Consider the following 282,550-nt stretch of genomic DNA (forward strand, 5'->3'; position numbering starts at 1 on the left):
TAAATCAGTGGGCCCTGGCCTTGTAATAAGTCCAGGTGTGGGGCTGGGGTTGTGGCTCAGGGGTTGAGCGCTCGCCTACCATGCATGAGGCACCAGGTTCGATCCTCAGCACCACATAAAAATAAAATAAAGACATTGTGTCCACCTATAACTAAAAACTAAATATTTTAAAAAAATAAATCCAGGTGTTCTTTTCATTTTACTCCATCAAAATAGTAGGTTTGAGGAAATAAATGGATTGTGATACATAGTTCAGAGCTCTTGATAGCTTGGAGATTTAGGCAAGGAGTTAGTCCAGATGTGCAGGAAAACTGAATTCCCTTGGGAGAAACAAGAAAGTATGGCTCAGTGGTCGATCGCAGTGGGACCCCAGAAGCACAATTTTTGGTGAACGGGGAGTTGTCCCACTTATAAGTTGGGTTGTGGAAGCAAGTGTCTCTTCCTGGGAGATCACCCAGGGTGATCTTGGGAGCAGTTCCCCAGGTACATCTTCCTGAGCCAGACATAATTGTGAATATCTATACCGACCGTAACTTCCCCTCTAATGTTAGGGACCTCCTACTGCTGTAAGGAAAAAGGATGATGACCGTTCTTGCTGCTTTGAGCTGAGAGGGGGCAGTGGGAAAGCAGCTTGGAGTCCCTTTTTAGAAATTGCATGGGTCTAGGAGTCCATGGTAAAAATCTGGCTCAGGAAGAACAGGATGTAAATTCACCTGGAGTGGGCACTTCTATGAGAGAAGCAAAAAGACATGAGTGCTGAAGTAAGATTCATACAAAATAGCAGTCGTAGCATTTGAAACCTGTCCATGAATATCATGAAAATGACAGAAATTAATAATCATTTACCAGGAGGCGGAAGACCTGAGAAATCGACCTGACTCAGAGGGCAAGAGCCAAATATTGGTTTTCTTGACTCCTTTATTTTAACCTAAACCCCCATAACAAGGCCTAACAAAGCCTAATAAGGCCCCCTTTTTCGGGAACATAAATCTTTAACATTGTCAGAATTATCAGGAATGTAGACACAACATTTAGTTAAATTAGTTAATGTCATCTGATTTTTGTAAAAATACCTTTTTGGCATGACCTCAGTGTTCAGTAAAGATCCCTTTGTTACTTAGGGTTAGATAATTATATTAATAAACATTGATTACATCTACCTGTGTAGGAGGTTAGGAAGATCTGTAGGCCTTAAACTGACTAAAAACTTCTGACTCTGGCAGTTTTTATTGATAGTTATCAGGCATTCTTGCCTAAGAATCTTTTTTTTTTTTTTTTTTTTTGTCTCCAGTCTTACTTATTGTTGGGGGTGTTAACACTAGTGTACATCTTAAGTTACATTAAAATAACTGTTGTTTCTTTTTAAATGCCCAGGAATGGCTGTGCTTTGGTTTTAACTGTTTTTTTTCCTAGGGGTTTACGACCAGGTTGGTCCAAGTGACCTTGTTCCTACCTTTTGGTAAGAGTCAGCTGAGTTTCCTTGGAGGACATTCTTGGGGAACTTGTGAGCAGCATTTTAGCTCTGCTAGTGTCATCTGCATTAGGATGGGTCAAGGTCTTGCTGACCATGCGGCTTCCCTTGGAAGTACCAGGCATGTCTCCCCTGTTCAATGACCCTCCTCTTTTGCAGCATGGACACTCATTGGCTTTTTGCTCTCCAGGGGTCTCATTAGTCTCCCTTATCGGGAGGTTATGTGGCTGGAGTTGTAAAGCTCTTCCCCTGTCCTGGGTTCAGGCTGACTCAGAGGGCAAGAGCCAAATATTGGTTTCCTTGGCCCCTTTATTTAACCTAAATGTTTAAGTCTTGGCCTTAAACATCCAGCAAGTCAGACTTACCAGTCTTAAACTAAGAATACTGGGCTTTAACTTTAATGTTTATAACTTTATAGTTTTTTTTTTACATAACGCAATATCCTTATTTTATTTATTTATTTTTATTTATTTTCAGAGAGAGAGAGAGAATTTTTCAATATTTATTTTTCAGTCTTTGGCAGACACAACATCCTTATTTTATTTGTATGTAGTGCTGAGGATCGAACCCAGCGCTGCGCGCATGCCAGGTGAGCATGCCACCACTTGAGCCACATCCCCAGCCCCTTTATTTTATTTATTGATTCCTGTAATGCTGAGGTTTGAACCCAGTGCCTCACCCAGGCAAGGCAAGCACTCTACTGCCGAGCCATAACTTTAGCCCCTTTACAGTTAATTCAATCCCTTTTAATTATTATCTGTCTACAGATGATGGCTTAATATCTCAATCTAGGTTGTGTGTTCATGAAGTATTACCTCTGTAAAACATTAACAGGCATCAGTTATTGTTACTTGTGGAGCAGGCTGAACAAATATTAGCTTTGCTTGTTTGCCTCAAATCTGAACACTCAACTCCACTCAAGGCTGAACACTCAACGCCACTCACTCAAGGTTGAACACTGGACTCCCACCCGTCTGTTGCAACAGAAACCCACATCTGACCCCTGCCCAGTCTGCCCGAAGGCAGCAGATGACACCCTTAGCAACTACTGTACGCCAAAAAGGCAGCTTGCAGACCCAGAGACCCCATAAGATTTTGGCTATAGAAACTCTCTCCTGCCGGTTCACCCTCTCTTTTCCTCTCTCACTCTTTCTCTTGTCTCTTCCTTTCCTGTTAATCAGACACTGCCACAATAAAGGTCTCTTGGTTGCTCTGAGGGTCGTGGTCACTTTCCTTCCAGTTATAATGAAAATACAAAGTGAAATTAACAATAGTAAAAACGTATTTAGCTTGTACATAAATTTTGAACCTTGGCTGAGTTATACATTATATTTCCTATTTGAGATGACAGTAATCTTTCCAATAAAATCAATCTTTTCAAATCAACTGAAATCTGGCCCACTTGGAAGTCATTGTGACATGCTGTAAGGTGGGAGGCAGAGCCTTATCTCGGGTAAGACAGGGCTCTTTACAAATCTTAGGTAAAGTGCTTTAGTTCTGAAGCTGATCTCTGTCTCTGTCTTTAGATATCATTCTGTAAAGTTTACATCTATTGTTTCCTGACTCTGGGTGAATGTCAGCTAACACAATATGATATACATCTGAAACGTGAATCAAGAAAAGGCTGAGAGCTCTTGACTTTCCTTTTGTGTGAAAAGTGGCAAAATGTTTTATAATATCAACCTTTAAACAGATCAGGCTCTCATTACTTTTTAAAATACCTTAAAATATTTATATCCCAATGTAAAAGGTAACATAAGGTTTGGTTACAAAACATCAAATAGTATAAATAAATCCCCAATAAAACCTATTATCAGTATAAGTGTAAAATGACCATTACAGACAACTTTAGTTTGGAGAACTCCAGCTTGATAAAATGTTTCTCTAAACCTTTTACCTTAAAGACTTTACTGAAAGATATGAACACATTTAATCTGTAAAGAAGAGTAATGTACCACACTTTTATTGATGTTTTTATATTAACCAAGGTTAGCTTTTAAAGGAAAATCTAGACTCTGTAATGTAGGGCAGTACTTTAAAATAACAGTTGCTGTTTAGCTACAGATGTAGAAAACTGAATTTATCCAAGATTAGTTGCTCTAGAGAATAAAACTTAACAGACACAATGTAATTTTTAGAAGTTTTTGTCATTTTAGCATATAAATATATCAGAACATTAATATTTGTCTGTAGGAAAGACCTTGTATAACTTTTTTGTATAACTATTTGTGTTACATATATAATCAACTTAGTTATATATAAACCTTTTAATATTCATCTTTTATTTATAGACCTTCATATTATTTAATTAGACCCTTTTATTGTTTACTTAGATGTATTATAATTATACTTTACCACATAAAGAATTTTTTACCAGGAAGCATTTTTTTTAACTAAACATATTTTTATATTTAGAACCTTTTAATAATTTTTAACCCATTGATCCTTCTTTCTGTTTACACCTTGAAATAACCCTTATAAATTTCTGAATTTAGATAAATTAATCCATTTTAATAAGATGAAATTGTTATTTACAGTACTTTAATTGAAATGCAGTTGAAACCTTTTGACTTCCTGTATGTAGAATTATACCTGCTGGACTTTTAACTTATAGAAACCTTGTTTTTGTGATAACACAAAATACTTTTAAATTTTTTGTTAATTTATGAAAACACCAACATTGTTTAAGTATTTTACCTTATGGAATTTAAGGAGTTAAGAGTACTTGATATCATATTTAACAGTCAGCATTTTAACTTTGTAAACCAATTAGATGTCTCTAACAAACACATCCATGATTAATTTCATACATATCAGATGTAATTTACATATATTTCTTAAAAAACAAGGTATCAGTAAGTGCATTGAATAGGATTAGTAATTTTTTTCTGTTGAAGAAAAATCCTAGAGACAATGGATGTTAGATACTTTACAGACATTAACATTTTATTAACATCTGTTTGATCACCTAGAAACAAAACTGTGTATTAGTAACTTTAAAGACAGTTGTATTTTTATTTATTTTCCCAATTTAAATAGAATCTTTTAAATCATATTAACCAAAGGTATTTGGATTCATTTTTAAAAAAAATTTAATTCTAATTTATGAGCTCAAATACCAATTTTTGTTACCAAATATATATAAACATGGCGATACGTGGAAACAGACAGTACACTGGTGTACCCACACAAAGCAAACAGACAAAAGCCTTGTAGGTTATTTTTTAAAAACCTATTGGAAGTGTATCACATTAGATTGGATAGAGAGAAATGATGGGAGGGAAGGGGAGGAGTAGGGGGGATAGGAAGGGCAGCAGAATAGAATAGACCTTATGATTGATGTATGTATATAGGTGACTCTATGACCAGTGTGATTCCACAATCTGTACAATTAGAAAAATGAGAAATTATACCCCAATGATACAAATGTATGAATTGCCAAGATCATTGTAATATCATGTGTAGCTAATAAAAAAAAAAAAAAAAAAACCTATTGGATTGAGAGTTGACCCTTGTAAACTGGCATCAGAATAAAGCAGAGTGTAATCAGAAAAACATAGTCATCTACTAATGTCAGATCGAAATCATGAATTTAACAAACATAGAATCTTATAAGCCTTTCTGACCTTTTTCCTGAGGTGGTCCTGTTCATGAAAGCTAAAAAGAGTTGAGGGAACATAGACAAACAAAGGGGGCTAATTTTTCCCTGGAGGAACTTCCCAAAGACGCAGCTCCATTGGTCTCCTTGGGAGAGTCCCCCAGGTTGGGGTCCCATTTTAAACTGGTTTTTCTGATTTCTTGGATGGTGGCCACCAACTTTTAGCCTGACGTTGAAAAATCTTTAGACTATTTTTTAATAGTTGGGAGTTATTCATGCTTGCAAATACTGAGAGACAAAAGCCAAATTTCCTAGACAAAACCATGTTTGTTGTAATACAATTTAGGAATAATAATTTTATGAAACACTTTAGTTTTAATCTGTCCTCTACAGGAACTGACATGATCTACCCTGTTGGCCACCTGGCCCAGTTCCTAAGTGAAGGCAATCTCTAGAATGCCTTTTTCTTTTTACCTTTAGCTTTTACTTTTGACCATTCTTTTAGTCCTGTCGGCAGCACTTTACATTTTAATGCAAGCTGTAGTGAGCACAGTTAAAGCTGTTTTAACCATTTTTTTTTTCCATTAGAAACACACTGAGGTAGAAACTAACGCAGAACACAAAGGGAACAAACAAAAACCAACCAACAGACAAAGTCCTGAAAATTGTTAAGAAAACAAGTTAAAGGGGTCCAGGTAGAGACCTCTGTAGCGCTTCCTGTCCATGATGTGGTGGAGCGAAGGAGTCCTGATGAAAGAGAGCGGTTATGGGAACCAGAAAAGGGCCCCGCACAACACTCGCACAGACAAACAGGACAAACGGCCGAGGAACAGACACTGGACCAATGACAAACAGCAAGAAGACGCTGGAGAAACGACAAACAGCAGAACAGACACAGGACAAGCAACAATCGCTGAGGTCACACAGGGAGACCTCTAGTGGGGCAGAGACCACGTCTCATCCTGCCCCTGGGAACAGATGAGGCCCTGCAGGGAGGCCTCCCGGGGGACAGAGACGACATCTCGTCCTGCCCCCAGATACAGACAGATGAGGTCACACAGGGAGCCCTCCAGGGAGACAGTGACAAAGTCTAGTCCTGTGACATCTCGTCCCGTCCCCGACTTGGTGTAAACAACTGCGTCCAATCTGACCTTGTCCCCAGAGGAGTGGACCAGAACTGACAGGCCTGCAGGAGGCTTCTCAGAGCATCCTCGGACGGATTGGGGTCCCCCCTGGAGTGAGGCTGAGGAACGTCTCTCAGGAGCTCCCCTCTACTCCGGGGCCGAGGTCCAAAGGCCCGTCGTTGGAGGCAAATTTGGCGTGAGGGTAGGGAAGAAATGGATCCTGGACAAGCCCCCAGATGTTATAGTTAAAGCTTCGTCCCGGGGTTTCATAAACTGACTTCCAGACCACTCACGTATAATCGAATCAAGCCTTTATTGAAGCACATCGGTGGCGGCTGACCATAACATAAAGCTGTTCCCCTGATCAGCCCTGAACAATTGCAAGGGCGCTCCTTATAAGCCTGAAAACCGCAAAAGGGATGTTCAGGGTCCAGCCAATGTAAGCAAGTCGGGTTACAGAAGCAGGAGAGTGGGGTCAGGTGGAGGGAAGCCTAACCAATCACAGTTAGCCCAGTCACCCCAGTTACAGAAACAGAGCCCCGTTACCCTAGTTACAGAAACAGTGCCCCATTAGGGAGTTCCGTGTTCTTAAAGGTTTCTATAGCAAAAGGAAAAGAGCATCTTGCCCCAGTCACGACCCTTCTATTGGAGTTACTAAACAAAATGGAGTCACTTTGGCTTGACCATCACAAAGGGACTTGTGGTATTATTGGGAAAGCACAGTTGATAATGCAATTGCACAGCTGACTAGGAAGAGGAGTCCGAGCACCAATTGATCTTCTCTGTTCCACCAAGTTTGCTGTGACCTCCCTGTGCCCTGAAGCCATCTCCTAGGTCAGCAGCAGTGCCCACTAACCACCAGGCAGTTGATAGGGTGTGGCAGGTTGGTTCAAGGACAGCGCTGAGGGTAGAGCGTGGTTTCCATAGGGCCTCAACAGGGCTGCTTATAAAGAGGCTGTTCAGGGGTACAGGCCACTCGGGGCAGTACCAGGTGCCAGATCCCAAGAGACATGCTTAAGTGCTATGTAATAAAGTGTGTGTGGGGGGCGGGGGGAGAGAGTGAGGGGGGAGAGAGCACACTAAGGGGCCTTCTAAATCTCTGGGTGCTGAGCAGGAGCCCCCTTAGTCCAGGTCTAACGGTGGTCCTGCCCCCATATGGAGCTCAGCCTCCTGGCAATCTACAGTCTCATGATGCCACCCATCATCTCGCCCTTGGACCCCTGCGACAGCCTCCCCGCTTCCTCTGCCACCCCGTCCTTCCATGCAGGCAGACAGGGCCCTGCAGCAGCCGGGGACCCCTGACCCCATCCCCCACCACAGGCCACCTGGACACGCTCCCCCTGGGTCTCCCCTGCTCAAAGCCAGGGCATTTTCTCTTTTCAAGCCTCAAATTAGAACAAAGCCAAGCCAAGACACAAACCCACCCAGCAAAGATTAAAAAATATATATATATAGGAAGGAAGGAAGGGAGGGAGGGAAAAACGGGATTTCTGGTTGTCTAGTTCTGACAAGGACGTGAAGAAAGCCTCGCCTGGCGTTGCCAGCCCATGGAGTCACTCCTGGTTAGGGACTTGGCTTGCTTTTGTTCTGTTTGGAAGAGTTTTTTCCAGAATCAACTTTGCTGAATCAGAATTGATCAAATGCACACATTTATGGTTCAATGAGTTCACAAACATACCGATGTGGGGACAGCTGCGGTGACAATCCAAGCACCCCCACATCAGGAAGTTGTCTGGGGCCCTCTCAGTCACGGATTTACCGTCGTAGGCCACCGCGGTGGGCTTTCTCTCAGCACAGATCCGTTTTGCCCCACAACTGCAGACAGAGGACATCAGACACCAGGGCCCGGGAATGTGGGCCGCTCCGTCGGCATCAGGTGGGTGAGATTGGTCCGAGTTGTTTGGGCATCAGTATTTGGTTTATTTTTATTGCTTGCAATTCTCTTTTGTAGAAAGATGCCACTCTGTCTTCCTGGTGAGGAGCATCTGGATATTTAACTTGGGGCTCCTTGGACATGTGCTGCTATGAACTGTCACGCACAGGACACTGCACGTGACACACTTTCTTTCTCTTGGGCAGTTCAGCGATTTTAGAAGGCAGTTTTGGTCACTCTGATACTTAACAGCAGAGGGAAAAATACGAAATGCCATTGATGGGAAGAAAGGGCAATATTCAACTAGAATATAGGAAGGGAATGGAAATCGGTGCATCTTTAAAAATTCTAACTGTGGGGCTGGGGTAGGGCTCAGTCGGTAGAGTGCTGGCCTCGCATGCAAACCTGACTACAAAGGGGAGGGGTGACAAATTACTGAACATATATGAAATGAACAAGAAAACAACTTGGCAGGGACACCGTAACACCATAATAATGCCTTTGGGGAGTACTGATGTATTTCTACGGATAAAGACTTGGCCACATGAGGTAGAGATTCAAAGGAGTGAAGGAGTCACTCAGTCCATGATATTTGCAGAGCATGGCCTTGGCCCAGGATTGAGGGGGTGGTAGTGAAAGAGGGGCGCCTGCTTCATTGGCAGGAGGTAGGGGACCCTGGGGAGATCATTCCCTGCTTTTTGTTTGGGGGGTGGTTGAGCAATGCATTTACTGAAGATGTCACCCAACTTGGTCACCTCTTTTGGAAAAGTCCCTGCCTCTAGTGCGGCGTGGGGGTCCCGCTGAACCTTTGCTCTTCACAGTTGTTACCAGGTGCAGTTGGCACTGAGTCCGATTGTCCTCGGCCCTCCCCTGAGCACCTGATGCCCCACATCCCCAGGAACTCTCTAGCTACCTCTGGTGTTGGATTGATGGCTGGATCCACCAAGTCTCGAAGCTTCGTGGGCTAAGAATTGGGGAGCAGTAGGAATGCAGTGCACCCTGTTTCTCCACAGAAAAGTCTCGAAAGTCTTACCTGGGCCTCTCCAGAAATCTCCACCATGGCTGATTTTAGGACTGTCTGCAAAAGAGTATGTAGATAAACTTCCTATTTTCGTGTTGCCCTGTTTTACTTGGCCACTGGCCGGGAAGAAATCAGCACTCCAGGTGCTGGACACCCCCTACTAGTTTTTTCACAAACATGTATCCAGTGTACTAGTTTGTAGAAATGTGCAAACAAGGCCTCTGGCCTTAAGCTGGGCTTCACAGAGATGGCTACATTTCTAAGATAAGAGAAGTTACAATGGGGCTCCACGGTAATAGCTGGCAGGGGAGGAAAGAAAGGGGAGAAGAAGCTCTCCCCTTCTCAGGTGCTGTCCTTGAAGGGTTAACTTGCCCAGAACAGTGAAAGAAAAAGCTGCTTTCTGTGACCTTCGGCAGACTGTGAACTTCTGAGCCCCTCCCCCTACGTGCTGGGTATAAAGTTCTGAAACTCCCTGGACTCGGGGTTCAGGGGATTGATTGATTACAGCCAAAGCTGTGCCCTCTAAACCTGGCTGCAGCCAAATAAAGCTGTGCCCTGCTGTCTTCGGTGCCTTGCCTCCTCTGTCCCTGCAACAGGAGCAGCTGCTGAGCGGGTCCCTCTGTTGACGTGTGCTCAAGCTTTGTCGGATGTCACTCCAGCCCCACACGCACCTGGGCTGGGGTGAGCTCAGCAGGTGAGGCGGTCGCTGTCCTGGCCTTGGAGGTGGGACTCACAACAGCTTCGGGGATTTCCACCGGCAGGATTGGGTCACAGCCGTGAGCTGACCTTTGTGGCTCCAAGAGCCCCTCCCACATTTGTTAAAAAGGTCACTGCGCCCTCCTGCCCTGAGCTCTGCCAGGTGCCTCCTGCTCTCAGCATGGTGCTGCCCTGGGCCCTCGCAGTCTTGAGCCTCCTGCCACTGCTAGAGGCTCAGAGCCCGGCATGTGCCAACCTCACGGCCAAGCCCATCACCAACGCCACCCTGGACTGGGTGAGTGCCGGGGCCAGCCTTGCTCTGGGGCCAGAGGCAGCTGCCTCCCCTCTCCGGGCCCTTCTTTCTCTACTGGCTGGGGTCAGCCCCTTACCTCTGGTGCTGGGATGAGATTCTGACCAGCCTGGGGGACACTGGTCGCCTCCCCCTGCCTCCAAATTCTCCAAGGCGAAGTCCCTCGGCAGGGGAGAGCTCTGTGCTGAGCATGGCGAGGCCCACCGGGGGGAGGACCTGGTGAGCCCAGCAGTCCCCACCCCCCAGGGCTTCAGCCCCCTGCTTGCAGAATGGAGGTTCACGTCTCCCCGAGGCTGGTTGCTGCCGACCTCCAGAGATTCGGCTCAACCCCTGCGCCTGCCCCCTCCCCAGCTCTCTGGCAGGTGGTTTTACATCGGCTCAGTTTTTCTGGACCCCGCGTTCAAGCAGATGGTTCAGAAGGTCCAGGCCTCCGACTTCTACTTCACCCCTAACCTGACCCAGGACACGATTCTGTTCCAGCAGTACCTGAGCATGTGAGCCCCCCGCTGCCCCACTCCAGAGGCCGGAGGCCTCAAGCCCGCCCCTCCCCCCCCGGGCCTCGCCTCCCCACGGGGGGAACAGGACCACCGGCTCTCCTCTCCAGCAGCCCCTTGCCATGGCCCTGGGGTGGGGACTGTCCCTTCTTGACGGTCATCTTGTTTCTCTCCTGCCTTCCATCTGGCTTTAGCGATGACCACTGCGAATACAACTCCAGTGTCCTGTGGGTCCATCGAGAGAATGCCACCCTCTCCAGATATGGTGAGGGCCTGTCCTCAGGTGGGAGGGGGTGGAAGGGAGTGGTCAGCCTTCAGGGGAGGGTGGGACTGAGGCCCCGGAGACCTTGGGCACAGAAAACAGAAGGCGGCTCTACCTGCGAGGTCCCCCAGGTCTGGTGCCTGGGCGCTGCAGTAAACACAGGCACTGTTTAAATGCGTTATGAAGTGAGCCAGTTTCCTGCCCACAAGTAACCCCAGGAGGGCATTTGAACAGATCAGATGAGGAAACAGGGGAACAGAAACATCAAGGACTTTTCCTGAGATCACACAGCTGGTAATTAGAATTCAAATCCCAATCTAGCTCCAGACCTCCTCTCTCTTAAGCACCCTCTGAAAGTCTCTGGAAGCTCAGGTGGAAGCCTGCACGTCCCCACTATCACCAGAGATGCCACAGAGTGCTGTCGGGACACAGCTGGCAACACTTAGCAGCCCCAAGCCCCTCTTTGGCCTTGTGTCCCTCATTGGTGACATAGGGACAGACTCCGGAAGCCCTGGCCTATGTGGGGCTCCCACCTGGCTGCGTCTGAGAGACGGGCAGTGGGGCCCCCTCCGGTCTCACCTGGGCCCTTTGTCCTGCAGACAGCGGCAAAAAGTTCATGGCCCAGCTCCTCCTCCAGGACTTCAACAGCACCTACTTACTGGCCTTCTCGATGGACGACGAGAACAAGCGGGGCCTGTCCTTCTACGGTGGGCCCCCGCAGCCCCAGAGCCCCCTGCCCCAGCCTCTCCCTCGGGGCCCATCCCAGAGCCCCAGCCCTGCCTGGCCTCCCGCCGCCCCTGGCTCCTCACCCAGGCCCTCACCCGGCCTGCCTGTTGCTCCTCGCAGCCAACAAGCCCGAGGCCACCCCTGAGCAGCTGGAAGGGTTCCGTGAGGCGCTGGAGTGCAAGGGCATGGACAAGTCGGAGATCATGTACACCGACTGGAAGAAGGTGAATATGGGGCACCCATTTCGGGCAACCCCAGAGGTCCAGAGAGGGAAAGCTGCCCACCAAGGCTGCACAGCAAGGCAGGTCCCCTGCTTGTAAGAACCTGCCCTCAAGCTGAGGCAGCTGAGATTCAGAGACTAGTGGGTGTGAGATGAGAGCCCGGGGGTCACCATCCCTGCATCCAGCTGGACACTGGAGCCGAGAGGAGGACTTGAAAGGCCAGTGGGGGAGGATGGCCACACCTTGGGGTGGTAGGTCTAGGAAAGACGCACAGTGGAGAGGAGGAGACGATGAGCACCTCCCACACCCCGGGCTTGGCCTGCCCCCCATTTCTACCTCCCAGCCAATGGGGAACTGGGGTCATGGTTTTCAGTGAGGCCCCGAATGGCACGCAGCCCCCGGCCGCGGTCCCGAGTTTTGTTGAACAGGAGGGTGGGCTGCCCGACGGCGCCACAGCCCCTGCCTCCAACCTGCGTTAATTGAAAGGTGTCACTGACCATCCAGAAAATCACCGAGCCCATGAGCTGGTGACGCGTGACCTGACAGACCCGGGAGATCTCCATGACCGTGACAATAAAACCTCGATGTCCATCTTCCACCTGAGACCCTTCCTCCCCTGACCACCAGTAGTGGGTCCCGGGGTTTCATGGACCCACCACCTGAGCTGCCCCTCCTGCCCCACAGCCTGGCCCTCCCCTCCCCTGGCCAGGGGACTCCACCGGGCATCTGGCCACCCCAGCCTCAGCAGCTGCATCAGCAAAACAGTGGTGCCCACAGGTCCCGAGCAGACCAGCTGCCGCAGCTTGGGCCCCATTCTTGGGCCAGCAAGCTGGGGCGCAGGGGCAGGGCCAGCCCCAGGGCCTCTGCTGGGGAGCCAAGGAGCGGGGCTGGTGCCACGGCCCCAGGAGGCCTTGCACCCGGTCACTCGCGGCCCTCCCTGCCCTCTCCCAGGACCAGTGTGAGCCACTGCGGAGGCAGCACCAGCTGGAGAGGAAGAAGGAGCCAGACAGCAGCCCCGGGCCGCCTGCTGGGGGTCACAGCTCAGAGCCCCCCTCACCGTGACCACCTCACACCGGCCTCCTCGGTCACGGTCCTCTGCCTCAGTAAAGTTTCTGCTTGGGACAGTTTGCTGGTCACCTGTGTGTTCGTTCATGCCCACTCATTTCTTGATGGGAAAGTCTGCCCGGGTGGGGCCTGGCTGAGGCCCAGCCTGGCGGGAGGAGCCGGGTGGACGTCACTGGGCCCGGTGCTCTGGGAGCCCGGCTCAAGGAGGGCTCCTCTGCAGGGGGACGGGCTTCCTAGGAGGGGTATCTGCGCCCATCTAGGAGGATTGGGAGCGGCAAGCCCAAAGGGACACATTTCAGGAACCAGAGACAGAGGATGAGGACGACAGGAGGTGGACAAGGGGTGGAAGGACCCTGGCCATCCAGGGAGATGAGCTGGGCGGGGCCAGGCTGGAGGCAGGAAGGCCCGAGCACAGGCCACAGAGGGCATCCTGGCAAGAGGCGGCACCTGGGCCGGGCAGGGTGGGTGACGGGAGGACTCGGGCCTCAGCCAAAGGGGCTGCTGTCTCCTTGGAAGCGTCCTCAGAGGGCCCCAAAGAAGACAATGACACCTGGAGATGAAGGTACTCCCCAGAAGCCAGCTCACATCTCTCTGGAGCCTTAGGTCAGGGCCGTGCCCAGGGTACAGACAGAGCGAGCACCTGGGGTCAGGAGTCCTGCAAGAAGCCACCAGGAAGTCACGATGGGTGGACTCTTGGATGTGAGGGCGGCAGACCTCTCGGTTGGAGAAGGTCGGGGCTGGATTGGTTAAATGATCTATGCACACAGCTGCCCACGCCTTCCCGAGGGGCGGCTCAGGATGCCCATGCCCAGCGCTGCCCCCAGCCTCCTAAGACAACACCCTTGCTGTCCCTCTTCCCAGAAGCCATGGCAACAGCATCCCTCGTCAACAGCTGGACACGGCTGGGCCCATGGCACTGAGACTGGGGACGCTGCCCTGGGTCCCCAGCTTAGGCGCCCCCCATCCTGATGCCCCCAGAACATGGCAGAAGAAATGGCCTCTGGCACGCCAAAAGGCGAGATCTGGAGGCTCAGAACCAACAGGAAAGGTGTCCAGCTCAGGGTCACTCTCAGGGACAGGCCTTTTTCAACACTGCCAAGGATCGGCTCAAACCTGAATGAGACATTGGTGCTGGCGGTCAGGGAGGGGAGACTAAGAGGTGGGGCAGGCCGAAGGAATGTCACTGCCCATTAGGACGCCTGTGTGGAGTTCAGGTCCCAGTCTAGCAGGGGCTCAGGAGACAGCAGTTGTTTCACTACTAAAAATTTGAGCACTGGAAGGAGAGTCCAGACTCAGGCTTTTGCTGTGTGTATCTCATAACCTCTCTGGGCTTAGTGTAAAGAGGCTTGGCCTAACAGCCAAGGTTTATGGCTTATGGTTCCAAGACAAGTGGGGGCAAGCTGCAGGAACAGAAGCCCGCAGCAGGAGGCAGAGTCAGAAAACTCTTACTCAACAGGTCCCCTGGGGGAGGGACTGGCTGGGTGTCAAGTCTTCCCTCGGCCACACGCTTGACTTTAGAAATCACGGATCCGTGACACACACCACAGACGCAGGCCATTTTGGGAATGTGGGTGGTTCTTTTTTGGTTGTCCTTTCTATTTTTTAGATCATTATTCATTCTTCTTCATTTACTCTTGTAACGAAAATAGACTTTTAAATGCCTCAAATATACAAACGTCTGCCGCGCACACACATTCCAGAACCCCAGGGCACTGCTGCAGGGCGGGAGCCGACAGCCCGGCTGCAGGGCCCCGGCTGGGGCCTGGCAGGGAGCTGGTCACCAGTCCAATGCCACTGAGATCCTAGGAAGGGCCCAGGCCTGGGGCGAGGTGCAGAGAGCCACTGGCGGGTGGCTTCCCAGGGCTCTGGGAGGTGTCCTCAGCCCAGCAGGCCTGGGGGAGAGGCCTCTGCAGCCCTGCAGCCCAGCAAGGAGCTCAGACGCCTCAGAGTCCTCAAATGTCCCACTGCCCAGTCGCCAGGAGCAAGGCCTCTGACAAGGCCCTTCCCAGAGGTGGCTGTCACAGGCAGGGGACAGCTCTGCTCCAGACAGCCTGGCCTTTCCCAACGTATCTGGCCTTGTAAGGAGGCCAAGACCAAGGTGACTCCCAGGATGAAGAGCGCCTGGCCATCTGGACATAAGACACATGTTATTAGCTGGAGGTGGACAGAGCAGGAGAGGAGAGTCCCAGAGGCTCCGTGTGGGTACAGTGGCCTTGCTTGCAGCACCTGTGGACGGGGCTGGTCCCCGGGGAAGCTACTCCGCCTCCCAGGCTGACGCTGCTCCATCTGAAGGTACCGGGCAGGGCAGGTCCTGGCCCCCCTGAGGAGGGGCCGCAGGGCTTTCTGGGCATCAGTGGCTCCTCCCCATCTCAGAGCCTCTGGGGAATCAGAAGAGGCAGGAGTCCCGCAGGCCGTGGGCCTGGCGCAGGTCGGCCGACAGCGAGCGGGTCATCCTCCGGGTGGTGGAGCGCACGTCCTCGGCAGCCTGCACCGCCTGGTTCAGGGCCGAGTGCAGCTCCTCCAGGTCATCGGGGTCCAGCTGGATGGAGTGCCGGTGTCCCCGGTGTGCCCGCAAGGAGGCTGTGGGGACTGAGGTAGGCGCTGTGGGTGCGAAGTACCTGGGGAGGGAGGGGGCGCTCATTAGCACAGGCAGCTGGGCACCGACCCCTTCCACACCCCTCCGTGCTCGGCACACCCACGAGGAGGGCTGAAGGCAGGAAAGACGCACAGCCCAGTGCTGGCAGGAACTGCGGCCAGGGGACCCTCCCACACTGCTGGGGGAAGGGGACCGGTGCCTTGGTCCTCTCCTCCCACAATTCAACCACCTGCAGAGCCGGGCTGGCCTCCTTGGCACCAGTCGGCACCATCTCCTCAGGAGCAGTGAAGCCCGGGAGTTAGTGAATGAGGGGACAGTGTCACACACCTGAGCAGAGGCCAGTGGAACCAGCCTGCCCCAAAACCTGGTCCTTCTGCTCGGCCGGCTGCAGGGCCCAGGAACCTCCCCACTCAAGGCCTCTGATTTCCCCCTCAGAGGGGAAAATGGCCAGAGTGAGCTGAAGGGAGAAGTCAAGTCAGGAGCTCGCAATGCCAGGCCAGGGAAGCGCTCTGTCACGGTCAGCTCCCGAGGCCCAGGGGCAGGCTGGAGTCGCCCCAGACCTGACGCCGAGCATCTGGAGCACAAGCTAGTTAGGGAGCAGCCCCTGCTGATGAGCGGCTCTGGCCTAAGCATGGACGGCAGCCCGCACTCCTGCCTCTGGGGAGCTCCCCGCACCCCACCTTCTGCTTACTGGATGGCCAGGTTGCCAGAGAATTCCCCCAAGACCCTCTAGGGCAGAAGCCCCTGCAAATCCTCTGGGTGCACAGCTCTGCAGTGGGATGCGGGGCGGCGGCCAGCAGGTGGCAGCATAGGCCAAGAACGTTCTAAATTGCACCAGGCACCACTGAGCACGCCCCGTCCTGCTGCCCTGCTCCCTGTGCATCAAGAGCACTGTGTTGCTGGCCACCTCCACTACCACCGGCTTTCTGGGCATTCCTTCAGCTGATCCTTGCCACAAGCCATCTCACACAGGAAGAAACGGAGGCACAGGGGCCTACCAAGTTCCTTGGCTACCACTGCCCCCCCCCAGCTGCTTTCCTCTCCCCATAGCCCCCCCAGGCTGGAGATGCTGACTGTCTGGCTAGTTTTCCCCAAAGGCCTGAGCTGGAAGGTGGTGGCCTCAGGAGCAGTAAGGAGACCCAGGGCTGCCCGGGGGGCTACCAGTTCCAGGCAGAGCCTTTACTGCCATCGAGTAGGAACCCAGCAGGGGTTTGCAGTCTTGTGCCAGGCCCCGGGCATGCAGAAGGATGCGGCCAGGCGAGGCTCCTATGGGCCTGCCCAGGCTCGGCAAAATGCCCCAGCACAGGCCAGCCTCCTTGGGGAGGCTCACGGTGGACAGCACCTGGGTGTCTGCTCCCGCCAAGCGTCAGCCCACAGCGTGACTCTGTCCTCGCTGCCCAGAGCATGGCCACTGAACGCTGGCTGGCTTGTTTCACTATGGGGGAAACTGAGGCAGAGATCTAGCTGGTGACAGTTGGGCAGGTCTCCTAATTCCAGGGCCCAGGCTTCCTTCCCTCCACAATCCTGCAGGAAAGCTGCTGAGCTCATTTTCCTTCTAACTAATGACAATATCGAGCAACAGCAATGTCGTCTGGAAGGACAAAGCTCCTGTTTATTCAGTGATGAGCTTGTGCCAGCACCTGGGGTGACTCCACTGACACCCCACTTGTCCCCACACAGTGCACATGGCAGAGACCACTCCCCACGGACAGATGGCAAAACCGAGGCTCAGAGGAGGTAGCTTTGCCCTGGCTACGGGGCGAATGTGGGAGAGGGGACTCCAGAGCGGCTCCGCCTGGCTCCGAAGCCGCCCCACTGCACAGCTGCTCTGCCGTCTCGGTGGCCTGTCCTCCAGCACCTGGCAGGAGCACCTCCCAGGCACCCAGAAACAAGGTGGGTCTGGGAAGCTGCCAGACTGCGGAGCAGAGGGGATGACAGGGAGAGAGAGGCAGGGACTTCCTGGAGGCCACCCTGAAGACAAGCGAGCGGCACTGAAGACATCGCGGACTTTGGTCAACCGTCAATGCTAACGTTGGCTGGTGACAAACGTGCCATACTCACTCAAGATGTCACAACAGGGGTTGTGGGACCTCTCTGCTCTATCTACTCAACTCCCCTAAATCCAAACTGCTCTAAAACAGGAGTCAATTGAAAAAACAAGGGCGTCCTCATGCCTTGCTTGGCCACATGGAAATGGCCAAGTCCTGGAGTATAATCAGGGGACATTAGGAGGCTCCGGGGGGGCAGTCTCCTTCCTTGCTGGGTCCCCAGGGCCGAGCACTCTCCTACCCAGCAAGCTCTTGGGGTTTGCTGAGTGACTATAGGAGTGCCAGGTGTGGCAGCAGGTGGCCACCTGGGATGGTCCCCAGGAGAGCCGAGCCTGCTGCTCAGCCCCCACATCGGGGGCTTCTTCAGTGACTGAGACCGAGGCGGGAGCAGCTGGGGCGGCGGAGTTGGGGGTTCTTACACAGTGGCTGGTGGATAAGGCATGATGGGAACCGAGGGGACGTAGGTGAAGGCCGGGGGTCCCGGTGCTGAGGGCGCAGCTGCCAGGTACCACAGTCCAGGGGGCGGCCGTGCAGGCGAGGGGACCCGCTGGCTCCTCTGCTTGGGGCTGGAAGCCACAGGTACATTTTTCCTTGTGGTGGCCTTTTCTGCCCCTGTGGGAAAACACCAGGACACAGCTGGCCACCCGGCGTCCTAAGCTGAGGATGGTGGTCTGCACAGCCCTCCCTGACCCCAGGCAGGGCCTCCCCTGGGAACAGCTCATGGGGTCCCATTCATGCCACCCCCCTAAACTCACCCCCGGCCCCCAGGGTAAGCAGAGCTGGGGTCTGGCCACGAGCAGGCTCTGAGCACTTGTCCCTACCAGAGCCAGGACCATCTCCCTCTGGGAGGGACTCGACATGGCCACACAAGGGACATCGGAGGGCCTCAGTGGCAGACAGTCCCTGCAGCTCCCTGGTAGCTGTGGTGTCTGGAAAAGGACAGGAAAGGATCCTGTCTAGATCATCAGACCCAGAGCCCCCCCACAGGCCCCCAAAGCACCGAGCTGCTGTCAGGAGCCACCACAGAGAGACCCGGCAGGATGGTCACAGTGCACCCTGCATGGGCCAGGTGCTGGTGGGGGGCCATCCTGCAGCCCCAGCCCCACCCACAGGCTCCGGCTCTTCCTGTTCACTCCCCAGTCTGTATTTGTGGAGCCACTTGCCAAGATCTCAGAGCTGGGAACCAATACTCATCTGACCCCCGGCCTGGGCTCTCCTACCGTCTGTCTCCTGCATGGGAGTGGCCAGTCCGGGCCTCCAGGGACAGGGTCAGCAGAGACCCGTGGAGCAAGAGGCAAGGGCATTGGCGCTGCTTCCCTTGCAAATCCCCAACTAGGCATCTAGTGGGTTCCAGGGCCGCCTGCCTCTCCCCAGGCTCAGCCTGGCCCGCACGCCCTCTGGGGAACCCCTGTGCCCAGCAAGTGCTGCCCCCAGCCCCATCCCAGCTCTGCCACTGGCTGCTTGGGGACAGGGCGCAAGGCCTGGCAGGAGTAGCTGCCAAGTAAATGAAGGAAGGAATGGAGGGCAGGTCGGGGCCCTCAAGTCATAAAGTCCTACAATGAAGTCTTTGCTACTTGTAAGCTGTGTGCCCCTGGGCGAGTTGCACCATCTCTTTGAGCCTATTTCAGGAGGTTCAAAATGGACATAATGCAATACTTCACTGAACTGTGAGGGTAAACGCAGACTGCAGGAGAGAGCACAGAGGGCTGCGCAGATGGCAACTCCATCGCCACCAGCGTCCCTGCTTAAAAAGCCTCAGAGACTGTCTCTTCTACCCTCTCCTTTAGGACATGGAACCTGAGGATCAGGAAAGTCAAGGACCTGGCCTAAGGCCCCACAGCAAGCTAGTGGCAGAACTGGGACCAGAACCTGACACTTGGATTCTCAGGCCACCACCTTCCCCATCCCCTGTAGCTGTTGTGTTTGGGGAAGGGGGAGGGGTGGAGATAGGAGGGGGAACTACCGCTGCCAGCCAGTCGGCAGCCATGCCTGTCCCTCAGGACTTTTCAGAGACTTTTAAAGTCCCAGAAGGTGGCTTCAGACAGTGGCTCCAGGAGCAACAGGATGGTGGCAGGTACCTGGCAAGGCTGAGAAACCCAGGAAAGTCCCATCCTTGCCTGTGCCCACCACCCTCCAACTGCTGGGCTCAGGGCAGGCCCACAGGGCCAGCCACAATGGCCCCCAACAGCAAGAGGCTGCAGGGTGGCCACCCCAGGTCCCATCCCTTACCTGTTTCCTGTGATCTGATGGGCTGACTGTGGGGACAGGAGGCTGAGTCACTGCTTCTTGGGGCAGTCTTGGGGGACAGAAGGTGGTACTCCTGGCCTGGGGAAGAAACCAGACAGTTGGCATCAGCCTGGGTGGGGGGTGCAGAACTGGGAGGAGCCCACTCGGGGACTTCACCCCTTCCTCCCAGTGGCTTAACAGTTGCCCCATGTACAGGAGTGAGCACACGAGTGTGTAAGACTCATTAAGTGTGTGGGGTGAGCTCTCTCCTGACTCCTTGCTTCTAGGAGTGGCTGCCTGGCTGTCCCCACATGGAGTGATCAGCACCCCAAGCAGGGTTGAGGTCTGAGACGACACTGCTCCCGGGGGGGGGGACCCCTGCTGGTTTGGCCCTCAGTGGCCTAGGCAATTCTCCCTTGTGCTCTGATTGGTTGTGAGAGGGGACAGTCAGGGGGTGGTTTCCTGGCTTGCTGGGAGGACTAAATGGGCAGTATCTGTGAGGTCTCCACCCAGTACTGGCAGATGAAAAGCTCTCAATGCCTCTAGAACTCTGGGCAGGCTCTCAGATCCACACCACCCTTTGTTGTGTGGGTCCCTGAGTCTCAAGGACAGCCCTTCTGTGGGCCTGAAGCCCTGTGAGGGGCACGGGGACTGCTTGCTCTCTGATGGCTCCTGGTAAGTCTCCAAGGGCAGGGGAGGCCATTCCTGCTGCTGCCACAGTTCACTGTGATGGCTGGCTGGTGCCTCTGCTGGGCAGCCACATTCATGCAGATGGGAGCACGTGCATTCTCCAAATGTCAAGCACTCTGAAGTGCTACTAGGTGTCACCTGAGCCAGGTGCCCAGTTCATGAGAAGCAGAGGCCCCTTGCAATCAGAGGGCAAACCAGATGCCCTTCAGTGCTCATGCAACACATGAGGTGGCAAAGGAGATCATAGACCTCTTTATCATTGGCTGGCTGAGCTGAAAGGGCACCCCAGAATCAAACACGGGCTCCATAAAAGGGGGGCCTGGGAAAGGTTTGCTCGAGGAATGAATGAATGAACAGAGCCCTATGTCAGGGAGGCCACGCCCCTGATGCTCCTCCTATCAGAACACAGCAGAGGCCACGCCCCTGGTGCTCCTCCTATCAGAACACAGCAGGGGCCATGCCCTTTGATGCTCCCCCTATCAGAACACAGCAGAGGCCACGCCCCTGGTGCTCCTCCTATCAGAATACAGCAGAGGCCACGCCCCTGGTGCTCCTTCTATCAGAACACAGCAGGGGCCATGCCCCTTGATGCTCCCCCTATTAGAACACAGCACAGGCCACACCCCTGGTGCTCCTCCTATCAGAACACAGCAGAGGCCACGTCCCTAGTGCTCCCCCTATTAGAACACAGCACAGGCCACACCCCTGGTGCTCCTCCTATCAGAACACAGCAGGGGTCATGCCCCTTGATGCTCCCCCTATCAGAACACAGCAGAGGCCACGCCCCTGGTGCTCCTCCTATCAGAACACAGCAGAGGCCACGCCCCTGGTGCTCCTTCTATCAGAACACAGAAGGGGCCATGCCCCTTGATGCTCCCCCTATTAGAACACAGCACAGGCCACACCCCTGGTGCTCCTCCTATCAGAACACAGCAGAGGCCACGCCCCTGGTGTCCTCAGAACACAGCAGAGGCCACGCCCCTGGTGCTCCTCCTATTAAAACATAGAGCAGAGGCCATGCCCCTGGTGCTCCTCCTGTCAGAACAGAGCAGAGGTCAGGCCCCTGGTGCTCCTCCTATCAGAACATGGCAGATGAGATTTGAGGGGTGAATGGAAAAGGTCTGGCCATGGAAGAGCCCTTCCCCTGGACTGCATCCACCTGCCCCAGCTTCACCCACCTGTGTACTGGCCCCGGAAGGAGACCCTGTCAGGACGTCTGCTGCTGCCTACCCCTCTGATTCCCTCCTGAGTGGCCCGGGGACCATTTTCGGAGCTCCTGTTCTTCCCAGATGACAGCTGAGGGGAGGGTGGCTCAGAATCCAAACCTGGAGTAGAAAGAGGGGATTCAGTGGGGCAGAGGTGAGGTCCAGCTGGAGGAGTGAGCTCTTGGCAAGCTCAGGCTTCGGGCTGATACCTAGGTTGTGATCCTGAGCTACCTCCGGGGAGTACGGTCTGCACCTTGGGACCCTGGCCTTGCGCTAAGCCAGTCCAGACACACTGGGGTGCTGCCCTGCGTCTCTGCAGCAATCCCGAGAGGTAGATGTCATCACCACGGCAAGGTCAGTGTCCCTTTAACTGCTCCAAGGGAGTAGCAACCCAGAGAGGATGATGTGGTGACAACGTGGTGGAACCAGGGACCCAGACCCAGGTTCCTTCAAGCATGTCCCCACACTCTCTAGGCCTCAAGGTTCTTACGTACAGAACATGTGCAGGATGACCCCTGAAGTGCAGGTCCCTGAGGTGACGTCCGCAGAGCCCTTACGGCTGCCCCGCACAAAGCACGGGCCAGACACAGACACGCACCACAATTCAGAGCATGGTGACGGCCACAACGGATGCACAAAGGACCTCCTCCCGGTTTCCTGGAAGTTCTGCTGCTGTGGTCCATGACCACTGAGCAACATGCCCAAGATGTGGCCTCCAGAAACCAGACCTGGCCAGCACTCACTTACTCAGGGACAGTCGGGGCACCTCCCGAGGCACTGAGGAGGACCTGGCTCGCCGTCTTCCTGCAGGTTGATCTGCACCTTCAGGCTCCCCGGACAACCGCTCTGTGGATTTACTAGCAAACGGGAAGGGAAATAATGTCACTGGATGAGGTTTTGCGCAGCCTTTACAGATGGCCCACAAATAGGCCACCTGGAGAACTGTTTATTGCACAACGGGAGAAGGAAAATGTAGAGGACAAAATCAGACTCTGGAGCCAGTCTGAGGGAAAGTGGCTCTGGGCCTCTCTGACCCTCAGTTTCCTCATCTGTCAAACAGGGATAATAAGAGCACGGGCCTCCGATGGTGTTGGAAGGATTAATGAGATACTGTCCATAAAACCCTTAGCCTAGTGCTCTCCACTGAAACACTCAAAAGAAGTGAGTTGATTTTATAAGTTGTCTTCACAGATGCGTGTCCACTAAATGAGTACATGAGAATCCTGAAAAAGGTCTAGCTCCTCAGCAACGGGTGGGTTCATGGATATACTTTGCCTCATGCTTTATTACTAACTCATAAGCTTAGACATTCTTTTATGCATCAAGTACTATACCACGAAAACTGTGAGAGTGCATGAATGATGGACTGAGAGAGAGGAAGGGGCCGTGCCTGCGTCCCGCGTCTAGGTGAGCCACAGGCAGGCTGCATCTATCTTTGACAGGTGCCACAGGGACAGAGGTGAGGACAGAGGTGGGTCACCCACCTGCCACAGTGGGAGCCCCAGGTGGCTGAGGAAGCAGCTGGCCGGTCCTGAGTCTGGGCGGGGTGGTCACAGGCAGTCGTTGGGTGCGCCTGGCTTCCCTGGTGTGGCCGGTGCAGGCTGTCCTCCAGCTGCAGACGGAGCCGGGACACTTCTGCCTGCAGCTCGCGGATGGCCTGGCTGGCGGGGGAGAGACAGAATCGGAACAGCTGCACAGGACTGGAGCTGGAGGCGCCCGAGGGCTGCCTGGATACGGTGGTCTTGTCCCTTCCTGGCAGGCACAGGGGCCAGCTCTGCTGCTGAATGATTCTAGAACTTTCCTGTGCATCCACTTTTCTTGCTACGCATCTGGACACCTGAGTTCATGTCCCTGTGCATTCTGTGAGCAAATCAGAACCTTCCTTTGGGGTCGGCCTTCCTAACATGCAGGGCGTGAGCAGCTGTCCTCCAGGTGGTGATGAGGAGGACGCACGGGCCAAAGGTCCACTTTACAATTTCTTTCTGATCTGCGCTGGCCCTAGGCTGTCCTCCACCCCCGTCTCTTCTCCAGAGAACTTAACTTTGTAACCTGGCCTGACTCCATTCTGTCCTTGTTCAGCTGCAACATTTCCTATGTTCAACTCTCTGCTTCTGGCAGAAGATGCTTGTCTATCTGTGTCCTCAACCCTCAACCACTGGCAGGCAGGACCAGCTGTCCCCATCTCCTGACCCTATAGACAGGTGCTCAGAAATATTACTGAGCTGGATCCAGAATTCAGAGGGAGCAAAGTATCATGCGTACACAAGGGGACATCAGGTGTGCCCAGCATGCTGAGCTAGAAGGGTAAAGTGCCCGGGTAGGGAGACGCAGGGTGCACCTGCAAGGCCTGACCTCCTTGACGCCCTCTATGACCCCTGCGAGACCCAGGCACAGCCCGGCTCTTGCCCACAGCTATGGCACCGAGTGCTAGTGCCAGAAGCACATGCTATTGTCTCTCTCCCATCAGCCCCTGCACCGTAGGGCCTACTCCACAGGCTGCCCCAGCACGATGGCCACCAGCCCCACCTCTCAGCCGGCAGAGACCCCTACCCACAGTGCGGCGCTGTAGCCCGGCTCGGCATGTTCCTCTGGGCTGATGCACACTCTACACTGGCTCTGGTGGCTTTCAGGGACTGCCCTCAGGGTCAGTTCTTGCCTGGTGGCCCCTGGACTCCTGGGTGTCTCCCGGTGCTACCTCCAGCAAACTCAGGTCTCCAGTAAGTGTGGAAGGTGGCACCGGAGACCTTTCTCCAGCTCTGTCCCAGCCAGGTTGTGTGTAATGGGATTGGGTCTCCGTGGCAATCCCCAGGGAGACCATGTTGGCAATTCCAAGGCAAACCACGGGCGGAGGCGGCCAGAGCCAGGCTCCTGACACCGTTAACCCTCCCTGGAAGGCGAGCCCCTTCTTAGACCTGGGACTTAGACACACACTGGGGCATCACTTCTCCTCTCTGGGGTTTGTGTCAAGATTTGGGGCTTCTGACTTAACTCTTTGGTCACCGCGCCCCAGCTGGCACTGAAATTCATCTTCCCCGCAAACCTACCCTATCCCTGCCCAGTACATCAGTAGCTGTAGGCATCCAGAAGTCGGAGGGATCCATCTGGATTCCCTGATCACCCTGAACCTAATCAGCTACCGAGTCCTGTGGCTCAATGGCCGAAACATCGCCTTTCAGAAGCAGAACCAGCCTTCTCCCTCTGGACCCTGGCTGGAGTCCAGGCCCCCCAGTCCTCTCTTGCTGGGAAGCCTCTCCTCCCACCCTGGTGGCCCAAGGCCTCATTCTAAAACAAAAACTCCACCTTCAGCCCCTCGCTGTCCTCAGGATGGGCCCCAGTCACTCGCAGAGGGTTCCACCAGTGCTTTCTCTGAGCCAAGCCCCCATCCAGAGTGCGACTTGACCCACGGCCTCTGAGGAGGAAGCTCTGAGCAGGGAGTTCCCCTACCCTGTCTGCTCAGCGCCCACCAGCTCACACTGGAGGGCCCAGCTGTCACCAACAACACTTCAAAGGCGACAGGCACTCTCTCACCTTCAGGACTCCGTACACTCTTCCCTGTGCCTGCTATCTTCCTCTGGGTCTCAGCTGACACCATGTCCCTCCCTGCAGCTTGAACCCGGCACTGCCTTAGCCTGGGACCTCTCCACTGGACCTCCCATGCTGGGGAGCGGTGGCCTGCTCCTCTGTCCATCTCACGAGACAGTGAGCCTTACAAGGCCAAGGACAGGGTCCCGTCCACCATCGTGTCCCCAGGGCCTGGCATAACACAGACAAAAACGCTTCCAGGCCTTGGCTGCCGTCGGGGAGAACGCAGGGGCCGGCATGGTCAACCCAGCCTTGGACACCACCGACGGTGGCTGGGCCCCACTGTGCACACGGGGAACATGACTGAGCGGGCCATGGGGCCCCAGGGGTGACTTCGGAGCCACCTCCCAGAACACTGAGGCAGACACCCTGTCTAGCAAAGGCCCGGGCCTGACCGCAGGTCAAGAGCAACGAGGGAGAGGGCGAGGCCTGAGCAGGCTGCTGACCACCCTCTCCCACTAGAGGAGGAGCTTGGTAGAAACTGCTGGAGACAGAGAGAGGGAGGAGAGGGAGAGAGACACCAAGAGAGAGAGAGACAGAGGGACAGAGAGAGCAGAGGGACAGAGATGAACAGGTGTAGTGGCTCCTGAGTTCACGCAGCGAACGAGCCACCTGCAGAAGACCCCTGCCTGAAGGGTGGACCCGTCCTAGATGTGGGGGGGGGGTCTTGGCCCCAGGCAGGTGAACCTCTCGGCCATTCCAGGAGGTCCCACAGAAGCAGCCCTGTGCTGGCTCTGCCTGGCCCCAGCCTGGCCCCTTGGTGTGAACTACAGGGCCCCCGCCCCGTCACCTCTGCCCCCGCCACACGGAGTTGAGATCCACACAGCCCAAGTGCCCGACTTACTCTCGCCCAGTCCTGGAGAGGATGAGGTTGGGAGTGGTCTCTGGAGATTCACAGGGCAGAGGGGCAGCTGCAGGGGCTGGGGTGGGGAGCAGGCTGGTCGTATTGCTGGGGAGCAGCTGCTCAGAAGTCCGCTTTTGCCCCTCGAACTCTGAACCAGGGCTCACTAAGGAGGCAGAGAGAGGCCAAAGTGAGCGGAGGCAGAGAGAGGCCAAAGTGAGCGGAGGCAGAGAGGCCACCAGAAGCTTCGGCTGGGTGGAATGTGGTGGAACACGGCGGTGAGGTTGGGAGACGGCACTCTGCAGAGGTCCCAGAAGTTCCTAAGGTGGCCAGTGACCCGCTGACCTCAGACCAGAGGGCTGGTCTATTCTGGGAGCATGGGGTGCTGTGCTGGGCCTTTGGGCTGCTCTGGCAAGAGGCCCCCTCCCCATTAGCACACTACCAGGTCCCAAGGGGTCACCTGGGCCCCCTTACTCTGTCACCATCTCAACATGTTGTTCAGGGACAAGCTTTGGGACCTCCATGTCCCTCTGGAATCAGTCATACATTTACCTGTGTACGGGAAGAGCATGACAAACCCTGACCTCTCAAGGGGACAGGGACCAAGGTGGACACCTGTGGCCCTGGCCCATTCGTAAAAGCAACAGGCCCTTGGGACATTACCCAACAATATATACAGGACACTGTTGACCCATGGGACAAACTAGGTGAATCTTCAGAGAATTACGCCAAGCGGAAATGCCAATCAATCCCAAAAGGTTCGCACACCATCTGGTTCCATTTAATCCATGTTCTCGAGATGACAAAATGATCGACGTGGGAAGAGGTGAGCGGCTGCTGGGAGCCAGGATGGGGCAGGAGGGGACGGGCGTGGCTACGGCAGGGCCAGCTGAGGCTCTTCCTGGCCAGGGTGATATTGCTGTCAATGCCGACAGCTGCTGAGACCCTGCTCTATGGCTGTGTGGGATGTGACCCCTGGGAGAAGCTGGGAGAGACACAGGAGATCTCGTGTACTGAATCTTAAAAGTGCATGGGAATCTACAGTTTTCTCAAAATAAAAAGTTTAATTAAATTTTTGTTTTTAAAGATGAACCAAAAGAAGAGGCAGAGTTAATCTGAGGTGTTGTGAGTCCCCGGAGCGGGGCGGTGGCTGGAAGGGGCTTGAGTTCTGGGGTTCTGTGTTCAAATTCATTAATGTATGATTTTTTTCCTGTATGTTTGTTTTATTTCAGTAAGAAGATTGTGTGTATCTTACACGGATAAAAAAATGAATCGTGCATAGAGTTTATAGACGTGGAAGGTGTTCGTGACACAATGTTGAGGGAAAAGAGGTGGCTGCCTTTCACCTAGAGGACGTCCCGTTTCTGTTTTAAGTATGTATAAATAAACACGCGTCTTTACCAGCATGAGAAACAGCTCACAGGTCTTTTTTTCTTTCTCCTCTCTGTTCACCCCATCTGTAATTGCAGATTTTCCTAGGATGAACCTGTGTACCGTTGTGTACTCTAAGGCACTCTCCTGTCCTTTGATATTTCTCTCTGTGAAGTTTGGCCCCACCCAGCTCTGGCCACCCAGACTCACCCATTTCAGAGGCCAGCACCCGGTCCAGGTGGGAGCTGGGCTTCCTCTGCTGGAGAGGACAGCTCTGGCTGGAGGGGTGCCTCTGGGCTCGGCTCCTGGGTGTGCTGGGCTCAGAGGTTCTTCTGGGGACCAGAGGACCCCTGGCCTTGGGGTGGGAGGGCCCGTCACGGGGTGCAGAGGCTGTGAAGCGCTGGGCTGTTCCTGGGTTGCTGGGGACCAGGCAGGAACAGACACATTGAGGTCCCACCAGGAGAGGCCTCAGGCCCTGGGCACCCAAACCCCACCATATGCTAAATCAACAGCTTCCCAAACTTTGGGACTTGTGGCCTTCACACCCTGGTGGTACATCTCCAAGGGTACAGCTGGTCACACACCCTCACACACGCTCCACAGCACACCTGCCACACGTGCCTGGGAAACAGCTCGATTTCTGTTGTAGACAATATAAAAGAATGACTCATCTGTTCCTCACACACACTTGGGACCCACTTTGGGGGCCACCAGTCTGCATGGTGACCCACCTCTCCTCTGCCCTCTCCCTCTCCTTGGGCTTCCCACATGGCCACCCCAGTGCCTCTGTCCCTGGCTCTGTTCACGTCACCGCCCCCACTGTGGTTTTCACTCATTCACCTGCTCAGCTGTTTATTTGTTCAACAAGTATCAACTTCTAGGACTGTCACTAATGGGCTGAGTGACAGTGGCCAAGTGGCTTCCCCTCTCTGAGCTTTTCTTCCCCTCTAGCAGTCAGATGGCAATAAAGGATGAAGCGGGGTGAAATGCAGGCCTGGGACACCCAGAGCCCCGAGCCCTGTGCTGGGCCGTCCTGGGCATCGGCATCCCTGGCTGTCCCAGGTGTGTGCACTGCGGGACAGTGGGGCGGTCCTGGGATACCTGCTGTGGGTGAGTCGGTGCTCTGGGGTCTGGTTGAGGGGTGACACTCTGCTGGTTTCTGAGCCCACGAAGCCACTGTCTGTCTCTGGGGATGCCATCCAGGGCTCCTGAAATAGGAAGTGTCCCTCTAAGTCTGCGGAGTGTGCGCAGGGCCCAGTCGGAAGCCCCTCCCAGGTGCTCCCACCTCGCATTCCATGCCTCAGGGCCCAGGGAGGCTGCCCCGCTCTCATTGCCAGGCCCAGGGTCTGAGGGTCCTCTGGCCCTGACAGGGGCACAGGTTAACAGCAGGGTCTCCATCCCTGAGAGGACCCCCAAGTTCAGCCTCCCTGAGGAGTAGCAGCCAGCGCTCCTGGGACAGGCACTGCGGCAAGGGAGGAATGAAAGGAGGGTCTCATCCCAGAATGTACGGCAGGGCCAGAGATGCCCCGGCCTCTCCTGACCGCAGACACACTCAGGCCCACTGCACTGGACAAAGACCTGCACACACACATGTCCCACTCTCCAGGCTCCAGCAAGGCCCAGAGAACATGAGTGATAGGCGCAGGCCCCCAGTGACTCCATCTAGAGCAGATGCCCGGCCACAGGCTCCTCGGGTGACAGAAGTGTGCGCGCCTCTGCTCACATGTATCAACGATCCTAATGTCACCTAAGTCACATTCCCACAGTGTCTGCGACCCCTGCCACAGTGTGGGAACAGCTACTTGATGGTGCAAAGGGCACAGAGGCAGGAACTAGCCGGCTATGACACAGCCAAGTTCCCCAAAGGAGGAACAAGAGCTCTAGTTGGAGGGACGGTTGGGGGTGGCCCGGGGCCTAGGCCCCGAGTGACAGGCAGGACCGTGGCTGGCAGAGACATGAGCAGCAGGCACTCTGAGGAGCCTGGAGGAGAAGCTCAGATGGCCCAGGGAGGGCCGGGCCCGGGGCCCCTGCAGTGAGGACACTCACCTCTGGGTGGGGCCGGCCAGCGTGGTGCAAAGACTTCTGTGGAAGGTGCTCGGAGATGCCGCTTCCCTCCAGGCTGGTCAGACTGCTCTGGTGGTACGCGTGGGCAGGGGGCACGGCAGGCCCCTGAAGAGCGGCTCTGGCCTTGCTCACACCCGATGTGTGCCCATCTCTGGTAGTGGAAGGCTGGAAGCTGGGTGGTTTCCCGGGTACCATCTGCTCTCCGGCCTCCCTGGAGAGAAGCGCAGCGTCTCTGAGCCCTGACAGAGCCAGGCAGCCAGGCCAGGGGCTGGGCCTGTGCTGGGAGCCAGGCTGGCCGGGGAAAACTCTGCAGTCAAGACCCCCGGGGGCCCCCATCCTACCTCTACCACCTTCTCACTGTGTGGCCCTGGGCAAGGCACTTCGTACCTTTGAACTTTATGTTTTTTAACTGTAAAATGAGATCCCAACAAAACCCACCTGATCCACCACAGCAGAAGTTCTCTGAAAAATCAATGAGGTGAAGCAGCATTTCCTAGACCTCAGGATTTTGCACCCCATTCTCCCCGCACCAGCCAGGGCTCCCACAGACTCAGAGACTGAGACCACTGCTGACCAGGGAAGGCCAGCACTCACGTTACACACAGAAACTAACTTTGAAAATAAATTAAAAAAAAAAAAAAGCATGAAAACCATCCTATTCTGGATGGATCCTCCGGCCGCTCAAGGCTATCTGTGTCTCTCTGTGACTCTCTCTCCAAAGGAAGACAGGTGCTCAAGACAAACAGCACGAAGGCTTTGTCCTTGCCGTCATAGATGGTCAGAGGGGAGGGATGCTACTTAACACTGCCCCCGTCCCGCTCGGAATAACATCCCCCAGCACCCACACGCCCTGCACGTGTCCTCCCGCTGTGGAGACCGGAGGGGCTGGCCACGTCCACTCTGAAGAGCATGCAGCGTGCTCGGACAGCAATCGTCTCTGGTTTCAGAGCAGGTGTGGGACATGTAAGGGAGCTCTGGGGACTTACTGCAGAGGGGCCCTGTGATTCCTCTCCACCTGCACCAGGTACTGCCTTGGGACAGCCCTGGTGGCTTCGGCCCTCCCTGGAGCTGGAGCTGGCCTGTCGACTTCCAGGGTGCAAGGATGCTCCTCCTCTTCCTCCTGCTCCTCCTCGTCCCTCTCCCCCTCCTCCTCTACCCTCAAGGCTTCAGGAAGGGACTTCACACTGAGGTACCTGCAGGACACACAGCAGGTGGTGACCTCACCCCAGCAGGACAGCTGAGACCCAGACACCCCGTCCGTGGCCAGCCTCTCTCCTGGTGGGTGCTCACCTCTCCAGGAGGCCGTGGAAATCCTGCTCCACCTGCAGCTCCTTATGCTTGAGCAGGGCTGGGAAGTCTGGAGGCCTGTCCTCTACCTCACTGCCACCAAGACTCACCTCCACATTCGCATGCAGCGGGCAGGTGCCGCTGGGCTGAGTCGGAAAGGTGGGGGGCAGAGTTAAACACGGCTTCTAAGTGTCTGCCTAGATATTCTTGTGCTGGGTGCTGAAGAGTGAGGTATATTAGACTCACTAGCCAACACCCCATTATGCGTGTGCCTGGCCCGTGTGACACTCAAAACTGCTGCCATGAATTGAGCAGCTACTATAAGCAAGCACCATACAGTCACTGCTTCTCAGCAATTCCCCAGTCCACAGTGCCCCCTACAGACAGGTTACTAGCTCAACCATTCAGAAACCTCTGCCAGAGAAGAGGTCACCTCCCGACCCCCCATCCCCGCTGAACCTCTTATCCCATGTGGCACACACTTCACACACAGGTACTGAAGAGGTCAATTGGGAAACGAAGCGGCATCCCAGTGTGCCTGGGCAAAGAGGTACCTCTGGGTAGGGGTCTGGAAGACTGGCTTGGGTACCTGTCCAGAAGGAGCGGGTGGGTGCGTTGGCGGGTGGGGGAAGCATGTGGTGGGGGAAGTGTCCAGAGCCGAGTCGGACCCCGCTAGCTCAGGCCCTCGCTGGATGTGGTCCATGTGGCCCTTCAGCTTGTCCAGGCGAATGCCCAGGTGGTAGATCTCCACCTCCAGCTCCCTGGGGTGGGGAAACAGCGGCACCAAGAAGCCGGGCATCAGGGACGAGACCCCAGGGAGGCCCCTGAACGGGCCACTTCATGTCACCAGTTGGGTGACATTGAGAGCTGAAATAAACAAGCCGAGAGAAGACTCCACGGGAACCAGGAGGCTTCAGCCCAGGTCCCTCCACTGTCCCCAGGCTGCCCCTCAAGGCCCAGTGAGGGGCTCAGCCCTCCTCCCAGGCCCCCACTGCTCCAGGCTCCAGAGCTCCGCCATCTGGGTGTGTCCTGACTGGAAGGACTGCTCTCTGCTCCTTGGTGTGCGAGTTGTGAGGCTGAAGTGACACCCTCCTGGTGACCCAGGAAACCCAGGGGCCTGCCCCACCTGTTTCCTGGGCCTCCTCAGCTTGTACCTGGCAGGATCGAATTTCCCAGTGGTCCCCTTGGAGCTGGCCGGGGGCGGAGCCAGGTGTGGCTCCCTGCAGGCCCGCAGGTACTCCTCCTCCAGGGCCGCATGGGTGGCCTTCAGCTGCTGGAAGCCCTGAAACCAGACCAGCCAGGAAGCCCTGAGTGCCCAGCCCCCGGAGCTCTGTCCTGCACACAGGAGCCCCGGAGACTGCTATCCCAGCCCAGGCCTCTGCCCTGAGCTCTCTGACACCAGCCCAGGAGGCAGAGGCCTGACCCAGAGCCTGGGCACCACCCTGCCTGGGCAGACCCTCAGTGTTCAATGTACCGTCACAATGTCCCCCTAAGAATCACACTCGAGAGACTCTGGGTCTGCACTCTTGATTTGCAAAACTGGGTTTCAGAAAATGAACCCCTCACCCAAGTCCTAGTAGCCCATGATGACAGATGGCACGATGGCAGCACGCTGCCCGTGATGATGACAGCACTGGCAGAGTGTGGCCTGTGCTAAAGCACCGTGTCCCCCCCCCCCCCTCAGCTCCACCACAAACCCAACGAGAGGATGGTTTATCATCTCACTCAAACAGGAGGCAGCTGAGGCTCAGGGAGGTCACCGAAGTTGGTGACTAAAGGTCACAGTGACTGAGTGAGTGGCGCAACCAAGATCTGCACCCAAGCGTGGGCGTCAGGAGGAGCTGGCTCTAGGCTCTGCTGCCCAAGACTGTGTGGCATTCTCTTAGCTGCTCTGGGCTTTAATCCCTCCGCAGTTAAACAGTGTGATGGCTGCAATTGCCTTCTGGGTTTTTATGAAGATGAAATAACGGACGTCGGGAGCTTACCACGGCGCCTGGCCGGCCACTGCTGTGGCTGATAAGGTGGTAAGTCCTGTGATACAGTGACCACTACCCGGGGAAGCTAAGCAGGAGTTGTTCACTCTAAAAGGAACCCTGTCTGGGACTCTCATCCGTCCTACAGTAAGAAGCTGCGAAGACTGTGCTCTGGGGACAGAGCTGTCTAGTGGCTCCATGGGCATCTCCTGGATGGGTCAGTACCTTGAGCTGGTCCTGGGGTGTGAGCTGCCCTGCCTGCACCAGTCCCTCGAAGGATTCTACCTGGACATTGAGAGGGGAAGAGATGTGCTCCGTCAACCCAGAGCCCTCTGCACCTTGCAGACCTCCGCGCTCCTCCACGTTGCGCTTCCGCCTGCAGGGCTGGGCCTGGCCTGGGGACGCGGGGTTTCTGCCAAGCAAGAGGCAGGTACTGGAAACGGACTGCCACGGGCCTTGGCCAGGACACCTTGGGACGTCCCAGTGGAGCCTGCTGGAACTTCCTGACAACAAAGCATACTCGGTCCTGTGCGTGGATCCCAGGGACGGCGTCTATGGCAGCCCGTTGAGGGGTCAGACTGTAAGTAGCCTAAATACCTGTCCATGGAACGGCACGCAGACCTAGGAGGAGGGGGACATGGGCAGGGTCTCATGTTTAGACACCTTCAGTGTCAAATCCAGGTACCGGACAGTGTTTCTAGTGCTCTGCCCTCTACAAACCCCCACATAGGAAACACAGGGAAAAAATGGGATGACGTTTTCTTGTATAGTTGTCCCTTGGTTTCAGTGAGGGACTGGTCCCAGGACCCCAGAGATGTCAACATCTGAAGATGCTCAAGCCCCTTATGTCAAATGGAGGATTTGCCCATGACCTTCATCTTCCCCTGTGGGGGGAGACGGCCTTCCCACTGAACAGACCCTCTGAGCATGGGCGGGGGGGCTATACATCCCAGGTGCATCTATTTCTTCAAAAAATTTTTATTTGTATTTTTTTAACAAAAAAAAAAGGAAAAAAGAAAAAGAAAAAGCAAGGGATTATTTGGGGTTCGCTTTTAGGGAGTCTCTAGGAGATCAGTACTGGAGCATAATGCAGAGATTTATATAATTATACTAAAATATGTCACTTATAAATTAGAAATGTACTATGAGCTACACGTACAATTTAAAAATTCTCTAGGAACCATGTTAAAATGTCAAAAAAAAAGGTAAAAAAATTTCAATAATATATTTTATTTGACCCCAAATACTGCTTCAACCTGTATTCCATGTAACAGATGGCGGGGGGATTTATGTCTCCTCCCCACACTGTCCTGGAGGGCTAGTGGGTGTTCTATGACCCTCTGCTTGTCTTCACTCAGACCATCACATGTCAAGTCCCCAACAGTCACAGGGGCCAGCGGCCTGTGTCCAAGAGGGCAGCCTGGATCACAAGGGGTCAGCTAGTGGCCAGCGCTTGCTGGTGTGGTGGATGACTTTGCTTTACTTTATGGAAAACACACAGGATGGAGAAGCAAAGTCTCTCCAGCCACAGGACCAAGAATGGTGGAGATAAAGAGGAACGAGGACCTTGAACATGGTACCCGAAAATGGATGCACCTGGAAAACACCGCGGTAGCGTCAGAACTCACTTATGTGAAATGACCAGAGCAGGCCAACGCAGACACAGAGCGCAGGTGAGAAGCGTGCTGGCTGGGACAGTGGGGACAGGGAGGTCTCACAGATGGGACGGGGGCATTTCTCTGAGGAAGGGGTTCTACGGTCCTGGTGCAGGTCGTGACTGCATTTCCGTTTTTGCCTTGGCACCGGGAGCTCAAGGCCAGGGTGAGATTCTGGTGAAGTGCTCAGGGTCCCACTGGACACTTTGCTTACTCATTTCACTAAGTTCCTACGTTTTCTCCCCCCTTACTTCCTCTCCGCCCCAGTTTCTTAACTTCCTTTTTCAGAATGTGGTTTAAAATGTTAGGTATTTTCATAAGCTGCTTTAAGCACTTTTGGAGAAAGGCCAACTGTGTATTTATTAAAAAACCTGCAAACGATTCAGTAACTTGGAGTGTTTGATGAAATACTGAGACCCCGTGAGAGGTGACAGAACTGCTTTCAGTAATGAGGTGAACCACGAGGGGGTGAGGCACGCCCTGTCACTCCTCCAGAATTCTCAGAGTGGAGTCTCGCTGGGCTCGAGGGGACGCCTGGAACACACATGCAGGTTTCTGGCGGGAGGCGATGCCGAAAAAGAAGGGGTGATGGGGAGGGGGCTGCAGCAGTGTGGCTTCTAAGCCAGGAGAGAGGGTCGTGCAGGACGGAGCCAAGTGGACTCAGCGCAGGGGCAGGGGTGACGGCGGGCATCCTAGAGGCCTCTTGAGACCTCAGGCAGTTAAGTCCTGCTGGGGCAGAGCTGGGGGCTGCTCACCTTGGCCAGGAACCGACTGGTCTGGGAAGCCAGGGCCTGGGTCCACCCAGTGGAGGACCGGTCCTTGGTGGTGCCCTGGCTCTCGGGAAGCCACCCTGAGGCAGGCTTGCTAGCAGTCCAGGAGGGGCTCAGGGATCCTTGAGCTGACGGCCACCCTGAAATTCAAAGCCAGGGGCACTGAGACCAAGGACAGTCCTCACGGGCAGACAGACAGTGCCCAACCCCAAGGCCACCACAGCTGGGCCAGCTGGGCCCTCTTCACTGTGGCTGAGGAGAAGCCCTGGGCAGCGGGCTGCCCCATCTGCAGGCGAGAACCAGGCCGGAGGTGCCCAGATGGCTCGGCTGGGAGGGGCAGAGCTCCAGGCTCCAGCTCAGGAGGACCCAGGTTCCGGTCCTGAGCCTTCCCCTTCTTGCAGCGCGACCTCAGCGTGCCCCACCTCCCAGCCGTCCTGGGTGACAACAGTGCAGGCCTCAGGCTGACGGGGTGACCCGAGACCATCATGGCACAACTGGTGCAGGCGCTACAGGGACGAAGCTCTGTCACAGCTCACCCACCGCCACCGAGACACCACGCGCCAGAGCAGGTCCACCAGGTGTCTCTGGGCAGCAGGGCGTTTCCCCAGCCGACTGGCCTCTTCAGGTCAAAGGGCCCAGGGAGCGCCTGGCTTCTTCCGTCCCCTGCCTGAGGCCAGTGCCATCTCCTTGGCAAACCGAGTCCCCCAGCAGAACCTCAGGCGGGAGCCTGCGCGTGCTCCAGACTCACCTGTAGCTCCCGGGGCCTGGGGCTTCTCAGAGGGACCAGGCCACCATTCCACAGAGCAAGGCTGGGGGATAGTGAAGGACAGGGCCTTGGTCCCCTGGGGCATCATCCCCATATGGAGGCTGTGGCTGGGCTGGGGCGGGTCTGAGTACAGGTTCACCTGAGACAGAGGGAGGCAGCAGACTCACCCGGGAGGCCTCAGGCCACTGGCTTCTGCCGGAGCCCTGGCCCACCTGGTGATAAAGACAACAATGGAGCCAGCAGGCCAGCACTGTGAGCAGCTCACGTGCCCTCCTCTGCTTTTTCCGTGGTCCCGAAAGGGAGGCAGGACGGGGAACATCACCCCCAGTTTCCAGAGGAGAAAACTGAGACTCAAGAGAGGCTAAGTCACTTACTCAGAACTTCCAGCTGAAAAATCCATGGACTAGGATTATGACACTGTCTATCTGACCCCAAAGCCTATGGGTTTCCACTATTAACAATTGTTATTAATGACGTTGATGACGTGATTATGCTACATAATACATAATACTCATAATTGCTGATATTTTTAATTAAATAAAATATTTCCAACAATTATTATTATATGGTTAGTAAATAGCAATCAATGGATATTTGAATGAAAGAACGAGCCACCAAGTGGGCAAACGAGTCCCCTGCTGTAGCAAATCGCCACCATTTGAGAATGGATTTCATGAGCCCCGGGAGGAAGTCTCTGGAGGGAGCACTGACCAGGTAAGACCAGCTGAAGCTCAGCGTGGTCCATGAAGGAACTGTGGTCCATGAAGAATTTAGAGTTGGGGTACCAGGGTCTGCTTCTGGGAATGGGGCTGCCTGAGCACGCCACGCCCACATGCTCCCATGACGGCCACGGCCTTTCCCTCCACAGTGCTGGGCAGCCGTGGCAGAGACGGCAAGGGCCACAGAGCAGAACCGTCCACGGGGCCTTTACAGAGTTTGCCAGCCCTGGCTTAGTGCACGTGCTCGGGAGTCACAGCCAGGTTCCTCCCCACCCTCCCCAACCACACCCCTGGGGGTCCTAGAGCTAATGTTTCCAGGCATGCAGTAAGTGCCCAATAAACAGCGGCTCCCACCCTCATATGCATCGTCACCACGACCGTCATGATTGTCATCGTCACTACCATCATCAGCAGCACCACCACCACCACCTTCTTCACCATCATCAATAGCATCACCATCACTGTCACCATCATCATCACCACCACCATCATTGTCACCATCACCATCACCACCACCATCACTGCCATCATCTACCACCACCCTCACCACCATGATCACCATCACCACCACCACCATCATCATCATCACCATCACCACCATTACCATCATCAATAGCATCACTACCACCACCACCATCACAACCATATCACCATCACCACCACCACCACCATCATCATCACCATCACCACCATTAACATCATCAATAGCATCACCACCACCACCATCACCAGCACCATCATCATCACCATCCTCACCGTCATCCCCATCATCCCCACCATAACTGTTCATGTGGCCAGTGTGGAACGAGTCCCCGGAGGAGCTATACTCCAGTGCTGCCTTGGGCCCCATCATGATGTCGGGTGGGTTATCACGACTGGCTCCCTGCTGCCCCAAGGTCAAAGGCAGTTGAAAGTGGGCCTATGGGAGGGGGCTCCCTGGTGCCCGGGTAAGCAGCTTCTTATGCTCATGTTGCTCTATGGGTCCTGGCTATGGCAGAAAAAAATCTAGCCCACGTATGACTTGGCCCCATGTGTCCCCCTCTACCAGGCTGAGCCCCACCAGATGAGAACAAAGCTGGATTTTAATAATCCCCTCGCCATCTGCTCAGCCCCGCCCCACCTGGGCCTACGGGGGTTGCCCACAGCACCCCTCTCCTCCTGAGGTGACCCAAATCCCAGGGGGGGCCCAGCCCTGAGACGCCTTCTCTCCTCACACCCATGCCACCCCTCCTTCAACCCCAGACCCCACCTGGGGAGCAGCAGGAAAGTGTCCTGAGGGATCAGAAGAGCCCAAAGCAGAGGCCCACAGCTTGTGCAGATGCCCAGAGGAGGTGGGGAGTGGGCGAGGGGGTGACAGCTGCAACCTGTCCCTCCTGGGACACAGAGACACCCGCCCCTGGGGCTAGAGCACCCCTTTCAAGCCCGGTGTCCCACGCTGCTCCCTGAGGCTGGGCAGAAGGCTCCCTGAGGGCTTCTGGGCAGGGTGGGCAGTGAGTTTGGGAAACACTGGGTTAAACTCAGGAGCATTCTCTGCACAGATGGACTCCTCCAGCCTTCAGAATGCTAATGGGCCTGATGAATGGGGTGGGAGGGGAGAGGGAGGGTGGGGGGAGGGGAGGGGGAGGGGAGCTGCACCCTGAACACAGCCTCCCGCCCTGCCCCTACCAGGGCTTTTGGACCAAGAACACACTGTGGGGAAGGCCATTTATGTCATCCCTTGCTTCCTTCTGGGGTAACTTCTGGTCACCTCAGCCCTTCCACATCCCCTGCAGCTGAGATGGAGGGACCGGGGCGTGGGGGAGGTGGTGACATGGCAGCAGATGTGGTGATGGCCTCACACGCTCTGGCCAGAGCCCAGCAGACTCCTGGCCATGCTGGTGCCCGGCCCGTGCCACATGGCCCTGGGCGCCCAGCTCCAGATCCTTTGAGGTTTCCAGCCCAGGGCTTGCCCCTAGCTGGCGGCTTCCCTGGCTGCAGACCCTGGGCCTTTCCTCTGGCTGTGGCCCTGTGGTGTGAACAGTGCCTCTGGGGCCAAGTCGCAGGCTCCGGGTCTCCTTGCTGAGGGGAGCTGCTTAAGGGCCCAGCTGTAGACCACCAGGACTGCCCACAGAGAGCGCCACTCCCCATCCTCATCACTACCGCCTGCCTCCACCTGCCTCATGCCCAGGCCTATCATGCCGTGCCAGGGTGCAGCAGGCTTCCCAGGATCGGGGGGCACCTAGAATGTGCAGACAGCTGTCAGCTCCCACCTTTGCCTCTCAGGCCAGCTGTGGGAGGCTGAGCAGACCTCTCCCCCGGCCCAGCCTTGGTTTCTGCATGTGGAGACATCAGATGAGACGACCCTGGGCCCAGGCCTGGCACCTCTGACCAGTTTGGCAAGTGTTTCCTTCCCGTGGGTCCACACCTGTGCCCACCCACAAACTGCAGGCCTGGTCTGGGCGGCCACAGGTTGCGCCAGCCCCCTCCCCCATGGGCTCTGGGCAGGGCAAGGGGCTCAGCAGACCCTAGGGAGTCACACCCGCTGCTTAGCCCGAGTGGCAGGATTGGTGGGGGGACTGGGCTCCCTGACAGGGCTCTCTGAGCAGGGCTCTGAGCAGGGTGTATTCTTGGGGTCTCCTGAGTCTGCAGAGCAGAGTGTACAGGGTCCAGAATGAGGACCCTGTGGGACCCGGGGCAAGGTCTCCCTCACTCTGGGCCCGTAACTCCTGCGGCTGGGACTGGGCCCAACTCCATGGTGCTCTCCCACGGCAACCGTGAAAGCAAAAAGGGGTGAGCCACGCTGAGCTGCTCCCAACCTCTCCTGCCTTTGGTCCTGCCAGCTGGACACCTGATCAGGGCTTCAGCCAGGCAGCCCAGTGCCCACGGGAAGGCCCCCGAGTCCTGGGTCAGGAACACCCAGGAGATGAGGTCCTGGTTGCTCCCAGTGTCCACCCAGCCCATGCCCCTGCCCAGAACATCCCTGGTAACACCCCCTAATCCTGCCAAGTGGCTGCCATGCACGCGCCAGGTCCGTGCCGCCATGCTCACCACTTCCTTCAACCAGTGGGGGGAGGGGAGGAGGTGCTGCCGCACCCGCCTGGGCCACTTCCGGACCTGCAGCAGCCACCACCCCAGCTGGGGCCCAGGTTTCCCAACCTGTAAAATGGGGCTGCTGGCAGCTTTGGGCCTGGTGACCAGTTCCTTTCTCCTGGGACATTCTGAGTCTGCAGCAACTCCTGTCCCTTCCATCCCTGGGCCTGGCTCAGCACTGGGAGGGCCTGGAGGAGCCGTAAGACCCGGGCACTGGCTCCCAGAAGGAAGGTGCGCTGAGCCCCTCTTACAGATGCGCCCCACCAGGGCAGGATGGGAAGGGATGCTCCTACCCTAGGTGGTGGATGTGGGGACGCAGAATAGGCCTTCTTCTCTTCTCTCACTGTGCCGCCTCCATCCACACGCCCAGAAGCACCTCTAAACATGAAAGCCACATGCGGCAGGGGAGGGGGCTGCAGCCCAAGAGGGGCAAGCCGTGCAGGACAGGGGTGCACCCACGCCAGGTGAGGGGCTGCGTCTGTGCCCTGCAGCTGCCAGGCCTCCACAGCAGCCTCGAGGGGCAAGAGTGGGCTGGCAGACAGCAGGAAGCCATCGGGGCCGTGACAGCCCCCACTTCCTGCCTCACCCCAGGAAAGAGGAAGGTCCAAGAGCAGGATGAAGCCTCTTCCCAAGACAGGTCGGAGCTGGGCAGCACAGCAGCCGGTCTCCAGGGGGCAAGTCTCCCCTCCACACAACCCTGCCCCACATGGTGCTCACATTGTGGGGACCGGATGTGGGGACCGGATGTGGGGGAGACGGCAAAGGTGTGACCCAGGAAGATGAGGCCCAGGAAACAAGCACCAGGGGCTCAGAAGAAATTCTGTGCTAGTCCCTCGAGTCTCAGAGAGCCCAAGTTCTCTCTTCAAGGTCACACAGCTGATTAGTGATGGAGTCAAGAGTCACACCCCAGGCCACTTATCCCAAAGCTCATCTAAGAAGAAAAAGGCTTCCAGTGAATTTCCTGGTTGCCCCACAGTCTGCATTCATGGATATCTAAGCTCATCAGCAGTGAGCCCAGGGGGCAAAGTCATGGCCAAGGTCACAGAGAGACTCTGAGGTAGAATCAGGGCTGGGCTCCACTATCCTCAGAAGGGACCACTGCATGTGGGACTTTCCCTTTTCTAAAGTGAGGCAGGAGGTGGTGGCCTCTCCCTAAGACCATGAGAAAGTGCCCCCTCTTAGAGGACTCGGGACCCCTCCACCCAGCCCTCCAGGTACCTTGGCCCCGAGGCGCAGCTGGTCGATGGTGTTCTCGGCCTCCGCATACTTGGTGAGGAGCTTGTGGTAGTCCTTCTGCAGGAAGGAGAGCACCACCGTCACACCAGGCACGCAGCACCCCGCCCTGAAGAGCCCCTGGTGGCTGAGCCCCCTCCCTGGAGGTCCTGGGTCCCTGGAGCAGAGTTCAAGGTGGGAACCCAGCAGACATCTCTGGGTGCTGTACATACAGACCCCCCATGTCTAGATCCTGGGGCAGCAGTACAGCAAGGCCAGCCGTCAGGGAGCCAGGGTGAGGCCTCGGAGGGCACCTGGATGCACAACCCCCCCCAGGGTGGCCCTTTCTCTCTTCCTTGTCCAAATCCCCTGCCCAGCTCTGTGGGGTAGGGCCGCCCACCTTCCCACTGGCACGGCTCCTGGTGTTGAAGCAGCCTGTGCTTTGTGACTATTTTCAAAATCTGGCTGAATGGGTCACCCAAGGGTCCCTTGGTAGAAACACAGGAGACTCAGAAGTCACAGTTTCATTAAATCAGAATCATCTGCCTTCAATGATCAGTGTCACTGGTCACCTCTGCAGGGTGAGAGGAGCCCACTCAAGGTTTTGTAGACAGGTCAGGAAAAGGGCAGATGGAGCCTCCTGGGTCTTCCCCACGAGAGCCAGACCTTGGAGACCACCCCGTGAGAGGCAGGAGTTTACTTTTTAGAAAATTCCTGGTCATGAATGCAGAAGGAGCAGCAATATGAGAATACTGCCATTTTGTCACCCAAATAAAGGGCTTGGTCAAGGGCACGACTGTCGGGCTGCAGACACCACGGTCAGGCCTTCCCTGGAGGGGGCAGGCGGGCCTGCGGGGCCATCTCGGGCCACACACTCCTTTCACGGAGCCTGGGCCTCTGGCACACAGACGACGGTGGCCCAAAAAAGCATCTTGCTCAGATGGCCAGTGGCCCCACGAGATGCCCGGGTGCAAGGTGCAGGATGGGGGTGGCTCCCAGGGGGCACCAGCCTCCCATAATAAGTTCCAAGGAAGCAAGAGGACAGACATGGGTTGAAAGAGAATCGAAAAGAAGGGAAAGAGAGAACACGGGGAGGAGGCCTGGAAGTGAGTCAGACATCAGACAGGAGCTCCTGGGACCACTCCCTGAAAGGACCCTGAAGGACCCTCAAACTCACTGAGAGGAACACCGCGGGGCACCCAGACCAGGGGTTGAGAGCCGCCTGGGTATCTGAACCACGGTGTCCAGGGCCTTTTAGGTCTCACGTGGCATGGCGGCCATGCGTCAGGAAGGTGCTCATGTTTACTGACGCACTAAGAGGTGAAATGACTGGGGACCTGGAACTTGGCTTCCCGACGGCGGGTCGGGGGGTCAGACACAGACGGAGAAGGCTTTGGCAGCTGCTGGGGTGCACAATGTGGCGTCCACTGTACGATTCTCCCCTGAGTGTATCTGGGTTTCTTCCCAGCAGGAGTTGGCCACAGCAGACGTGAGCAGTCCTGGCTCTTTTTGACCAAAGGGCTTAGGTCTGCCTCATGGCTCAAGGGATAGCTCTCCCACCGCTGGCAGGGGACTCCTGGCCAGACCCAAGGCTCCCTATCCCTGTCTGCCTCCGTCACAGCCAACAGGTGCCCGGGTGACTCGATCCTAGACAGGAGCCCCGCTCACCTGGAGTTGGTGGACCAGCTCAGTGGCCTGTTCGGGCGTCTGAAACTCCTGGGGTACCCTGGAGATGGGGTGGGCAGGAGGTGGGTCCTTGGCCAGGGATGCTTCTCCACTGCTCAGCAGCACCTCCTGTACAATCTCGGCTGGTGACTTGAAGATCAGGGGCCCAGTGGGGCCCTGAGGCTGCCTGTTATGGCTTCGGGACTTGGGGGGGCGGTAGCTCTCATCTTTGGGAAACCTCACTCGCGGCCCCACCTTGGAGAAATCAGGGAGCGGGTGGTTCAGACGCCCCCGGCCATACTTGGGGGCATCAGAAGAAGAGTGGTTGGCCAGAGTGGCTCCGTGCTTGGGCAAAGACCTGTCCTTCTGAGCTGGCCTAGGCCGGGGATTCTGGGGGCTGACGGAGCCAGTGAATCGGGAGGGCAATGGCTTAGGTGATGTCTTCGTCTGCTTCCAGGCCTGGTCTGCAGGCCGTGACAGGCTGGTGGTAGCTCTTCTCCATGTGCCTGCAGCGTTCTGGGGGCTCTGGGCTGGTGGTGCTAAGGGGTCCTGGAATTCTGTCGGCGTTGCCGGAGCAACACTGCCTCCAGTTCTGTCATCTGGGTTGAGGTGGTGGTGGGGGCTCTGTGGCAGGTTTTCTGTGAGGGCAGCGGGCTGGGGGACATCCGTCTCTCTCTCCCAGGAAGAATTAAGGCTGTCACTGCTGCGGCCCAGGCTCACGGTGCCACTGCTCCAAGACCTGGCAGAGCCGAGTTCAACAGATGGGTGGACCTCAGAATGTTCTGGAAGTTTGCTTCCACTGCCTTGTTGGCCAGAGGCCACCCAGCCTCTGGCCTGAGCCTGCCCCTGGGCCACAGCGCAGGTGTTCCCACGGTGCTCTGAGCTGAGAGCAGCCTCCTGCCCCGGCCTTGGGGAGCTCTCCCCAGGGTCCTCAGCTTCAGGACTCCCAGGGACTTCATCTGACTCTTCTTCAGTCATGTTCAATTGACAGTCCTGCTGGGGGAGCCAGTGGAGAGGCAGGGTGGAACTTTCTGGGCTGTCCACGACCTCTGCTTCAGGCTCTGGAAAGACAGGTCATCCGTCACTTAGCGTGGGCTGGTCAGGCTATGTGACTTAACCCCACGTCACTTCAACCTTCTGCTTGTAGGGATGGCAAGAATCCCTACAAGCCCCCACAGAGCCAAGTACTTCTGGGACACCTCTTCAAACTCCAGCCGCAAACCTGGTCGGCCACACCCCCTACAGGGTCTCCCATCTCAGCAAATGGTAGTGCCACCTACCCAGCTGCCCAAGCAGAGGCCTGGAGGCATCTCCGTCACTTCTCTCCCCCTAATGCTCCTACTCTGTCACTTGGTCCTGTCCCATTACCTCCTCCAGAGCTCTCAAACTTGCTGACCACTCTGAAGTTCATCACCACCGCTGTGCCCCAGCCCACATCCTCTCAGGCCTGGACGTTGCAGTAGCCACCTGCTTACCTCCTCAGGCCACACCCTCGTCTCAGCTGCACCTCCCTGTTGCTCTAGGGCAAAAGCGGGCCCTACGGCCCCTGCCACTCGGACCCCACTGGCTCCACTGACCCATCTCTCTCCATGTTCACCTAAGCTCTCCCTGCTCCCAACCCAGCCCCTCATTCCCTCCTGGGTACACACGCTTTGCCCTCTGCAGGGCTCCTCCCTCTGCCCAGGGAGTGCCTCCTAGTGGGCCTTGAGCACCAGCTCCACTTGGCTCCACAGGGAAGTCCTGTGCCCACCCCCCCCCCACGAGGTCACATTCTCCAGTGGACAGACTCTCACGGGGCGGACGGCTGCACTTTGTGACACCCATCTCAGGGGCTGCGGCCTATTTGTGTCACCTGCTCATTAATAAAGGTCCCTGGGACACTGTGAGCTCCGTGAGGACAATGACAGGCACAGTGGGCACCGCTGCGTTGGCAGAGCAGGTGCTCAACACCCAGCGCTGACTGGGGAGAAAGAAGTGGAGGAAGGTCATGTGCGTGAAGCCCTAAGGCAGAGGAGTGGCTGGATGACTACACAGTGGGTGCTCAGGAACACCCCACCCCCACCGTCACTGTCCCCGTCCCTGTCCCCTCATCATCCCCGTCCGGCCACCATCCGCAGCTTTGCTTGTTAAGCACCTGCTCTTTCGTCTTCTGGGATGGAAGAGTTTCATGAGCGAGTCTGGGTGACACCAAGAATATGCTCTCTGCTCTGGCTGGACACCCTGGTCACCCCATGTCACTTGTGCCTCCCAGGGTCGTTCTCCTCCCTTGACGGCCGCTTTAGAGCAGCACATCTGAGGCCCAGAGGCATGAACTTGCTCTTGGGTAACTTCAGAGAAGCCCTGGACCTCGAACCCAGGCCTGGCCGTGCAGTCGACCTTGGAGCCAGGGTTCACTCAGGTCCTCTGACCCCTCCCTGGGGCCTGGGTGAGTCACTGACCTCTCTGGTGACCTTATTCAAACTCGAGGCCTGGCCCTCCTACCTGGCAGAGCATGGAGTGAAGGGAGGAGAGAAGGCCAGGCCCGGTCCAGTCCTGTGCCCAACACATGAGGTGGACCCAGGACATGGTGGCAGCTGTTACATCAGAGCAGGGGTCAGTTACCATGTGGCCCCAGGAAGGGACGCCTCTGTCCTGTTACACAGGGCATCTCAGTCCCCATTCCCTGAAGGAGCCCAGATGCCCACTGAGCAGGCACGCGGGGGACATTGGGAGCAGGACACCCTGGCCTAATGGCTCCTCCCCCACCCGCAGGGGCTCTGCTGATGCCCAGGGCCCTGAAACGGGCCTTTCTAAGTGCAATCGCACCATGTGTCAAGCCCAGTGTCCAGCGGCACCGGCACCCACTTCACAGATGGGGAAACCAAGATCAGGGAAGAGTCCTGGCAGGAAAAGCCCAGGGATGATCTGCGGCGGGCTTGATGCGAAGGCAAACGAGGACCGCCAAGATGGCCACGCTAGCGAGAGTCCAAGGCCTCGCAGGGAACACAACCCCTGCACCAAGCCTTCCCACCACCAAAGGTGTCACAGACCAAGTGTTCCAGGGGGAGCCGGTGACACCGCCATTTATGATCAGCACAAGAAGCACCAGGACACCTGAGGCGTGGAAGGTCCCACTGTGGACACGCACTGTGGACCTCCAGGCCAGCGTGAGGGGTGGCTTGTGGCGGTGTGGGGGGGGTGGAGGACTTAACCAGGGGCAGGTGACCAGGAGCACGCGGAACGCTGGTCCATGTCCCATCACGTCTGCACATCCGTGCCCAGGGAAATGGGGGTTCTCCGTGGGTGGGATATCGAGCGACTGTTCATTTCACCTCTTTTTTGTGTTTGTGGGTCTGATACCACGTGCAGTGTCACAGCTAAAGTAGTTTAAGGTCTCGAGTCATAGATTTTATATTATAAAATGAAAACTTTCAAGGCTTCCTGACTCCCTGGAAGCCAGGATGTTTTGGGGACAAGACACCACTGAGGGTGGGAGTGGGGGGTCACACTCACCTTCTCCTGAAGACCCTCCTGACTCCTGCGGGTCTGGGGCCCACTCCAGGGGTGGCAGATGCTGCTGGGCCAGGCGGAAGTCCTCCAGGAGCTCGGGGCTGGCGGCACTGGGGAAAGGCCGCCCGTCCCCCCAGCCGCGAGTGCTAATCCTCTCTGCATCCTTTTCCTCAACCCAGGCCCAGCGCCGCCGCTGCTGGGGCCCCTTCCCTAGGCCTGGCCCGGCCCAGTGGACCTCAGTCCCCGAGCTGGCCATCAGCCTGGCTCGGGCTTCACCTCCGCCGCTTCATCTTCAGGAGACAGAGCTGCTGCTGGGGACCCCAGAGTCACTGCAGGCTCTTCTCAGCACCAGCCATCCTGCCTGTGGCCTGCTGAGGACACAATCAAGAGACAACGTTATTCTTAGAGACTCCTCCTTCGTTCAGAACAAGAGCAAGTCACCAGGAGGACTCAGGGGCCAGCGGGCCCTGTCCACTCCCGCTCCGTCCTCTTGAAGCTGCAGGACCTTGGGAGAGACATTTTGTCTCCACTTGCTATACTGGTCACACTGGGATAAGAATCTCCCTCTAGGGTTTTATAAAACTCCCTGGGACACTAGATAAGGACACCAGCGGCCAGCACACCAACCACAGGTGTCTGGTGTCACTGTTATCACTGGCCATCCAGTGACTGTCCCTGTGGACCAGGGTCCACACACAGGCCCTGCTCCCTGGAGGACTGGCAGCCTGGGGGAGCAGCGATGCCCAGGCCAGCACAGCTCCAGGTGACAGGCGGTGACTGCCATTTATAATGGGGAGGAGAATTTAGGTTCAAAGTGGGGAATGCTGAAGAGATCATCCCAGGGGGTGAGCTAATTGAAAACAGGCGCCCAAACAAACCCAGGCCCACACCTGTCCACAGCGCTGGGCACAGCGGCCCAAGGGTGGAAGCGCCCGTGTCCATGGATGGACAGATGGGTAAACTACGTGTGGCTTCGGCACACAATGAAGTATTAATCAGCCACAAAAAGGAATGAGGGGGACTAAAGGGGGCTGCAGTCTTGACACTTGTCCCTCGCACTATGTGAAGTGAGGGAATCCAGACACTGAAGCCACGTGGTGCACCAAGCCACCTACAGGGGTGTCCAGACGGCAAGTCTACACACAGAGAGGAGGAGGGCGGGGTGGGCGGGGGCAGGGGAGAGAATGGTCCAGAACTGCTTGACGGGCAGGGTTTCCATTTGGGATGACGAAAGTGTTCTAGAAGTACAGAGGAGGGCGACCGAGTGCAGTGGACACACTAAATGCCACTGGGCTGCTCACTTAGAAGTGGTTGATGTATGTTCTATCCATCTCACTTCAATACAGAGGAAAAAACTAACAGGGCATTCCAGACAAGGGGACCAGGGGACACAGGCCAGGGCCGGAGGGACGAGCCTGGCGGGTGCTGACCTGGACTAGGGGAGGTTTCCCACGTGCTGGGGTGACTGGGGCCTGGTGACATTGGCAGCAGGGAAAGTGGCGAGGGAAGGGGTAGCCAGCCCCAGGTGAGCCTCTCAGGTCCTGTGTCCAGCACAGAGTGTGTCCCAGTGGGCTGGGCAGTTCCTCTGGCTGCTCTGGGGGAGTGAAGCGGAGTAGGAGGCCTGGCCAGAGCTGACTGTCGGGATGGACCCTGGTCAAGCGGATGGTGGCCCGGGGAGGCGCCTCCTCTCCTCCCCTTCTCCCTCTGCCGCTTCCCGCTCTCCTACATCCAGCCCCTTCCAGCGCTCCCTGGGAGCCAGGCCTGGAGCGCAGGGCCAACAAGCAGGAGCACAGCCCTGGGAGCCCCCGGGGCCTCCACCCTCCACCGCTGGGCAGCCCCAGGCCAGCTCAGGAAAGGCCTGTTCTACAGGTGGGAGGACCAGCCCAGAGTGGGGAGGGGCCTGCCCCGAAGCCACACAGGGGTCCGGCAGGCCAGGGTGGAAGTGGGCCTGCAGCCCACGTCCTGGGCTCTCCCCTCCATGCTGTGGCCAGGCGGGTGCGAGGACAGGCTCTCGAGATGGAAGGAGCCTCGCTTCATTCAGTTGAGAAAGTGAACAGGCGGCTATTTCTGGACACAGAGCTCCCTAGGGAACAGTGTGGCCCAGGAAAGGCCAACTTCTCAAGGACGGGGTAAGCACAGGAATGACTCCCCGGCTCGGCTGCTGCCCCAGCTCGGGGACAGGGCCCCACGGCTTCTCCTTCCTCCTCTCTGCCCCCAGTGCGCAGCCCCAGAATTTCTTCCCTGTCACCCCTCGGGTCGCCCCTCAGCCCCATCATCCCCACCACATAAGATGTCCCCACTCCGCCCGCCCGGCTGGACACGTGACATCTTCTCTGTCTCCCCTGCTTCCTGTCACAGGTGAACTTCTTTCAAATGATAAAACGGAAGCTCAGCAGACGGAGCTGGGGCTGGGGCTCAGGGGTGGAGCGCTTGCCTCGCACGTGTGTGTGAGGCACTGGGTTCCATGCTCAGCACCATGTATAAATAAGTGAGCAAAATAAAGGTCCATCAATGTCTAAAAACACCTGAAGCTCAGCAGAGAATAGTGAGTGTCCAAGATCACCCAGCTGCTCAGTGCACGGGCACAATTTGTGACCATCAGTCCTGGCCCAGGGGGCTACTGATTTTTATTTTTGATCATACAACCCATCAGTAAGAATATATTTTTCTTATGACTTCACGTATATAACCTTGTGCCAATATACTACATGTATTAGATGAAATATCTCCAAAAGCAGATTTTCAAAAAGGTTCAATAGAAAATAAATGTCTGAACAGACGTGCTAGTCCTCCTGTTCCCATGCCTCCGGCAGGAACTGTGGGCCTCTGGGGCCTTGGCAGTGACCTTGACCTTGAGTGTGTGTGAGGATCCTCTGGGCATGCGGATGCCTGGGTCCAACTGCAGAGAGCCCGGCTCCGCCTGGGGATGGTCAGGAACTGCACTTAGCCAGGCCTGGGCAGGGCCCACCCTCGGAAGCTCGCTGGCCTTTCCTGGTTTCCGCCACACACAGGAACAGGGGCAGCAGGTGCTGCCCACTACCTGCTGCTTCTCCCTCTGAGCCCCCTGTGAATGTCACTGTCACCAGGAAATGCAGCACATCAGAGGCAGCTGCTGTCGCTGGCTGACTGGAAGCTGACCCCAGGAGGACCAGCCCTGTCAGGACTAAGGCCCCCCAGGACTGGACCTGCAGGCTCAGGGTCCCCAGGTGCTCTGGAGAGACCACCCCTCTTTCTGCAAATCTGCTCCCCATCTCCATGTCTCCATGTCACCTCCTCAACCTTCCACAGGCCCCTGTGATCTTTCAGTTGAAAGATCAGCCCAGGAAGGGGCCCGGGGAGGCGTGTGGTTTTTTGACTTTTTAAAGGGCCTTTTTCTAACCCTGCCTAGAGCAGCCTGACCAATCACAGAGGTCTCTGTGTGCACCAAGAGGAACATTCTGTCTTCTGGGATGACTCAGTCACTGCAGAAATCTCACTGTGACCAGGGGACGCAGCACGTCAGAGGCCGCTGTGGTGGCTGGCTGCAGGTTTGCACCTGCCCCTTAGGCCCCTGCGTCTGTGAGCCTTCCCTGGGCAAGACCTGTGTCCACCACGCCAGCCACAGCCCTCAGTGCCACTGAGGCCAGCACATGCCAGTCAGCTAGTCAGTCGACAAGCACACAGCAGTGCCCATCATGTGCTGCCCAGTGGGCATCAGGTGCCCGTGCGGCTGCCACTCTTGGCATGTGTCTGGGCTGAAACTGTCCTCACCGTCACACAGAAAGCACCACAGCCTGGCTGCTGCCCAGAGGGCATGACCTTGCTGGGCAGGCAGGGAGGCAGGGGTAGGGCTAAGGACAGCCTCAGCTCCTGAGGGCCTCAGAACGGTGACCCCCTCCCTCAGGTCCCATTTTAAAGGACCAAAGATACATACTGAGCACCCGGTGGGTACCAATCAATTAAGAAAAAAAAATCCTGGGACTTCCTACTTACTGGAGGCCGGGCACTACTAAAGACACAAGGAGCCGAGCGCGGTGGTCCACGCCTGTCATCTCAGTGGCCCAGGAGGCTGAGGCAGGAGGATTGAAGTTCAAAGCCAGCCTCATCAAAAGTGAGGCCCTAAGCAACTTGGCGAGACCCTGTCTCTAAATAAAATGGGGCTAGTGGTGAAGTGCCCCTGAGTTCCATCCCCAGTACTGCCCCCCCCCCCCCGCCTCCGCCAAAAAGACACACAAGGAATACAGAAAAGAGTAGAAGCTTTCCAAAATTTCATACAGGACAGGAAGGGGACAATACAGAAGGGTCACTGAAGGAGGAAGCTTTGGGGTGGGCTTCAGGGACAAAGCAGATTTAGGGGAGAGCGAGGAAAGGCATTCTGGGCAGAGGGAACAGCACAGGCAAAGGCACGGGGTCCAAAGCATGAGCTGAACTTGAGAACTAGAGGCAGGGTCCTCAGGAGACAGGCGAAGGCAGGGCGCAGCAGACAGCCTCCAGGGGGGCATGGTGGGGTGGCTGCTCTTTCTGCCAAACCTGAGCTGGAAGCCGACCCCAGGAGGACCAGCCCTGTCAGGACTAAGGCCCCCCAGGACTGGGCCTTCAGACTCAGGGTCCCCAGGTGCCCTGGAGAGACCACCCCCCTTTCTGCAAATCTGCCTCCCGTCTCCATGTCACCTCCTTAACCTCCTACAGACCCCTGTGATCTTCCAGGTCAGATTCCTCTTCCCCACCACCCACACAGAGGGGCCCTCAGCCATTCCCAAACTGAGTCCCCCCTCCCTGGCTCGGTGGCTCGTGCCATCCGACTCCAGGGCGCTCCTGTGCATACGCCCATCCACGCCTCGTACCCTCGGAAGCCCCTTCCCATCCAGCCAGGGACAGCCCCTGCTCTCGCCCCACCGTGACTCCTCCCACGTAAGGGAACAGAGGCGCAGACAAGCAGCAGGCCATGGCGAGGAGACTCACAGCCTGTGCAGGGTGCTCTGGCGCGAGGACTTGTGGGGGAGCAGGAGGAAGGGGAAGGAAGACTCCCCAGCCCAGCCCCATAGCAAGCAGCTGGGTCCTGCAAGAGACCTGGCCACGGAGCTCAGCAGCCCGGTCAGCGGGCAGGCACAGACCACTGCTCTCAAGGGCTGGCCTCGGGCTGTGCAGAAGCTGGTCCTCAAAGAAGTATCGGCCACCGCCTCTGAACACACCCACTGCCCCCAGAGCCCTGGAGCAGCAGGGCTGCAGAGAAGAGGAAGGGGCCCTGGTGTCGGGGACTCTGCCCTCACCACCCTGGGCTCTCTGCCTGCCCTTATGTGGCAGAAAGGGCCACTCCTGGGGGGACCCCCGCTGCCTCCAGCTGCTCCCCACCCCGCGTGTCTGAGGCCCCTTGGTGACCCAGAGTACCAACTGGGCATGTGCAGGAGGGGACGCCCAGGCACGGAGGGAGAGCACCATCCAGGTTCACTGGACACGGGATCCAGGCTGGGCCGGAGGAAAGCCCTCAAGTCCACCCTCGCCTGGCCCGGCCCCCCTAAGCCCGGGAGAAGTGGTAACAGCTGCTGCAGCGCAACTTCCTGGCTGGGCTGGTCCGGGCGGCTGTCCTGGAGTCTACTCCGGACTGGACTGGCCGGTCCAGGGAAGCCGTCCTTCCCGCCAGCCCTCCCTCCTTACCTCGCTGGGGATCCACCGTCCTGCAGCTGGGGCTCAGAGGACCTGCCTGGGAGGCCTTTGTTGCAGGGAGCCCCCTGCTCCGTCGCGCCCTCACCAGCCTCTGCCAGGCAGCCCAAGCTGCTCACAGACAGCATCTCTCCCCACCTCTCCCCGCCCCGCGCAGCTGAGGCCGCCGCCTGCCTCCCTCAGCAGGAAGCGCCCGCCTGATTTCCTACAAGTGTTTGTCAGAAGGAGGGGTTCGCGGTGCAGAGCGAGAGCCCAGGCGCTTAACCCCTTGCAGTTCAACCTCGGGTCTGCGCTGCCCTGGAGAGGTGCTCACCGGATCTTCTGATGTCACAGGCTTGGGACCATCTTACCCACTAGCCTCCAGGTACAGACTGGGAGACTGGGGCCCAGAGAAGTTTAGAGGCTTGGCCAAGGTCACACAGCTGTGCCAGGGAGGAGGCCTGAAGCCTCTATCCTCTGCTGGCTTCTTCGGTGGCTCCTTTCCTCCTGTGACCCCTTTCCTCCCGTGACCTTGGCCGACTGTACAGTGGGGGCTGAGACTGGATGCTCCCTGGGGACCTTCCAGCTCCAATACTGTTTGCCAAATGACAAAGGGATCCAGGCTGGGCCTGGACACTCCCCAGGGGGGGTGTGAGACTCCTCACCTCTGCCACAGCCTCACCCTAAAGTGGCCACAGCCACCATGGAGGTAGGGACCTGGCTGAGCTGGTGGATTTCCCTGTTGTAAGTGCCCCTGGCTCCCCAGGGGTCCAGGCACAGATTTATCCAGTGGCCCTGCCATCCTTCCCCAGGCTTCCCAGCGGGAGCCCCCTGAGCGCGCCAGGTGCCGGGTGTATGGCACACACAGTGCAGGTGGAGCGCTGCCCCCCTGCCCTGGGGACACACAGCCAAGAAGCTAGAGAGGTGTGCAGGGGACAGAGCCGGGGAGGCGCAGGGTGACCAGTGTCCCAGGCGGTCCTGGCATTTCTGACACCGGGGCTCACCCCTGAGCTGCAGAGTCTGCCTCTGGTCACCCGTAACTTCCAAGGTCCAGGTGACTGGGACAAAGAGCAGCAGGTTGGGGAGGAGGCCTGGGACAGGGCTGTGACAGCCACAGGGGTGGAGTCGGAGCAAGCCGCAGCAGGGCCACGGAGAGCCGGGGCCACGGAGAGCCGGCGGGGCTGGCCCGAGGCCAGCGGGGCCAGCCAGGGGGTCAGGAGCCACGGTGGAGAGGGCACGGGGTCAGTGGAGAGGGGCAGGGCTGACCCACGGTGCCAGCTCCCAGTGCTGCCCCACCCTCTATCCAGAGAGGCTTGAGAAACAAGCAGAACAGCCCTCACAGCTGTCCCAAAGCCTCCAGGTGACGGACAGTGGTGTCCCCATTGGAGAGAAGGCAATCCCAACCTGTGCCCAAGTCCCAGCCCCACTTCCTACTGGCTGTGACCTCTGACCTTCTTTAAGCCTAAGTCTCTGGCCTGTAAAGCAGGGCTAGGAGTAGCCACCGTAGAGCTGAGGCGACACCCACCGAGTGCAGGGCAGGGGACCCGGAGCAGCTCAGCCCGAGTTCAGTGAGCTCACTACCATTGCGGCCAGTGCTACTGAGGCCCAAGGCTCTGGTGCCCTCCAAGGGCTGGGCGGGAAGGCCTCTCCTCCAGCCTGGCACACCGTCCCCAGCAGTGGGGTCGGGGGGCGGTCAGTGGTGTGTGTGGCAGAGCCGGGCTGTACAGGCCCCTCTCCCAGCCTGCGCCATGGCTCCTCTGCCTCTCACCCACATCTGGCTGGCGGGCTCCAGGCCCAGCCCCAGCCCACCATGGAGCGGAGCCAAACCCCGAGGAGGCCCCAGTGGGCCATTGTGAGGGAGGCGGGCTCCCCGACTGCTGCCAATCACCCACCACCCTCCCTGCTCATTAATGCGGCAGCCCTGCCAGCCAGGCCAGGTGGCTCCTCCGGCAGGCGCCCACCCCCGAGGCCCCTGGATCGGCCAGCCCCTCTCAGGGGCAGCCTTAGCACTGGGGTGCTGGCTCTTAGAGCCCGGAGCCTTGCTGTCCCTCATCCCTGCCCTTGCTCACACAGCCTAGGGCACACCCAGGACACGGGAAGCCACAGCTGCTGACCCACTGGGCCCTGGACAGCCAACCTCACACCTGGTCCTCAGGCCCAGGGGTGTGGGGCAGCCACGGGGCTTCTGCCTCCTGGGGGAGCTGGGGTGGCAACCCCCGCCCTGCTGTGCTGCTCAGTCTCCGGCCCTCCCAGGCCTGCAGCCTCCCCCTGCCCTGGGAAGCCCCCACCCCCAGTTCAGCCACCCTCCTGCCGAGCTGCTGAGCTGACCCCGGCAGTTAAAATCCCCAGGGAGTCAGGTGAGGGTTTCAGGAGTGGCCTGGAAGTGGAGAGCCAACCCCACCTGGGAGAGCCAGGACAAGAGTCTTCCCTTCTTAGAACCAGGATTTAGAGATTCTCTCTGAGGCCATCAGAGATTATCTTCTAACCCTAAACCTCCGGGGTTCTCCGATCTATTTGCCCCACGGTCAGCACTGCCATGCCGGTGGGCAGCCGCAAGGGCACAGGGCCTGTGGGCAAACGGAAACTGCAGGTTTCCCTCTGGAAACTGTGTGGCCTCAGGAAAGTCACTTAACCATACTGAACCCCAGATGCCTTTATCTGTAAAATGGATACTGACTTTCCATGGTTCTGAGGGTGATAAATGAGGTCATGGGCCTATGGTTCTTGGCCTAGTGCCCACAGCAACTGCTCACAAACGATGGCTTTGGTCTTGGTGAAACACTCATCATGTGGCTTGGTTTATGAATCCCATATGCAAAAAGGCACAGCCCACCCTCCCAAGGGGAGGGAAACGCTGCCATCTCCTGGTGCCCCCAAACTAGTCCTGGGGGCCAGTGACCCAGCTAGAAATGGTGTCCCCACCCTGAGTAGTTCAAGAAGGGAGGAAACAGGCCTCCCTTGGCTAACTGAGGCACAGGTCACAAGGAGGGTGGACCCCGTGTACACCACAATTAATGCTTTTCAAGAAATCAAACCAAAAAAGTGCATATACCAGGACGCACTGCTAACAGCGAGGCTTCACCGAGCACCTACTGTGCGACCGATACCTTGTTAATACTCCTGCGTGGACTCGTTTTCACTTCTCAGTCCTGGGCCAATCCAAGGAGGCAGATGTTTCATGGGTGAGGAGCCTGGGCTTCAGCCAGGCTGTCCAGATCCAGAAAGTGCCGTCTCCATCACTTCATGACTGAGGCCTGCAGAGATGAGAAGGTTAGAAACAACCTCAGTGTCCAACAAAAGGGGATCCATGAAATGAATTCTATTTCCACTCAAAGGGATACTCTGAGCCACCATGGGCATGCATGCTATAGAGGAATAAAAATGGGTGAAAAATCATGATGCATTCAGCAAATGAGCTGGATATAAAGTGATACGTATCAAGTCTGAGTCCACTAAAGGGAAAGAAAATACAGTAAAACATGGAAGAAGAGAGGGAGACAAGGAAAAAGGGAGAAAGAAAATTTTTACAGAGATTATCGCTAGGTGAGTTGTAGGGAAGTTCACTTTTTCATTACGCATATTTTCTAAAACTAACAGTTGCTTGAACATAAGCATCAGATGAACATCTACTATGCTTGGAACACACACCCCCACTGGATCTTTCGAGACCTGGGGTGTGTTCCTCCTCAGTGTCCCCACCTACGGGGGCTGGGGAAAGTGAGGGCTGTGGGACTTCAGGGCTCTGGCATCCCATGCCTCCCACACCTCCGCCGTCCAGGGTCTCGTTCACACTCTATGCACACACGGCCACTACACAGCAAGCACATGGTCATGTGGACATCACAGAAAGCAAAGGAGCAATCAGCTCCAGTCTCACCCACTCAGCATTTTGGAGCATGATGAGTTGTCTCATTGGACCTTCCTAAGTAATCATGCATGTGATAGAGGGGAGAAGGCTCGGAGAGGTTATATGACTTGCCTGAAGTCACACAGCACAGTAGGGGCAGAGCTGGTCTGTATCCACAAATAATTACCCTTCAGAGTAATTCCTTATTTAAAGGGGCTGAGTGGAGCCCCTAGGACTCTGACTCCTCCCCCCAGTCCTTAGTCCTTGGCTGTGATCCCAGGACTCCAAGGATACTGACACTTGGGCTCTCATTATGGCTTTGATCCCTGTCTCTCCCAAAATAGGGAGATGCTGGCACGGACCTGAGATTGGTGTGGGAGCAGCCCTGGGGTCTCATTTGGCAACCACAATGGAGTCTGGCTGTACCTGGCAGGGGACAGCAGGGTCCAGAGGGGACAGCAGGAGGGGGGAGGAGGGTCCGGGTGTCTGGGGCAGGATGGCCTGGGTCCTGAGCGGGTGGATCAGACCTCAGCTGATTTGCTTCCAGACCTCTGATGGCCTCATCGACACCGGAGGACGAGGCTTCCCTGGGGTGAGCAGGGACGGCAACAGGAGGACGTGATTCCACTCGGGGCACAGGGGGCCCGCACGGAGCAGGGCTGCCGTGAGCCTCTCCCACGCCCCCTGAGCTCAGTCTTCAACGCCTCGCGCAGGCTGCTGGCTAACTCTCCCGGGACACCATCCTGGTCAGGCTTTTCCCCGGTGAAAGACCACTGAGGGCTCCGGTCACCTGGAGGCTCAAGGCCAGTCATTCTGGCCTGGAGTCTGGGCTCACAGCGGCCTCTTCCTGGGCCAGGGGGCCACCACTGTGACTCGCACTGTGGACTGAGCCCCATGGCTCTCAGGCTGCCTGACCAAAGTACACTGCTGTGGGGGTCAGGCCCCTGAACGGCCCGGAACCCCCAATCCCAGCCACTCTGTAGAAGCAGGGCTGGAGGCCCCCTCAGGGCACTCTGCATACAGCTATTGAAAAACAAAAAAGGACAAGAAAAAGACCCCTTGTGTTATTTACTGATTTCCTCACCGTGGCCAATTTCAAGCCGCCAACATGAAATTACTGAACACAGCCCTGGGTAGAGGGGCACCATCAGCTTCCACACCCCTGCACATCCCAAAGTAAAGACAGGCTAACCCTAGAGAAGAGCTGCGTGACTTCAGACTTAACCTCTCTGAACCTCAGGCTTCTTGTCTGTAAAATGGGGACAACAATTACATCTACTTCAAGGCAATATCATGAAATGAAATTTCAGAATCTAGTAGGGCTCTGTACTGGGCACTGGGGAATGACAGTGGGGACAAAACGGAGGAGAGCGCCTGCCTTCCTAGACCTCCTTGCAGTAGAACCCAGGCAGAGGCTAGAAGCCAGCACTCATCGTGGTCAGAAACATTGTTGTCACCGTCCCTTCCTTTCTCTGGGCTGACCTTGGAACGTGGGAGCAGAAGCTGTCCAGGATGCCAGATGCCACCCACTCCAGCCTTGGGAGGTGCTCAGGTAAGCCCTGCCCTGCCCTTCTCACAGAAGGGACAGCGAGGCTCTGGGAGCTGGAGGACCTGGCACTCAGGGGCCCTGTGGCGGCTTTAAACTCCCTCTTCCTCCTGCTCCCTCCTGGGGTGCAATGAAATGTCCGCGGCAAACTGGTTCCCAAAACACCCTCCCAGCTGACAGCTCAGCCTGGACCCGCCCCAGTCGCTGGAAATCCCAGCCCCTCCGCCTCGGGAGGCGGAGTCTGCGGGACGGTGGGGGCTGATGAAATCCCCTCGAAACAGCCTCAATCACATGTTTCAAATGCAAACCAGCTGGCCTTTGGGAGGCGTGGGCACCTTCTTCCTCCCACGAAAGAGCAGAGACTGCCTGTGGGGATAAACCCGAATGCAGTCCCCAGAACACCATAGGTTCCATCCCACTGTCAGTAGGTAAACCAGACTCAGGGTCCCGCAGCCCCCGTCCCTAATCCACGGGCACCAATTCTGTTTGCCTAACAAAAAAGTCAAAAAGTGAAACCCACCAATTCCACAGGAGGCACCTGGACAATTATTTTGGGAAGTCCCTGTCTGTATCTAATCTTAGCCCTTTATGCTTCATTTTCAGTCCATTCCTCCTTCTGATCTACAAGAACAGAAGAACAAAGTCTCTTTTCATTGCAGCTTCTTTTCTCAGCCCTAAAATAGCTTGGGTTTGCTATCAGCAACCCTCCTTTCCAACTTTCTCATTCAGAAGCAAAAGGTTTTTAAACCTGAGTAAGGATCTGCTCCACGCTGTCACTTCTTTCAACTAAAGCCTGGGAAAGGAGCATTGGAAAAGTCACGTCCAAGATCAACCCAGCAAGCAGGCTCTGGTTTTGCCAGCGGCAGGCAGCAGTCCCAGGACGCTACCCCGCAGTGCGCCCTTGGGCAAGCTGGCCTCCTCTCTGGGCCTCAGTCCTCTGGTGTGTACCAAGAGGTGACTGGCCTTAGTTCTGCAGTTCGTCCCGGCTCCTATCACTGTCCAGACTGCCCACTGCACGCTAGGCCTTGCTCTCCCTCCCTCCCCCTGCCAAAAAAAGAGGAAAAGAAACTTGCGTTAGGCGTCCGGGGAGGGAGCGCGGCTCGGAGCCGCCGGGTTGCGCGGGCCGTTGCCGGGTGAACCAACCTCGCACAAATCCCAGAACTGCAAAGCCCCACCTCCCCGGTAACCACAGCGACCCGGGCCACGCCTCCGGCCCCCGCAGCCCCCGGCTCCCCGGGGACCCCTTCGCTCCCTGCGATCGGCCCAGCCCGAGGCAAACGGCCGACGCCCCCACTCTGCGAAGGTGGAGACTGAGGCCCGAGGGCGGAGACGGGTCCCGGGACCGCGCCCATTCCCGGGGCCGCAGTCCTTCTCCTCCCGCGGCGCGCGGGGTTTCCACGTGGGGAAGACCCAGAGCAGCGCGGGCCCTGGGGAGGGAGCCCACCGCGGCGGTCCGGCCTCCCTCCCCTTGTCCAGGCCGAGAAACTGAGGCCCGCGAGGGGCCGCGCCCGGCAGGAAGCCCCCGAGCTCCTCCCAGCGCCTCACCTGCTGGGACCCGCGCGGGAGGTTTCCTGGAGTTGAGCGGCAAACAAAGGCCTCCAATCCGCGCGCGGGGCGGGGCGCGGCGGGGCGGGGCGGCCGCCTCTGAGCTCCCTGCGGCCGACCCCCGGCAGCGGGAGGCGGGGCCTGGGGCGGGGCCTCGTGAAGCTCCACCAATCCCAGGGAGGCGGCTGCTGCGGCCCGCCCCCAGGGACTGGGACTCCGGGGAGCCGGCTCGCGGCTCGGGACTGAAAAGCTCACTTCTGGTAGGCAGCTGCTTCGGACTGGAGTGCCCCGGGGAGTCCCCGAGGAGATTATCGCACGGGGACACCCGGAGGAAGAAATCACAAGCTTATGGCTGAAATGGTCTGCTTCATAACCTAGCAATAAACTTTATTGGGCCGGAGAGGGACAATAACTGCCCGAGATCGCGCAGTGACTTCAGGACAATACTGTCCCCCCAAAGCGCACCTTGAACAATGGCCTTATTGTAGGGTGTCAAGCTGAACTAGGCTCTTGTGCCACTTACTGCCACTGAACTGCCACAAATGTGACTCATAACCTTCGAGACTCTCCACCATCCCCTCCCCGCCTTTGGCATCATGAGTAAAGATGTCAGGGCCACAGGTGTCCATGGCCTGGGTGGACCTCTGACCCCCCCCCCCCCCCCCCCGGCCTCCCCAGCATATTGGTCCCTTAAAAGACACCAGGGCAGCCGGGCGCGGTGGCGCATGCCTGTGATCCCAGCTGCTTGGGAGGCTAAGGCAGGAGGATTGGGAATTCAAAGCCAGCCTCAGCAAAGGTGAGGCATTAAGCAATTCAGTGAGACCCTGTCTCTAAATAAATACAAAATAGGTCTGGGCATGTGACTTAGTGGTCAAGTGCCTCTGAGTTCAATCCCCAGTACCAAGGGGGCGGGGGGGGGGAGGGGTGGGGGAACACCAGGGCAGGTGTTTGTCCTGGGCCTTTGTGTTGTGGAAAGAGCAGGCCTGGGCCTCAGGCCACCAAGTCCAAACCTGCCCTTCCTAGCTGTGTGCCTTGAGCAATTTGACCTTTCCAAACCACTTGAAATGCAGCTTTTGGGTTTAGAGACCTGCAGCAGGGAGAAATCCACACACCCAACAAATAGCAGCACTAGAGTCAGGCCCAGGAATTCTGGAGGGGTCTGTCTGTCCCTCTGTTCTTTGACGGTTCGACCAAGTAAGGAGATGGTGGATTCAAGGCAGGGACATCACCACCCGTGCTGGAGTTCACAGAGCAGGTCAGTGACTGACCTCAGGTTTCCATTGCTAACCAGTGACCTTGGAGCTCTCCATTCAGCGTAGACACACCAGGGCTTGGGCCCCGGAAGTTTGGCATTCACAAGGCCAGCGGCTCCTGGAATCCTCCCCGCAGGGCCAATGTTGGTCCAGAAATTGAGCCCTACACCGCATCCCACCTCCACTGCAGGGAAGTGGCACTGTCCCCACGGTATCAGTGTCCTTCAGCTGCTGTGACAACTACCGCTTTTGGTGACTCTGAACAGCATGCATTTGTTCTCTTATAAAGACAGGCAGGTCAAAAGTCCAAAGTCAGGACCACTGGGTGGGTTCTCTGCAGGGAGAAGCATCTGGCTTCTGGCTGCCCATGGCCGCCAGCACCCCTTAGCGCCTGAGTCTATCCTTCATCTTCAAAGGGTTCTGCTCCACCTGCTTCCCTCAGCCCAGCCCCTCTCCTCTTCTGCATCAAATGTCCCTCTGACTCTCTCTTAAAAGGACACTGATGACAATGGCCCACCTGGATACTCCAGGACCTTTTCCCCAACTTAGGACTTGAACTTCACCACATCTGCAACTGCTGGCTGAGGTGCTGCTCCCAGGTTCCAGGTGTGGGGATCTAGTTCTTTGGGGGGGGGCTATTATTCAGCCCACCATATATTATAGGACCCTCGGGGCTCAGGTGAAATAACTTGCCTGTGACCGTGGGGTTGGCCCCCCTGAAGTGGGACAGTGTAACAGACCCTGTGGGAGAAAAAGGGCAAACAAGGCCCCTTGAAAGGGCTGGAGCCTCAGGTGGTTTGCCCAGCTGGAAAGGGAACGGGGACAGCTAAGAGTAGGATTTCGAACAAGACCCTGGAACCAGTGCCCCATAACTACCCCCCCCACCACCCCGAGCTCTGGACAAAGGGCTGGGCAAAGTAGGACTTCTTACACCTTTCCTTCACCAGACAGTTCCTGGACAGGAGAAAATGGGCACTGGGGCTGGCCCTGAGCCCCTACGTCGTTTCCTTCATCCTCCCCAACCTGAGCCTCCAACACCCACTGCCCTTGACTGCTGAACTGCTGGGCCCGAGCAGGCAGGAGAAAGCAGAGGTGACTGGGTGTTCACCGTCTTGCCCAAGGACCGGCAGGCACAGAAGCCCAGCCCTGCCTTGAGTGGCTACCACTGCAGGTCTCCCTTACACTCCAGGGTCCCGGTGGGTAAGGCGGAAGCTGCCCTCTGGGGACTGAAATGTCCAATCCCCTGGCTTCCTGCTGTCCCTGTCCTGCTCCCCCTGGGAGCAGCTCCCTAATGAATCACTTGCATATAAATCCTGGGCTGAGTCAGCTTCCGGGGGAGCCGACCTGCAGCCAGAAATCCGTGCTTGCTGGGTTCTGCATCATGCTGTGCCTGTTTTACTCTAAAAATATGATCTCTACACACTTAAGTTTTATCCTCAAACCTTCAAGGAAGGTGCTTCAAGATGCAGGTGAGGCTCGGGCGCCCCTGCCCACCCCGCCGTGAATCCAAGACATGGGGCAGGGGTTTCAAGGTGGCCCTGCGCGGTGCTTTCCACCTGTCCTGCGTACCCCTCCACATCGAGCACTCAGAACCCAGCCACCTAGGCCGACCACACAGCACTCTGGCCCTAACCTTGTTCAGATTTCTTTATTGAAAAATTAAAGTCGTAAGCTCTGTATATAAATACACTGACCCTGCTGGTCATCTGCAAGGCCTCCAGGACAGGCTGGGGGGGGGTGGGAAGCTGGGGCCGTGGGGTCCCCTGGAGTGCGGGGAGGAAATAAATAATAAATACTGTGGGGAGAGGAGCCAGGAGGAAGGGTGTGAGTGGGGGCGGGCTTGATGCTTGTTTGTGGCACTGAAGGTCTTGCAAGATGCCCCGCAGGAAGCCGTGTCCGAGGTCTCCTGTGTCCTTGCTCCAGAGGCTCAGGCATCTGGGGGTGGGCTGGGTGCTAGCTGGCTGGGGACAGGAGTGCCACCCTCCAGCCAATGGAAGCAGGCACTCTGCCCTTCCTCTTCTGTCTTCCTTCCCAGAACCTCTAGTATTGAGCGCCCACCGGGTCCCCGGCACCCCAACTCTGCCCTGCCATCTGTCGGCCTTGCCCAGTTCTCTTTTCTCCCAGTTCTGGTGCAGTGGGCCAGGAGGGAGTGGGGACGCCTTCCTGCCACCCAGGCCACGCAGCCCCTCCCCCTCGAGGAGCCTGAGAGTGGCAGGACAGGGGAGGGACCCGGGGCTGGGCAGTAGTGGGAGGCCCTTAGGCCTCGGCCCCTAGAGCATCACATTGAATTCGGTGACCAGGAAGTCGATGTAGTCACGGTCCTTGGTCTTGAAGGCCTCGGCGATGATGCGGGCAGCCTCCCGATGCTCCTTGCCCCGGAGCGTCAGCCCATTCACTTCCAGGATCACGTGGCCCACCTTGAGCTGCCCACAGTTGTGGGCTGACCCGCCTCGCTGCAGGGTGAGACACAGGGCAGGGGTCACATGGGGCACCTGAGCGTTAGGCGGGCCTGGCTCTGACCACCCCCTGCGTAGCCTGACACTGCCAACCAGCAGCCCCCCCCCCCCCCCGGCTTCTGCTGCCACCCAGCACAGGTGAGGCGAGCTTCCTGGGCCTGGTCCAGTGGGTCGATGTCCTCTTGCTGTCCTGCCCACAGCCTGATACCTCAAGGAGTCCCAGTGCCTGGGCAGGGGCTGTCCTTGGATGCTGTCATCTCGGGGTAGCAATTCCCCAGGGATCCTGAGACATGGGCTATCAGGAGTAGAAAGATGGTCAGCAGGGACCCTCAGGTGTACCTGAATGGTGACAATCCTAGGCAGGGGCTGGCGTGTGTTGGCGCCACCCTCGATGGCGATGCCCAAGGTAGCTGCACTTTTCTTCACGCGGACCAGGGTGGACGTAGGCTCCAGGAGTCCAGGCTGCAGGTGTAAGGAAGGTGACCGCAGGCCTTCTCAGTGGACAGGCCTGGCCGGTGACAGGGCTGGGCCAGAACACACCCCTGGGCCAACAGGGTTCAGACTCCATCCTGTGTGGGGAGCCTGCAGTGTCCACTGGGTGTCCTCGGCTCCTGAGTCCCTGCAAACCTGGGGCTCGCCTCAGACTGCCCAGAGTGGCAGGGACTGGAGTCCAGGCTGTCTGACCCCAAGGCCTGTCTCAGCCCCCATGACATGTCAGAGCAGAGGGGACTCCCCTCAAAGGTCCCGGACCAGCCTCAGTCACCCTGGGCCTCGGCACTCAGTCACCCTGGGCGGGGGCAAAGGTGGGATTTATAACGTGCCTCCAGGTTCCCGGGGAGCCCCTCTGAATATCCATTCTCCGGTGTTGGCACTCACCGCCTCCTCGGCGGTCCCTGCAAGCTGCACCCTGTCCCTTGGGCCTCCCATTCTGCACCTGGGCACCTCCTCTTGACCTCGGCACCACGCCCCCACTCACCGGCTTGGTGGCCCCCTCGGTGCCTCTCTCCGTCCGCGGCAGCTCCTTGCTACTCTTGTTCTTGGTGGAAGCCATCTGTCTGCCTCTGCCTGGGGCACTGGCCTCCAGCTCCCCGGCATCCACGCCACTGTCCTCACTAAGAGTCTGCCCGCTGTCCGAGAGCTGGGAGAGCGTGGAGGCTGCTGGGGGTAGGGACAGGAGGATGGCAGCAGTCAGAGAGGGCTTCCTGGAGGTGGTGATGGAGCTGAAGGCTGGAAGGCGGGGGGAATTCTCCAGGCAAAGCTGGAGGGAGGAAGGAAGGGATGGAGGGGGAAGGGGCAAGGACACTCCTCACCGCTCCTCCTCCCCTGGACCCTCTGCTCTCCAACAGGTCCTGGCCTGAAGGTCACTACTCTGGGGACATCTGCTCACCTCCCAGTTCTCAGCCACTAGTATAATGATTAAAACAGGTCAGCAGACAAACTCAGCCCTCGAACGTAGGTTGCCTGCTTGGTTTTGTTGTTTATTTGTAATGAGGGACTATGTATCCAAATTAGGGTGTGGTGGCATGCTGGTGATCCCACCCACTCACGAGGCTGAGGCAGGAGGATCATAAGTTCGAGTCCAGCCTCAGCAACTTAGACCCTGTCTCAAAAATTAAAACAAGATGGGGTGGGGCTAAGGATGTAGCTCAGTGGTTGAGTGCTTGCCTAGCATGTGTGAGGTCCTGAGTTCCATCCCCAGGACTGCAAAACAGCAAAAAAATATTAGAACATTTCATGTTAAAAATATATAAGTTTTTAATTTCCCAAGAAAAAAAAAAAAAAGGATGGTCTGTCACACCTGGCCTGGATCCCAGCCGCAGTGGGGCTTGAGCTAAGTGGCAGGAGTGTGCCCTCTGGCTCTTCAGGCCACCAGGCTGCTTCCCTAATGGCCCCAGAGTTTGCCACTCCAGGTTAAGCATGCGCTTGGAGTGGGCGGGTCAGGTCTGAGTCCCAGGGACCAGCTGGGCAGGCGCTGGCCAGGATCCTAGCCTCTCTGAGCCCCCAACACAGGGGTAGGAGGCCTGTGCTGGGAGTTATCACAAAGACCAGAAGACGGGGAGCAGGCGTCTGACTCACGCCAGACTGGCCGGCGGCTCAACAGCTGCTGGCTGTACCCCAGTCTCTTCACAAGTAAAATGGGGGCAATGACAGTACTCTCCTGTCAGGGCTGCCAGGGGTTAAGTGGGTTGGTGGTGTAGGCAAGGCCCCGGGGACAGTGGCTGGCCCATGGGAGGGCTCAGGAGCACAGCTGTTGGCACACCCCACCCCGCTCAGTGCCAGGCCCTGAGGCAGCAGCGGAGAATCCACCAATCCTGGCTCCTCTCCCCACAGCCCGCCCCCCACCGCTCTTCCTGAGCTGCCGCCCCTGCCTGGTACATGGGGCCCTGCAGTCCCCGACTTGGCCTGCTCTCTTCCCCAACCTGAGCGCCCAGTGTCACTCCAGCCACAAGATGGCAGCAGAACCCAACAAAATGTACCCACACCCTCCATCTGGAGACCCAGAGCCCCGGCTCCTCCCAGCCTTCACCTCCCGGAGGCTGGATGACCCTAGAAAACCAGGGTCCCCAGGTCCAGGTGGCTGGCCTGCTGGGTGTCACTGTTTTGCGGTCTGACCCTTCAGTGCCAGGTCAGGAGTCCTGTCAGGGGTCCAGACCTACGACACACACCTGGACCCCAGCATCTACTCCAGGGCAGGTCACGGGGGACAGGAGTATCAGAAGCCACCCGTCCTCCACAGGGGACAGGAGTGACAGAAGCCACCCATCCTCCACAGGGGACAGGAGTGACAGAAGCCACCATCCTCCACAGGGGACAGGAGTGACAGAAGCCACCCGTCCTCCACAGGGGACAGGAGTATCAGAAGCCACCTGTCCTCCACAGGGGACAGGAGTGACAAAAGCCACCTGTCCTCCACGGGCTCATTCTTACTGGAGGGACTGGGAGGAGGGTGCGGGCACCAGCACTGGGGAGCTGGAGGAGGCACCCACCCCTTGAGCTACCTCACAGGGCTGTCACTGTGGGCTCCAAACGACTGTGGGAGGCTGAGGCTCGACAGGGGGCAGCTTGTCCAGTGGCAGAAGCAGGACTCAACCCCAAGTCCAAGACCACCAGGCCACCTTACTACTGGACCTAGGCTAGCAGGCCCCTCAGCAGGCCAGGGGCCCAGGTCCAGAGCCCTCCCAGCTTGGGGCCCCGCACTCACTGCGCGTCTGGGGCAGCGCCCGCACTTCGTTCACGTCGGGCTCGCTGTCGGGCCGATGCACCTCCACCAGGACGAAGTGTTGGTTTGTGCTCGTCTGGTCCAGGGGGTCGGAGGGCGAGGGCGGCGGGAGGCAGCCCCCTGCTCCTGGGGCCTCTGCCGAGGGGCTCCTCAGGTGTGGGGGCGACTGGACCCGAGGGAAGGGGCCGATGGGCTGCTGGGTGACCAGGGCCAGGTGGGCATCCAGCGGCCTCTTGGAGCTGGGTTTGGCTGGGGAGACCGAGGCGTAGATGGGGGAGGAGGGCGAGTCCTGGGTGGAGGGGGGCCCTGGGGTGGGTGCGGCGGCCAGCGGCAGGCTGCAGGTCCGGGGGGCGGAGAAGATGATGCCTGAGTGCGAGGAGGCCGAGGAGGGAGGCTGGGGGTCCTCCCTGGCGGGCTTCCTCGGCTGGCTGGGCGGGCGGTCCTGGCCTTGGCCTTGGCCCAGAAGCAGAGGGGGAGGCAGCAGCTTGGTGTTGGGCAGCTCCTGGGAGCTGGGCTTGACGTCGTCCTGCCAAAAGACCCAGCAGGAGTAGAAGGAGTCAGAGCCCATGGCGGCCGGGCAGGGAGCAGGGAAGTGGGTCCCGAGCTCAGCGCTGGCCGCACAGCCCTGAATAATGCAGCAGCCCAGCGGGAAACTGCCTGGCATCGCAGCCACGGAGGAGCGTCGGGACCTTGGCCGGCGTCTCTGGGGACTGCGCGGTTACCTTTGGGAATTGGAGCTCTTGGCGTCGGCAAGGGATTGTCACAGGCAACGAGACTTAATTAGAGGAGGATGGACACACAAAAAGGATTTCTTAGGCTTTTCCTTTTAGGGGATTGTCTTGGCCACTGGAAATGGGAGGTGAGGTAGGACCGGAGAGAGAATGGACAGAAGGAGGGATACACGGGCTATGGTGCTGTGTGGCTCTGGGCAAGGCACAGCACCTCTCTGAGCATGTCATTGGGTAACAGCAGAGTAGGTGGGGATGTGGCCGGTGTTGGCATGGCAAGCAGCAGCTGTGGACCCAAATTCCTTCTCCCTCTGCCTGGGCAGCAGCCGACACTCACCTGGCTCTATGGCCTCATGTGCACCGTTCTAAACAATATGCTTAAATCAGTTAATCTTGCCACAAAGTGCTGGGGTAGGTACTGTGTAATCATCCCCATATCACAGATGGGAAACCAGAGGCACAGAGAGGCTAATGAATTTGCCCAAAGTCACACAGTCCATGGAGGAGGTGGGATTCAAACCCAGGCAACCTGGGTCCAGAATCCAGGCCATTCAAAAGCCACCTGGGTCAGAGTCACACAGTCTCACGCTGTATTCAGCATCCACGTCCAGCCAAGGCAGAAGGCACATTCACCATGTGCCCAGTGCCTGGACGTGCCATGACCATGTTCAGGTAACATGGAAAGCAAGGCCCCCGGGCGGAACCCGCTGGGGTCAGCGCCTGCCCTGCCCACAGTCACTGTGGTGAGCTAGCCTGGCCCTGCGGGAGATGGCGGAGGGGCCCTCGGTGCGCAGGCCTGCAGACACAGCAGAGGCCCTGTCCGCCCGCCTTCCCTGTGTCCTCTCCCCGTGGTTGTCACTAAGAGGAGCTCAGGGGACACCTGAGGGACAGGGCAGGTGGAACAGGGCTAGCGGGGCTTACCACGGACACGTCGGGGAGCGTGTTGCCGCCGCCCTGGACTGCCTGGCCCGACTCCTCCAGGTCCAGGGTGTTCTGAAATGGACAAGAGAGCGAGCTGAGTCACCAGGAGCCAGCGGCTCCCCGGGAACCACGACCCGCGGGCCTCAGCACTGGACGTGCTTCGCCATCCTGACACAGCTGCTGTCCTCTCTCTCTGACCCCCCGTAATTGGGGTCGGTTTTCCCTCCAGTCCCTTTGAAGCCGGTTTTCCTTGGGGACCTTCTGGTCATTTCTGGCCTCCCTGGAACACCTGGAGATGCAGGGGGTGGTCCTCTGGCCTCTCTCAGCACCACCGATGAACAGAGTCCCAGGGCCGTGTGAAGCCCCGCGGCCAGCAGGAAGGACAGGGACATCTCACTCCTTTCTGTCTTAGTGGTCTTCATCCCGAGGGGTGGTCTAGGGCTTAAGTGGACTTATTCATGTTCCTTCTCTCCTTTCTGAATGCTCCCTTAAGTGACACTGTGCTGTCAAAGGGCCATCTCTGGGGACCCAGCAGAGGTCCTCTCTGGGCTGGACTCAGGGGCCCTTTCCACCCACAGAGCTGGGGATGGCCTTGAGCTTCTGTCACTGATGGATAATTTGGGGTGTCGACTCGACTGGCACCGAGAAGTGGGAGGTCTGTGGGGTGTTTCTCGAGGAGATCAGCATTTAAATCAGGGGCTGAGTGACGCTCACCCTCCCCAGGGTTGGGGACATCACCAATTTGTTAAGGGCCCCAGTGGCATGGGGCCAAGTTTACTCTCTGGAGCTGGGAACCCGGATTCTCCTGTCCTCGGGGTTCACTGCTGGGTGCTGGGATGGAATCCAGGCCCTCGCACAAGCGAGGAAAGGGCTCCCACACGGGGCCGCCCCCAGTGCTCGCCCGGCCCTTGACATCCGCATGCAGCACCCCCTGGATCCTGGGCCCTTGGACTCGGAGCTCCAGCCCCGGCTCTCTAGGGCCTCCACCGTGCCAGAGGGCGGGCCATGGGGCTCCTCGGCCTCCACCGTCACAGAGCCCGTCTTGGCAGGGGGCTATAGGTGCCCTGAGGGTTCTGCTCCTGGAGAGCCCTGACTCACGAGAGGCCGTGGAGGCTGAGCAGGCTCTGAAGCCCCAGACTGAGCCCAGGCTGGGCACAGAGGAGGTGGGAGACCCGGACACCAGGTGGGCCAACGGGCGGGCACAGGACACCTGGGGGAAGGCCTTATGGAGGAAGGCTTCCTGGCGAAGGGGGCACAGGTCCAAGCCGGCCCCAGAGGAACCACGGGTGTCTCAGACAAAGGAAAGGGTGGACACAGAGGAGGGGACGGGAGGTGTGGAGAATCTTTGCGAAGCTCCGTGGGTCAAGCGTGGATGCGCTTGGATGCGAGCCTGAGGGCCGTCGGTTGCCATGGAGACAAGGTCGAGTTTGCCTCTTATGGAGATTCCCTTTGCTCGGCGCCCCCCACTCCTGCAGCCACAGTGGAACACCAGGGCCAGCGCGAGGTCTTCACGTGGCCCTTGCGCCTGCCTGGCTGTCACGAGGCACGCGCTGCTCGCTTACCTCTAAGATCCCACTCCCAGGTCACCTCCTCAGAGGGGGACCACCCACAGAAAATCGCAGCCCACCCCTGCCAGGACGTCATCCTGGAAAAAGGAGTCAGGTAACGTCTCTCCCCTGCTCAGGGACCCTGGGCCGTCCGTCTTCTTGGGGGAAATTCCAAACACCACGCCCCCTGTGCCTCCCAACTCTGCCCTGTCCTGCTGTTCCTCCAGCATGATGGGACCGTCCCTGCCCTCGCCACCAGCCCGTCCACCCCCTGGCTTTGCTCCTCTGTATGACCCTGATCGCCGTGTGGTTTGACTGTCTGTCCCTCCTGCTGAAACACAACTCTGAGACGGCAGAGGTCGGATGACCTGGTCTCCCCTCAGTGTTCAGAACAGTGTCTGCTGGGTAAATATTCGTTAAACAGATTAATGAATCGATGGGTGAGCGGATGGGTCCATCACCCTAGGGAGCAGGCCCGAGTGGAGGCAGACGGGGCTGCAGGCCACCGTGGGAGCCTAATGTTGGCTTCAGCGAGGGGTTCAACCTGCAGGCCCCCTGGGCTACAGGCTGGGACAAAGACACGGGGGCTGTCCTGCTCTGGAGCCTCTCGGGAGCCTTGGGGATTCAGTCAGTGGCCGGGCAGGCATTTCCCAGTCAGCGAGGCCCGAGGCGTCTGAGGGAAGCTCAGGGAGGGGGAGAGTTCTAGAAGGAACACAGGGGAACCACAGACCTGGACCTGCTGCGGGCTGGGCCCTGGGCGCCGTTCTACTTTAGTTATCTCATGAACTTTCCCGAGGACCCTGAGGGGTGGCCCTGGGACTCTCCTGGTCACATTTGCTACAACTGAAGCTCAGAGAGGGAAGTGGCTTGTCCCAAGGTCACGGGGGCCATTCTACAGCAGCAGGCCAGGTTTCTCAGCCAGGTCTGGGTCAACCCAAGGCCCATGATGTCCAGCCCCACCGGGGCATCGTGGGAAGGAAGGGCCTCTGAAATGAGAGAGCACAGCCACGGCTGGCCCCTGCTATCCAGGGCATCCTGGAGCCAGGACAGAAGGTGGGATGGAGCCGGGGAGGAGGAGGCAGGATCCCGCCCGGGAGGGAGCGGGAAGTGGGGCAAGCCGCAGACAGGTCGGAGCCCAGCCCTGCCAGACTCCATCTGCTGAATCCAGACGCTCAGGAGCCCCAAGTCCCCGAGCCATGTTCCTTGTGCAACCGAAATAGCTGCAGACAGCAGGCTAAGAACTCGGGGGACGTGTCAGCAGAACAGGCTTCGAGCAGAGACTCAAGGTCAGAGTTCGTGCCTGGGCCCCGGGCACCCCCGACCACTGCTGGGGGTCCCTGCCCCTGCAGCCCCTGGGGCTTACACCAAGAGGCACACTGAGTCCTCCGGGGTGGGACCCTTTACCCACTCTACAGCTGAGGTGACTGAGGCTCAGGGAGGGAAGGTCATCTACCCAAGGTCACACAGCAAGAATGGGGTAGGAAGCCAACTCCTATCCAGTGCCGGTCTCTACCTTCCAGACAAAAGCCCTGCTTCCCACAAGGGCCAGGACGCCTCCAAGCCATGTGCCTGGTCCCCCTCCCTCATCCTTGGCTGGTGGCTCCCTTTACAAGGCTCCCTTCCTTCCCAAGGGGAGAACGCCTTCATGCCTGGCTTGGCCCAGTCAGAGCCCAGACCCCCCGAGTCTGGTGTGGGGCAGCTGAAAGGGGACAAATGCCAAGGGAAGAATGGTGACAACCCCTGCTGACCCTGCCGTGTACACTCGGGGCTCCGGAAGTGGAGGCGGGGAAGGCTTTGCTGGGACAACGTCCAGGCCCAGGTGCTGCCCGGGGCCACCTCAGCAGAAAGAGGCTGAGAAAGAGTCGCAGAAGTGGAAGTCCCTGCCTGAAGCCCCTGAGGCAGGGGATGGCGGGCATTGCCAGGGCACCGCGGCCTGTGCCGCTCAGACCCCTTCCTCCTGCTGACCCGAATCCTGCCCTCGCGTGGCCCTCCCTGCTGCCTCAGGGAAGGATGTCGTCAGTGGAAACGGGGTGACCCAGAATCTCCAGAAGGTCAGGGCTCAAAGGGCCCCAGGACAAGTGTCGGAAACTTGTCTCGGGAGGGAGGGAGGGACGCGGGGACCTGAGAGCCTGGCAGGGACATCAGTCCATCTTGTTTCCACTAACCTCTAACCCAAGGGCAGCATTCCTTCCATGACACATGGAGGCCTCAGCGCCTCAGGGGAACCGGCCACTGTCCCCTGGCAGAAGTCACAGGTCGGGCCTACCTACTCCCAGGTACTGCAAGAGTCACAGCCTCCTGCTTGCAGACACACTAGAAGCTTCCGCCCAGTGACAACAGTGTTTCATCATAGGGTCGGGGTCGGTGCCCTTTCCCTCCTGTGTGTTCACACTGAGGTAGTTAAAGTGGCCACTCTGAGAAGGGCCCAGCCCCTGCCTGCGGAAGGGCCCACAGCCAAACAGCGAAGGGCAAGGTCTAGGTCTAGGCCCTGGTCCAACCCCAGGGCAGCTCCCCTGCTGGCTAGCGGGAAAGTCGGCTCTGCTCTACGGGGAGCAGGGCTCAGCCACTGTCCCTCAGGCTCTGACCTGGTGGAGACTGTGCCTGCGTCCCTGTCTTCCTCAGGGAGGCGGGTGGCCTACAAACCACTGCTGATCCAGCAAGGCCCTGCCTGGGAGGCACCGTCCTAGGCCACTGTGCTCTGGTGAACCCCTGGGTCCCCAGGAAGGTGCGGAGGCCCCTGGCCTGGAGTGGAGTGGCCTGTTCTACTCAAGAGGGAAGACACACTGCAGCCTCGCGGGGCTTGGGGCCAAGAACTTCCTGACACTGGGAGGCAGGGTCAGCCTACCCCATGGGTCCCTGCACACTGGACAGTCACAATGGCCTCTCGGGTCACTCCATCCCCCAGGCCCTCTGCACACGGAAGGAGGCATCTTAGATGCCAACAGCACGGCATCGCTTACTGAAAACTCCTCAGGAAGCTGGGACCCCAGCACCTGCTGCTCCCCACCCCCTCTGCCCAGCATTGCCCACGCTTGGGCCCAGTGACCTCTTCCCCTCTTTGCAGTGGCCACACGCCTCCCAGCTCAGGTCCAGCTCCAAACCGTCCTGCCTCATCTGCTGCCCTGCTGACCCCCAGCTTCAGATCTTAGCTGGGCCCCCTGTCCTCAAGATCCAGGCATCAGGCCACGCCTCAGCCTCTCACCTGCCCAAGGTGACCTGGAAGGAATGAAGTGGACCAGCCTCCTGGAGCGCGGACAGGCCCGCAGCTGCGGGGGGTCTGAGCTGCCGCACCCTCGAGGTGCCCCAATGAGGAGGGAGGCTCAGAGGCCACAAGGGGCCCCGCCAACGCAGCCACGGCCAGAGCTCCCTTGCAGCTCCCTACAGGGCCAGGAGGGGGGGACAGAGAGGCTTCAGGGCAGAGGCCCTGTTCCAGCACCCTGGAGGCCCTGGGAGCCTCTATCCAGGCACAGTGGAGGCCTGGCTGCAAAGCCTCCCAAGTCCAGGTGGAAAAGTCTGAAGTCTAGACAAGACAGGGTCCCAGCTGCCATCCCTGACCTCCACGGCATCTGCTCGGCGGTGTAGGCCTGGCCTTGACCTCCACAGTCTTTCTCTACGGTCCTCTTTCCAGCTCCCGGGGTGGTGAGAGGACGAGCTCCTCGGCTTCGCCCCTGTGAATCCACTGACCTCACTGAGCAGCCCTCAGGTGCTGGGTCTTCCTAGCCCAAAACACAGATGTGGAAACCGAGGCTCAGAAGGTTATGTCACCTGCCCAAGGTGGCCTGGCTACTGTCGTGGAGAGCCAGACCTGCTGGTAGGATTCTAAGTCTCGAGAGATGAAGTCCTTCTGCTAAAGACCTGCTTGCCCTAAGTGGAGAATTCTAGAAATGCTGGGCAGAACTTGTTTTTCACTCTGCTGTCCTAGCCAACACCTGTTGTTTTTTTTTTTCTTTTGTACTGGGAATTGAATTCAGGGACACCCAAACACTGAGCCACTTCCCCAGCCCTATTTGGTATTTTATTTAGAGACAGGGTCTCACTGAGTTGCTTAGCACCTCATCATTGCTGAGGCTGGCTTTGAACTCACCGTCCTCCTGCCTCAGCCTCCCGAGCTGCTGGGATGACAGGCGTGGGCCACCGCACCCGGCTTAGCCAAAATATTTATGAGGGAAAATGATATTGTTTGGAAGTTGCAAAAAAAAAAAAATGCTTAAGGCTGCCTCTCAGTTCGACAAATGGAAAGTACACGCCATCTGTCCCCGGGCGGCTGCATCTGATTTCCTGTGGTCGACAGCCTCTGCTTGGAGGGCAAACGGCTGTGAGTGAACCTTGTTTAACCTGGGATCGATAACGCACCGCACGACCCAGGGACGGCAGGCAAACGGACACTGGCTCCACTTGGGGCAACTGTCTGGGTATCTGGCTACCCGTGACCCAGATGCCCGAAGCTGCCATGTGCTTCTCAATGCCAGAGCAAAGGACATTTTCCTAGGACATGGGAGGCGAGTATGTAGAGGATGTTTCTGCAGGTGGCCGGGGGCGTGGCTTCAGTGAGTTCCCGCTCTGCATTTCCTGGGTCTCCACTGGTGCCAGGTCCTGGGCTGGCGCCCTGCCTGCACCCACGTCCTCCGTGCCTAAGCGCCAGGAGCTCAGGGATCTGGGCCATGAGTCAGAGACGTGTGCGGCTGTCGTCCCTTGACGGTGACCTGGGGTGATCTGTTGGCCAGCATTACTGCGGCCAAGAGCTACGGGCACCCAGCGATGCTGCCGACGGCACCTGGCACTTGAGGAGGACTAAACAGGGCTCCGACCTCCTTCTCTCCCTCTGCAGGATGCTGCAGCCCGGGTTGGGAGGGTGGAGAGCAGATGGGGTGCAGCTGTCTCCTCGCCGTGCTGCTGTGAACCTTTCCCAGCACCTTTGACACAGGGGAGACTCAGACTGCAGGGGCCGCGGGGTCTGCCTCGGGTGTAGTGGGTAGTGAGTGGGCAGAGCTGTCTGGAGGGCATACTGCTCTTCAGGGACAGCGTAAGGCAAGGCTCTGGACACCCAGGACAGGCCCTGGCCACCTGCAAGATGGGGCTCAGGGGGAAGAAGCTTCCATCCTGTGGCCCTGCGTGCAGGTGGCCTGGCTGCGCTGGGTGTCCAATCCGAGGTTTGTCCTATAGGTGTGTAGGGGGAGGGGCTGCCCAGGCAGCAGGGAGAGCTGGTGCCTGCACAGCCCACGGCCACCTCTTTTGGGGACTCAGGCTGCGCAGCCTTCCAGCCCTTCATGACCTACAGACCTCTTGGCCTGGCTGGTTCATGGGAACAAACCTATTCATCTTGGGACAGATCCATTCTTGTCTATTCCTGATGATGCAAGAGATCAGGCCAAAACTATGTCAGACCCTGCCAGTCCCTGCTCTTACCTGCTCAGAGCTCTCATGCTGCTCAAAGTCAAAGTCCCCAGCATATAATCTGCCTCTCCTCTTCCCCGCACTCACTCTGGAGTGTGCTCAGACACTCTAGCTCCTCAGGGCCTTTGCACATGCTATTCCTGCTCTGTAAACTGCTCTTCCTCTAGATGTGGGGTGGCTCTCTCCATCACCGCCAGTCTTACTCATGTGTCACTTCCTAGCCCCACGGAGTCCCCTTCCCTGCTCTAAGTTTCTCCTTAGCACGTGTCACATAACCCACTGTGCATTTTCCGTCATCCACCTGGCTAACTGCCTGCGATTCCTGCTCATCTCTGGATTCTGCAGGGGGCAGGGCTCCTCAGCTGCTTTCTACCGACTCCCCAGCACGGACGGCTGCAGAGAGCACACGGCAAGCACTCCGTCAGGAAGGAAGGAAGAGGAGGAGGAGGGGAGGAAACATGACAGACAGACAGACAGACGGCTGGTGACTCTGAGCCAGAGGCTGGAGAGGTCCACCAGGGAAGCGCCTCGGTCACCAGGGCACCACTCAGAGGCGAGCGGACCAGGTCGGAATCCTCCCTCCACCTCTTCCCTAGCTGTGTGACCTCGAGCAAGTCGCTTTTCCTCTCTGGATTTCAGTTCTCTGTTCTATAAAATGGGGGTCATAGCTGTGCCGGCCACTCCCGGCTCCTGGCAGGGTGCAGAGGACACAGATGGAAAGCCCTACACCACAGAGAGCTCTCAGCGGAGGTCGGCTCTAAGGTTAATAAGAGAGCCTTGAATTATTTACGTGAGCCAGGCTCTGTGCTGAGCAGCAGGGGCTGAGTGGTGACCTCAGACATGGCTGCTGCCCTCCAACAGCTGGTGGTCAAGGGGGTAACTGGTCAGGCCTGCAGAGACTGGAAAAATACAAAGAGCCATGACAAGACAGAAGCCTGGGGGCTGAAGGAGCCAGGGGCCGAAAGCCACCTCTGGAGAGTATCAGGGAAGGCTTCCTGGAAGAGGTGGCACCTGAGCTTTGGACTGAAACAGGTTGTGTGAGGTGGAAAGGAGAAGATGCCAGCAGCAGCATCGCCATATGCAAAGGCCAAGGGGTGTCTCCACAGCAAGGCCCGACACTGTCATCCTCATTGGGACAGATCTAAAGCTGAGCTCAGAGAGGCGAGACCACTTCCCGAGGTCACACAACAAGGACCGGCTAGAGCTGGGATTTGAACAGAGCGATCCTCACTCCAGGGCCTGAGGGCACCTGGCGAGTGGGTGACCAGGAGAGACAGTGAGCACCAAGAAGAAAGCCCAGTCCCCAGCAGGGACACTGCAGACAGAGGGGTGGCCAGAGGGGCCAGAGCCCCCTACCTCTGCCCCTGGCTAAGGGACTCCCACAGTCCCCACCCGGCAGGAAGGGACGGTACCTCCATCAGGTCTATAAGCCACAGCAGCCGCTCCTGGGGCGGAAGGATGGGCAAAAGGCAAAAAGAAAAATACATCAAATAAATATGAGGGACAGGCCGCCATGGCACCCCCGCCCAGGCCCACGCGCATGCAGAGATGAGATTCTCCCACCCCTTCCAGTTGGGGAAGGGCACACCGCTCCCCACCCCTCTATCCTGCCGAGAAGGAGACAGGGTCCCCACTGCTCCCCTGCTGCTTACAAGAAAGATGCTTGTCCATGAAAAGGGACATGCTCCTCCCTGGGACAGGGCTGGGGTCACTGTCCCTTTTGGCAGGAAGAGGCTTAGAGGAGCAAAGTGACGTGTCTGGGCTCCACCTGCTCATGAAAGGCAGGCTTCCAGGTGGACCCTGCGTGCAACCCCCAACCAGGGGAGGCCTGGCTCTGGGGCGGCCCGAGCCCCGCGGTGCAGAGACCATAGTGCAGAGAAGTGGGCCCCTGGCACTGCCCCCATGGGCAGCCATCATAGGGGGATGGCCGTCCCTCACCTGGTGCTTTCCAGGCCTCCACGGGTCAGCAGGGGCCTGGGTGCAAACCCCCAGGTGGCGTGGAAAAAACCAGACAGGTCGAGAAAAACCATGGCGTCACCCGCCTCGGAGCATGGCGGCACTTCCGGGCCCTGGCAGGCTATCTGCTCCCATGGGCCCCGGCAGCCTTCCACTCAGTCCTCCCCATAAGCTGGGGGACGTGGAGTTATGACCCTGCTGCAAGGGAGGACACTGAGCACCGGGAGGCCAGCTGGCCTTGCTGTGCCCTGCAGCCTTCCCTGGGAGTCCCCCGGGGAACCCGGGAGCTTGCCCGGGTCTGGGAGTCCCGAGCCTGACGTGCCCGTGCTCCCTGCCAGGACGAGGACTCAGAGTAACAGCTGTCCTGAGTCATTCCCGCCTCAGACACTGGGAGCCTCGCGTCCACCCCTTCCATCTGGCCCCCAAAACTCCCTGCTCAAGACCATCCTGTGGCCTGAGATACACCAGCCTGGGGGCCCCCGTGTGCAGTGAGTGGCTCTTGGCAGGTAAGGCCACAGCTGGGGTCCAGAGCGGCCGGAGGAAGTGCTTGGGTAGGGGAGATACCCAGGCCAGGCCAGGCCAGGCCGCTGCTGGGCCCCCTGTGGCCTCTCCGCCTGCCCCGCCCTTGGTCCCAGGCTGCTGTAGGCCATTTATGGCCCCTCAGGCCATTTATCCAGGGGAATCTGAGGCCCAGGACACCAGGACCTAACCCTGTGTCCCCTGCTTCCTGGACCAGGAGGCATCCCAGCCACTCCATGGAGCTCTGGTCCCTGATTCCAAAGGGCCACTGCAGAATGACAGGCTGTGGTTCCTCGGGTTTAGGAACAGTGGCTCACGGCGGCTAAAGCCCTCTGTGGCCATTTTTGTGGCCCATCTCATGGAGTCAGACTCAGAGAAAGCCGGCCCCGTGAGCCAAAGTCTGGCTGCTTGAGGCCATGTGTGCCCAGGACCAGCTGCAGCCCTGTCCCACCCTGGAAGTGATCTGCTCCTCCAGGAACTCAGAGCAGCCACGTCCAGAGCCCTAGAGGGACGCACAGCAACTTCTGGGTCCCTGGAAGGGGTGAGGACCTTGGGATGAAGGTGACTGAGGATGTTAGAGGTGGGGGTGCAGGAGCAGAGGATCCCTCAGAGCCCTGGAGCTAAAGAGAAGTCACACGGGGCATCTATGAGAGATAGGGGAGCGGGCGACAGGGCCACGGCTCACCGATGTCCACTAACCACCCGTGTCTACGACCTTGGACCTGCTGTCCCCGGTGAGCTCTGATCTCCCTCCAAAGGGACCCATGACCCCGTGTCCTCGTGGTCTGAGATTCCCCCGGTAATGGCTCCCAGCTCAGCACCTGGGGGCAACGGTGCTCGAGAAACACGCCTTTCCCTTCTTTCCTAGAAGAGTAGGGACAAACCTCCCAAAGGCAAGGAAGGGTATGGGGGCAGAGCCATGCCACCCTGGCCTGGCCCACCTGGCCCACTCCTCCGTGTGGATGGCAATGACCCATTGTCTCTGGGGGGGACAGAGGGCAGAAGGACTCTGCCTGCCTCTGAGCACCCTGGGCCTGGCACAGAGTCACGTCCACGCTGTTCCATGGGGCAGGCAAGTCGGTAAGCAGGTCAGGCTGGGCCTGGGGCTCCAGACAAGGGATGGCCTCTTGATCCGAGTCACCGTGACCACTGCTGTTTACTGAGTGCTCACCCTGAACCAGGCACGGCGCCAAATGCTGTGTCATCTTTTTAGATCTCCCACAAATCGTTATTGTATGTATTTTTCTTTTTTTTGGTACTGAGGAATGAACCCAGGGGCACTTAACCACTGAGCCATCTCCCCAGCCCTTTTTTGGATTTTATTTAGAGACAAGTCTCACTGAGTTGCTTAGGGCCTTGCTAAGATGCTGAGGCTGGCTTTGAACTCGTGATCCCCCTGCCTCGGCCTCCCAGGCCACTAGGATTACCACGCCTGGCTGTATTTTTTTCTATTTGCCTAATGACCCTTGTTTTAACCTTTCCTCCGGACTCTGGCACCCAGACCGAGAGTCCCACTAGGCCTGCTCGGCCTAGCACCTGTGCCTGGCATGCAGTAGGTGCTCAGCAACCATCAGGCTTCTAGAGACGAAGAGACCAAGGCTCAGAGTGACAGGGCACAACAGGGAACTGATGGGGCTGGGACTGGAACCTGCCTGGTTCACCCCAAAGCCACCGTCTCAACTCTGCCCCTGATCTTCAAGCCAGGCAGGGGGGCTCACCCTGGCCGAGCTGACGGTGGTGGAGGTGCCGTGGCTGCCTGTGGACGAGCCCGTGTCGCTGTAGGAGACCATGGAGTAGGTGTCCCCGGCCCCAGGGCCCGGCGGCTGACGTGCCTTCATGGACTCGATCTCCCGCCTCAGCACCAGGTGGTCAAAGCGGTCCAGGTCTTGTGGGGAGATGGTGCCTCTTACCTCAGAGAGGACAGCAAACTGGAGGTGGGGACAAGAGAGGCACTCAGCAGAGCACTGGCACCAGTGTCCCTAGTCCTCTCAAGTGACCTGCATGAACCTTCTATGGCTCCCCAGTACCCTCAGGAGAAAGTCCAAACACACACCTTTGGGCAGACACAGCCCCGCCTCCTCTGACCCCACTTCCCTGCCTCGTCCTCCTCCTCCTCAGCATAAACACACACACCCGTATGTCCCTGAACACGCCATGATGTTCCAGGCCACAAGGCCCCTGGCTGGTCCCTTCCACCTCGAGCACCCTCCCCCTCCAGATCATGTCTCCCGGTCGCATTTCCTGCACGCCCTCCCTGGGATGTCATCACTGCTTCCTTTGTGCAGCTTCTGAGCCTCAAAGGGACTCCTGCAGGAGCAGGGTTCCACGCTGGTATGTGGCAGGGTCACCTGCGGCTTGTCACAGTTCCTGACAGCGGGCAGGGGCCTGGGCATTGCCAGGAGTGTTCCAGGACATCCCACTGTAGACTGCGGCGTCAGGGTCCCAATCCGGCCCTTTGTCTGCTTCCCCGGGAGCCGCGAGCCTGGCGGGGGCTGCCTTGGTCATCCGTCTCTGCCCACAGCTCAGTCGGGCCCAACTCCTGGGAGGCTAGGGGGAAGGAGTGGGGACAGGGAGGCAGGTCACCTTGGCGTGGGTGTTGAGCAGCTCAAACAGGGCCATGACCAGGGCCTCCACGGAGACGCTGCCGCGGCGGTACTCGTCCAGGTAGTAGGTCATGGTGGCGCGCTCCTGCTCCGACAGCAGGTGCCGGGCCTGTTCCTCCAGCAGCACGCGGGTCTGGTTCCCCAGGCTGCTCAGCGTCACCTGGGAGCCGGCTGGGCCCTTATAGAATCCTGGCTGGAAGACAGGAAGGTGGAGGCCTGGGATTCTGCAGACTGGGGCCAGAGGCACACCCAGGCACCCGGACCAACCCCAATGTGTGACCTAATCAGGGGCAGAGCCGCACGGCACACGTCATCCCACTTAGTCAGGCGCTGTCACCAGGTTCCCGTTTCCTCCTCCAGGTTTCACTGTCTCCCGGGGACACTGGGGACGCCATTAGTGTCTGTATTTCTACAATGTAACTCAGGTCCTCACCGTCTCCCCGCCACTGTCTCCCGTCACCAGCTGAGCTCAGCGCTGGTCCCTGGACTTCACAGTCACCTGCTCAGAGCAGCTGGAACAACCTTGTCACTATGTCACTCCCTGCTTAAAAGGCTTTCAGGAACTTCCCATGACTTCAGGTCAGAAGCCATACCTCTTGTCATGGCCAGAACGCCCCGCGGGACCTGCCATCCTGCCTGCTGTCGTCTTGTTCCCCTTCCAAGCCCGCTCCCTGCCTCTGGGCTTGGGCACTGCTGCTCCCTGGAACTGGGTCACAGCCCTCCGCCCATCTGAGTTGGAGCCTCATCTGCTGTGCGCGCTCTCTCTCTCTCCTCTCTCTCTCTCTCTCGTGACCCCACCTCCTTGCCTTCATGGCACCAGGCATCCTTTCTAACCAGGCATTTGTTTGAAGGTTTGCTTTGTTTTCTGACATCCTGGGTGTCACCCCCAGGGTGGCAGGGCCTGGATCCTCCAGAGGGTCAGCCACGCCGGCTGAACTGTGTCAGGTGCAGAGCTGCTCAGCACACTCTGCCTCGCCCAGAGCTGAGAAGAAGCCCAAGCCCCCACCCTACCTTGTTGGTCCCTTCTGTTGTGACATCCCCTGGAAACCTGTGGAGAAAGACAGCCGTCTTCAGCTGCCCGTCTGAGCAGATGGCCAGGCCCAGCAAGGGCAAGGAAGGGCGGAGCTTTGGAGCCACACACTCATGGCCCCCGAGTGCCGCTGGCCAGTTTGGGGGCTACTCAGTGAACCCCAAGACAGACGGGCAGCTTCCAGCCCCCCTCAACAACATGGGCAGCACTGCCAACCCCACGCCAGGCGGACTCCCGCGCTGTCTCTGCCCCTGAGGCACCAAGCGCTCCCAGCTCAGCATCTGGGAGCCACAGCAGGTAACAGCTGGAGAAGGCTCCGCGGAGATGCGCAGCTCAAGGCCAGGACAGGGGGACGAGCGGATTGCAGCTCCCCAGGCAACCGCAGGGGCGGCTCAGCTGCAGCCCATGTTTTTGGGTGGGGTGGGGGGAGGGGGAGCGTGGTAAAGAAGGCTCAGGTTGCCAACTTCCTAACACTTCCTCATCTTTAATAGCCAGAAATACAGATTTCTATGTGAACCCTGACGTCTTTTAAAATGCTGGCCACTGATAACAACAACAAAAACCAACATTATGAAGGGAAAGAAAGGAAAGGAGAGGATGCTCTGGGGTGTATCTGGCCAGGGGGCCACTGGCCACCAGGCTGAGACATCTGATGAAGACCCAAGGTGACATGTCACATTATTAGCCACTATGCAGCCACCTGGCCACTGTCCCTCTGGTATGACTTCCGGGTTCACCCCTAGCTCCTGGTATTCTCACTAGACCTGGGGTGGGGGCAGGGTCGGTTTTCAGATGAAGGAACTGAAACCCAGGAGAGCGTCACGGGCTTTGTCTGACAGCAGATGAAGAGCTGGTCCTGCGTCTCAGCTGTCCACGGGGAAACTAAGGCCGGGGGACAGGGGTTTGCCCAGAGCCATGGCCTGAAAATAAAAGGGACCCTGGTGCGGGGAGGCCCGTCCCGACTCCAGCTCCGAGAGCGGACAGCGGCCGGGGCCGTCCTGACTGGGAAACCGCGCAGGGTCCCCGCGCCCCATGTGCGCGAGCGCAGAGGCCAGACCCTGCCGAGTTCGTGGCGCTCTCCCCAATCCGGGAACTGGCGATCCACTTGGTCTCGTCCACCGTGGTGCGGGCGTGCGGCAGCCTCCCGACGTCCTTCACGGTCAAGATGAGGTGCCGAGAGGACCTGAGCAGCTGGACCGCCTCGTCGTGCAGGATGGTGAGGAAGCTCCGCCCGTTGGCCTCCAGGATCTGGTCCCCAACCTGTCAAGACCCGCACACAACAGTCACCTGGGCTGTTTGCAGGACAGCGACTCAGGCTGGGGGCTTCACAGCTCTATCCCAATTCTCTGGCCAGCCTGCCGAGGAGGTGGTCGAGGCAAGATCAGAGAGGTGTGTGCATGCCTGAGGGTCACACAGCAAGGAAGGGCAAAGCTGGCTTCCAATTCCAAGCCTGAGCCCAGAATCTTGTTAGGAGAGCGGGCACCTGCCCAACCCAGCAAGGCTTTCAGGGGCAGATCTGCAGCCCCAAAGTCTCCTTTTGTGGAAATAAGTCATCTTCAGGCTGAGACAGGGGTGGGGTGGGGTGTGAATCTCATGGTGGGTTAAGGCAAGAGGGGTGAAGGCAGACAGCAGTATTTTCCTTACACGTTTATAACTGTTGAGCCAACTAGGCCTTCCCTGAAAAAATATGTGTGTGTGTGTGTGTGTGTGTAGAACAAGGAGCCAGCAGTTTCATTTTGTGATGTGGAATAAACCACATTTTTAATGAAAGCATTTAAAAAATAAAGGCAGAAAACCTAACCTTCTGATAAAAACTGTGTGACAAAAACAGAAGAGGCTGGTGTGTGGGGGAAGGGGCTGCCCGGGGTCCCTACACCCTGGCCCAGGGCACCCAGACGCTGATCATGGCTGGTGCCCCCGCCTGTTGGCAGCACATGGTTGACTCCTGGTGTTGCACCAGCATTTTTTAAAGTAAGATCTGGATGGGGGCAGCCAAGCAGCCCCAGAGGAGCGGAGATGTAGGACGAGGCTAGAACTGGCTCCCTGGGCCCGCTTCCCAGGGCTGGTCTGCAGTGCACGCCCAGCACCCACGGACAGTACTGCTCCCCTCCTGTGCCACACGCCGTGCTGGGATGCCACCTGCTCCTGCCGATGCTGCTCACAGGTCGAAAGCAGACCCAGTTTGTGCCATAATTGAGTCCGCATCAGCGTCTCTGCTCTGGATTCCCAGGGCTCCCGCACAGCGGGATTCAATGAAAAGTCATCGAATGAATAAAAGTGATCCTGGTCTTGGAAATCAGGAAGGGGTCCTGTGGCCCTGGTGTGGGAGATTAAACACCCGAGAAAACTGGAGGCAACACAGAAAGCAAGTTTTATTTAAGAGAGAGACAGAGATAGAGATAGAGATAGAGAGAAGGGAGCCCAGAGCTAGGTGCCCGAGGGTGTGGGTGTGTCTTGCTCCTTTATAGACTCCCAGAATCCCCCTTTAAGCCCCCACACCCTTTCTTCTCGTTAGCAACCCAGTGATAACCAGCCCTCATCTCTCTATGCTGACCGCCACGCCTTCTGCCCCTGCCTCTGTTTGTTAGGAATGTGACATTTCCTGTCCCCTCTGGCCAGGCAGGAAGGCAGGCAGATTGCTTTTTTGGCAAAGAAAGCATGTAGGGAGCCAGTACAGGGGGCTCATCTTAGAGAATCACTCTCTCAACCTCGAGTTCTCACCATCCTCAGCTGTCTGTCCCCCTATAAAAGGACCCTCCTTCCCATCCGTTCCTAGGTCCAGACCATCCCTGCCCCAGTCCAGCAGGGACAGGCACATTCTCCGCCATGTCTGTCCCTTTCCATGACTCTCCTTACTTAGGATCCCCAGCACCCTTCGGAGTAGCTTCCTACTCTTGATTCACTAGAGAGACACAGGCCCAGGGAGCTTCTAGCCTTACCCACAAAGCGGGGGACCAGAAGCCTTTCTGATTTCAGAGGTTTCCGGACTTTGAGATAGTTGCACAGACTTTACTGGTTGAGAACCTGCGAAGTCTGAAGTGCTCTGAGATCGGAGACCTTTGGGGCATCATTCAGGGTCTGTGGGGTTTCAGAGGACTTCAGAGAGTCCAAGGGCACTCAACCCGCTGCTAGTGAAGAGGAGGGGCGGATGCAGGCCAGGTCGGGTGGCCCCAAGGCCTCTGCTTCTTGCTACTGAGCCTCTGCCAGGCGCTGGCTGGTCTGAAACCCACCGTCCCGCCACCCCTCCCCACCCAGCCTGCCGCAGCCACAACTGAAACCCTGACCACAGCTCCGCCCTCTGAGCGGCTCCTTTAGCAAATCCACCCTGTTGGTCCCCTCTCCTGGGTCCCCCTGCCACCTGCTGACCCCTAGGTTCCCGAGGTGGTCCCCTCCTCACGTGCATTTACATCTAAACTGGCCACAGACACAGGGCCAGATGGATTCCATCGACTTCTTGCTTTTGTGACATCCCTCCCACTTAAAAATGTCCCACGACCTCTCACATCCAGGACACAGCAGAGTGCTACGGTCACGGGTGTCACGCCCACGACCTGGGTTCCCTTCTGGGCTCTGCTACTCTCAGGCCGTGTGACTGCTGTGTCCCCAGGGGCTTTGGCACTTCATTTGCCTCAGGGGTGAAGATGGGGTCCCTGTCCAAGAGCAGCCTTCACCAGCGTCACCAGCGCTCAACTTTCCATGACAGAAGCCACAGCCCGGCCCCCGTGTCTACAGCTCTTCCTCCCCTCCACCTCCCGGGAGCTTAGGCAGCCCCAGGATTGCTTGGGAAGAGCTTCAGAGAACCCAGAGGAGAACCAGAGCTTGGCCCAGGTGCCCGCTAAGGGCTTTTGCACCAAGGTGTGGATCCGCCAGCCCAGCCTTGCCCGCTCCTGGCGTCCCTCCCCATCGTCCTCCTCTGAAGCTCAGAGCGAAGCTATGGCCAAGGTCAGCTTCCCCAGGGACACGGCCTGCCTGGGATGGAGGGGAAGCTCACTTCCAGCTGGGCCTCTCAGGCCTCTCGCACCCAATCCGCGAGGCTGCCCCCGGGGGGCAGCTCCACCTCTGGTCTCCGCAGCCCTGGGTGGCTGCCACCCGCTGCTCAGAGCCCCAGCCACGGGGGCATTTCTCACCCGCCCAAGTGCTTTGTTTTCCTAAGTATCTCCCTCAATAGCTTTGGCTTTTGTTGAGCTGGGGGAATCAATTTTAATCTTCCTTTAATACATTTTATTTCATCCCAGCAGCTTAATTAAAGGAAACTCATGTCTGAGAGGCCAGATATATGGGAGCATCCTGTGAGCCAGGCCGGGAGGAGGGGAGGGAGGGGACAACTCAGTGCCACCAGCATCTAGGAGGCCGGGGGAAGGTTGCAGAAAAATACAGGCTGCCCAGTTAAACCTGCGTTTCAGATAAACAGCAAACTCTTTAACATTCGTGTGTCCTGACCATTGCATGGGACAGACACGCAGTAAAACAAGTGCTCATCGTTTGTCTGAAACTCAAATTTCCATGTTCACCTTATTCGCTTTTTACCTAAATCGGGCAGTTCTGGGGTAAGGGTGTCGTCATAGAAACAGAGGCTCCTGATGGCGGGTGGGGAGGGGTGGCACCTGCCATTTCTGCAGCCTAAGCCCCCGTGAGTCACCGGCAACCCCCAGCTCAGCTGCACGCTGTGCGCTGCTGTCGGTGAGATCTCCTCTCCGTGGTGCTAGTCACGCTCTTCACGCCTGTCAAGTAAGTCTGTCCCCGCAGGACAGGGCGGATGCTGCGCGGGCCTCTGTGCCACCATCTGGGGACAGCCCTGAACCGAGAGTGGATGGCCATCTGCCCTGCTGGGGACACCTGAGCCCACTCCCTGTCTCCTCCCAGCCCCTGCTGTCTCGTCTCCCCCAGGCCCAGGTGGGTCTGGTTTGGGGGCTCCCCACGCCCTCCCCAGCACCCGATGCAGTGTCTGGTGGCCACAAAGCCTTCCCAGCAGAATGGGTACATCCCTGCTGCTCACAGCGGCCCCATGGGTCCAGCAGGGCGTGGAGATCTGCCCCTAGTTTTGAAATCTGGCCACTGTGACATCGTAGCCAAGTGGTGCCCCACAGCCCTCATGTAGACCGGAGTCTCACTGTTCTCCTCTGAGGTGGTGTGACAGGCCATCGCTTCCCAGGGAGCTGTGAGAAGCCACGGGAGCCCCCAGCACAGGGCTCGAGACATGGGGACTCACCATGGCTCTTCATTCACATCCCATCCAGAGGAGAAGGGTTCAGAGATGTCCAGTGGCTTGTTTAAGGTCACACAGCAACTGAATAAATGAGCCAGCCCGGGAGCCCACCCTCCCGGCTCTCTTCCTCGCACCCGTGCCACCTCTCTCCAGCCCAGCGCAGGCGACAGGAGGTGTTCAGAGACTGGTGAAGGGTGGGTTCCCGATCCATTTGCTTCCTCTTTCCTTTGGGTGGTGCCACGTGAAGTTGGGGTCTTTCTCTTTCCCAGAGAAAACCCAAGAGCTCTTTGTTCCCTGAAAGGAGACTTTTCCTTACCCCCCAAGCCAACTAGGGAGAGGAGACGTGGATACACCAGGTGGAGGATGAAGAGGTGCAGATGCACCTGCTGGGGCCATCCTAGGGGTGTCCTGCAGATGGGGGTCAGGGCCCAAAAAGGACGGGGACACGTGGAGGGGACCTCAAGGCCGGGCCCCGGGGCTGACCAGTGAGCACTCGCACCCCCACCCCAGGACTCTTGGGGACAGGACGCGCTGCAGCGAGGACAGACAGGTGCCCGGTGCCATCGCGGGTCTGCCACTGCTCAGCTCGCTGCGGGCGCTACGGGGAGAGCAGAGGAGGATGAACGAATAACGGTGGCTCTCTCTTATTTGTCACCATGGATGTCCTATTTATCTCCGTGACGCAGGAGAGGAGGCTGACCACGGAGCGCCCTTCATCTCACAGCAGAGCCAAGAGCCCTTCGTCACCCACAGCCGCGGGCGACAGGCTGGTGTTCCGAAGCTAAGGATGTGAATCCCCTGGACCTGGCCAGGAGCCTGGGGATTCACATTGCTAGGTCAGTGGCAGTGACGAGTGCCCAGCCAGTCTCCAGGAGGCCCCAGGAAGATGAGTTTTGATTCTAAAACCTCTTCCCTCAAAATGGGAACGAGACTACCCCCTGTGCAGACTGCAGGAGAGGCCCGGCAAGAGCCCACACCCAGGAGTCTGGGTCTACATCTAGACCTTGCTACTTATTTGCTGTAGGACCTTGGGGCATTTACTTAACTTCTCTGTGCCTCAGTTACCTCCTCTGGAAAATGGAGATCATATTAGGACCTACTCACAGGTGAATTAATACTCTTACTGTATCCCAGCACCTAAATTGGAACATAGTAGATGCTCAACAAATATCTGCTGAATGGACACATATAAAGCACATTAAAGAGGACCCAAGCTGGACGCGGTGGCTCATGCTTGGGAGGCCAAGGCAAGAGACCGCAAAGCCAGCCTCAGCAACTTATAGAGGCCCTGCCTCAAAAAGAAAAAGGGCTAGGGTTACAACATGCAACAGGTGCTCAATAAATGCTAACTGCATTTTGAGAAAAGCTTGCTTTCCCAGAAGCTGCCCACTGACCACTCACCAACCAAACCTGCCCTCCCACCTCCTTGGGTCTCAAGGCCACACCCACCTCCCCTCCTTCCAGCTTCAGCTGACCCCCACATGGACCACACCGTGAAGTACAGATTCTGTCACCCCATCTTGCAGATGAGGAGGCTGAAGCCAGGAGGGGAGGTGACGAGACCTGGGAGGTGGCCTATGTTCTACCAGCCGGCAGAGCCCCGCTTGTCCACCTCCAGTACAGGGCCCTGCGCTTTCTAGCTCCTTCTCTGACGCGGCAGATGGCTGTCAGCCCTTCCTGACTCGGGCACCCTCCTCAAAGGCCTGCTCTAACCCCTCAGGTGGTCAGTGGGAAAGGGCTTGCCCAAGGTTGGACCAGAGTCAAGTTCACAGCCAGACGGGTGAGAGGTTGTTCTGAGTTCTCCTACAGGGAAATCTAGGTCCCACAGTAAACATCAAGAAGTCACAGGGTCAAACCCAGGACAAATAAGAACCTGCGACCCGAGCACCTCACTGGGACCAGCCACCTGGTAAAATTCAGTTCTAAACCTAGCACCCAACCGGGCACGCAAGGCGTCCTGTTTTAATAGATGAGCACAGTGAGACTCAGAGAGGTGAAGTCACTTGCCCAGGGACACCCAGCACACAAGCAGCAAAGCAGGATGAACCCAGCCTGGCTGCTCTTCTGAGCCCCAGACTTGCACCTGCCACCCAACACGTCAACTCAGATGACTGAGGGCACCCCAGGCCAGCACTGTCCGAAGAACTTTCTGAAATACAATGGAAATGTTCTCTACCTGCACTGTCCCAGAGAGTAGCCACTGAGGTTGAAACTTAAATTAATAACTAAATGACACTAACTTCCGCCGTCACACTAGCTCCGTTTTGATGGCCAGAGGTGAACAACTGCTGCCTGTGGTGGAGCCCCTGACCTTCCCCTTCTGCCTGCCCAGGCCTCCTCCAGGGCCCCCCATTCTGGTGCTCAAGCCCAAACCTTCGAAGCCCCTGGGTCCACCCTCAGGCCACTTGCCTTCCACAAGGGCCCTGGCCCCGCCCTCTCCGTTAGCTCACTCTGGCCTCGGCCACCCTCACTTGCTGGGCCAGCCACCACCTCGGAGGCTTCCTCTCTCCCCATCCACTTAACATCTGCCTCCTGTGGCTGAGGGATTGAGTTAAAGCTCCTCCCCCACTGGCTTGGGGCCTGGGCTCCGTGTGCCATCTCCCGGTCTCCCCCAGCCACTGCTCAGCTCACGGACCACAGTGCCATCCCACCAGGAGGCCTTTGCAGATGCTGTTCCTCTCCTCAAACACTTTTCCCTCTATTCTTCACCTGGGTAATGTCCACTCAACCTTCAGCTCCTGGCTCTAAGGACACCTCCTCCAAGGCAGGTGTCACTGATGCCCCTCGGGTACCTGTCTCTTTGAGACCATGCTGGAATGTAAGGGCTGAGCTGCTGCATCCCCACTGAATGGTGCACAGAAGCACCGGACAAATACCTGGGTCCCCAAACAGATGAACAGACCGTTCAGTGAACAGAGCAGCAGGGACAGGGAAGCAGGCCATCCCTGTGGACAGGCAGGACGGTCCAGGCTCTGTGGAGGTGCGGCCTGGGAGGTCAGCCCACAGAACGCAGCTGGGAAAGGGCATTGGATTTTTCCTGCAGCCAGAGCAGAGGACGGGAAGGGAAGCCCTATTTGCCACGTGCACAGAGTGACAAGGCCCTGGGGAGTAGCGAGCAGCGGCATCAACTGTGTGCAGAGACTTTCAACACCCCAGAGCACTCCAAGACGACTCAACAAAGGGGGAAACGCCCCTGTTGTTGGAAGGGGCTCCGCATCGCCCAGAAGCCAGTTCTCTGAGCTCCTCTATAAATCCAACCTTGTGAGTTAAACAAGAGGAACGGCAGGAGCTGCTCTCAGATATGGCAATACAAATGTTTGTCCAAAAAAAAAACCAACGTGCATGGAGCCAGCTAGACTGCACCTCGTTAAGGAGCAGGAGGTACTGGATACAAGAATCTGTGACCAAGTTCAGAATAACAGACGCCTTCGAAGCTCCCCGCACACAGAGGATCGTGTCAGGGGACACAGCGCTTAGGGCCCTGATCTGATCGCCACACACTGTGTGCATACGTTGGACCGTCAGGCCTGCCGTGCCCCATAAGGCTGTACCAATATCACGTCTCAGTGTAAAAGGGCACAAGGAAAAGAGGCTCATCGCTAAGGAAGAAGCCCAGGCTGAAGAGCCAGCTCAGCCTGTGGGGCCAGCTCTGTGACATTCAGGATGGAAACAGCATAAAGATCAGCGGTTGCCTGGGGCTGGGGCTGGGGCTGGGGCTGGGGATATGTAGGACGAGGGGAATTTAGGGAGGTGAAACTGGGCAACGATGCTGAGATGCTGGGTCGGTGGCAGGCACCTGCACGTGCGTTTATCAAACACAGAACTGGAGCCTGGCTGTGATCCCAGCAGCTCTGGCAGCGGAGGCAGGAGGACTGCAAGTTCAAGATCAGCAGCTTAGCTGAAGCCCTAAGCCGCTCAGTGAGACCCTCTCTCTACTCTTTTTTATTTTTTGTGGTGCTGGGATTGAACCCAGGGCCTTGTGCATGGGAGGCAAGCACTCTACCAACTGAGCTCTAGCCCCAGCCCCTGGTACCCTGTCTCTAAATAAAGAACAAAAGGGCTGGGGATAAGGCTCAGTGGTTAAGCACCCCTGGGTTCAGTCCCTGGTACCAATCCCCACAGAACTGTGAACCCCGGTGTAAACCACAGCTGGGGGTTAACAATGCTATCCACACTGGTCGGTGTCGGTGACCAACGTAGCCCTCCTACTCCGCTGACACGGGAGGTTACCAGCAGGGGCGACTCTGTGACTCTGTGCAGGAAGAGTGGGGGGAGCCAAGCAAGATGGGGACTCCAGTTCCGTCTGCTCAACTTTTCTGTAAACCGAAAACTGCTCTGAAAATACATCTATTTTTTTAAAATAATAATGCTATTTTTTAGAAATAATTTTAAAATAAAAATATAAAAAATTAAATATTATTATTTGTGAATAAGAGTGATTTTTTTGGATCTAAACATCTGCATGAAGGGCTCTGAAGACCCCAGGAGGGAGGAGTCACAGCAGGAGTTCGCGGGGCCTGAAGCCACTCCCTGCGCCCCCCCCAGCAGCTCTGACCATGAGCCACACAGTGGTACAGACTGGAGTCAGGCCCAAGGACACAGGGAAGTGTGGCATGTGCCAAACCTCGTGGCAAAGACAGGCTTTTTAGTATGCAGGGCTGGGGCCACCACAGAGTCACTTACAGAAAGAAAACATCTCCCGCCTCCGAGAGAATCAACCCCAATCAGATCCGGCTCTGAAAGTGCTCCCGATGTTACGGGGAAAGTGGATCCATCCCTCCATTCCCTGGGTACCGAGGCAGGGTTTTCAGCTAGTGCTCAGGTTCAAAGAAAGAGCGAGGTTCATCGCGATACAAGGAAACTTTTGTATTGAAAAAACTGACCACCATGTAATGGACCCATGTGCACCCCACTGCTACCCTAACCCTAATGAGACTGTGGTTGGAGACAGGGCCTCTGGGAGGTGATAAATGTCACTAAGGCCACCAGGGTGGGGCCCTGACCCAAGAGGGCAGGTGCCTTGTAAGAGGAAGAGACACCAGAGTTCCCTCTCAGCCCCTGGGGACACAGTGAAAAGGCTGCTCCGGCCTCTGGCCTCCAGCCTGGGGAGCCAGGATGTCTATCATCCAAGCTTCCCTGAGGTGGTCTGAGAGCCTGTGCTGATGGGCACCGCAAAGAACATGTGCCGTGGATACCACAGACGGAGGCTCCTCGGCCTTCATCTATGAGGGATTCTTTAATATTATGGAGAATAAATCGAAAACACTGATAGAGAGAAGATAGGGAAAGACATGAACAAGTTACACACACCAAAAAAAAAAGACAAAAAATGATCCTTAAACATATGAAAAGATGTTCAAGTTGACTTATGGTATGAGAATTGCAAAATAAAGCTACAAGAAGATACCACTTCTCACCTTTCAGATTGGAAAAAAATTTAAACTTGACCGTACTCATCAGCCATAAGGAAACACCAGGCTCAGACATGCGGAGGGGGGGGATTCGGGGTGGAACAACACTTATGGAATCCATTTTCTTGACATGTACCATGAAGATATACTTCCAAAAGCAAGAAAATGCATAAACACATGGTTATTCATTGCAGCATTGCTTTTTTTTTAATGTTTATTTTTTAGTTGTACACAATACCTTTACTTTGTTCATTTATTTTTATGTGGTGCTGAGGACTGAACCCAGGGCCTCACACGTGCTAGGCGAACGCTCTAACGCTGAGCCACAACCCCGGCCCCACAGCATTGCTTTTAATTGCAAAATTTTGGAAAATAACCTAAATGTCCATACAGATAATGGTTAGATAAAATATGGTAGAACCACACAGTGGAGTACTATACAGCTGTGAGAAAGAATGGCAAAGATCTGTGTGTATTGACATAATGTGATTGCCAAGATAGTACGTTGAACAATTATATCCAAAAAGTACCTATAGCATGCTTCTTTTTATATAAGAACTAAGGAAAAGTATAGCTGAAACTGCTTATTTTTGCAAAAAGAAGCCAGAGAGAAAACCCAGAAACTCATTTCTTTGGTGGCCTGTACTGAGCAGGGGAGAGTGGGCGGGAAGGGAAGCCCCAGCCCTCTGAGAGTTGCCTTTTGTCTGGTTTTTTTGAGTTGCTCAGAAAGTAAGATTAATCAATAAAGCCGAGGGGAAGCCCTATCGAATTCCAGCAGAAATAAGTGACCTGGTTTCAGATAAACCACACGACGACAATAAAGGGGAAGTGAAATAACGCATACGACTCTTGGAGCGCTCTGGTGGGGACCAAATGCCAGCAAACCTCCCCCAGCAGGCTTTCTTTCACAGCAGCATGCACGTGGCAACCCAGAACGGCTTGTGCGTCTTGTCAAATTGAGCCCATGAGTGACTGTGTTGAGGGGGGATCTTGACCTCTCGCTGTCGAAGAAATGGGAGGAGGCGGGAAGGAGGCCGGGCTTACACTTGGGGAGGAGGCCTTGGGTGAATGAGCTTTACACAGACATGGAACTGCCTGCACTTCATGTGTGTGTTCACGTGCACGCGCGTGTGTTCATGTGCACACGCGTGGTACAGGATGAGGTTACGAGCATGAGACATGCAGGCGGGTTGGCAGACACGCCCCTCCCAGCCTGGTCCACTCAGAGGCCTGCAAGTCGTGACGCCCCAGCAGCAGGGAGCCCACTGAGCCTGCACATCCTGACTTCTCTGGGAGCATTAAAATCAACAGTGGTGACGATGAATCATAACAAATAAAGCAAGGGTGCCTGAGCACGTGTTGACACTAAATGGACAGCCAGGGGACAAGCTCCTCCGTGGGAAATGCTGACCGAGTTCTCACGTTTTCTGAATCAGGGAAATCTAGTAGGTAAAGACGGACAAGGAACACGTTATTCAGAGCCTCAAACTATCTCCGACAAATTAGATACTGATTACAGAACGGAAAACAATGATTCCAGAGCCCAGAAACCTGGCCGGCATTATTTACCCCAGCGATCAAGGTCACCCTCCCTCATAACTGATGTGAGGGGACCCAGCAAAGACCCGGCACCTTGGCTGGGGTGTTCCTGCCAAAACACAGACCCTGCCCCCACCCCGTCCCAGGAAATGTCAGACCACCCAGAGGGAGGGACATTTGACAACAGAAGGAGCCAGCATTCTCCACAGGTGTCAGTGTCCCAGACGGTGAAGAAAGGCTGGGCAAGTGCTCCAAATTAAATGACACTCAGCGGTCACTGGAGCCAACCGCAGGCGTGATCCTGGATTTGCTCCTGGGCCAGAAGAAGAGCTTCTGTTAAAGGACGGCACTGGGACAAATGACAAGACCCAGACGAGGTCTGTGCGCCAGGCAGATGGTGGCACTGCAGCTGAATTCCCTGATTTGATGGCTGTGGTGTGATCATGTTAACCAGAGTCCCTGTTCTTGGGGCAAAAAGGGTACAGAAGTATTCAGGATCAAAGGTCACGAGATATACAACTTCAATGCAGGGGGGAGGGGAGAGTGATGACAAAATGGGAAGGGTGATAAGGCCCGAGTGCCCCTCTCTAAACAGCGGTGAACCAGGTGGAGGCGCACAGAGATTCTCGGCAGCTCCGTAGCAGCGCTTTGGAAGACTGAGATTCCTTCAAAGAAAAGCACTTGAAGCAAATCCTCCCAGGCTGAGTTGGGCAGCAGCAGGGCACTGAAGACATGAGTGGATTTCATTTCTATACTTCCTGGTCAGTAAAAAGGATGATGTGAACCTGCCCTTCCAAATAGGCTAGCCTCCTCCAGCTGTCACCAGGAAGCCAGCAACGCCATTGACACCAATACCAGATGGTGGAGACCGTTAGATAAGACCCAGGGTCGGAGCCAGAACAGGTACAGGCAGTACAGCATACACCGTATGAGTAACCGATAGCTGCTGTAACAAATTACCACCGACTTAGTGGCTTAAAGCAACACAACTTATTTTCTCATAGATCTAAAGGTCAGAAGAAGTCTGACATAGATTCCATTAGGCTAGAATCAAGATGTCAGAATGGCTGGGTTCCTTTCTGGACAGTCTTGGGGACAATCCATTTCCTTGTCTTTTCTGGGCTTTTAGAGATGGCCCACATTCCTAGGCTGGTGACCCCTTCCTCCCTCTCCAGAGCTGGCGTCATCTAGCCAAGTCTTTCTCACATGGCTGGATCTTGAGTTCTTCCTGAATCCCAGCTCCACTTGAAAGAGCCCTTGGGATTATACTGGATCTACCAGGTTAATCCAGGATCACCTCCCCAGCCCCAGGCAGCCGAGCTGCAACCTAATTCTACCTCTGTGACATTACCAAACGTATTCCCAGGTCCTGGAGATCGGGGTATAGATAATTTGGGGATCTGTTATTTTGCCTCCCACATCTGAGGTGCCAAAGCCTGGTAGACACTCATGGTTAGCCAAGGAGAGCTGAATACAGAAGGCTTCCACAGCCCCACCTGGGTGAGGGAGGGGTTCAATCCCTGCCAAGGTTGCTGGAGCACCCCTTGGTGACAACTTGCTTAGGGACATTGGACAAAATGACGTAAAAAACATTTGCAATGTTACTTCTAGAAATTAACCCCAAGCAAATAATCATGCATAAGCAAAAGAGGTTTTTATGCATAAGCAGAAAGAGTTTGAACCCCCTCCTAAACATGGAGGAATTAGAGAATAGTCACATACGGTATCGCATATCCTTACAGCGATGGCTGTAATTACATTCAAAACATTGTTATTGAACATGTAAGGACATAAAATGATTTCTTCCAATCAAATTTTAAAAACTATAAAATCAACATCAGTCATAGTACAAGTACTCAAGTGGTAAAAATTAGTGCGGATTGACTGTAAAAAGCTCCCCCAACCCCAACAACACCCCCATCCTTAAAAACACACCTCAGGTCCAGGTTTCTGGAGCGCCAGGCCCCTGGGCAGAGGCCATTTCTCGATTTGGGAACTATCTTCAGATGCACTATGCACACCTCCCCTTTCCAAACAGCAAAGGTGGAATTACATAACAACGCTCCGTGCCCTGCAAGTCTTTCTGACATGGAAGGATCTAGATGCTGCACTGTCTTGGAGAGCAGAGGAAAGAAAATAGTTTAATCCCAGTTTTGCTAAATATGTTTATCCTTCCTCTCCACCTAAGCACAACACGTTGGAAAGACATACAGTAAAACCGCTGCACTGTTTCCCTGAGTGTGGGATTCCTACGTGGTCTGCACTGGACACAGTATGTTTATGAACTTGGACTTTGGATGCATGTCAACCTTTCCTATCTGATGTGTCTTCAACTATACAGAAAGGACTGGGAGGAAACATGCCCAACCATTCACGGGAGTTGCCCCTGACTGATAAATTCCAGGCAATTGTAATTGCAGGCTTTTTTCATTTTCTGCTGTCTCCAAATTGCATACAAAGACCAGACTGTCAAGACAAAAAGAAAAAAAAAATCCTAAAAAGAAGTGCAAAACTGGATGTGGTGGTGCACACCTGTAATCCCAGTGGCTCAGGAGGCTGAGGCAGGAGGACTCAAGTTTGAGGCCAGTCTCAGCAACTCAGTGAGGCCCTAAACAACTCAGTAAGATCCCGTCTCTAAATAAAAAATACAAAGGGCTAGGGATGTGGCTCAGTGGTTAAGTGCCCCTGGGTTCAATCCCTGGTACCAAAAAATAAAGTAAAATAAAATAAAAAGAAGTGTAAAATCCCAGGGAGGTGGGACAGAGCCTAGACTGCCATTCACATCCCTCCATGTTTGGGGGTCCCAGGAAGAGGGGCTAGGCCTGTGGCTGATCTGCCCCCTCACCAGAGAAGAATCTTCCCCAGGTCCAAGTCCTGCCTTGTAGCCACCTGGGAGGAATGGCGCCTGTGCCGCGCCCCCCCCCACCCCCCCCCCCCCCCCCCCCCCCCCCGAAGCCTGCAAGCATACAGCTGGGAGGGGCTTATGATTTCCTCAAAAGGTCCTCTGAGGTTTCTCCCATTTGTTGCTCCTCGGCAAACCTTATTTCAATTAGAAACAGCTAAACGCGTGACTTCCAGGGAATGGATGGCTAGGTCATTACACTCCAGCCACAGGGTGGAATGTTATTTTGTAACCATTACAAACTGTGCTTATGAGAAGTTTTTAATTACTGCGCATGGGGAGGGGGAGGGGGGGAAATGCAAGCAGAGAGTGGAACGCTAAACAGTTGCCACTGTATCCTACCAGTCTCGGGGACAGAGGGAGAAGAACTAGGAAGCCGTAGCAAGATGCTCACAGATGGGAACCACCCAACGCCCTCGGTGAGCCGAGAAGCCAACTGTGGCTCTGCCACACAGCAGAATCATGCTCAGCCATAAAAATGAATTTAATGATATAGACGACATTATGTCAAGGGAAAGAAGCCAGATGAAAAGGCCACAGTCTGATTCACTGAAATGCAATGTCCCACGTGAACCAATCGGCAGAGACAGGCTGAGGGAAGTTTTCAGGGAGTGGTGAGGGTAGGAATGGAGGGGGGTGTTTGGGGGGTCCTTAAGGGGTGCAGGGGTTTTTAGGGGTGTGATAAAGACATTCTGAAATTCGGTAGCAGTGATAACTGCACAACCCTGTGAATTTGCTCAAATGCACTGGTTTGAACAGTGGAACCAGGTGAATTTCAGGGTAGATGGATCATCTCTCAAGACCAACAAGCGGCGAGTGAGTCCTGCTGCCTGGGGGGCGGGATGGCGGCCCTGTTAGGTCTGATGCGTGGAACTTCTTACTTTAGTAGCTGGAAAAAATAAACAGCTTCCTCAAAGGGTTTGGGTCAACACCCCAGTTCTCTTGACACCCCAAACTCTGAAAGTCAGGGCTCCTTGCATCTGCTTTAGAACCAGCTGCTCCCTGACTTTGGAATTAGCAGAAGCAGTCCGGATGCCACCTGCCTCTCTGGGTCACCACCAGCTGCAGGGTCTCCAGAGAGCTGCTGGGGCTGGTGTCCCTGCCTGGCCTGTGCTGTACTGCCCGCCCGGCCCCTCTCAGCATCCCCGGCCCCACCCTGTGTCTGCCTTCCCTTCTGCCCTTGTCACCTATACTTCACGCCACTACCCGGCTCATCTCACAGGGCAGAGGCTGTGGTCTGGGCTCATGCCTGCAAGTCAGGCCAGGAAGGTTCTCAGCAAGTATCCGCTACCTGCACGGCACCCCACAGGGTCCAGCTAGCAGCCACACTGGCCCTCCTCTGTGGGAGTCAAGGTTCCCCCCTGCAAGTCCCCGACACGGGCAGGGTGAGCACTGGTGACTCAAGGACACAGATCAGCCTGCCTGGGTTCATGGCCTGGCTCCACCGCATCCTGTGTGACCTTGGGCAAGTCACTGAACCTCTCTGCATATTAGCCTCAGACCCCTTTTAGGGTCTGCGCCCCTACAGCTGGCTCCCCCCACTTCCTCACCCAACTATGTGCAACTGAAAAGTCCCAGCGAGGGTTTGAGTGTTTGTAGCTTCCAAAACTCGCCTGGCCATTGGGTTCCCTTTGTAACAGGGTTGAGAAGTGAGGCCTTGGGGTCATGAGGTCAGGGAGGCCCTGCCCTCCCCTCCGCTCCCCTCTCCCATCTCCAGACTGGGAGCCATGGGAGGTCCCCCCGCTTCCTGAGCCTCAGGAATTCCGTCACCGCAGCGCAGACCCCTCCAAGGAGCTGCCCGAGAACCTAGCATCAGCTTCTTCTCTCCTGCCAACATGGTGCTCAGGACACGGTGGCATTCCCATGACCACCAGAGCCCAGAATGACTCCTCCACAGTCCCTGGGAAGGAAAGTGGGACACCTGGGCCCATGTCCAGGAGCTGAGGAAGGCGCACCCCTGCATCCCACCCATGCCTGGCCAAGTGGTCGCCACAGCAGCCCAGGGTTCACGAGCCCCTGGAAACCGCCAGTCCTCGTGCAGTGTGCTGGGCAGAGCCGCGGCCTCCACAAAGCAATGTCCCCGACCTGGCCCCAGGACCTGTGGACGTGGCTACCAGGTAACAGTGACTCGGCTGATGTCAATCCTTTAAGGTCTCATTGAGATGGTCTTGGATAGAGGGGGAGCCTCACTTCAGAGGCTGGGGTCCTCATTAGAGGACAGAGAGGGGATCTGCCACAGAGACACATGGGGAAGGAGGTCGGGTGGAGACCGAGGCAGAGACTGGAGCGGCACTGCCACCACTGAGGTCCCCAGCAGCCATCAAGAGCTGGAAGAGGCAAGGAGGGTCCCATCGAGAGCCTCGGTAGGAAGGTGACCCTGCCGCCACCTTGACGCAGACTCGGGCTCCCTGAGCTGAGTGCTTCCCCATTGTGTTAAGCACACGGTTTTGTGGTCCTGTGGCAAGGTGGCTCTGGGACACTCGTGCAGGAGCAAGGGGTCTGCCCTCCTCCCATGACCCTGAGTGACCCCTGACAGCTCTGCTGGGTGGTGCCACCTGCCTTTGGGGGCTGTGGCACCTGTGCCCAGGGAGACTCCCTGAGAGGCCCAGGGGAAGCAGGAGCAGGGCCCTGGCTGACAGGCCACACCGACTTCCAGACACAAGTGACAAGGAACCTCCAAGGACTCCAGCCCTTGCACGCCGAGGCTTCTGGCTATGGCCGCAGAGACGAGCTACCCTGACTGCCCTGTCCACTCCCTGGCCATGAGCAGGATCCGGGCTGGTTACGAAGCCACGGTGACCACACCTCTTGCTTTGATGATCTGCACTTGACAGGGGGCCTTGGCAACCCCCCCCTCAAAGCCCTTCCCGTGGCCCATCCCATGGCAAGGGCCAGAAATGCCCACAGGCAGTCATGTCCTTGTGAGTGGGGGGTCAGCCTGACTGCACACCACAGGGCAGGTCCACCCTCCATACGTGGGCGTCAAACTGGGCATGGCCACCTCTGAAGCCATAGAACCACTGATACCCCTGGGGTCCTTGACCCCACCCTTGCCCTCTGCTGGCCACATGGGAACAATAGATTCCACAGAAGCCTGAAGCCAGCCCCAGCGCAGCCTCCCCGGTGGCTGGAAGGGTTCAGGGGACCCAGGGGTCACGAACACATGCTCTCGACTTTTCCCGCGGCCAGGGCAAATCTCTGGGTCCTGCTCTAACGGGCCTGCAGGACACAGAGGTCTTTTTGGGGGCGGCCTGCCTGGGAGCCAGGTCCACCTGGGAGGGCTGCAGTCAAGTCCAGGCAGAAGGACCGGGCACCTCGAATGTTTGCCATTTAGTTAACACCCACTGAGCTGAGTCCAGCTATGGCAGAGTCACAGGAAGGACTAGAATGGCCATGGCCCACTGGGAAGGCAACCGGAGTCCCCCAGCAGGTGTCTACTGTCCCAGGAGGACACCACTGCAGGCTTCTTAGGAGAGTGTTCACCATCAGAGCCTGAGGACTTCGGAGGCCCCCGGGGGCGGGCCAGGCGCACACTAGCGTGCACTCACCCACATGCTGAGGGCTGCCCTCGCTGGCTGCTCACCGTGGCCAGGAGCTCATCCTGCGCCTAGGACAGGTGGCATTATGATGACCACGACATACAGCCTGGGCAGGCACCTCCACAGTCCCTGGGAGGGGAAGCAAGATGCCGACCTAGGCTTGGGGCTGTGGACCCCTGCCAGGGGGCAAGAGGTGGCCACTGCACCTCAGAGGTGGCCCAAGGACATGGCTCTTCAGAGAAGTCCCTAGAAAGGAGGCCATGCCCAGCTCTCCAAGCACAACCTCAGTAATGACAGGGAAGTTGTCACCCCACCTCTTGGCGAAAGAGCTGGGGGACCCTCTAGTCCCCAAACAGCCAGGGCTGGCAAGGTGCGGCTCGGCCCAGGGTCCCGCAGGCAGGCGAGGGGGATGGAGCTGGCCTGCCCCAGGACTGGCAGGATGGCCTTGGGTTCCTTCTCTTTTGGAGGGACAACTGAGGTGTCCCCTTCCTTGGTAGGAGACCTGGAAGGTGACCTTGGGCAAATCACTTCCACTTCCTGAGCCTCAAACATGACTAATGACAGTGATAGTGACCTTACAGGATTGTGCTGAAAATTAAAAAAAAAAATCAAAACCAATATCTAAAAATATATTCTTATCTGCATTGAGTGCTTGCTAGAGACTCTTTGGTTGGTCACACTGACACACTGACCCGTATGACTCCTACTTTACAGATGAGACACTGAGTCCTGGGGAGATAAACGTGACGTAGCCAGGGAGCCCGAGCCTGACTCCAGAGCACATGCGTTTGCTTCATTGCATTTTGAGACGGGATCTCACTAAGTTGCCCAGGCTGGCCTCAAAATTGCAATCCTCCTGCCTTAGCCTCCCAAGCAGCTGGGGTTACAGGTATGCACCACCACGCAGCTCAGGCATCTGCTTTGAACCGTGTGGCACTGCCTGGTCATGGCATCACGGTGTCTGGCACACAGCAGGTGTAAATTCCCCCAAATGCAGCTTGAATCATAAATTTCTATTTAAATAGACTGAGTACCAGACTCATCTTGGTTCCAATCCCAGCCCACTGTCCCAGCTGTGTGACCTTAGGCAAGTTACTTAACCTCTCTGGGTTTCAGGTGCTGGTCTCTAAGAGAGAATAATACTAGTGCTGCCTCACAGTGTTAAGTGACTCACTACAGAAACAGCACTCACTGGGCCTCTCAGTTCACTTATCTTTCAATGAAGGATAGTATGGGAGACTGTTTATGGATTTATTAGGGTAAAACATGCTCCACCAATGAGGATGACGTGTGGTCCTGGGTGCTGGGGAGGGACATGGCCGCTGCCTCACCACCTGCAAACAGTTCTCTCCAAATGGCCCAAGATGGGAGAGCACGCTCAGGAACAACTGCGCCTTCTCCCTCCCATGGTCTCTTCTTTGATGGCAGAGAAAGGGCATCCGATATGAACTCACAGTAGGTAATAATGGTGACAAGACCACTGCGACTCTGGCTGTGATCACTGGCTGGGGCAAACGTCCCACCCCTGAGCAGCGCCCAGCCCTGTGCCTCTCGGCTTGCGGAAGCCCATCTCAGCGCTCTGAAGTGGCCACACCGGAGTCGGAACTTCATGGCTCAGAGACGTCGGGTTCTGAACTGTGCAGGAAACGCCTCCTGAGAAGCTGACAGGGGGGGTCATAACAGGACAGGAATGGACATGTCACTGTGACAAGTCACCGTGCACAGCAGGCCAGACCCAAGGGGATCTGGAAGGAGGTGCCGAGTGCTCACAACTGTCCCTGGGGTCGGACGGGGCAGGAGAGGAAGGCCTTGTCCTGCCAACAGGCCGGTAGGTGTCCTCTGCAGCCAGCAAGGGCTCTTCTTGCAGCTGGACAACGCAGGATTGTTAAAGCCCGTCCTACACCTGGCTGAGGTGGGTGACAGCCAGGACCCGCCACCGTAAACCTATTTTCCTTCTGTATTTACAAAGCAGACTGGTGGAGACAGGGCAGCTGCCCGCTCTCCAGCGCTGCACCCTGCCTGCAGGGACGGTGGCAGAACTGTGACATTCCCAGGCACTTTCCCTTCCGTGTTCCTTCCCTGTCTATGAAGGGGGTTTTCCCGTGGGGGCTGCCCTGCCCCACCTCCCCATCTTGGCTTGGATTCCCGTCACCCCGAGTGAGGGCTCACACTACTGGGCTCTCCCGAGGCCATGGCGCATGGCATCTGCTCGTCCTCCACGCTTTCTCCTTGTTCCTGTTACTGCTCGCCTTCCCTCTCCAGAACAAGACATGGCAAGCTCTCTTCCCTGCCCCGACTGGAACCCACCCGTCCTACCCAGAGCCCTGGTTTTTGTGATTTAGAGAAGAGCCTCTCCCAACCAGGATCTGGTGCTGGGTGCGCCCCTTCTAGGGAGGTGTCCAGGTTCTCAGCGGGGGAAGCAGTCTACATGGAGGACACCCCTGCACACACATCAGCTTGTCTCTCTGGGTCGCTCATTCCTTTCTGTGTGGACACACTTTCTGCTTTTCTGTGAGTCCAATCCGGGTGACCCTCACCCAGCGTCGCAGGACTTCCTCCACCTCCCCCTTTCCTTGAAGCCTGGCTCTGCTTCTCTAAGACATTCTTATTCTTTGGAAATGAAATAGTCCCTGAATCCCTAATCCAGACCCCTTTGGGGAAAGGAAGGAAAAAAAAAAAAAGCTTTGCTAACTAGACAAACTGTGCAAAAGTTTTGCATCACAGTGACGATCATACCTGTGTTCCAGAGAAGCTGGCCCCGCGTCTCTCCTCTTCACCCCTCCGTGTGCTTATGGAGATGATGTGTGGTGAGATTCCTCATCTCCACTGTCTGCATTGCCTCCCTTCCCTTGTTGAGAGCCGCAGCCGAGTCGGGATGGCGCCTGGTATTTTGCCAGGGGGAGAGGTTGAGAGGTGGCGCCAGTAAACCATTAGGATGGTTGGGTTCCCGTTGAGTTGAGTTCTCACGGAGTTCCCGTTGAGTTCCGGTTGAGCTCTCGTGGAGTTCCTAGAGAGTTCGCGTGGGTTCGTTGAGTGGCAGTTGAGCTCGAGCGGAGTTCCTGGAGGGTCGTGTGGGTGGCGTTCGCGTGAGTTCGGAAATAAAGTTCGTTCCTGCTTGAATCTACAAGTGGCTCCGTGACCTCCCAGTTATTTGTGCCCAGCCAGACTGCGGCATTTGGTGGCCCGTATGGGGAACGCCTGAGGGTAAGTGATAAGGTAAACTGCTCGCCCCTGAGGGTAGGGCGAGAGGATGGGTGACGATTTTAAGAGACAGTGTATTCTTCTTTTGATTTGTTACGTTTCTGTTTCAAGCTGCCTGCCCCTAGAAATAAATAGGATGCTAGAAAAGTTGTTCGGCTCTGAGGAAGAGATACAGATAGACCACAGATGCACATGTCAAGAAAATAGAAAAACTGATACAACAAATTTTTGTTCTGTTTTTGTTTTGTTCTGTTTCGGTTTTGTTTTGTGTTATCTTGTTGGGTTGTGTTATTTTTATAGCAGAAATATGGAACTAAAAATTAGTAAAAACCAAACCGAAAGGATGTTAAGTAAATTGTCAGAGGAAGGAGGCACCGCAGTAAAACCAAGAACAGTTAGGGCATACGTTGATATGAAAAAAAGTGTAGCCCATGGTTTCTTAAGGAGGGGTTGTTAAATATATCACAATGGAACCATCATGGTGAAGATTTTAAAAAGATAGAAAAGAAAAGCCCAGGAACTCTGCCAGTTGGCACATTACCATTATGGACATTGGTACAATCTTGTTTGCTTAGTCAAGGAGAAGACATTTTAGATCAAGTAAAAGAGGAAGTCTCTCCAATTAGTCAGACAGGGGAAGAAAGTTTAGAGAAGGAAGGGCTATCAGGGGACAAGTTACAACAGGAGGTTGCTACTAACACCTTTCTATCACCAGAGGGCATGGGTGTCCAACCAACAGCTCCGCCTATGGAGACAACATATGCTGAGTGGTTCTCAACCCCCATAGTTGATAGATGGGATCCTGAGACAGAACCTCAAAGATTAGCATGCCCTGTATTTGAGGAGGCACAAGGGCAGCGAATTTACCATGTTTTAGATTTCAAAACAGTGAAGCAGCTGAAAGAGGCTGTAACAACCTATGGTCCTCAAGCGCCCTTCACTGTAAGTATGGTCGAATCCATTACCAACTTGAACATGACGCCAGCAGATTGGGCTAGTATGTGCAAAGCTGTGCTAAATGGAGGACAATACCTGTTATGGAAGGTTGCCAATCAGGAATTTTGCACGGAGACGGCTAGGCGAAATGCAGCAGCCGGTTATCCTCAGAGAAATCTAGATATGTTGTTAGGAAAGGGACCTTATGAGGGTCAGCTGCAACAAGTTAGATATGATCCTGCCATATACTCACAAATCGCTTCAGCTGCGGTTAGGGCATGGAAAACTTTACAGGGGCATAGAGATTTACAAGGTCAATTATCTAAGGTAATACAAGGAGCTAATGAACCTTACGCTGAATTTGTAGATAGGCTTATACAAACAGCTACCAGAATCTTTGGGGATGTAGAACAAGCGATGCCATTAATAAAACAACTAGCCTACGAACAGGCAAATAGATGGTGCAGGGAGGCCATTAGACCATGGAAACATGGAGATTTAAACACATATATTAAATTATGCAGAGACATTAATGAACAAGGGCAAGTCTTGGCAGCTGCAGTACAACAGGCTTTAGGTGCCAGGCCAAAAACATGCTACAATTGTGAACAAACAGGATATTTTAAAAAGAGTTGCCCCATAGGAGGAGGGTTTAACAAAACTAGGTGTCAAATACCGGGTATTTGCCCATGATGCCATGGAGGGAGACATTGGGCTAATGAATGCCGTTCTCAAACCACTATAGAGGGTACTCTGTTATCAAAAAACTGACAAGGACCAGGTGTTTACCCACGATATCGTGGAGAAAAACATTGGGCTCCATTGCCAAAAAACAGACAGGGGGGCCCCATGCTCTGGGGCCCACGACCACAAATATACTGGGCAATGGAGGAACCCAGCAACACCATCAGGGTAGTGCCCAGGACATATTATCCATTAAATCCCTCATCAGACAAACTAGAGGGAGCTCAGGGTTGGACATCTGCGCCTTCGCCAGAGTAGTACTAACTCCAGAGATGGGAGTTCAAATCATTCCCACAGGGGTGAAAGGGCCTCTTCCCCAAGGAACAGTAGGCTTATTATTAGGACGCAGTTCTTCTACTCTAAAAGGACTTATGATAAGTCCTGGGGTAATTGATCCCGATTATGAAGGTGAAATAAAAATTATAGCCAGTTCTCCAAGGGGTATATCAGTAATTTCACCAGGAGATAGAATAGCACAGTTACTAATAATACCCAGTCTACATGATAAATTTTCCAGTTGTACTGTAGAAAGAGGTTCCAGGGGATTAGGCTCCACAGGTGTAGATTGGGCTATGCTTTCTTTAAATTTAGATTCTCGCCTCATGCTAAAAGTAAATATTCAAGGAAATGAATTTAATGGGCTACTAGATACAGGTGCAGACCTTAGCATTATCTCTTGTCAAGAATGGCCAAAACATTGGCCATTACAACAAGCCATTCAAACGCTTCGAGGCCTAGGAGTGGCAACTAATCCCCATAGAAGTGCAATGGTATTAGATTGGAAGGATCCTGAAGGATGTGAAGGAACTATACAGCCATATGTATTGGATCATCTTCCTATAAATTTATGGGGATGAGATGTCCTAGATCAATTAGGACTAACATTAACAAATAACATCAATTCAAATGCACCCACTATTATGGCTAGACAAGGTTTTAGGAAAGGAAAAGGATTAGGAAAAAAAGGACAAAGTATAGTGGCACCAATACAAATAGATCAAGAAATAGATAGACATGGATTGGGTTTTCAGGAGGGGTCACTGAGACAATAAAAATTACTTGGAAATCAGAAAGACCAGTATGGGTTCCTCAGTGGCCCCTGACTAAAGAAAAGATACAAGCAGCCCATGACCTGGTCAAACAACAATTAATGGAGGGACATATACAACCTTCTGTATCTCCCTATAATACTCCCATTTTTGTCATCAAAAAGAAATCTGGTAAATGGAGATTATTACAAGATTTAAGAGCCATTAATAACGAGATGGTTATTATGGTACCTGCTCAATCGGGGATTCCCCAATTGTCTGCTTTGCCAAAAACCTGGTATGTTTTAGCTATAGATTTTAAAGATTGTTTTTTTTTTTCAATTCCAATTCATCCTGAGGATAATCCACATTTTGCATTTACTATCCCTGCACTGAATCATGAAGGTCCTGATCAGAGATATGAATGGAAAGTACTCCCTCAAGGGATGGCTAACAGCCCAACTATGTGTCAAATATATGTTAACAAAGCAATCCAGCCACTTAGAAATCAAAATCCTGAACTACAAATATTTCACTATATGGACGATGTATTATTAGCACACAAAGATAAAAACACATTGCTAGAATGTTATGCCACACTTACAAATTTATTAAAAATTATAATCTAGAGATAGCAATAGATAAAGTACAATTCAATTTTCCAATTAATTATTTAGGAGTTCTATTATCCTCGACCATGGTCCGTCCACCAAAAATTCAAATACGAGTAGATCAACTCAAATCACTTAGCGACTTTCAAAAGTTATTAGGAGACATAAATTGGATAAGGCCTTATCTAGGCATACCAACAGGAGAGTTGGGACCTTTATTTGATATCCTAAAAGGTCCATCAGATCCAAATTCACCCCGCATGTTAACGCCTGAAGCAAGAAAGGCATTAAAAATCATTGAAACATATATGGAAAATATGCATTTGGATAGAATTGATATAAGTTTGCCTTTATTATTTATTGTACTACCAACAAAAAATATTCCTACAGGAGTATTTTGGCAAGAAGGTCCATTATTGTGGATACATTTATCTTATTCTCCTAACACTATTCTTACTAGGTATCCTGAGGCTGTAGGACAATTAATACTCAAAGGAATAAAAGCAGCGAAGGGAGTGTTTGGAATTTCTCCCAATAAAATTATTACTCCATATACTATGGATCAAATTGATGAGTTAGCTAATGAGTTAAATACTTGGGCAATAATCATGTGTAAATCTAATGTTTCATTTGATAATCATTTACCATCTAATCCTTTGTTGTCTTTTTGGTCTAAGCATCCTGTAGTTTTTCCTAAAATGACAAGAAAAACACCTATCATGAATGCTCCAAATATATTCACTGATGGGTCAAATAATGGTACAGCAGCAGTAGTTACCCCTGATCAAACTTTTACATTTTTAGTACCCAAACAATCAGCTCAAAAGGTAGAGCTTAATGCAGTATTACAAGCTTTTGTGATGTTTAAACATTCTGTATTTAATTTATTTTCCGATAGTCAGTATATAGTTAATGCTATAGTATCCCTTGAAGATGCTGGTAGGATTTCCCCTTCCTCTACTGTTTTCTCTTTGTTTTCCACTATACAAAGTCTAATCTGGGACAGAAAAGATCCATTTTTTATAGGACACATACAGGATTGCCTGGAGCCCTTAGTTTGGGCAATAATTTAGCAGATAAAACTACACATGACATACATATTTTTTCTTCGCTAGAAGAAGCTACAAATTTTCATAAATCCTTCCATGTCAATGCAAATACTTTTAAAAAGTGTTTTAAAATAACTAAGGAACAAGCTAGACAAATAATAAAACAATGTCAAAATTGTGTGACCTTTTTACCACAAGTCAATCTTGGAGTCAATCCTAGAGGACTGATACCTAACATATTTGGCAGATGGACATCACACACTTGCCAGAATTTGGAAAATTAAAATATTTGCATGTTACAGTTGATACTTCTTCCAGATTTTTGATGGGCTCCCTTCATTCCGGATATTATAGCTCATTGCTTACAAAATTTTGCCACTGTGGTTGTTCCAAAACAGTTAAAAACAGATAATGGCCCTGGCTATACTTCTACCTCTTTTAAACAATTTTGTTCATCATTTGGCATTACTCATATAACAGGAATCCCATACAATCCACAGGGACAAGGCATAGTTGAAACAGCTCATCAAACTATTAAAATGTACTTATTAAAGCAAAAAGAGGGAATTGGGAAGGGGTATATATCCCCCAAAGATAAACTGAAAATAACCCTTTTTACTCTAAACTTTTAAAATTTGGATTCATCAGGGCTTAGTGCTGCGGAGAGGCACATGTGTCCAAAAAATGTACAAAAGCCCAAGGTACTTTGGAAGGATATTCTAACAGGACAATGGAAAGGTCCTGACCCAGTGATTGTCTGGAGTCAGGGGTCTGTTTGTGTGTTTCCACAGGGAGAATAGCAGCCGATTTGGATTCCAGAGAGACTAACTAAAGCAATTTCTACAGACCAAAAAGAAGATGATTTGGCTCAAATCCATAACAGCTGATATCCAGAACTCCAGTTTGGCTATCCTTACATCTGCGACAGTGGTTCTCTCACACCAGGAGGCCAATGAATAATGAACACCATTAAGGCCTATTTCAAATGTAAAAAACCTTGAGGCTTGCTTGTGGGAATACCTTCAGACCCATATGCAAGTTACAGGAAAAAGGATGGGATATCAAAAGAAGAGTCAAACCCAGGTGGTAACCAGGATGCTTTTTTCAATATCTATTTTATTATTGCCCTTTCCCACATCATGAAGTTTTATTTTGTTTTTTGAGCTCATACAGATCTAGGTTAATGTTTTTCTGATCAGTTCTATTTTTTGACTGTGGAGTTTTTGAGCATTGCAATGGGGATTTCACCTGTGAAAAGCTACAAGGCCTTTACTATTATGTTATGTGTTGTATGTTATGTGTGTGCACACTTGTGTTTTGTGTTGGATGTCTGTATGTGCATATGTCCATATATGAGGAGCACTCATGAAAAAATGGATCCAAATTTTTTTTTATTATTCACGTGATTTAAATGATTTAATTTAAATTGGGTAAACAGCTGTTGAGGATTGTTTTAAAATATGAACAAAAAAGGAGGTTAACAGATCTGTTTGTTTACTTTCACCTTTCCTTTTCATTATATCTAATTCTATTCAGGATACTAAATTGTTTAGAAAATTGTTGTTTCTTTTTTTTTTTTTAGTGCCTGCTGGAATGCTACATAATTTTTTTTTTTAGCCATCATTGCCAGAATTCCTATCTTCATCCCAGTGCCGGTGAAGACAAAGATAAAACCAAACTACAGCTTCTGCGATAGCTATCACAACAAACTCTATAAACTGATGCATTAATGAATAATAACTCAACAAGTGATGCTCAATCAAGGAGTCGATTTACTTTGGGAGGAAATGGACATATTAATGGATTCCTCTGCTTTGAATTGCTTGCAGAACTTGCCTGGACGATGTATCACTTGTATGAATTGTGAACTATCTGTTGGTGCAGCGAACTGTGGTAGTGCTGGAGTATCTTTGCTGATGGTGTCACCAGTGGTACAATTTTTCCAAAAGCGGCCGTCAATTGGCTTGGTGTCATGGCGTTTTGTATCCTCCCCTTTCTGCTTGTAGCAGGTTGTTCATGGTGTTTGGGTAAAAACCACTATCCACAAGTGTGGCTAAATGCTGGACCAGTAGTCAATGATGGGTAAGATCCAATTGCAATGGTACCAACCTAAGACAGGAGGCTGACGCCTTGAGGTCAGCTTATCTGACGACGGGTAAGGACCATATGTAGTATTGGACAACCTAAGACAGGCACGGTCCCTAAGCCACATACTTGTTGTTTAATTAAACACAAGGGGGGAGATGTTGAGAGCCACAGCCGAGTCGGGATGGCGCCTGGCATTTTGCCAGGGGGAATGGTTGAGAGGTGGCGCCAGCGAGCCATTAGGATGGTTGAGTTCCCGCTGAGCTGAGTTCTCGCGGAGTTCCCGTTGAGTTCCGGTTGAGCTCTCATGGAGTTCCTAGAGAGTTCGCATGGGTTCGTTAAGTTGCGGTTGAGCTCTCGTGGAGTTCCTGGAGGGTCGCGTGGGTGGCGTTCCCGTGAGTTTGGAAATAAAGTTCATTCCTGCTTGAATCTACAAGTGGCTCTTGACCTCCCAGTTATTTGTGCCCAGCCAGACTGCGGCATCCCCTGGCCCAACACGCACACACACACACACACACACACACCCTATCTTGGTGAGTTTTAAAAACTTACATACATAATTGCCCCGAGCAACGTAAAAGTCTATGGCTTTGGACAAGTGCGGAGTCAATGTTCACCTCTACAGACCCACCACTAAAGCTCCCCAGACCCTTGGCCTGATTTAAGCACAGTTTATATGTTCTTTTTTTTTTCTTTTTCGTACCAGGGATTAACAGACACTTAAGATTAAGAGGCACTTAACCACTGATCCACATCCCTAGCCCTTTTTTTTATACCTTTGTTTTATTTATTTCTATGTGGTGCTGAGGATCGAATCCAGGGTCTCGCACATGCTAGGCGAGCCCCCTACCGCTGAGCCACAACCCCAGTCCCCCTCCCAGCCTTTTTAATATTTTGTTTAGAGACAGGGTCTCATTAAGTTGCTTAGTGCCTCGCTGTAGCTGATGCTGGCTTTGAACTCACCATCCTCCTGCCTCAGCCTCCTGAGCTGCTGGGATTACAGGTGTCCATGTTCATAATTCAAGCCCTTTGTTAGAAATGTAATTAGGAAATATTTTCTTTCTTTTCATTCCCTTAGAAGTGCCTTAGCCAGAGCAAGAGTTTTCAGTTGAATGAAGTCCAATTTGTCAGTTTTTTCTTTCATGGACTGAGCTCTGCCTAACCTAAGGTTTTTACACTTAACATTTCAGACTGATTCATTTTGAGTTGATTTTTGTATAAATGGTAAAGTTTGGGTTGAGGTCCGTCCACTGATTAGCATATGGATGATCAATTGCTATTTGCTGGAAGGACGACCCTTTCTCCACGAAGTCACCGACACTCAGCTGGGTTTACAGGGCAGGTTTACTTGTGGACTCTTTCTGTTGCCTGGTCGGTGTGTGTTTATCCCTCTGTTAATACCACACCCACTTGTTTACTGTGGCTTCAGAGTAAGTCTTGTAGCCAGGCACAGATCCTCCAACTGTGCTCTTCTGTTTCAGAACACTTTCAACTCCATACAACAGTTTAGAATTCTCCATACAACAGTTTAGAATTTTCCATACAACAGTTTAGAATCAGCTTCTGAAAAACTACAAAAAAAAAAAAGGCTCTTGGAGTTAGCCTGAGGGTTCTGTTTAACTGAAATCAAATTAGGGAGACTTGGCATCTTCATATTCTTGCCTCTTCCCCTTTTTTGTGGGGAGGGGTACCAGGGATTAAACCCAATGGCCTCAACCACTAAACCACACCCCCAGTCCCTTTTTATATTTTAGTTTGAGACAGGGTCTCTCTGAGTTGCTGAGGCTGGCTTTGAAGTCATGATCCTCCTGCCTCAGCCTCCCCAGTGACTGGGATTACAGACATGTGTGACTGTGCCCAGTGCTATTGTCTCTGCCTATCTGTGAACACAGTGTATCTCCCTGTTTATTTAGGTCCTTTTTGTCCTAAATAACTGCACATATTTTGGTTATTATATCTAAGTATTATTGGTGCCATTGTAAACTGTATTGTTTTCATTAATTCTGAATTCCAGTTTTTTATTCCTAGCATACAGAAATATAATTAATTTGCATAGGATGCTGTGTACCTTTTTCCCCCTGCTCAACTCATTATTTAGTTCTGAACTTTTTTGCAGATTGTTTGGAATTTTCTGTGGAGATGATCCATCTCTGCAAAGCTTTATTCTTCTCTTTGTAAAGGCTTTATTTCTTCTTTTCTGAACTGCATGCTTTTAATTTCTTTTTCTTGACTTACTGCAATGGCTACAAGTTCTAGTATGATACTAAAATCTTGAGGACATTTTTGCCTTATTTCAATCTTAGAATAAAACACTTAGTTTTTCATCATTAAAAACATTAGCTGTAGGTTTCTTTTGTATATTCTCTTCATCAGATGAAGGAAATTCCCTTCCATCCCTCATTTGCTGAGAGCATCCATCATCAATGGATGTTGAATATCGTGTTCTCCTTGGATGAAACCCACTCGATTGTGGTATATTACCCCTTTCACAGGTTCTTGGATTTGTTTTGCTCATGATTTGTTGAGGGTGTTTGCATCTATATTCACAAAGGATAGTGGTATATTAATTTCTTTCCTGTACTATGTTTGGTCTTAGTATTATGCAAAGCTGGCCTCATAAAATGTGTGGGAAGATATTCTCTCATCTTTTATTTTCAGGAAGAGACTGAGCAACATATCTTCCTTAAAGGTCTGATAGAATTTATTCATGCAAGCGTCTGGACCTAAGTTTTCTTTTTGAGTGGTCTTTTAAAATACAAACTCAATTTCTCTTATACATGTATAGAATGTATAGATTATCTATTTTTCTTTCTAGAGTTAGTAATATGTGTCTTTCAAGAAACGAGTCCATCGTAGAGTTAAGGACAAAGAGTTGTTTATAAGATGCCCTTATTACCTGAGCTATTTTTAGCTATCATCAGGAATCAAATAAACATTAGGTCATTATTTTTGTCCTCTTCATGAGGACTGCCATAAAATCAGCCATAATATGCCCTTATATTTAAGCTTTTTAAAAAATTTTAGCCATTAGTAATTACACGGTACTGTTGGCATCTTAATGAGGACTAAACCAGCCATAATCACCATCATGGCGATTTCTAGGGAGACTCGATGTCATTTGTTGCCTCTTTCTCCATTCTTTGATACTTGGTCGAGGGTCCCAGGGAGGTCGAGAGTCCCAGGGAAGTCGGTGGTAAACAAGGATCCTTATTCAACAAACGTGGCATGGTAACCAGGCCCCTGACCCACAAGAAAGACCACAAAGCAGGCTGGGCAGCATGGGGCTTGCTCGCTCCAGCAGAAGTCCCTTGGGAAGCATGGGACAGGTCAGCAGGCAGGACCCAACTGAGCCAAGGGGTTCTGTGCCCAGGTCTGGACCCTCCTCTCAGCTAGGGGGACACAGTGCTGGGATCTGGGGGTGCAGAGCAATAGCTCCGCCTGCCCTGGCTCCCTCAGAGAAGACCAGCGGCTCCTCCTGTGTGATGAGTACACCTCACCGCGCCCTGGCTGTTCCACCTTCCACAGAGATGCCAGCTCCGTGATGTGCTCAGGCCAGGATGAAGGAGGGCCTGCTCCACTTCAGGGCTTTGGAGTCAAAGTCACCTGGTTCAGGTCCCACCTCGGCCACTGTCCCTCCTTCAATCAAGAAGTATTTTCTAGGCCCAGAGCAGTGGCGCATACCTGTGATCCCAGCGGCTTGGGAGGCTGAGGAAGGAGGATCATGAGTTCAAAGCAGCCTCAGCGACTTAGTGAGGACCTGAGCAACTCAGTGAGACCCTGTCTCTAAATAGATCATACAAAGGGCTGGGATGTGGCTCAGTGGTTAAGTGCCCCTGGGTTCAATCCCCGGTACCAAGAAAGAAAGAAAAGAATATTTCCTGAACATTAGCTATGTGCAGACGCTGTCTTGGGCCAGGGGACACAGGGTGTAAGGGCACCCATCCCTCCACACAGCCATGAGCTGGGACACTGTCATTACGTGGACACTGGGTTCAGAGTGACCTCCTCCTGAGCTGTGTGGGGGGTGTTCTGGGAGATGACACAGTCCGCCACTGGCTCCTGACTGGGTGCTCAGCACTGGATGCATCAGAGGCTCAGTCCTGACAGGCCGCGTGGGGAGAGGACCATGGCAAGACCCCATCTGCAGAGGTTCACACCCAGCACAAGTGGCTCCACCCATCAAGGTGACATAGGTGGTCCCCTGGTGCAGCCAGCACCCATGACAGAGGTGTGGAGTTGCAGTCCCCAGAGCCACTGAGGCGTTGTTGCTGCACCTGACACTCCTGGGAGCCCAGGTCCTGCTCCAGGGACCCTCAGCCAGGATGGCCTCCTGGCTCTCACACCCATCCCTGGGCAACCTCGGGAATGGAGCGTAAGGCTGGGCAGGCACCAGGACAGCCTCTCCAAGCTCTGGGAGCTTCGTGATGTCTAAGGAGACTCAGTGTCCGTTTTCCTGTTGTTTTAAAAACACTTGGTCAAGTCAGGGTCCTAGGGAGCTGCCACACAAAGCACATGACCTTCAAAGGGCCGGAGGGGCGAGGCCCGGATCCCTGTGTGACCCTGGGCAGGCTGTGTACCTCTCTGAGCCTCCGCTGCTCATCTGTTAAATCCTGTTACTAATGCCCTCCACAGGGCTATGGAGAGGATTAAATAAAAGCCTATCTAAAGTTCCCAGCACAGAGTCTGACTCATAATAACTGGTTAAGAAATGGCAACGGCTATCACGGTGATTATTTTTAAATGCCACTCCATCTCTGCTGTCCTTAAAGGAACAAAAGAGGTTTAATGGCCCGTCCTTTGGTGGGATTTTCTAGGAGGGAGTGGGCACCAAGGAATAAGAGAATCCAAAGACAAATTCTGGAGGGACGTCAGCCCTCCCTGGAGGGTGGGAGACTCCTACCTCCAGGGCCCCCCCCCCCCCGCCCCGGGGTAAGTGCTGGGAGCCTGGCTGACCCCCTCAGTGCTCCTCCACTTAGGCCAGTGTCGGCCTGCCCGCTCCCTGGACTCAAAGTGGGCCTGCGGGAGCTAAGTGGGCCGCGCGGCTGGGAGCCAGGGGGAGGCAGCGTTTCTACCCAGGAGAGCCCCGCACAGCGGCAAGAAGCCCTATTTACAAATAAAGCCTGTTCTTGGCTCTGCCACCCACATAGCCAGCCCTTTATTCCACTTCAATATGCCTAATTCCACTGAAAGTGCGCGGCGATCCACAGGACCATCAGCCGATGCCGAGCGAGTGTGGGCAGCTGTTGGCATAGCTGCACGCCCTGGGAGGGGACTGGGAAATGCTTTACTGAGGAGGGGACTGGAGATGCAGGGGTCTCTGCCGAAGGTGGGCATTTCATGAGCAAATAAAGTCTGGGCGCAACGAACCGCCCGCCCGAGAGACTTCCAGGGAACGCTTCTCCTGCCTCGTGCCAAAGGCAAATGGCTTTACTGTGGCTGCTTCCACCATCATGAGAGTCACAAGAGTCTCGAGAGTCTCGAGAGTCACGAGAGTCCCGCTTGCTCCCTGCAGACACTGCCCGAGGACGCAGAGAACCAAGGGAAACTGTCCCTGCTCTAACCCTTGGCATTTTGGTGTGCTGCCTCCGAGGTGTTTCTCTGACAGCCACCTGGTGTGTGGCTTTGTGCTGTGCACATCCTTCCAGGTGAGCCACCGCGGCCCTCCGGCTTTGTCTTTTCACGGCTGCAGGGTTGGACGAGGCACGTGCCCTGTGCGATCCGTCCTGTTCGTCACGCCGGCTGTCACTGGCACCCTCTGCTCCCTGCTCTGTGCAGTCAGCCACAGTGGCCTCCCTTGCCCTCCCTTCTCTCCCCGGCGGGGGCTCAGCTTCTGCTGTCCTTTCTGCCTGAGATTCTTTTTCCTTTTTCACATAATTAGATTTGTTCTCTTTGAAATTGTGACCAAAATACCTCCTCCAAGGAGCCCTCCCAGATGGGACCCGGCCTGGCCTCCTGTGTCACACACGCTGCCGTGTGATCTGCACCTGGTCATTCATCACAGTTGCAATGAAATAGTTGAGTAACTTCTCTGACCCCTCGACTTCCCACCAGGACGTGAGCTCAGGAGGTCACTGTGTCGGTCTTGCTCAGCTCGGAAGCTGGGGGACAGCGTGTGGCAGAGGAGTCATCAGCATTCATTCACTGACACAAGGAGAGAAGGAAGGAGGTGGCCATGGACCCTGTCAGCATGGGATGTCCACTTCCTGCTTCCACACAAAGGGGGGATCTGCCCCCTGCTTACCACCTCTCCGTGCCTACGGGAGCCTACAGGTGAAGAAGGTGGAGCATGTGGCTGGCCTCTGGCCCCCTCTCAGTCCCCCGATGGCCCCCTCAGGCCAGGAAAATGAGCAGAGGCAGAGGACACCCTGGAGGTCACCCAGCCCACTGCTCCACTGCTCGAGGTTCCAGCAGAGAGACGCCAGCCCAGAGAGGGAGAGGCTACCCCCACCCCCACACAGGACTCAGCAGCAGGTCCCAAAGCACCTGTCCTCCCCGGCATAAGGCAACCCCTGGGATCTCCCAGTCCTGGCCTCGAATCCCAGCTCTGCCATTAGAAAGAATTTGACCTCGGGCTAGTCGGCTTAATTCTCTGAGTCCTGGTCTCTTTGGCTGTACACTGGGGACAGTAGCCCCTGCGTTCTTGCTAGGAGGGGGTGTGACGTAGTTGCTAAGAACATGGACTTAGAGTGTGCTGGTGTGTGTTTGAATCCTGGGTCCAGCACTTCCTGGGTGGGTGACCTTGGGCAACTTGCTTAACATTGTTTCTACATCTGTCACCTGGGAAATGGGGAAAAGAACATTCCTTCTGCATACATTGTTGCACACATGAGGTCAGAGATCACCGTCGGGTATGAAGCAGCCAGCACTGTACCTGATACAGTCTCCACTAAGCAAATAAAAGATCCTGCCCACCAGGACCCACAGGGAGAGGAGGCACTCAGTGCCCTCAGGCCCTGATTGACACACAACCTCTTTTTATTAACATGGGTCCATTGGAACTCACTCACCCAACAATCATAGGACCTGTCTGTGCACTTACTGTCAAGAGGGCCCTCAACGCACCCCACAATACCCTCTAAAAGAGGGACGGGGAATTGCTCCGAGGCCCCAGGTTCCTTTCTCCCTGGGCCCCTTTCCCATCTACCTCTCCTGCCCTGCAAGGCCTGGCTCAAATGCCACCCGTGCCCACGGCTGCCACTCGGATCACTGTGGCTGTGGCGTCCCTGGCATCAGGATGGAGCCCAACACTGGCTGCCACCTATTTCAGTGATCCGTGTCCTGGGTCCAGTGTCCTCATGAGCACAGTCTCCGCCTGTCTCTCAAGTCGCCTGCCCTCCCCAGCAGGGTGCTGAGGGTACAAGTGAGATGGTGGGATCCAGGCTCTTTGGGCTCAAATCCTGCCCTCAACCCCCAGCTGTGTGACCTCAGACAAGTCCTCGAATGGCTCCATGCCTCAGTCCCCCCACCCCACACCCCCAGAAAAAACGGGAAATACCCAATGGCATCGGGTACCTGAGGGTTGGTGAGAGGGCACACGTGAAGCGAATCACATGCTGGGCACACAGCTGGCCCTCTTTAAAAGGTGAGCCAACCATGTCACGTTAATAACTGTCATTTTAATAACTCACTCTGGGTCGAATGCCAGCCCCGAAGCAGCCCAGGGTGGCCCTGACCCAGCTCATGGCTTCTTGTCCTTCCCCAGGCACCATGACAAGCTCTGACGTCAGGGCCACCACAGGCCATCAACCGTGTTTGGAAACAGCAGCCACGGAGGGCGAGGCTGGCCCAGGGCCCAGCCCCACGTGGGAGGCTGCCCTGCGGCTGCCCAGGCTGTGGGACGGGGCACAGCGGCCGGGAGGGCTCCCCAGCAGGGGCCTGTCCTCAATGGGTGCTGACTGCTGGCCGAAGTCTAGGGAAAATCAGCTGCAGCAGCCCCCTGCACCCCCAGGGCTGCGCATGCGCCGGCCCCCTCACCTTGAGCCCGCTGCTTTCCGCTTCCGAGCCGGGGTCCACACCCGTGATGTAAATGCCCAGGCCGTACTCGGCGCCCCCGCGGATGGTGAGGCCCAGGGAGCGGCCATCCCCCAGCACCAGGTTGACCTGCAGGAGGGAGAGCGGGGGACATTAGCCAGGAAGCCACACCTGGGGAGATGGCAGCCACAGAGCCCTGCCCAGCCCTGGAGGGCACCACGGGCTTGTAAGGAGCCCCAGTCACCCTGCCAGATCCCCTGGAAGGTGCCGCCCCACGGTGTCCCTGCCCCGTCCATCAGCGTGACAACTGCAGCGAAAGGGAGGACAGAGGACCTCCCAGGGTCCCCTTGGTGCAGACACCCAGGAGCACCTCAGCATGTCCCCCTCATGCTTCAGCCAGGGGCAGACTTCAGGCCTGGGGACCCAGCCCAGGCCCCTTCACCCTCCCTCCCTAGGATCAGGGCTCCGTTCAGGCTTGGGGCCACCACTACCCTGCGTCCCCAAGGTCCCCCATCTCCCCAGGCCCCACTCCCGGGGTCTCCTGCCTGGCCACCACCCTGATGGGCCACTTGGCCTTTCCCTCCGCACACAGGGAGCGCCCACCCAGAGATTCCCTGACACCATGCTGTTCAGGAGGGGCTCACGGTCCCAGGGGGCAGAGGGTGGTCAGAGCACAGTGGGCAGCGCAGGGCCCTGGTCCTGCCTGGGGGAGGCGGTGGGGGAAGGGGCCTCCTGGTGTCTCAGATGAGCTCAGAGTCAGGGGCTCACAGGAGGGAGGTGGCGGTGCATCCCAGGGACATGGGACATGGGATGGCATGTGTCACATGCAGAAAAGCAAGCCTGGCTCAGGACCTTGGAGGTGGGTCACAGAGGATGGCTGGGGTGGGGGAGAGTTGCACATGAGGACAGGCAGGAGTCCAGAGGTTCTGGAAGGTTCTATAACCTCTGAGGAGTCTGCAGGAATGCAGTGTTGAGGTGACCGGGGTTTAAGGCCCTCCCTGGTCCCTCATCGCATGCATGTAGGTCTGTGTATTCAGGAGGTGACAGTGTGGGGGTCACTTGTGTCAGGGCCAGGGCCAGGCTACTGAAGCTCAATCCTAATGACACTTGCTATGTACATGGCCTCGGGCAAGTTGCCTCACCTCTATGTCTCAGTTTCCTCATCTGGAAAATGGGCTGATCACCAGCCACAGCGGGGCTGCCCTGAGGGCCGACCTGGAGAGCTCAGAGTCCTGCCAGGCCCCGGGAAGCCTGGCTCTCTGCAGAAGGGCCTCTCAGGAAGCCCTCCCGGAGCTTCCCCAGGGCCACCTAGTCAGGTGGGGGGAGCCAGGGCCAATACTCCAGCCAGAGCACCTCCGGTGAGCCAGGGCAGGGTGCAGCCAGCAAAGAATCCCAGGGTCCCTCCAGATGCTCCTGACCTCGCAGGTGACAAGACGGTGCACAGGAAGCACAGGGCTGCGTGTGCCTCCTGGGAAGGTGCAGAGGGACCCTTGGGGCCGGGGCTGGGGGTGCAGCCTACCGATAGCTCACAGAGCCACAGAGCGGCCTCCCTGGGAACTGCCCTCACCCAGCTCCTGACCCTGCCTAGGTCAGGACACCTCTGTGGCACTGTCCCAGCTCCAGGGCTCCCCGTGGGACCCGCGGACCTCTGCTGTGACCGCCACACAGTCCATTCCTCCCTCGCCCAGGATTGTGACCCCTGCTCCATCACAGCCTTGGCTCAGGCCGCTGCACCTCCATGAACAGACTGCCACTGAGTTGAAGCCTTGAGAGAGCCTTGACTGGACTCCTGGGCCTGGAAAGCACGGGAGTCAGTGGGGGAGGGACGGTGCAGGGCCACCTCACTGTGGCCGGGAGGACCCGGCTGTGTCCCGAGGGCCAGAGCTCCCTGCAGTGCTTCCTGTCCATCTCTCTCCATCCACCGTCCGCCTCCTCTGCTCTGACCTCCAGCCTCTTGCCTCCTCTCTCTCCCAAGGACACACATAGTGACAGGGGCCACCGATAATCCAGGATCATCTCCCATCTCGAAAGCCTTCCCTCAGTCACTTCTGCAAAGTCCCTCTGGTCTTGAAGGCACGACTCACAGTTCCTGAGGAGGAGTGGCCCTCTTGGAGTGGGGACCGCGTCCTCCTACAGACTAACTCTTCCCAAGTCCACTCCAGGGCGCCCAGCTGGGGCAGAGCTATCAGAGACAGCCACTGGCCGGGAAGGCTGCGGGCGGCGGGGAGGGCAGGCATCTTGGGGGCACCCTGGGGGCCCAGCGCCAGCACAGAGCACAGCCTGGGGTCTAGACCTTGGCCCCTCTGGCAGGACAGCCTCCTCCATGCTGCACCTCTAGAGCACGGATGGAGCCAGGTGGCCCGGGGTCTCCCACGTGGCTCCTGGTGTCAGACCCCAGCCCGGCCCCTCCCCAGCGCCAGGACATGAAGATGTGCACAGGGGGGGCCGGCAGCCCTGCACCTCCGCAGCCCCCCTTCAGGACCGAGGATGGAAACCAACATCCCCTGACGTGGGGATAAAACAGCGTTTATCACAGAACTGCAATGACACGTCCACCAGCCGCGAGGTGACCTACCCCGTCACTCGCTGGAAAGCCAAGCAGCATCTGGCAGGATCAGAGTCCTCTACAGTGCTGTAGGTGGAGCAGCCACAGTGCAGTGACACTGATGAGGCCACCAATAGAGATATGACCAGGTGGGTGACAGGGGTGTGAGTCCTGCAAACAGCTGCCCCACCGCCTCGTCCCCTGAGCAGATTCAGATACTGATGGATCAAGGTGATGCAGTGAGCAGAGGACCGCATGACCGCGTGTCTGTGTCCCTGGAGGGAGTCACCCCTGGCTGTGCAGAGGCTGTTCTCAGAGGGACACTAAGGGAGCCAGGGATGAGCCAGAGGACCCGAGCACGGCCTGTCTGGCCACTGGCTCAGGCGCCTGCCTCCTGTGACTGCCCTGGAACCTGAGCGCAGCAGTATGAAGCCGACCTGCTGGGGACACAGGCCCTCATCTGTGGCACAGAAGTGGGCCACAGCTCCAGCTCCCCGGAGGCCAGTGTCCATCAGCAGATGAGCGGATAAAGGGTGGTGCAAAGACCCCAGGCTGCCTCCTCCAGGAAGCCTTCCCAGCCGCCTGCCCAGCCCCGAGCAGCAGATCTCCCTCCTCGGCTCCCCAGGGCACCAGAGCCTCTCCTCTTCACAGGGCACAGATCCCACTGTACCTCATAGAATGTGCCAGAAAGAGTCCTCCCTGTCTGGATGGAGTGTCCACTAAGGGCACCTGCCCCTGCCTGCTCACCCTGGGGAGGTAACACAGGATGAAGGCCAGGATTGAGGGCCTGCAAAGACAGACACGTGCCTCGCCCCTGGGCTCCACCTGGTCCCCGCTGAGACCTCGCCCCGTCATGACTCTGCTAAGGTGTCACACGCAGTCCCAACGTAAGGACTGAGGGGAATCGCCTCCGACTGCTTCAGCGCACGGGGAGCGGGGAGCCCACAGGCCAGGAGGGGACCCCGGAAGCCTCGGCGCGGCTGGTGGGGTTGGAAACGGTTCCACCGCGGGAAGAGTACGGGAATGCTCAAAGGGTTAAAAATGCCATCTCCAGGGGACACAGCAACTGGCTCCGGGGTTCAGACCCAGGGAATGAAAGCAGAGCTCCCATCTGCGGGCCCGTGACCCCGTGACCCCGTGACCCCGTGACCCCGTGGTGGCAGCAGCAGCCTCCACGGCAGGCGGACAGTGTCAGTGACCCAGCGCCGGCCAACAGGTGAGGGATGAACAGACGCGGCCCACGCATTGCCACAGATGAGGGCCCGTGTCCCCAGGGTCACACGATGAGACCTCCCCCGACATTAAGGTGCCCTGGGGTGCTCAGGCCACGCAGGCAGAGCCCCAGTGAATGCGATGAGCCTCCCATAACAGGAGCCTCCAGAGCTCGCTGGCCTTTCTGACCTGGGAGGACACACACGAAGGCGGCCATCTGCGTGCGGAGCAGGCACACGCTCAGACCCGGTGTCCTGGACTGCTCAGCCACCACACTGGCGTCCGTGAGCCCCCAGCCTGGAGTCAGTCTCCCAGCAGCCCTGGCTACAACCGGGCAGCGTTCAGCCTGAAGGACAGGAAGCTCTGACACACGCACAGTGGACACTGAGGACACTGTGCTAAGTGACAAGAGCCAATCACAGAGGGACGGACACCTTGCCCTCATCTGAGTCACCGAGAGGGGCCAAAGTCACAGAGACAGAGAGCGGAATGGTGGTTCCCAGGTGGTTCAGTTTGGACCTTAATGTCCCCCAAAGCTTGGTCTCCTGTTGGTGGTGTAGTGGGGGGGAGTGGACACTTTAGGAGGTGGTAAGAGGGTCTAGTAGAAGAAACGATGTCCCCCGGGGGGGGGGGGGTTGTCCTTGAAGTGGATATTGGATTTTCTCTCTGCTTCCCAGCCTACATCACACACTCCGCACCAGGCTGTTCTGCTCACCACTGGCCCAGGCGACCTCAGACTGAAACTGTAAGCCAATATAAACCTTTCTTCCTTTTAAGTTCACTTTTCTCTGGTGTTTCCTCACAGCTATGTAAAGCTGACTAAGGCACCAGGGTGGGTAGAGCGGGGAGCAGGGCGTTGTTATTTAAAGGGTTTTGGTTTTGCAAGGAGAGGAGTTCCGGAGGATGGCGTCCAGCAGTGTGAGTGCATTACCAACACAGAACTGCACAGGAAAGGGGGTGATGTGGGCTCTACCATAGAGAGACTCAGAAAGCTAGATCCACCACCCCGACCCCATGTGACTTCTCTGACTTTTGAGGACAGGAGGGCCATGGGGAGCCCCAGAGCAACACAGGAGTCCTCTTCCATCTGTGGAATCTATTAACCAAGAAAAATCCTCAAGGTCAGAGGCCTGGGAACCTGCTGCCCGTGAGCATCACCTCGCTGGCCGGGGACACACAGGTGACAGAGGTGAGGAAGTGCTTCTCCTTCCCTGGAGAGTTGGGGGGACACCAACACCAAAGGCATGATGAGGACAGCTGCTCAGAGGCCACAACAAAAATTGCCAACTCGGGAAGCCATGGCCACACTCTTCTCTGCACTTCTGCAAAGAGCAGCGAGCACCCGGGTCCCCACAGGGCGCAGGGTCCCATGCTGCAAGTGTCTCGGGCCTCCGCTGTGTTCGGGGCCCAGCAGGTTCCACTTTAATTTAGTCATTTGTGTCATAAACACTTACTGAGCAACCACATGGTCCCAGGCACGAAGGAGCCACCTAGACTCAAGACCAAGGTCCTCACTACCAGGAGCTTACCTAGGTCGGGGGCAGGGGTAGTCTACTGCTGTGTTCATTCCACAGAGGAGGAAATGGTTAATGGAGGCTCAGAGAGGTTATGCAGTTTGTCCAAGGTCACACAGCTGCCAAGATTCGAACCACTCCTGCCATACTGACACTATCCCATTTAATCCCCATAATAAATCCAGCAGTGAAATTGGTGAAGACCCCTCTCTGGTGTTGTCTGGGGTACTTCCATTGGTCCTCCCAGGTGCCAGATTCTCTCAACCTGGGCCTTATGCATTCTTATGGAAGTCACTCCGAGATTCCCCGAGGGGAACTCATCTACCCTCATCCTCCCACCCACAGAATTCCAACAATGATGTCAATGAAGACACTGGGCTCAGTTCTACTTCAGGGCCTTTGCACATGCTGCCCTTGCTGCCTGGGATTTTCAGCTCTCAAAATGGGACAGGAAGCCTCCTTCTCCTTCTGGGGGTCTCAGCTCAGAAGTCATCTTCTCAGAGAGAACCTCGCTGAACACCTTCAGGCACCTCCCAGAGCACCTCCCTCTCGGCTTCCCACAGTTACTGTGGTTTGCATGCATCCTTCCAATTGCACATAAGGGAAACTCAATCTGCAGATTCATATGCTAATGGCATTTGCAGGGGGAGCTTTGGAGAAAATAGGATTAGATGAGGTCAGTGCAGCTGGTGTGTGGGTGGGTGGGGGCTCCCCTGGTGGCACAGGTGGCTTTAAAGAGGAAGCAGAGCAATCTGAGCTGGCGGACTTGCTCTGTGATGTCCCCTGCATGTCCTGGGGCAGCAAGAGGGCCTCATCAAGGCCTTTGGGCTTCCCAGCCTCCAGAAGAGAGCCCAGTGAACCTCTGTTCTTTATAACTCACCCAGTCCGTGGTATTTGTTGCAGCAACAGAAAACAGACTAGGACACCCATGTCCCTCATCGTGCTCCTCTGTGCTCCTTTCTGGAGCAGGGCCTCAGCTTTATCCCCAGCTCCCAGGACATGTCAGGCACACGGGAGGTGTGCCACAAGGACGGGGTGGGGGGAAGGTGCCTGGGTACAGAGCCTCACCAGGGAGGAGAGGGCCTGCCAGAAAGACAGGGAGTTTGCCGCCCAGCATGGCAAGGCTGGCCGTGAACACCGCCCAGCCACAGGCAGCCCTCGGAGGTGGCCAGAGAGCATGCTTCCCTGGTGGGGAGGGCTCAGGAGCTGCCGGGCCTGGCGACCTTGAGGAGGCCCAGGTGCCCGCAGACCTCCCAACAGCGACCAGAGGCCGCGGTGATCTCCTGAATGCTGCATGTTGAAGGTGATCTCCTGAATGATGCTGCATCTTGACGTTTGAGCCAAGAACACCAACGCATTAAATAAATGTTATGGTCTCATCCACAGGAAAGGGAGAGCGGAGAGAGTCTCCAGGGGAGGTGCCTGGCCTGGAGCCCCAAGCTGGGCAGCTTCCTGGCTGTCAGGATCCAGGTCCTAAAACAGCTGGGAGCTGGGCAGGGGTTACATTCCTGGTCTGGGAGCAAGGCACACAGCCAGAGAGAAGGCTAAGACCTCAGGGACCCAAACGTCTTTTTCCTTTATTTAACAAATAGTCCACTTGTAGGGAGAGGAAGGCTCGGTAGGGGGCATTTTTTGATGCCCGCTGCCTCCTCCTTCAGGTGACAATACTCCATGATGTGCTGGACAAGCACCCCTCCCCCAGCTGGTCCTGCCAATCAAAACGCGTGGCATCCCGCCAGCCAATCGGGTGTCCCACCTCTTAAGCGGAAGGACACAGACAAGTCTTGGCAGAGATGCAGATGCTGCTCCTGCAGGCAGTGCCCTGAGTGCCCCAGCCTCACCTCCGGGCCTGCCCACAGCCTTCTAGTACATTCCTCCTTGGCAGGAGTTGGCTCAAGTCCCCCTGCCAAAGCTTCCCTGAGAGCGTGGTCAGGGCGGCGGCTGGAGGCCTGCGGGCACCTGGGCTTCCTCGAGGTCGCCAGGCTGGGTGCTCGCGGGGCCCTCCCCATCAGGGAAGCATGCTCTCTGGCCATCTCCGGAGGGCTGCCTGGGGCCTGGGTCAGGTTCGCGGCCCGCCTTGCCATGCTGGGCAGCCATCGCTGATGGAAGGACACCGCCACCAGCTCTCTCTCCTCTCCTTTCCCAGGAGCTGATCTGGGACCTGGTGCACCAGCCCCCCAACCCTCGTAGGGGGTCCGTGCCCTAGTGCCTAGTGGACGGTGGGAATCTAGATCCCAGGGCCAGTCCTGGGCCGGAGCCGCCCATCAGACCAGACTGTCCATCCATTTGGCTACAGCAGGGAGAGAGACCCTCATGACATCCCAGTCCTGGGGGCAGCTCAGCCTCAAGAAACCGAGGAGGAAACAAAGCCCTTCAAGAGGGACTCAGGGTAAGGACAAAGCCCCGGCCCAGCCCCTGCCCCTGCGGGTCACCACTTTGGGTTTGGGAGGCGCCGGTCCTGCTGGGCATGGGCCCCACCCAGCCGCCTGCAGCTCACCTTTTTCTCATCCCCGCCTTGCAGGAGGCAGAAGCCACTCCTCCGGTCACCCTCCGGCTGTCTCAGAGCGCTGCTGCCCTGGGGGTTGGGCAGGCCCGAGGGCGGGGAGGTGCTGCGGCCCTGCGGGTCCACCCAGGTGTAGATGTGGTTGGTGACATAGCCCCCAGGGATGCGCCCCGCAGAGTACACAGACAGCACCAGCTTCTTGGAGCCCTTCAGAGCCTAGAGAGAGAGGGGGACACATAGTTAGAGGGAAGGGAGCACTCCCCCCTTGCCACTAGGGAGACCTTGCTTCCTCTCAGGACCCCACATGGAGGAGCCATCCAGCCCCCAAGTCGGCCTCCCCGCCCCAACATTTACTTTTGGCCTGTAGAAATGGGGACACCTGCCTCTCCCCTATCTTCAAGCCGACCCAATACAAGAAATCTGATCTCCTGGGATACCTGCAGGCTGCTGTCCCCAGCAGGGCCTGCTCACAAGGCCGGCCTCTGTGCACTTGGACCCTGTCTGATACGTGGGGCCTGCTGCGCATGGACCTGCAAACTGGGGTTTGTGCTGAACACTTGCCTCCCCTCTGGGCGTCTGGAATGTGGGGGCCGGCAGAGAGCCCCCCATAAAACCTTTCTAGGGCTCTCTAACGAGTTTCCTGGGCAGGCAGCACTCCACTCCTGTGGGCACAGTCTGGTGCTGGAGGAATTCAGCCTCGTGACTCACCGAGGGAGGACCCTCGGGAGCCTGGACTTCCTCTGGATTTTGCCAATGTGTCTCTTCCTTATGCTCATTTTGGTTTGTTTCCTTTCGATGTAATAAATATTAGCCCTGAGTACACAGCCGCCAGCCACCGGTGCCCACGGGTTCTGCGTCCGCAGATTCAACCAACTACGGGCCAAACATATTTTTTTTAAATGGATCTGTACTGAACCGGTACAGACGTTTTCCTTGTCATCATTCTCCAGACAATACAGAGTAACAACTACTCACACAGCATTTGCACTGTATTGGGTATTATAAATAATCTAGAGATCACAAAGCATGTGCAGGATGTGTGCAACTTGTGCAAAACAGACGTAAGCATCAGTGGATTTTCATATCCAGAGGGGGTCCTGGAACCCATCACCCAGAGACCCAGGGACAACTGTGTATTCTGAACCCACTGAGCCTTTCTAGTTAATCACTGAGTCTGGGCGTGGTCTTGCCAGTAAAATTCTAGGTGAGAGGCAAATGAAAAAAAACATTGATAATAACAATAGCTTAATATTGTTAAAGGGCCTGTGGGTATTGGGTGCTCCACCCTGCATCCACATGTACTATATCTCATGAAATTCTCAAGGGATCCAATCTTGGGTGTTGGGAGTGATCCACTACTTGGATAGATATGGAGGGAAATCACCTGCCCACACGGCTAATAGGGGCTTCCTTTCCTACAACTACTCATTTTGAGTGTAGACACCATCTCTGTTTTTTAAAGGCTGGGTTGGAACAACCACACAGGGTGATAATCCTGAACTCTAGGCCCTGGGTAGAAGCTGAGGTCGCCATATTGCTTTCCCACAATGCACCTGGAGCGGTGATGACGATGCTGACTCCGAGGCAGTCGCTAGGTGCTAGATTAACTGCAAGCGCACCCCATGTTAGGGACTGAATGTGTGTCTCCCCCCAAATTCCAGTGTTGAAGCCCTACCCCCGAATGATGACCATTTAGTCATGGGGCCTGTGGGAGGCAGTTGGAGTTAGCTGAGGTCCGCAGGGTGAGGCCATCGTCATAGCAGAGAGGGACCAGAGTTTGTTCCTGTCTCCTCTGAGGACCCAGGCATGTGGCCATTTGGAAGCCGGGAAGTGGAGCCAACCACACTGGCACCCCGAGCTCAGACTCCCCGTCTCCAGAAATGGTGGCAAATAAATTCCTGTAGTGGAAGCCGCCCCCACCTCTGGTGGCCCTCACCTTTGTCCTGGTGGCCCTGGCTCCCTGGTGGCCCTGGCTCCCTAACCACCTGCAGCTGGAGGCTCTTTGAGTCACTGAGGACATAGACACATACTGAGATTTTATGCTGCCATAAAAATCGTATCAACAAAGAGTTTGTAAAGCCATGGACATGTGATATATCTTAATGTTAAGTGGGGTCAACTGGCTACAAATCATGTTGCATGGTATGGTCTCAGTTATTAAGAGAAAGAAAAATCATACGGGGGAAAAAACCAGGGAAGTCCCGTGCCCGCGTTCAGTGTTTCTCTGTCGAGTGGGGCTGCGGGTGATGATGTCTTGCTTTTCCTGCTTCTCCATAGTTGCCACATGACCCACAGCGAGGGCACACTGCTTTCAATGCCACACACACAAATAATAATGTGCCTTAAAAGGAGGGCCCCTGGGCTCTCAGCACACCCCCCGCTGCCCGGGGCTCTCCAACTCCCAGGACCTGGAGGACAAGGGGACCAAGGGCTCAGCTGGAAGAGTCAGCGGGGGGCCCTGGCTGTGTGCAGGGGGCTCTGACGGGCAGGCCCCTCCCAGAAGAGGAAAGACCGGCCCCAAGGCGCTGGGTCTCTACTCGCAGCCCTGGCCTGAGGTGGTAGCTCGCCAAAACTCTGCTTTAAAAAAGAATTATTTTAAGACGATAAGCAGGGAAAGATTTAGTGTTCTTTCGGCATCCCCAGGGCTCCCCGGTGGAACAGTCAGGAAAATCGGATCTCTGTTAAGTTGGAGATGCAGGACAGAGGAGCCTGAGACCAGGTGTGCTTGTGCCGTGGTAAGGTGGGCACCAGGGCGCGTGGCGTTGGCAGAAGCTGGAGGCCACCGCATCCTGGGTGCCCCACACGTGTTCCTGACCTCCCTCCCCGCCCACCACTCCCTCCTCCACAAGGTTTTGACTCACTTCTCTGCTGCTGCGCAAATGGCCTGCCCCCTCCTCTCCCTCTGAGGGACACTAAGAATAAGCCCCATGATTCATTCAACCAAGGCTGGCGGAGGGCCTACTGTGTGTCAGGCCCACAGGGAACAAAGCAAGCAGCCTGGTGAGGGACAAATACCACCGGGCACACAGTAGGTCCTGATGACGCTTGCAGTCCCTGAGAGACCAGCATTGCCCAGCACACAGTGGGTCCTCATGACACTTGCAGCCTGGTGAGAGACAAAGCTTTACCTGTCACATAGTAGGACCTAAGAAAAGGCTGGTCTGATTAGGTAAGAAAGTAAAGAGTTCCCCCCACAGAAATGGGAACCCCTAGGGACATGTTGTGCAGCCAAGCGAGTCTGGACAGCTGTGCTGGAGTGAGAGCAGGGAGCGTGGAGGGAAGAAGAGACCGAGGGCCATGAAGTCAGGCACTTCCACCACGAGTAGGCTGCGTGCCCCTCAGGCAGCACCGTGAGGTGGGGAGGGACGATACCCATCTGTCAGGGGTGAGGGTGAAAGGAGGTGACAGGCAGGAAGTCCAGAGCCTTGCGCACAGTAGGTGCTCAGCAGAGCCCACTCGCCTGTCTCCCGGGGAGTATCTGCACGGGGGAGGGGAGCTCAGATGCCACCGGGGAGCACTGTCCCAGGAGTTCAAAGGGAAAGTGGGCGAGAGGATGCAGCCACGCGCAGCGTCATTTGTATTCCTTCTCGTGGCCACAGCGGAACCCTCTTGGTCAGTGCTATAAATAGGCCGGCACAACCTTGAGAACCAGAGGAGGTCAACGCCTTTGATGAGAACACGGTGGAGAGCGGCTCTGCAGAGGGCCCACGCGCTGCCCGCCCACGCCCAGGATTTTACAAAAGAGGACTCTGAAGTCCCTAGAGGGGAAGGGACAGAGGGGCACAGCTCAGGACACAGGAGGCCAGCCCAGGGCAAGCCCCTTCCCCTCTGCACCTCGGTTTCCCCATCACAAGCCTCCGGGGCTGGAAAACCTGCCACTCACTCAGCTTAGGTCACTCTGGAAGGCCCGCTGGCCACTCTTCTTTGAGGGTAAATGTGGTCTTCTTGGAGGACAAGGATGCCCTCTCCCGTGTTGCCTGTTTGATTTCGCTGGCGACTCTGCAGGAAGCAAGGTTCCTGAGTCAGCACTTTCAACACCCAAGCGGGCTCGGAAGATGGCCTGGGCCCCCTGGACTCCGCGGGAACACCCCTCCCTGCTCTTTAATTTAACTACAACACGTTGAGCATGGCACGCAGGAAAGGAGGGGGCCCCCCTGAGAAGCCGGGTTCACCTTCCCACCACCTCCCGGCCTCGTCCATATTCACTACTGCTTCTTTATTTAAAGGGCAATAGGAGGAGGGAACTTCTAGAGCAAGCTCAGTACTGCCTCTCCCCACCAGCCATCAGCCAGGCTTCTGCTACCCCGGCCACCCGGGGAACTGCAAGGTCCCACTCGTGGTCAGCTGTACCGGGCCACTCACTGTACTTCCCTGGTCAGCGCGGGCCTCCATAGCAGGCTGCACTGTGCCACTGGCTCGCAGGTGACCTGGGGCTGCTAGCTCCCCTTGCCAGGTCTTGGTTTTGCCCTCTAGCAATGACCAAGTGGTACTTAGTGATCACTAAGGTCCTGCCCCAAACAAAACTGCTGTATCTCCCTGGTTCAGGGAGCCTGATGTCAGGGTCTTGACAGCAGAGAGATCAAGGCCTTGGAGACACACAGGGATCAGTCTCAGGCAGGCCTGCATGTGGGCTGGGCCCGACAAACCACCTCAGCCTTCCCCATCCCAGGAGTGAGCTCCAGGGACTGTGCGGGCCACTGCTCCCAGGTCATTGACCCAAATCCTTGGATCTTGTCCAAGACCCGGGACTCTGAGGTTCCGTATCAGTTGGGAGGGGGCCATGGAGATCTCAGGGGTAGCAGGATGCAAACCCCAACTCGGCACCTCAGGGGCAGCCGGGGACCTTCAAAGAACCTGAAGGCCAGGGGTCAGTGCCCCCCAGTGGCACTATGGCTGTGCCCTTGCTCTGTAGACAGCCACCTGCAGACAGTAAATCACAGGCAACACCTACATTAAAGCAGACTGAATTCTCCACCTGCGCAGGTGGCTGGCCTCTGTCTCCACATCTCCTCCCACTTTCTCTGTAGCTACAAGAGCCATTCAAATGGGAGGAATCTGGGGAGAGTCCCTGGCCAATGAGGGCAGCCACCAGAGCGCCATGTTCCCACGCTTGTCCTCAGGTGCCTCCTGGTAATACCGACCCTGGGGCTTGCCTGCGTCCACCAACTCAGATCAGAGCCCTCTCCATCAGACTGGGCAGGTGGCATGGCTGAGACTTATCCATCACCAGAAGACAACCCACCTGGGCAGCGCTGCGAGGAAGGAACTGGAAATCGCACGTGGGGGTCGTCCAAGTCAACAGCTCGCTACTTGGCTTAATGCTCTCGGAAGGCGAAGGGCCCCACTCAGCTCTAGAGAGTCAACTCTAAAACCCCCAAATCAGAGGCCAGGCTGACACCCTTCTCTGCAGGGCAGAGGACTGTGGCCTGGCCTGGGGGCCACGGCGCAGGGAGAAGGCCCAGCACAGCACATGCACCAAACACAAGCCAGATCGGACCTCAAGGGCACAAGATGGTCACTACTGAGCATGTGCAAAAGAAGGTCCCCAGAAGCCCCAAGTAACGCTGGTGACTCATCCAGCTCACTCTGGGGCACAGACCTCTAGGGGCAGGCTCTTCTTTTTTGGGGAACAGAGATTCTGAACATCAGGAAGGAGAACCGTGCTGAGATGAGGTTCGTGATCTGAAAGGACGATGTGGCTTGCTCTTTCCGCCCCGCTGACGATCGTGCCTTTGGGTTCAGACACTGCATAATGGTCCTCGGGTCTGCTGACGACCTCCTGTGTGGCGCTAAGAAAATCACCTAAGCTCTCTGTGCTCAGGTCTGCATTTTGCAACTGTTAGCCAGGTGTGACGGTGCATGCTTATAATCCCAGTGACACGGGAGGCTGAGATAGGAGGACGGTTAAGTATGAGGCCAGCCTCAGCAACTTAGACCCTGTCTCAAAACTGAAAAATTAAAAGGGGATGGAGATGTGGTAGAGGGCCCCTGGGTTCAATCCACGTACCAAGACCAAACAACAAAAAAGCAACTGTTGTAAGAATTGTTAGGATAGTGCACACCACCTACACCGTACCTGGCACACACGAGGGCCTGTGTCCTTACTAGGATGATACCTTCCTGAGTGTGCCCACTCCTTTTCCCAGCACAAGCTGAAGGAGTTCTGTGAAGCTGACTCTATATGGACCCCAGTATAAAGCACCTGGAGCTCCTTGCCGGGTCCCCACCTTCCTTCCTCGTAGGAACCATCCTTTCCTTTAATCCGCCTCCCTCCTATCTGCCCTGCCTTCCTCCTTCAGCTTCTCCCTCCACCTCCAGGAAGCCCTCCCAGATTGTGGTGGCTCCTCCGAAGGCACCAGCCTACTTCTCTGTTTCTGCCACCGGCACCACCATAGGCTCTGGGTCTCTTTCATTCTCCTGTCTTTGAGACCACCAGACGAGTCCCAAGACACACTGGAGCTTGTTTTCTGTATAACCTCCCCTTGCTCCTTCAGACTCATTCATTTGTCCATCCATCCATCCATCCAACAAGTACTGAATGAGGTTTCTATGTGCCGGGGGCCCTGAGGAATCTGTTCCAATTAGGCACAGAGAGCAGCACTTGGGCTTGAAGCGAATCAGACCCAGGCCACCAGCCCACAGAACACACTGAGGTGAGCACAGAACACTCAGACCCAAGTGGACTCTGGAGAGGGAAGCAGGAGGGGCTGGGACCTCAGCTCTGGAGCCAGGCACGGGACCCCAACCTAGCTCTGCCACCTGCAGCCCTGGGCAGTTACAGTGGCACTATCTCACAGGTGTCTGTGAGGATTAAATCAAACCAGCATGTGTGCGTGTGTGTGTCTGTGTGTACGTACGTGTGTGTGTGAGTGTGTGTGTGTATCCCCCATCCCCCCACCCCGGCAGTACCTGGAATATAGGGAAGAGCTCCAGAGGGTCAGGCATTATTCTTTAAAAGAACACAGAGCCCAGAGGGCATCTGCCCATCTTGAGTGCTGTGAGACCTCACTGTCTGTCCGTCCTGGCCTGTTCTAGCCTTTTATACACCTGTCTATGGACATATGCAAAGCTGTCACGTATATTGACTCACGCTGCACATCTTCTGCTCCATCTTTTTATTTTAGATAAAGATAATCTTGAGGGTCTTTCCTCACCAATTCAGTGGCATTAAGCTCATCTCTTCCCACATGCATGCAGGGACTCACTACCATGGGATTCTCCTATAGACAGACATCTAGGGTGCTTCTCCTTTTTATTTATTTTTATTTTTTGCAGCACAAACATCTGCAATGAAGACCCTTCTCAGTCCCATCTTGAAGCATGCTGCATTTGACTTTATAGATGCAGTGGAAAACCTGAGGCAGCAGGCAAAGCAGCCTGTGTCGGTGTCTGGATGTGTCCTGGGGCTGGCCTCTCTCCCAGCTGTGGTTCCTACAGCCACCTGCAGGGGGCAGCACTGTGCCACCTCATTCTGTAGTGGGCCCCTGGATGGGCCTCCATGGAAGCTTCACAACAGTATCCCAAAGCAGTGCTCCCCTTCCTTCCTACTTTCAGGCTCTATCTTCCAACTTCACCTGGGGGCTAACTCTTGGGTCCTAAGTATTGCAAAACACCAATATAAAAAGGGTAACGTGGTGGAGGCTTAGGGTAGGGGCAACCTAGGGTAGTTTTCCAATGGAAGTTCCCAAAAGATGTTCCACCCTTCCTAGCTCTGAGACTTTAGACAAGGTACTTGACCTCTCTGAGCCTGTTTTCTCACCTGTTAAATCAGGCTACTAATGTCCACCCTCAGAGTTATCCTGTGGGCCAAATGAGCACTGATGGATATTCTGCACTGGGTGATATGCAGGAGGCCCTGGGCAGATGGAGGTTAATGCTGTTAGTAACAGAAAGATTACAATGATGGCATCTTGGGTGGGGGACATGCTGGGGATGGGACCCAGGGCCTCACACATGCCAGTCAGGTGCACTACTGAGCTCCATCCCCAGCCCCTTTTTGAAATTTTTTTTTTGAGATTAGGGTCTTGCTAAGTTGCCAAGGCTGGCCTTGAACTTGCAATCCCCCTGCCATAGCCTCCAGAAGGGCTGGGATTATGGTATGCACCACCATACCCAGCCTGATGACGTTTTATTCCTTCCACTGCACAGATGAGGAAAGAGATGCTTGGTGGTGAAATGTCCCATGTAAGGTCACAAAGAGGATAGGGCTTGAATATGAATCTTGGACTCTCGAAACCGGTGCCTCCCCTCCCACAGCCCTCACCGCAGCTCAAGGGGGTTCAGAGAACACAAGGCTGGTCCTACACCTTGTCCCAATACAGACATGGCAAGTACAGGTGAGAGGCCCTCAGACCCCGGAGTCTTAGGTAGATGACAACCACAAGCCCTGGAAAGACCCTACCCATCATCCCGGCCTAGAGGGAGGACAGGAATTAGCAGTGTAGTCTCTGTGCCCCAGTAGCATATTTTAATGTCATGGGAAAATAAATCCCTAATTAGCACGCTGTCTTCAGGGTGCCTTCCACCTGCACCATCTCTCTGTGTCAATCACCTCGCACAGGGACCACTATTGCATGGGCCCCAGCCTCCGCTCTCAGACCCCAAAAACAGCCTCTGCAGAGCAGCCAAATGATCCTTTTAAAATATAAGCCAACCCTGTCCCTTACTGCCCCCAACTCTCCTTGTTGTTCCTGATGTAAGGTGCATCTCAGGCCTGGGTGGCTGCCCCACACCTGACCAGCCCGTCCCTGCCTCCACCTGCCACCTGAGCTTTCTTACAGTATCAGATCACCGGCTCTTTCCACTTCTGGCCCCTGCACGTGCTGCTCGCTGCCCCTGAGAGGCCACATCCCACATACCTGTGCAAGTTCTCCTTCTAGCTCCACCCTCTAACAGACCAGGAAGCCAGGACCTCTGGCTTCATCACAGGGGGGTCAACAAGCAGAACCCCACAAGGTGGCAGGTGACTCCACTTCAAGCGACAACGAGGACATACATGCAAGGAAGCCCTCCCCAAGGAACGTTCTCTCCAGAAGTACCAAGGATTCCTCTAGCGGGATCTAAATAATCTATCCATTTCTCTTTCTGCCTTGGTTTTAGGAAGCTCAGAATTCAATTTAAAGATGAAATACTCTTTTTATCAAAGACGGCACACACACAAGCGCTCGCAGACTGTCTAACTTCACTTCTGATCCCTTTACCTTTTTAATAATGCGCTTTTCAGTTTAAGCCTCTCGGTGGCTCTCGACATAAGAGCAATCTTAGTTATAAACATATGAACAAATAAGTAAATGATCTATGTACAGGCTGAGGAATGTGTTAAATTATGCCAGTCGCAGGGCAGGTGCTCAATAAAACAATTGCTGAGCAGATGAATAAATGCTAAAATCTACACCCGTCTCTAGGATCTGACACCCCTTCCAAGCATCTGGAGGCTGAGATCCTTGCCGCAGATGCTTGAACGATAAAACTCTGCTTTCCGGAGACTCCTGTCCCTCTCCTACCACTCCTAGGAAACACCTGGCAGCTGCCAGGTGGTCTAAGATGCATGTCATTTGTAAACATTCCCTACATCAAAGTCCCCAAATGGCTAATTCCATATTCTTTCGGATTGGCAACGTAAGCAGGTAGGGGTGAGATAAGGCTTCACTATTTCTCAAACACCCACAGCTGCACGGTATCCTCACCGACATCTGTGTGCCTGCTGGGGCCAGGCTCCAGGACACAGCTGTGACACTACAAGGCCTGCCCATTTTGCTCCAGCTCTGTGCAGCTATGGCCCGGCTCTGGCTGCTGCATCCCTGGGGAATCACCAGGACTGCTGGGCAGGGTGCCCTCCAAGACCCTCCCTACAGACAGCTCAGCATGAGCCTCCAGAAGCAGCTGCAAAAAGTATATGAAAGACCCTCAAGGGAGCAGGGGATCCAGGAACTGTAGCTGCCAGGAGCAAGCTGGGGCATGGGAGGGAAACCCCTGGTGAGAGGTTTAAGAGGAGGCAGGAGGGAAGCTCCTCTCTGCAGACCTTCCTTCATGCTATTTAATGTGCCTTTCACTGGCGCCTCCCGCAGCAGTATTTTAAAAACCAATGGTTCATTCCCTGCCCTTCTTGAACAAGACTTTGACCTTGTCCAATGGCTCTGTGAGTAAGAGGAAAACTTCACTTTCATCTTGGAAACATGGGGGGATCCCAAGGGCTGGGATAGAGACCTGAACTGAGAAAGCCCCTGTTCTCCCCTGAATGTCTTACTGAGAGAAGGCTGTGTGAAAATGCACCCCCAAAGGAAGGAAAAAAACCTGACCTTGGGGATAATGCTACAAGAAATTTGCAAGAAATTGATAGGGTGACCACCCCTTTGCAGAACAACTCACAAGACAAAGCCAGCACAGATCCCAGAAAGATATTGATTCCTTTTTAATGCAATTCTTCCATTACCCACTAAGCCTGACTTTTAGCCCCTTATAATTTAAGTAAATTGCTTTACAAATGTTCTTTTCTCTTTATTCTTTTTTTAAGGAAGAACTAACATGACTCTAGGAGTCATAAATATAATGGTTCAAGATGAGGCTTGATGGGTTTGCAAGGGAGTATTTTATTGTCTGGGATTAATGTCCAATGCACATAGATCCATCAGGAATATGAGCGTATATCAATGTCATTTTCTCAGCTCATGAGCAGATATGTTGATGGGGCTTCTTGCCTTCCCAGACTCCTTATATCCCTGTCACTCAACTCTTTCTGACCATTCTCAGTTGAAAGAGTGAAGGGTTTCCAGCTGAATTTGATTTCACACTGAAGAATCTGAATTCAAGGTGGAGGATCAACTGTGCTTCAAAAACACACTGAGCAGCCAGGTGTGGTGGCACACGCCTGCCATCCCAGCGGCTCTGGAGGCTGAGGCAGGAGGATCACAAGTTCAAAGCCAGCCTCAGCAATGGCAAGGCATTAAGCAACTCAGTGAGACGCTGTCTCTAAATAAAATACAAAATAGGGCTGGGGATGTGGCTCAGTGGTTTGACTGCCCCTGAGTTCAACCCCTGGTTATCCACCCCCTGCCAAAAAAAAAAAAAAAAAAAAAAAAACAGACTCAGCAAACATCAGAATGGAAAAGACAGACTTGATGTGGTTCAAATATAAAACTTTGAGATTAAATGGGCATAGGTTATCAGTAAGTTATACACACATAAACCATGTAAATACATATACAAACAACAAACACCTAAAGGAATTCAACCTATTTAAATTATGCGAATTAAAATAGGATACCTTTTTCTTTGTCTGTGAGACTGGAAAAACCGGGGAAAACCATAATACCCAATGTTGGCATAGCCAGGGGAAAATCAGGGCTCTTGCAGGCTGCTAATATTGGCAGGAGGGATTATGCAAAATAATTCCCTTCCCAAGAACTGTTTGGCAACTGTTATCAAAAGTCTTAAAATTATGCCTTTCCCCTGAGCCAATACCACCTCCAGAAAGACAGCCCCAGGAGTTATTAGAGACGCGCTTAAGGATTAATGTGCAAGGATGTGAAAAACAGCAATATGGATAGCACCGAAAAAAACAAACTGTCCAACAGGAAGAAATTAGTTAAATAAATCATGTATCTCTTTGCTGCAATATATTATGCAGTCATTAAAAATCACGTTCTAGAAACATTTATCAAAGTGGGAAAACAGTCATGATGCATGGCTTGGCGAGGAAAACAGGCTAGATAACGACGTCCAAACTGGCAGGTGTGTGGAGAATTCCCAGTGCACACACACTCAGGCTACCGGGAAGACGGGAATCCAACTGCTAACAGTGATTACACTGGGGTCGGTGGGCTAGCCACAATTCTGTGTTTGTTTCTTCTCTGTTTTCCTGGGCTTTCGGAGTTTTGAGAATTGAGCCCATATATCTTAGTTTACTAAAATAAATACAGAAAGACATTTGCACACATATGCAAACACACACGTTTAATTTTAATTACTTTTTTTTTGCAGTGCTAGGGAGGGAACCCAGGGCCTCATGCGGCCAGGCAATCGCTCTGCCACTGAACTTCACCCCAGAGTTTTCTATAAGCCAAACCAAATGGCCCTTTCATTTGTCCAGTGTGTGGCGGGGTTGAGGACAGCCTGTACCCCAGGCCCAGAGGCAACCCTGTTCTGATCCTCGCTGTGTTCAGAGGACCTCAGGCCCCGCCGGGAAGGAGAGGACTTCACCAGACATCAGTTTATTGGAAAGGGGGTTAGTTGAGGTGACAGTTCCCTATCAGGGGATTTTCACGGACAATGCACAAAATAAAAAGCTGACAAAAGTCAGGGCATGGGGAGAGACAGATAACAGAGATGTCCCTGAAGCCTGGGGATGACATGCATGCATCCAGGAGGGCAGGCGGCCAGGGCGTGGGTGAACTGGCTCTGCGTGGGTTTTCTCATCAAATGTCTATAAAGTCATGCCCCCCGAGGAAAACCTGGGGAGGAGACACATACTCACAGAGCCCCTCTGGGGGCCAGCACCACACCGGGCTGTTCACCCTGTGTCTTTCTAGACAGCTAAGAGCCGAGGCAAGGAGCATGCGCTTTGGAGGCACATGGACCTGGGTTCCAATCTCGGTCCTGCTTCCTCCCATCCATGCGCCTGCAGCTGGTCACCATTTCCTCTGATTCCCAGTTTCCTCTCCCTCGGGCTGTAGGGAAGAGTCAGGGGGGGATGCAAAGAAGCCCAGCAGAGATCACGATAGCACACACAACTCTCCCCGACGGTGACATTTATTCGTGTGCTCTCTATTTTGTGCTTCTCCAGAGCCAGGACGAGCCTCGTCCAGCAGAAAAACAGATCCCAGCGCCGTGGTCTGAATGCAGCAGGCGATCGTCACGTGTTCAAGTTCACTGACGCGCCCAGCGCTTTAACACATTGTCTGCGTGGCCATCGCACCCGTTTTGGGGATGGCGAAAGCTTGCCTACCGTTTCCCTACCGTTCACACCACCCTCTGTGGTGGAGGGATCCCAGAGTCAGAGGCTGAGAAGCTCGTTCCAGACGCCACAGCTACAAAGCAACAGAGCTGGGCTCTGAACGTGGACAGGCTCCAGGGCCCAGGCCCCAGCACCGTGAGATGTCGCCTGTCTCTGCAGTCACTCAGGACAACAACACCTGGGTTTACAAGCAGGCTCTGCCACTACCTGCATCTGAGACAAAAGGCAAGTGACAAACTCTTTGCAAGGCCTACTGTGGGGTTTAAATGAGTTTATACTGAAGCCAGGGCTGGCTCGCTGCAAGTGTCACTCAGGTGGAGGTCATCATCACTCAACAACAACAAGGAGGAGCAGGGGAATACAGGTGTGTCATGGAAGAGGGAAGGGGCTGGCAGGCAGAGGGAGGCCAGGGCGGGATGAAGGTCTCCTGTAGACGGGAGCAATGGCGGGTGGGCAGGTCTGTTGGGGACACAGTGGAGGTGTGGCCTAACGGGACATGGGTGTCGAAGGTGGAGAGAAACAAAGCCTGGTTCCAGGGGAGGCTGTTACTTGTTGGATCAAGTGTGGTCCCATCCAGGGAACAGCTGGACAGGAGAATCTTCTGTAGGTTTAGGGCCGAGACCCTGGGCTGCCCGAAGGCTCTCTGTGGGTTCCCAGCTCAAGAGCAGGTTCCAGGCAGGCACTTTAGGGTTCACCCTGCTTCCAGGATGGGAATGGATGAGATGGGTGAGGAGGTCACTGTGGCTAAGCAGCAGCGATGGCAGGGAGGGGGACAGAATGGGGACAGGGTCATCCTGAAGAGCCAGCCACACTGAAGGTGGTGTGGTCCCCCAGAGAGGAGAAGCAGGTCGAGGCGACTAACTTGGGACATGTCCACAACTTGAGGGCAGGAGAAGGGCCATCAGAGGGCTGAAGATGTGCCAGGACATCCAGAGCAAATAGATCATTCCTAATGCTGGAGAAGGGCTGAAAACACAGGTAGAAACAGCTGCCTTCAGAGGATGCACGGATCCTGTTCAGAGACGGCGAGCTGGACAACGAGTAGAGATACAGACGCCGGGAGAGGAAGGAAGGACGTGGAGGGAGATCTGTACGCACTGACCTTTGAAATGACTTAAAATCTCAGCACTGGACTCCTGGAGGAGGAAGAGGGCTCCAGAGAGTTGGGGAAACCTGGGAAGGCTTTGGGACTCCCAGAGAGAACAAGGAGGCACAGGAGAGAAATGAAGGAAATGGGATGGATGCTGGGTCCAGACACACCAGAGCTGCCACCCCTCCCCAGGGGCCAGGAGGACGGAGTGGTCAGCAGGGCTCACCTGCATCCTGAGCGGAAGCTTTCAAACCTCCACAGGAGGTGAATTCTGAAAGCTGGACCACACTGCTTAATCGGAAAGCATCTCTCCAAGGCCTGGCACGTCATTTCAGATGCGGTTCAAATAAATTACAAGTTGTGTGTGTTTCTTTCTTTCTTTCTTTTTTTAGTGCAGAAGCTGTGTTATCAAAGCACCACTCCTACCTGCATTAATTGTTTTAATGGTTCTGGAAATAGCTGTCTCCTTTTCTTCCTCTCTAAGGCCCCTGGGAGCCCATCAGGGAAGGATGGTCTAGCGGATAGTGCAGTCACACGCTGGGCCGCTGGGCCATGCATCTGTCCTGTCTGTCTCGTCTATTTTTAAAGGCCTTGAAGAAAATCAAGGAGGTGAGGACGTGCAATCCCATTCATCCACTGGGCTTTATTACCGCTATAAAGTAAAAATGAAGACACCAAAAGCCAGATAGGAGCAATTACATTTTTAAAGAAACTCTGCCTATGCGGGAATATTGACCACATTTAGCAAATGACTCTGCAATTCAAACAGCTACGACCAACCTCCCAGGCCCCAAGTCCTGGTATTTTCTTCCAATGACAATTTAAAAAAACAAAACAAAACTGAGCAGGCACACAGAAGGTCTTCAAAGCCAACTGAATGGAGTCGATAACATTTTTCACTTTAATGCTCGCTGTGGGACTTCCACAGACATATTTTTCAAACTTCTGATGTGCAACAGCCAGGTGCAGTGGAGAGGAGATGGCAGTCACAGAGCAGCAAGGGGACCTGCCCAAGGTTACTGCCGAGTAACACTGTCAGGTGAACCATGTCCACCTCAAAACTCCACCACGAGCCTCCCAGGACTTTCCCACGTTATCAGCTGACCTTGCACATCTGGATATTTGCTCCAAAATAGCTAAGGACGGGGACAGGGTGGGTGCAGCTGTCTGGTCAAATTTTAAGAGGGACTAGCTTGATGGGGGGGTGGGGGGGCCCAACCCTCAGAGTGGTTCAGTCTTGCTTGGGAAGCCTGTTCAATCTCCACCAAGCTAACGGCTGAAAACTGCCGCGTTCCTGCAGCCCCAGTGCTCAGGCTTTTGGAAACACTTCACTGTGGTCCTCCTTGCTGCCGCAGCTTTAGAACCCAGGGAAGGAGGTACCTGGGGACTGTGTTGGGAAGGCTGGGCCGTTTGCTTTGCATTCGGAGTTGGGAGGACGCTGTCCTGGGAAACTCAGGTAGGGAGGGAACAGGAGCCTGCAACCGCTGCCAGATGAAGCAAAGCCACGGCCAATTTAGCAGAAGGAACAAGAAATCTCAAAGGAGGGAGCAGGCCAAGGTGCCGGGACTGGAAGAAAAGAAAAAATAAAGCCGCTCTGCATTCTCCATACAGAAGAGAGCAGCTCTGAACCATCCACGTGGCAGCAGGGAGTCGGCCTCCACCAGGAAACACGGGGCTTCTGAAAACCTGAAGGTTTTTTTTTTTTTTTTTTTTTTTAAAACAAAAAGCCAGAAGATGTATCTTACCCCCAAATCGGCTCATTGATTGCTTTGGAATGCATAAATGATTCTATTTTGGAATCCCAGACACAAGCAAGCTGCTGAAATTACCCACTTCTGGGAACCTGGTTTTAAGATTGAGAGCAAAGTGACAACGGACTTGCCAGAGGGGGCTCACGGGTGGATCTGGGCTGCAGAGGAGGCGAAAATCTGCTGCCACTCAGGCACAGACCACTTTTTTTTTTTTGGCAAAGGTCTTTTCCTAAAATAGCAGCAGAGGGTTTCACATGTTTTCATCCCTAACAAGACATTTGATGCCCACGGTCCATTTCATAGCTCCAAAGCCTGAGGTTCAGAGATGTCATGGGAAGTGCCCATGCCACACAGCCATGGTGAAGGTGGTAAAGCACACACCACAGATTTGGATTTTCCTTGGTTGTTCCATCCAGTGCCCACTCCACTGCCACACGCACTCTCTTCACATCTCCCACTCAGGAGTTCGGGATCCCAAACTCACCAGCCCTGGATTAAGAGGTCATTCCAGGTCGGGCTCAATGACTCATGCCTATCATCCCAGCAACTGGGAAGGTGGAGACAGGGGAATCACAAGTTCGAGGCCAGCCTCAGCAACTTAGTGAGACCTTAAGCAACTTAGTGAGACCCTGTCTCAAAATGAAAAATAAAAAGGGCTGGGGTTGTAGTTCAGTGACATAATGCCCCTGGTTCAAACCCCAGTATCAGAGAGAGAGAGAGAGAGAGAGAGAGAGAGAGAGAGAGAGATCATTCCATTCTGTTGGTAAATATTCATTCATTAAAGAACCTACTGTGTGCCAGGAGCTGGGCATATGGGAAAATGGGAACAAGACATATCCAATCCTAGTTTCCGTGAAGCTTATTTGTAGTGGGGGAGACACATGATAAACCAAGAAAGGTCTTCTGGTAGCAACAAGTGTGCTGAAGGAAATCAAGGAGGGGTAGGCAGGGTAGAGGTACTGCTTTGGAGAGGGTGGCAGGGATGCAGGGGCATGAGGATGTCACTTAAGATGCCATTGACCTGTAACCCTGGGCTGGGTCTATCATCCCCTCCAAGAGTCCTGGGGGCAGGGACCACGTCCAGCTCACCTCTGCAGTGTAGTAAGCAGTGCTCAGAGAAATAAGGACAAGTGTCTCAAGACAAAGCAAGGGTGGAGTCACACCACTCTCCCTTGGCGAGGTCTTAAATTCCTTGCTTAGTAAAACCAAGTCTGGGGTGGCTCTCAACAGGTCCCGGATATCAGGCATAGAATGGACATCGCCTGCCTTCCAGTTGGGGGACAGGCCCTGTCCTCCAGGAGGCTGCCTTCATAACCCTGGGGTGGGGATCCAGGCAGTGGGGCTGCTGGATTCCTAATCCCAGGGTTGGCAGGGATTCCTGCTTCCCCTGGGGAGGATGGAATGGCCCAGGAGGGACAAAGCACCTAGCACACAGTTGGCTCCCACTAAGGTTAGACTCCTCTCTTCTCAGTAGTGTTCTAGTAAAGCAAAGTTGAATGTCAAGTGCAATGTAAACTCCAGGTGACAAGGTCAGGTCGAGGCAGGTTCCTGGATCATGACAAGTGCGTCCCTCTGGGAGGGAAGGCTGATCACGCCAGAGGCTGTGTGTGTGTGGGAGTTGAGTGGGGAGAAACCTGTGTCCTCAATTTGACTGTGAACATAAAACCACTCTCAAAAATAAAACGTCTATTAAAAAACCCCACAGAGCTCCAGCCCCACGGTGCTGCTTCCTGCAGGTGGCACCAGGGAGGCGTGGGACAAGGAGTGAGTCTGCATCCCACTCTGTGGACCCTCTCCACCCATCAGGCTGCAAAAGGAAGAAGGAAATGTTGCAGCACAGAAACTTGAAACACAGCACCCCGCCCCGCAGCGCAATTAGAAGTCTGCGTGAGCTTCGAGGTAATATCAGATTCCTGCTTGGGGGTTTAAAACAAATGAAAGAAAGAAAAACAATCCATTTTGAAACATTTCTATTTCAGTCTCCAGCCACCTCCAGACATTTAATGTCCTGTTCCTTCTAATCAGATTCACTGGTCCCAAGCAGTGTGGACCAAAGGCTGTCCCTTCCAGATCCTGAAAGAACCCGGGAGAAAGCCAGCTGGAGCCTAATCCCGTGAGAATTCAGTGCAAAGCCCTTTGCAGGACCAAAGGAAGATTAAGATTCGGAGATGCGCACGTGCTTCGGGAGCGACAGACAGGCGCATGCGTGAGAGCTGCACCTGCTTGACAGGTGCACACGGGCTGCCTTCCCTGCGAGTGGCTGGAGGCAGGCAGAGGAGGGCGGTGACTCCGCGCATGAATCCCATTGGTCAGAGGTTAGAGGAGCACGTTCTCTTTACCGCTCCCTCCAAACGGTGAATCTATGGCATGTAATAAGCAATCTGGGTTCCTTGGCAGTGGCAGCGGAGACTGAAGGGGAAACACGACGCTGAGCGGGGCTGATTCTGCATCTCGTTCAAGTCCAGCTTCAAGTCAGGAGGCGAGAACCTTCTGCTACAAAATAGCAAGTCTTAAAGGCAAAATAAGAGCATCCCCTTCCACCCTACGGAATGCTTCTCTGATCTGAACGGTAATAACCAGTCGGAAGAGCATCTGGCCCTACAAGGGCGGCACAGTTTTCTAGAACCTTGAGCTCATCTTGGGCGAAATGAATATCCAAGGCTACATTAAAGAATCGCCCTCTCCGCGGACTGCGCCAGCTCTGAATTTGCTGCAACCCCAAGTCTACACAACCAAGAGTTTATGAATAGGGAGCTTTCCAGGTGTCACTGCTGACAGGAGCCAGAGAAGGGGAGAATGAATGCAGGGCCCGAGGAAAGCCTTGCCCACCATGGTTTCCAAACGTGGGCCCAGGAATGAGGCCAGTGGGAGGAGCCCCAGATCAGACACAAAGTTGGAAGTGGCAATCATCTGTAATGGCTTCAGCTAACCATGTACCATGGTCGAGTGACAAACGTGTCATTTAGAAGGTGCTGAACCAAATATAATGACTTAGATTAATACAGACAGGTTCTTCCTGGGTTATTATGCAAAGGAAGGAGAGTGTGATAACTCTAATTAATGCAAGGGCCAGTGAGTCTTTAACTTCTGGAACATTTCAGTTTCTAACATGCTCCCTGGATATGGGGATGCTGAGATGTGCAGAGAAGCCATTTAATTTTTACCCAGATTAAATACACACCCGCACACACGTGCCAGTGGCACCTGGACACCCCGAGTTCTTCTATCCACAAAACCAGGGGGCTCAGAAAGCAAGTGGATAAGTGAGTTTGGTTTTGAGCGCTCCCAGGCCACTGCTGCTTGTGCCAGAGTCCTATTGTGGTTTCTCATTTCTTCTGGAATGGCACCAGGGCTGGTGTTCTTGGGTCGAGAGACAGCGTGCAGCTCTCATCAGTACAGTGTGTAACCCATCAATTTCCTGATTTAGTAGGATGCTACACAAGAATGCCAAGACGCTCATCTCCCAGTCCTTAGCCAACTTTCTTTGCCTTAAATGAAGGCAATTCCAAAAGAACAAGAAAACATCAGATTCAATATTTTATGGGCCTTCTGTGTGGCACACAGCAAGTAAGTCACAGACTGACTGAGCTGGAGGGAGCTCTGGATAGCCCCCAACCCACTCACCCTAGAACCACAGAGAGGATCAGTAACTTGCCAAGGTCACCCAGCAAGTGGGCAGCAGAGCTAGGGCAGCATCCCTGGTCTGTGGATTCCTTGGCTGATTTATCAAGCACATTTGGCTGAAAACCTCTGAACAAGTATTTTATTATTACCAGTCTGGCTCCTGTTCATTCAACATAGACTTTTCAAAAAATCAAACATTTCAATCTAATTGCAAATAGTAAATGACTTGCCTTATCTGGACCTGTCACTGCTGATTTGGCAAATGGACCTTAAAAGAGGACCGGAAGCCCCACTGGATGTAGGAAAAAAATCCTTAGTAAACTGCTTTGAGGAACAATGGATGCTCCATTTGTCAGAATAAGAAGTGGAAAGAACTGTGTTCGCTTAATCCCTTCTTGAAGAAGCTTGTGACCCTCTCTGAATTGTCAGCTCTCAAGTAGTTTAACTCCTAACATTTATGTTGATTTTTTATTTTCATTTTTTTTCATGTCACACACACATACAGTTAACTCCTCCTTTTGGGAAGCTCAGAGGATCTCTTCCCCTCTTTCTATCACAGAAGAAAAAGAAACATTTGAAGACTGAAAAGACTCCTACGAAACACAATGTAGTAAAAAGTCAGGAGCAGACAAACCAGTGAAAATTCCAAGACAGTCTGAGTCCAGGTAAGAGCCGTGCACCTGCACTGCTGAACCCCTGATGGGGGCCCTCCAGCACCGAGGCTCGCAGGGCCTTGGGGAGCTCCCAAGCAGGGGCTGTTGGTGCCTGGTGGGGAGCCAGGCCTGTCCAGACTTTCAGCTAAGGGACTTTACCCTCCTAATTTTGGAAATGCATCAACAAACAGCTCTGCAGGTGTTCTTTTAACTGTCCTGAAACCATCTGCACACCGTGGGACCCTGCTTTGGCCTCCTCTGTTTTGAATTCTACCCACCAAAAAGTCTGTCCCCTTCTCCCTCTGGAGTTAATATGACAAAACAGCATCTTGACTGCTGCTTCCTAAGGGTCCAGAAGGGTCCATTGCAGGCAGATTATGTGTCTGACATCGGCCAGAAGAGGGGCAAGCCTGCTTAGTGGCCACCTTGCTCAGCTCACACAGGCTCCTGTGACACAGGTGCCACACTTCAAGGACAGTTCTGCTCCTATTATGCTCTCCCTGGGTGACAGCAGGTACTCTCTCTTGGGCTTAAAAACTATGCCTGGAGAGCTGAGGTTTTTCTATAAAAGCAACAAAAGTAAAGAGCCAAGGCCTGCTGTTGCCCTTGTCACAGCTCCACCACCACAGTGTAGCTGAGAGACATCCCGAGAAGGGGCCCAGGGGCATCAAAGAAATGTCTGGAAACTGAAATTCACAGCCAAGCAGTGCGACCCTGTGGCCCACTGGGTCTGGGGTGCAAACTGAAGGGAGAGACAGTGTTCTTACTATTCAGGGGGACCGATGGCCTTTCCAAAGTCTATCACCTTGTGATGATTAAGTTAGTCCAGTCTCCTTAAATTGCCTCTAAAATTGAATCCACATTTATAAATGACCATTTGGATCAAGTATCTTTAGAGCACAAATTTATCATCTCAGAACTCTGACCTTTCAGGGCCAAGGCTAATGGACTATTTATAACTCTATGGAGTGCTAGATCAAGGGAAAGATGGACGTGGGGGGAGGAGCCAGGGCCCAAGGTTGCATGGAAACCCACAAAGAGCTTTGCTGGCTCTACTCTGGAACAATCTACGCTGATCTGCCTTTCCCCAGAAACTGCAAAGAAGTTTCTAAAAGCGCTGGGAGCCTGCTGGGGGTTCATGGGCTGGAAGGCAAAAGAGGAAGCCAAGGGCAGAAACAGATCCTGGTGTCCCAGGTACAGTCAGCGGGAGTCACCTGGCCACAGGTCACTGGACAGTCACTGGACAGTCAGCACACAGGAAGTAGCCCTGGAGCTCTGCTGCCTGGAGTTCCCAGCAGCCAGCAGGCACGGGCACCTGAGTGTGGGGGATCAGGAGGGTATGGCATGGGGAGGAGAGGGGGCCACAGGCCAGCCCAAACCCCTGAAGCATTTCTCTGCAGAAGCAAAAACTGTTCACTTCTTGCCCACAGAGGGATGGGGTGAGGGCCAAAGGCTTGCAAGGGACCCTTGAATTCACCAGGGGACCAAACAGGCTCCATCTCACACTCCAACTGCTTTTCAATTGCCCTGGGCCACGAGATCAGCAAACACACTCCTTTAACAGCATGATTAAATCCCTGGAAGCTGGTTGTCAGGAGGTTATTTTTCTCAATTAACAGTCACAAAAAGCACACACACTCTCCTGGGGATAGGGGACTTGTTTTTGACATTCAGGCAGTAGATGCATTCTCAACAAGGTTAGGGACCACTTATCTGGTCCAGTTGCCACATTTTCCAGGTGCAAGACCAAAGGTTCTAGGAGGGCGAGCAACCTGTTTCAGGATCTCAGACTGCCCCAAGCAGCAGGGTCAGGCCAAAGCTCTGTGGGTCACCCCAACAGTCTCCTCCGGCCACTGATGAACTAACAAAACTTTCAGAGACAAGATCATGACCACAGCAGTAGCAGCGGCGCAGACCACCTACTGATTACTAACTCTATGCCAAGCAGAGATTTTATTTATTTATTTATTTTTGAATGCTCATAAGAATCCAAAGAGCCTTTCACATTTTGTGATCATACATTTGCTTGTGCATTTGATACTGTCCTATCTTCTGCAATAGCAGGCAGGCCCCACGAAGGCAAGGCATCACCATATGCTCAGGGACTGACAGCTCTCTGATCCACAAACTAGATGCTCCTGCTTTAAAGTTAGGAAAAATGAAGCCCAGCCGGGTCAAGTGATTTGCCCAAGGACACACAGCATGGAGCTAGTGAAGGAGCTGCCCCACTCTACTGCAGATACTTTCCCCCTTATTCTTCCCCGAACCACAGCCCTACCTTGACTGCCTCTGCGTGGGTCACCCGGGCTAGGGATTTATCGTTGACGCGCAGAATCTGGTCCCCGACCCGTAGCCCTTCTTTCTCAGCCAGGGAACCAGGCTCCACCAAGGAAACGTAGATACCCACGCCGTGTTCTGAGCCCCCTCGGATACTGAAGCCCAAGCCTTCGTGGGCCTTAGCGCGCCGTAGGCTGACCAGGCGCACCTCCCCAGGCCCTGCGCCGTCGGGGCCGCCCCAAGCAGATTGCCTGTAGGGGGTGGTGGCAGGCAGGTAGAGACCCTCAGCCGTGTACTGGTCGAAGAGCAGCTGGTCTGAGCGCGGGATGACCAGACGCAGCATGGGCAGCAGGCGCCGCTTCACCGGGCTGTCCAGCAGGACGCGCAAGGTGCGCACCAGGTCGAAGACGTTGCGGCGCGCGTGGTATGCGTTTAGGCAGTGCGTGAACTGCTCCCGCTCCTCCTCGCTCAGCAGCGTGGTCAGCGCCTGGTGCAGCTGGCGCACGTTGGCAGACAGCAGCCGCAGCCCCGTGCCCCCGCCGCCGCCCGCCCCGGCTGCCGAGCCCAGCGAGCCGGTGGAGGACGAGCTCACCGACAGGCCGTCCAGCTGCGCTTTCATCTCCCCGCCGAGGCCCGGCCAGGCTTGAGGTGCGCGGTGGGGCGCTGCTGCACTTGCGGGAACTGGCGCGATAGCGGGATTCGGGGTAGCGCGGAGATCACGGCTGGAGTCTGGGTTTCGGGGACGTGGAGACGGGGCCAAAACCCGGGAGATGCGGACACAGTGCTGGAGTCTGGGTTTGCAGGAGCGTGGAGACGACGGCTGGACTGTGGGTTTGGAGGGGTGCAGGAACAGTGGCTGGATCCCGTGGGGTCGCGGAAACGCTGCTGGAGTCCCGGGGGGTGCGAAAACGGAGGGGGTCGCGAAACTGGAATCCGGAGGACGAAGAGACGGCGGCTGGAATCTGCGGACGCGGAGACCACGGCGGGATCCTGGGGCACAAAGAGTTGGCGGCTGGAGCCCGGAGGTCGCGGAGACTGCGGCTGGAGGCCGGGGGGCGCGGAGAGAACAGCTACATTCCGGAGGGCGCAGAGACGGCGGGTGGCTGGAGTGGGGGGCGCAGCAAAGCTGACCGCCCCGTCACACCATTCCCGGGGCTCCCCCAGCCGGGCCGCCGGTTCTTCTAGGGCTGGGGGACCCCAAAGTCAGAAATTGGGGAGGGGGTCGATCTAGTCCCGCAGCCCCCGGAGTCGCAGCGGATGGGGCCACTCGGGGGTCCGGTAGGGGGTGCGGGGCATGTCCGGGGCAGCCCCGGCATGCAGCAGCCCCGGGTCCCCGCGCCCCTGCGCCGCCCGGGGGCAGACGGAGCTGCGCCGCCGCGAGCCCGGACTTTGCGAACTGTTGAGCAACCCTGGGCCGAGTCTTCCAGCGAGTTCCGACGCCGTCGCCGTCGCCTGCCCAGCCTTAGCCCCGCCCCCTAGCCCCTCCCCCTCGCCCACCCCCTCCCCCCGCGGGCTCTTCAGGAAATGACGTCCCGCCTGGCGCGCCTGGCGGTTGCCTGGAGACGGGGTGAAACAGTCCAGCCCTGGGGAAGAAAGGGGTGAAAGTGGGTGTAGGGGCAGGAGTCGACCCGGGGGCCCTGAGAGCCCCGTGTTGGCCTCCAGCCCCGGCAGTGGAGAGGAGGGGGACTTAAAAACTGCTCTTCGGGGATCGCAGCATGTGCACCAGGATCGCTTTGAAGCAATTAGCCAGCTAGCTAATTCTCAATTGTGGAGAAAAATAGCCAACTTTTTGCATTTTTCCTCTAAAATACTAGACGCCTCAGATTCTCTTTTCTACCTTAAAACGTTGCGCCCCCCCTCGTGCACACGCACTGACATACAAGTTCAAGTCTTTATGTGGATGAGTGTTGGTCACCTGCTGTGTGCAAGAAATGAAGGCAAGCATATGGAGTGCCTGCGGGCACCAACTCCTGTGAGCCGATAGGTCAGACTGGACCCCTGCCAGGTCGTTCATCAATGGAGAGGAAAGCTGTTTACAGAAATAAAAAGTATATAACACACACACACACACACACACACACACACACACACCACACAAAGTCTGAATAAGGTGGGCGGATTGTACTAATGTCAATGTCCTGGTGGTGATCTTGTCCACCCTGGGGGAGGCTGGGTGAAGGATACATGGGATGTCTTGTTCTGTTTCTCACACCTGTATGTGGATCTACAATGATCTCAAAAATCTTAAACATAATACACACACATATACATGCATATATGAAGTGGGTTGTGAAAACAGTGTTCTATGTCCTCCTATCCCAAAATAAAAGGGGAAGGCACAGCCTGGACTCTGTCACCAGGCACCCACTACCCCAAATACAATCTAAGGAAAAGCCCTGTGGTGTTTTGTTTTGTTTTGGTGGGTGGGTCCGAGGGATTGAACTCTCAGGGCATTCTGCCACTGAGCCTCATCCCCAGCAAAATCCTGTGTTTTTATTCAAAGGTGGCTTTCTTTTTTTCTTTTCTTTTTTTTTAAGAGAGAGAGAGATAATTTTTTAAATATTTATTATTTTTTTTTTAGTTTTAGGCAGACACAACATCTTTGTATGTGGTGCTGAGGATCGAACCCGGGCCTCACGCATGCCAGGTGAGCGCGCTACCGCTTGAGCCACATCCCCAGCCCTCAAAGGTGGCTTTCTAAGGAAAGCCAGAGCAAAAAGCAAAAACAAAACACAAACACACACACACACACACACACACACACACCTGCTAACCTGACTAACCTGAATTGCCTCCCCTGTTTTGTTTTGTTTTCCTCCCTCCCTCTCCCTCTCCCTTAAAGTGTTCTGGAACTGCCAATGCAGAGCCAGCTGATGCCTACCTGGAGAAGGGAGGCTGGAGAGGGGCCAGACCCCAAAAGAACAAATCGCACATTTGCACATTCATTTTCCTATTTGTTTATTTATTTGATCACTCTTCATTCAACATTTGCCAAGCACCTCTGCTGCCCTGGGTCATGTGCTGGGTGCTACAGACCCAAGTTCAAGAGATAAAATCTCTGATCTCCAGGAGATCACACAGTCCAGCAGGGAGAAAGATCCTATGAGTGAAGTTAAAAGCCAGGACAGTGTTGCCATGGCTGAGGGACACAGTCTGAGGGGAGGAGCATATGATAAGGACTTGCCTGAAGAGGGGACCCCCTGGATGAAGAAATCCTGAGAAAGAAGAAGTTTCTTCTCTGGACAATGGGAAACTGTGAAAAGAATTTCAACACTGTTGCCTTAATGCATTCCCCAAACTAAGGTTAAGAAATGAAGCTCTATTTTCCCTAAAGATCCTCAGTTCTCCTTCTTACTTCTCTAACACAGTGCAGGTTAAATTAATGCCCAATGGACACATTTGGCAGTGACAGAGGAAGATTTTCTAAACAGCCAGTTAAGCTACCTTTGACATTGATCTTCCAGCTCTACACTTAGCCTTTCATACTATGTCTCCTTACTCCTCCTCCTTGAATCTGCTAATGCAACTAGATCAAGATACTTAAGAAAAAAATTAATCTCCATCCCCAAAATGTATTAATGGAATACCTCAAAATGCCACCAAATATGGCTTAATTGTATGCGGTTCAGGTTTTCTGCAAATGTATCTCATGCTTAGCTTTCATTTAGTTAGTGTTCTAATTATAATTACTGTGATTGGCTTGATAAATGCATCTCAGGAGCTAAGATCCCTGTTCCCAACATTTTATTCTGTGCAAAGGATGTTTTCGAGAAGGTATTTTGCTTTAGGCAGCAGAAGCCTCAATGCAGACAGTAGAAAAAAAGAAACACTTTCTCCTTAAAGCATCTGAGACCATCTGGGATACTGTGCTATTGTTTAATTTCAGAGGGGCCGATTGAGAGGGCAGACAAGTGTGAGAGTACAGAACAAGAAATCGTTGGGGATACTTCCAGCCATCCTGCATCACCTTGGTGTCAGTTTGCAATGTGTACCCTCAGATGAGAGGCAGTGTGTAGCGGCACTCAAACCCCAAGAATCCAATTTCACATTTGAAGATGCGTTTGTCGTACAGAAATAAGCTCTTGGAAACCCAAGCTGCCTGGGCTCCTGAGGGCTGCGCTGCCTCCAGCCTTCAGCACCTGCAAGGAAGCTGTGAGCAGTGACTTTGGCCTTGGTTGCATACTGCCCTCTTCAGAGGGAAAATAGTACTTTCCCGTGTGTGCTGCACATGACCAAAGCCACTTTTAACTGTTGGTTACAGCTCCTCAACTCAATGCCCTTCCTGGATGGATGTTTCTGGAAACTTGAGCATGCTGGAGCAGTTGAAAAGACAGGGAAGAAGAGTGGATCATGTTGTTTTGTGCTCAGTGCTTGGTGTTGAACTGGATTTTTGTTTGTTTGGCAACAATGTTAAGTTGCGCCCTGGATACCAGGCTTAGAAAACCATTACTCCAGTCTTGGAGCTTCCCTTTAACCAATTGTGTGACTCAGAGAAGGTGGCTTCACTTCTCATCTGTGAGATGGCCTCCTAACATTTCCCTGTCCCTGTTTCCCTAGACGGCATGTCTCCTGTCCTGTGCAGTAACGAAAAGCAAGTTGTCATAAGTTGCTGGTTATGTCCCCTCCTTTTTCATGGCAATCTTAAAAAGCCTTCCTCTGTTTCATAATCATTTGGAGCTTCTCTCTTTCCCTCTTACCCCCTGGAATGTATCTTTATAAGATAGAGATTAATTTAAGATACGTTTCCCATGAGACATATAAAAATATAACTAATGTTTATTGAGTGTTGCCGTTTAATTTATTTGCTTGTGTGTTCTTGGTACTGGGAATTGAATCCAGAGGTACTTTACCATGGAGCTAAATCCCCAGTCCTTTTTATTTTTAATTTTGAAACAAGATCTCGCTAAGTTGCTGAGACTGAACTTGAACTTGCAATTCTCTTGCCTCCCTTTCCCTAGTTGCTAGGATAACTGGAGTGTGCCATCATGCCCAGCAAACACTTCTGTTTTAAACTTGCATCTTAAATAACTCAGCTCTCCCACTACCCAGTAAAGGAGATACCATCATCGTCATCATCATCATCATGATTCTCCAGGTAGGAGAGAGAGATACTGAGATATAGGCTATACTTAAGGTCCCAGAGGCAGTTAAAGGTATAGTTGAGATTTAAACTCAGATGGTCTAGATCTAGAACTCTTCCTGTCAACCACTATGCTGTGCAATCTCCCTATGTTTAGTTCAGAGATGCAAAACTGTACCAGCATCCCTGGTGGAGCTGGAAGAGGGCCACATTTCCCCATGGATTGGAACAGTATGAGGGCAACATCTTCTCTAAAGAGTTGGGCTGGGAGCTCAAGGCTAAAAACAAGCCACCTACTAGTGATTCCTGGTTAGTAAGCTGCTAATTAGTGGTGGGAGAAATGAGGAGGGATCAGGCAAAGAAAACACCCCTGAGAGAGACGGAAACCTCCTGGGTCTCTCAGCCTGGGCACAGGATAAGGAGATTCCAAGCTATCTGATGCTGGGTGTCACAAGGAACTTTTCCAGTTGGGGATCCTTACAGAAAGGACATCAGCAGCCGGAGTTATGACTTCTGCTCCAGGATCACAGCTTGTCTCCTCCCAACAACGTCAGTGGGATGGATGGGATCAGCAGTGAAAAGGGGAACAGTTACCTCAGTGGCTCGTAGGTAATGCCGTCAATATTGATGGAAGTGCAGGGAGATGAGAGAGGTGAGAAAACAGAGAGCATGAAAACATCAGGAGAAGAGGAGAGGTCCAGGTCTTTATTTATCCTGACCTGGTGTGATCCGTAGAGACTGTTCAGTGGTCTCAGAGCATCATGTGATGTGTGTGCAGGAAGGCATTAGGGCCCAGAGCTGATCTCTAGGTTCAAATGCTTTCTATGCTCTTTGTTATCTTTTTGATCTTGGGGAAATTGTGGACAGCTTTCGAACCCAAATTCCCTTATCTATAAAACTGGGGGGCATTATTGCAAATATTGATTGTGCTTAGGTGTGCAAATTATTTATCACCATGCCTGGCATGTGCCATGAGCTCCTATAAAGTTTGACATCCATCTTGGTTAAAGCTTTAGGCACAACGGAGACCCTCACGGATAAAGGGCCTTGACTCTTTTTCTCTTTTATCTGGTGCTCAGCCCAAGGACTGGCACTTAGGAGGTGCTCAGTAATATTTGTTGTGTGACTTTTTGGATGTCTCCCTTCCCCGCCTTTGTGTTACAGATAGAACCAACAGAAGATTGCTGTCTTGCCCTCAGTCCTGCAGCAGTGCTTGCCCAGCCTCTTTCATTAGTAACAAAAAGGAACATGTATGGATCGCTTGCCGAGGGCTAAGTACTTTAGAGGTATCTCAGTCCTGTGAAATGGACACTATTATTACTTCCGCTTTACAGATGAGGAAACCGAGTGTCCGGGCTCGGAGTGGTTTCCCCAAAGTCTGTCCTCTCACTGAACTTTGTAGTAAGACAGATGGAATTGATGCTGCCTTCTCTCACACAGCTTTGGGGGAAATAGCAAACTATCATGATGGCAAATATAAATCACAGGAAGCCAATTTGTGATCTGGAAAGAAGCAGGGATGTAGGAGCCACCTTATCAGGCATGCTGTGCTGTAATCCCATTGCTAAGAGCTCCTTTAATCACAGGATTAGGTATTGGTGACGGGGGACACTCGCTCCAGCACCTGCTAGGTTCAGATTAGAGAAGCCTCTAGAGAAAACATCCTAGCCACGCCCACCTCGGCAGGGCTAACGGGGACATCCATTTATGCACCCACTCGGCTCTTCGGTTCAGCTTCAGATGGTACCTTGCTCCCCTGCTCTGCCAGATGATATCCTGGGGATTCAGGAGGAGGAAGGCTACTGCAGTCCCTGCCCTCCTAGCACTGACAGAGTGTCGTGTTGTGCACATCGGATGTGATCATAGGTGCCTGGAAGGGAGCCTTGTGAGTTATGAAGCGAGAGTCCCCAGCAAGGAGTCCCAGATGGTGGCCCCTTCTCTGAGCCTCAGCCCCCATCATCTCAGCATTGCAGCCCCGTGGTCAGTCCTGCAGACTTGGCTAAACAATTCCTGGTTACGTAACTCTGGAGAAATCGCATCGTCTCTGGAGCCCCGGTTTCTTCACCTATAAAAAACGTGAGCTAAAAAAGACCCAGGGGAGAGCGGGGGCTGGAAAGCGAAGAGGGATAGCGCTGGGTAAAGCACGTGGCTCAGCACCGGGACCGGTGCAATGTGGAACGAGGGGTGGCTCCGGGCTGACCCCAGCAACTCTGCTTTGAGGAAATCGCTCCTTAGCTTTGCTGATTTATACAGGTGCCGTCAAAGTCTTTTAAAAAATATGAATAAGGTACCTCACTTTCTGCATAGCTGCCTCATTTCCTCACTAGAGAAAGTTTTTGGTTTGCTTTTTTTTAAATTTTTTTCCTTTGGTCAACTCCGAGTATGAGTCCTGATCCTGGGACCCTCCTGGGGACCTTGGCCATGTCCTTTCTCTCTGTGCCTCTGTCTTGCCATTTGCAAGGCGGAGGGGCTTGGAGCTGGTGACCTGCAGGCCTTCTTGGCTCCAAGGATTATGGTTTTGTTCCTGTGGCCCAGGAGGTGGGGAGCCGCAGGGAAGGGCAGGACAAGAGGGACGTGAAGAGTTTTCTGGGGTTCTCAGCCGAAGCAGATTAGGAATTCTGTCCCAGGCTCGGCGGCTGACTGATGACTCTTCTTTGACTGGTTCCAGGCTCTTAATGTCTGTTTGCCTCCGGGTTTCAAATAGCAGCTAATGATCCTAGCTGTCTTTCAGCCAGTTTTGTGATTTTTGCCTTTGACTTTGACTATCTTCAAAGGCACTCGGCAGACATTATTATTACATTTACAGGGCCCAGTGTGCCCAACTACTTGGCAAATTGTGTCAAAGAATCTATAACTGTTACAGAAGAATGCTTGCTCTCTGCATTCTTCTTTATTCCTCAGAAATTTGATATTCTCGTTGACCTTCCATGAAGGTAACTGTAAATGGACTTTGAACATCCTGGAATCAGAGTCATTTTTTAAAACCAGATGGAACCTTAAAAATCAGGTTATTTTTTTCATTCAAAAATGCATTTATGCCAAGTGCAGTGGCACACGCCTGTAATAATCCCAGTGGCTCAGGAGGCTGAGGCAGGAGGATCGCAATTTCAGAGGCAGCCTCAGCAAAAGCGAGGTGCTAAACAACTCAATGAGATCCTGTCCCTAAATAAAATACAAAGTGGGGCTGGGGATTGGCTCAGTGGTCAAGTGTCCCTGAGTTCAATCTCTGGAACAACAAAAAAAAAAATTTAAAAATTGCATTTATAAAGTGCTCACTCTGATCTAATCTTGTTCCCATCTAGTTTGGGAATAACACATAAAGAATAATTCTGGCCAAGTTCTTTAGTAGACTTTGTTAGTTATCTGTTGCTATCTAAAATTATTCTTCACTTGATGGCTTACACAATGCAAGCTTATTTTATCATGGTTTCCAGGTGTCAGGAGTCTGCTCTTGGCTTAGCTAGTTCTTGGTTCTTCTGCTCAGGGCCATGCCAGGCTGCATCTGGTTATGGTGGAGCTGTGTCCTCATCTGAAGTCTTCACTGGGGAGGACACACTTCCAAGCTCACGTAGTTGATGGTGGAGGTCATCTCTTGGGACCACGTGGCTGTTGGCTGGAGATTACTTTCCATCCCAACAAGCCATTCATGAATGTTTGCCATGTAACCTGCACAGATTATCTGACTTCTTTTTTTGGTGCTGGGGATTGAACCCAGGGGAACTTAACCACTGAGCCACATTCCCAGCCCTTTTAAAAATATTTTATCTAGAGACAGGGTCTCACTGAATTGCTCGCTAAGTTGCTGAGGCTGGCTTTAAACTCACAATCCTCCTCCCTCAGCCTCCGGGGCTGCTGGGATTATAGGCATGCACCACTGTGCCCAGCTTAGCTGACTTCTTCAAGGTCAGAGGGGTCTCTAGAGAGAGACTAAGATGTACCTTAAATAACATGACGTAATCAAAGAAATGACATTCCCTCACCTTTACCATACAAAGTGACCCAAGCAATGAGTCGCATCCTCTGCACCATATTCTATAGGTGAGAAAAAAGTTACTGAAGGAGAGGAGAATATACACAGGTGTCTGTCACTCGCCGGATCACCTTAGGTCATGTCTGCCACTTAGAAGATGGCAATGTGCAACAAGTGCCCAGAGGAAGAAGCCTCTTCCAAGATGACTTCCCAAAAGAGGGAACAATAGAAGGTTGACTCTTGCATGAGTAGGGGTCATGCACTGGGCAAGGTGGGATGGACAGAGGGCTGAGGGCACAGTACAAAGACATGACAGGAAGCAGGGGGCCGGGCTGAGTCTTGCCGGCCGTGGGATCCCAGGCTAAGCCATCTGGCAGCACTCAGAAAGCAACAGAGGGCCACCAATTTGCAGGTGCAGGTTCTGATTTTTCCTGGAGGAGCATCAGGAACCCTCTCTAAAGCTCACAAAGATTCATAGACACACCTGAACTCCATGAAGTCCCTCAGTGAGAGTATGAGAGACACCAGAGAGTGCTAAAATATGTTGGATCCCCTAGGGCATACCGAACCATGGGCTGCTCCTGTTGGAAGAGACTTGGAACTCCACCTGGCCAATGGCAGCCTTGTCCCAGGTCTATGTTGCCCTGACACAGCTTGGCAGGGTGTGACAGGCTTCGGAGTTGGGCTGACCTGGGTTCACATCCTGGTTCCATAACTTGTCGCCTGTAGGATCTTCAGTGAGTGACTAATCCCTCTGGTTTCACATCTTCATCCATTCAGTGGAGATAATAAGGGGTGCAGTAAGAATCAACGCAGTTGCCCTTGCCACCCACTCACCTGGCAGACAGTGTCCATAGTAGTTTGTTAAGACCACCATAGTAAGACCGCAGACTCTGTGGTGGAGACAATAGATGCTTATTTTTCTCACAGGTCTGGAGGCCAGAAGTCTGAAATCAAGGTGTGGGCAGGGCTGGTTTCTTCTTCTCTCCTCTCTCCTCTAGATGGCTGTCTTCTTCCTGTACTTTCACAGGGTCTTCTAGTTCTGGGGGTGCACATGTCTGTGTCCAAATTTCTTCTTCATGTTGAATTCAGGCTCACCCTAAAACTTTGACTTAATTACCTCTTTAAAGATCTTATTTCTGTATACAGTTCTATTTTGAGGTACTGGGGTTTAGGACTTCAAACTATAGATTTAATCCAATCCACTTAGTATATTCTCCACCAAAGTTACATACTCCTTCCTGCACCTCCGACTGCTGAAGAGCCTTATGTCCCAATTCCAGGGAGGATTTCTCAGCCTCCCCCATCCTATCTGCTCCTGGAGAACTAGTTTGTCTCATCAATAACCTTCTAGAAGGATGTGCCTCCGTTCCTCACTCCCTAAATAACCATAACAGCAACAACAGCCCCACCGATGTTGAAATATGCCTGGCGAATCAGTTGAATAACCCTCCTTTAATGTAATCCGATGGCAGTAATTTTCTGGAACACACCATTACAAGGGAACAGTATGATCTCAAGGGCTTCGTGATGCCTAATTAAAAAGCGCTGTAGCAAGAAGGAGGTTGCAGTTACACTTCAGAATCACATCCTTCTGATTTCGGAGTTGGGAGGAAGGAGTTTTTACTGAAGTGTGAAGAGGTGGGGAAGGATGGCCCAGGGTGATAGACAGTGGGAGTCCTCATTGGTCACATGCAGAAGGCCTTGGGCCATTGTCTTTGCCTGTCAGAAAAAGCCAAGGTCACCCCACTGGCTGAGTGTCCTCTTTCCTTACAGGCGATGGGCCAGGAGGCTTGACCATGGGCTGAGACATCATTGGCTGAGGAATTTCAAGGGAACTGATCCATCTTCAGAATTAACCCCTTCAGCAGCACCCTCTTGTTAAACTTGTATTAGGTGTTGCTGATAGTGGACACATCAATAAAAATAATCGACATTTATACATATCTCTAAATTATGGGTTCTTAATTTGGGTCTTATAGCTTCAGGGCCCTCTGTGAAGCCCCTGAAATTAAGTTCAATATTTTGTATCTGTGTGTGGATCTGTGTCTTATTTTTCTAAATTCCGTAGTCCCTGACCCAAAAAGATGAATACCTCCATTTCCTAAATAGTACTTGCTTGGATTTGTTGAGAGCTTATTATTTATGAGTACATTTTGTTCCTTTGTTCATTTAACACACGTGGCCACTCTCAAGATCTCTGTATCATCCTCATTTAACAGGTAAGAAAACTGAGGTTGGGAGGCTAAGCCTTAAGAGGTGGAGCTTGGGTTCCGTCCACCCATACAATAAGCATGGGTTGAATTCTCTGCTCTAGAAAGAGAGTGGGGTGATTACAATACGAGGTGGCTACTCGAGAGCCAAGCAAATGGGCACAGAGGGCACCTGACCCAGCCTGAAGGCTGAAGTCAGTAAAAGTCCCTGGAGGAGTTGAAGCCATGGTGAGTCTTAGAGAAGGCAGGTCACAGAACCGAGGAGGGCACTGCAGAGGTGGAGCCTTTTCTAACATGCACCCTCATTACTTATTTTAATTATTGGTGCATATTAATTGTACAAATTAATGGGTTTCATTGTGGCAGTTGCAGACGTGCCTGATACACATCTTAAAGAAATGATGGGACTCTTCCAGATCAAGAAGGGGAGAAACACAAATCAGAACAAGGTCATTTCTTTTGTAAAACCCTCATCCAATCAATAAACTTCAGAGAAGATATTCAATGTCACTTGAAATCAGGGGATTGTGAGTGAAAACAACAATGAGATACCATGTCACACATACCAGACAGGCAAAATCAAATCGTGTGACATTACCAAGCATCGGCAAGATTGGGATGCAAGAGGAAGGTTCTCACGGGGCTTGTGGGAGTGTAAATTGGCACGACCACAGCTGCTTGGCAATACTTAGTAGACTTGAAAACATTCCAGCCTGATACTCAGCAGCTCTATATCCTGAGATATTTCCTGGAGGAATTCTCACACATTTGTACCAGAAGCATGTCAGTTAGTTGCTGCTGCGTAACAACCACCCCACGATGCAGCGTCTTCAACAACCATTACGGTTGCAGCTCCTACCTCTGTGGGCCAACTGGGCGGTTCAGCCTGGCCCTGCCTGCCTGAGGTCTGCCAGGATTTTTCACATATCTCTGGTCAGTGAGAAGGCCAGCTGGCAGTGGAATGATCTAGGAGGGCCTCGTCTGTCAGTTCACTGATGGTTGGCTAGCATTACAGGGACAACTGGGCCACATGTCCCTTGCCCTCCAGCATCATGTCATCATTAACTCCCTTGCCTGGGGTATAGGAGATGCCACCTTCTTATCAGGACACCTGCCGTATTGGATTAGGGACTCATTCTACTTCAATATGACCTCATCTTAACTAATTACATCAACAGTGACCCTCTTTCCGAATAAGGTCACATCATGAGGCACTGGGGGTTAGTATCTCAGCATATTTTTTTTCCTTGTTTTGTAGTAGGAGGCACAATTCAACCATAACAGTGGTATCACATTGTTTTTTGATTGCTGGTAAAGTTGAGCATTTTTCACATATTCCATGATCTACTTTTTGGAGGAGGGTTTGTCTTCTCCTTATTTATAAGAATTTGTTATGGAATAAAACTATTTCCATCCAAACCCCAGAGTTCTTTCCCCTTTCACTCAATATCAAACATAACAAGATCAGTCCAGACATTGAAGGGTTTGTAAATTGTCAGAACATTGTTTGTCCTGGGTGTCACCCTCTGCCCACTGGTACAGTGAGTGAATTCTCTTCTTATAGCCCCGGGTGGAGGACAATGTGATTTTTGTAGCTTCTATATCAGCCAAAATAGGCTATATAATGGTACATCAAAAAAGTGACCCCAGAAATCTTAGTGGGTCACAAAGTTTTATTTCTTACAAATACCACGCGCATTACCAGATGTGGCCCCTTTGTCAGAACCGTGTGACTTACCTAGCCTGTGGTGTTGTGTTGATGGCAACAGACTAAGAAGCCAGGCAGAGTGCTACATGGCCATAATTCCAGGGATTCAGGCGGCTTTGAAAGAAGGATCATAAATTGGAGACCGGCTGGACATCTTAACAGCCCCTATCTCAAAATAAAAAGGGCTGGGAATGTAGTTCAGTGGTAGAGAGCTTGCCTGGCATGCACAAGGCCCTGGGTTCCATCCTTAGTACCGAAAACAGAAAAAAAAAAAAAAAAAAAAGAAGGACAATGAATGGACACAGTCACCCGGGGTAGCTGTTCCCATGCACCTGTATCAGCAGCCCTGAATTAGTGTCAGTTCCTCCCGATCCTGACCTTCACTGGAAAGCCCATCTGAGTCTCCCACATTGGTGAGAATTCTCTCTTTCTTCCTTTTTTTCCTGCCTGGTCTTAGGATCTAGGGAAAAGTTGGGAGGACCACCTGAGAGTCACCACCAAGTTGCTATCTTTTTGCAATTTCTTGCCTCGCAGTCCCTGGCGCTAACTTGCCTGACTCCTGGTGGGAGGCGAAGGCCTTTCTGTCCAGCTCCAGAGAGGTGTGGTACTATAAATAACACAAACTGGGTGACGTTCTGCAGCAATGTATTCTCTCACGGTTCTGGAGGCTGAAGCCCCAAACCACAGTGTCAGTAGGGGCATGATCCCTCTGAAAGCCCTGGGGGCAGAATCTGTCCTTGCCTGTCCCTCGATGCTGGTATCCTGGCAACCCTGGCTTGCAGATGCACACCCCAGCTCTGCTGGAGCTTTTGCAGGGCCTCTTCCCTGCGTCTCCACACCCTGCATCTCCAGGTGTGTCCTCTTCTCTTCTTAAAAGGACACCAGTGATTAGATTGAGGGCCTGCCCTAAATGCAGGATAATTTCATCTCTAGATCTTTAATTAATTACATTCACAAAGACCCCATTTCGGAAGACGGTCATCTTCTGGACATAGGTTGGGGGGAGGCATTATTCAACCCACTATATGTGGGGAGGAGTCTCCGCAACTTACAGTAAAAAAATCCACTAGTTGGCTCCTTGGTTCTTCCACACTGATGTCCCTGAGTACCCTGTCCTCCTGTCCTAAATCTATGCCAGGGTGCTGCGGTGACAAGAGGCAGAGTCCCCCTGAGGCTAGGATTGCATTAAACCTCGAATGCAAATACTGTAAGATAAGTTAATTAAGAGCAAATCTCTTTGCCTTTACAGATTGCAAATCCATGGATGTCTGCAGCAATCGACTCTTCAAAGCCAATTATTTTTTAAAGTGCTTTTAATTGTCATGTGCTGTGGATGCACCCCCACAGCCCCAGACAGCAGCAGCCTTGGGCAGCTGAACAGCCAGGCAGTGGACGCCAGGCATTAGGGTCTCAGGGGGCACTTCTCCCTGCCTCAGGGCTGTGTCCACAGAGTGATCTGCAGACAGAGGGCCCAGAACCATGTGTTCCCTCCAGACCGTAAGTTCTTGGTGGGGGCAGGGAGGCAGAGACCACATCTTATTCTTTTTTATACACACGGAAGTTTCCAGAACACAGCAGTTATCCAGTCACCTTCAGTAGTTTTATCGTAACTTTATGGTTGTGTATGTGGTTTCCTATTGAAAGGCTTCCAGGAGAAACCCATGGAGATAAAAAGGAAGCAGACGGGAAAGAGAGGGAAAAGCAGTAAGCAAGGTTGGGGCTAGGGGACAAGGGACGTGCCCACAGTGTCGATGTAAGGGACCAGGGGGCGAACCTTATTAAATGTGCCCCGGTGGTCTCACCCCCACATCCCAGCACCAGCCCTCTGGAAAGGATGTGGAGTCAGACACAGCCCTTCAGAGCAGCTCCAGCCTGGTCCTGGGGGCCCTGAGTGTAAGTTACATCTAGCGCTTTTCTGAGTTGAAGCCGGGAGTCTGTGTTTCTCGGACGGGGTAGATGTGAACAGTCCTCTCGAAAAGAGGTGCTGGCTGTTGGAAGGAAAGCACCCCAAAGGAGGGGGGTGTGGGGGACAGAACCAGTAAGAAGGGATCTGGACGGAACATTCATGATGTGCCCCGCAGATGTTTGTTGAGCGAATGAGTGAACTGAAGGAAGGAAGAAATGTTCAAAGTCAATTAATGAAGGAACGCACCAGGGCACAGCTGAGAAGGCTCACCCTTCAGCCAGCCCCAGCCCACCCCGCTCAGCCAGTATAACAAAGTCCCTCTCTAGAAAATCTCCCATAATGGGTGGATGCCCAGAAGGCCACCGACATGATCCAAACATGGTAGACACCGCAGGAAAGAGAGCAGGGCAGAGTGTTTTTCTGCTCCCAGGGAGAAGTTCCTCAGAGAGAGGAAGGATGGAGGATCGAAGTCACTGAACAATTAGCACCTTGGCCAGGGGCTCTGGCTCTCCTTGTCCCTCCATCCGCCTGTTAGCTGGAGCTTCAGAAAGCAGCCCTGCATCCTACGGCACCATTACATCCGACATGTCTCCCTACTGACTCTCATTATGCTCCAAAATATTTACCTATTTGATGGCTCAGAATACATGCTTCTATCCCAGCCTCTAGGAGGGGCAGGGCAGAGCAGAGAGAATCCCCACCCTGCCTGGCTCTCACCCTGTCCCCCTCTCACCCCAGAGCCACTGTCCCTGACAACAATTTCATTTTCTGTCAGACGCACCATCACTGTCTTTGTGACCCATGGTTAAGGCTCAGAATTGTCTATTAATTCATTCAACACTTACTGAGCATCTACTTTGGGACAAACTTTGTCCTGAATGCTGATTCTGTTCCTGAGCTGTTTGCTAGATCACCTGTACCTGAATGACTACAGTGCCCAGCACAGAAAAATCTCCAAAGAAATGCTTGTTGGATGGACAAATGGATAAACAGATCCACAGAGGGATTAATGGTTGGGTAGCTGGGTAGATAAAAGGATGGATGGGCCAGTGGGTGGGCGGAAGGAGGGAGTGCTGGAATTTGTTGGTTATGTTTCTTTGGCATCCTTTGCCTCATGTTGTGCAAATAAAATCCCACTTTCCTAAGTGATGCACATTACCTGTGACTCAATGATGCTGAACTTGTCTTACATCCTGCCCAGGTCATGTGTCCCAGGCCCAGCCAATTAGACTATTCCAAACTTTTGGCCACAGAAATTGGTGTCAGTCAAGGACACATGACCCAATCCAGAGCAGAGTCCTCCCCGGGAATCTCTGGCTGGTGCCAACAGTGCAGGGGCTCTCTTCCCAGGAGGTTTACTGGAGGGTACTGGATGCTCTATCTCTTGCCACTGGAGAGAAGGAAAAAAGGGAAAGGAAGAGGAAGAGGAGGAGGAAGGGGTCAGGAGGAAGAGGAGCCACACTCAGGGCCATAAGTCAGCCTCCAATGTGGGGAGCCCATTGAACTCTTGGGCTTTCCAGCTACATTTGCCAATGAATTCCCTTTCTGCGACTTATTCCCTTTCTCCTGAGGTTGGTTGGTTTGGTTGCTTATTCATTTATTTTTCTTTCTCATAACCAAGAGGATTTTGTAGTGCAGACTGCAGAGTGGATAAATGAGGGAACGCCTGAGTGAAGGAATGAGTGAGCCCCGTTAATCTCACAGTGGTTAATGTTTTTTTCCTCTCTTGGGAGCTGAACCTGCAAATACAGGTTTTTAATGAGATATTCCTGGTTTCTGCTGGGGCCTATCTCATGGCTTCTATTTTGACTCTTATTCTTGAAATGAAAAATGAGAAGCAAAAAGGAGAAAACAGCCTGCTAAAAATAACAAATTTCTGGGGCAGATGCTTAACTCTGGCTGTGGATTCCAGACCGTAGTAGTTCTCATCAAAAGAGGACTGAAATGAAACAAATAAAATTCAGCATTCCTCTAAAGTCCTCCTACTCACCCCCATTCAAGCCAAGTGGGAGTGCGTGGGCTGCAAATCTGACCACACATATGTAGCTCCTTCCCTATTTTCTAGAATTTTCTCTCCATCAGGACGTGTCAAGTGCTCCTTAATGACTGACAACAAGCACAGCCTGGGGGGAGGATCATGGGGGTCTTTCTAGATGATGCCAAGCTGCATCCTGCAGACTAGAAAGGATCCAGGTGCCAAAAGATGGGAAGGGGCTTCTGGATATGGAGCTAGCACAGTCAAGTCCTCAAGGTCAGTTTGGAGTGAGCACAGGAAAGGGAAAATGGCCAGAGACAAGGCTGAAGAAGTTGCAGAGGCCACTTACAAAATTCCCTGTAAGTCCGGAATGTGTGTGTGTTTCTTTAATTGTCTAACTGTGATTTCCAGAATTTGGTGTTTTTCTCCTTATCCTCCCGTGGAATCTCTGAGCTCTCCTGGGTGCTCGTAAACAACACGCATCACAGGACCCACTGCAAATCCGTTTAGGAGAGAATCTGTTGGAGGGCTCCCAGTTCTGAACGGATGTCAGGCACCCCAGGAGAGAGACTGAGGCTGCTGAAGTTTGTGAGCTGCTCCTGTATTTGGCGGGAGAGTCTATCAGCCAAGACTGAGTCTGACTTCCGCGACAGAAACCAAGATGCATGCAATTATTTCATCAAGCAGGGATTGCATTTCCTTGCATAACAAGAAATCTGGTGCTAGACTGTCCTGGGTTACCGCAGCTGCCCTAGGATGTCACCCAGGAAACAGCTTCCTCCTAGCTTCGAGCCACACCACCCTATGGGTGTCCAGATGAGGATTCCTCCTGCAGGCATCAAGCTGTATGTCAGACAGAAAGATGGAGGGAAGAGCAAAGGGTGCCCTGTACCCATTGAATCTATCCCTGATTTTTCAGGAAAACCATTGCTCCCCATAAAACCCCAATCCCACCCTTCCATCTCGCTGACCAGAACCTGGTCACCAAGTCGTAAAGCAAAGTTATAACAGAGCAAAATTAGGAATCTATTAGAAAAGAGGAGGGGAGACTGGATGTAAAGTGAACAGGGAGGGGGCTCTCTAGGGATTTCGGTCATTGTCACTGTAGAGTAGAGGACTGACAATGGGTAAAGCACAAGCAGAGGGACAGGGAGCCTGCTGCAGCCCATCATGGGAAAGATGACACGGTGACCTGCACAGGGCAGTGGCTGGTGGACAGATCCAGGTGAAACTGATGGATTGTGTGGGATCTGCTGGGGCAATGATCAGGTTGGGGGACAAGGCAGGGCAAAGGAAAGGAGGGAAGGGGGGCATTAGGATGTAGTCGGGTTCTGGCTTCGATCCCGGGAAGATGGGGCCATTCCTGAGAGTGTTTGCAGCCACAGAGAAAGCAGCAGTTGGGACACCGTGTGGTCCAGAAATAGGAAATTTCAGGTGCAAGTCCAAACTATAAAGGTGGGTATGAGTGTTAAAGAGCATAGGCAGAGAAGAACAGTGGCCCCCAGAGCTGTGCATCCCCCATACTAAAGCTTCTCAGGTCTCTTGATGGAAGTAGCACACTTCAAACTTCCTTGAAACAGCTGGGTGCAGTGGCACACACCTGTAATTCCAGCAATTCAGGAGGCTGAGGCAGGAGGATTGCAAGTTCAAAGCCAGCCTCAGCAAAAGTGAGGTGGTAAGCAACTCAATGAGTCATTGTATCTAAAACTAAATACAAAATAGGACTGGGGATGTGGCTCAGTGGTTGAATGTCCCTGGGGTCAATCCCTGGTACCAAAAAAAAAAAAAAAATCCTCAAAATTTTTGTTCTGCAGGAAGAAGCATCAAAATGTCTCAGATTTCAAAGCTTCACATATCTTTGTTCCATAGAGCCACCAAGCAGTCACCACCACTCCCCTCCTTGAAAGATCGCCTGAGATCTGATCTCCTTGGAGTGAAAACAGGAGCTAAATCTGACTAGAGGCTGACTCGAGCAAGGTCCTGAGTACTTACTTGGTCTGGCTTAATTCACAACAAATCGTACATCTCTCTCTTACAGATGAGGAAACTGAGGCTCAGGAAATAGGATGATTTCCCCAAGACACACAGTCAGTCAAGGTCAAAAGCAGCTAGGCCAACCCAGGTCTGATCCCTCAGTTTTCAATCTTCACCCCTCTGCCATACCCCTTCCTAGCCCGTTTTCTGCTCAGGGTAGAAAATGCTTAGCCCATCTCCTATTGAACTGCACCTTTCTGAGAGTAGGAGGTGACTCCAGACCGCGTCCTAGTAACCACTGAATAAAAGAATTACCGCAGGCCCCAATGACAGCCCCGGGTTGGAAGTGCAGACCAGCTTCCTTCCTTCCCTGGATTCTTTCATGTTCCAACCCTAACACCCTGCTCAGGACCTGATGTAGTCCTGTTGGGTGTGTAAATACTTGTGAGAGTTCTGCTTGTGATTATCTGGACTTCAGAGATGAGAAAGAGCAAATGCTACTTTGTTAATGAACTGCAAATACCACATGAGAAACCTGCGCGCCCACTGACGACCGCTGAACTAAGCTTTGGATTTTAGTTCTTCATGACAACGAAACTCCTTTTCTTTTTCAGTTGATCATGGACACAATACCTTTGTTTTACATATTTGTTTTATGCTGTACTGAGGATCCAGTGCCTCACCTGTGCAAGGCAAGCGCTCTGCCACTGAACCACAACCCCAGCCCCACGAAACTCCTTTTCTTAAACAAGAAAAAGCAGTTGAATAAACACGAGTGGGTTTCTCCTTCTAAGGAGGGTGTTGGGGACATGAATCAGCCCCTGAGACACCACTTGGGTGGAGAGGGACCTGGGGGAAAGAGACCCTGTTGACTGACACAGGGAGAGGAAGTTCTCACAAGAAACCTCCAGGGGGCGCTGTGTCTGAGCTGCTATGGAGCACACCTATCAGGTGACACATGGTGCCTGCCTGGAACTTCTGCCTTTCCCCAGCCTCCAGGAGGACAGTCCGACATAATGTCTGGACCACAAAGAGTTATGAACATTGCATCTGATACCAACCACGCTGTCACTGAGGGAAGATGCCTAAAGGTAGGAGTAAGAAATTAAGGGGACTCGGTGGGGGGGGGGGGGCACTATTTCTTTCCAATTGCAGATCCCCATTAGATTTCTTTCCTTTTTAAGGGCTGAGTTCTCTATCCCATTTGGTTCCCTGGGAAGAACTAGGATATGCTCTTTTTTTCCTGCCCTGAATTCCTCCAGCTAACCCAGAACCCAACCTCCAGACTCATATGAATCAGCCTCTGGTTTGCTCTTCAGAATACCCTTGTTACATTAATTTAGGGAGCATAATAAATCTGGAGTGAAATATGTTTGCCACGGATGCTAATTTGCTCGATGAGAATATCAATTAGATCTGCGAGGCATAGAAATTAGGGCTATTAAAGATCTCAAAGGTCATCCTCAGCCTGTTCTAAAGTAAGACGACAAGTCATTATCTGCCAGAGAGATGGGGGATAGATTGAGGAGGTGATGGACAAACACCAATCAAATGTCAGGTACCAGGCTGGGGACCAAAAATTCTGGAATCTCAGGAACCCACCTTCAGACCCTAAGTCATCTCTGAGTGTGACAGCCACAGTGGAAACTATGTACTGAACACTTATCATGGATTCGATACTAGATGAACAGTTTCACTAGTACTAACTTATTAACCCTTGCAAAAGCTCTGTGTAATACTAGGTACTATTATTATTCTCATTTTTACAGATGAGGAAACTGAATCATAGAGGATTTCAATAAGGTTCCTGGGTTCTACTTCTGGCTGAAGTGAAGCAACAGCAATGATATTTAATCTTCCTTCTCAAAAAGAAAAAAGAAAAGACAAGCCAAACAACAGCCTTCGAGACATTGGGCAAGAGTCATTGGAAGTCAGAGATCTCATTGAAGAGATCTGGAGCTTGCCTGGCTACTGCCGGGAAGAGAGTCCAGTCCTTGCTGCAGGTTGGGGGGTCCCGGGAGAGCCCAGTATACTCTGCGAGTCCAAGATACAGAAGCTTGAGTCCCAGGAAGTCGAGGTGGCAAGAGTTGGTAGGGAAGAGTACCAGAGAGAAGCCAGCTGAAGAGCGTGAGATCTCCAGGACTCCGCTGACATCACTCAGTCTACCCATCAGTGCCCATGTGTGGGGGAACCACCAGGCCAGGAAGAACAAGGCTCAGGTTCACACGGGACTGGAATAGTGTCTATACCCGTGGCCAGACTGGAGAACTCTGTGACATATGGCATGAAAGAGTGGCTTCGTTGGTGGGGAAGATGAACTCGGCACTGCCTGCTGAGGTCATGCGTACCAAGACTTAAAAGGAAGCCTGAAAGCATCGAGCTGCTTCCAAGTAACTAAACCACATCCCAGAAAAACATCTGGGCAATATATTAGAAATACAGACTGTGCCCTATGACTAGATAAAATGTTCAGATAGATAAATGTGAACAAAGTTAAAAAGCTAGATCACTTCTGGTTGTGAGTATACTGTCTCCATCTGTGCAGGCTGCTGTAACAAAATACACTACAGCTGGGTGTCTGAACACAGCTGTTTATTCCCTGGAGGCTGGGAGGCCTAGGTCCAGGTGTCAGCAGGTTGGGTGACTGGTGAGGTTCTGCTTTCTGGTTCAGAGATGACACCTTCTTGCTGTGTCCTTACACGGTAGAAGGGGCAAGGGAGCCCTCTGGGGCTTCTTTCATGAGGGCACTAATCCTATTTGTGAGGTTTTTCTTCCATGACCCAGTCACCTCTAAACACCATCTCCTTAGGGTGAGGATTCAACATGTGAATTTGGGGAGTGGGGGTGTGGGGGCACCAACATTCTGACTATTAAGATAATCTCTATTCAAATTTATTTGTTGGCTTATTTGTTAGGAACACAATGTCCATCACACAGCAAGGTAAAACTTCAATCTCTAAGCATCTGATAATAAAGATCAAATGTGCAGAAGCAGGAGAATAAGAAGACAAATCAAGCCCAACCCAGAAATGACATAGATGCTAGGATTAGCAGATAAAGATATGATAATCGTCATTACAGCCTGTCTCATATGTTCTAGAAGCTAGAGGAAACATTGAGCATTCTAAGTAGATAGATGGAAGACCTTTAGAAATTCTAAAAGCCAATCAAATGGAAGTTCTAGAGACAAAAACTACAAGGTCAGAGATGGAAATATATCAGATAGGATTCACGGAGGGTTAGACATCAGAGATGAGTGAACTTGATGACATAGCAACAGGAATGATTAAAACTAAACACACAGAGAAAAAAGAACTTTTCAACATGGGCAGAAGAGCATCAGGAACCATGAATGAGGCAATTTCAAGAGGCAATATGTGCATGAAACTCCAAAACCACAATGAGATACTGCATCCCTACCAGGATGGTTATGAGAATTTATAACTTGATGTGCCTATGGGAGTGTTTGGGTTTGGATGTGAGGTGTCCCCCAAAAGCTCATGTGTGAGGCAATGCAAGGCGGTTTGAAGGAGAAACGATAGGATTGTGACAGTCTTAATCCAATCAGTGAGTTGACCACCTGATGGGATTTATTGAGGCAGGTGGGGTATGGCTGGAGGAGGCGGGGCATTGGGGCATGGTTTGGTTGTACCTGGCAGGTGGAGACCTCTCTCTCTCTATCTCTCTCTCTCTCTCTCTGCTTCGGATTGTCATGTGAGCTGCTTCCCTCTGCCACACTCATCTACCATGATGTTGAGCCTCACCTCCAGCCTGCTGTATATGGACTAAGACCTCTGAAACCGTGAGCCCCAAATAAACTTTTCCTCCTCTACAATTGTGCTGGTCAGGTGTTTTAGTCACAGGGGCGAAAAAGCTGACTAAAACAGTTAGAAAAGAATAAATGTCTCAAAAACATTACAAAAAAAGAAAATACAGGGCTGGGGTGTAGCTCAGTAGTGAGGTGCTAGTTTAGCACGTGTAAGGCTCTGGGTCCAATCCCTGGCAGGAGGAAGGAAGGGAAAGAGAGAAACTGCAGAGCACTATACCCAGGAATATGGATGCAAAGATGCCCAATGAAGTTTTGGTTAATTTAATCCATCCACTTATAAAAAGGATAAATATATCATGACCAAGTGGGGTTTAATCCATGATGTCAAGATTGTTTTAGTATTTAAGAACCAAGTAATAAGGACTGGGTTTGTGGCTCAGTCAGTGGTAGAGTGCTTGCCTTGCACATGTGAGGCACTGAGTTCAATCCTCAGCACCACATAAAAATAAATGAAGGTATTGTGCCCATCTACAACTAAAAAAATATTTTTAAAAAATCAAGTAATTTAACTCACCAAATTAATTGACTAAAAAAAAACCTATATAATCATCAATGGATACTGAAAAAGTATTTCACAAAATCAAACATCCATATCTAATAAAAACTCTCAGATACTTAGGAATAGATGAGAAAATCCTCAATCTGAAAAAGAGCATCTACTAAGAAAACCTTCAGTGAACATCATATTCAATTATAAAAGCATAAATTTTCCCTCTTAATGTCACAATTAAGGCAAGAATATCCACTTTCATCACTTTTATTCAGTATTGTTCTAACCAATGCAATAAGGCTAATAATGATAATAGGCAGTCCAACTGGGAAGAAAGAATTAAGACTCTCTTTATCAACAGTTACTGTGATTATCTATGTGGAAATCCTATGGAACCTAAAAAAGTCTACAGAATTAATAAATGAGCTTATCAAGGTTGCAGAATGAATATAAGATCAATATTTAAAAATCAATGATATTTCTACATATAAGCAATGAGCTATGAAAAATTGAACCTTAAAAATTACCATTACAGCATCAAAAATATGAGCTAATTAAAAGTAAATCTGAGCTGGGCACAGTGGAGAGTGCCTGTAATTCCAGAAACTCAGGAGACTGAGGCTTGAGGATTGCAAGTTGGAGGCCAGCCTCAGCAACTTAGTGAGACCCTGTCTCAAAATAAGATTGTAAAACAGGTCCCCTCTCAAAATGGTGTTTTCCCTAGAACTTTAGATCAAGAACTTATTTGGACATAGGGCCATTGCAGGTGTAATGTGAAGTTAAAACAAGACCATCCTGAAGCCGGGTAAAGCCTTAATTCAATATAATGGGGTCCTTATATGAACAGACTCAGATACACATGGAGAGAATAACATGCCAAGACCAAGAGTGGACTGCTGGGTCTATCCAAGGAATGTCGAGGATGCCAGCAACCACCAGAAACTGGAAGAGAATTCTACAACACGTTCTTCCTTGGAGCTTCCGGGGCTCTGAGAGGATCAATCTGTTTTAAGCCGCCCAGTTCTTTGTTACAGCAGCCTTATGAAACTAACAGACTTGCCTTGAGCTAGGAAAAGATTAGTTACAACACCAAATGCACGTTCCATAAAAATGAATCCACAAATCGATCTTCATGAAAATTTAGGGCTTCTGCTCTTTGAAAGACACTCTTAAAAAATGAAAAGAAAAGCCACAACTGGTTTTTGCAGAAACAGTTGCAAATCATACATTGGATAAAAGATATGAATTCAGAATATATAAAGAACTCTCAAAATCAAGAAGATTAAAAAAAAAAAAACCCTCCAATTTCTAAAATGAACCAAGAGCCAGGCACAGTAGTGCACACTGGAGTCCCAACTACTCAGGAGGCTGTAGCTGAAGGAACATTTGAGACTAGGAGTTTGGGGCCAGCCTGGGCAACATAGTGAGACCCTGACTTAAAAAAACAAACAACAACAAAAGACTAAAACACAACCTACCAAACAAAGAAACGGAGCAAAGAATTTGAACAAGGGCTGGGGATGTGGCTCAAGTGGTAGCACACTTGCCTAGCATGTGTGAGGCACTGGGTTCGATTTTCGGCACCACATAAGAATAAAATACAGATATTTTGTTCACCCCCAAAAAACTAAAAAATAATTATTAAAAAAAAGAATTTGAATAACTGTTTCACTAAAGAGGAAATTTGAATGGCAAACATGAAAACACATCTTTAGCATCAGGGAAATAAAAATTTAAACTCCAATAAGATACTAGTATGCACCTACGACAATATTTAAAATAAAAAGCAATGACCATATTGCTAGGGTATGAATGAGTGTTTGCTCCTCCCCAAAATTCAAATTGAAAACCTCATCACCAATGCGTTGGTTCCAGGAGGTGGGCCTTTGGAGATGACTATATCAGGAGAGCAGAGTCATCATGAATAGCTTTAGTGTCCTCAGCAAAGAGGCCCCAGAGAGCTCCATTGCTGCTTCCACTGGATGGGGACACCACTAGAAGGTGCCATCTCTGAACTAGAAAGTCAGAGGTCACTAGACTGAATCTGCCCACACCTTGAACTCAACCTTCCCAGCCTCCAGAACTGTGGGAAATGAAAGTCTATTGTTCACAAATCACCTGATGTATGGCATTTTGTTATAGCAGCCCAAGTCTAAGATACAGATGATGAAGATAGTTGTGAGATTGGAACTCTCGTAGGTTGCTGGTGGGAGGAAAAAAGGTACAGCCACTTTGGAAAACATTTTGGTAATTTTTTTTCCCCAGAGCTAGGGATCAGACATTGCACTTGCTGGGTAAGTGCCGCATCCCCAACACTTACTGATCCTAAAAAGTTAAGCATACACATATGATATGACCCCTCCATTCTTATTCTAGGTATTTCCCCAAATGAAGTGAACACATATGATATTTACCCAAGAGAAAGGAAAGCGTGTGTCCATACGACAATGTATGCATAAATTTCGTAGAAATATTACTTGTAATAGTCCCAAATTGGATATAAGTCCAAATGTTGATTGACAGGTGAACAGGTTAACAAATTATTATGTCCATATGATGGGATATTACTCAGGAATAAAAAGCAACTATGGATGCACAACATGGATGAATCTCAAAGTAAATTATGCTATTGTATGAAAGAAGCCAGTCTAAAAAGAGAACATACGCATGGCTTTAATTACATAACTTTTAAAAAAAATTATCAAGCACGGTGATGCTCACCAGAAATCGCAGCTACTTGGGAGGCTGAGGAAGAAGGATTGCAAGTTTAAGGCTGGCCTCAGGAACATAGCAAGACCCTGTCTCGAAGTAAAAAAGAAAAAGGGCTGGGGATGTGGTTCAGAGATAAAGTGCCCTTGGATTCAATCCCCAGTACCACAAAAACATTTTTTTCTTTTAAATGTAGGTTAATCTGTTGTGTCAGAAAGCAGATAAGTGGTTTTCTGAGGATGCGGGTGGTAGGAGTACAGGAAGACTTTTGGAAGCAATGGGTGTGGGGAGCCACATTGAGTTACCACACCTTCCAGTCCTGATGCACCTCGGGGATCTGAAAGATCCCTGTAGTCTGTCACGGTAGTGCCAAGACCCATGACCCGGTCTTTTCCCCTCGGGTAGCAAGGCCAGTCTTGTGAGCAGGCACACCCCTGGGGTGGAGCGACACTCACCTGTTCCTTGGTAATCCCACCCCTTTGCCCTGTTTGGGATAGAATGTTCCATATGTGTCCCCTTCTCTTGCTCTGCCCTTGGGTGTGGCCTTCCTAGATGTCATTCAACCTGCTGACAGCAGACATCACGAAGCTAGACTCAGCCCCCTGAAACCTGACGGCTCGCCTCGTTTGAATGGCTTCTCCTCAATAAAAGGGGTCAGTGCGCTCATGCACGCTCTCTCTCTCCCCCCACAGACCCCTAAGGTCAGAAGAGCCGTCACAGGACCCAAAGAAAAAGGTACCCCTGTCTCTGTGTGATTTCGTGCAGCCTAGTTCACCTGGAGTGACCCTGAGTGTTTTAGTCGTGAGAAACGCGACAGATGGTTACCTTCATTAGTGTTAACATGTCAATTATTAAGTTATACACTTTGAAGCGTGTGTTTTATTGTCCGTCAATCTTACCCCAATAAACTGTTACGAATTAACGAAGGTACAAAAACAGGCAAATTGAGAGATGTCTGAGGCCATCCTTCCACTAAATAGCAGTCCCGCTCCAGATGCTGGACATGTGTTACCTCATGCTGCTCGGTGGATGTTCTTACTCCCATTTTATAGATGAAAGACTGAGAATCGGAGGTTGCACTGTGGGTAAGTGATAGAGTCAAGGTTGCAGAGTGGGAAGTGACTGGAAAGCTGGAATTTACACCCACGTCTCTTTTATTGCAAATCTAGTACACTTGCCACTTGCGTCATGCACTCCAAGATCTGCTGTTTATTTGCAGTCTGGGGACACCATGCCGGCGGCTGCTGCTGTCCTCAGGGCCCTGAGCCCTCCTCCTGACTGCACCCCTCTTCCTCCACACATGCACCCGCCATCCAGCCCTCCCACACAGCATCCCCTTGCTACTTACCAGGAGACAGGGGACAGACCAATTTGTAACTGCCCAGAAGAGAGCAGGACTCTTGAGTAATTGCCAAGGCATCTTTGTGAAAGTAAAAGCTTGCTGGGCATTTGGAAGGCGGCCCCAGCCTGTTTTAAAGAAATAGTCACCTCAAATCCAAACAAATGGCCCAGCTGGGAGGAGCACCTCCCAGTTACAGAGCCCTTTCTTCTCTCCTGCTTTTACAACATCGCTGTGGGCTCAGTATTGTCACACCATCTCCTGCCTTTGATTTGAGGCTGAGAAAGCTAAAGAGCTGAGCCTGCATTCACTTGTCCTGTTGGGGGATAGGGGCCACTTTGAAGTCCAGATCCCATCATTTAGGGTTACAGTGGAATGAACAGTTGACCCCTGGGTGCCATATAAGCCCGAGTTCTATGCAGTCAGAGTCATGCAAACTAACAAAAAGCAAAACGCCACTCAAGTTCCTGCTGGGAAGGGGATTCTATCTTAAGGGGTCCACTGGGATCCAAATGGCTGCCCTCAGGGGTTATGCAGAGGTGCCCCTGCATGGAGTGGAAGCTGGAGCTGGTGACTTCTGAGGTCCCTTCCCCTGGATGCGGGGGGCCTCTGAATGACGGTCCTAAGGCCACTTGTAGAACACTGGTGCTGTTCTCTGTGGGGGTGGGGTGAAGGGCATCTCTGCCTTGTCCCCTGTCCTAATTCAGCAGGTTCACCCACGGCTGTGTTTCCAGGCGTGGTGCAAAGCTTTAATCGTTATGTAGAATCATTGTTATAATTGAGAAAAGACGCTGGTCTGCATGGTTGTCGGATGCAACAGGAGTGGAGTGTTGCCAATGTAGGGCAGAGCCGGGCACACCTCTCCCTGCACTCCAAGGACACGTGAAGTAGGTCTGAATTTTGTGAGCTATAAATATTGTGATATGAAACATATTAAGTAAGCTTTCATTGTGTGTGTGTGTGTGTGTGTAAAATTTGAAATAATGCAAATTCTCCTAAATTGGAGAAACTGCATTGCGAAAAGAGTAATTTCCAAATTGGAAAGGAGCTGGAGCAGATTGTGTGCGAGGCTCCCGCTGAGGCCAGGGCTGAGCCTCTTCCCCAGGTGGCTGGAGTTCCTCCCTCCTCCGGGCGGGAGAGGCCCTGTGGATGCGCATGGGTGTCTCCCACGGTTTCATGTGTTGAAATCCAAGCCCCATTGAGAAGCATTAAGAGGGCAGAAACTCACCTAACATGGTATTGAGAGATGGGGCCGTTGGGAGGCGATTAGGATTAGATTAATCATCAGAGTGGAGCCCCCATAATTAAGTCCTTTGGACTTAATTTATAAGGAGAAGGGAGAGCAACCAGAAGAGACACGGATGTACACCTGGATGCTCCCTGTCCCTTGCCACATGATGGTCCATACTGCCTCAGGAAACTGCCAGCACAAAAGCCTTCACCGGGCCCTCAACCTTCAACTTCCAGAACCATAGGAACCAAAATGAACCTCTTTTCTTTATAACTTACTCAGCCTGAGGCATCGTGTTATTGGCAATAGATTAGACTAATGCAGTGTCTGTCTGTTCCAAGTCTTCAGGAACAACGTCCCTCAGGCTGCCCTGTTAAGAGATAAGCAATGAAGGGCAGTTGGATATGGTGGCGCACGCCTGTAATCCCATTGGCTCAGGAGGCTGAGGCAGGGGGATTGTGAATTCAAAGCCAGCCTCAGCAAAAGCGAGGCATTAAGGAATTCAGTGAGACCCTGTCTCTAAATAAAATACAAAATAGGGCTGGGGATGTGGCTGAGTGGTGAGTGTCCTGGAGTTCAATCCCTGGTACCCCCCCAAAAAAAAAGAAAAAGAAAGAAATGAAAGGCAATATTGTGCCTAGGAAGTGCTGTGAACATGGAAATATTTGGCCCTAAAGCTGTGCAGCCCAATAGAAATGTCATGTAAACTACATATGTCATTCTAAATTTTCTAGTAACCATATTTAAAGAAGTCAAGAGAGACGGGTGAAGTTAATTTTTATATTGTATTTAAACCACTATAGCCAATGTTATTGTAATATGTAATCAATAAGAAAAAATGTTTTTGAGTTATTTTACATTGCCTTTATGCTACATTTTCAAAATCCTGTGTGTATCTTATACTTACCTCTGAATTCAGACAAGCTGCATTGCAGGTACTCAATAGTCACCCTTGGCTCAAGAAGTTTATGGGTGAGGGGCATTGTCGGGGGACTGTGAACCCAGAAACAGTGTGACAACTGCTTCCTTTAACAATGCTCTAGAATGTTCTTCCACCCTAGCAGCCATTGTACCATAATTGCGCTCTCTTTACCTTATTGTTTTAGGTCTTTTAATCCCTCCAAGTGGCCTGATTCCTTTCCTGTATTCAAAGGCATCTGTCACACAGGAAGACCGAGGACCACTGGGTATTTGGTGGGACAACCACAAGTTAGTTAACTAGTTTTGATAACAACTCCCTTCCGCAGAATGGTGGTCTTTGACACCACCCCAGGAGAATAACATGAGAAATGTGACAATATTTCGGGTCCTTTTTAGGTAGGTTCTGGACCCGTCATCTTGGGAAGATACAGTAAACAAAATTTGATGACCATTATGAATGGTTAAAATGACACCCCTTGGTTCGATTGTGGTGCCTTCTGCTGTCAAAGCAGGCACTGAACTCAAGTTCAGCAAAACAGACAAACAAAAGCCCCCAATGCACGACTTGAGCTTGCTGAAACCAACAAACCAAATCCATTTTTTAAAAAAGTTTAACTAAAATCAATTCCGAGAAAAACAAAAACACAATGAAGACCCAGTGATTTCTTTCCTACTAGTCAAAAATATTTCTTTGCCCCCTTTTGGGGCGGGGGAGGGTCTTCCCCTTTGGTGCCTGACTTCAGCCTCAGGTTGCAGTACTCTGGCTCCTTTCTCTAAGGGGAAGTCAACCTGTGTTGCTCAGGCAAGTGGGAGATGGGGTTGTGGCCGCATCCACTAAATAACCATCATTTTCTTATGATGTGAGTGCAAAGGCAATGAGGCTTGTGTGTTTATTTTACAGAATGTGCAAACGGGAATCATTTGAGGTGAACTCCCAAGCTGCCAGGACAGGGCAGTCTGTCCCCAATCAATCATCACGACATTCCAGGTACCCTGACTGAGAACTTGCGTAAAGGCAATGGCCCTGAGCAAGAACCCATTCAGTCACCCGGTCCGCTCTGTCCTGCTAGAACGCAGGCTTTTCCTCCTCAATCAAATGACAGGTTATTATTATGCACCTGGAGAAAGATTTGAGGCCACTGAACGTGGGTGTCATATAATCTTTCACTCAAAGCAGTTAATGAGGAGCCGCTAGAATAGCTGTGTTTTAAACAACCTTTGCTTACACAACCAATGGCATATCTAAGTGCTAAGTCGTTAAGGACCAGTCGCTGTGCACAGTGGAAATTTTCACAGGCTTCTGGAATAAGTCAAAACTGCTTCACGTCCTGCTTCTTCTCCTTGCATCGTATCTTAGTTTCCCCATCAGCTGAATGGGGATGATCATGGCTGCCCAACGAGAGGTAAGATGAGATCACACCAGTAATTTCTTGGCACATAGAAGGTGCTCAATAAATACTTTTCCGACCCAGTTGGCAAGCCAAATCACCTTCCATGCAGATCTTTCAAGTAATTGCTGGGCCTTTTCCAAATGGGACAGCAGATAATGAACTTGTTGACTCTATATAAATCATGACCAACCATCTTCTAGAAATGTTCCCATAGGCTGGTGGCCAACATTCAAACCACCATCCCACTGGACGATTTTCTGCTCTTGTCCCTAAGTTAGCGGTCAGATACTATCAGCTCCTGTGACTATAATGGTAGTCTGTTCTTAGAGGTAGAGAGATCCATCAGAAAGTAATGAGGAATTAATGAGTGCTCTCTGTGAAGATGTGTGGGGACTGATGATTAACTCCTTGGAATAAGAATTCTAGAAGTAGCATGGTTGGTTAGCAGAGCCTGAAGATTTTAAAGGCTTTTGAACACATCATACATCAGAGCTCAGGAGCAGGCTACCAACAGGGCAAGAATGACTTTCTCCCCAGCAAGTGTCCCTTTCTGCATAACCTCATTAAAACCAAGTATTGCCATTTCTCCTTATTTTTTTCTCATATGAAGTATGAAATTGTATACTGTCTAATTTATTATGCTTTGTTAAACATTTCCCCCATATGTTCATTGGCAATTTGCGTCCCTGCCATTAGCTCATTATTCTTTGGAGGTTAAGTTTTTGTTCATTGCTCTGTTAAAAAAAAATCTTAGTCTTAATCACATATATAACAACTGTTTGGGTTTTTTTTTGTTTTGTTTTGTTTTTGCTTGTGTTATTTAACTTTTAAGGTTTATAATTCTGTTTTTTTCCCCCCCAGAATTGTCTAAAAAGTAATAAGCAGCTATTTATATAGCCAATCAACATTTACTGATTGCCAACTGTATGCCAGGCCTTGGTATTAGAAGAGCAAAAAGCTCAAATCTCTGCCCTCTGAGAGCCTAATCCAGTAAGAAACAGCAAAACCTAGCACCATCCACATACTGGTTGAGCAGCCCAAATGCTCTGAAATCTGAAATTTTTGAACACCAACATGATAGTGGCCTGTCATATAGCAATAGAGAAATGGAGGGCTGGGGTGGTGGCTCAGTGGTAAGAGTGCTTACCTAGCATGTGTGAGGCGCTGCGGTCGATTCTCAGCACAGCATGTAAATAAATGAAGTCCATTGACAACTAAAAAAAAAGAAGAAGAAGAAGAAGGGAAACATCACCTAGTTGGGGTGGTGAGTTTTGGCTGGATGGCTGGATTTGGGCCACCACCTATTTGACAGTTTTCTTGCACAGCAATGCCCACCCACACATGCATGTCTTTGATACTTTTGTGCGGCAATGGCAGTTGTAAGGAGCCCATATGGCCCTCAGAACCTAAAATACCTACTCTAAGGTCCTTTACAGCAGAAGTTTGCTGACCCCTCCCTATTACATTAGAAAGAAGCCCAAGAGGAGAGAGTGCTTGCTCAAGGCTACACGCAGTTAGGGACAGAATCCAGACAAAACTCTGTAACCCCAGGACTGGGCTATTTTCACCATTCTTCTGACTCATTAGGCACCTCCGGGATGGCAGGCCTGGAGCTACAGGTTTAAAAATGACAGGGGTGGCAGCTGCTCCCGGAGAGCACGTAACCAGCAGGGAAATAACCATCCAGAGAAATCTATCATAGATGTGAACGCAGCCCAGGAGAGAGACCTGAGCAAGTACTGTCCATGCCTGCTGTGGTGGGGGAAGAGCTCCCGAGCGCCTTCCCAGCATCGGGCCCTCTAATAGCACTGGGCTGTCCCTCTAGGCAGCCAACTCCACCATGGCAGTTCAGTGGTTGAGTGAGGCTGCCATGCAGCTCTAGCCCTGGTCACTGTGCTCAGGGGTGTCCAGGGGACAAAAGCCTGCCCATGAGGTTCCACCCTCAGAGTTTTTCTGGAAGTCAAGGATGAATAGGGAATTTTTTCCCTGGAGTGGCCACACTAGTGGACCATCAGCCTGGAGCCTTTGGTGGTCACCATTTTGGAGGGATTGGCCCACATGGAAGCCCCCATAGAAGGAAGCAGAACCAGGAGCTGGGGGAGATTCCTTACGAGGGAGATGGAACGCTGAGCTTTTCCATGACCACGGAACATTTCCTCTCTGCACCTCACGTTGACACTCTGTCATGGTAACTGAATAATTCCAGCCAGTACCCTTGTTTTCCTAGGCAACCATTCCCAGCCCACTTCCTCCCCCCACCCCCACCCCCTGCTCACTGCCCGCTGCCTGCATCTGCCTCCTCCATCTAGGAATGCAAATTCCAGAAACCAATAGCGCCAAAGGCAAGAGCGAAGCCAAGTCTGATAATGAATTCCTGCGTGCTGTGTGAACCCATCCATGGTTATTCAAAAACCCATTCAATGTTTTTCTCCAGCGATAATAAGGACACTGTTCTTGATATTATGTCTGTCACCAGCTAAATAATGGTGATATTTCCACTCAGAATCTTGCTAGACTCGTGACCGGCCACAGATGCAGGGAGCAGACTACACTCTCAACATCTGGAAGCAGGTGCTCCTGCCCTGGGACAGCCTGTGAGGTCTGGACCCGATTCTTTCTACAGATTCCTGGCTTTGGAAAGCATTCCCTTTCCTTTAGGATCCAGGCCTGCTTTGGGGATTGGCATCTCCAGTGTATCCGGAGGCGAACAGAAAGGGGCAGAGGGCAGCCCACCAGGTGGCTCAGATCTGGGTCTCCAACACCTGCTGCTTTAGAGTTTCCTGGGGAACATTCTGGAAGTCCAGGTTGCAGTCTCCATCCTCTGCTAGAGTGCGAGTCAGTAGGTCTAGGAAAGCAATCCTGGTTTTCACAAAGCTCTCCAGGTTTTTTTTTTTTTTTTTTTTTGGTACTGGGGATTGAACTGAGCCACATCCCCAGCCCTATCTTGCATTTTATTTAGAGACAGGGTCTCACTGACTTGCTTAATCCCTCACTGTTGCTGAGGATGACTTTGAACTTGCAATCCTCCTGCCTCAGCCTCTTGAGCCGCGGGGATTACAAGCACGCACCACCACCACCGTGTCCAGCAAAGCTCTCCGGTTTTAAAGTTCAGCCTGGTCACATAATTATCCACTTGAAATGTCCAGAGGCTAGAATCCTTTCTCTTCAATGAGGCCAGCCTGCCCCAGCCTCTAGGACCCCTCCCTAGGACCCTCTCCCTTGAGGGATGTCAAGGATGAATAGGGAATTCCTTCCCTGGAGTGGCCACGCTGGTGGACCATCAGCCTGGAGCCTGAGTGCAGGCAGCTTTGTTGAGAAGCAATATGTAGAGCCATGGATGATCTAGTGCTGGCCTGTCACTTTTCATTAGGGAAACCAATTGAGGACCAGCGAGGCCAAATGATGTTCCCAAGATCCCCTGGTGAGCCCAGGGCTTAGCAGCCGGGATGCAGACTTGGGAGCCTGGATGGTGAAAACGCTCCAGGGCTGGAATTACCAGTCAAGGGTGCGACCCACTGACTCAGCCTCCCAAGCAGGGCTCAGCCACCTTGCTCCACCCTGATCCCTAGGAAGTCCTTGCCACTGGGGGATGGTAGGGCCTTCTTCCCATTTCCCCACCCACATTCTATCAGCTCTGGGGGCTGCTGGGAATTTTAACATGGACCAGGTCGCTCACTGGCTCTAGAATTGATAAATCAACTCCCCTTTTCTCCCCCTGGGGATGGGGGTAAATCTGGATGATGGGCATCAGCTGTACCTCTACCCCAGCCCTTCCCTCCTCCTGCCCTTCCCCTCCAGGGCTTCATACTCTCACCCCACCACTGAGAGCCAGCCCTGTCCACTCCAGTGCATCAGCAGAGTGAGCGGCGGAGCCGCAGTCCATTACTCAGGGGAGGATGGTGGTGAGTCACCATGAGAGGCTCCTTCCCCAGTCTGTCTGCTCTGCTCCAGGCTGTGCCAAGAGACAGAGACTAATAACACCCTTTGGGCCAGCTTTTTAAAAATAGAGCCAATGGAGTCTGCAGCCATGGGAGGAGGAGTCCTGAGGATCAGGGGACCTAGGTGCTCATTCCTGCTGCATTGCAATCTCTGTGGGCCACTGGCTCCGTCCTCTAACAATTTACTTAACATTCTTTTGGTTTGTTTTTTACTAATTTCTGACCCCATATTTCTGCTACAAGGATAACGCAACTCAAACAGATAACTCAAAACAAAACCGAAGCAAAACGGAACAAAAAAAATCGTTGTATCAATTTTCCTATTTTTTTGAAATGTATATTCGTGGTCTATCTCTATCTCTTCCTCAGGGCCGAACACCTTCAAACCTTGAGCCAACCATTTTTCCCAGTTTGCCTGAGAAAGTTCTAGGGATAGGCAGCTTGAAACAAAAACAAAACAAATCAAAACAAGAACACATTGTTTTTTGAAATGGTCATCCATTCTCTCGCCTTCCCTCAGGGGCGAGCAATTTACCTTGTCACTTACCCTCAGGCGTTCCCCGCTGGGACCACCAAATGCTGCAGTCTGGCTGGGCACAAAATAACCGAGCCGCCATATAGCCTAGGTTCAAAACAGGAACTCCTTTATTCTCCGCATTCCCGCCAATGCCCCCCCCCCCACACACACACACACACACACACACACGCCAACCTGAAATCCCTCCTCCGGTACTTCCCCAACCAATGGGAACTCTCCGGGAATCCCCTGGAGAACTCCAAAGTAGCAGGCCCAGTCGGACAGCAGGGGTCTAATATGCAATTGAATACACAGCTTAACATAACCACTATCATCTCAATGGCTTGCTGGCGTCACCTCTCAACCACTCTGTTCTGGCAAAAATGCCATGCTTCATCCGGACTCAGCTATGGCTCTCAGCAGTGATCCCCTCTATGTGGAGGAAAAGGAGGGACTGAGGAAGGCTTGAAGAGGTGGTGGACTTGGACCAGACCAACAGAGCTTTCTCTTTTTCCTCTTTTACTGAATTCAACTGAAGTGACCCGTGTCTAACACAAAGCAAGTGCTCAATAAACATGTCAGATAAATACACAAGTATGTCTATAAATGAATGGGTAATTCAAATTTTAATGCTGTCCTTGAACCCAGTGAAGTCATACCTGATTTTTCTAAAACTCCCCTTGGGGAGACTCACACATGCCTAGGGTAGAGGACTGGTCAGCCTTGGCTTTCTTCCCTCTAAGATATGGCTTTTGTTGTTGTTTTGTTTGTTTTTGGTGTTGGGGAATAAACCCAGGGCACTTTACTGCTGAACTACATCTCTAGTCCTTTTTATCTTTTATTTTGAGGGTCTCACTAAATTGTTTAGGGCCTCACTGAGCTGCTGAGGATGGCCTTGAACTTGCAATCCTCCTGCCTCAGCTTCCTGACTTTAAGAATTACAGGCTACGTGTACCAGGGCACCTGGAGGCTGATGTATTAATCAGTTCATCTGCCTTGAGGGTTCCCTTCTCAGAGCATGCGTATCCCCACAAGTCTTACTGGGAAAAGATGGAATTGATCCACACCTTCCCCAAGAAGTATTAGAAGGACACCGAGAGAGGGGAGTTTGGCCGTGTGGACAGTGCAGTGTTTGGGCAGAGAGGTCCCCTGACCTGTTCCTAAGGCCAAGACAAGCAAAGGGTGTTAGTGGGGTGTCTGTAAGAAAGGTCACGGACATTTGGTTTCACAGCTGGATGTCTGTGTAGCCAGCTGATTGGCAGAACTTCCCATCTATTACCTGACAAAGCAAAGAAAGTCCTTAGGAGATGGCGGGGTGGGGGCTGGTCAGGTAAAGAGGGTGCTGCGGAGGAGGTCTCTGAGCTCCTACTTCCTCGGAGTTCAAGATGGACTCCACGCTTAAGCTAAAATACACTCTGAATTTTGCCCTAACAGGTGTGCAAAACACCTGTCCTGAGGCAAGGGAGGGGGTGGGAATCAAGAGTAATTCTCAGCCTGGCATCTGTCCCCAGGCCATTTTCCCTGCATGTACAGGTCTTCTAGAGGGGGCTGTCATTAAAATTTGAACACTCTCTGATTCTCCAACACCAACTGGGTACCACAGTTCCTTCCTCTTCTGACACCAACCACCCGGAGTTAGCCTCCAACCTCACAGTACGGCGCTGTCAGTCACTCCAGCCCTTGAGCCTACCTCCCCACCAAGTTCTTTCTAGACTTGTTTACTTCCCTCCATAAGGGAAAAAAACCTGTTTTACTTAGCATCTTAAGATGCTTATGGCGGGGTGCAGTGGCACACTCCTGCAATCCCAGCTACTCAGGAGGTCAAGGCAGTAGAATCAAAAGACCAAGACCAGCCTGGGCAACTTAGCAAGACTCTGTCTCAAGATAAAGCTAAATTAGAGAGGGCTGGGGATGTAGCTCAGCGGTAGAGTGCTCCTGCAGTCCCCAGCACAACAAAATCAGACAGAACAAAGCCTGAAGCTGGCAACAATCCCATTGTTCTCAGTCCTACCCTCCAGGTGTTCTCTAAACCATCAAAAATCCAGAGGCAGCTTCATGCCCAGGGAAGACTGATGGAGTCTTCTCTACCTGTCCTGTTTGGTTGTGGTTTGATCCCCAGTAAAACACACACACACACACACACACACACACACACACATGCTTACAAATCTCGTGGTTGAAGCCTGAGATTCTGCAATAGTCCCCCTCTCTCCTACCTCCACTGCTGTTTGCAAAAATTGTTTAAAATCAAAGTTGCCTTGCTCTGTCCACATTTTGGACTTGACATTCTACCACTCAGTTCAGCTGCTGCAGTTTTCTGCTCTCACCTGATGTGCCTTGTGGGTGACATAACACACAGGCAAATGCAAAATGTGCTCAAATTGTTCTCTAGTATATTAATTGTATTTGAACCATTTGGCATTTTCCAAACAAGCATTAAAACAGAACAGACTGTAGATGTCTGGTTCAGACATTCTGAACACAACTTATTCACTTGCCAGGGTCTCAAATGTGCTAGTTTTTAAAAATTACAGGAAGAGAGATGCCAGGTGAGCAGGTGAGTATTTTTTTTTTAATGGTACCAAGGATTGAACTTCAGGGCCCTCGACCACTGAGCCACATCCTCAGCCCTTTTTTGTATTTTATTTCGAGACAGGGTCTCACTGAGTTGCTTAGTGCCTCGCTTTTAATGAGTCTGGCTTTGAACTCACGATCCTCCTGCCTCAGCTTCCTGAGCCGCTGGGATTACAGGTGTGTGCCACAGTGCCCAGATGATCCAGGTGAGTATTCTGACAATATTCTCAAAAGCCCACCACCTTCCGATTGCCCCCCATCCTCATCTCTATCTTCAAGTGAAGCCGTTCTTCACAAGGCTTTCTCTAAGAATCGACTGCATATTCATGAAAATCACAGAAACTCCAGGTGAAAGGGGATTTTAAAACCCCTTGATCCCTTATCTTACAAAGAAGGAAAGTGTTGTTGCTGGCCATGAGCTTCTTGAGGCAGGTGCTGGGCCAGATTGATATCTGAGACCCTTGTGCTCAGCCTTGGACTTGAGACACTCAGGTACGCAGGGTGCACCTGCTGCAGGGAATCAGAATGAATCTTACACCCAAAGGGGAGGTGGAGAGATGGGCAGCAAGGCAGGAGAGCTTGCTGGATGGCCTCTCAAATGGCCCCAACTGGCCAAGGGCTGCTCTTCCCTCTAGATCATCCAGGGCAGGGGTGCAGCTCAGTGGTGGAGTGGTTTCCCAGACACATGAGGCCATGGGTCTGTCCCCCAGCACAACAAAAGCAAATAAAACAAACAAACCCTAAAGCTGACCAACCACCTCCACTGTTCTCAGTCCCACTCTCTAGATGCTTCCAAACTCACCCAAAATACAGCAGCACCTTTGTGCCAGAGAAGACTGACAGGGGCTTCTCTACCCCTCCTGTTAGATCATTTTTGCCTATATTATGGTCATCATGGTCCATGACACGGATTATAAATGGTCAGATGACACACTCTAAATATGACTCCTCTGGGAGTTTTTAATCCATCCAAGACCCAGACAGACACAGCAGGGGAAAGTGAAAATATCTCAGTTTCATTAGGAGAAATTTATTGCTTGCTTAAGGTTGCCATAGTGACCGAGGAGACAGGGACGATTTGTAGATGCCAGGGCCTGTCGAAGATCTCAGGTAAGGGACAGAGCTAGACTGACAGTAAACTGTACATGTCCCCGGTCACTTAGCACCTGCTACTTTATTTAATCCTCACAAACACCCACGAGGTGGCGAGTATTGCCTGTTTAGAATGAAGGGAAAGGAGGTCAGAGTGCTTAGCCATTTATTGAAGACCACATGAAACTGATCTGCAGGTCCGTCTGGCCCTGAAGCCCCTGTGGGTTGGACTTCTTCTAAGATTGTGAGGATGCTTAGGTTGACACTGGTGGTGGGAGATTCAACAGCTCACCTCCATGGGCCCAGGGGAGGCACATCCATAGGGAAGACACCAGCCTCCCCAATGATGCCACCATTTCTAGGAGCCAGCTTTTCTGCTGCTGTTTGCCACGGGTCATCTACACCCCATCAGTGGAGCCTGGTATTGGTATGGGCTCTATTGGAAGCAAGGATTTGAGCATCAGTTTTCAACTGGGAGGGCAGGCAGACTGATAAGAGAGGACAGAAGTGACATGAGGAAGGAGAGGCACACCACACTTGACCCCACTTATCTGCAGTTTCACTTTTATGGTTTGAGTTCCCTGTGGTCAATTGAGGTCTGAAAATGTGAAATGGAAAATTCCAGAAACAAGCAAGTGATGAGTTTTAAATGGCTCTCTGTTCGGAGTATTGTGATGAAATCTCCCGTTATCCCACCCCAGAAATGAAGCAGACACGTCTCCTTCTGAGGTCTAGTCAGGAGGTCAACAGTGCCCTGTGTCACAAAACCCAGGTCATTCACGGCAGGTCATCCCATCACACGGGCCTTGTGCCACCTCATGTCACCCAAAGATGGGGAAGTGTTAGCACAAAAAGACTGGGCCGGATGCAGACTTCACGGATCAGCCAGAAGCCTTTATTCAGGAATGGAGTCATGGTTCTGATGGACCCACTTTCCTGGCGGAAAATGAGCCACTGTTCAAAGGAGGAGTTCAGGCTTGTCTAGGCTACACTGAGAGGTGACTTAGTGAGTGTGTCAGTTGGGGCACTAAGGAATTTGGGTTTGGGGTTGGGGGTTGGTGGCCAGCACCTGGAGAGGATTTATCTTGGAAGAGATTAGTGTTTCCTAGAGACCATTATTCTAGGTTTGATGAAACACTTTCTCCCCACCAGTGGCCAGCATCTGAAAAGGATTTATCTTGAAAGGGATGAACGCTGTCAATGGATGGCTTTCTTTTTCATTCCATTTTCCCAGGCCCCACTATTTCGGGTTTTTTTTATTTTATTTTCCATATCCAATAGTCTGTGTCATAGGATATTTTACGTGTGCGAGAGAGAGGCCACCTACAAATAACTTTTATCATAATATATTGTTATAATTGTTTATTTTGCTATTAGTTATTGTCCATCTCTTACTAGTTCTAATTTATGAATGAAACTTTGTCATAATTATGTATAAAATCATAATCCATATGGAGTTTAGTACCATCTGAGGTTTCAGGCATCCATTGGGTTATCTCCTCTATAGATAAGGGGACAACGATATTAAGCCATTTAATTCTCTGAGAGAAAGGCCAGCCCCAAACATCCGCAAGATTCTCATTCACCCAGGTGGAGGAATTGATGGCTGAGGGCTGCTCTCTGGGACTGTTAATTCCCAGTCTCATTCTGGTAAGAAGCATTTCCTCAGCTCTGGGAAGAAAAAGGCTTCCTTTTATCCTTTTTATAAAAAGGGTGCAGATACTGGCAGTTGGAAATGGGATGGAGCCCACTATATGGTCACAGGGAGCTGGGTGTGATGGCACATGCCTATAATCCCAGCTGCTCAGGAGACGGAGGCAAGAGGATTCCAAGTTTGAGGCCAGCCTGGGAAACTTAGCAAGATTCTTTCTCAAAGTAAAATACCAAGGGCTGGGGGTCTAGCTCAGTGACAGAGCACCCCTGAGTTCAATCCCTATGTCCCCAACACCCACACGCAGAGTCACTGGGAATGAGTAGAGCAGTGACAATCACTGCTGCATCAGGGCTGGGCTGCGGGTCCTGTGAACAAGAGCATGACGGTAACTGTGTGCAAGAATCAGCCTCCTAAGCAGACTGAAGGAGTGGCAAGTGCCCCGTATGGTCTAGATTCTTCTTATGGTACTAGGAGGAACTCCTTTCTCTGCTCACAACACTCTTAGCTTCTGACACCTTGTGCGTGTGGTGTTTTCCTTTGCATTAAACAAAATTCTCCAACTGTTTGCACATCAGGTGGGTGTCCTACAACTCACTCACTACCTGGGGTTACTGTACACCCCACAGTAACAAGACTGCCCCTGTGTCAGGTGCCAACAGTCAGTAGTGAGTCTGCAGGTGGTCCACAGTTCTGTCTAACATGGCTTCTAATATGGCTTCATTGAATGTCCCCTAAAGATCCATGTGTTAAAGACTTGGTTCCCAGGGTGGCACTATTGGGGTGCAATGGAACCCCTAGGAGATGGGGCCTTGTAGTTATTAGGTCACTGAGGCCATGCCCTTCAAGGGGGTTGTGAGAACCAAATCTGAGCCTCTTTCTGGCCCCTGATGACAGCAGTCGGTTCTGCCACACCTTCCCACCCTTCTATGTTGCCCTCAACAGAGGCCCAAAGCGAAGGGGCCACCTAATCTTTGGTTGGGACCTTCAGAACTGTGAGCCAAAGCTTTTCTCTTTGCAATTGATTGCTTCAGGTGTTTCTTTGTAGTGACAGAAAGCTGATTAATACAGCTGCAAACTGGGGATTCCTTTTTAGGTTCAATAATTTGCGATGGGAGCTCACAGGAATCAGGGAAGCACAATTGTTGTATGGGGCAGGACAGGATAAAGGATTCATTTGAACCGCAAGAGGAAGAGGCGCACAGGCAAGTTTGGGAAGGGTGTCCGGTGTAGGAGCTTCTGTTTCCACAGAGCTGAGGTGCGTGCGCCACCCTCCCTGCATGAGGATGAACTCACCAAATCTGAAGCTCTCCAAGCCCCAACTTTTAGCGATTTTTATGGAGTCTTTTATATACAGACAGGATTGATTATTAACTCAATCTTCAGCTCCTCCGCCCTTCCCATGAGATGGGAGGTGGCACTCAAAGTTCCAAGTTTATAATCTGGATTTAGCTTTTCTAGTGATCAGCCCCCATCCTGAAAAATGTGAGGATTCAGCCAGACATCTCATTAGCATATGAAAAACTTCCCTCTGGAGATTCTAAAAGTTTTGGATGCTCTTGTGTCCAGAACTGGGGTCAAAGATAAAACATCAGGACCAAAGATGCTCCTAGGACTCCCATCTTGGAACCAAAATATACATTCCCTCTTACTTCACACACATACAATGGCCTCTCACCCCATTTTAGTTCATTCTGCCTTGACAAAATACCTTAGAATGGGGTAAATTACAACAGAAATTGACTCCTCAGCTCTGTGGATGCGGAACACCCAAGCTTAAGACACCAGATGATTTGGTGGTGGGGGAGGGCTCTCTGCTTCACAGATGGTGCCTTCTAACTGTCCAAGCATATGAAGAGTCAGGACTGCTCTCTGGGGCCTCTTTGGTGAAGTTATTAATTCCATTCAGGAAGGTGGAGCCCCCATGGCCCCATCAGCCCCCCCAAAGCTCTATTGTAATCCTGTCACCTTGGCCATTAGGTTTCAACATACAGATTTGGAGAGAACACCCACAGTGAGACCATATCGTGACCCCCACCCCCCACAGGATCACACGGCTCTTCCAGCATGTTCCCGGGATTGCAACAGATGATCGTCTTGTAACCGAACACAGTGGACTCACCCTTTGGTGAGTGCAAGGCCAATCAGCACAACCAGGAGATAAGAGAGTGAGGAGAGGTTCATTACTTCAGCAAGGAAGGAGAACACTGGAGCTAATTCTCCAAGCAGTGCCTCCACAACAAAGAAAGCCAGGAGCTTTTATGGAGGAAACATACACATACTCACATAGGACAGACTCATCATCACATGCTGAGGTGGGCACACTCCTGAGCATGCTCAGTTCAAGTCATAAGTCACATGTTTAAAAATATAGAGAACAGGAATGCCCCTGGGCAGAGAATTTGGTCTTATGATCAACAAGTTAAGTATACTCTAGGTTACCTCAAAAGAGTGAGTCAGACTTAAAACCAGCATACTATAGCAAGGCAGCCACATCAATGTTTATAGCAACTCAATTCACAATAGCTAGACTATGAACCAACCTAGGTGTCTCTCAACAGATGAATGGATAAAGAAAATGTGATATATATGCACAATGGAATATTTCTCAGCTTTAATGAAGAGTAAAATTATGGCATTTGCCAGTAAATGGTTGGAGCTGGAGAATCTCATGCTAAGCGAAATAAGCCAATCCCACAAAACCAAAGGTCGAATGTTTTCTCTAATATGCAGATGCTAATTCACAGTAAGGCTGGGATGGTGGGGAACTATGGAAGAATACCTTAGATTAGGTAGAGGGAAGTGATGGGAGTGGAGAGGAGGGGATTGGGATAGAAAAGATAATAGAATGAAACAGACATTATTTCTTTATGTGTATATGTGACTACATGACCAATATGATTCTGCAACATGTACACTCAGAAAAATGAAATTATATCTCATCTGTGTATGATATATCAAAGTGCATAAATGCGATCCACTGTCATGTATACCTAATTAAAACAACTAAAAAATTAAAAAAAAAGAGGGAGTCAGAGCGATTCTTTGATTTTTGACTGGTTCCTTTTAAGTTTCTCCAAAGGGCCTTAGCTAAAACAAAAAACAACTTTGAAGGAGCTTTAATAGTCATTTAAAGGGGTAGACCCACCCCGTTCCACCCAAGCATAGGCACTTAAAAGTGCTTGCCTAACAGCTGACAATTTGCTCATTGTGTCCTTGACCCTCCCCACCTCCCTACCCTGGCACTGCTGTTCTCATTTTACAAATGAGAAAACTATGGCAAAGATCATAAAGATAATAAAAAATATCTGGGATTTTTTTTCCCCAGAAGGTTGTTAGAAGAGCTCAACAAAAGTTGTGCTGGTGATAATTTACTTAATGGGTAATATATTGCTTCTGGCAGTTTTTTTTTTTTTAAGCCCACAATTTATTGCCTAACAAAGTGCCTTGTGCATAAAATATGTTCAACCAATGGTGTGTTCTGCTGAGTCGAATCCACCCTTGTTGCTCTGCACATAAGAGCCAGGATTCTATTTTCCAAACCAGGAAGTTCTGATTTATGAATTCATTTATCTGAAAGATGATGTCAAAGACAAAATGTGAGGGACAATTAAGGGGATGATTTTATTCAGGCTACTGCAGGAGGAAAAGCCATCCAGATATGACGATCAGAGTGCTCTGGTCAGGTGGCTTTGCCTGAGACATTTCCATGGAGGAGGAGGAGAGGGCCAGGTGGGGTGACATACACCCGGGATAGTTTTGCAATCACAGGAAGTCTCAGCCAGCTGAACAGGAAGTGCTTGTCCATGGGCCTGGCTGCTTTCAGAAGGACATACAATTTTAACCTTAGGTAGTTAGTGGCTCATGAGACACAGAACATAAAGGTGAAGTGTCTCCCCACCTAAATTAAAGGGAGGAGTGGCTCGTTTAGTAAGTCATTTCCAGAAACACAAAAGGAGAGGGAGAGTTGGGATGGCAAGAGGTTGGGGGATTTCTTAACTTGCAATTTCCAGGAGCACAGGCTTCAAATCAAGTTCAATATTGCCCATCTCTTAAGAAAGTATGAAAATTCAACTATATTTAGGTACATACGAAACCTCACTTACTCCAACAGAACAAAAGCCACACTGTCTGTCTGTCTTTCTCTGTCCCTCTCTCTTGTCACCTCCACTGCAGATGCAGCACATGACAGCAATATTTTCAAAGGCATCCCTGTCACCCCCTGATGCCTTCCTCTGCTTTTAAGAGGAAGAACAAAGTCCTCAGCCAGGCCTCCAGGCCCCACCTGAGCTGGCCTCCTGCCTCATCTCAGAGACCTCTACCCCTCTCTTTGGGCATCCCAGCCTCATTGCTATTTCTGGAAATTTCTATGTTCGCTTTTGCCTCCAGGCCCTTACCCCACTTGTCCTTTCTGCCTCTAAAGTTCTCTACCCCTCCTGACCTCGGGCCCCTCACTCCATAAAGACTCCTCCAACTTGGCTGGACACCTCCCTGGGTTTTCCTGACTGCAGCAAGTTCCTTTGTTAAAATCCTTCAGAGATGAAAATTCTTTTCCTTTAGAGCAGCAGCACCAACAGAAATGCAATGTGAGCCACACATGTGATATTAAATTTTCCTATTGGCACATTTCAACAAATAAAGAGAAAAGGTGGAATTGCTTTTTTTTTTTTTTCGGCTTTTAAATAAAAAAATCTTTTTAATTGTGGTAAAATATACCTAACAAAATTTACCACCATTGCAGGGCGTAGTGGCGCACACCTGTAATCCCAGTGGCTTGGGAGGCTGAGGCAGGAGGATCGTGAGTTCAAAGCCACCTCAGCAACAGCGAGGCAATAAGCAACTCAGTGAGACCCTGTCTCTAAATAAAATACAAAATAGGGCTGGGGATGTGGCTCAGGGATTCAGTGTCCCTGAGTTCAATGTCTGGTACCAAAAAGAAAGAAAGAAAGAGAGAGAGAGAGAGAGAGAGAGAGAGAGAGAGAGAGAGAGAGAGAGAGAGAAAGAAAGAAAAGAAAAGAAATCTACCACCATGACCCTCATAGATAGAACTGAAACTCTTCATTCCTTGAACACTAATTCCCTTTCGTCTCACTCTGCTTTTTGTCTCTATGGATTTGACAACTCAGACAAGTGGATTTGTGCAGTATTTGTCCTCTTGTGACTGGCTTATTTCACTTAATATGATGTCCTCAAGTTTCGTCCGCATGGTAGCACATGTCAAAATGACCTTCCTTTTTGAACTTGAATAACCTGTTGCAGGTAGATATGTGCCACATTTTATTTATTAATTCATCATCCATTGGTGAACACTTGGGTTGCTTCTACTTTGGTGTTTTGTATATAATGTGGCTATGAACGTGGCAAATATTTGGGATACTGCTCTCGGTTTCTTTTTTTTTTTTTTTCAGAATATACCCAGAAGTAAAACTGGTGGATCATAAGGCAATTCTGTTTTTAATTTTTTGAAAAAAAATGGTTTACTGTTTTTCATAATGACCATACCATTAACATTCCCACCAAAAATGTACAAAATTCTCATCTTCAATTCATCAGCACTTGGTGTTTGCTAGTTTTTCTTTTCTTTTCCCTTCCTTTCTTCCTTCCTTCCTTCCTTTTTTCTTTCTTTTTAAAATTTTTTTTCTAATTTGTTATACATGACAGAAGAATGCATTTTGATTCATAGGATACAAATGCAGCACAATTTTTCATGTCTCTGGTTGTACACAAAGTAGAGTCACACCATTCCTGCCTTTATACATGTACCTAGGGTAATGATGTCCATCCCATTCCACCATCTTTCCTACCCCCATGCCCCCTCCCCTCCCTCTCTCCCCTTTGCCCTATCTAAAATTCCTCCATTCCTCTCATGCTCCCCACCCCCATTATGGATCAGCATCCACTTATCAGAGAAAATATTCAGGGTTTGGTTTTTTGGGATTGGCTTACTTCACTTAGTAGGATATTCTTCAATTCCATCCATTTACCTGAAAATGCCATGATTTTATTCTCTTTTAATGCTGAGTAAAATTCCATTGTGTATGTGTGTGTGTGTGTATATATATTTTGATATATATATATATATATATATATACACATACCATATTTTCTCTATTCATTCATCTATTGAAGGGCATCTAGGTTGGTTCCACAGTTTAGCTATTGTGAATTGTGTTGCAATAAACATTGATGTGGCTGTGTCCCTGTAGTATGCTGTTTTTAAGTGCTTTGGGTATAAACCGAGGAGAGGGATAGCGGGGTCAGATGGTGGTTCCATTCCAAGTCCTCTCTACTGATTTCCATATTGGCTGCACCAATTTGCAGTCCTACCAGCAATGTAAGAGTATGAATGGAGGGCCAGAGGGAGGCTGCATTCCTGTTGCTCCATAACCTTTCCTTCCTTCTTTCTTTCTTTCTTTCTTTTGAAATGGGAGGTTCGGTATTTTGCCCAGGCTGGTCTTGAACTCCTGGACTCAAGTGATCCTCTTGCCTCAGCCTCCTGAATGCTGGGACTACAGTTCTGCTCATCAAGTCTGAATTTTCTTCTTCTTCCTCTTCCTTCTCCTTTACTTCCTTTTGACAATGGCCATCCTAAGGAGGATGCACTGGTTATAGTTAATTTTTATAAGTCCTTTTATTCATTCCAGTATATCTGAAATATTTTCAGATCTACCTGAAATCAATAAAAATTATTAATGAAATGTTTTACATTCCTTCTTTTTCGTATGAATTCTTTGAAACTTGCTGTGTGCTCAGAGAGTATCCAATGAGGACTGTTACATTTCAAGTGCTCAATAGCCACATGTGCCTAGTGTTCCTGTGTTTGTCTGCTTTTCCATCACTGTGACCAAAAGAGCTGACACAACAATGCAGAGGAGGAAAAGTTTATTTTGGCTCATGGTTTCAGAGGTTTGAGTCCCTAGATGGTCAACTCCAGTCCCAATGTGAGACAGAACATCATGGCAGAAGGACTTGAAGGAGGAACGCAGCTCAGGACAAGCCAACAAGGAAGCAGAGAGTTCCACTCACCAGGGACAAAATATACCCCTAAAGGCGTGCCCCCGCCACCAGCCTCTTCCAGCCACACCCTTCCTGCCTGCAGTTATGGCTCACTTAATCCATATCAGTGAATCAATCCACGGATTAAGTTACAATAACCTAATCATTTTACCTCTGAATGCTCTTGCATTGTCTCACACGTGAGCTTTTGGGGGATGCCACATGTCTACACCATAACAGTTCCCAAACTGGTCATTATACCTGTAGAGAATTTGACATTTCATTATACATTCTGTGGGGGTTATTTCTGTTTGGCTGTGGATAATCCCTAAAAAAAAGGGGACAGTAAAGCACCATGCCCCTGAATGCCCCCTTTCTGTTCCCCCAAACCCAGCTAAGCCAAGGGAACAATGTAAGCAAGCCTCAATGGGAAAGTCCAGCTACATATTATCTTGAAGGACACTGGCTTTCTTTCACGTCCCCAGAGAACGAGGGCAAGTTAGTATGCTCTATAGAAAGATACATTCTCATCCACAGCTGCTCCTCGGAATGCTGGTCCTACCAGCAAACTAAGCAAACTCATGCTGATAATGTCACTGCTTCTGCAGCCCAAGATACAAAACCCCTGAGTGGGGATGGGTGCAGCGTGGAAGGATACGTGTCACTCATCTGGTTGACCACCACTGGACAAAGCACTAAGGGAGAGAAGGCACTGCTTGGCAAAGCACCGTGAGGGACAGGGGTGCCATCTGTCAGCCTATTGCCACTGAACTCTTCTGGAAACTGATTGATCTCTTGAGCTCTTTCCCCAATAAGCCGTATGTCTTCCATGCTGTCTTGGGGTACATTCTTTGGCCTGTCTACAACCCACACCACTGCCCTGGCACAACTGGGCTGTGAATGAGACAGGCTGCTCCTCCCATTAAGTCCAAACTTCAAGAGGACAGGGAATGGGTCTGTTTTACTCACAAGATACCGCTTGGCCAAAGGTTGGCACCTACCTTTAGGTCATTACCCAATGCACAATTTTAAATAAACAAATGAATGGAAAGGAGTACTATTAATATATCTTTGCTTATGACTTTGTTCAGACTCACTGGTCGTTAACTTCAAGGAATAATTTGCAATTCTTTATTTCCTTGATCCCTTTCCAGGCATGCTCCTCGGCTCCTGGGACAAGAGAGGAAAAAAATATTACCCTGGCCAATCCTGGATCTTTAACTGTGTGGAGTCTGAAATAGCAAGTAAATGTCATCATAGCAACATGTAGCTGAGTGGCTCACTGGGGATGGATATTATCTCTCCAGTGCTGGTAAAATTGAGGAACCGAATCTCAGTCTTTTTATTTTCAGAATAAATCGAGAGGAAGGGCTTTTTAGTTATCTTTTGCAGTACTGGGGATTTAACCCAGGGGGCGCTCTACCACAAAGCTACACCCCCAGCTTTTTAAAAAAGTTCTTTATTTTGGCACACTGTGTCGCTAAATTTCCTAGGCTGCCTTTGAACTTGTGATTCTCCTGCCCAGGCCTCCCCAGTTGTTGGGATTACAAGCGTGCAGCCTCTCTGGTAGGTAGGCTGTTTAATTCTCAGTGTTTCACTGTGGAAAGTGTATATCATGGCGACCTGAGGCAGGGACCAGGAAGCTGTCTCCCAGGAGGCCCCATGGAGCAGTTAATTCTCCCATGAGTTTCCCATGGGATAGTCAAGCCTTCACCCCGGATTTTGTCATAGGTCCACTTCAGGTCCCAAGGAGACTTTATATAAATAAGGAAAGAGTGTTCTTTCTGAGCATAATAGGTGGAGCCCCGGCTGGATTTTAGCAGTCTCACTTTGTGTGCAGTGAGCAACCTGTCCACTGTATGCAGTGGCTCTGCAAATCCTCCGGAAGCAGTCTGTCAGAGGTGAGCTTCCACTAACCACAGGCACCAGGTGGATATATAAAAGTGAAAGGCCTATGAGTTTTGGATGAGAAATCACTATTATGGGGTCCAGATGTCTGTGTTCTTATGAGTTGTGAGCATGTTCTAAGCTATGTATTAACTGGTTTCATTCTCCTGACAATGCTACTGCACTATCACTAGCCCAATTTTTAGCATATTGTGAAATAATTGTTCAAGGTCAACCAGCAAGTGAAGGACAGGCTGAGATTTTGAAGTATGCATGGCTGGGATTTTCAACTATGCAGCCTATTCTTTTGGCCTCTCTGATGCACAGCTAAACTGGACCTGTGGAGACCACCCTTGTTTCCAACTTGTGTCTGAACAACCCACCTCAGAGTGTGCACATTTTTTTCTTAGATGTGCTAATACATTCTTTGGTCAAGGGAAGGAGGCCAGCCATCTACTCTGTACCCTTGAGATGACTTTGTGAATTTTTGCTCTACTCTGCTGCTCAAGACTTGAAGGCCCACCTCTGAGGGCAATTGCTTCACTCTCATTTCCTTGTTATTACAGGCCGCCTCCTCAGGGGACCCAAGTTCTGATACCAAACACCCACTCTGATCTTCAGAAAATCCAAACCAGTCTGACATTTCAGAGGAGGGATTGTCTAGTGTTTCTTTCTTTACACAATAAACTTTTGGAATGCTTCCAGGAAAAGAATTCTGGAATGTGTAGATATTTAGATGCTCTGAGGAACTGGGCTGTTATAGGAACCCTAATGTGAAGGCTTTTGTTAAGTGTAGAACCAGATTTGCAAATTGAACAATTATCCCCTAGCCAGCTAAAACAACAGCTTCCATTTGCTGGCACTTATTAGACTAGAAACTGTGCAAAGGATCCACGTCCAACTTCCTCATCTCTCTCTGCTTTTTAAGTAAAAAAAAAAAAAAAAAAGAAAAACTTTATAGAGATATAATTCACATACCATACTGGTTACACTTTAAAGTATACAATTCAGTGTTTTTTATATTCACAAGGATATGCCACTGCCACCACTTTTTAATCCTGGAACATTTCTATTGCCCTAAAAGGAAATTCTGTACTAGTGAGTGAGCAGGCCCTCCCTATTCCTTCCCTGCCCCAGCCCTGGTTATAACTAATCTGTTTTTTTTTTTTTTTTTTTTTTGTCTCTAAAGATTTTCCTATTCTAGACATTTTGTGTACATATTTAAAAATTTTTTTAGTCGTAGGTGAACACAACACTTTTATTTTTGTTTATTTTTATGTGGTGCTGAGGATTGAACCCAGTGCCTCACCTGTGCCTAGGTGAGCCCTCTACCATGAGCCACAACCCCAGCCATATATATATATATACACACACCTTTGACTGGGTCTTGCTACTTGCACAAGTTGGTCTCAAACTCATGAGCTCAAGTGATCCTCCCACCTCAGACTCCCAAGTATCTGGGACCACAGGCATATGCCACCACACATGGCTTGGACATTTTATGTAAATGGAACTGTATGTATGTGTTTTTTTGTGTCGACTTTCTTTCACACTGTATAATGTTATCGAGGTTCATCTGTGTTGTAGCTTATGCCAGTACTTTATTCTTTTTTATGTCTGAATATTTTTCTATTGCATGGGAATGACATATTTTATTTGTCCACTCATTTGTAGGTGGACATTTAGGTTGCTCCATTTTGGACTACCATCATCTTTTTAAATCTTCATCCCTCTCTTAAAAAAGAGCATATTGTCCTTGCTCATTGACTGAGTGAACTGAGTTTTCTGAGAACACTAAAACTTACAAACCTTCCAAGGAAACATTGAATGGACTTAAAAGTTGCAGAGAGAAATCAAGTTTGGGTTCACAGATCAAGAAAGAAAAGGAATTCTGGATTGTAACCATCTTTCCATCAAATAATTGAAAATATACTGAGCCATAAATCCACCTCTTCCCGAAGTGCAAAGATATTTATAATAAGAAAAATTCTGGGGGGCTGGGGATGTGGCTCAAGCGGTAGCGCGCTCGCCTGGCATGCATGCGGCCCGGGTTCGATCCTCAACACCACATACCAACAAAGATGTTGTGTCCGCCGAAAACTAAAAAATAAATATTAAAAATTTCTCTCTCTCTCTCTTTAAAAAAAAAAAAATCTGGCATCGTCCTATGTTCTCAGTACTTGGTGAACTCTAGAGGTCATCTTGCCCTTTCCATAGACTATAAGAGCCCTGAGAAAGGGCACAGCTGCTCAGAGTTTCCAGTCTGTAGCCTGACTAGACTGAAATACCCCATCTGACAGTTAAGAGGGGCGTGACCATGGGCAAGGTTACTCATCCACTCAACTTCAGTGCGGGCATGATAAAACAGGATCATTATTTATTTCATGGTAGTCCTGAAATTGCCCTGGGGTGTAAGCCAAGTGTTTAGGACAATGCCTGTCATAATGCAAATGCAACCATTTGCTTTCCTGGGGGGCGCCAGGGGACCATATCTGTGCCAAGTCAAGCTCCCCCGAGCTCTACACATAATGGTCCCTTTCTCCTAATCATCCCTAACTTATTTGCCACTATACATTCCTAGGTAATTTCGTATTCTTCAGAGCTCATGTCTCCCACAGTGCTGAGCCAACCCAGGGCATGGTGCATGCCAGGCAAGCCCTTTACCACAGCCTTGGCCTTCCGATCTCTATTTATTCCTGTACTGGGGACTGAATCCAGGGGTGCTCTGTCACCGAGCTACACTACCAGCGGCGTCCCTTCCCCTTTTGAGATAGTCTTGCTAAGCTGCTGGTCTTGAATTTGCCATTCTTCTGCCTCAGTCGCTGGGATTGCTTGCTGAGATCACAAGCCTGGCCACCACAAATGGCATTCGGCTTCATTTTAAATGTGCCACTTCACTGGGAGAGCCTTCACATCCCCTTCTGCATCCTCCTCCTCTTTGTAAAGCAGCTCGTGTATTTCTTTCGTGACTTTACTACGGTTTGTCATTGTCTACGCATTTTACTTAACCTGTCTTTTGTCTGTAAACTGTGAGCTCCATCAGAGGACTTTGTCAACCTCTCTGCTGTGGCCTCACTACCAATCATGCTGGACATTCATTTATCATTTATGGAAAACAGTGCAGTCCTTTCCTGAACTCGGTTCAGAAAGGGGCAGTGACCCGTCGGAAAATCCACTCTGCAGATTACTAATGGACTTGGCTCCAACCCCTTCCACCAGTACCACCTTGTGGGGCTGGGGATGGAACCCAGAGCCTCACTGCCTGCTAAGGAAGCGCTCTACCACTGAGCTATGTTCCCAGTTCACTGTAGGGACCTACTTCACCCCGGGACTCCTTCCCCAAAACTAGCAAGAATTTTCCTAAAGTGCTCCTAAATAGACTGTAGGAAATTTCCAGAAAGGCAGAGAGTAGACCGGCAGTAGAGCAGTGTGGAAAGTAGGAAAAAGTGATATTCTTTGGCTATGAACTTTAATGTGGGCATACTAGTAAGGGAATAGAGCAATCACAACAGAGCAGTGCGACTACAAGGACCTCCTGACAGAATTTGTCGATCGATGGGCCCGGACCTCGGAAGAGAGCCCTGACATCGCGCAGGCGCAGTTGCGGCGCTCCATTTAGGCTCCTCCTCCCCGCCCCATCCTGCGTGAGCCCAGGACTTCCAAACCGTCAGCTGACGCGACGCTGCTGGGGTCACGTGACGACGGGGTGGGGGCGCCGTCTCAAGGCGCAGGCGCAGAGCTTGGGCGGTGGGTCAGCTGACCCGGGGGGCCGTGGCTTTAGTTAGGCCGTTTGCCTGGCCCTCTGAGTCGCCGCAGCCATGGCCAGCCAGTCGCAGGGGATCCAGCAGCTGCTGCAGGCGGAGAAGCGGGCCGCAGAGAAGGTGTCGGAGGCCCGCAAGCGTAAGTCTCAGGGCCCGCCGCCAGGCGAGGGTGGAAGCTGGTGGAGGCCGCGGGCCGCGGGAGTGGGAGGCGGCTGAGGCCCGAGCTGCGAGGAACGGGGTCACTGTCGCGGCCCTTTGAGTGGAGCCGAGGCTCAGGAAGGCCTGGGTGTCGATGTGGGGTAGTAAATGGGGTGGGGGCCTGGGTGTCGATGTGGGGTAGTAAATGGGGTGGGGACACGGTATGGATTTCCGTCCTTCTGGGGATCAAGGCGTGGGCCGTCCAGACTCTCTCCCCTCCCACCTGCGCCTCTGGAAGGCTCCGGCCCAGTGAAGGGAGCCACCATCCACAGGATCGCTCAGACTCCAAACCCGAGTTTTATTCCTTATTGGTCACGTTTAGTCGTAGTCGCCAAGATATGTCTGTCCGTTCCCTTTTCCCCCATCTCTTCCACCAGTATCTTGAGAACCACAACTTCTTTGAGGCCTCTGTAGCAGCCTAACTCGTTCATTCCTTTTTTTTTTTTTTTTTTTTTTTTTTAATTTAATGCGGCTAGTAAGCGCCAGCACAGTATGGGTGCAGCACCATCATGGTATTCCACCTACTCGCGAAGGAAGCAGATATTGGATAGGGTCATTGCTGGTAAGTGGAAGTGTAGAGTTGCTCAGGAGTTTAACAGGTGCCTTTGGTCTACACTGAGGAATGGAAGAAGCCAGTGCTATACTGTGTACTCACTCCGGACTTCAGTCATCCGTGTAAAATGCAAACGTGACTGCCCCACCACGTTTCCAATCAACAAATGTCCAGTGGCAGCAGAATAAAGCCCAGATTCCCTAATGGGTTGGAGGTAGCGTTTCTGGATCTTGCTTTTGTGTTCTTGCCAGCTCTCACTTTGGGTACTCACTTTGTTTTTTTTTTTTTTTTTAATATTTATTTATTTTTTTTTAGTTTTTTCAGTGGACACAACATCTTTGTTTGTATGTGGTGCTGAGGATCAAACCCGGGCCGCACGCATGCCAGGCTAGCGTGCTACCTTTTGAGCCACATCCCCAGCCCCTGGGTACTCACTTTGAGTTACTCTCCTTCCGTCACAGGGGAGCGGTTTGATTCCTTTAAGACAACTTCGTTTTTACCTGCTAGCTTTGCATAGGTCTTCTGATTGGAAGAATCTTTTCCCATCCCCCCTCCCCCTTTTCTTTTCTGTTAGTTTCCTTTATTTATTTATTTATTCTTTGTTATCTTCCTTTAGACCTCAACATTTAGTCAGCAGTTCTTCCTGGAAGCCTTTCCTGATTCATCTTCCAGCGGATGAGACTAGGAGTCCCTTGCAAGTGCTTATTTCTGTCATAGGAGTGCAGTAACCTATGTATGCACATGGCTCAAACACAAGACTAAGTTCTGTGAAGTGGGGACTGTGTTTAATTTAGCTTTATCCCCATTTTTCATCTGAAGCAAAGATGTGTCTGCTCCCATTTTACAGATTGTAAAATGAGGCTGTGAGAAATGATTTGACTACATGCTGGAAAGCAGCATAGTTGAAGTTTAGAGGCCTCCTTTCCTATGCCAGGGTAAAAGTACCAAGAAATTACTTTGAGTAATTCCTTAGAGTTTGTTTTAGTATAAGACTCTGATAGCCCACCTCCAAGTGCATTTCAAGCATGGATGTGGGGAGGATTATGATACTCTTTATTTCCTAGGAAATGCTTTTTTTCCTAGGGTGCTAGGGCTGGAAAGAAGCTCCTGGCACTGCTTTGGTGACTGGAAGTTTTGTGTTCTTTGTAGTATAATTTCAGTCATGCCCTTGAAACAGTATTTCCAGAATGACTTCTTTAGAGTTTGTCTAGTGAGTCTCTCAGGAACAGAAGTTTATTTATTGGGAAGCATGGGAGGCTATTTAGGGGAAGTGCAGGGACAAATACTTGGAAAATGGTAAGAATAGCTGACTGAGTTCTTTGGATGTAGGAGGTCATGTTTTACATCTTTCTCTACTGTTAAGCCTGGTGCAAGGTCTTGTATCTCTGAGAGCTCTTATTTGCTGAATATGTTTGTTTTAAGTGACAAATACACATTTTAAAATGTTATCAATAGTGCTTTGAAATTTGAAAAAAAAAATTTCTGGATCTGTGACTAAGGTTGGCTTGCTCATTTAAGAGTTGGGAAGAGGTAGCACATGATGTAAAATAAAATGATTTCATGAAGTCATTGGTTTGGACCTTAAAATTAAAAAAAAAATGTGTTGTGGTTTAATCTCATTGGGGTGCTGAAAGTCAGAAATGGTATTAAGTGATTATTCAGGAAGCCCTGGGAGTTGGGAGTGATATACTGTGAAATGAGGTGGAGCTACTTCATAAAGTTTGGGCCATAAATGTTTTGTAGCTTATTGGTTTGGAAGATGTTTTTGGCTTTGAAATATGGCTCACTATACTTATGGGGAGAATATGTGTGAAGGATTGAGGTTCAGGTGAATTGAAGCCTACAGTAGTAAGCCCAAAATAGTACTGTTGTAAATAGAAACTTGCAGAAATAGTTTAGAGAGACTTGTTAATTGTTTCAGACTATGGAATGTTGATGTCATTGGGTCATTACAGGTCCAGGGTTGTGTTCTTAATCAGTAGCTGGATAAATCAGTTTCATTCCTCCCCATAGCTTAACTGGGCTGGACAGTTGATACTACCGAGATATATATAATAGCTTAGTTTTAGATGCAGGGTGTTGTCTTTTGCCCCGAATTATATAAACACTGGTTGATAATCTGGGACTGCCTTCTTTTTTTTTTTTTAATTCCTTCTGGGTATCCAAGAAGCTTGGTGAGCAGCTAGTCAAAACAAACAGTATGTGTTAGCTAGACTTGTGATCTGTTTTCACATAGGTTCTAACAACTTAGAGGTTTTTTTCCAGCTGTATATTAAACTGCTGACTCCTGGAGACCAGAACCCCTGGTTCCCCTGGCCTCTCAGCTCCTCCTGCTGTTTCACTCCCCACTCAGCCTTCTTTCCACTCAGTACTTTGCTTACTTCCTTGCTACAAGTATGGTTTTTAGTTTCCAGTGTTACATCATCTGTTTCATTAGTTATATTTTAGTTTGATGTCCCTTGGGAATATATTAGCCTCTTCTGTAAGCTCCTAAGCAGAGCTCCAGTTGCCATCAGCAAGTTAGGTGTTTACTTCTTGGGCAGAGAAAGAGTTCCTCAGAGAGCTAATGCCACCCATCTTTTTTTTTTTTTTTTTTAAAGACAAGGTCTTTCTCTTGCCCAGGCTGGTCTTAAACTCCTGAACTCAAGTGATCCTGTCTCCTGTCTCAGCCTACCAAGTAGCTGGGACCATAAGCATGTGCTATCATGTCTGGCTTTATGTTGGTTCTTAGTAGTTGAGATTGAGAAAATATTCTGACACATCTTATTTTTATTTCCCCTGTCATTTTTATGGGATGTAGTTATGGAAGACCCCCCCCCCCCCCAATTCCAGGGGATCAAACCCATTGCCTTGGGCATGCTAGGCAAATACTCTACCACTGAGCTTCACTGAATCTCAGCCAATGAAGGCATTCCTTTTTGTCTGATCACTTATAACCTGTAGAAGGCAGAAACCTAAACTGTTAGTTCTGAATTCCGCCTTTCCTATGTATACCTCTTGGGGCTGTGCCTTAAGTTTTTTTCTGTTCACTGTTAAAATTCACCATCTCAGTGTCCACTTGCTTTTTTACTTGTCTTTTAACATTTCCTGATGTAGCTTTCTCCTTTGAAAACAGGAAAGAATCGGAGGCTGAAGCAGGCCAAAGAAGAAGCTCAGGCTGAAATTGAACAGTACCGCCTGCAGAGGGAGAAAGAGTTCAAGGCCAAGGAAGCTGCGGTGGGTCCTGTTTCTTCACGTTTTTTCTTTAATTTCCTGCCCCCCCCCCCCCCCCCCACACACACACACTCTAAAAGTAATTCTTCATGGCTTAGATAGAGATTCTAATTCTGGTAGTTTTAAAAATTTAATTATTGTATTTTATTTACTTACTTACTTGTTTATTTTTTTTTTCTTGTGCTGGGGATCAAACCCTGGATCTTGCTGCTAGCAGGTACTCATGCCACTGAGCCATACCTGGAGCCCATAATTTTCTTTTAATTTCTTTCTCTCTTTTTTCTTTCTTTTCTTTTTTTTTTTTTTTTGATACTAGAGATTGAACCTATATCCCCAGTCTTTATTATTTTTTATTTTGATACAGGGTCTTGCAAAGTTGCTGAGACTGTCCTCAAACTGGCAGACTTCCTGTCTTTAGGTCCCCAGTTGTAGGGCCTTGCTGAGATTACAGGCACGCACCACTGTGTGCCTGGCTTGAATGTTTTGTTGGATATTCAGGCTGAATCTTTTAAGATGATCAGTTTTATCTATTTAGTTTTTTTTTTTTAACATTGACTCCTCATCTTCATTTATTCAGTCATTTATCAAGTAATCTGTTAAACAGTTAACATGTACCAAGTGGTATGCTGGGTGCTGGGGGATCAGCAGTAATTAGAAATAACATGGTCCTTGCCCTCATGGAGCTTAGCTTACTGTATGAGAGACTCAATAATAAAATGCAAGTCATGCAGACATAATAGCTGTGAAAAGTACTGTGATGATCATGAACATAAATGGAATGGAGCCCCCATTAGTAAAGTACGTAGAGATTATCTACAACCAGCATGGACTTCTGTGATGCATGCAGTCATGGTACAAAACCAGATCTCAGCAATACAAAGGATGCAAGGAAAATTCTATAAAGGGGAATGAATGGAGGAGAATTTCACAGTGAAAAGAAATGCTGCCAGGATTCTCAGATCCAGGTAGCAGAAAAAACACAATTCAAACTGCTTCACAATTTATTGGCCTATATAATTAAAGACCCAGATGAAAGACTCTGATCCAGGAGCTTAAATAATGCCTCAGGACTCTTTTCTATCTCTCAACTCTGCCTCTGCCTCTGCCTGCTTCATTTTCACATTCTGCACTGGCTCCCAGTAGTTTGAGGTACACACTCTTCCAGGTCCAAGTCTAGGGAGTCAAGGCAGATGCCTTCCTCCTAGCATTGAGATACAAAGTTGCAGTCATCTTTGCACTGGGAAGTTACAGAGCTTTTAAGCTTAAAACTGTTTTTCTGATGGGGCTGATTATTACTGCAAGTTGTCAGCACACAAAATAATCATCTTCTGTTTCAGATCAGCCATCTTGTGTCCATATTTTTACCTTTAGTGCTACAGTTGCTTATGGAGGTGGTATCAGTGTTACATTGTAAAGCACAAGCTGTGTGTTTTTCTTAGCAGTGTTCTATGGTAACAGTATTCTATGACAATTTACTGGAGCTTGGCATAATACAATTTATATTTGTGGAACAGAGGTAATGTTTTTTTCCCCTATAATCCTGTGTAAAAATATAAGCTGTTAAGTATTTCAGCTAAGCAGTTATGAAACAGTTTATTTCTGTATTATAAACACTCATAGTATGAAGAGTCCTAAGTTTGAACTTGGAAGACTTTGAGTTTGAATCTTTGTATATTCATTTTGCCTTTTGAGCCTTAGTTTCCCAATTTCTAAAAAGTAGGTTGATTGCTTCCTCAATAGGTTCTGGAGAGAAGTAATGTGCAAGAGTGCTTTGAAAACTAATATTATACAAACATGAAGGGATATTGTTGTTAGCTTATATATATGTGTATCTTAATAAAATGATGCAAGAGAAGATTAGGCAGTGAAAAATGTCAAAATTAGGTTCTCCGGAACCTGATTGGTCAAGTTATGGTAAGTAGGTATGGCAGTTAACAAAAAGCCAACTATATTTTAAAGACTAAAGAAAGTAAAAGGAGGGCTGGGGCTGTAGCTCAGTGGCAAAGCGCTTGCCTAGCATGTGTGAGGCACTGGGTTCCATCCTCAGCACCACATAAAAATTAACAAAATAAAGGCATTCTGTCCATCTATAACTACAAAAAAAAAAAAAAAAAGAAAGAAAGTAAGTAAAAGGAAACTCACAAATCAGTATGTGTTAGTTTGTGAATAGAAGAACTGAATAGTTAACCCTGGTGTCATGGCATACACCTGTAATCCCAGCAACTACAAAGGCTGGGACAGGAGGATCACAAATTCGAGGCCAGCCTCAGCAATTTAGCAAAACCCTGTCTTAAAATAAAATGAGGAAAAAGGAAAAAAAAAAAAAAATGCTGGGCATGGGCACTCTGGGTTCAATCCTCAGTACCAATAAAAAAAAAAAAAAGTGGGGCGGGTGGGGGAAGAATAGTTAAGATACATACTTATAAAAAAGAGCACCAATGAGAAATTAGTTTCCCTCTCACCTAGCCTTGGATCCTCCTCAAAGCAAGTCACTGCTGGTGGTGTTTTTGTTTGGTATTGGAGATTGAATCCAGGAGCACTTTACCACTGAGTGACATCCCCAGCCCTGCCACTTACCATTTTAAGTTTTATTTCTGAGGCTGGCCTCAAACTTCCAATCCTCCTGCCTCACACTCTTTTTTGTTTTCTTTTGGGTATATTTGAAAGAACAGCTGTCATATTCATGTCAAATTCAATTGGTGAATTTGCTGAACTTTAGAGTTAAAACATCAGTGGTGGTAAACCTCCTTGTATATTCCTCTTAAGTTTTATCTTCCTTGTGTTTATTATAGTTTTTTTTTTTTTTTAAAAAAAAAACAACATAATGCTTCCCACTTTTTAAAACCACAGCAAAAATATATGAATACTAATTACACTGATACTATGTCTTGCTTCTCCTCTCCCTTAACTGCATATTTTGCAGTTCATTTCATATTGCTGAGCAGTATTCTCTTCCATTTGTTTGTTTATTTAGTGTGTGTGTGTGTGTGGTAGTAAAGATTGAACCCAGGGGCACTCTTATTACTGAGCTACAGTCCTTTTTTTTTTTGGTGGTTCTGGGGATTGAACTCAGGGCCTTGTGCATGCAAGGCAAGCACTCAACCAACTGAGCTATATCCCCAGCCCCCGCTCCCCCCCCGCCAGTCCTCTTTTTTTTTTTCATTTTGAGACAGGATCTCACTACGTTACAGAGGTGAGCCACAAACTTGTGATCCTCTTATGTCGCTGGGATTACACCTTGCACTATTCTGCCTGGCTAACAGTATTCTGTTGTGTAGAAGCTCTGTGATTTAACCAGTCCTTGGTTGTTGAGTCTTTCTGTTTGGAACTCCTGGGCTCAAGTGATCCTCCTACCTCCTAAGATGCTAGGATCCCAGGTCTGTGCCACCATGCCTGTAGCATTGAGTCTTTAGGTTGATTCTAGTCTTTAGTTAAGGCTATATGATGGACCTTGGAGAAGTGTGGCTGTGTCTTTGGGGTGACTTCCTGGCAGTGGAGCTGCTCTGCAGCTTGCTTTCTGCTGGATGTAGTTCCCTGTTAACTCTGCGTGGGAAGGCCTGTTTCCTCACCTGGTCTTCAGTCGCAGGGTCACAGCACCTACTACTGATTTATTCATTGATGTGCTTGGGTTTCTCCAGAAGTTAGCTCATTGCTTACTGAATGGTATTCCCTGTGTTGTTACATCTCCGCTCCAGGCACTGGGATCCCATGGCAGCTGCAGCACTGAAGTGGAGAAGGAGACCCAGGAAAAGATGACCATCCTGCAAACCTACTTCCGGCAGAACAGGGACGAAGTCTTGGATAATCTCTTGGCTTTTGTCTGCGACATCCGACCAGAAATCCATGAAAACTACCGCATAAATGGATAGGAGAAAGAAGCACCTATTCCCTGGTTAGCACTTCAGAACGTGAAGTGCCTTGAGGAATGTGGAGCTTTAGCAGAGCCTGGGTTCTGTTCTTAGAAAGGCATTAAATTATTTCTCTATGATATAGTAGGTCCCTTTTGGAGAGTAGCAAATCTAGCTTCTTTGTACAGCCTTAGTCCTTATCCAAAGGTGTCATCTTTTTACCTCATCCTTCTTAGGAATTTACTGAGTATGTGTTGTTGTTTTCCTATGCCTTCTAGCTCAAGCAATGGATGTATCAATGTTGACTTTTTCTTTCTTAGATCTAGTAGAAAAAAAACAATTCTTTGAAGAAAGAAAGGGATTAAATAATTTTTTTCCCTTATACTTTCTTGAAGGTCAGGGGCTTTATCTATGAAAAAGTAGTAAATAGTTATTTGTAACTTGTCTGAAGCAGCAGCCAGCCTTAAAGTCGTCCATTCTGACTAAGGATTAGAACAATGAATACTAACATACTTGTTTGGGCTGCTGTTAGTTTATTTTAATCAAAATTATTAGATGATAGGACTCAAGAATTTGTTACATGTTATTATTTGGTGTGATGATAATCATTTAAAAGTAAAGACTTTGCCATACATTTTACCTCTTCTGGTTCATCCTTTTTGATAATGCAAAATACACTTTGGCCCAGATGTTGTGTGAAATTTCACCAGGAAATTAACATAGGCATCACATTTACATACATAATTAGAAAACATTCAAGGTGTACGTTTTTAGCAGGGAGAAAATTACTCATGATTTCACCTTCTAACTGTTCTTGATAAATAACAAGGAGTCTGGTGTTTGCCTTTTCTTTGAGGGACCTGTGGTGGGTCCCTTGGGCAAGTTACTGAGCACCTTTCTTTCCTGGTGGGCTAAATGATGTGGGAAATACTGTAGTGACTTCATTAGCTCTTAAGAGTTGAATGCCCTGTGCCCTGTGTAAGCTGACAATCTTTCTTTGTTTGCAGAATAATTTCTGAGGTAGAGACAGTTGAAACAGAACATAGGGGGATTTCCTTGCTTATTCTAAAACAGTATGAAATAAGTTGATGGTATTTTTTAAAAAAGTCTCAAGTGCTTCAGGATGATTAAATCTTAGGCCACTTCTCTCTAGTTACTATTCCAATTTCTCTGTTCCTTTTTAGAGTTGAAGGCCTCAGAAGGGTTTACTGTATGAGCTTTTCAATTTTGTTTAAAATACTGTTTAAAATACTCCAGTCTTGCTGAAACTGTCAGATCCAGCAGTGACGTCCGTATTGAGAAATACATGCTTTTCCTGCTTGATCTTCAGTCAAGTTTTGACCACTTCTCCCTTGGATCATTTTCTTTGCTTCCGTTATGCAATGGTGTGCTTCTTCTAGTTTCTTCCTGATTGCTCATTTCTTCCCAAGGTTGTGTGTTTGGACTTCTCTACATTTCCTTGGTGAGAACACCTTTATTTCATTTCATTTCTTTCATTCTTATGTATTTATTTTTGTGGTATGGGGATTGACCTTGGGGGCTCTATCACTGAGCTACACCCTTTTAAAATTTTATTTTGAGACAGTGTCTTTCTAAGTTGTTGAGGCTGGCCTTGGAACTTGAGAACCTCCTGCGGCAACCTCCCAAGTCACTGGGATTACAGGCCTTCACCACCATGCCTGGTTCTCATTTCGAGGATTAAAATACGTTATGTTGAAGATTTACATATTTATCCCATTTTTCTCGAACTCCAGTCTTCAAATTGCATATTTGACATTTAGACCTGGGTGTCTAATAAACATCTCCATTTTAACATGTTCCAAACTGTACTCAAGTTTGTTAAGGCCTCATGCTTGGCATTGCTGAGCATAGCAGTTCTAACCTCCACTTATACCTCCGCCAATACAGATTTCCCAGTGGAAGAATGTGAATCAACACTTATATTCACTGGTTTGAAGCCCTCCCCACCTTTTTGGTGCTTTTTCACATGCTAGGCAAGTACTGTATCACCCGAGCTGCCCACCCCCCTTAGACCCATTTTTTTTTTTTTTTAACCTTGTCCTCAATATGTTGATGGATTAGTAGGGTTGAGCCAAGCAGATCAGTATTGCTACTCACAAGCTAAAAGGGGAATATTTCAAGAGGAGTGTGCTGGTTAGACAAAAGTTAAAGAGTTGACTGACCTAACTGATTTGAAAAGTGAACATAGGAGGTGTGATTGTGAGGAGGAGAGGTGTGGGGGTCGCTGATGGAGCCGCTGGCTGGAGGGAAGTGGTAGCATGTTTAAATGCTGGAAGGGAGGGAAAAGAGAATTGAGAAGGTCTGGGAAGAGTGAGGTCCCAGAGTGGTATAAAGTCCTTGAGATCCAGTACGTAGGTAGACAGATTCATTGTAGTTCTCAGTCCTGGTTATTCCCCAGGGAACTGGTAGGTGCTCTGGTCCTTCCTAGTCCGTTGAATCTCTGGGGGTGGGGCCTGAGCTAAGGTTTTCTTAAAACCCTTGGGAATTCTCAGAGAAAGGGCTTATGTTATGGTCTTCCCTGAGAAATTGGCATCTGTAAGGCACTTTACCAGAGAGCAGAGAGGGTGAGGCAGGCGTGGTGGTGATTATGTGGAATGAACTTGAGTATACCTATACAGATCAGTGTGTGATTTGTTCCACCTGGGTAAAAAAGGCTAGAAAGGACATACAAGTGCCTATAAGCAGAGTATATCTGGAAGTAGAAGAAATGTCAGAAGAATGTTTATCTCTGGAAAAGGAGGTAGGGTCAGGGCCTCAAAGGGAGGCTTTTTATTTTTATGCATTTAATCCACAGTAGGGCTGTTGAGCAGAGACCCTATTCTCTAGCCACTAAATGCCAGTAAGGGACTCTCCAGTTGTGACAAACAAAAATGCCCCCAGACGGTGCCAAATATCCCTAGGATCCAAAAGTGTCCCCAGACTAGAACTATTCTAAAGCAAAAAGAAAATGATAAATACAAAAACCAAAGCACTACATATGGTGCCTGAATATTCCAGGTGCTCAGCAAATGCTTCCTTAGTTAACAGTACAACAGAGGTTTGTTTCTTGCCAAGGATGATGTAAGTTGGGTAGCATCAAGGAACCTTGGTAGCTTTACCATCTCAGCACATCATTTTCATGATTGCAGAGATGGGAAGAAAAAGTTGACACAGACATCAACTCTTGTATGCTGCAGCCCTTAAATGACACATGACACTTGCTCTTAGCCCATTGACCAATGTGAGTGATGTGACCAACCTAATTGAAAGGAAGACTGTGCAATAAGGGGGGACTATGGACATTCAGGGAGTAAAAATTGTTGCTTCTATCCCTCTTTTTCTTTTTTATGGTGCTAGGATCTTGCACAGGTTAGGTCCTCTACCACTGAGTTACACCCATTAGCTTTCTATCTACCAGCTAGTGTTCTAGAAACTTCTGCATTTATACTAACCAACTGAATCCTCAGCGACTCTTACTGGATTTGAGGCAGAGAGGGGTTAAGGAAGCAGCCCAAGGACGCGCAGTGGAAGAGCCAAGTTTCCTTAGCATCTTTAGAGTCTCTGCATGCTTTCAGGACTACGCTTCGTAACTGTTCCTTCACTGTATCTCATCCATGTGGTTCTTGACCTCCAGTTTCTGAATGGATGCTCCTGAATTGCACATTGGGCAGTTCTACAGTTGCCTGGAGTGGAGGGTGTTCCTAGTATTGCTTGTTACAAGCCTAAAAACTGACCATTCGAGCTGGGCGTAATGGTGCACGCCTGTGATCACAGCCAGCAGCTCAGGAGGCTGAGGTAGGAGGATGGTGAGTTCAAAGCCAGCCTCAGCAAAAGTGAGGTGCTAAGCAACTCAGTGAGACCCTGTCTCTGGATAAAATACAGAATAGGGATGGGGATGTGGCTCAGTGGCTGCGTGCCCCTGAGTTCAATCCCCAGTAACCCACCCCCCCATCCCCCCAAAAAAGAAAAAAAAACCTACCATTCCATTCCGTGCCATGGCTCAGACTTACTCAAGTTCTTCCTGATGGACAGCATAAAATAGCTTACAGTAAGGCATTGTGCAACCTTGTGGGTAACATCTTACACAAATTCCCTGAATAGCCACTCCCATCACTGATAGGGGAAAAACTTGAGAAAGGTGAAGTAACTCATCAGAGGCCCCTAATCAAATCTCTGCATGTGTCTAGTGAGGGAGGCTTATTGTGTTCTGAGCACTTCAATTTCGGAATTTTAGTTTTGCAGTACTGGAGATTAACCCAGGACCTTGCACATTTTAGGAAAGCACTCTGCCACTGACCTACATCCCTATGTTCTGGGCACTTTATACAGCCCTGCAGGTTAGGCATTATAATTCTACTTCTCTGGATGGGGAAATTGAGGCCCAGAGGCTTAGAGGATATTTAAGGTCACAGAGCAAAGAAGTGTCAGTCTGATGTCAAGGGCAGCCTGCAGGTTGCAAGCAAAAACTTGCCTTGTTTGCTGGGTGTGGTGGTATTTGCCTGTAATACCAGCTACTGTAGGGGCTGAGGCAGGAGGATCACAAGTTCAAGGCCAGCTCGAGTAATTTAGGGTGACTGTCTCAAAATAGAGAGTACTTGCCTAGCATGTGGGCTGGAGGCACTGGTTCAGCTCTAGCACCAGAAAAACAAAACTTACCGTGCTCTGTCTGAGGCTGTGGGGTACTGAGCTTCCTCTAACCCTGATGAGCTTCTGGGACTGGTTGAGTGAGGCCTGCAACTAACATTCTGCTTTTCTTTTTCATTCTGGCCTATTTGGCCTTTCTACTCAAGAAGATTGATGGTGCTGGAAGTCAACTTCAGTCGTCTGATGGAAAGGATGTGCTTTGATGATTTCTACAGGGCCCTCATTTTTCACCTTTTATTTTTTCCTTTCCTTCAGAGATAATCTGGCAGGTGTCAGAGTGTTTTCCTCCTGTCGACTGATCTCTCGTCACTTCAGTGAAATGACTGACTGAAATAGCTTCCATACAAGCAGGCAGTTCTAGTTTTGCTTTTGTTTCTCTTCCCTGAGCAAATAGGCAGGTCTTAAGAGACCGGCTAGGCACGCTGTTTACTGAATGTTTTGGCCAGTCTAGTGGTTTGGGGAGAGGAAGCTGACAGATCATGATGTCAACATCTGCCTTCTCTGGCTTTTAACTTTAAATGACACTGACTGGCTCCTAGGTCAAGTGTGAAGTGAAGGCCATGGTTTACTGTGTTTGTGGGGATGATTGATGGGGAGGGGTAGGCTTGGAGAATCGGGGGACAGGCAACCCCCCTTTCTTCTTGAAAATAATTTATAAAGGGAAGAGTGGCAATGTTTTAGAACAGATGGCAGCAGTTGAAGATCAGGAGAGGAGCTGGCTGGGGTGCAGGGTGCATGATTGGGTTGCCTACTGTTGTCTTATGTTCTTTTTTTTTTTTAAGAGAGAGTGAGAGAGAGGGAGAGAGAGAGAATTTTAATATTTATTTTTTAGTATTTGGCGGACACAACATCTTTGTATGTGGTGCTGAGGATCGAACCCTGGCCGCACGCATGCCAGGCGAGCACGCGCTACTGCTTGAGCCACATCCCCAGCCCTTGTCTTATGTTTTTAAGGATGAGAAAACAATCTAGTTCTCTAGTTAAAAGCTCAATTTCCTTTTTTGTATTATTATTATTATTATTTGAGTTTTGGGAATTGATCCCAGCGGATCCTGTGCATGCTGGCAAGCACTCTATCACTGAACTACATCCCCAGCCCTTTATATTTTGAGACAGTTTCTCACTAAGTTGCTGAGGCTGGCCTCAGACTTGGGATCCTACTGTCTCAGACGCCTGAGAAGCTGGGATTATGGGTGTGTGCCACTGTGCCCAGCCCAGTTACCTTCTGTTGTCCTTCCCTTCTCTCCCAATGCTCCACCCTACCCTTTATTCCTGTCCCTGGCACTTATCTTTCTGTATATAGTGTAGAAACAGACCCTTGACACCCCCTGGATGGATTGTTGGCCTTCTGACAGGAATTCAGAGTCATTTTTCTTCTGGTTTTGACACAGTTTTCTAATAACCAGCATGTGATTTGTGTTAACCCCAGCACACCTCCTGACAAGGACAGCTGTGTGTTTGAGTCCCAAGCTCTCAGGTGCTGTCAACCTACATCATGGATATCCTGGAGATGAATTCATTATTTGGTGATGTGAATTCCAGGAATTGAAATGGATCTCATGGAGTCACTAGCCATAGAAGTTTCTTTAAGACACATTTTTGGAAATAATTTTTAAGTAGTTCACATTGAAGAACATCCATAACAATTCAAGGTGCTTTATATTCATAACTTAATTCTCTCACCACCTCTCTGAGGTAGATATTATTTTTTCTATTTTATAATGAGACTGAAGCTTAGAGAGATCAAGTCGATTGCACAAGGTCACAGCTAATTAGTGCCAAAGCTTGTATTTGAACCTGGGTATGCTTGACTTCCTAGCCTGAATTGCTGTATGATTTAGTTCAGTTTGTACAGGCTGTGGCTACGTTTCGTGTCAAGTGATGTTTTTAAAAGTCAGTGAATATGTAATTGGCAGACCAATTCCAAAACACAAGATCTAGTTTTTGATCTTTGCCTTTCACATACTCACCCAACAGTCCTGAGGCTCCCTCCTCTACCATCTGCTGCAACAATTTAAGGTTCTGCCAGGCTGGAAAGAAATTCATTCTGTTACTTCATCCAGGTTGCCAAGTAGTGTTGGCTGCTAGTCCTCAGACAGGAGTCTGTAGCCCTTGCTGTAAACACAGCAGGGAGAGGAGAGCCTTCTGAGAAGAGTGGCTAAGGCTGGGGCTCCTGGTTATTTGGATTTGCCTGTAGTTGAGGCCCTTCTAATTTCATTGTGTGTGTTCATTCCCTGCAGCAGATGCATTTAACACCTGCTGAGGGCAGAGTGCTGGGACAGCTCTGCCCAAGGGCAGCAGCAGCCTGTGTCCAAAAGGTTCATTCTCTTTTTGGGAAAGGAGAAGTGTCAATGACCACACCATGTGAGAGGATATAGGTGTAGGTTAGATGAGTGAGAAGAGGGACTGCCTGGGTCAGGAAAGGGCTAAGCCCTGAGAATGAGCTGGTTAGTCAGGTGCTGAGGTGGGGATAGGGTTTGGAGATAACCTTCCAGATGGACAGGGGATGGCAACCACAGAACTGGAAGTGAGAGAGAACATGAGGTGTAGGAGGAACTGAGAGACTGTGATCCTGGAGCTTCGGGTATTGAGGGACTTGGTGGGGAGGGTGGGTAAAGGTCAGTTCTGGGTAGGCTGGGGTGGGGAGCAGCTTGAGATCACCACAAAGGCCCTTGTGAGTCCATCAAGCTGTTGTAGCTGACAGCTGACGTCGGCTTTCCAACTTTGGGATTTTATTGCCCTTTCTCCATTCTACACGGAGCTCCCACTCCCTCTGGGCATAGTGCCAGGATTGTCACATGCAGGAGGTTCAGGGATGCAACACACACGATGCCTTGCTTGCCAAGAATGCACCTCACTTTTATGGACTACATTCTGCTCGGCACCTCGCCATTTCAGACTCCCACTTGGGCAGGCAGTATCTCCCTTCCATAAAGAGATTGAAGTTCACCTGTCAGTTATTAGAGCCTGGTTGGCTGGCTCTTCTGTCTCTGTGGTGTGGACGCTGATGTGTCAACATGAATCATGGTGAAGTGACCAGCAGTAAGGATGAAGTGTGAAGGCAGCCCGGCCAGAAGCACCAGAGGACTAGCTCTGGCCTTATGGAGGGGGTAGGCCTTAGGCCTTGGCGGAGAGGCAGGGTTTAGCGAGATGGGGATCCTCGTTGCAGGATCCCTTTCAACATCCTATCAGCATTTAGTAAAGCTCCTACATCCTTGGGTCACTTCTTTCCATGCCCCTAAATTGCTCACTACTGTCCAATATAATGCCTATATAATTCAGCAGGTACTCAATGCCAGTTTTATTATTTTATTTTTATGTGGTGCTGAGGATTGAACCCAGTGCCTCACACATGCTAGGCGAGCGCTCTACCACTGAGCCACAGCCCCAGACCAAATGATGATTGATACTTCTTTTTATTTTTATTTTTTTGTGGTGCTGGGGATTAGAACCCAGGGCCTTGTGCATGCAAGGCAAGCATTCTACCAACTGAGCTATATCCCCAGCCCCCAATGCCAAAAATAAATTAACTGCATGTTTAGCAGCCCACTGCCTGGACCCTCACTTGCCTGGTGAATGAGGGAGCCTGGGAGCTGTCTGTCTGACATTTAGGTTTTCAAGTTCAGCTCCCTGCCTCCAGGCACTCTGCTTCTGGGCTGGCTGAACTTGCAGCCAGTAGTCCTGTGGTCTGAGGGTCCCCCCAACAATCTGACAGCATCTGCTGAAATTAAAAATGTGTGGAAACCCCCCTGTAGAAATGCAGGCTGTGGCGTGCCTGCAACAATGTGACCTTGAGCATCCAGCACATTCAGTCAGCAGGAGAGAGAACCACCCAACGTGTCCACAAAGAAGAAGGGGCCAGGAAAGACCCTTTCTACACGGCATGGAAGTTTATGAACCCCTTCAAAAGAAAGCAGAGTGGAGATGAATACCCAGCCAGGAACTCTGTTGAATGGAAGAGCAGGATCCCCCGTAAAACAGAATCTGCTGTAAAGACAAGTACTTACTTGTGGGCTCTAAGAAAAAATACTCAAGGTTAGTGCTCTACTCAGGGGAGGGGGCACTAACTTTTCACTGCAGACCCTTTTGCAATTTTGAGTGATGATGGAGGGGGTGGTGGCTGACACAGTAGGTAGCCCTTGTGAATACCAGCAGAACAAGGTGACTGGTTGTTTCGAACACCTCACAGAGATTATCTCATTAAATCTTCACACAACCCTATGACATCGTTATAATTAATGATTTTTAGGAAAACAAGAGGCGGGAGGGTTACATTATTTACGAAGATGATATAATTAGTGGAGAGGCCTGGATTGGAGCTCAGGCAGCCTGATCCCCAAACTCCTAATTTTTCATTAAAAACAGGTCCCTGATAACTTCTGGTCCCTTAAACTGCCTCATCCACGGGACCCTGTGACTTGTGTCATGGGGGACTTGACCTCCCAGGTCCGCCGCTGCTTTACCGGGGAAACGTGTCGTAGGTCCCGGCGCGGGGTGCACCGCAGAGCCCCAGGTCCCGACGCCGCGGTGGGCGCGGAGGCCCTTGGCGTCCCTGGGTAGTCGGGCTGATGAAACGCGCCTCCCAGCTGGGCTCCGCGGCCCGGCACGCGTTCCCTCCAGGCCCGCGGCGGGCCCGGCGGGCGGCTCCTCCCGGTGGGGTGACGGGCGGGGGCCGGGGGCGGGCCCGGGAGGGCGGTGCCGCGCGCTGGGGCGGGCGGGCGCGGGCCGGTGGCGTCGGGAGGCTGCGGCGCGGAGGGGCGCGGCGCCCCCGACCTTCCGCGTCTCCGGGCGGCGGCGGCGGCGGCGGCGGCGGCGGTGAGTGTGCGCGCGCCCGTGCGCCCGCGGTCCCGGGTTGGTGCCGGGCGGCGCCGGCGTCTCGGCCTGCGCTCGCGCCCAGGGCCGGGCTGGCTCGGCGACTCCGAGATGCAGCGCGCTCCTGGGGCCCTTCCCCGGGTCGGCCCGGAGCCCGCGGACTGGGGCGGGGGTGTTTTTTGGGGTGAAAAAGACCCCCGCCCACCGCCAGGCAGCAGACCTGGACGAGATGGAAGGGCAGAGACCAGGGCAAGGCACCGCTGCCCAGGCCACGGCCACCACGTTCTGTGGGACCTCCTGGGCCTGGAGGAGCCGGGGTTTCAGTTCTAGCTCCGTCCCCGACTGGCGCCTTGATCCCGAATGGCTCACTTTCTTTTTCGAGTCTTAATTTCCGCATCTGTAAAATGGGGAGCTTTGTCTCATTTACTCCAGGCTTGTCCACCCCAAAACTTCTGGGGCGGGCCCTCCTGTGATCTCTTGTAGAATTTCCAGTTCCACAAACAAACCTGACCCGAGGGAGGAAAACGGGGTCGTTTCTCTTTCCCTGTGAGGAATCTCAGGCCAGAACATCGCTCTTGCGGTGTCAACAGAGCTAGGGACCTCTGGGCATCCAGCTGGTGCGCGGGGGCCTGGAAGGTCTGGTTAGCCACAGAATCCCCAGAGGGAGCCCAGAGGCCAGGACTCTGGAACTAGTGGCAGGAGTCCCAAAGCTCTGCTCCCTCCCTCAGTGCGCCTCCATCCTGGTGTCGGACTCTCCCACTGTCACCTGGGACTGAAGCCGGGCTGAGTGGGAGGGGGCCCTCATACAGCGCTCTGGGTGACAGTTTAGTTTCTGCCCCTGGGGTCTTGCCAGCTCCCCTCCTGTCCTTTGCCACCTCTGGATCTGGATGCCTAAGATGCTGGGGGTGGGGGGCAGGAGCAGCCCTACTCTCCCCTGATGGGCAGGTCCTGCTCACTAGCTTCTCTCCCCCTCACCTTTGCCAAGCCAAGGAGCCCCCTTCTCTCCCAGGAAGCCTGGAGAACACTTCCCACCTCAAAGCTCCCTCCTGTTCCCTACTTGTCCGGTAATTTTCTTTCTTAGTTTGTCCTTCCCTCAGATAGTGATCCTCAGCAGGGAGGACTGGACAGGGACTTCAGATTTTTATCTCTGGTCTCATGCTCAGGGCCTGGCCCTAGAAGGTTCTTAGGGCTATATTCCTTCAGCTGCTTCCCAGTGCTATTCAGAGTGATTTATGCCTGTGAAAGCTAAACCTCACAACAGTCTAAAGTCACCACCATTATCTCCGCTGACACATGAGGATACCAAGGCAGAGAGAAGTCCAGTAACTTGCTCAAGGTCACACAGGTGGGAAGTAGTAGGACTGGGCAGGTTACTTTTAGCCATCAGAGAACAGCTTCAGGTGAATGAATGAAGCCTGCTGATTGGGACTCCGAAGGTGGCTGATAGACCAACTAGGGTGCTGTGATTCCCCGCCCACACCCCTTCCCCCAACTCTGGAAAGACAGTGCCTCATTGTGGGATTTTGCAACTAATGGAACCTCCTGTGCAGTCTGAAAGGAGACCTCAGATTTCAGCAACTCCAGCTCCTGTGTGGTTCCTCCTTGATACTAGGTTGCCAGGCTTTTCTGAGACTCCAGAGCAGTTCCTCTGACTTACAGGCTCCCAGCTGCAGGGTCCCTGGGTTTTGTCTGGAGCCTGGGTGGATGGGATATTCTTTGCCTTGTGGGCCTAGTCGGTGATCAAGTTAAGCAGAGAAGGGCTTCATTGGTTGTGGGTTCATCTATTTTTGTTGCTTTCATGCCTCTTGGGGTACAAAGTAAGAGGAAGGTAGTGAGGCAGGATATGATTGGCTGGTAAATGCTTGTCAGATTTATGAGTGTTGCTGTAGACCAGGACTCAGGTTAGGTAATGAGGGGAGACCCTGCCCTCCCAGCAGAGAGCTTTCCATCTGAGTGGAATTTGTTTCTAGATCAGGCCTGGGAAATGCAGTCTCTCCTGACCCACTCATTTTTTAAAAAATATATTTTTAAGTTGTATATGGACACAATACCTTTATTTACTTTTACGTGGTGCTGAGGATCGAGCCTGCTGCCTCACACACTAGGCAAGCGCTCTACCACTGAGCCCAAACCCCAGCCCTGACCCCTCATTTTAAAGGCAGTTTCAGGAAGAGACAGTCAGACCAGGGTCCAAAGGTGCAAAGGCCTGGGAACTGTGGCCTTGGACTCCAGAGCTGGATAGCGGGAGCTCTTCTCTGATTTCTTGGCTGTTAGACACCCAGCTTTGTACAGATCACTTCACACATGTGACCTCAGTTTTGTTGCCTGTGAAGCAGGAGAAACGTGTTGAGGAAAGGGGCCTCATGGTGGGTGGACCACTGGAGGTCATTTGGCATCTGCTGTCACATCCCATAGCAGCTTAATGAAGTAGGCCCCGCACCCCCATTTTACAGGTGACAGCAGCAGCGCTCAGGCTGGGTGCCTCGGCAGCGAATGTCACAGCGTGTGAATGACTGAGCAGGGATTTGAGTTTAGGCTTTCTGGCTCCAAGGTCTTCAGTCTTTTCCTCACATTTTGTTGCTTTGTGGCATTTGAGTGTGGCACAGGCAGATTGAATTGTTAGTTAAAAGCGCATCTTTTATATATTCTTGGTTGGGAGAAGGGGCTCCCAAATGACTTTCTGCAGCTTAACATTAGGACTAGCTTCAAGTGCATGTAACCTCCACAGTCACTCCAGGCGCCCTACTTAGGAAAGTCCCCAAATTTGGCTTGACGTTCTGCTATCAACATTTTGCAACCCTTCACCATTTCTGAACCAGGGGCCCTGCATTTTCATTTTGTACTGGGCCTCACAAATTGCGTAGCTGTTTCTGTTAAAAAGTACTGAGAGAACAGAAGGTGGTGAGCACAGGAGGATCAGGCTCTTCCCCTGACACAGTGGCAGTGTGTCCTGGGTCCAGCTTGGAATCAAGCACATGTGTATCGACTGGGAACTTTGTGTCATCCCCAATATCGCCAACCATGGTAGCAAAAAGGAGATTCTAGTTGTTGGGCACCCTGGTGCACATCTATAATCCCAGCAACTCGGGAGGCTGAGGCAGGAGGATCACAGTTTGAGGCTAGATTCAACAAAGGGCTGGGGATGTGGCTTACCAGCAGAGCTCCCCTGAATTCCATCCCCAGTATCACTCCTATACAAATACAACTTTAGTGGACTTTTTCATCAAGGCATTTAGCAGGGCTGCTGTGCCATCCCCTGGGATTCTGGCATAGTTTTCCTTGGCAAGGGGCGATTCTCAGGTTCCCGGCTGGACACATAACAGAGGTGAACAGTGCAGGTTGCAGTCATAGCAGACGGCCTGCAGATTCAGGTTTTTACCAAGGAAAACATCCACCAGTGGGTCCCTGTGTTTTGCCTATGAAGGTGGCCAAGGGTGATACCCGCTATCCTCTCAGTGACCTGGCCCTGGAGGCCTTAGAAGCCTTTCCAAGATGGGTTGTAGCCAGGAAGGCACATTGATCACTACACTATCTTTTTTTTTCCTATTTCTAGATGACTATTTTATTGACAGCATTTGCATGTTTGCTTTGGCTGTCTGGAAGCTCAAAACTAAATTTTTTTTTTTTCAAAACTAAATTCTTGACTTAGGAATAGCAACTGTGTTAAATCTCAAAATAGCAATAGAAAAGGTTTTTTTTTGGGGGGGGGTACTGGGAATTGAACTCAGGGGCACTGGACCACTGAGCTACATCCCCAGCCTTATTTGATATTTTATTAGAGACAGAGTCTCACTGAGTTGCTTTTGTCAGCTGAGGCTGCTTTGAACTTGCAATCCTCCTGCCTCAGCCTTCTGAGCTGCTGGGATCACAGGTGTGCACCACTGCACCGGCTTTTTGGTTTTTTTTTGGTAGAGCTGATATTCATGGGATAGGTTCTTTGTTCCAATGCTGCTGTGTGTCTTTCATGCGAATCACCCATTGAGTCTTTGCAGCTACCCTGCAGGGAAGGTTCTGTGATTGGAAGAGCTGAAGCTCTGAGGTTGATCTTGCCCAAGGTGGAGGGGTGAGCCTGCCATTTACCCAGTGAGCCTGGCTCTGGAGTCCATGTGGGAACCTAGGTATTTTTACCTACTAGATTTGAATTTCCCATCACCTGATTTTCCCCTGAGTTTCCCAGAGCTGGCCATGGAACCCAGGGCCTCATGCATGCTGGGCGAGCACTTTACCACTGACCACGCCCCCGCCCCTGCCCTGTGTGTCTTGGCCATGTCTGTGGGAAGCTGGGGGAGATCCTTGGTGTAAACAAGGCTCCTGTGACAGATGTGCCTGCCTCATGCCTGGTTACCTGGGCTTGCTCAGTGAGGGTAACTGAGTGGGCCTGGTCAGCTCTGGAGTAAGAGCTGGAGAAGGCCCCTGACCAGAAGGGAAGTTCTCAGCCAAGGCCTGGCCTGGGGGCATGTTTTAGTTCCTCATCTTCCCTCCAAGAAGTTTCTTCGGCATCATCAGGACGACTAGAGTCAGCAAAAAGACTCTCATGGGCCTTGGTGACTTTGGCCTCCCAGAGCTCCAGGAAGCCTGGGCCCAGGCCTGAGGTTCCTTCTTGTGCTCTTTTCTGAAGGTGAGTGAAGCCTAGTCGGCTGTTCCAGGATGAGCCGCAGCCCCAGGAAGGGGAAGTAGAAGCCCAGCTGGCTCTGGCCATGGCCTGTGAACCGCAGATGGACCCCGGCGGGGCGGCCGGCCCTTTGCCCACCTCCTCCCCTGGCTGGAGCGCCCTGCAGCCGGGAGGCCCTCCTGGGTGGGGGCAAGGTAAGGACCCTTCATTCTCTCCTCCTCCCTGAGGCTCCTCGGAACTGGACTCACCTAGCATTCTAGGTTAGGGGCAGGGATGGGTCACAGAGCATTCTTTAGATAAGGGTGGGTGACCTTGGAGTACATTTCCAGGCTGCCTTCTAAGAAGGTTTTGTTTTATTTTATTTTTTGGTACTGAGGATTGAACCTAGGGGTCCTTTGCAACTGTGCTACATCCCCAGTCCTTTTTTTTTTTTTTTTTTTTTTTTGGTGCTAGGGATGGAAACCAGGCCCTTGTGCATGCAAGGCAAGCACTATGCCAGCTGAGCCATATCCCCAGCCCCACCCCCAGTCCTTTTTAATTTTAATTTTGAGATAGGGCCTCACAAAGTTTCTGAGGCTGGCCTTGAACTTGTGATCCTCCGGTCTCAGCCTCCTGAGTTGCAGGGATTACAGGTGTGCCCCACCACGTCCGGCTGCCTTCTGCCGTTTCTGCCCAGATCACTCCATCACCATCTCCTGTCATCATCCTCTGCTTTTCAACTGATCTTCTCCTTCCTGTCCCTCTGGTCTCTCCCTGGCAGCAGGAGAGATCTTTTTCAAATACACATGCAGCTGGGTCACTTTCTACTTCAGGGTTTCCCATTTGGCCTGACATGAAAACCTGTCATTTGCCAGCTTGCAAGGTCTGTCTTAATGACTGTTGCTGCCCTTGTTCTTTGTTCTTTGCCATGCTGTTCTGCCTCAGGGCCTTTGTACATCCTGTTTCTTCTGCCTCTTTACTTTGTCCCTGCCTACTTTCCATTGCTTAGTTTCTATTCACCCTTCAGAGCTCAGTGCAAATATCCGTCCTATGAGGAATCTTCCGGATGACTTTGCCCCAGTCAGTACCCTCTGATATGCTCTTCTGATGTATTTTCCTCCCTGTTGTACTTACTACAGTCTGTAAATAATTATCTGAGTAATGAACATTGCATGTCTAGCCTCCCCTCTGGAATGTAAGCTCCAGGAGGGCAGGGCCTCTGTGTGTCTGTGGTCCCAGCCCATGGCTTGGCCCATTGTGGATCTTCAATAAACACTTTGGTTGAATAAAAGGTGGAACGAGTGGCTGGGACAGGCAAGGGGGAGCAGCGCTCCATTTCGTGTGAAGGCCACAGGAGTGTGGCTGGTTCCTTAACGGGTCTGAAACCTGGCTGCTTAAAACAAGGGTTTCTTCTATTACCCCAGTCGTTAGGGAAGCAGTTCCTAGGCATGCACCTACAGCCCCGGAATGGGAATGGAGTGGAATGGGGCAGCTTTCCTTCAGGACATTAAAGACGCTGCTCCACTGAGCCTGGGCAAGCCAGTTCTTGCTCCTCTGTGGGAAGAGGGCTCTTCCCTGTGCGCATGCACACACGTGAATACACACGCATCCTTTCCCTTTTGGTAGCTTTTCTTAGCCTAAGGGTAAAAACAAGTATTTCTAAGTGGAGGACTTGGTGTGCTTGCTTTAAGGAACAGATGAGCAATACTATTGCCAGGAATCCGGAACTCTTGATTTGGAAGGCAAACAGACACCATGAAACTTCTTTGCATTGCTCCTGCACACACTTGCTGTGCAGAGGGCCAGGCCCGGGAGGGCCTCAGGGTCCTGCGTGGAGTCCACAGGGCCATGTGTGCTGGGAGGGGTGGGTCAGTCGCAGGCCGTGCTGGGTCTGGTGCACTCCTCCCCTTCTTGCTTCTTTCCACTCCTGCCTTCCCTGTTAACACAGAGCAAGTTCCTCTTTTCAGAGGTTTGGTTTCCTTTTCTATGTTAATGGCACCCATCCTTTGGGGTGCTTAGAGGAGTCGGTGAAATCCTGAAAAACCTCCACCCAGTACCTGGTACACAGTAGGGGCTCAATATCCAAACCTGTTGTTATTATCTGCCTTTATTTTGTTTCTGTCTACTCTTCCTAATTTGCATAGTCTTTGATTTAATCTTATAATTCTGTTTATTTATTTATTTATTTTTGCAGCGCTGGGGCTTGAACCCAGGGATGCTCTACCACCAAACTACATCCCCAGCCCTTTTCACTTTTAATTTTGGGTCAGGATTTCGCTAAGTTGCCTAGGCTGGCCTCAAACCTGCAATCCTCCAGTCTCAGCTTCCTGAGTTGCTGGGATTATAGGCGTGTGCCACCCCATGTAGTTCTGAATGTGTGCCTTTAACATATGAGTGAGTGGCAGATGTGCTTGGGGTGCTGTGCTTTGCGTGCCCCCTCCAAAAGCACGTTGAAATGAGTTGCACCATAACAGTATGAAGAGGGGGCACGTTTAAGAGGCGATTAGGTCCGGGTGGGCTCTGCCCCTGTGAGCGAGCGGTGCTGAGAAAAACAATTGAGAAGAGGAGGGTTTATCCAGGGTCACAGTGGTGTAGATGTCAGCCCGTGGCCACTGGATTCTCGGCTTTGGGCCTGGGGAAACAAAACATCATGATGGGGAGGGCACGGTGGGCTAGAACTGCAGAGAGAGGGAGGGGGAGGCTGGGGCTGGGGCTGGGAGGAGAGGTAGTCTCCAAGGGCAACCCCTAGACCCCCGCTCCCTTCATTGAGGGCCCGCCTCATACAGGTCCCCCACCTCCAGTAGATTACTTGGCTCTGAGTCCGTCAGTGGGTCAGTTCACTGCTGAGACCAGAGCTGTGTGACCCGGTCGCTTCTGAAGAGCCTTGTTCCTGCACGTTGCTTCATTGGAGGCCAGGCCTCCCACAGGAACATGTCCTCCTGACCTAACTGAGCATGTCACTGTCAGGCAGTGAGTTATTAAGAGTGGGTTTCTTGGGTTCCCAATAAGCAGGATGAATGCAGGCCAGTTTTCCTGTCTGTCCCTCGCTCACTTGCCCTGCTTCAGGTGCTCTTCAGATGCCTTGATCTGGGACTTCCTGGCCTCCAGAACTGTGTGTGGGCCACGTGAGCCTCTGTTATGTAGAATTTGCCCAGTTTGTGGTATTCTGTTAGAGCAGCAGAAAATAGACTGAGACAGGAGAGGTCACCACGAAGCCAGTGTGTTCATTTTCTACTGCTCCTGTTACAAAGTGGCCACTAACATGGAGGCTCCAAAACCACAAATGTATTATTTTGCGGTTCTGAGGTCAGAATCTGACCCTGGGCTCGCTGAGCTCGCAGTGGGTGCCGGCAGGACTCCGCTCCTTCCTGGAGGCTCTGGGGAGAATGTTTCCCTTCCCAGCTCCTAGAGGCTGTCTGCATTCCTTAACTCTTGGCCCTCTTCCTCCATCCCCAAGCCAATGAATGTCCTTTCCTCCTTCTTCCCTTGTCACATCTGCCCCTGCTTCTGCCTGCCTGTCCCACTTTTGAGGGTCTTTGTGATCATGATGGGCCACTTGAGTGTCCTGAATGTGCTCTCTTTGTAAGATCTGTGACCTTAATGCCATCTGCAATCTTAATTTTTGCCATGAAGGCAGCATATTCACAGGTTTAGGGAGTTAGGGTGGGGATGTCCTCTGGGCCCTTGTTCTCCATGTCATAGCTGGTTGTCGCTAACTGGGAGGCAGCTAGGAATTCAGGAGACATTTATCAAGCTTCCTTTGCAGTGCCGGAGTCAGCGTCTGCTACGTAATCCCCTTGATGTCATCGTTCCCCTCAATGTTGGTTGTTCAGTCGCTGTTTAAGTGGCCCTGGTGATGGGGACTCACCCACCCTTTCTTTGAGAGGACAGCTTTCCCTTTGGGGAGGTTAGGTCTTCCTTGCCTTGTCTCACGTAGTATCCCAGTGGCTTCCTTGCTGTGGCCTCAGTACTGTCTCCCTGGGGCTTCCCAATCAAGTCCAGTCCTTAGGGATTTGAGGACAGCCGTGTCCTTCCTTGTCATGAGAAGGTTCTCACAGCCAGTGGGGGGATGCCTTCGTTTCTGGCCTCCTCCGAGGTGGCTCTGGTGCAGCCAGATGAGGCTTCTTTCTGCTCTTTTCTCAGAGCTCCACAACGGCCAGGTCCTCACCGTCCTCCGGGTCGACAATACCTGTGCACCCATGGCCTTCGACCTGGGAACCGCAGAGGAGCAACTGCAGACCTGGGGCATTCAGGCGAGTGCTATGTTCACCAAGCCCTCAAGCCCCCACTGCTTTCCCTTCCATCCGTCTGTCTACCCGTCATCCACCCATCTGTCCTCTCACCCAGTTATTCTCCAAGTATTTATGAACGTCCCCCTGCCTGCTGTGGTGGGTGACGTAAGGAAGGTGTGTGGGAACTGGCCTGTCTTCTTGATGGACTCACTTCCTGAAGGTGTGTTTGGGGGTGTCCCTTCTGTGCCAGGCGCCTAGCTGGCTCAGCAGTGTAGAGGCGAGCAGGACCCCAAGCTCACACTGCTCCCAGAGCCCACTGGGGAAATGGACAAGGGTTGGAGGGGTCAGGACTGTAGGAGTCAGGACTGTGGGACACAATGACGCAGCAAAGCATTGAAGACGTGCCCAGGGAGATTGGTGAGCCTTGCCCACGTGAGTGGTTGGGAGAGCCTCCGAGGAGCAGACCTTGATGTGGGGCCTCGAGGACAAGCGGGAGTACACCGGGTGGGCAGGAGGAGGGCCTTGCAGGAGAGGGGGCTGTTCTTGCTGGCAAAGGAAAGTTTGTGTGAACTCACCTCCGGATGCAGGGAACGCAGGCCCGGGCTTCCCAGACCCCCTCTTCTGCACTCAGACCCGGCTCTGCTGCCCGCTGCCTCTGTGAATTTGGATAGATAGCTTATCCTCTCTGAGTCTGTTTCATCTGCAGATTAAGACAATATCAAAACCCAGCGGCTCGGGAGGCCGAGGCAGGAAGATCGCAAATTCAAAGCCAGCCTTAGCAATGTAGTAAGGCCCTAAACAACTTAGCGAGACCCTGTCTCAAAATTTTTTTAAAAAAGATTATCAGTTATCAATACCTATTATATTGGTGTTTAGTTAGGAGTAAGTGAAGTCATGTCTGAGGAACATTTGCACTGTCTCTGGCACATCGAAAAATCGAAGCTCTTGGGAAGTGGGAAGTGCCAGAGGGTGGTTTTCCCTTCCCAAACCCCAGCAGGATGAGGGTTTCCTGTGAAGGCCAGGTTGGTCAGGCACAGATGGGGAGCACATACTGCTCATTTACCCGGAAGATTTCAGAATTTATTTCTTTGAAGCTGAATTGCATTTTTGTTCAGAACAACATTGGGTCACCATCAGATGAAGACTTGACGAATCAAGCTAATATCATGTCGGCACCTATTGGCTTCGTCATTCTGCATTTCCTTTCCACCTTTGTACAGATTTTTTTTTTTTTAAATTGGGAATTGAACTCAGAGGCACTGTACCACCGAGCACGTCCCCAGCCCTTTTCATTTTTTATTTTGAGACACAGTGTTATTAAGTTGCTTAGGGCCCCACTAAGTTGCTGAGGCTGGCCTGGAACTTTAGATCCTCCTGCCTCAGCCTCCTGAGTAGCTGGGTTCACCACTGCACCAAGCAGAAGAGCATCTTTCTCACATAGTCGTCTTCGGGTTCAGTTTTCTTATTGGTGTACAGTTTATATATTGTTGTACCATGTTCCTAAATGTAATTTTTAATTGGTAAGTTCTTTATCCTTGGTCTACTTTCATAGGGCATTCTGCAGACACTTTTGTTTGGGCAGGGAGAGCATGTGGGACTCTGGGCTGTGCTAGTGGATGCGGATATTGCAGTATTGACAGTAGCACCTGTGTATCTGGTGGTCACCATGCACCTGGCACTGTGCCAAGCACAGTTTGTGTCTGATCTAATTTAATAAGAACCCAACCCTACAAGGTGGGTTCCCTGCATTTTGTAGAGGGGGAAACTGAGGCTCAGAGAAAGGGGTAACTTGCTCCAGTTCACACAGCACAAGAGTGGCAGGGCATTGGGCCAGGGCCGCCTGACTCCCAAGGCCTGTGCCTTGACTGTCAGCCCATGCTGTGCCTGCCCCAAGGTACTGAGTCTCAGGCTGTGGGGACAGACCCCTTGAGATTCTCCTGGCTCTCAAGCTGTTCACCTTCTCAGGATGGCTGTTTCTCCCTGAGCCTGCACCTGTGATTTCCACCCAGGACTCACTCTGCCCCTGGGGCGGCCTAACCCCCCCCACCCACCATGGGAACAGGCTGGCGGGATGGGGTGGAGTAGCCCTGTGGTTGACTGTTCTCTTTCCCTTGGGTGGCCTAACAGGTCCCTGCTGACCAGTACAGGAGCTTGGCGGAGAGTGCCCTCTTGGAGCCCCAAGTGAGAAGATACATCATCTACAATTCGAGGCCCATGCGGCTGGCCTTTGCCGTGGTAAGCAGTGAGATGGGCACACACTGGCCCGGCCCTGGCCTTCTCCCACTGCCAAATGCAGTGTTGTATCCTGCAGCAGATAAGGGACTTGGCAGCTGGTGACCCAGTTAATTGCCTGGGGAAGAGTGGTACCACATGGGCCTGGATTTGGCACTGGAAGAGAACTGTGGGAGAGAGTTGTAACCAAGTCCCTGCATACAGGGTGGGAGCTGGGGTTTCCTATGGGCAGAACCTGGACTGGGAATCTGCAGACCACCAGGCTCTGAACTCAGTGTCTGATCTTGGCTAAGACTTGGTTTCCTCTTCTGCTCACAGAGAGGTCCATTCCAGCCCTAGTCATATACACATGTATGTATATATGCATGCGCACATGTGTGTATGTGTACATGTGAACACTACATCTGCATACGCATACATCTACACTCACAAACACATACATACGTTTGAACACAAGCTGTCTGGCTTTTGCATCTGTGGTCTTAACCACTACGACTTGCTTCTTTGGTGAATCCTTGGTCAGATAGCATGGCTGACTCTCACCTCCCTCTTCTGGGGAGAAGGGGAAGGAGTGAGAATCATCATTTATTAATTCTCTAGTCAGTGCTGGGCTGTGACGTTTGTTACCCTGTTAACTCTTGCAGCAAACCCCCAAAGTAGCTGTTATTATCATCACTTTACGGATGAGCAAACTGAGGTTCAGAGACGAAAGGCTGAATGGCCAGTTAAGGATCACTGTGGGTTTCAGACTCAACCTTATCTTTCTCCAAAGACTTCTTCTTTTTCTGTTTTACTTAAGATCAGGATAAAGAGGGCTTGGGAGCAGCTGAAAGCCCTGCAGTCCGCTTTTGCTTATAAACAGGGAATACACATCCGTTCCCATAGACCCAGAGTCTGCGTTGGTCTCTTCCAGCCCCGTGAGCTGTTTGAACCCAGGAGGGTGTTGGGGGCCTCTGCCGGTGTCCCTGGGAGTGGAGGTGCTTCGTTTGAGGATGGGGGTTCCTGACTGTGCTCTTCCCTGGTTTCCCGCAGGTGTTTTACGTGGTGATCTGGGCCAACATCTATTCAACCAGCCAGATGTTTGCCCTGGGCAGCCACTGGGCGGGCGTGCTGCTCGTGACCCTGGCCGCAGTCAGCCTGACCCTGACTCTCATGCTGGTCTTCGAGAGGCAGCAGAGGAAGGTGAGAGGTCCAGAGGCCCCTGCCATGCTTCTTCCAGAGGGCCGGGTGGGCCTGAGAGTCCCAAGCCAGCCTTTCCTCTTGCCTGCTTTTAAAGAATCCCTCCTGCCATGAAAATTCACTCTGGCCCACATGCACCAGGGTTGAAAGAAATCAGATCACCATCAGGACAAAGTCCTCTTTTTCTTTCTTTTATTTAATCAACTTAAAAAGAGAAAAAGTTTATTTTGGCTCATAGTTTGGGAAGTCCCAATCCGTGATTGGCTGGCCCCGCTGCTTTGGGGCCTGTGGTGAGGCCGCGTGTCCCAGGAGCAGCACATGGGGAGGGGAGCAAAGCTGCTTGCCTCATGCCAGAGAGCTAGAGAGCTTTGTTTTTCTCATTTAATCCCTGTGGGTTTTTTTTTTTTTTTTTTCCTGGAAGCCAGCTGTTTTAAAGAGCTTGGGAAGAGGGTGCTGAGTCAGTTGAGCTGACTGAGCTCTCACTCACCTTTCCCTGGGTGCGCATGGGAGCCCTGTGAGAAAGCTCAAGAGGGTCACTGAGCCCACCTCCCTGCAGCACTGGGTGCCTGAGCTTGAGGGTGGTCAGACTTTAGGTAACTTCTCCTGGATTCCACTATAAGTGGCAGAGCCAGGGTTCAAATCCTGAGCCCTCTGAAGGTTTTGATCACCTTTGAAGAGGAGGTCAACCCCTCCCATCGTAAGGTACGGCTCATGAATTGTAGTTTCTTTGAATGTGTGTCTCTTGTTACGGGTTGAGTGCTCTTGAAGTACAGTAAGTCCTCCGTTCAGTGCTTTACAGTCCTCTGGGTGGACTCTGTTTACAGGTGGGGAAGCCGAAGCTCAGGAAGGCTCAGCGAGCAACCCACAGCCGTGTTGCTAGTAAATGGCCGAGTTGGAGTTCAAGGCCGGGATGCTCAGATTCTGCGCCATGTTCTTAGTGCGAACTCTACAGTGTGGGAACTGGAGCCACTGTAACAAAATGCTGTAAACTTAAAACAGTGTTATGAATTAACTTACGCTTCTGTGATCATCAGCCCAGGCCTCAAAGGGCCAGAATCGGGTGTGGCAGGCTGTGTTCCCTCCAGAGGCTGTAGGGAAGAATCTGTCCACTGGTCTTTCCCAGCTCCTCTAGGGCTCCTGCATTCCTAGGCCCCGTCCCTTCCTCCTCTTTCAAAGCCACACCTCCTCTGGCTCTGATTCTCCTGCCTCTCATTCCCTTTGAAGGACCCTTGTGATTATATCACACCCCCTGGCTAATCCAAGATAATCTCAGCATTTGAAGGTCAGCTGAGCAGCAGCACGAAGTCCATCCTGCACTCAAGTCCCCTTTGCCACCTAACAATAGTCACAGATTGGCCCAACAGCAGGGTGCTGACCAAGAACATGACTTGGAATCTGAGCATCCTGGCCTGGGATTCCAGCTTGGCCACTGATCAGCAGCATGACCTTGGGCTGCTCCCAGAGTCTTTCTGAGCCTCAGCTTCCCCACCTGTAAACTGCAGTAGCCTCCACCCAAAAGATGGACAGGATTGGGGAATGGGACTCAGGTGTCCCTGGGGGACCACCGTTCTGCCCAGCACACCGATGCTGTCTCACGGTGACTTGGAAAGCTCCTGTCCTCGCATCCTGCAGCCCTGGGCACAGTGCTGGGCCCCGAGGTTCTCAGCAGGCACGAGGCTCCTACTCAGACAGGGAGGGCAGGATGTGGGGAAATGTCATCAGGTCAGTCCCCTGTGTTCACTGGGACAAATAGGAATTTTATGGCTGAATCATTCTGAAAGGATCTTTGTTGGGCTTTATCACCAGGCTGACAAGAAAATACTGCCCTCGGGCTGTGCTGAAACTTCCCCCCAATAGCCCTTGTGCTTGGCTGGTAAGAAATGAATGGAGCAAGCTGCTCCTGAAGCAGGAAGCTTCTTTGGGGAGAGGAAAAAGCAAAGTGGTGTGCTTGAGCAGAGGCAGGAGAATGGCTGGCATCCGGCTGCCTGGAGGCTGCAGATGCAAGCCATGTGGACAGGGGATGCCTGTGGGCGCCCCGCCCCGCCTCTCCCCTCCTTTCATTCACCTGTCAGCTGTGATGCCCCTGTGAGATCCAGGTAATGTGCTAGGCACAAGTCACAGACATGAGCAAGGCCCAGCCTCTCACAGGCAGCACAAAGGCCCAGGGGCACCGAGGGAGTGTTCCTGGGCCATCTGCTCACTCTGGAAACTCCTAGCAGTGAGCCCTGTGTCCTGAGCACCCGCTGTGTGCCCCGTGCTTAGGGCCTGAAGTATGTGCCCAGAACACCTCTGCCATTTGTTAGCCCTCAGCTTGGAGCAAGTTACCATCTTACCTGCAGGGCTTCAAGTTTCCTCACCTCTAATGTGCGGCAAAATAACTGTGGGATTTTTGTGCAAATGAAATAATTTAATTCATGAAAAGTGCTTATGGTAGTACTTGGTATACTGTAAATGCTACTCAGGTATTAACTGTCATTACTGTCGATCTTGTCTGCCGGTGGGGAACCTGGAGCCCAGCGAGCTGAAGTGACGAGTCTGTGGCCACACAGCTCTCCGTAGGTCCTCCTCTGGGTCTCAGTTCAAGGGCTTCTAACCTGTGGGGCTTCTTGGTCCTCAGGACCATACAGATCCCTGCTCCCGGGCTCCTGGCCGTGTTGCTGTTGGTGCCCCACCCACGTCCCTTGCACCCACAGGAGCCTCAGGATTCATACCCACTGCCTCATTTTCCTCACTTGGCCTTGCTGCCCTTCCTTGAGAGCAGAAGGTTCGGGAGGGCAGGCGAGACTGTGCCCAGCACCCCTGTAGAGTACCGCTCATTGCTAAGCAGGTTCCCGAGAACGTGTCTGTGGCCAGTGCCATGTGGGTAATACCGCATACTAAAGTGGGTTTCGTCATCACGAAGCTGTCGCTAGCTGACCGCAGCCCATTACCCCCAGAGTTCCACCTGGACCAGCTCCTTTCCTCCCTCTTGTTACCGGTATAGGAAGGGCTGGCCTGAGGGGCACAAGGCCCAGGCCCCAGCCGGGTCTTCAGAGGCAGGCCTTTTACAGACGCGTGCTTTCCGAGAGCAGGTGCGCAGGCCATTCGCGCCCACCCCCCCCAGTGCTGTTGCCCATGCGCCCCAGCCTGGATTAAGAGCTTCATCCACGATCCCAGAGAAACCTCCCTGCGTTCCTGGGAGGCAGGGACAGTGGAAATGTGATGTTTTGAATCCAGTTTCACTGTCAATGACATTGTTTACTCTTTATTCTGTAACTGAAGACAGCAGGGCCCAGGGAAGGGACATCACTCACAGGGCCAGACCCCCGGAGGTAGAAGAGGCGGGCTTTGCCCTGGGCTGCCTGATACTCTTGAATTTGCTGTCCCAACAATGGCCCCATTTACAGGGGAGGAGGTGCAAGTCCTGAGGGTGAGGGCTGCTGTGTGGTGTCCAGGGTGGGACAGTGTGGCCTTGGCCCAGGAGCTCCCTGGCAGCACAGAGGTCAACCATGGGCCTGGCATCTGTCTTACAGGCTAACACTAATACAGACCTGAGGCTCACGGCTGCCAATAGAGCCCTGCTGAGACACCGGGTGCTGCTGGGGGTGACGGACACCGTGGAAGGGTGCCAGAGTGTGATCCAGGTACTGTGGCTTGGAGTGGTCTCTCCCTGGTGGCCCACTTTTGATCTGGGCTCCTGAGGACAGTTGGCCTTGTATCTCCCAGCCTGTGCAGCAGGTCCAGGAGCCTGCAGGTGAGATGATGTCACAGGCCCTTTCCTTCCTCCCTGCTCTGGACAGCTCCTTGGTGCTGAGCCGCTTGTGGGCACTGAAGGATACCAGAGGCCTGCAGGGTGTCCAGCCAGCAATAGCTCACAGGCTTGTGAGGATGGCAGGCATGTGGTCACATGGTCACAATACCTTGCTGGCCCTGGGGCAAAGAAAGGCCCTGGCAAGGCTGAGATGCAAGGCAGACAGGGCACTTTGGGGGATCATGAGGAGCCACCAGGGAGGGCAGAGCTGGGAGAGATGAGGCTGGAGGGGCAGATCAGGTGCTGAAGGCCTTGTCCACCTGGCTCAAGTCATTTTCTATATCCTAGAGACAGAGGGGAGGCCTTAAGGTGACAAGTACAAAGTCTCACAGTGGGTTGGGACACAACTGGGGCTGGCGGTCATGATCCTGGCTGGACTCTGCCCAGTGGGGTTGCCACATCTCCTTGGCACCTTGCACGGAAGAGCCTAGAGGAGTCTGGGGGGTGGGCATGCACAGGGCCTGGGGAGAATCCTTATGCACAGGCCTTGTCTATCCCACAGGAGTTTATTGAGAGCCTACTATGTGCCTGACATGTTCTAGCTGCTGAAACAGCAGCAGAGAACTACATAGCTCTCTGCCTGTGGAGTTGAGCACATGAGCCCAACGTCAGGGGGTGAACCAGGTACATCGCCAGAGTGTGGCCTTGGGGACAGGGAGCTTCTGCTGGTCCCTTTAGCCTCGCTGAGCTCTGGCTCTGCTTTATCAGTTGGCACGGGGAGTGGGGGGGGACGGTGACGTGGCATGTCAGATGGTGGTGGGCTGGAGGCCGGGTGCATGGACACTCCTTTTCAGGCAACTGTGTCTTGTCATTTTCAAAATAGCATTGGGGGATGAGGGGACCCAGTGTCAAAATGGCCAGGGTGTGCAGGGGTGTTGTGATGGGTCAGGAGAGAAGGTAGAGAGGAAACAGGAGTGGCCATGAGGGGACAGTAGTTGACACAGGAGGATGGAGGCTGCCGCCTACTCTGGTACCTGTTTGGAAATCTTTAGCGTAAAAAGCTTTGACAAAATTCCTCTCTTTGGATGAGACAGTGGGAGACCAGCTGGCCGTGGGCGGTGTGCTTGGCTCTCGTGGGGCAGATACCGGGTGGAGGGCCGTGGCCAGTGCGTGGAGGTGGAGGCGAGGGGCACCCCTCGTTTTTTTAGAACTTGGATTGTGATTATGGCAAGGTGTTATATAATGTGTGGCCCTGGAAGATTCGGCCTGTGAGTGTGGCCTGGCCTCCTGGAGACTGCTGAGGTCGAGGTGGAAGGTGAGGTGGAGGAGAGGTGGAGGCTTACCCTGTTCCCTCCCCCAGAGCACCCAAGGTGATGACCTTGGATCTGGGCATGAGCAATGGAGGTGTCGTCTGTGAAGGGTTCCACTCATTTGTCCATCTGGGTTCCAGGCAGAAATGCGCCCTGACTACAGAGGATGAGGGTGGTGGCCCCAGAAGAACAGTGATGGCCAGGAGGGTTTATTCATTTATTTTTTGATTTTTAATATTTTGGTACTGGGGATTGAGCCCAGGGGTATTTGCCACTGAGCCACACCCCAGCCCTTTTTGTTTTTCACTTTGATTTAGTGTCTTGTTAAGTTGCTGAGGGCCTCGCTAAGTTCCTGAGGCTGGCCTCCAACTTGAAGTCCATCTGCCTCAGCCTCCCAGGTTGCCGGGATGACAGGCGTGCACATGCCCTGCTCTAGGAAGGGTTAGCTTCTCTCTGGGATACTCGGTGACCTGTGGGGGATGAAGCCACTGCCATTTGGTATAGGACTGGACATTTTCCAACTTTGAACGCAAAGTTGTTTTTTTCCTGCTGGCTGTACAGAGGAGACGTGGTCATGGTGGAAGGCTCGGGGAGAGTGGAACAAACTGGGTGTTCCTCAGAAGGGTGGTCCTTGGTAAGGAGCAGCGGGTGGACCCCGGGCTGGAAGTGGGAGGCTGCTGGCGGGCAAGCCACAGGGCCTGGCTCTTCCCTGCACAGCTCTGGTTTGTCTACTTCGACCTGGAGGACTGCGTGCAGTTTTTGTCTGACCACGTTCAGGAGATGAAGACTAACCAAGAGGTAAGCTCTCGTAACCATACAACACCAGCAAAATAAACCAGGAGGCCAGACTGTGTAGACCACATTGCCTTAACACTGGAAAAATATCCAAGAAAAAGTACCTTAGAAAGAAGAAGCCCTGCATGAAATTCATGAAATTGGTGGTTGCTTTTCTGCTTTCTAATTTTTTTTTGGTGGGGGGGGGTAATGGGGATTGAACCCAGGGGCAATCCATCCCCAGTCCTTTTTAGTTTTTATTTTGAGACAGGGTAGTTTAGGGTCTCACTACATTGCTGAGCTGGCCTCAAACTTGCACTTGCAATCCTCCTACTTCAGCCTCCCAAGTCACTGGGATTACAGGTGTGTGTGCATCACCAAGCTTGGCTGAATATGTATTTCTTTATACTCAGAGTCATATTAATGATCAACTCTGGTGGATCCAAAGGTAAAATGGGTTTAGGTGACTCTCACTTCTTCAAAGTGCTTTCTACCATTTATACAGAAAATGGGGAGATCTTACTGATTCTGCAGAGGGGGAATCAGGCTCTGAGACGGCAGCCTGTCTGTAGTCATGGTCTTGTAGCCGGTGGGGGATTGAGCCTCCGGGCTCTGAGCCCTGGGCTCCTTGCCACTTTGAGGAGCAAATGAGAGCTTGGAAGGCGAGCCCTTTATAAGGCCATTAAGGGCTGGGCTCTTATGGGGAAGGAGGGGCCCTCACCATGTGACTCAGTTCCAGATACTTCTGAGGCCAGCATCGAGTCCATAGTTAGCTCATCCTCCGCTGGGTCTGCAGCTCAGGCAGCCTGCCACCTCCCAGCTCCCACCCAATTTAGGAAGCACCCACACTCCTCTCTGTTTCCTTTGCAGTCCTTGCTGAGAAGCAGACTGAGCCAGTTATATGTTGTCCTGGAGACGGGGGTGAGCCCCACGATGGCGGAGGGCCCCGAGAGCTCGGAGGAGGCTCCTCTCCTGCCCAGCAGTCCTCGTCCTCAGGAGAGACCGCTCGTGCAGACGGAGCTCCACCAGCTTGTTCCCGAGGCTGAGCCGGAGGTAACAGGCACTGAGACTGGGGGCCATCCTCCTCCACACAGGCCGGGTGGCCGGGTAGGTGCGGATTCCGCGGGGCTCCTCTGAGTTGGTAGACTCCAAACCTTGAAGCCCGAATCTTTGAACTTTCTTTTTGCCTACCCAACACTTTAAAAAATAATTTATAGAAATTGTTTTGTACTGGTTAGGATTTTTGGTTGTGTTTTTCAGTGTCTTGGATTTTTTTTTTTTTTCCTGTATTGAGGATTGAGTCCAGAGGTGCTTTACCTCTGAGAGCTACTTCCCCAGTCCTTTTAGTTTGATTTAAAAAAAATATTTATTGTTTAGTTGTAGTCGAACACAATATCTTTATTTTTATTTATTTTTATGTGGTGCTGAGGATCAAACCCAGGGCCTTGCACATGCTAGGCGAGCGCTGAGCCACAACCCCAGTCCTTAATTCGATTTTTAAACAGGGTTTTGCTGTTTCCCAAGCTGCCCTGGAGCTTGCAATCCTCCTGCCTTAGTCTCCCAAACTGCTGGGATCCCAGGCACGCTCTGCTGTACTCAGCTTGAATATCGGATGGTAGTTTCATGTTGACAGATTACAGCTTACTTTGTCAATACTGATCTTTAAAACATGTTTATCAATCAATTGATCAATCATCTACCCATCTGTCCTACCACCCCTCCATCTCTCTACTTAAACTGCCGTGGGATATTTGGATTTGATATGAGTCTTTGAATTCTGTTGCGGTCTAGTTCCCACAGCCCCCCAGTTCTGTGGGTCCTGCTACCCAAGCTGCCTCTTGGGTCAGGCTAAACCAGGAGCACAGACCCACTGTCAGGGAGACAAGCAGCAAGGAGTGACCTTGGGGGACATTTGGAACTTTAGGAGAAGACTTTCATTTAATTTCAGCCCTAATCTTTAGGACTTCAAGGTTCAAACCAGCCCCGACTCCCCTCTTTTGCCCTGGTGGGAGTTGGAGGCCTTCCAGTAGGACTACTTCAAAGCGAAAATGATGACTGTATGAATCTTTTCACTTGGATCCTTTTTTTTTTTTTTTTAAAGAGCAGAAAAGATTCATAAGGTCACATACTTTATTGTGGCATGCGTGTTTGGGCTTAGGTGCAATAGCCCATTAAACCTGGGTCTTTTAAATGATGTTTTCAAATCCATAGAAGTAAAATTTCCTGTCCTGAGTATCAGGTGTGTATGTGTGCATAGTTTTAAAGGAGCTGCTCTTGTAATTTAGCTAGGGAAAACGCAGTCACTCCCCAAGTCTCCGTATAGTCTGCACCGTCCTATTTCTGTGAGCCCAGAGTCTGTAAAAGACAGATAGTTAAAATGACCTTTTCCATTTTTACAGATTTTTGTCCTGCATAAAATGCTTTAGCACACTCTCTGTGGTGGGGGTTACTTTCCCTTCTTTGATGGGCAAAGTAGGTTCTGTGAGGTCGGCTGACTCACCCAAGGTCATGGAGCAAGGGAGAATGTAACTTAGCCAATTTTCTTGCTACAGTTCTTAGCTTCTTATGTTATTGATTCTAGACCAAATTGGTGAGAAAACCAATCCGAGTGAGTGATAGACTATTTGACATTTTCAATATTTTCAAGCACAAAGAACAAGTCAAACAGAAAGCTGTCCTCTGAACTGGGTGGTTTCTGAGTTTTGTGTGTGATAATGGTGATGCTATTGATGTTGTTTATCAGGCCCTGGCTAAATGCTTTCGATCTGTTGGCTCCTGCAGCCCTCCCCCACTCAGGTGGTAGGTATGACGGTTCTCCCTGTTACTCAGGAAGACTTGGGCTCAGCAGGCGGGGCCACCGCTCAGGGTCAGTGCAGAGGGGAGGACCTGCCTTTCCCCGTGGCCTTCTTGATTGGCATGGCTGCCTTCATTCCTGACTCTAAAGGCACAAATTGCCTGGATGGAACCCGCAGCGTATTTCATTACATTTGGAGTGGACAGTGGTCTTGTGAAAGACCTTAGATATGCTCTAGGAATAAGCACGTTTCCCTCGAATCTCACCTGCTAGACTAGTGGGTGTGTTAACAGCATGCATTAATTCCAATTTTTAAAATTCTTTGAAATTCTTCAGTTCTTCAAAGTACATTTTAATTGTTTTCATTTTGGTAAAGTATAGATATTATGAAGCGCACCATCTTAATCATTTTGAGTATACAGCTCAGTGGCTTTGATTATGTTCACGGTGTTAGCACCACCACCTCCAGAGCACCCTCGGCCCCCCATGCTGAAGCTCCACACCCATAACGCTTGCCCCCTCCTCTCCCCACAGCCCCTGGAGCCGCCGCCCTTCTGCCTTTTCTTGCTGTGAATTGACTGCTCCAGGTGCCTTATGTAGTAGAGACAGCATTTGGACATCAGCGGACCGTGTTTGTCCTTTTGGGTTAAGTCCAATTTTTATAAGCAACCTTTTAATACATTAGGAGTACTTGTATAAAGAGACCTACCAGGTGCACTGTGTGAATTGGAGACTCCTGCTCCAAAGGGAAATTTCCCCAAGTCCTCATTTTCCTCTTCTTAAGTGATCACCTTGACCTCACTTACTTTTACAGACTCATGGATATTCGAAATGGGAAGAGGGTGTGAGGGGGGTTGGTAATTTCCCTAGTGCTTTGAGGTTATGTGTCCATTATTATTATTATTAATCATTATTATTATTGCAGAGGATTGACCCCAGGGCCTCATGCATGCTAAGCCCGTGTTCTACCACCAAGCCCCAGTCCCTGTGCGTTTTATCGTTCATACACATTAATTTCCCCCTTGGAGATGAGAAGCCCAGCTGCACCAGTCCCTAGCCAGGGAGCCTTTGAGCTGGGTTCTAGGCTGGGCTTGTGTCTTTGAGAGCCTCAGGTGCCAGCCCCGCCTCTTCTCTCCCAGAGAGCATCACTCCTGGGCTGGGGGCCAGAGGCTCCCGCTCCCCTCCCTCAAGGTGTGTCCCTGTGGCCTCACTCTGCTTCTCTGCCTCTTCCAGGAAATGGCCCGACAGCTGCTGGCAGTGTTTGGTGGCTACTACATCCGACTCTTGGTGACCTCCCAGCTGCCCCAGGGAGTGGGGACACGGCACACAGACTCTCCCAGGATCCCATGCCCCTGCCAGCTCATAGAAGCCCAGGTCCTGGGCACAGGGTGTTGTCCATTCCTGGCCAGGTGACCTAGGGAAAAGATCTTCATCTGCTGTCAGGACTGAGAAGTGGAGGAGGCCTCAACAGCCCAGGATGGCCAGGGGCAAGCCCCTGGTGAGGAGAGAAGCACGGGGGCCGCACCAGATGGGGTCAGTCACACGGATGCCAGGCTTGTGCCAGTGTCCCGCGCCTCACCGGCGTCCCTTGCTGACCCCTGGCGGGGCTGAAGCTGGTGGTTGTGAGCTGGTTCTGCCCCTGCTGTTCTCTGTGCGGCCTGGATGGAAGTGTGGCCGTGGCTGAAGGGCCACCCTCATTCCTCTCACCACCCAAAGAGCCCAGGATATGTGAAGAGGACCTGTCGGGGAAAGTCTTGTGTCCAGAGCTTGGTCTCATGGTGCTCCTCTCCCCAGCCCCTTTGTGTCAGGTGGGGGAACCGAGGCTCAGGGTGGGCACTGCTCTTTGCCTCTGACCTCTGAAGTTGTGAGACTGCCTGTCTCCTCCCTGAAGAAGAGAAGCAGCTTCTCTGACTTTCCTCCATTCCTAGGTTTTCTCCCCATGTTGTCTCCACCACAGTGGCCCCTGGTTTGAGGTCTGCTAGCCTCAGGGCTCAGGACAGAAGCAGTAGACAAGGGGCAGATGACCCTCCAGCAGGAATGCCGGGACGGGATGGGTCCTTGTGGCGGCAGGACTGGTGTCGCCTGCCCGCCATCGTGATTCACACTGCAGACACAGCACAGCTGTGTTTTCTGACACTAATGTTGAAATGTGATCAGACACTTGTGAAATTCTGTGAAGAGTTCTGAGACCTCCGACTGTCCTGCTCCCCCAAATGTTTCAAGACCACTCGTTGCACAATGCAAGTTCCCAGGCCCTGGCCTAGCATGGAAGGCTCCCAGCCCCCAAGACTCAGCTTCGGCTGTCTCTCAAAACCCTTTTATAAGTTGGAATTCCTTTCTGAACGGGCGTACCCATTCCTTTCTGTCTTGTGGACTCATGCTTTAAAACCCCGCCTTCCCGATCCCTCCTTCAGGGAGATTAGCAACAAGCCCCGTTGCTGTCTCCTTTGAATTCTTGACACAGTTGCTGCTTGGGTTGAAGTTTTATGTTGCTGATCTGGTTTTTCTGTGCATATGCCTGTTTTTTCTAGCTAGATTGTAAACTTCTCAGGGTCCCAGATGGCACCTTATACTTTTTTTGTGCATGACTTACACCTGCTAAAGAGAAAAGAAAAAAAAAAAAAAAAAAAGAAAAGAAAACACAAAACCCTGTGGATTGATTTCTTCACCGATTCCATACCAGATTCCTCAAATCTCTCTCCAGATTGCTGGGGGTTAAGAACTGGGTCATGATGGACCTGCTTTCTGGTCTTGGCTTCCACTTCTAGGTGTTTAACTTTTGGCAAGTTGCTTTCTTTGACTGGTCCTCAGTTTACCCCTCTGAACGGTGGGTGGATTAGGTGATTGTTCAGGGCCCTCCCAGGACCAAAGCTTGTTCTGTCTGATTTGGCTTCATCTACAGGCCAAGAGGTCCTGCCGCCCTTCTTGGCTTTGGCGTGCGGGTTCTGTATCCTGGTGTCCCTCCTCCCTGTCAGGAGGCCTGGATTCTTGTCTCCCATCTGCTGCTTCCTAGCTGTGTGACTTTGGCTAAGCCACTTACCCTCTCTTGAGTGTGATTCTACTCCTTCATCAAGTGGATCTGGTGAACCTGAAGTCTAATAATGCAGGTTACTTGCCACCTGGGGGACAAACCTGTTAGTTTTTTTCTGTGCTGGAGAAGAGGGGTCAGGTAGGTGCATAGACCCGCCCTGGGAATGGCTGTGTTAAGTGTCTGTGTTTAGCCGTGTCCCAGGGCAGCTTTGTTCAGTGAAGCTGTTTACAAAGGTGATCACCGTCTTTCTGATCTAGTGTCACTGTGGATGTGATCAATAGAAGCCTGTACTTATCATCCCATCATAAAACCCACAAAGTATAACAACAGAATAAAAACGGGTTTGCTAAATGACAAACAGCAGTGTCTCCACTTCAGGGTCTGTATCAGGTGGCCTCCACCTCTCCTCTCTTTAGGGTTCTTGGTGGTCTCACCTGGTGGGTGGGGCATGCCCAGGTGTACATTTCTCCGTCAGAGACACCTGACCCCTCTTGGTTTCCTCATTTATAAACCCCTGTGATCTCTGTGTCACTGGCTCCTCCGGGTTGCTTTGAAGATCAACTAACCTGCTAGGAGGGTGCCCCGTCTCCGGGCTCCGTCAGGGGCCTGGTGATGCCGGAAGGTGTGACATCGTGATGTGGTAGAGAAGCCTCTCACGGCTTGCATTCCAGTGTCCCGACACTTAGGAACAGCGTCCTTCCTTTGGCGAGGTCACCTCGCTCCTTATCAGTAGGAGAGGGATGGGTCTGCCTGGCAGGTCGTCGTGAGGGTCCATGGTGAAAGATGTTAGCGCTTGCAACCTTGAGTTACCAGCTGGTGGACTCAATAAGCTGTTGCTATTTTTAAAACTCTCACTGTCTTGTATACAGTAGGTGTCTGTTGTCTGCATCAGACTTAATCACTCCAGCACCCTGGTGTCTTTATGTGAATAAAGATCCTCATCAGATTTATGGAACTCAGCCGTGGAAGATGGTGCACAGGAGGGGTTCAGAAGCAAGCTAGTGACTTGGGGCCAGACACCCTCTCTGCAGGCCCCACACCCCCATTTCCTCAGCTCTTGAGAGAGGTGTGTTAACAAGGGAAGTGGGTGGAGGTGCTACAGCACAGACCGTGAGGCCTGGTCCCTGCTGTGTCTGTAGTAAACGTTCAGCCAAAGGCGACTGACCTACTATTGATTTATTTGTTTTGTGGATGGAACCCAGGGCCTCAAGCATGTCAAGCACTTGCTCTGCCACTGAGCAATGCCCCAGCCTCCGTGGGGGCCTTTCCTCAATGGCTGCTGGATCTTTCTTGTGTGTGTAGCACAAACTTTTAATTATGTTTCTCAAATCTCCATCCTTTTTTTTTTTTTTTTTCCTTTTGGTGGTACTGGGGATCGAACCCAGGGCCTCCTGGTTCCTAGGCAAATACTCTACCTCTGTGCCACACCCCAACCCCTCAACTCTGCCTCCTTACTGATTTTGGTTTGTTGTATCAATGATCCAGAGAGGGGTAATCTTCAATTATGGTAGAATTTTTTTTTGTTTGTTTTTCCTTTTATTTCTGACAAGTTGTTTTTAAACCACGTATTAAAAAAAATGAGATATAACTTATATACCAAGGAGTGCAGTTGAGTAGTTTTTAGTGTATGTTCAAGGCCGCATAGCCATCACTGCTGTTTAATTCTAGAGTATTTTCATTGCCCCTCCTTCCAGAAAAATTCTGAATACCTCCCATACCCACTAGCACTTCTGGCTTCCCTTTTCCTTAGCCTCTGTCATCCACTAGTGTACTTTCCTGTCCACAGATTTTCCCATGTGGACATTTTGGGTAAATGTTTATTTGTATGACAGGCCTGTGTTTCTAGCTCTCTTCATGTTTTAAGGACATCCATTTTGTTGTATGTATTGCTACTTGGTTCCTTTTTATGGCTGAGTAATAGTCCATCACGTGGACACACCACATGGACACACCACAATCCGCTGACTAGTTGAGTTGTTGGTACTTTTTGGCTATTGTGAATAATGCTGCAAAGAAAGCTTGCATACAGATTTTGTATGAACATATTTGATAACATGTTTGGTGCTGCTGTCAAGTTTTGCTCTGTTGTTACATGGTTACAAATTGAGAATCATCCCCCATAACTTGGGGATGAGTTGACTTTTTTTTTTTTTTATCTTTGTGAAACTTCCCCCTTCATCCCTAGTAGAGTTTCTGCCTTATGATCTACTTTGCATTGCATGGTAGATCAGTTTTCTTTTTTCTTTCTCTTTTGAAATGATTTAACGTTTTTAGAGTGATTTTACAGCAAAGGAAGGTAAGAGATTTCCATGTACTCCCCAGCCCCACACCCGCTAGCTTCTCCATGATCAGCATCCCCTGCCAGTGATGCATATCATTGAATTTGATGAACCCACACGACACAGCGTAATCACCCAAAGTCTGTGGTTAGCTTTAGAGTTCACTCTTGGTGGTGCACATTCTGTGGGTTTGGACAAGTGTATGGTGAAATGTACCCACTGCAGCAGAAGAGGCTTTTCACTGCCCTAAAACCCCTCTGTGCTCTGCCTGTCCATCCCTTCTACCTTCTCACATCCCTAACCCAGTCGTTTTCCTATCTCCACAGTTTTGCTTTTCCAGAATGTTCTACAGTGTGGAGTCTTTTCAGATTGGCTTCGTTCACTTGGTAATATTCATTTAAGGTTCCTTCATGTCTTCTCATGGCTTGATAACTCATTCTCTTTACCGGAGAATAATATTCCATTTTCTGGATGTACCTCAGTTTATCCCTTTGCTTACCAAACGATGTCTTGGTTGCTCCCAAGTTTTGGCAATTATGAAGAAGGCCATTACCACCATCCCTGGGTGGTTTTCACTGCACACCCCACAGGAGCATGATTGTTGATTGCATAATAAGAATATGTTGAGTTTTGTAAGAAACTGCAAATCAAACAGTCTTCCAAAGTGGGTGAAGCATTTTGCAATCCTTCAGTAATGAACAAGAGTTCTCGATGCTCCACATCTGGGACAGCATTTGATGATGTCAGTCTCCTGAATATTCTGAACTTTGACCATTTTTTTTTTTTTTTTTTTTTGTGGTGCTGGGGATCAGAACCCAGGGCCTTGTGCATGCAAGACAAGCACTCTACCAACTGAGCATTCCCAGCCCATGGCCATTTTAATAGGTGTGTAACCATATCTTATTGTTCCATCTCCATTTTGGCATATGATGTAGAGCATCCTTTCTTCTGCTTATTTTCTATCTATAGATCTGCTTGGGTGGAGGGCCTGTTAAGATGTTTGGCCCATTTTATTAAGGGTGGTTTGTTTCATTATTGTTGAATTTTAATAATTTGTGTATTTTGGATAATAGTCCTTTATTGGATGTATCTTTTGCAAATAGTTTCTCCTAGTTTGTAGCTTATATCTCACCCTTGCTATAATTACTCAGTTGTTCTAGGAGTCTCTACATTGATGATCATGCCATCTGCAAACAGTTTTATTTCCTCTTATTCTGCATACCTCTCATTTCCTTTTCTTGTATTATTGCATTGGCTAGGACTTCTAGTACGAAGTTGAAAGTAACAGTGGGAGGGAACATCCTTGCCCTATTTTTTTTTTTTTTTAGAGAGAGAGAGAGAGAGAGAGAGAGAGAGAGAGAGAGAGAGAGAGAGAGAATTTTTAAAAAAATATTTATTTTTCAGTTTTTGGAGGACACAACATCTTTGTTTATATGTGGTGCTGAGGATCGAACCCAGGCCGCACGCATGCCAGGCGAGCGCGCTACCACTTGAGCCACATCCCCAGCCCCCTTGCCCTATTTTTGATCTTAGTGGTCAAGTTTCTAGTTTCTCAGTACTAAGTATATTGTTAGCTGTGTTTTTGTAAAAAATTTTTTTTATCAAGTTGAGGAAATTTTCGATTTCTAGTTTACTGAGAGGATTAGCTTTCTGTTGAGTACTGACTACATAATACACCTTTGTTCATCTTTTTACATTCAGATTGTCTACATTCTTATATTTAAGGTGTCACCCTTATAGGCACATAGGATTTCCTTTTATGGAATTGTTTTTATTTGTTTATTTTCTCACAGTGCTGGGGATTGAACCCATGGCTTTTGTGCATGTTATGCGTGTGCTCTGCTACTGAGCTACACCCCAGCCCTGAGCCTTTTTTTTTTTTTGGAGTATTTGCTATGCTATGTCTAAAGTAGTTACTAATTTGGGCTTAAATAATACCGTCTTACCCTCTACTTTCTATTGATTTCTGCTTTTGGTTTTTCTCTCTTGCTGACTTTTGGATTCAGATTTTTGAAACAGTTGTATTTCCTCTTGTTTGTTTATTTGTTTTGGGTGATTGGTCCTGCGTCAGCCTATGAGATGTATACTTCTTTTAGTGGTCACCCTAGATGACAACACCCTCCCTGACTGCTTGGCAGCGTCATTGTATGTGAGGACTCCCAGCACTTCCTGGACAGAGGCCAGCCTACTCTTTCATCTTCCTGCCCGCAGTACTGTTCTTTAACAGATTCTAGTTCTTTCTGTATTGGAAATGACAACAGACATTGCTGTTAATTCTTTCCGCAGCTACTGTTCAGTTCATTAAGCTCATTATCCATGTATCTCTATTACTCTGTTACCTTTTAAAATTACTATTTGTTTATTTCTGTACTTTCATGATCTGTCTTACATTTGTCTCTTTCTCATTCTCCTGGAATTAACTACAGAGCTTTTCTTGATTACGGTATGGTGTTTCGTGTAGTATATTTAGAAATAGCTTTAGTATTTTCCTCCTGGTATAGATCTTACAGTGACAATTCAGTTTTTGTTTGAAAAGTCTCTATTTTTTTAATTTTTGAAAGATATTTTTGGTAAGTAAAATTTTGGTAAGTAAAAAATTCTTCAAGGATTCTGAGTCTTTTGGTAGATAAAGAATTCTCTAAGACTATTCTTTTTAAATTTTGAAATAGGGTCTCTCACCAAGTTGCAGAGGCTGGCCTCAAACTTGAGATCCTCTTGCCCCAGCCTCCTGAGTTGCTAGAATTATAGGTGAGCAGGACCACACCTAGTTTAAGACTCCTTTTTCTAATTTCCATTCTTTTGTTTGGCTCCTGTGATTTATTTTCTGTTCCGATGATATTGCCCTTATTTGTATTTAATTGGTTGTTAATTCTGTGATTTTTTTATGTGGTACTGAGCAGTGAACCAGTAGTGCTCTACTACTGAGCTATGTTCCCAGCCTGTTTTTTTTTTTTAATTTTAATGTTTCTTTAATATATATTTTTATGTAAATTTTAAAAATTCATATATGATAGCAGAATGCATTACACTTATTACACATATAGAGCACAATTTTTCATATCTCTGTATATAAATATACTCACACCAATTCATGTCTTCATACATGTACTTTGGATAGTAATGTCCATCACATTCCACCATCATTAATTACCCCATGCCCCCTCCCATTCCCTCCCACCCCTCCGCCCTATCTGGAGTTCATATATTCCTCCCATGCTCCCCCTCCCTACCCCACTATGAATCAGCCTCCTTATACCAAAGAAAACATTTGGCATTTGTTTTTTTGGGATTGGCTAACTTCACTTAGCATTATCTTCTCTAACTCCATCCATTTACCTGCAAATACCATGATTTTACCCTCTTTGGTTGCTGAGTAATATTGCATTGTGTATATATGCCACATTTAAAAAAAATCCATTCATCTGTTGAAGGGCATCTGGGTTGGTTCCACAGTTTAGCTATTGTGAATTGTGCTGCTATAACCATTGATGTGGCTGTGTCCCTGTAGTATGCTGTTTTTAAGTCCTTTGGGTATAGACCGAGGAGAGGGACAGATTGTCCCCAGCCCATTTAATTTTTTGTTTTGATACAGGGCCAGACTAAGTTTGCCCAGGCTGGCCTTGAATTTGTGGTCCTCCTGCCTCATTCTCCTGAGTTGCTGGGACTATAGACAGGCATGTGTCACCATGCCCAGCCTTGTCAACTGAATTCTTAACATCCTCTATTGTAGTATTCAATTCTATAATTTTTATTTGAATTTTAAAATAGTTTCATTTTCAGATGAAATTATCCATATCGTCATCTATTTTCTTCAATATTTAATTGTACTCATTTAAAAGCTCTTATCTTTTGAGTCCAATATCTGATTACTTTGCAGATTTCTTTAAAAAAAAATTAAGTCACTTTAATATGCCTTTTTTCTCTTGCTTTAAGTCAGTTGCTCTTATCTTTTGACAATCCTGTTAAGTTTTGATTGAATGATAGACATTTTAAATGAAAAATTAAAGCAATATTCAAGGGTTTTGAACTTCCTTTAGAGAGGATTTACTGCTGTTTCTGGGAAAAGTAGGGTTGAGATAAATTTGCTCCTGGGGGTGGGTGGGGGGGGTGGGGTGTTCCCATCCCCCATCTCCAGCTGGGATCCAGGCCTTGAATGTTCTAGAAACATGCCCACTCAGGGGCACTCCCCCATTGGTGGAGGAAACTAGGAGAAGTTGCTAGTTGCAGAGTGCTGCTGGTCTCCACTTACCTTAGGATTCCTGTGCTGCAAAAGCTGCCTCCACTATAGGAGCCAAGCACTGGGGAATCTGTCTGCAGGAGCCTGCTAAGGTGAGTGCCTCAGACCCAGGAAGGAGTCTCCAGCACACTCTACTGGCCAAGTTGGACATTGCACTTCCTACCAAGGAAAAGTAAAGGGCCCAGCTCCATTTCTGAAGAGCAGGCAATGAACAGTCAATATGAGGCCAAGAGCAACAACTGAATTTCATTCCACAATTACTCGGGGACAGCCTAGCTGAGTGGTTTAAGAGTGTGAACTACAGAGTCAGGTTTCCTGAGTTCACGTCCCAATCTGCCACATATTAGTGTAAATCCTAAAAGATTTATGTAAACCTCTATGAGTCTCAGTTTTTTAATCTGTAAAAACAGGGCAGTAGTTGTACTAACCTCTTTGGTTTATTGTACTGACTGGGTTGATATTTATGAAGCACTTTGAAGAGGACCTGGCACTGAGTAAGCAAGGTACCATACTTTACAAGTTGCTATTCTCATTATTCTACTCAAATCCATCCTTCACATTGCAGCCAGGATGGGCCTCCCATAGAAGGTATGAATTTTACCCACAGTATTGCCACATAGACAACATAGTTCTTTTCCCCTCCTTTTTGGAGTGGGTAGGCACAGGGACTGCTAATATGTTATTTTCCAACTCCCCTTGTTTATGATATTCTGAAAGTCTGTATCCCCTAAAATTCATTTTGAAATTCTAATTCCTTTGGGAGGTGACTATGTTATGAGCCCAGGGCCATCAGGATTAGTGTTAGTGCCTTTATAACAGAGACCCAAGAGAGACTCCTTTCCCCTTCCACCACATGAGGACACAGCGAGAAGATGCTCTCCATGAGGAAATGTGTCCTGATGAGACACTGAATCTGTTGGTGACCGAAATGTTTCCTTGCAAGAGATGCCAGGGTCAACTAGCTCCACGTTTTTGGGGATCTCAAAAGCCGCCTGGGAAAGGGGGAAAGAGAAAGGGACACATCCTCTGATGCGACCAAGGACTTTAATTGGAGGCAGATCCTCCCTCTGTGACTATTCCAGGAATTGGAATGACTGTCAGGTGACACAGAGATGGCTCAGACATCTTCTCCTCCTGCAGGGGAGTTTCTGAATCAGTCTTCATGACTCGTGCCCACTGCCTTCCTCTTCATGGAGACCCTCCATTAGCTGCGCAGCTTAGAGACCCATGTTCCTAAATGCTCAGGGTCTTGCAGGGTTGCACTTCTTGACTATTACCCGTTTGCTGCAGGATTGATGTGAACGTCTCTTCTGATAATCACTTTGGTAAGAATTTACTCTCAGATCTGAAAGAATGAAAGAAAAATATTATCTTGGATAAAGGCTTTGAGGGGACATATGAATGAACGGTCTTAATTTTATCCCACATAGGGATTCTTCAAATTCTTCCTTGCTTTGAAAGCACATTCTGTTTGTTTGAGCTAAGAATGACTCCAAATTGTGTTAAACAATTGAGATTTGAGAGTTTGCTTGTTATTTCAACCTAACTTGGCTGATCCTGACTAACACACACACAGAACATAGTCTAGGCATTTATATCCATTACATCATTTAATACTTCCAAGAGCCTGCAAAGCAGGTAATGTGTTATTGCTATTTCTATTTTGCTGAGAAAGAGGGAGGGTCAGTGTCGTATTCAAGCTTCGTAACCAGCCAAGGAAAAATTTAAACTGCCATATATGACTAAAGACAGTGATCTTAACTAATACCCAATAACTAATATCTAACAATGAATGTAGTTTTAGACTGTCTCGTTATAGGTTTGGGTAACTGTTCCACTTCCACACCCCCAAAGGATGAAAGAAACCAGTGTGTCCCAGAAGGTGAGGGCTGGGAGAACAGAGCCATGAGAAGGAAGAACTTGGGTGTTCTTGCCAACTGTCCCACACTGAGGTCTGCCACCTACTTAAGGACGGTGGATGATGCTGTTGGGACATTCTTGGCTTGTGGGAGACAGCAACAGTGCTGGAAGTTCCATTGCTGTCCTTGCAGCAGCAACAGAAGATCTTGGCTGCCGTGTTTTGGGAAGAGGAAAGGACACTGGGTCTCTGACTCTGCAGCCCCAATCCCTGAAGCCCATTGTTACTTCAGCAGTGGGTCATACTGAACGCCCATCCCAACCCTCTGTAGCTCCCCGTGACTGGCAGGTCCAAGCCCACTGCCTGGACCTGCCTCTCTGGGGGCCAGTCCTTCCTCTATTAGCTAAAATGTTCTACCTGTGGGAAGTACTTGGAACTTCTGCTCTGCCGGTCTCTACCTACAGGGGCCATCTTGGATCAGCAGATCTTGGGGGTCTGGTACAGTTCTTTGCACAGGGCTCTTTCCCAAATGAACCTACGGCTGGCTGAAAAATGTCTGACCCTTCTTTGTTGAGCCCTGTGGTAGCAGAAGGAGCACGTGGAACAGCACACACAGGCAAGCTTGCCTTCTGCTTTCTAGGTGAGTGCTCTGGATGGGCCTGTGATTTCTTTGGATCCCCCTTTCTCATTTGGAAAATGGAGAGAGTAGTGGCACTTCAGATGAACCCGTGTCTGTAACCAGCCTCCGCGCTGGCTGGTGCTCAGAGCACTCGATCTGCTCTTTGCCTCTCCATTCCTTCTTCATGTGTCTCCTGGGCTCCAGTTTCTTCCAGCTGGGCCCAGTTCCATGGGGGGTGTGATTTTATGAAGTTCAGCTTTGCTGGTTTAACTCCTGGCCCCACCACTAACTCACTGTGTGACTTTGCGCTGGCCCAGGTGTGTCTTTGGACTTAGGCTCGCCATCTGTGAGAGGTACTTGGACTGCATTGTCTTTCCAAGGACCCTTCCAGCTCTAATGACCCAAGATTGTAAGTCCATCTTATTCCCAACCTCTTTCAGTCTCTTCTAGGCCCTGACCATCTCCTCTTTCTGCCCGTTTTTATGTGGCCAAAATCTCACCATGAAAATTTCTATCATGATGGTCGTAAGTCGATCCCAGCCCTCGGGTTCACTCCCTGGCCGGCCTCCTTGGACTCTGACTTCCCATCCCTCCAGTCTTGTCCCAGCCCCTCATCTCTCTTTCACCTGGACTATTGCCTAAACTAGAGTTCTGCTTCTCCCACCTGGTCTTCCTTAAGTGTGACAGTTGGAATGTGTCACCTCTTCCCAAAGCAACTTGGCTTCCCATATCATGTGGAGTAAGAGCCAGCCCTTCCCTGGGCCTCCCCTGACGGCTCATAGCCTAACCCTGACCTCTGAGCAGTCCTCCTGGGCTCTCTTTCCACTCCCCCTTCCCTCTACTTCAGCCACACCAGACACGACTTCCACAGGAAGTGCTCATCCTCTAGAGATGCCAGGGCTCCTCCCCCAGCCCCCTCCAGCTATTGCTTGTGGGTCACTCTAGTGAGGGCTCCTTGGGCCTGTTGACCTGACCTCATTCTCCTGTGTGTTCATCCTCTTTAAGTCCCCTTCTATCTCATGGTGTTCCCTGTTCCCCTTCCACACATGGTACTACTCCGGCCCTTGTTGCACTCTAACATGTTCTAGAACTTACTCATTGGCATGTGCCCTGGCTCCCAGAAGGTGCTGTTGGGTCTCCAGCACAGGGCGTAGGGCAGGTGTTCCATAGATACTTACGGTGTGAATGAATGAACCTGTATCTGTCCCACTTTGGTCCTGGGTACAAGCAGATGATGTCATTAGGGAGTAGCAAGGGGTGAGTGAATCATTTCTGTTCCAAGCAGGTCACAAGCCATAGCACACTGTCAGCCTTACCCACCGGCCAAACAGATGGGTGGCTTTTTGGATGACTAATAGGGTTACTCTAGCTGCCTGTGGGTGGGACTCACTCCCCTGTCCCCATTTCCAGCCCAAACCTGCTTCTCCTCTGCCCATGGTCCCTATCTGGGGACAGGTCCTACAATTCACTTTATGTCCAGAGCCAGAATGGGGGCGGAACCTGCCCTCCTCTCACGATCCCTCATCCATCCGGGCCTTTGACTCTAGCTCCTCCACACCTCCCCCATCACCTGCCCCACCCCCGTCCCCACTGCCTGCTCTGGCCTCTGGGTCATGACACAGCTTGCCTCTGTTCTGTGGGCTCACTCACAAAAGTCCTGCCACTCTGATTCAGACCCTCAGTGGCCCGTGTCCTGCTGCTGCCTGTGGGCTAACTGTTCCTCTGCCCCTACATTCTTTCCTCCCTTCTCCACCCATCATCCCTGATGGGGCTCCAGTGTCACCTCCTCAGGAAGCCCTCTCTTATGCTGGGACAAATCACCTGAGGTCCCACCATCCCTTCCCCAAATCATGGCCCTTCCTGTTCCTGCACAGAGTTTGCCCAAACATGGCAGGTGCTCAGCAAATATTTGTTGAATGGACTGTTTTCACTCTCTGTTTATTTGCCTATGAAAAACATATATGATTAAAAAAATTTTTTATTTAGCATATATATTCAACACTAACCATGAATTCAAGCCACCACAGATTGAAAATATTTGAAAAAAAATCACTGAACATATATAGACTTTTTCTTATTATTCTCTCAACAAATAATGGCTTTGGCCCAACATGCACATTCTGTTAGGTATCATAAATAACCTAGAGATAATTTAAAATACAGGGGAGAATGTGTGTATGTTACATGCAAATGCTAGGACATTTTCTAGACTTGAGCATCCATGGGTTTTGGTAAAGCCAACCCCCCCATGGATGCCTGGGGACAACCACATTTACCAAGGATGCTCTGGTGCCAGGCATCATGTGGGCGCGCGGAGGACCCTGCAGTGAGCAAGAGTGACAGTCTTGCTCTCAGGGAGACAGGGATGGGTGCAGGTCCCATTTGGACCCCAGCACAGGGCTTTCCACAGAGCAGGCGTCTTTTCCTTGATGAATGACACAGGAGCCCTCCTGGACGGCGGGATAGCACTGCGCTCAGTTCTCCCCCACTGTCCCTCCCGTGAACATGTTTTTAGCTCTCATAGAAATAGAGAAATCCTCTCTCAGGTTCTCCTGAGCTCCCCAAGACCCCAGCCTTAGAAGGGAATGGGAGGAGAAACAGCCTCAGTGTCAAGGACACTGGTGTTCATCAGTCACCTTGGGCCTGTGACATCCTTTGACATCTGGGGGCTCATTTCTTTTATTTCTACTGAACAGTTAACTGGGCCTCAGAAGGGTGACTTGCTCAGGTGTCAGAGCCAAGAGGAGCAGCTAGGATTTTCCTAGAGTATTTTTTTCTTCATGCTGGACATGGAACCAGGCCTTGCTGTGCTGGGTGAGCGCTCCGCCCTTGAGCTGCTCCCCGCCCTGTTAGTGTCCTTTGGTCTGAAGCTGGAGCCTCTGCTATGCCGTCCATTTTTACACCTGCAGGCAATTCCAGCAAGAGATTTCAGAACTGATTTGTTCTCTGAGGGTTTTGGGGGGCGGCCTTTTAAATAGCAAGGCTCCACCTGAAGCTTGGCGGAGATGCATCACAGTCCAGAGCACACGTATTTCACTTCAGTGGACTTGGGATCCAAATTCTTGCTGTACCTTGCTGTGTAATTTAAGGCAGTTTTACCTCCTTGAGGTTCAGCTTACTTCTCTCTACAAATGGATGGTCAAGGATTGGGTGTCAAAAAGATGGCAAGTGCTTAGCATGGTGTCTTATGCATAGCACAGTGGGTGCTTAGTGACTCAAAACGTGGTGATATAGGGGACACAGAGGGGCCAGGGGGCAGTTTCCTGCACTACCAGCACCTGCCTCTAGATACAAGCAGGAGCCAAAGAAAAGGCCCTGGGGTTGTCCCCAGTGGGCTGTGACCTTGGGTCTCTAGTGACACTTAAAGCGTGATATCCAGAACAGGCAAGGTCAATGAGGTCTAGCAGGAAGGCTTCTGGAGCTGGGGGAGCCCTTTGGGGCGCTCAGCACAGGTGGGGAGACTGGATCCAGAGAAAGGGGTCAAGGCAACTGAGGGGTGGCATCTGTTTTCTAGTGGCATGAATAGGCGCCAGGAGAGGTGGGGACATGGCTTCTTCCAGTGCAGAAATGACCCCTCCCACTGTGAAGTCTGACCTTGGAGCCTCACTCACCTGCTGCTGGCAGAGTAGACAGGAGGCTGTCTGTGATGTCACAGAGCTGGGAACCAGGGAATGCTGAGCCAGGGGGGTCTGGACTGGACCACAGGGGCGGGAGGAGGAGGGTGTCTGCTGAGGCCCTCTCCAGGGGTCCTTCCCGCTGCCCATCATGTCTGTCAGGTTGACAGTGTGGCCCTGCCTCCTGTGGCTCTCACCCTTCTTGGGTTGGTAGGCTGTCAAGGGTATTCTTGTCATGGGGTGCCAGAGGCAGGTGGAGCAAGCCTCAGACCCTGTCAAGTTCTGTGACCAAACAAGTCACATGACAGAGCCCAAGTGCACTTCACCCAAGAAGAGAAGGGGGAGGAATTTGGGACCAATAGTTCCTTATGCCACGGGTAGATACTGTTACTGTATAGATGAGGAAACCGAGGCACAGAGAGTATGTTAGGTCTCTTGGCCAAGGTGACACAGTAAGAGGCGAGGCATTTTAGGTCCAGTTTGATACTGTCCAAATGCATTGTGAGTGGGTTGTAATAACTTAGTTCCTTCTCCCATTGGGAGGGAGTGCTCGTATAGGACCTGTTGCTGCCATCTCCTCCCCTCCTGTCCTGCTCTCTGTGCCGTGGTATAGACACTTGCCCCAGAGCTGGGCAGGAGATTCTCTCCATGTGATTAGACTGGGCCCACCCCATAATCAGGGATTATCTCTAGCTCAAGGTCACTGGTTAGCAAACTTGATTGCATCTGCAGCTTTAATCCCCTTTGCTATGTAAAGTACCATGCTCTCAGGTTCCAGGAAGTAGGGAGAAGGTATTTTTGAGAGAGAGAGGGCATTTTCTGTCTTTAAACTCTTGTACCCAGAAAATCAGTGTGCAGTGGTGCTGTAATCCCAGCACCTGTAATCCCAGCTACTTGGGAGACTGAGGCAGGAGGACTGCAAGTTCAAGGCCAGTCTGGGCAACTTATTGGTTGACCCTGTCTCAAAATAAAGTTTAAAAAAGGGCTGGGAATCAGGGAATGCAAATGAAAACTACACTAAGATTTTTGTCTCGTTCCACTCAGAATGGCAATTATCAAGGACCAAAATAAAAAAATATTAAAAATGCTGACCAGAATGTGGTGAAAAGGGTTCACTCATACATTGTTGGTGGAACTGCAAATTAGTGCAACCACTCTGGAAAGCCGTATGGAGATTCCTTAGAAAACTAGCAATGGAACCACCGTATGACCCAGCTATTCCACTCCTTGGTATTTACCCAAAAGAACTAAGATCAGCATACAATTGTGATATGGCCACTTCCATGTTTATAGCAGCCTAATTCACAATAGCTCAGTTATGGAATAGGCCCAGGTGCCCTTCAATAGATGAATGGATCAAAAAAATGTGGTATGTATGCACAGTGGAGTTTTATTAATCCATAAAGAAGAATGGGATTGTGGTGTGTGCTGGTGAAGGGATGGAACTGGAGAACATCCTGCTGAGTGAAGTAGGCCAGACTTAGACAGTCAGGGGTTGAATGTTTCCTCTCATATGTGGAAGCCAGGGCAGAGCAAGGGAAAGAAGGCTATGGTGGTGGGAGGGGGAGCAGCCATCATAAGTGCACAGGGAAGATCAGTGCAGAAGGTGGACCACAGGGGCAGGGAGAGAGGACGGGTAAGGGAGAGGAAATATGGAATGAATCGAGTTCTGCGCATACATAAATGTACCGCAGGGAATCCCACCTTTATATGTACAGAGTGCCAGTCAGAAATAAATAAATAAAGGAGAGAAAGGAAGATCAGTGGACTCCATGGAGGCGAATGGGGAAGGGAGGGTGGAGGGAAAGGGGGAAACGAGGATTGAGATCAAATTTCAAGTGCATATTATTTTGTCAAAATGAATCTGACCCCTATGTATAACTCTAATTTCTAATTAAAAAAATTAAGAAGGGCTGGGGATGTAGCTCAGTGGTGGGCCACATGCCTAGCATGCATGGTGACCTGAGTTCAATCCTCCATACTGCCAAAAAAAAAAAAAAAAAAAGAAAAAAGAAAAAGAAAAATAAATTCCCGGTTCAAACATCAAGAAAAAAAGAAGTAACCAAAAGAATGTATAAGAACAGAAATTAATAGAGTATAAACAAGTAGATCTAATTAGTTAAAAAAATAAAAACAATTAACAAAACAGAAGACTGGAGAAACCCTGCAGCAGATGCGACCCCCACCAAAGGGTCTGAACCCCTCCCACAGCACGTGCAGTTCTTGGATTAGATCCTGGACTAATCCGGGGACAACTGGGGATATTTGAACACTATCGTATCAATGTTCACTTTATTGCATTTGATAATTGTACTGTACTTCTATAAAAAAGGCCTCCTTGTTTTTAGGACATACACATTGAAATATTTCAGGGTAAAGGGGCGTGAAGACTCCCCCTCCAGTGATTTGGAAAAAACTGGGAGGCAATGAAGCTCTTGGTGAATCTGGGTGAAGGGGAGACCTGCGTTCTTCCTATTATTCTTGCAACTCTTTGTATGTTTGAAAGTAATTAAAAAGTTATCCAAAAGGTTGGAAATTTTTTTTTTAGGTTAGATGTGACAATATATTTAACAATGATGTTATCTATAGGTGATACTCCCTGGCCAGGGGGAGGGAAAAAGAAGAGGGACATGACATCTAATGCAACCAAGGTCTTTAATTGGTGACAACTTCTCCCCTGTGGCCATTTCAGGGGCTGAAGCTACTTGGTCAGGGGGCACAGGGGTGACTCAGACATCTTCTCCTCCCCTTCAGGGGAGTTTCCAAATCAGTCTTCATGACTCCTGCCCACTGCCCTCTTCCTCAGGGGAACTTCCAGCAGCTTGGAGATTCTGGGGTGCCCCCGACTAGAACGTTCAGGGTCTCCCGATGAGGCATGACTGATAGGGCCACTGCTCGTGGCTGTAGCGGTTTAGATTTCTCTTATAAAACCCTTTTTGATGATCTTGTACATTCAGTTCTGAAAGGAGAAAGGAAAACACGGTGAGCGAAGGCCTTTTAGGTGGGCTTGGAGCAATTGTCCTGGTCATTTGCATCCCTCTCTGATCTTTCTTCAGATTCCCGAGTCCCCTGGGAGCCAACGCAGACCTGAGCCTAGGAGCCTCTGGCAAAGGTCTGGGGTTGAATTACACTGGTGGATCCAGTGACTACAGAGAGTCTTGCTCAGGCAGTGGCATAGAGGGCAGGAGATTTGGGTCCATCCTGCCTTGGATGCTAACATCAGCCTCTGGTGGGCTTGTGGAAAGTCCCTTCTCTTTGGGGGCCTCAGGTCTATTGGGGTGGGGAGGACAGAAAGAGGTGTGGGGGAGCTAGTGGGACCCCCAGCTCCTCCCCCTTGATTCTGGTAAAGCAGGTCTCCTTGAGTCTTTTATAGGAATTCACCTTGAGTGTGATGTGATGTGGTTTTCAAGGAGGTTTGGCTGATAGGGGAGGCTTAATGTCGGGGCTAGGTGATTCTCAGCATTTTTTTTGGTATTGGGGATTGAACCCAGGGGCACTTGACCACTAAGCTGCATCCCCAGCGCCCCCACCCCCTTTTAATGTTTTATTTAATTTTTTTGTAGTTGTAGATGGACAGCATGCCTTTATTTTATTCATTTATTTGTGGATACTGTGGATTGAACTCAAGGGTACTCAGCCACTAAGCCACATCCCAGCCCTATTTTGTATTTTATTTAGAGACAGGGTCTCACTGAATTGCTTAGCATCTCGCTTTTGCTGAGGCTGGCTTTGAACCTGCGATCCTTCTGCCTCAGCCTCCCCAGCCACTGGGATTACAGGTGTGCACCCCTGTGCCCAGCAATCCTCAGCTCTTGAAGATCTGCCCTGGGGTGGGTGTGCCTTGGTGCACAGGTGCTGCCCAGTGACATGGCTGCATTTCTTCTTTCTGGTTTGTGGCCCTGTCCTAGATTGGACATCTGTCCTTCCATGACCCAGAGGCGGTTGCCCTGACTGAACTGTGCTCTGTCCACAAGCGTTCTCTGACCCTGTTCCCTGCCACACACCTGGCTGAGTTTGGGGGAACAACAGAGCTCCCTTACTGTGCTCTGAGCCACACTTCCTGGTGGGCGTGGTCACTCTCTTTGCACTCCACTTAGCTGAGGTCAGAAATCTATGGGGCCAGGTCATCAGGACCTCTTTCCCAGAAGTCTGTGTTAGGACCCCAATTGGGTCTCACCTTCAAACTCGGTGCTGCTGGAGGAAGATTTCTTCTGTGGATAGAGCAGGAGTTTCCCCAAAGACAAGGATGTGCTCATGCGCTTGGAATTTTGTCTGTTGAGCTCACTCTTCTGAAGCTTCAAATCTGTCAATGACAATTCCACAAGGTCACCTGGGAGGCTCCGAGGAATCATGGAAATGAAGGTATTTGTCCAACTCTGAAGTAGCACGTGGACATGTGGTGGGCATGCTGGGGTGGCCGGTTTCTGTGTCTCCCTCCTCCTTTCCCTTGAGTGCTTCCCCTTGGAAGCATGTGCTCCATTAGAAGTATGTATTCAGGGCTGATAAGACAATCACTGAGCCTTTATCACATGATAGAGCTCAGTAGGTAGAGTGCTTGCCCGGCATGCACAAGGCCCTGGCTTCAGTCCTCAGCACTATACACACACACACACACACACACACACACAGACAAAATGTATTCATTTAAAACACTAACTTTTTAGCTGGGCATGGTGGTGCCCACCTATAATCTCAGTTATTTGGAAGTTGAAGGAGGTGGATTGCAAGTTTGAGGCCAGCCTGGGCAACTTAGTGAGAAACTATCTCAAAAAAAAAAGAAAAGAAAAAGAAATTGCCCTCCATTAACATTTTTTTCTATTTGTAAAAATGATGCATGACTGTTATAAACAAGTTGGGAAATATTTAATAGTAGGAAGCAAGAAGAAAATGCCCCCAAATGCTTCTCCCCACCAGATATTCTGTTTTTCCCTATGAATGTTGTTACGTCACCTACCACATCCTATGTATTACCTATGCACTTTAATTTTTCATAGAATATCTAAAACATTTTTCTCATGTCCCTAAATTTTTAAAAATAATGGCTGTCTAATGTGTTAGGTGATGGATGATTGGAGGTTGATTTAATCAATGTTCTACTGTTGATGTTTAGACTCTTCAAATTTTGCTTTTATAAAGACTTGTATATAAGGTGTGGTCTGTCTCTACTTCTAGAAGTCTAACAAAGGATTTTGCCAACAGACTGAGCTCATTCTGTGACAGGGTGAATTGTACTGCCATTTACTAGCTGTTCACCTTGAACAGATGGCTCTTCCTTTGTTCATCCTGGCAAAATGGTGTGCTCATTTTGGATAAGAATGTCCACTTCTTAGCATTACTATGCAGAATAAATTAATATTCTTTTACTAGTAGTATGAACCACTGCAGTAGCTGGGGTTTATCAGATTACAGCTGGGTGTCTAGACAGTACTTTGCATGTGATAAAGGCTCAGTGATTGTCATGTTGGGAAAAGGCACCAGCAATATTAAGGTTCTTGATTTTTTTGGGAAGCTATTTCCAAAAGAAGTCTTTAAAAAGCCCTCACTTATGGATTTCTGGCAAAATGAGAACATTTTCTTGCCATTATACTGTCCCCCCTCCCAGAAATATGGCCCTGTCCCACCAAGTGCTCATCAGTCTTAGCTTTGCCTGATTTTGATAATGATTTTTTTTCTGTCCAACATTGCTGATTTTGACCCCTTCTCTGCTATGACCTTTTGTCTTGGATCATCAAGATGGATGTGTTATTACAAACTGAAGGCCAAGGGTGCCTTCTCTCTTTCTCTCTGAATCCTTAATATGCTGGTCAAGGAAGTCTTGTGTCCAGATAGCTAAAGATGAAAAAGGAATGGTTTATGTGTCCTAGGCTTAGCATGAACAAAATATAAACTTCATTTTGTAAATCACTGAGATGTCAAGGCTTATTTGTTTTAACAACAGAGCCTACCCTAACCTAACTGGTTCCCATATAGTGTCCATTTCTTGACGGCTTGCTTTGTGCCAGGTCTTGTGTTAAGTGCTTATGTATATGCCTCATTTTACCCTCCCAAAAATCCTTAAAAGTAACAATGAATTATAAATATTCTTATTTTAAGGTGAGAATAATTGAGGTTCAGAGTGGCTAAGTGACTTGCCCAACTTCTGTGGTAAAGCTGAGATTCAAACTAGTGTGTACAGACCCCAAAGTAGTGGGGATCTTAACTACTATATTATCTTTAGTCTAGTGTTTCTTGAACTATAATGTACATACAAATATACCTGGAAATTATGTTAAAATGCAGGTTCTCATTCAGTGTGTAGGACTGGAGCAGGGTCTGAAAATGATCCTAACGAGTCCCTAACAAGGTGATGCTGATATTTCAGATCCATGGACCACAAGAATTTAATCTCTCTTGTTTATTGGTTTGGGGACCAATACACCTAATCTCCATCTCATTTTAGGTTGGAAAAACCATCCAAAAGATGTAGGAAACCCAGGGGTGTCTCAGCAGGAGGGGAATGAGCAAGCAGAGGTCTTAGGAGACCAGGCACTGCTCTTTTCTGGTACATACCCACTGTTGATGGCTGATTCTCCTGGGTTTGACTGGGAACCTTAGAGTCATCAGAGGCTTGGGTATCCTCACAATACCTGCAGCATGAACAGAAGATCTTCGAGGCCAAATTTTGGTGAGTTTCTGTAGAAGCTAAAGGAATGGGGCCATGGGTTCTAGGGTCTGAATTCTACGTGCCTATTGGAAATTTACTGTGGTGGAGGTTATATTGGGTCAGCTTCTCTCAAGGCATGATAATCCTCCCCTCTGCCAATCATTACTAGCTTCCCACAACCTGGAGGTCTCTCCTAAAGTCATCTATGCTATCCCATCCCAAATTTTCTTACCCATGGAAAGGAGTTGGAAGCCTCAGGATGCCTTGTTGTGTCAGCCGATCTTGAATTAGAGCCCAGTTCCCTGGGCAGGGCTGTTTCCTGGATGAACATAAGACTATAGCTGAAAAACGCCAGCCCTTGACCTGTGCTCACACTCTAGCTAGGACCCACCACAGTCAAGTGTCAGGTCCTACAGAAGTGGGAGGAAAATGCTCAGGCTTTAGATAGATTACATTCTTCCCCATTTCTAGACGTATGTTCTGGGGCAGATTTCTTTATAAGCCTCATCACGTGGGAAATGGGAATAACATTCTACTCTGCAGAAGTACAGGGTTAAATATAGGCAAAATGACTGCCATGCAATAAGTGCTCAATGGACATTCTATTCCATTCCATTCCCTTCTCTTCCCCTCCAGAGCTCATTGCTTCCAAATTATCCCAAATAGTCCAGCTTCCATAGGAACCTAGTAAGGAAGCATATAGTTATGTAGGTTTAAATCCTGGTTTTGAAAATGCTCACCATCTCTAGCAGTCAGAGAAATGCAAATCAAAACCACCCTAAGATACCATCTCACTCCAGTAAGATTGGCAGCCATTATGAAGTCAAACAACAACAAGTGCTGACGAGGATGTGGGGAAAAGGGTACACTTGTACACTGCTGGTGGGACTGCAAATTGATGCAGCCAATTTGGAAAGCAGTATGGAGATTTCTTGGAAAGCTGGGAATGGAACCACCATTTGACCCAGCTATTCCCCTTCTCAGTCTATTCCCTAAAGACCTAAAAAGAGCATGCTACAGGGACACTGCTACATCGATGTTCATAGCAGCACAATTCACAATAGCAAGACTGTGGAACCAACCTAGATGCCCTTCAATAGACGAATGGATAAAAAAAAATGTGGCAGTTATACACAATGGAATATCACTCTGCATTAAAAAATGACAAAATCATAGAATTTGCAGGGAAATGGATGGCATTAGAACAGATTATGCTAAGTGAAGCTAGCCAATCCCTAAAAAACAAATGCCAAATGTTTTCTTTGATATAAGGAGAGTAACAAGGAACAGAGTTGGGAGGAAGAGCATGAGAAGAAGATTAACATTAAACAGGGGTGAGAGGTGGGAGGGAAAAGGAAAGAGAAGGGAAATTGCATGGAAATGGAAGGAGACCCTCATGGTTATACAAAATTACATACAAGAGGAAGTGAGGGGAAAGGGGAAAAAACAAGGGTGAGAAATGAATTACAGTAGATGGGGTAGAGAGAGAAGATGGGAGGGGAGGGGATGGGGGATAGTAGAGGATAGGAAAGGCAGCAGAACACAACAGACACTAGTATAGCAATATGTAAAACAGTGGATGTGTAACCGATGTGATGCTGCAATCTGTATACAGAGTAAAAATGGGAGTTCATAACCCTCTTGAATCAAAGTGTGAAATATGATTTGTCAAGAACTATGTAATGTTTTGAACAACCAACAATAAAAATTAAAGAAAAAAAATAAATCCTGGTTTTGACACTAATATGCTGCATAGCTTTGGGTAAGTCCATGCTTGTTGCTGTCTCAGGCTCCTTTGCAGAGATAAGAGGAAGTTAGGTTAGATAATGTCTTCAAGGATCTTTCTAGTACGGATGGCCTAGAAGTACAAGGTCTTATTTTAGTTCTAAACTCCCTCCTTTGTGTATTAACTTTTCTAAAACTCCAGATGCTTTCTGTTTTTGCTCTTTGTTCTATGGAAAAACTTCCTTTTAGGAAATTCTTTTCAAGGTATTGATTAGGTGTCCTTCCCACACCCAGTTCACTGCATGCATTGCCTCTCTCATGGGCACCTGCTTTTCACTTTTTCAGCTGCTGTGCCCTGGTCCAAAGTGCCATCATCCCTTGCCTGAATTATTTCAATAGCCTCTGATATGGACTCCTGTTTCTTTTACCCTTAGTGATTAATACAAAAGCTGGGTAGTCCTGTTCAAATGCATCATGTTGCACTTCTCAAAATTCCCATGGACAGAGAGAAATGGACATGACAGGTGAAGAGATATAGTATCAAGGAAAGAAATGAAAACTCTGAACTAGAATCAAACAGAAATTCTAATTCTTAAAAAACCAGTATCTGAAAGAAAAACATATTGAGTAAGATCAATACCACTCTGGACAGCAGGAAAAAAATGACCAGTAAACTTGAGAAAAGATCAATAAAAATCACCTGAAGTATAGAGTGTAATAAGATTTAAAAAGAAGGAGAAGGGCAATAGTGACCTAATAAATATCACCAAGTTACCATACATGGATAACTGGACTCTCAGAAAGGGTGAGTGGGGGAGCAAAACTTTTTTTAAAAGCAAGAATAGTTAAATCTCTTCCAAATTTGATGGAAAACATCAACACAGGTGCTCAGCAAACCCCAAACATGGAAACCATAAAATGACACTTCAGCACTTTGTAGTATGAAAGTTAAAAATGAAAGGGAAAACCCTAAATCTTTAAAGCAACTAAAAAATTAAAAAGAATGAAAGAAGGAAAATAGGACAAGAATGACACCTGATTTTTTGCCAGAACAATGCAAGCTAGAAGATGATGGAGTAAGGACCTTTGAATTCTGAAAGAAAAAAAACTGAGTACTCCATATTTATTGAAAGTATGCTCAATAAAGTGAAATGAAAATATTTTAAAATGTAAAGGACTGGGTATTTAGCTCAATGGTTGATCACCTACCTAGTGTGTGCAAAGCCCTGGATCTGGTCCCTACACTGCAAGAAAAAAAAAGAAAAAATTTAAAAAAAAAAAGAGAAATTGATTCTTCAGAAGATCCAGATTACAAAAGATGCTTAAAATTAGAACAAAAATGCTGTGAAATGGACATATCTACATATAGGGATGACAATGATAAAAGGGTAAACATATGGGAGTAAAAGCAAAAGATATTTTTTCTCTTAATTCTCCTCCCCAGAAGAAAACCCAAAGTTCTTACTTGGTTCTTAAGGTACTCTGCTACTCCCCACCCTCATCTTCCACCACTGATGCCACCTGTGATCCTTGCCCTTCCCTTGTGGATCCCATCCCAAGTGCACCAGGCTCCTGGATGATTTTAACACCCTCTGTCAGCAATGCTGGTCCTTAGGTGGCTATATTCCTGTTTTTACCTTCAAGATTTTGCTGGAGGCTTACTTTTTCTAGTGAAGTTTTCTTTATCCACTGCATTTAAAAGTGTCTCCCTTCCCCCACCCTCACAGGTCTCCTTTCCCACACATACTTCTGTCATTTTCTAGCACTATCGAATCCATGTTTACTGGGGTCTGCTTCCTTTCATTATTACATCATAAGACACAGGGAGCCACAGATTTCATCTGTTTTGTTTTTGCTTTGTTCTCAGTGTCTACAACAGCACCTTGTAGAGTGTAGATGGGCCATAAATGTTGATTTTTTTCTTTTCTTTTCTTTTTTTTTTTTTTTTTTTACAGTTCTGGTGATTACCAAGGCCTTGCACATGCTAAGCAAGTGCTGTATCATTGAACTACATTTGAAGCCCAATAAATGTGTGTTGAGTGGACAAGCATGGAATCCTCTTTGTCTTGGGTGAAACATTTGCAGACACTGGAGGCAACAGGGAGTTGGGTGGTAACTTTTGCTCCGGGAGTATTACAGCCTGTAGGACACAGTCCACCACGTGACTCGGATGGTTTTGGGAATCAATTATAGTTCTGCTCTGTTTACTGGTGGGGCTGCTAACCTGTCCACTGCAAACCCACATTCCCTATTTTGCAGAAGGATCCTATTCTCTATCTCCAGATCCAGAAGCCTGCCAGTCTCCTATTTTCCTCCCATTTTCACCAGTCTTTTGACTTGACTTTGCAGATACCTTCAATCTGTCTGCTATCATCCATTGTCATTTCCCTTACCAGAGCCAAAGCCACCATCACCTCTCACCTGGACCCTGGCCCAAACTTCCCCATTGGCTTGTTCACCTCTACAGAAAGCCAGAGTTATGTGGCCCCAATGTAAACCCCATTGTGACAGTCCTGCTTAGACCCTGCAGGGGCATCCCAGGTCTTCAGACCCATCTGCTTTTGTGATCACACTGCCAGTCTCTTCAGCCTGAACTTCCTCTGGTTTCACTCACTACAGCTGTAAGATGCCACTCAGGCAGCCCCCTCGCCTCTCACTGAAGGATTCTGCTTTTACACTCTCCCTGCATCTGGGATGTTCTCAGCTCACTCCTTTACTCATCAAACTCCAAGACTCATCCTAGGGCCTCCAGGAAGCTGCCTCTTACTCCTGGGGTGAGTTAGGGACCTCTGCCTTATGCTCCCCTAACACCCCCACCCCACCCATCATGTCACATTACTGTAGAGCGACTGCCTGACTCAGGGTCGATGTTGCAAGACTACTTGTTGAAAACATTGTTGCTGCCTATTTAGTTGTCAGCCATCTGGGTGGTAGCCCATGTGCTTTTCCCATTTATGAAGCATGATTTTATCGAGAACCTACTCAGTGCTAGGTCCTGTTTGGTGCTGAAGATACAGCAGTGAATAAAATACAAGATAGACAAATGTACCCCCACGTGGAGGCAGGAATAGTGTTTTTCTTTTTTTTTTTTTTCATCTTTGTATTACCTCTACTCTCATCCCAGGTCTGAGCACAGAATAGATACTTTACAAGTGTTTGTTGAACAATCTCATGAGCTTTCTCTGATTGTTGGATAGATCTCTTTTCCCTTCTGCTAGCTGATCTTTCATTTCCTACTCATAAGCTCTTCCTTGTGGATAGGTGCACCTGTAGGCTAGACACACACAGATGTCACCATGTGTGGGATCCTGGGACCAGGAGCCAGTCTCATTGGGTGCATGGACCCCTATATCTCCAGTGGTCTTTTTGGATTTCCTGCCAGATGAGTTTTCCAACATGGTTTGAGTTGTGATGTATCTCCCTGAGCTCTCTTTAAGTGTATGGTGAGCTCTCTTTAATGAATTTATTTTCCTTTTATAAACAAATAGAAATTTATATCAGGCAGTCAGGTATTTGGTTTTGGAGATGCACCATTTAGCAAATGTCCTTGCCGTTAATCTGCTTGATCTTCTGCTAATTGCCTTAGCAGAAGCAATTTTCTTCATCCACAAATGTGCCTCCCGGGGTTTGCTTTGTTCCAGATTGCCTGTGCTTGCTGGGTGGAAGGAAGTGCCTCACAGGCCAAGAGTGGAGTCATGGGCACAGCCAGCCAACCTCCTCGGGTTGGCCCTGAGAACTAGGGCTGGAGTGCGGGAAGACTGATGATCCGTTTGTGTGAAGGATTTGGTTCAACTGTTGACTTGGGTCCTCCAAAATTTTTGTGAGCACATGTTCTGTCTTTAATCATAAACGAGACCCCTTCTAAGGTCTGCATCCTGGTGGGTGATTTCCAGGTCATTGGTCATAGGGCCTCTTTGGGCTCTGCTTGGCTCAGGGATTCCAGGCGCCATGTAGTGCCTTAGTGCACACTTTTAACCAATGGCAGGAACTCTTTCCTGTTGGTCCTGGCCTCCTGTACATTAAAACTGTCACTTTTTTTCTGGGAAAACTCCTGCTTCATACACATTCTTCCACTCTGTGGACTGTTCTGTGCTTATTTTGATAATTTGCAAAATTTTACTAGATGGCTTAGAAGTACCAAGGCCCTTATGAAAGATCTTTGATGTAAAAAATAAAATAAAACAAAACAAAATGAGATTTAAGAGGGTCTCTAGAAAAGAGAGAAGAAAAAACCAAATCAAAACAAAACAGCAAACCCTCAATTCTGGGTTTCTTTACTTGGCATGCTCTGGCCTCAGGGGGAACAATAAAAGAAAAATTAAAGTTCGAACTCCTACTCAAACCTTATGAAACCGACTTGCTTTGCCTTTTTCTTTCTCTCTGCACCCAACTTTTTCTTTACCACCCACTTATTCTCCTCCAACACCCTCCCCTGGCTGCCTGAAGACTTTCTTCAGGGGGCCTCTTTCTAGAAAAGAACAGGCATAAATCCCCGTATGCCCCCAAACGCCTACAGCAGCAGGTGGATCTGGAGGGGTTGGGTCTCAACGGCAGGTGAGTCTCCAGGGCGAATATTTAGAATCTTTCCAAACTGCAGAAGGGCAGAACATTTCTGTGTAATTCAGGAGTCTATTACTTATTGTTCTGGTATATTTGTAATAATAAGTTCATTTAACTGTTGGGTTCAGTGATGTGGATAAGTGTTTAGAAAAGACCAGGATATTTAAATAATCCACTTAAGCACAATAAAAAACAAAAACAAAAACACAATAACAGACTTCAGAAGGGAAGAAAAATAGGAAACACACCACATAAGACTATTTTGAAAACTTTTTCTTAGGGACCAAGATTTAGAATCAATCTCTCTCTCTCTCTCTCTCTCTCTCTCTCTCTCTCTCTCTCTCACACACACACACACACACACACACACAAACCATCATCAATCATCATCAACATCATTTCCATTAATGGGACACTTAAAGGATTTCAGAACCCTTTTGAAAAATATTCTGAGTTAGATCAAGACTTGAGTAAAGAAAGTCCTTTCTTTCTTTTTTTTTTCTTTTTTTTTTTAATTTTTATTGTTGGCTGTTCAAAACATTACATAGTTCTTGATATATCATATTTCACACTTTGATTCAAGTGGGTTATGAGCTCCCATTTTTACCCCATATACAGACTGCAGAATCACATCAGTTACACATCCATTGATTTACATATTGCCATACTAGTGTCTGTTGTATTCTGCTGCCTTTCCTATCCTCTATCTTTTTTTTTTCTTTCTCTCTTTTTATTTTTGGAAAGGATTCAGACCTGAAATAATAATTATTAGAAAAAATAAATTGGAGTGGGAAATGTCAGTGTTGATATCTTGATCATTTTCAGAGCCCTTGAATATTAACTAGAATTCCAAATAATCTTGTGGTCTCCTGCATAAAACTGGTTCCTGAGGTAAAACAGCACCCAAATTTCCTGTGTTGTAAAGAATGTGGAGTCTGAGCCTAAGGATACCAGTATGCACTGCGGGCAGAAAGGCCATTGGAAGGATGGATTCTCCAGGTCAGAAGGACAGCTGTCCACATCTGTCCAGTGGCATCTGTCTGAGGAGACCTTAGCACTCAGCATCTTCCTGTCCCACCTCCTAACTCCCTAGGGGGACTGTCTATGACACAGATGGACAGGGATACTTTATGACAGCTTCTAATGTGGAAACCAGACTCTTCAGTGCCACCTGGGACCAAGACTCTCTGTCCTGTGTGGAATACTTAGCCCATTCCTAGTGTATGGCTCCCCAGTCCTGTTCAGTTGACAATGGCATCTTGCAGGGTCGGAAGGAAGAAGACACTTCCTGGGCGGGCGGTAACTACTGATGAGTGGAGCAGAGCTTTAGGCCTGGGTTGGACCATCAGGGTTCTCGTTCCCTGGCTGACCTAGTCAATAGCACAGCTCACCTCCTGGGAACAACTGACCCACTTAAAATCTTTAGTTCAAGTAACTGTGGCTGATAGGTCTCACTTGGATTTAATTTTGGCCAACCAGGGAGTCTGCACCATTGCTAATGCTCCATAATGCACCTGGGTTAGTGCCCCAGGTGAGGGAAATCCATATCTCAGCCAAAGGAACAGGAGACCCTGCTCTCTAAGGCAGAGGTCATCCTGGGGAATCCTGATGGCGATTCGAGAGAGCCTTTTGGATCCTTCTGAAAATGTTTAAATGATCATAGTTTGCTTCCTGTCCCTTGGTATGTGTTGTCTAGAGTCGAAGGTGTCCAGGCAGCCTCTAGTCTAATGGATTATGCAACAAAGGATTCCAAGACCAAAACAAGAAGGGCCAGGCTGACGACTCTCAACCGGAAACTGTATGTCCAAGAGTGGGTTTGCAAGGAAGACCAGCAACAGTGGCAAAGATCTGGACAACCTTGGAGAATCCTCCCTGCAGTCATGGTTGAGGGAAGAGCAAGTGGTGGAGACTGTGAGCACAAAGAAAAGTGTCCATGTTCCTGGGCGAAGCTGGAGTGCCCTGAACAGAGGGTGGCAGGTAGTCAGCACCGTCTGTGTCACACCCACGTAGCCATCAGTGACACTTTGCCACATGACCAAGCTCCTGGAAGGGACAGGAACATGCTGGCAGCTGCACCTCCCAGTGGAAGGTCTCCCAGCTGGAGATCTCCTGCCTCTGGAGCACCACCAGTCCAGGCGCTCAGCACCTGCCCAGCCTGGACATCCACCGCCATCTTTGCTCAGAGGCTGGGCCACCTGAGCCTGCCCTCTCTTGTTCCAGCAGAGGCACATCCTGGTTCTGTTTCACACGTGGCATGGAAGTTTCTTGCTCTACAGCAGCTTAGGTATGTACAGGAAAGCACAGGTGTCAGCCACTTTCCACCCGCCTCTTTTAAAGACCAACGGAAGCTTATTGCACACGATATTCTGAGCCTTGCTTTTTTTCATTTATAAACAGACCCAGCAGTGGGGACTCCAAGTGGAGGTTTGTCTGGATCCAGGGCTGAAGCTCCCAGTTGTTACCAGGTAACTTCACAGGGAAAAGGGGGAAGAGGACCACTTTTTTGCTCTGAGTGTTGAGAGCACAGAATTTTGAACTTTTGGACCATCTTCAGAAATGGAAATGCTTTTAGGGAGAGCAGTGAAACAATTATGGGCACATTGTTTGGGGTGTGATTCTTGAAGATCTAGTTATTAGAAGAATAATTTAGAAGAATTCATATCCTCCTCAAACCTCAGTTTTCTGATCTGTAAAATGGGAAAATAACAGCATCTACAGCAAGAGGTGCTCGTGAGGATTAATTAATGATGGAAAGTGCCTAGCACAGCCTTCTGGCACTTCCGGAAGACTTAGTAAATATAAATGGTGATGTGGAGGCTGAAGGCAAGGTGGGGGGAGGGCGAAGCGGGGGAGGGTGGGCAGTTTCCTGCACTACCAGCACCTGCCTCTAGATGGAAGCAGGAGCCAAAGAAAAAGCCCTGGGGTTGTCCCCAGTGGGCTGTGAGCTTGTATTGACAGGGCAAGCAAGGTCAATGAGGTCCAGCAGGGAGGCTTCTGGAGCTGGGGAAGCCCTTTGGGCACAGGTAAGGAGACTGGGACCCAGAGAGAGAGAAAGGGGTCCAGGCAACTGAGGGGTGGCGTCTGTTTTCTAGTGGCGTGAATAGGCGCCAGGAGAGGTGGGGACATGGCTTCTTCCAGTGCAGAAACGACCCCCCACTGTTAAGTTTGACCTTGGAGCCTCACTCACCTGCTACTGCCAGAGTGGACAGGAGGCTGTCTGTGATGTCACAGAGCTGGGAACCAGGGAATGCTGAGCCAGGGGGGTCTGGACTGGACCAAAGAGGTGGGGAGGAGGGAGGACGGCCATTGACCCTGACTCCAGGATGTTAGGCTGTCCACCAGGCCTTCATCAGGACACCTGAACGTAAGTCCTGGTGTCTCTTGTGAAAGCATTTTGAGGGCCCTGGGCCAGAAGGCAGTGGTACAACTCGAGACTCGGAAGGCCTGGGACACCCTGCCTCCCTTCTCCCCCTGGGTGGTAACCTTGGTCCAGTGACTTCACACCTCAGTTTCTCCCTCTGTAAAATGGGAATAATCACAATTATATGTGCCCTGTGTACTTTTAGGATTCGAGATCAGGTCAATAAACAACATGGTACCTATTAGTAATTCCTCCAAGAGAGGGAAGTTGCTAAACATAGGTGGAAAATAAAGTGACGTTCCTTCCCAGTCTGTCTTTCAGAAAAAGGGGAATTGCTTTCTAGCGGAGTCCTGACAAAATCTCTCACCCTGTGGGGCACGCTTTCAATTCCTTGATTTAGGACAACCCAGGACTATTTTAGGGAAGTCAAATTAGGTTAAAATGTCTTCTGTCAGTGCTCTCTTGGATGCTTACAGAGGTCACTGATACAACAGAAACAGAAAAAAAAAAAAAAAAAAAAAGAGATTCAGCTCACTTTGGGAGACTTCAGTGGGTGGGGTGGCAGGGGAGGGTGACGTAAAGTCACCACCATAGAGGTTCGATGGTGGGTAAAACAGCTCTCAAAAGCTGGCTTGGAGAGGAGACTTACGGTTAAATTGTCATATGGATGATTCTCAACTCTGGCTGCAAATGTGATTCACTTGGGGTGTTATTAAAACTAAGAATGCTTGGCGCCTAATCCCAGAGAAATTTAGAATCCCGGGATGAGGTGGGGCCTGGCAGCAATGTTTCTACACAGCTTTGCAAGTGATTCTGTGGGTCCATCAAGAACCCCTAAATGGCATTGCTGAGGAGCGCTTGTTACACCCTTAAGAGGTGGCTCCTAGCATGAGCTTACTTGTCAAAATCCCTAACAGAGCTTTAGACACCCCAGTCCTAGTACCCAGTCAGTAAAACCACCATATGTGTGTGTGTGTGTGTGTGTGTGTGTGTATTTATTTATTTTGGGGTGGTGGTGAGAGGGGACAAGGACCAAGATGTTGGCAGATTTAAAAACTCCATCAAGAACCAAAGAATTTTAGAAACAAATAATTTAGTAACAAAGATAGTTCCCCCTGGAAATCTGTGTTAGATGCAAACTGTGGATACACTGATGTCCGTCGTGTGTGGGGGCGTTTGAATGCAGTTGCTGCAGAGTGTGGGAGACGGAGATGGCCACGTTTCAGATCAATCTATTTCATATATGCCACGTATGGTCTATGAATCCTTTTAAATTTATGCTTAGGTTATAACACTGACTATTTACATGTTTAAATTGATGAAAATACTTTTAAAAAGCTTTGCATGAGGAGCTGAGGGACTGCCTATTCTGTTTGGAGTGGTTTACCATTCAAGTGTGCATGGTGCTGCTTCCTTCTGCTGGGGCTTGGGACAGAAGACCAGCCCAAGGCTCCTTTATGGGTTTCTGGTTTAGGTAAAGAATCGTGAAATCTTGAGCTAAGGCCCTGGGCTAAGGTAAGTGGCTGGCTTTGGAGTCTGGTGGATTCTGGGCACAGAATGGCTGCATCACCCTGGCGATAGCCACCAACTCTCTAATCCTCGCTTTCCTTACCATGAGAATGGGTATCATAATAGAGGTGGTGTGAGGGACCAATCAGATCAGGCATCTGAAAGTAGTGTCTAGGACAGAGGAAACACTCAGTAAATGTGCTTATTATTTTTGTAGCACCATATTACCATATTACTCTGCTGTTGAGAATGAGGGAGGGTCTGGGCAGAGGTCCCTGGGGCTTCCACATCTGCGGATGTGAAGTTAGGAAGTTCAGAAAGAGGAGCCAATTTGAAGATGAGGATAAATTTTGATTTTTTTGAAACCTATATTTTGAAATAGTTATAAATCCACAAAATGTTTCCAAGAAAGGTACAGAGAGGGCTCATAAAACCCTCCCCCCGCCTCTCCCAGTGTCACACCTTGTCTCACAACAGCACAAGATCAACCCCCCCCCCAAAAAAAAAAAAAGAATAACCTTGGCAGGAAGAGTTCGGAACCCTCACCTGTGCGTGGATGTGTGCGGAGCCACATGCCAATCACCCGCGTTGACCTTTGCAGAGGAGATCCCCAAAGCCCTCATCACCCCACCTGTTTTCTTTGTGTCCTCCCCTTGCAGCCATGCCCACCCTTCCCCACCCTCTCCAACCCCGGGAAGCCAGTGATTGGCTCTATTTCTCGGGTTCTGTCGTTTCTCTCTGAGGCTGACTTTCCCCACCCATTCCCAGCGTGATTTCCAGTTCATTCTGGTTAGCGTGCTAATGAGTTCACTCCTTTTTATTGGTGACCGGTGATCAATGATCCGAGCGAACCACTCAGATATTTTGGTCAGATATTTTGACCATCTGCCCATTGAAAGATGTTTGGATGGTTTCCTGTTTTGGGTTACCATGAAGTTACTACGATGTGAATATTTGGGGACTAGTTTTTACCTCTGTGAGATGAGTGCTCAGTTTACCATACTATAGCTGGGGTGTATGGTAAATCCAGTTTTAGTTTTGAAGAAAACTGCTGAATTATGTTTCAGGGTGACTTTGCCATTTGGCACTGCCACCAGCCCTGTGTGCAGGATCCCTGTCTCTGCACCCTGTCCCGTATTTTAATTTCCCCCTGCTATTCTTTGTGTCAGCCATTCTAATAGGTGTGGTCTGTCATCCCACGGTGATTTTAATCTAATGGCTAATGGTGTTGAACGTCTTTTCATGTGCTTATTACTCATTCATAATCCTCTTTGGGGAAATGTCTTTTGTCTGTTTTCTAATTGGATTGTTTTTTTTAAAAAATTCAGTTCTAAAATTATTGAGATCTAATTTATAAACCAGAAGATTCACTTTTTATTTTTATTTTTTTGTAGTACTGGGGGTTGAACCCAGGGATGCTCTGCTATGGAACTACATTTCTGGTCCCTTTTATTATTATTATTTTTTTTATTTTGAGACAAAATTTCACCAAGTTGCAGAGTGTGATCTCCAGTTTGACATTATCTTCCCTCCGTTCTCCTGAGTAGCTGAGATTATAGGTGTGTGCCACTGTACCCAGCAAAATTCACATTTTAAATAATCTTTTGTATATTTCTGAAGTTGTGCAACCATCACTGCTAATCCCCGCAAATGTCTGTTGTTCCCCAAAGAAACTCCAAACTCATTAGGAATTGCTCCCCATTCCTTCTTCCTTCCCACCCCTAGCAACCAGCAAGCTACCTTCTGTCTTTATAGATATGCCTATTCTGGACATTTCTTATAAATCTAATCATAGAACATGTGACCTTTTGTGACGTTTTCAAGGTTCACCCATGTTGGAGTGTGTATCAGCCCTCCATTTCCGTTGATTGCCAGACAATCTCCCACTGTTTGAACGTACCATGTTTTGTTTATACATTCATCTGTTGATGGATATTTAGGTTGTTTCCATTTTTTGGCTCTATGAATAATGCTGCTATGAATATCCATGTGCAAGTTTTTGTGTGGATGTGTTTTCATTTTTCTTGGGTATATACCTGGAAGTGAAATTTCTGAGTCATATGGTAATTTTATGTTGAACAGTTTGAGAAATTGCCCGTCTATTTTCCAAGTGGCTGCACCATCTTACAATGCTGTCAGCAAAGTCTGAGGGTTCCAATATCTTCAAATCCTTGACAACACTTGTTATTATCTTTTTAATTTTTAGCCATCCTATGAAGTGGTACCTCCTTGTGGTTTTGATTAGCATTTTCCTGATGATTAATAATGTGGAAATTCTTTTTATCTATTATCTGTTTGCATATGTTATTTAGGGAAATGTTTATTTAAATCCTTTGCTTACTTTAAAATTATTTGCCTTTCTATTGTTGAGTTCTTATATCTAAATACTAAATCTTTGTCAAATATATTGTTTGCAAATATTTCTCACATTTTTTGGGTTGCCTTTTAATCTTATGATGCCCTTTGGAAGCACAAAAGCTCTCCATTTTTAATTTTAATTAATCTATTTTTGTTGTCATGGCTTGTGCTGTTTGTGTCATGTTTTATAAACCGTTTGTGTAACCCAAGGACAAGAAATGTTCCTCCTGTTTTCTTCCAAGAGTTGTGTAGTTTTAACTCTTACATGTAGGTCTGTGGCATAGTTTTAATTAATTTTTATATGGTATGAAGTTAGGTCCAACTTCTGGGCCTGTGCACAGATAGTGGTCCCAGCACCATTTGTTGAAAAGATTATTCTTTCTCCACTGAATGGTCTTTGCACTCTTGTTGAGAGTCAGTTGCCCATAAATGCAAGAATTTGAGCACGTTGCCTTTGACTATCAGGGAGAGTCAAATGGAGGCTTCCAGAAGGATCCAATGAGACCTAAAGTGTGATAGACTGCAATATTGATCCTAATTCTTTATTCCTGCCTAAGGTTGTACCTTTGCTATTGCTTAAGCAAGGGAAGAAAGTATTTACTTGTTTTCGACTTTGGATTTGACTAAGTGACTTTCCTTGATCAGTGCTTAGTGGGCAGAAAGGACAGGGTTCACGTTCTGAAGGTGGCCATTCACGCTTCTTTGTCGCCATTTACGCTCTTGCCTATCCACCATTGTCATGAAAGAATAGGTCCCCTTAACTCATTAGTCCCAGGAAGATGAGGGACATAGGTCAGAGTCACCCAGACAAGCATCCCAGTTGAGTCCAGCTTAGACCAGCCAACCCCATGCTACATACAGGTAAGGGAATAATGATAAATGATGGTTGCTACTGGGGTTTGGTATGGTTAAGTGAGACGCAGAGTGTGAGATGTCTTTGTGTGCTATGATGTAGAGTTGGCCCTCTGTGTCTGCATTTGTGGATTCAAACAACTATGTATTGAAAATATTTGAGAAAAACATTGTACCCATACTGAATGTGCATAAACGTTTTTCATGTCACTATTCCTTGAATAATACAGTGTAAAAACTATTGACAGAGTATTTCCATTGTTTTAGGTATTGTAGGTAATCTAGATAGAACTTGCAGTACACACGGGAAGATGCGATAGGTTACATGTAAAAAATACTCCATCATTGTGTATAAGGGACTTTTGAGCAGGCATGGGTTTAGGGATCCTAGGGGGGAGTCCTGGAATCAATCCCCAGTGAATACAAAGGGACTGTACTGTCCACATGACAGGAAGGATAGAGGTCACTTTCTCCACTCTCTGTATCAATTCACTTCTTTTGAAAAGAGCTCTAATCCATTGGAGACCAAGGGCCATTCAGCAGGTGCAGGCATTAGGGAAATGCTTCCCTTAGAGTGTAGCCTGCTCCCCTGGGGGGAAGTAGTTGACTTAAGGTCTAATGTGAACATGGAATTATGATATGATGGCATTGAATCACGTCATGGAAGAGTGACTCCCCTTTCAATCCTTTTAATTCCACACAGGGAAAGTTCTCAGGTGATACCCACTCAGAATGCCAGAGAGCATATGCCAACCTCCCTTTGTACAAAAGGAAACAGCCTGCGGACTTGGAGTCTTTGCAGGTGACAGCAACAAAGTTTGAGCACATTATTTTGTTTTTATTATATTTATTTTTGTGTTGACCTTTTCCATCACGGCAGTGATATGTGCATTTATTTTAATGCAAAAGAATGAAAAAAATTAATGAAATAATGTTGGAGGTGATGGGCAGAGTCACAATGATGTGTGAATACCTGGAGTTTAGGAAACACTGACTTAACTTGAGGTACATCCCTGCATTAGTCAGGGTTCTTCTGGGGAAGCAGAGTCAACAGGATGTCATCTACCTATCTGTCTGTCAATCATCTTAGCTATGTCCTACCATCCATACCATTCGGTCGTCTCCCCATCCCTATCAGGGTCGGGTGATAGAATGGTGCTTTGTGAACACAAAAACGTCAGATGGGTGGGTGGCTACCCACCAGGCAGCACAGCATGACATCAGGGAAGGCACTAAAGTCCTTCCAAGATACATGGTGCAGTTTGAAAAGCACCTTCACGCAGGCAGGTTGTGGCCCTGGGCAAGGTCGGAGCCGTAATTCTTGTTTTAGAGATCAGTACACGGTACTCAGGCGGAAAGCGATTTGTCCTGAGTGGTAAAGGCAGAAGTCTAAGTCCAGCTGCAGACCATGGACCTACCAGATGAGCTGGTGATAAGGGAAAAAACATCCTGGGGGGAAGGGGGGAGCCACATTTGACAGCCCATCCTAACTGCAGGGTGTATCCTCTACTCCAGCCACTCCTCCAGAAGGGAGGAGGAAGGACCAACCAAGACCAGGAGGGACTGCCCGCCAGGTGTTCCATGAGAGGAGCAGCATCTGTGAGGTGACTTTGTCCTCTGGGTGGTGGGGGCTCTGTGGAAGGGGACCTGCGTCACCTCTTCAGAACCCCAGCCCTTTCAGGTGCGGCCCAGGAAGGTGCAGGGCGACGCTCCCTGTCTCTGCTCCACAACAAACACTGTCCCCGTGAAGTTTCACTGCAGTCGAGAGATGATTCAGTAATTACTCAGAGAAACCATAGAGCCCGGGGGACATTTCCCCTCGGCCCGCAGCGCGCACAGTGGTGCGAGCTCCGTCTTCCCGTGGCAGCCTCTGCGTTTGGTGTCAGAGCTGAGTAATAAGTGACAGATTAAATGACTGGTGCCAGCATGCGCCCTTCCTCCGGCCCCAGTACACTCAGAAGTCACCCAGGGTGGTGAGATTTCAATACCAGAACTTTCAAAAAGAACAGTGAAACTTTTCTTCTCTCCATTTTCCCACAAGTCTCAACTTGATACTGAAATTCTTCTTCTCAGTCTCTAATGTAATCGAAAAATATATTTTTTATTAAGCAAAAATCCAAAGTCAAGTCTATTTTTAGAATGTGAGATTACAGAGGAGCATTTCCACACACCCCCACCCCCCACCCCCGCCACCCCCCAAGGGCTCTTAGATAAGAGTAAGAACTGAAAAGGGTTTTATTTGTGACATTCCCCTTGGGGTTTGGAAGGTAGTTCAAGGACTAGGACTCCTGGGAACCGAGAGCACTAAATCCTTTGAGAGAATAAACCGAATTTCTATCTCAAACAACATGGATGAGACGTGATTCAATACCCATAATGAGTCCAATCTTCTTAGGAGGGAAACAAACAGAAAAATTCATCCCAGAACATTTTTTTTATAACGGTCATAGCTGTAATGGTTATGGTGGCCAATTTTATGTGTCACCTTGACTGTATCATGTGATATGCAGATAGCAGGTGAAACGTTTCCAGGCACGTCTAGAGGGAGTGGTATTGAATGTGTAAACTAACTCGAGTCACTCTCCCCGGTACCGGTGGACATCATCCAACCTGGGGTGGGCGAGTGGAATCCAAGGTAGGGGAGGGGACAGTTCTACCACTGAGTGAACCAGGCCACCTCTCCTCTGCCCTTGGTACTGTGGATTTTCAGTCCTTCAGACATGATTTGATTCCATACCTGTGTCTCTGTCTATAAAGAAAAAACAAAAGTTGACAAATCCTTTGGCTCAGTGGGGATGGGGGAACCCCACAGGAGGCCTGTGAGCTTCTTCAGTGGAAGTCAACTCCACCCTGTGGGTTAGGGGATCCCTGAGACCACCTTGCCCAAATCTAGGCAAGAATCATTTTTAGGGGAGAAAGCAGATAGAAACAATTCTAAGTGTGAACTCTGTGCCAGACACTGTACTAAGTATATTCTCCTGGAGAACCTGCCTGGGATGAGATCCCAGCTTGGCCCCTTGTTAGCTGTGTGGCCTTGGAAGAGTTACATAGCTTCTCTGAATGTCAGTATTCATGCCTGTAAATGGGATCATGATGCCTACCAGGATATTTTTTTTTTTAAGGAGTCGTTGACTCATTGAATTCTAAGTTTTAGGCATAAATGCTTGATATCTTATGTTAGTTTTCTGTTGTAATAATTTATATATTTCATGCAAAATCCAGGACAGCCATGACATTTGTGGCAGATGACACCTCTGCTGGCTCTGGGCTTCAGAGCTAGTTTGATTTTTTTTTTTTCCCTCTCAAGGGGAGAGATAAATACTTGAGTTCTAAGTAAGAGGATTTCGGAGCTGTAAATCGTATCAGTCTGATTTATAAAGTATAAAGTGGGTAGTCCCTTTCGTCACAGAATTTTAAGGCTTATAAGACTCTCAGAATTCTAGACTCCGAACAAAGATTTTCCCCTCTTGATAAAGTGCACCTATGGGCTGTATAACTTAATGGTGGTGAGTTAAAATGTATCTTTGACCACAAATTCAGCAACAGCGATTTCAAAGTAGATAAAGACAGAGCTGTCTGCCTTAGCTTGTTTGGGAGATGTTCTCATGTTTTTATGTATATTTGATAGAAGAGGCTTTTTCTCTATGAGATTTGAAAGCCTCATAACATTGTCCCAGCCCACAGGTGAGTGTGTAGTGTCTTTCACCTCAGAGCTCACTGGCTTTATGAGGCCTTGAAGGCTGTGATCAGACCTGAGCAGAGTTCTTTCCTCTTTATTAAGCGCACAGACGGGCAGTGTCATTTGATGGGGGTCAATTAAAATGTATTTGTACTCTGTTCTTACTCCAAACAGGGCCACATACATGGTGCCTGGCTGCACTTTGAATCCCTGACTACTTCATTTCCTGATTTTGGGGAGTCTTACAGCTTCCTTGGACTGGTCCAGGGGTCCGAGAATGGCGGCTAGAGACCTGTGCTTTGGCTGTCAGACTGAAGGGGGCCATCTGGATGTATAAGTAGGTCCATCTCCACTGGCCTCCAACAGAGGGCCAACCTCTTCAAAATCTTCACTGGGATTTCTGGAAAGTTCCAGAAAGGCTTAAGAGACCACGCAGAAACGCTCTCTCCCTCACTCCCACTGGACAGATAGAACACAAGGCCAAAGAAGGAGAGGATTTGCCCAAGGTCGCACGGGTGTTCCTGGCTGAGCAGTGACACAGGCCTCGTACAGCTGTGTCTCGAGTACAGACTGCTGCTTTCTAGTCTTCTGTGCCGCAGAAGTGGCTCGGAGACTAAACTCTGGCCAGTGACAAATAAGCAGAGGTGACCCATGTGCTTCTGGAAACATTTCTCATCCTTCTTCCTTCTGCCGGCTAGAATGTAAGGGGTGATGTGTTGGCATAATAATAACCACCGACCTCCGTGGCTGAGACGGGGCCTGTTGACTGCTCTGGGTCTCGGCTGTTCTGTGGATTGGTGGGCGTGGCCACATGGAGGGCATTGGCTGGCTCCTGGAGCAGGTGTAGTGTCCATGGCTAGATCACCTGGGATGGCCTGCTTGGGCTTCACCTGGGTCTTGCCTCCCAGAAGACCAGGAAACAGGGACAAGTGGCCTCTGCTTGGGTCATGTGGGCTACTATTCCATTCACCAAAGTCACCTGGCTGGGCCCAGAGACAGAATAGGGCAGGAGGACACTTCACTGTCATATGACAAGGTATGGGACAGGTTGGGATGAGACTTTGGGCCTTTGATGGATCCAATCTATTACAGGTGGTGACTGGAGAGTGAACAGGGGATGGAAGACACAAACAAGAGAGATGGGGAAGAGGTTCTCACTGTCTCCAACCCCAGGGGACTGGAGGTCTCCAAGGGCAGTTTCTAGTCTCTAACGCTCCCTGGGCAACTTCCCCGGGGCCATCTTGACTTGGGGACTGCCCGTGGCACAGGAAGCAAAGCCTGGGGGTCTGGGTGCCAGGTGTTTGTATATGACTTGCTCTTCTGCTGGGGAATCTTTGCTTCTGAGTCATTGTGAAAACATTCACAAGCTTCACGCCATGGTTGGGAAGGATCTATTTTGGAGACGAGAAGCCTGTTCCCCGAGGCCCTGCGTTCTCAACATGAGAACACTTCGGCTGTGGTCTGAGAACTCAACTACGAAGCCAGGAACCTGCATAGGAGCCCTGCCTCTGCCAGATCATAAAAAAATAATCACAACATCAGCAACATGAGTCTGTCCCGGGCAGTCTCTAAGCAAGAGAAAAAGCTTAAAAAAAATGTTTTAAAGAATATGTTTCCTTCCTGTCTTCATGGATCTGAGAGTTCCTAATAATACCTATTTTTAAAGAAGATAGATTTTTTGATGACCATAAATTTAATGATTCTCTTTATTTTTGTTGTACACATTGAAAGTCTTTTGCCATTCTTTTTTTTTTTGGGGGGGGGGCGACTTTCAATAATGTCAAGTATGTATGTAAGTCATAAAATGTTGGTTAGTGTGAAAATTAAAGCAAAACATTGTGTGAAAATTAATGATGATTTTAAATTTCATGATTGTAAGGGTAACCAGGTTTTCCTGAACAGCCTCAGCTGGATTTGACAGTGTTGGGATCCACAGTTGCTTGGCCCCTTTCCTTCTGTAGTAGACATAAAAGAAATTCTGGCAATTTTCTGGAATCTTAAATGTAAATACATTGTTTGCTTACTTGGCTTAAACACAAGCAGAATCAGGTCCAACCCCTCATAGGGTCAATGTCAAAGGCATTAAAACACCCATTTTTGAGTGGCTACACTCTGGGGACCCGAGATGGGTGTTTCTGATCGATCCTTTAGAATATGCCAAATGTGACTGTCATCAAATTCCAGTATGTGAGAGGAGGGGTATGGAAGGTAGAGAGTTTATCCAACTGCTTCCCCCACCATGCAATTCTGAGAAAAGCTGAAGCCTAGGGGGGGAGGGAAAAAGAGAGACAGACTTACCTATACAAGTCTTGGGGCCACTGGGAACACTGGATCTTCATCTTGGTTCTCTGCATATTGCGTGGGATCATCTCATTCCACCATATACAGCTCTTGACCCTTTAAATGGTGACTTGCCAGTTCCTAGTTGCACTAGTTCAACACGTATTTCTGTATCTGCTTTCAGAAGAGAGAAAAAGTTGTTCTAGAACACTGCCCCCGGGGGGGCCATTGCTGTTTCATTTCCTCATCACTGAAGTAGAGCCCAGCCTAACTTCCATAAGTTTGACAAATGAATCCAGAGCCTGTCTCAATCTGTCTTCATCTTATTATTATTTTTTTTTTTGGTACCAGGAATTGAATCCAGGGGTGCTTTACCACTGAGCCACATCCCCAGCTCTTTTTATTTTGAGACACTGTCTCACTAAGTTGCTCAGGGCCTCGCTAAATTGCTGAGGCTGGCTTTGAACTTTCGATCCTCCTGCCCCAGCCTCCCCAGCTGTGGGATTACAAGCATGCGCCGCCACACCCGGCCGTCTCTGTCTATTATCCTCTTCCTCCCTGGCATATGCTGAAGTATGTGGAAGAGATGGCTTCTTCCTCCTGGTGTGTGGTTTGTGATTTTGAATTCAGGGAGCTGGTGCTGGCTGTGAGATGGAAGGGCCCCGAGGGAGGGCTGGATGGATCCCAGAGGGAGCAGCCCTGGGACTCTGATCCTGCCAGTGTGAGTCACGTGGATAACTGTGCCTGGGGACAAAATGACAATTTCTAGCAGAGATGGTGTTGTGCTCCTTTGGTGAATGCCTTGGCTTGTATCTGGCTTCTTTAGAGAAGCAGAGGTCCCTAACCCCCTGCTGACCCAGGATCGGGGGTACCCTGGTGCCAACGTTCATTGCCACTTCTATCTTGTGTTTTTCCAAATAAGATGGAGGTGACTACCTCAGCCCCCAAGCATGGAAGGCCTCCAAGGTGCTGGTTTTAGAGTGAGTGGTCAGAGATCCTGAAACCCCTTGGTTTTCTTTTCTTTGATACTGGGGACTGAACCTGTGGGCACTTTACCACGGAGCTACATCCCCAGCCCTTTTTATTTTGAGACAGGGTCTCACTTAGTTGTTCTGGGCCTTGCAAAGTTGCTGAGGCTGGCCTCAGACTTGGGATCCTCCTGCCTTGGACTCCCTGGGATTACAAGCTTGAGATTACAAATCACTGGGATTCCAGGTGTGCGCCACCACGCCTCATGGTGTTCTTATTGGATCTCTTAGAGTCCTTTCCCTTCTCTGAGGCTGAGGCTTAAATCCATGTGGGTATCACCGGGGCATCAGGGAAAGTCTGAACAGGCTCAGCTTAGCTCCGATTTTACCAGTTGCACGCGTGCGTTGAGGACGTTGAGGAGTGTGGCAGACTGCATCCCCCCACCTTGGTAAGCCTGCTCTGTGCTTGGAGAACTGTGGTTCTTGGACTCCCAGGGAAACGGTCAGGGGAGGGAGGGAGCGTAATTCCCCATGTCCCCATGGGCTCAGCGTCGGGCTGACCTTTGCAATACTTTTGTTTGTTCTCTTGCAGGTGAATCTATTTTTCATCTCTCAGGTCGTTGACCCGAGTTTGAACTCCCAGATTCCGAAAGTTCAGAGTTATTCAGCACACACTAGTGCAGAGGGTTTGGTAGCAAACTCATTTTTTCCAGGTTCACAAGAGACCGATGTACAAATGAAATGCTGTGGGGTTGGTTACAGCATCTCCATCATAACATGCCCATTTGGGCTGGGCTTGTGGCTCCGTGGTAGAGCAGTTGCCTGGCATGTATGAGGCACTGGGTTCGATCCTCAGCACCGCATATAAATAAATAAATAATAAAGGTTCATCACAACTCAAAAACTAAATATAAAAATCCCATCTGCCTATTTTCGGAGAAAGGGAAAGGTCCTGTGATCTCATGGTGGGGTGAGTGTGAGGGTGGGTAGTGGGGAGGAACACCCCCACAGACCGCCCAGGTTTTCTACCCACAGAGAGAGCAGGGAAGCCCTGAGACGAGAGAGTGGCAGAGGATGGAGCCCATTTGCTCCCCACAGT

General features: G+C 51.1%; 6 protein-coding genes and 2 long non-coding RNA genes across 21 annotated transcripts; 4 read left to right on the forward strand and 4 right to left on the reverse strand.

Annotated features, from left to right (window-relative positions):
• The first annotated feature begins 9,918 nt into the window (after nucleotides 1–9,918).
• Nucleotides 9,919–12,920, forward strand: LOC124097095 (alpha-1-acid glycoprotein). 2 transcript variants are annotated; one of them, XM_046451248.2, is made up of 6 exons: nucleotides 9,919–10,078; nucleotides 10,445–10,587; nucleotides 10,782–10,852; nucleotides 11,449–11,556; nucleotides 11,696–11,799; nucleotides 12,748–12,920. In XM_046451248.2, exons 1-6 carry the CDS (start codon nucleotides 9,965–9,967, stop codon nucleotides 12,856–12,858), a joined length of 651 nt encoding a protein of 216 aa, XP_046307204.1. In that variant the 5' UTR covers nucleotides 9,919–9,964; the 3' UTR covers nucleotides 12,859–12,920. The 2 variants fall into 2 exon arrangements, with proteins under 2 accessions (XP_046307204.1, XP_046307205.1); XM_046451249.2 differs by lacking the exon at nucleotides 12,748–12,920 and adding an exon at nucleotides 12,283–12,660.
• A 1,498-nt stretch (nucleotides 12,921–14,418) lies between these two features.
• On the reverse strand, nucleotides 14,419–58,719 carry Akna (AT-hook transcription factor). 7 transcript variants are annotated; one of them, XM_046451240.2, is made up of 23 exons: nucleotides 58,647–58,719; nucleotides 54,816–54,962; nucleotides 46,093–46,460; nucleotides 42,604–43,661; nucleotides 40,942–41,016; nucleotides 35,918–36,074; nucleotides 35,155–35,309; nucleotides 32,970–33,029; nucleotides 31,926–32,053; nucleotides 31,361–31,532; nucleotides 30,775–30,917; nucleotides 30,471–30,677; nucleotides 29,467–29,695; nucleotides 28,522–28,628; nucleotides 27,631–27,839; nucleotides 26,053–26,215; nucleotides 23,111–23,287; nucleotides 22,374–22,483; nucleotides 21,600–21,746; nucleotides 19,735–19,830; nucleotides 18,261–18,434; nucleotides 17,925–18,117; nucleotides 14,419–15,479 (listed from the first exon to the last, which is right to left on the reverse strand). In XM_046451240.2, exons 3-23 carry the CDS (start codon nucleotides 46,343–46,345, stop codon nucleotides 15,248–15,250), a joined length of 4,245 nt encoding a protein of 1,414 aa, XP_046307196.1. In that variant the 5' UTR covers nucleotides 46,346–46,460; nucleotides 54,816–54,962; nucleotides 58,647–58,719; the 3' UTR covers nucleotides 14,419–15,247. The 7 variants fall into 7 exon arrangements, with proteins under 7 accessions (XP_046307196.1, XP_046307198.1, XP_046307201.1 ...); XM_046451242.2 differs by lacking the exon at nucleotides 58,647–58,719 and having other exon boundaries at nucleotides 46,093–46,457; nucleotides 54,816–54,931; XM_046451245.2 differs by lacking the exons at nucleotides 54,816–54,962; nucleotides 58,647–58,719 and adding an exon at nucleotides 51,724–51,862 and having other exon boundaries at nucleotides 18,327–18,434.
• On the forward strand, nucleotides 56,987–57,853 carry LOC124097096 (uncharacterized). Its single transcript, XR_006853113.2, has 2 exons — nucleotides 56,987–57,107; nucleotides 57,705–57,853. It is a non-coding gene; the product is annotated as an uncharacterized LOC124097096 (long non-coding RNA).
• A 2,809-nt stretch (nucleotides 58,720–61,528) lies between the features above and the next one.
• On the reverse strand, nucleotides 61,529–148,071 carry Whrn (whirlin). Of its 4 annotated transcripts, none has more exons than XM_046451653.2 (13): nucleotides 146,618–148,071; nucleotides 124,264–124,485; nucleotides 116,499–116,624; nucleotides 81,331–81,533; nucleotides 80,255–80,291; nucleotides 79,224–79,436; nucleotides 78,359–78,568; nucleotides 75,578–75,610; nucleotides 67,225–67,296; nucleotides 65,558–66,101; nucleotides 63,332–63,510; nucleotides 62,695–62,817; nucleotides 61,529–62,352 (listed from the first exon to the last, which is right to left on the reverse strand). In XM_046451653.2, exons 1-13 carry the CDS (start codon nucleotides 147,233–147,235, stop codon nucleotides 62,170–62,172), a joined length of 2,763 nt encoding a protein of 920 aa, XP_046307609.1. In that variant the 5' UTR covers nucleotides 147,236–148,071; the 3' UTR covers nucleotides 61,529–62,169. The 4 variants fall into 4 exon arrangements, with proteins under 4 accessions (XP_046307609.1, XP_046307608.1, XP_046307611.1 ...); XM_046451652.2 differs by having other exon boundaries at nucleotides 63,332–63,513; nucleotides 146,618–148,070; XM_046451655.2 differs by lacking the exon at nucleotides 75,578–75,610.
• A 51,674-nt stretch (nucleotides 148,072–199,745) lies between these two features.
• Atp6v1g1 (ATPase H+ transporting V1 subunit G1) lies at nucleotides 199,746–208,214 on the forward strand. The gene is made up of 3 exons (XM_046451916.2): nucleotides 199,746–199,907; nucleotides 203,635–203,735; nucleotides 207,428–208,214. The coding sequence occupies exons 1-3, from the start codon at nucleotides 199,826–199,828 to the stop codon at nucleotides 207,599–207,601; spliced, it is 357 nt and encodes a 118-aa protein (XP_046307872.1). The 5' UTR covers nucleotides 199,746–199,825; the 3' UTR covers nucleotides 207,602–208,214.
• Nucleotides 208,215–216,949: 8,735 nt separating this feature from the next.
• Tmem268 (transmembrane protein 268) lies at nucleotides 216,950–240,237 on the forward strand. 3 transcript variants are annotated; one of them, XM_046451810.1, is made up of 9 exons: nucleotides 216,950–217,036; nucleotides 221,655–221,842; nucleotides 225,771–225,880; nucleotides 227,987–228,094; nucleotides 229,124–229,273; nucleotides 232,783–232,893; nucleotides 235,028–235,108; nucleotides 235,955–236,191; nucleotides 239,112–240,237. In XM_046451810.1, exons 2-9 carry the CDS (start codon nucleotides 221,734–221,736, stop codon nucleotides 239,289–239,291), a joined length of 1,086 nt encoding a protein of 361 aa, XP_046307766.1. In that variant the 5' UTR covers nucleotides 216,950–217,036; nucleotides 221,655–221,733; the 3' UTR covers nucleotides 239,292–240,237. The 3 variants fall into 3 exon arrangements, with proteins under 3 accessions (XP_046307766.1, XP_046307765.1, XP_046307767.1); XM_046451809.2 differs by having other exon boundaries at nucleotides 216,955–217,039; XM_046451811.2 differs by lacking the exon at nucleotides 216,950–217,036 and having other exon boundaries at nucleotides 235,955–236,137.
• A 16,068-nt stretch (nucleotides 240,238–256,305) lies between these two features.
• Nucleotides 256,306–260,395, reverse strand: Tex48 (testis expressed 48). The gene is made up of 4 exons (XM_046451744.1): nucleotides 260,392–260,395; nucleotides 260,066–260,197; nucleotides 257,694–257,819; nucleotides 256,306–256,475 (listed from the first exon to the last, which is right to left on the reverse strand). Exons 1-4 carry the CDS (start codon nucleotides 260,393–260,395, stop codon nucleotides 256,372–256,374), a joined length of 366 nt encoding a protein of 121 aa, XP_046307700.1. The 3' UTR covers nucleotides 256,306–256,371.
• Nucleotides 260,396–276,762: 16,367 nt separating this feature from the next.
• On the reverse strand, nucleotides 276,763–281,947 carry LOC124097478 (uncharacterized). 2 transcript variants are annotated; one of them, XR_006853237.2, is made up of 3 exons: nucleotides 281,841–281,947; nucleotides 280,502–280,657; nucleotides 276,763–280,158 (listed from the first exon to the last, which is right to left on the reverse strand). It is a non-coding gene; the product is annotated as an uncharacterized LOC124097478 (long non-coding RNA). The 2 variants fall into 2 exon arrangements; XR_006853238.2 differs by lacking the exon at nucleotides 281,841–281,947 and adding an exon at nucleotides 281,010–281,561.
• Nucleotides 281,948–282,550: the final 603 nt, after the last annotated feature.

The sequence above is a fragment of the Marmota monax genome, unplaced genomic scaffold (genome assembly GCF_021218885.2).
Source record: "Marmota monax isolate L192 unplaced genomic scaffold, Marmota_monax_Labrador192_F-V1.1 WCK01_AAM20220418_F8-fsc00020, whole genome shotgun sequence".
Taxonomy (NCBI): domain Eukaryota; kingdom Metazoa; phylum Chordata; class Mammalia; order Rodentia; family Sciuridae; genus Marmota; species Marmota monax.

Bases quoted from the DNA above. Each gene is read 5' to 3' on its own strand.
- LOC124097095 (XM_046451248.2), top strand. From the start codon at position 9,965: ATGGTGCTGCCCTGGGCCCTCGCAGTCTTGAGCCTCCTGCCACTGCTA. The intron at 10,588-10,781 runs GTGAGCCCCCCG...ATCTGGCTTTAG, and splicing joins TTCCAGCAGTACCTGAGCAT to CGATGACCACTGCGAATACA. The intron at 11,557-11,695 runs GTGGGCCCCCGC...TGCTCCTCGCAG, and splicing joins GCGGGGCCTGTCCTTCTACG to CCAACAAGCCCGAGGCCACC.
- Akna (XM_046451240.2), bottom strand. From the start codon at position 46,345: ATGGCCAGCTCGGGGACTGAGGTCCACTGGGCCGGGCCAGGCCTAGGG. The intron at 30,678-30,774 runs GTGAGCACCCAC...TGTGTCCTGCAG, and splicing joins TTCCACGGCCTCCTGGAGAG to GTACCTCAGTGTGAAGTCCC. The intron at 23,288-26,052 runs GTAAGTCGGGCA...CTCCCCCGCCAG, and splicing joins CTCTCCAGGACTGGGCGAGA to CCAGGCCATCCGCGAGCTGC.
- Whrn (XM_046451652.2), bottom strand. From the start codon at position 147,235: ATGAAAGCGCAGCTGGACGGCCTGTCGGTGAGCTCGTCCTCCACCGGC. The intron at 67,297-75,577 runs GTACCGTCCCTT...TGTCCATTTCAG, and splicing joins GGCTTATAGACCTGATGGAG to AACACCCTGGACCTGGAGGA. The intron at 62,353-62,694 runs GTACACCTGAGG...CTCACCCTGCAG, and splicing joins CTAGGATTGTCACCATTCAG to CGAGGCGGGTCAGCCCACAA.
- Atp6v1g1 (XM_046451916.2), top strand. From the start codon at position 199,826: ATGGCCAGCCAGTCGCAGGGGATCCAGCAGCTGCTGCAGGCGGAGAAG. The intron at 199,908-203,634 runs GTAAGTCTCAGG...CTTTGAAAACAG, and splicing joins GGTGTCGGAGGCCCGCAAGC to GAAAGAATCGGAGGCTGAAG. The intron at 203,736-207,427 runs GTGGGTCCTGTT...TCTCCGCTCCAG, and splicing joins TCAAGGCCAAGGAAGCTGCG to GCACTGGGATCCCATGGCAG.
- Tmem268 (XM_046451810.1), top strand. From the start codon at position 221,734: ATGGCCTGTGAACCGCAGATGGACCCCGGCGGGGCGGCCGGCCCTTTG. The intron at 221,843-225,770 runs GTAAGGACCCTT...CTCTTTTCTCAG, and splicing joins CCCTCCTGGGTGGGGGCAAG to AGCTCCACAACGGCCAGGTC. The intron at 236,192-239,111 runs GTAGGTGCGGAT...TGCCTCTTCCAG, and splicing joins CACACAGGCCGGGTGGCCGG to GAAATGGCCCGACAGCTGCT.
- Tex48 (XM_046451744.1), bottom strand. The intron at 257,820-260,065 runs GTATGTACCAGA...TGTCATTGACAG, and splicing joins GAATCAGCCATCAACAGTGG to ATTTGAAGCTTCAGAAGAGT. The intron at 256,476-257,693 runs GTGAGACCCAAT...TTCTCCTTTCAG, and splicing joins CAGCAGCACCGAGTTTGAAG to AACTGAATGTACAAGATCAT.